The sequence below is a fragment of the Mobula birostris genome, chromosome 32, assembly GCF_030028105.1.
Source record: "Mobula birostris isolate sMobBir1 chromosome 32, sMobBir1.hap1, whole genome shotgun sequence".
Lineage (NCBI taxonomy): Eukaryota > Metazoa > Chordata > Chondrichthyes > Myliobatiformes > Myliobatidae > Mobula > Mobula birostris.
This window is the reverse complement of record NC_092401.1, coordinates 3,216,512-3,448,983: the sequence shown is the minus strand read 5'-3', so window position 1 is coordinate 3,448,983 and position 232,472 is coordinate 3,216,512. Positions and strand designations below refer to the sequence as shown.

The 232,472-nt window shown below is 43.7% G+C and overlaps 3 protein-coding genes across 11 annotated transcripts in view; 2 read left to right on the top strand and 1 right to left on the bottom strand.

Annotated features, from left to right (window-relative positions):
- Positions 1–21,381, top strand: part of LOC140191245 (ras GTPase-activating protein nGAP-like) — a 122,479-nt gene extending 101,098 nt beyond the window's left edge. For 2 of the 3 annotated variants that reach the window (XM_072248468.1, XM_072248469.1), the window contains 8 exons: positions 2,511–2,747; positions 5,090–5,291; positions 6,707–6,807; positions 10,212–10,581; positions 11,374–11,505; positions 13,250–13,422; positions 14,966–15,050; positions 18,962–21,380. In XM_072248468.1, the coding sequence (XP_072104569.1) occupies positions 2,511–2,747; positions 5,090–5,291; positions 6,707–6,807; positions 10,212–10,581; positions 11,374–11,505; positions 13,250–13,422; positions 14,966–15,050; positions 18,962–19,192 (1,531 nt within the window). In that variant the 3' untranslated portion in view covers positions 19,193–21,380. Of the gene's footprint in view, positions 1–2,510; positions 2,748–5,089; positions 5,292–6,706; positions 6,808–10,211; positions 10,582–11,373; positions 11,506–13,249; positions 13,423–14,965; positions 15,051–18,961 lie in introns of all 3 variants that reach the window. The other variant, XM_072248467.1, reaches the window with a different exon arrangement.
- Positions 21,382–91,398: 70,017 nt separating this feature from the next.
- Positions 91,399–193,223, top strand: LOC140191037 (uncharacterized). 5 transcript variants are annotated; one of them, XM_072248090.1, is made up of 12 exons: positions 121,868–122,148; positions 122,270–122,307; positions 122,930–123,055; positions 145,944–145,994; positions 147,115–147,168; positions 152,514–152,576; positions 160,410–160,472; positions 166,192–166,254; positions 173,457–173,596; positions 182,913–183,008; positions 185,669–185,730; positions 186,718–193,223. In XM_072248090.1, exons 1-11 carry the CDS (start codon positions 122,048–122,050, stop codon positions 185,693–185,695), a joined length of 822 nt encoding a protein of 273 aa, XP_072104191.1. In that variant the 5' UTR covers positions 121,868–122,047; the 3' UTR covers positions 185,696–185,730; positions 186,718–193,223. The 5 variants fall into 5 exon arrangements, with proteins under 5 accessions (XP_072104192.1, XP_072104193.1, XP_072104194.1 ...); XM_072248091.1 differs by lacking the exons at positions 121,868–122,148; positions 122,270–122,307 and adding an exon at positions 91,399–91,568; XM_072248092.1 differs by lacking the exon at positions 147,115–147,168 and having other exon boundaries at positions 121,866–122,148.
- A 1,742-nt stretch (positions 193,224–194,965) lies between these two features.
- LOC140191036 (glutamate--cysteine ligase regulatory subunit-like) lies at positions 194,966–226,975 on the bottom strand. Of its 3 annotated transcripts, none has more exons than XM_072248086.1 (7): positions 226,696–226,975; positions 222,944–223,015; positions 217,302–217,386; positions 215,443–215,499; positions 209,673–209,875; positions 204,088–204,205; positions 194,966–197,858 (listed from the first exon to the last, which is right to left on the bottom strand). In XM_072248086.1, exons 1-7 carry the CDS (start codon positions 226,816–226,818, stop codon positions 197,683–197,685), a joined length of 834 nt encoding a protein of 277 aa, XP_072104187.1. In that variant the 5' UTR covers positions 226,819–226,975; the 3' UTR covers positions 194,966–197,682. The 3 variants fall into 3 exon arrangements, with proteins under 3 accessions (XP_072104187.1, XP_072104188.1, XP_072104190.1); XM_072248087.1 differs by having other exon boundaries at positions 204,088–204,202; XM_072248089.1 differs by lacking the exon at positions 204,088–204,205.
- Between the last annotated feature and the right edge of the window lie 5,497 nt (positions 226,976–232,472).

Here is a 232,472-nt window from a genome sequence, read left to right as displayed (position 1 = left end):
GCCCAGAACAGTACAGCACACGACACTCCTCGGCCCAGAACAGTACAGCACAGAACAGTACAGCACACGACACTCCTCAGCCCAGAACAGTACAGCACACGACACTCCTCGGCCCAGAACAGTACAGCACAGAACAGTACAGCACACGACACTCCTCAGCCCAGAACAGTACAGCACACGACACTCCTCGGCCCAGAACAGTACAGCACACGACTCTCCTCAGCTCAGAACAGTACAGCACACGACAGGCTCCTCGGCCCAGAACAGTACAGCACACGACACTCCTTGGCCCAGAAAAGTACAGCACAGAACAGTACAGCACACAACACTCCTCAGCCCAGAACAGTACAGCACACGACACTCTTCGGCCCAGAACAGTACAGCACACGATTCTCCTCAGCTCAGAACAGTACAGCACACGACAGGCTCCTCGGCCCAGAACAGTACAGCACACGACACTCCTTGGCCCAGAACAGTACAGCACACGACAGTCCTCAGCCCAGAACAGTACAGCACACAACAGGCTCCTCGGCCCAGAACAGTACAGCACACGACAGGCTCCTTGGCACAGAACAGTACAGCACACGACATTCCTTGGCCCAGAACAGTACAGCACACGACACTCCTTGGCCCAGAACAGTACAGCACACGACACTCCTTCGCCCAGAACAGTACAGCACACGACACTCCTTAGCCCAGAACAGTACAGCACATGATAGGCTCCTCAGCCCAGAACAGTACAGCACAGAACACTCCTCGGCCTAGAACAGTACAGCACACGACAGGCTCCTCGGCCCAGAACAGTACAGCACTCGACAGGCTCCTCGGCCCAGAACAGTACAGCACACAACAGGCTCCTTGGCCCAGAACAGTACAGCACACGACACTCCTCGGCCCAGAACAGTACAGCACACGACACTCCTCGGCCCAGAACAGTACAGCACACGACACTCCTTGGCGCAGAACAGTACAGCACATGACAGGCTCCTCGGCCCAGAACAGTACAGCACAGAACACTCCTCGGCCTAGAACAGTAAAGCACACGACAGGCTCCTCGGCCCAGAACAGTAGAGCACACGACAGGCTCCTCGGCCCAGAACAGTACAGCACACAACAGGCTCCTTGGCACAGAACAGTACAGCACACGACAGGCTCCTTGGCACAGAACAGCACAGCACACAACAGGCTCCTTGGCTGTCAATGTTGTACTGACCCTTTAACTTTTTCCAAAAGCAATCTAACTCTTCCCTCCCATATAGCCCTCCATTTTTCTATCATCCATATGCCTATCTAAGAGTTTCTTTCATGTCCCTAATGTATTTGCCTCTACCACCACCCTTGACAGTGTGGTCAATACACCCACCACTTAAGTGTAAAAATCATACCTCTAACATCCCCCTAAACTTTCCTACAAACTCCTTAAAGTTATAGCCACCCATATTAGTCTTTGCTGCCCTGGGAAAAAGTTTCTGGCTACCCACTTTATTTTTTCAAATCTGTTTTAATATCATCAGCATATATCATGAAATCTTAAACACCTCTATCAAGTCACCTATTATTCTCCTTCTCTCCAATAAAAAAGCCTAGCTCACTCAACCTATCTTCATAAGAAATGCTTCTAATACAGGCAGCATTCTGGTAGATGTCCACTGCATCCTCTCTAAAGCTTCCACAGTCTTCCTATAATGTGCTGACCAGAACTATACACAATATTCCAAGTGAATATAAGATTGAATTATTGTGATATGTAATTATTTGAATAAACTATTAACAAAAAAGAGAAACTACAAGACCAAAGAAGTAGACCTATGCATTGGATGTACTAGTCATCATTGACCAGGCTTCCACTGACATGTGGGAAAGAGAATTCCCAAGATTTACAATCTGATGAGTAAACAGATCTCTCCTCCTTTCTGGAATAGTCCTCGGGGTTATAAGCACTGGCTTTTCATGGTTATCCTGGTTAATCAGGCTCTCATCCTCTGAGTGAGAGATCAGAGATCCCAAGTTCCCTAGAAACTTGCTTTGTGACTCAAGGAACCTCAGCACCGACAGTAACATCAATGTGATTCACGTGGCTCCTCATCACTGGGTCTCTTCTTCCCCGTCTGCCAACTGTGGGGTGAAATCCTATCATTTTCAGATATTGAGCAACACACACGAAATGCTGGAGGAACTCAGCAACTCAGGCAGTATCTATGAAGGATGATAAACATTTGATGATTTGGGCTGAGACCCTTCATCAGGCCCAAAGCATCAACTTTATTTCCCTTCATAAATTCTGCCTGAGCTGCTGAGTTCCTCCAGCTTTTTCTGAGTCTTGCTCAAGATTTCTGCAGAATCACTTCTGTCTATAATGTTCAGGTATTGTTGGAGTTTCAAGGTCTGACTACTTAGAGCCACTTGGTCAGCAATGCTTACTGACCACGAAGAGTTTGTGGTCCAAAATGTGCTACAGCAGCTCTGGGCTGCCCATTGGAAGCTTCCCTAACTATGTATCTTCCTTCCAGTGTCTTTCCCGACGAGCTGAGGCAGATATTTGCGGCTTGGCAACAGGAGTGCGTCAACCGCGGGAAGATGGACATCGGCCAGCGGATGATTTGTGCCTCACTGTTTCTGCGATTCCTCTGTCCGGCAATCATGTCTCCCAGCCTCTTCAACCTGACCCAGGAGTACCCCAACGACAGCACCGCGCGAACCCTCACCCTCATCGCCAAGGTCATTCAGAACCTGGCCAACTTCACCACGTAGGTCCATCCCATCAGCACACGCATGTCTGAAACAGGAGCGGGAGGACTGCATTTCTATAGCACCTTCGGGACCCACACCCAGGATCAGGATCAGAATTGTGTTTATTGTAAATTGTTGTTTTGCAGCATCAGTACAGTGCGAGAGATAAAAGTTATAAGTTACAGAAAAAATAGCAGTGCAAAAAGTGAATACTGAGGTTGTGTTCATGTGCTCCTGCGTTCATCTCATAGACTGTTCAGAAATCTTATGGCAGAGAGGATGAAGTTGTTCCAGAAACATTGACTGTGGGTCTTTAGGCTCAGAGCATGGTCAGTCTTGTGCTGTGGGAAGCACAGACACAGCCATATTATGCACGGCAAGCTCCCACAAGCTACAATGAGTTAATAAGCTGATAGTCAGTTGGTTGGAATATTGGCTTAGGACATTGGGTTAGAAGTTTCCTACTCTCCTTCAAGAAATGGCCAAAAGGATCAAGAAACAATCTGCTTGAGGAACTCAATGGGTTGAAGAGCATCTGAATTGTTAATGCTTCAGTTCAAAATCCTTCGTTAGCTCCTGACTCAGGGTTTTGAGCCAAAATACTAACAATTCCTTCCCTTCCCGCCAACAGTAGCTGCTCGACCCCAATGAACTTCCCCAGCAGGTTGTTTGTTGCTTTGGATTCTAGCATTTTCAGACTCTTGTGTCGGCCAATAGGATCATTACTTTTTCCTGAGGGGACCTCAGTTTAAGGGTGAATGTATGAGGAGCATTTGATGGCTCTGGGCCTGTTCTCACTGGACTTCAGAAGAATGAGTGGGAAAATGAGAGACCATTGAAAGGCCTAGATAGACTGGATGTGGAGATGTTGTTTCCATTAGTGGGCTAGTCTAGTGGGGGCACAGATTCAGAAATGAAGGATAACTCTTTAGAACAGAGCTGAAAAGGAATATCTTTAGACAGGGGGTGAATCTGTGGAATTGATTGCAGATGGCTGAGGAGGTCAAATCATTGGGTATATTTAAAGCGGAGGTTGATAGGTTCATTAGAAAGGGTGGTGAGAAGGCAGGAGAATGGGGCTGACAGGGAAAATAAATCAGCTATCATCAGATGGCAGAGCAGATCCAATGGGCTAATAGACTAATTCTACTCCTTTGTTTTATGGTCTTATGGTTTAATAGCTTGTCTAAAATATTAGCGTTTCCAGCATCATGCTTTCTCTTAGTACGTTTATTTTATTTTATTGAGACACAGCACAGAATTGGCCCTTCAGCCGTTTGGGCCGCACAGCTTAGCAACACCTGATTTAACCCGAGCCTATTCATGGGACAATCTACAAAGACCAATTAACCTACCAACCGGTACGTCAATGGACTGTGGGAGGAAACCGAAGCACCTGGAGGAAACCCATGAGGTCATGGGGAAAACGTACAAACTCCTTACAGGCAGTGGCAGGAATTGAACCCAGGTCACTTGTGCTGTAAAGTGTTGTGCGAACCATTATGTTACCATGCCACCCCGCTGACTGCATCAACTAAGATTAAGCAGTTGAAGGAATGATTAGCGGGAAGCCTCCTGGTCTGAGAGCAACACAGCAGTGTAGCTCAGACAGCTGCTGTCTCACAACCCCAGAGATCCAGGTTGAGTCTTGAGTTCCAGTGCTGTCTGTGTGGAGTTTGCATGTTCTCCCTGTGACTGTGTTGTGGTGGGGGGGGTTGGTTTCATTCAGCTGCACCGGTTTCCTCTCACAGTTTAAATACATGTAGGTTGGTAGATTAATAGGCTGCTGTAAATTGCCCCTGATGTGTAGGTAAGTGGTAGAATCTGGAGTGAGTTGACGGGCAGGTGGATTAGTGTAAGTGGACTTGGCGGGCCAGCGGGCCTATTTCTGCTCTGTGTCTCTCTATGACTCATTCACCCCACGACTCTCTAATTCCCTCTGGCCGCCTTAGGCACTGGTTCAGGAACGGTTACTACCCTACAACCATCAGGCTCCTGAACCAATGCGGATAACTTCATTCACCACCACTCTGAACTGATTTTACAAAGTACAGGCTCACTCTCAAAAACTCTTTACAACTCAAGTCTCAGTATTACCTTTATTTACAAAGTTTGCCTTTTTAACATTTGTTGCTTGTCAGTCTTTGTCTGTCTATATATAGTGTTTTTTTTTGTAAAATTCTATTGTAGCTATCTATCTATCAATTTTCTTTCTTTCTTTCTTGATACAGTGTGGAACAAGCCACTTCAGGCCTCCGTTCTCTTGTAAGTGCCTGAATGAGAATGAATATTGGAGTATGTGGTACTTTGATTGCAAATTTACTATGAACTGCAAACTCAGTTTGTTCTCGTTACACAGGTTCGAAGACAAGGAAGGTTACATGACCTTTATGGATGACTTCCTGACGTCAAACTGGGAGAACATGAAGATCTTCCTGACAAACATTTCCAACTCCGAGCCTAACATGAATCCCGTAGAGTTTGAAGGCTGTATCGACCTCGGGCTGGAGCTCTCCATCTTGCACTCTCTTCTCTGTGACATTGTGTCTCGTTTGGACCAGGTACAGTTCACTCGAGTTTAACCTTGTCTCCTTATTTCACCCCTTAAATCATTGAGACCAATGTCTTTCAGCTGTAGTGGTTGATAATTACTAGTCTTTTACTTCTTAAATCCTCCATTGCCATATCAAAATGTTATTGAACTGGAGAGAATTCAAAGGAAGTTTACAATGATGTTTAAAAAATAAGATGTTGCACTGTATAAAGAGATATTAAGTAAGGTAAGTGGAGAGAGGGATGTTTTGGGAAAGAAAGGGAGCCAGATGGATTTAGAGAGGGAGTTGCAGAACCTGGATCATGTGAAATTGGGAGTCTGTAGGCTTGTGAAGGAAAGCGACTGGCGAATAAAAAGGCAACAGATAAAGATTGTGCCTTAAAGAAGGTGAGGGCAGTTAGCAGTCACCGTGGGTGGCACGGTAGCATAGTGGTTAACACAATGCTTTACAGTACAGGAGACACAGGTTCAACTCCCGTCACTGCCTGTAAGGAGATTGTACATCAGTTTCCTTTGGGTTCTCCAGGTTCCTCTCACAGTCCAAAGACGTACTGGTTGGAAGGTTAATCAGTCATTGTAAATTGTCCTGTGAATAGGCTAGGGTTAAATTGGGGGATTGCTGATTGCTGGCACTGCTCGAAGGGCCAGAAGGGTCTTGTCCATGCATTATCTCCAGAGCAAGTCAGGAAAACATCGTGGTTTGAACATCCCTCGATACCGTTGGACAATGGTGCTGGAATTCTGGGTTGAGGGCAAAATTTAATCAACGCAGGTTGTGGATTAGACTCAGTAGTTCCCTTTATGATGTGTTTCTGGTTTCTGGTTGCTCCTTTGGATCGGGGTGGCCTGCAGATAACGAACTCTGAGCTGAACTGAATATCTCTGGACTCTTTTGATTTAGTCTTTTATATTCTGTGGTATTTGCTCTTATTATGTTACCATTTGCATAAATTTTTTTTGTGTGTGGGGGGGTTAGTTGATGTTTTTCTTGAATGGAGTCCCTGGTTTTCTTTGTTTCGTAGCTGTCTGTGGGGAAGACAAATGTCGGGGTTGTATACTGCATACACACTTCGATAATAAATGTACCATGAATTTTTGAATCATTGAAATATATTTAACAATACACAAAACGGTGGAGGAACTCAGCAGGTCAGGGACAGTCAACGTTTTGGGCCAACGTTTCCAGCACCTAAAGCCTCTTGTGTCTCAGTAAGAATGTTTATATGCTATTTTTATGTTTTTATTTCAGATTGTTTCATGGAATGAATTTAAATCCCCAGCTGGGGTGGACTTGGATTTCTCATGTCTGAGTTTGGGACTTGCTAACGTGCTAACGTACGTCAAACATCACTAATATTCTCTGTTTACCATCTCTTTTCCATGCACCTTCCGGCGACCTCGTTCAACCTGAAACACTGACAGAACAAACTTGACAGACTGCAGCCTCTCCCCGCCATCCTCGGCAGGATTACCTATTTAATGGAGAACCCAAATGCACCGCCAACACCTCATCAAGAGTTCAGGTATGGCCTCGGCAGGCTGGCTAACGTTGAAGTGATTTTGAATGTTCAAAAATTTCTAACCTCGTTAACTCACAATTATTTTAAAAAAGCATGTTCAGTCCAGAAGTGTGTCAACTCCTGCGGTCTATAAAGTGTACCTGAGTTAATTTGGCTAACAGTATCAGTATGCAATCATTTAAAGTTATATTAACAAATTAAAATTGACCACAATCCTCTATGTCGCTAATTACTGGAACACTTCTGTACCAGCACTGCATTTTCTCTGTTAGTGCAAAACTATCCTGTGCATTCTGTTTTCTTTGCACCATTTCAATATACCTATGTACAACATGATCTGTGTGGATGCCAGGAAAAACAAATGATTTATGATTATGAAGACATGTAGTCCTCTTTTATTGTCATTTAGTAATGCATGCATTAAGAAATGATACATTATTTCCTCCGGTGTGATATCACAAAACACAGGACAAACCAAGACTGAAAAAACTGACGAAACCACATAATTGTAACGTGTAGTTACAACAGTGCACAATACCATAACTTGATGAAGAAGTCCATGAGCACAGTAAAGTTCAAAGTTTCTCAAATGTCTCACATCTCACGCAGACGGGAGAAGGAAGAAAAACTCTCCCTGCCATGCCGACCACAATCCGACTCTGAGTCAACCGAAAACCTCAAGCTCTGATCAGCTCTCCGACACTGAGTACTGAGCGCCATCTCCGTCCGAACGATTCGATCTCCTTCTCGGTCGCCAAAAGCAGGCAAGGCCGGGGATTTTGAGGCCTATCCTCTGAAAGATTCCTGAACACACAGAGCGAACGGGCTTTTCAGAAATTTCTCCAGATGTTCCTATGTGCTTTCACGTCCATTCTCCAACAAACCAGAATTATCCACGGCCCTTATTTAACAGATACGATATCATTTTTCACCGGAGAGCTGCGCACACGCAGGCGCGCCGCCATCTTCTCCTCCCGCCATTTCCACTGTATCTTAGTATCTGTGACAATAATAAACCAATACTAACTCTTTCTCACTAAGAAACCTGATTTCTCAGTAGCTTATATTTGTGCTTTTTGAAAGTAGTGACAATCTTAAAGTAATACAGGTGGAAGTGCAAATTCTTCCTTGTTAATATTTCAGAATCAGGTTTATTAATGCATTTCATTGGCTTTGTTTCTGTACTCAGCACAATGACAATAAAATTGAATCTAATCTAATCTAATTATCACTCACTTACACGAAGTTAAATTTGTGCTTTGTAGCAGCAGCGCAAAGACATAACATGAATATAAATTGCAACATCAGTACATGGTGCAGAAAAGCAAATAACAAGTGGTGCTTATGATTACATGAATTGGTCAGAAATATTTTGGTGGAAGGAGAAAAACTTTCTGAATCCTTATTGCTTGCTTGAGCTTTAATGCTGAAACAAAAACAGATTTTGCTAGCAAGACCTTTGGGGACATTTTGGTCATCTATTTTACAAAAGGTTGTACACTTACAGTTGACTAATGATAGTGTTATCATTAACACCTTTCCCATCAGTTAAACGGAGTGAAAAATATAAAACTGTGGACACTAAAAATCCAAAGCATAAATATACATTGGCAGAAATAATCAGCAGGTCAGGCAGCATCAGTGCGGAGAGAAACAGAGTCGACATTCAGGGCAAGGAACTTGCATTAGAATTGGAAATGCAAGAGATTCTGCAGGTGCTGGAAATTCAGAGTAACGTGCAAAATGCTGGGAAAAAAACAAAAGTTCAGGCAGCATCTATGGAAAGGAATAAAGAGTCCAGGTAAGGGTCTCGACCTGGTCAAATTTTTATTCCTTTTCATACATGCTGCCTGACCTGCTGAGTTCTTCCAGTAATGTGTATGTGCTACATAGAGGGGAGGTGGTGGAGGGAGCAGGGGAAAATGTAGGTGATAGGGTACAGACTGAAGTTGTAACGATTACTGGCCACTAATTCCAGAAGGCATTGTCAGTGAGCAGAAACTCAGCTGGACTGGTCACATTGAGAGTGTCTTGACAAGGGTGGGGTTAGAGGCTGGGGGGTACTGCCAGGAGAGGCTCCTCTTGGACATCTCAAGTCTTTCAAGACATCAATCAGGAGCAGGATAGAATGTGCCCCAACTTGTCTGGATGAATGGATTGCATTGGCAATAATCATCAATACCATCTGTGAGGGTATTCAGACACTTAAAGATTTTAATGGTTAGCTTTATTTGTCAAATATACATAAAAACGTACAGTGTAGCACTTTCTTGAAAAGAAACCAAAACCACTCTAAGACCAAGCACAGCGATTGACATGTGTTCCTCAGTTGTAGAAATTTCATTCAGGATCAGATTTAATATCACTGGCATATGTTGTGAAAATTGTTGTCTTTCCAGCAGTGGTACAATGCAATACATAATAATAGAGAAAAAATGAGTTACAGTAAATATATTTTTAAATATTAAAAATAAATAAGTAGTGCAAAAATAAAAATAAAAAAGGTAGTGAGGTAGTGTGCATGGGTTCAACGTCTATTCAGAAATCAGATGGCAAAGGGGAAGAAGCTGTTACTGAATTGTTGAGTGTGTGCCTTTAGACTTCTGTACCTCCTTCCTGATGGTAGCAATGAGAAGAGGGCATGTCCTGGGTGATGGGGATCCTTAATGATGGATGCTGCCTTTTTGAGGTATCACTCCTTGAAGATATCTTGGATACTATAGAGGCCTGTGATTAAGCTGACTAAGTTTGTAAGTTTAAGATCCTCTATTAAGAAACTAGCAAAGACAAAGAATAAAAATGATAAAAAATGAATGAAACTAAAACTAGCGATATAATGAGTGGTCTAATTGTATTTAAGAGTAAATAAGCATACTTAAACATTCCAAATTGCATTTTGGCTGCCTTTCTGGCTCTGCCTAGACTAAACTGATGTAAGACAAAGCAAGGATGGGTAACTATACTCTTCGCCCCTACCATGTCCCAGCCCATGCGACAAATTACCCATAATAAATGTGCAAAACAAAATACAATTAAGACAGAAAATAGATACATGGTTCCTACACACACTACAATGTTATTTGCATTAATGTTCAACACACTTCCAGTGGCAACATAGCATGCCAAAAACATAGTAACCCTCACTTGCATTTTCACTTGTTTAATGGGAAGAGTGTATAAGTTCCTGACAGACAGCATCAGGAATTGGACCCAGGTTGCTGGTGCTATAAAGCATTTTGCTAACTGCTAACCTAGGCACTATATTCCAGGAAAGTGCTAAGTCAGTACTCAACCGTCCCCACCTTCTTGCTTTTCCACTTGGTGCCACTGCACCCCCAGCCCCAGGGTAGACATTGTGCAGGCACATTCAGCTGAGAGACACTCACATGGCTGCTCTTGTCTTTCAGCTCGTACAGCCGGATGGACAAACCGTCCTACGTGGCCCCCAAGGACGTGGACCAGGTCAGTGCGTCCCTGTTGAGCCTGCCGAAGCCTTCGGCGGAAGAGCCGCACCTGGGCCACAGCAGGTTGCCAAGCAACAGCACAGCCACGGTGAAGCGCACCCAGAGCGCGCCGGCTCGGAAGAGACCCAGCCTGGCACAGAAATCGCCAACTTGCCAGCTGAGTTTGGACAAGGGAGACTGTGCTGACCAGGACACCATTACTGGCCTGCCAGGCCGAGAGTACAGCACATTAACGAGGATGCCGGCATCTGGCAGGCACTCTCTAAAGTCGCCACACCCTCGCACGCAAGTCAGGTCCTACCCGAAGATGCAGGTAACTAACCCATCTCTCAACTGAACTGAACTGCCTCAAAGGGAATGAGCTTTATTTGTCACATGTACATTTAAACACGCAATGAAATGCGTGGTTTGCATCAAATCAAATCAGTGAGGGGGTAGCCACAAGTGTTGCCACACCTCTAACCCCCACATCTCACTAACCCTAACCCTAACTGTACGTCTTCCGAATATGAGAGGAAACCCACACGGTCATGGGAAAAACTCACAAACTGTTTACAGGCAGCAGCAGGAACTGCCCCCCAATCTTACAGCTTGTTGCTGTAAAAAGTGTTGCACCAACTGCTATGCCTCCTATTGCAGAGAGAGCTGGGGACAGATCCTTATGGAATTTATACGCCAGTTTTCAAAAGCAATCAGTGCTGTTGGGACTTGTCTGCAGAGCGGAAAATCGCTTGGGTTATCAGTAACTTGACAAGGGCCAATGAAAAGTAGTGAGGTGTAAACAGAGCAGCCATTCCGGGAGCAACCACTGCTGGAGTAGGCCACGGTTAGAGTGGGAGGCTTTGGTTCAACAGCCTTTGACGAGAACAGTTTCTAGTAAGTTTTTTTTTCTCTTTCTTTGTCCATTATAGCAAAAGACAAATAGTGGTCTCCCTTAGGATAAGGAAACGTAGCGTCTGATTGGCTGTCTTAGTTGGTGTCACTCAATTCATTTCCTCCCACCAGCCTGACCGCCTTTTCTGTGTTTCAAGATCTCAGAGCAGTGCAGAACAATTCCTCTTGGCTTATATCCTGGATGCACTAACCACCTTTTTTTTTGTGACAGACACACCACCCTCGCCAAATGCTGTTTGATTCATTCAGGAAGTCCCAAGTTCCTTGGGAACGCAATGCAGGAAATGAGAAGTGGTCTTCGCAGAGAGAGTCAGAAAATCAAGGCAACAAACCTTTCGAGAAGGTGAGTATTGTATCTGATAGTGTGTTTCTTTATGACTCTATATCAAAGGCAAAATGTCTCTCATAGTGAATATTGAACATTCTTTGGAGCCGTTGTCCTCATTAAATTTGTTGTACAAAACTCTACAGCCATGTCCTACCTCACATTAATTCATACACCCTTGCATGGTGTGGCATAACTAGTTCCGGTAAACTAAAATCTTGGTATTAAAGCTCTCATCCTTGTTTTCATATCTTTTCATGGCCTTGCCCCTCTCCATTTCTATTCTCCAATACTCTCTGCTGTCCATGCACACCCATTCCCGGGCTCTTGCTTTTCCTTGAATTTACTCAGCCTTCAGCTGCCTGGACTTGCTTACTTAAGACCATCGCCCCTACTGGGGCTTAGGCTGCCAACAGTCCTCTGTACTCGGCCAGCATTTCAAGTTGTCCCCAAGTGTAGCCCATCTTTGAAGATCCTTCTTCTCCTAAGGATGAGGACTTTGGAGCTTCTATTGGCATTTATGTAGCACTGGGTTCTTAAGGGATAGGATTGCTAGCTCCATGCCCAAAGCGCTTCCTTTTGTAGCTGGGCTTGGGACCGTCCATGGTGAAGTTCAGCTGCCAGACATTATGTCTAAAAGTTCCTCCCTAAACCTCTCCCTATCTCTATGTTTCCCCTTTCTTGACCCATCTTCCAGCATATTCCTTAAAATATTGCCATGTGTCTTGGAGCCAGATGTTATTTGATGAGTCTCCTGGAAAGTAACTTTGTTTTCTTTGTGGCTAATAAATGATTGAGATAGAACCTGGATGTCTGGGCTAAAAATGCAAAGAGTTCAGATCTCACAGTGGTCTTAATGGAATTTCATTTCAAGTTCATGTTCCTTTGTGGAATAGAAGGAACATTTGGCCCTTTTAATCTATGATGCTCTCAGGACAATTTCCCCTTATTTCTCTATAACTTTCCTGTTCCATATATCTATCAACCTCACCTATACTCTCCTGCCAACCATCTAGACCACTGTTAATTGGCCATTGTAAATTAACCTACCAGCTTGTCATTGGTAGCAGGGGAGAAACTGAAGGGAAACCCTGTGGTCACAGAGAGAACTCCATGCAGGCGGCACTGAAGGTCAGGATTGAATCCAGGTCTCTTGAGCTGTGAGGTAGCCACATGAATGTTTACAATGATATTCAACGATGACCACAAGCTACCAGATTGCTGCCAGAAATACCTGGTTCACTACCATTTGGTCAGCAGCCTTCTAGCAGCATCAGCAGATTCCCTTCTGCTTAGAACCAGCACCTAGAAGTTGCCCTTCCAGTCACACTCTTTCAGGCTTGGAAATACGCTGGTGGCCTTCCATCTTCATTGCACTAAAATCCTGAAACACTCTCTCTAACAGCTTTGTGGTTTACCCACACCTCAAGGACTGCACTGGTTCAATGAGGCAGTTCATCACTACCTTCTCAAGGGCATCCAGGGGTAGGTAATTAAATGCTGGCCCAGCCTGTGATGCCCACATCCCCTGAATGAAGAACAACTGCACAAACAAACAGACTGATCTCCTTGAGGTACTGATCTTCCCCAATGAGATCAGCCTTACTTGATGCAGCCTGTCCAGCTTGTACAGGTCCTACAACCCCACGAGACGCCCAAGCCAAGATCTTTCTCAAATGTAAAGCTGGCCTGGAAATTTAAATCATTTATTTCAGTTGAGGAAATGAATAACGCAACTTTTCTTCCCCGGACCATCCTGCAGCACGAACAAGACATTGCCAGTCTCCAAGAGACTGTGGGGGCGATTGACCAGGACATAAAGGATCTTAAAACCAGCATGACAGAACAGGTCGAGCAAACGCTTCAACAGAGTGAGGAGAAGCAGAAAAAGGAATTGGAAGAAAGGGACAAATTGATAACCAATCTCACTAACAGGTGAGGGAACAACAATCTCCTTTAACATGATGAACTAAGATCACACTCTTTAGACAGACAGCGCTGAATCTGTGGAATTTGTTGTCACGGGCAGCTGTGGTGGCCAAGTCTGCACTTGTATTTAAGGAAGAGATTGACAGGTTCTTGATTGGTCAGGGCATGAAGGGACACGGGGAGAAGGCAGGGGATTGGGGCTGAGAGAGAAACTAGATCAACCATGATGAAATGGAGGAGCAAACTCAATGGGCCAAATGGCCTAATTCTGCTCCTATGTCTTATGGTCTGTATGGCCTTAGCTCAACAACAAAGAAAAAATAATAACTTGGGAACCTTATTCCAGGATATTCAAGGGCTGTTACTGTTATAGCCAATTTGTGCACTGACACTACTTATAGTATGATGATTGTTTATCCCCTGGACAGCAGGAGAATGAGGGGAAATCTCATAGAGCAGACAAGAATTATGAGGGGTACAGATAGGATGAATGTATGCAAGCTTCTTCCCCTTGGCTTGGGCGGGATGAAAACTAGAGGCCATAAGTTTAGAGCGAAAGGTGAAATATTTAAGGGGAATCCGAAGGGAAACTTCCCCTGTCAGAGGGTGGTGCAAATGTGGAACGAGCTGTCAATGGAAGTGGTAGATGAGGGTTCAATTAGATCATTGAAGAGAAGTTTGGGTAGGTACATGGATGGGAGGGGTTTGGAGGGATATGGTCCAGGTGCAGGTAGATAGGATAGGTAAGCATAAACTAAATGGGCTGAAGGGCCCATTTCTGTGTTAAGGTACTCTGACTCTGTGCTCTATGACTAGCCCAACTTTCTTTAGCAATGTTAGTCTGGGAATAAATTATGCCAACTTAAAAGAACATCAAAAGACTATCAAATAATGAGAAACAAATGTTGTGCTCTACAATTCGACAGGTATGTCTCTGCAACTAACTGTTAACAGTATTGGGTATCCAGCACACTGTTTCAAAGTAGAACAGGGCGTTTATCTCCGAAGAAAAGGCTAATATTTATCCTTAAAGCCTCAGAAAAATGATTTCCTTTATTGCATTGTTGCTGTGGGAGCTTCTTATGCGTAGATTGGCTGCTGCATTACAGCAGTTATTACCAGTACAAATTACCTCATTGGCAGTAAAGAGCCATGGACATGAAAGTCTTTCTTTTGATTGAAAGGGAGGCAGATGTAACAAATTTCTAGTGGTCAAGTCAGGTTTATTGTCATGTACAAGTACAGTGAGGAAACTTGCTTGTGGCACATCACTGCCCAAGAGTTCAGACAACACTCAGAACGTTAATCACACTGTAAGTAAGTTAGACAAGACAGCAAAGAACAAAAGAAAGACCAGGAGAGGATAACAGTTAACATGAACGTGGGGCTGTGAGTTAGTCACCCTCATTTACCTGCCCCTGTGAAGACTGTGGCAGCTTTCAACTGCCATGTTGCTCCTGATGGGCACTTTCTCCTGCACTGCCCAGTGGTTACTGCATTAATTGTGTCGTAGCCCGATCACACACTAATCTGTCTTCTGCTCCTCCAGGCTTGAGTCAATTGAAGAGGAAAGGGAGAAGGATGCTGAAAAGTTGAAAATCGCGGCCCAGAACCAGCAGAAGATTGAAAGTTTGGTACGTAACGCGCCACTCACTCTTTGAAAACAGAACCATAAACAGTGGGCAAAGCATTTGAGAAATCTTTAAACCCAAGTTTATATTCAGAACTCTGCAAATTTCTCTCATCCATTCTGTGTTAAGATCACCAGGTCTTTACAGATGCTCTCGGTAACTAAACCAATGACTGGGCTGTATCCTCTTGAAGTTCAGAAGATTTATCTCAATGAAGCACAGAGACCTCTGTTAAAGGGTCAATGTTCTTAACTGTTTCTTTCTCCAAAGATGCTGACTGATTTGCTGAGTCTTTCCATAATTTCTTTCCATTATTTCTATTTTCTTGACTATAATTTATGTTCTGTCTCTTATCCCTTGGTTAATCATGTATACAGTTTCTGACATCTCTTTGAATCCCACGTATTCTTTTCCAACTAAAGTTGTTTGTTGGGATTCACTTTCTGAAAACCTAAAAATACAGCATCCACTGCAATACCTTTATCAATGTCCTGTTAACACATCCGGCAGTTTACAGATGTAACCTGCTTTTATCAACAGCAAACTCAGTATTAGTTACTGCTCCCCAATGGCCTGATGTTCAACAGTTCAAAAATTCAAAGGTTCATTTATTATCAAAATATTTATGTAGCAAACAACTGAAACTTGTCTTCTCCAGATAGCCACAAAACAAAGAAAACCATGAAATTGCTCAAAAAACATCAAACCCGCTCCCCCATACACAAAAAAGAATGGCAACATGATCATCAGCCCATAAAACACCCTCCCCACGCAAAAAACAACACAATACAACAAGAGCATCAGCCCCCCAAACCCTCCTTCCCTGCACAAAACAACTAACAAAACATTTTTGGATTTTGGATTTTGGATCTCCCCTCCCCCTCCCACTTTCCAATCTCTTACTAGCTCTTCCTTCAGTTAGTCCTGACGAAGGGTCTCGGCCTGAAACGTCGACTGTACCTCTTCCTAGAGATGCTGCCTGGCCTGCTGCGTTCACCAGCAACTTTGATGTGTGTTGCTTGAATTTCCAGCATCTGCAGAATTCCTCGTGTTTGCGTAACAAAACAGTTACCTGTCTTTTCCTATGGTTGCCTGTTTTGTTATTTTTCCCTTTCCTGTAGAGGGATATCTTGTGTTATTAATAATTCTTCCACAAACATTGTCCAAGGAGCATTGGAAAATCATGTTCCAGGCATCCGCCATCTTCACCCCATTATCTCTTGCCTGAATTATTTGTTAACTCTTAAGCAGATAATATTTTATCTAATTCTAGCTTCCTATCTTCAATAACATTCCTATTGAATAACCTGCATGTCCTAGCCACTTTCCTGCATCTCAACAACCCCTCTATGACAAAACACTGTGAGGGAAGTTAGGTATGGTTAGTTCTTGTTAAGACACCAATGGCACAGAATTTACAAAAGGTGTCCATTCTGCCATTGTATTGTTAGCTTTTATTCAAGATTGTTCGATGTCATCTCCAGTACACAAGTGTAAGCGAAACAAAATAATTGTTACTCTGGATCCAATGCATCATATAAAAACCTAGACTAAGATAAAGAACACAATAATAAAAATCACGATAAATATAAATACGTAAGATGGCTTACATACATAGATTGATTGTATGTCTGTCCATAAAGTGATGCTACGCACCGGAGTGCCTGTATACAAGGTGACCCTGAAAAGAAATAATAAAACCAGTGGAAATGGGGGTGCGGAGGGGTGAGTTAATGGATGGAGGTGTTGCTCAGCCTTACTGCTTGGGGAAGATGGTTGTTTTTAAGTCTGGTGGTCCTGGCGTGCATGATATGTAGCCTCTTCCTTGATGGGAGTGGGACAAATTGCATTAAAATTATACTCTTTTATAGGGTATGGGCATTGTTTTCAAATTGAAAGATTATTGCCCTTAAACAAGGTGTCTTGCTCTGAAGTGTTGAGGAAGTGGGTGGGATTTTAGAGCATGTATCTCCCAAAGAAAAGGCAAGTACAGGACAATCTTTCTTTGTTAAAAGGAAATTTCTTTGTGAACTAGAAAGTTCAAAGTTCAAAGTAAATTTATTATCAAAGAGTATCTATGTCACCATATACAATGCTGAGATTCACTTTTATTTGCGTGGAATCACAGTAGATACAAGAAGTAGAACAGAAAAAGTGAAAGACCACATCCAACAGGACAGACAGCAACCAGCGTGCAAAAAGAAGACAAACTGTGCAAATATAAAAAGAGAGATAAATAAATAAATCAATAAATAAATACACAATAAATATTGAGAACGTGAAATGAAGAGTCCATAGGTTGTAGCAACAGTTCAGTGATTGGGCGAGTGAAGTTACCCTTCTAATTCAAGAGCCTGATGGTTGAGGGGTTAATAGCTGTTCCTGGACCTGCTGCTTTGGGTCCTGAGGCCTCTGTACCTTCTTCTGAAGGCAGCAGTGAGAAGAGAGTATGATGTGGTGGTAGGGGTCCTTGATGAAGGGTGCTGCTTTCCTGAGACAGTGTTCTGGATAGATTTGCTCAATGGTGAGAGGGCTTTACCTAGACTGGGTCACATCTGCTACTTTTTGTAGCATTTTCCATTCATGGACATTAGTGTTTCCATACCAGTCTGTGATACAACTAGTCAATGTTAACTCCATCACACATTTATAGAAGTTTGTAAAAGTTTTAGATGTCATGCAGAACCTTTGCAAACTCTGAGGAAGTTGAAGCTCTGCCGTGCTTCATTCGTGATGGCACTTGTGCTGGACCTAGGACAGGTTCTTTGAAATGATAACACTGAGGAATTTAAAGTTGCTGCCCCTCTCCATCTCTGATCCTCCGATGAGTATGGCTCATGGACCTCTGGTTTCCTCTTCCTGAAGTCAGAATCATATCCTTGGTCTTGCTGACATTGAGTGAGAGGTTGTTGCTGTGGCACCACTCCCCCAGATTTTCAATTTCATACGGGATTGGAATCTGTCAATAAATGCTCCCTTATCCTGTGCTTATCCCCTGCAGTGATGGACTTGGTCATATGAGAGGAAACTCAAGATAAAGTTTTAGAGCAACTGTTTACTTGACATAAAAGCTATAGAAGAACAAGACAATGATGCAAAAAGCAGAGGAATATCTGAGGCATCTCTGACTACTAATGTAAAACAATAAATCAGCTCCATTTCCATGTGCAACTGCAGGATTTTTTGATGCAGTCAGATTTTTTATCACCCAAATATCATTTGAATGCTAAGTAGCCCAGCTTCTATTATTGTGCTCCCTCGGTCAAGGAACAGCGATGCTTCTCTCAATTTCAGGAACAGTGTTCTCCTACAATGGTAATTACAAAGTTGAGTTTGCCATGTTTGTTTGCATACCACAATGGTTAGATTGTTCAAGTTCTTTGCAATTTTGCTTTATTTTTTGGAACCCTTGTAATCATCTAAAAAATGATAAGGGGAGATAGAAAAAGTAATTAGGAATATTTCCATCAATTATGGAGTTCCATAGGGAGCTGGATAATTCTCCAAAAGGAACTCACAGGGTTCTAGGGATATTGACTAACTGGGTTGCCTTTACATAGAGCTGGTATAGACTCGAGGGGCTGAATGGCCCTTTTTCATGCTGTAACAAATCTCTGATTTTGAGGATTCAAAATGAGGGGACAAATATTTAAAACAATTTTTGGAGGGGTTACAGAGGGAGCTGGGAGAAAAAAAAGCCCCAGTGGTGGTGAAGTCACTGCTTGAACAGAAGGTGGAAATAGGAGTCTTCATCCCATTTGAAGTGTACTTGAAGATCTGAGATCTGCAAGGATGAGGACCCAGTGCTGGAACATGGAGTTAGACGCTTATTGAACCAGTATGGAAATATTGCTCTTATTTGTAAATTATGTAATAATGCAGAGTTGTGGTTAACCTGAAGGTCTTCATTACAGGAGACTCGCCTACTTTCAATGGAGAAACAGTATACAGAGTTATGGAATACCGTTGGCAAGATAATGGACAACCAGCAGCTAGCAGCCCCCAGCCAAGCTGCTCCTGCAGATACTTCAGTCAAGACTCCTCCTGACAATAGTCCTGCTTCTCCTCCTGGTCCCAACACACAAACAGATCATGCTGAACCTCAAATAGTGGAGAATGGCCAAGTCAAGAATGGCAGTGTTTAAGAACTTCGTTCAACACCTGGAATGGATTTCACTCTTTGGGAAAGGACATGTAAAATTTCAAAGTAACAAAAATATCACATGCATTCACAATTATTCTTGATTACATATCCAAGTTCATTATCACAGGCATACATACCAAGGGTATACTAAGTGTTTTCATTGTGTGTGAAGTCCAAGCCTCAGATAAAGCCATTAATAATCTTATGGGTCATTGTGGCCAAACCCTTTGAGTGTTGGTTCAGGGGTAGACAATGATTGCCAGAGTTTAAAAATGTGAACCTAATTTGGAGTTCAGCTGACACAGTCCCACAACGCATATATCACATGTCACTGGAAGTCTACACTCCAGCTGTACCATTACCAGTTGTCCCCACATCAAGACCACTGTATCTTCAAAAGTCCGGTTCACATCGAATTCTGTTTATAATGTATCACATTTATCAACATATTAGCATGCCATCTGACACCGTTTCAGCTGGGCTCTGTACAGGTCACACCCCTCAACTCCAAAACTCTTATTGCACAGATCTTTGAATCATTCAGTCACACTGCGACCAATTTAAATTGAAAACACATTGGAGGTTGCAAATAATACAGTATGTTTTGCCTTAAATAGAGTGCTTTAAAAAAAATAAACTGGTTCTCAGGACAGTTGTATCTCACCTATGACTTGTCCTCTGAGGAAGAGGTGACAAGCTACCTTCTTGAACAACAGTACTGTAGTCCATCTGGTAAAGTGCTGCCACAGCATCACTAACTGATTATATTCTCTGTATTAAATTAGTAGCAATAAGGGAATATCAAAATGTGTCAAAGATATTGTGGTATGCAGTTTAAAAGCAAAACTTGGAAGGAATGTAATTTTGGAAAAGAACGTTATTTTGTAAACAGTTTCAATGTAAAAATTTTATATTTTTGTATAATATTTTGCTCAATGGGTGACTGAAAATGTCAAACTTCGCTGGAATAGAAAGCATATTTGGATTAGCAAGGCTGTGTGTGTTGGTCATTGATTGGTGTAGGTACAGTGAGCAGGACCTATATTGTTCATTTTACAGTTTTATTTAAGAAAATTTTGAAAATCCTTCATTCCCTAAGTTGTCACACAGAAAGAACAGTAGCTCAGATTCAGCAAATCTAAAGCTTGATTTTTCCAAATGCTTTGCAGGTGGTTTAAAAGATTTAACAACAAATTATGAGATATTAAAGTGGGGTAAATAATTTGAAGTTGTATCGGCGAAGCAAGGGATGAAGAGGTTGGAAAGAGCATTGCAGAGTTCAGGACTTCAGCCGTTCAGGGAATGGCTGCTGGAGGCTTTGCTAGAGAAATTAGGGAGCATAAGAGGTCAGAAGTTCGGAGAACACGGAGGGATACAAGACTAGGGAGAGTGCAGAGACACTGAGAGCCTTTCAGGGATGTGAACGCCTGATTAAAACAGATAGGAAGTTGATTTATGTTGTTGAACAAGGGGATGTTAAATGATTGTCAGCCAACCAATGCCTGATAAACCCAGCAAATTTTCATAAGTTTACAGAGATAGGGTGAGCGAGTGTGGCCGATTAGTTGAAGGATGAGTTTCAGTGAAAGACGGTTGTGGTATGGAGGGAAATATGCAACACCAAGCAGAGAAGTATGTGGAACCAGGGTCACTTGTGAACTTGGCGCTGCCTCATGAACCATTCCTTACAGTTTTACGAGCTGATCTAATTTTTATTCAGATTCAGGTTTCCAAACTATCATTCATTGACTTATTTATTTTAATGTGTGTATTTTTTTCTGTCAATTTTGAGTAATTGTTATATGAAAATGACAAATTGCAACGGATATCTTCAGAGATGATGAGAGAAATGTGGCCTCCATTTTGTGATATTATTTGGCTTGTCAATCATTTTATGAAACGATGATAAGTGAGCCACCATTTTGTGATGTAATAAAGTACGACTGTATTTTGTAAGGTGGCACATAGCTACCGTTTTGTGAGGTAGCATATTCATGCATCGTTTTTGGAGAGCGAATCAGCACAGAAAAACAGTGTATTTTACTAAACATCAAACATTTCTGACATCTGCATAGCTACTCAAATAAATAATGCAATATACTAATTCAGCTTCTGCAAATTCTCTTCAATTTATGTAAACTACAGTAATAAATGGGCAATAATGTATCATTGTCAAAGGCCTGAATGTGATATTATTGTGATATATCTGCCAAGTTAAAACGATGGCTGTGTAGGGCGTTTTCACTTGTTTAATGAAAGATTCCAGATGGGGATATACTCTTTAGGGTCTAGACATAAGGTATCATGCACAAAGGGAATATTAGTGAACAGACAATGCAAACACAAATGGGTTAGGTCTTGCACTAAATAATTAAAAAATCATGTTACTACTCCAGAAAACAGAGTCTGCCTTGGGGCATTTAAGGCACACAGACATAGCCATATTCTTAAAAGGGAAACGTGGGCCAGTTTCCTCCCACAGTCTAAAGACGTACCGATAAGTAGGTCAATTGGTCAGTGTAAATTGTCCCGTGATTAGGGTAGAGTTAAATTGGTGGTTGCTGGGCAGTGTGACTCGAAGGCTCGAAGAGTGTTGTATCTCAACTAATAAACAAATAAAATGCATTGTTCCTGGATATATTAATGCAATACCGCACTAGAGAATGCAGTGGAACTGTGTCGGGGACTGGAGTGGTAGGGAGGGTGATATCTGGGTTGGGGACAAGGATAGACTGGTGAGGAGATCTTGTCAAGGATAGGATCCCCAGGGAGAAGGTACTGGCAAAGACAGCAAGTGAGTATCATAGAGTGCTATACCATAGAAAGATGCCCTTCAGCCCATCTATTTCATACTGACCTGGTCTCCTACTTAGTCCCATCTACTTTTTTTTTATTAAATGCAATCGTGAACAATAGCCGGATCAGAAATGCTGTTCAAGTCAACTAGTTCCCAAAGAGAACTCTGATAGGCCAATCAGATGGTTCACTGCTGCTCAGCGATAGAACACAAAACAGGCACAAGGGTTGCTAGCCCCTGTACCCCAGAAATACACCTGACCGGTGTGGCAGAGGTACGTGCTATGCTTGACCTGATCTGAAAGCATCATGTTGACTCATAACAGATCATGTTCACGGTGAAACAGCTTGGTCAAGGATCGGGTGATCAGCACTGATGGACAAATTATACCTTCACTACCCCAAGACCATATCCCAAGAAACCCCTTCCAGACAAATACCAATGTAAACCTTTCTTAAATATTAAAGTTGAACCTACATCTACCAATTCCACTGATAACTCATTGCACCCCCTAATCACTCTCTGAGTAAATAGGTTTCCCTGAATATTTCACCTTTCACCCTAAACCCATGACATCCACCTAACCTGAGGGGAAAATACCTGTAAAAATTCATCCTATCTATCCCCCTCAGCATTTTGTATTCTTCTTGCTTTCTTGCACTCCGAGGAATAAAGTCCTATCCTATTGAACCTCTCCCTATAACTCAGGTCCTCAAGTCCTGGCTGGTGTGTTTGGAGCTGATTAGGACTGGATGGGACCTACATTTAAACTAGCATTAACAAAGAAAACATGAAGAAGGTGCTGTCCTGGAAGAGGACCTCCTGGTTGTTTAAATAGTTGTGTGATAGCCTCAGCACCTTGGTCCGTGCTGCTCATGGACTCTCTGTGAGAGGATCAATATTATATTATGTATGAGTATTACGTAGCATAAGGCCATATGACATAGGAGCAGAATCAGGCCATTTGGCCCATCGAGTCTGCTCCACCATTCCATCATAACTGGTTTATTATACCTCCCAACCCCATTCTCCTGCCTTAACCCTGTAACTTTTGATGCGAATCAAGAACCTATCAACCTCTGTTTTAAATATACACAGTGACTTTGCCTCTGCAGCTGTAGATGCTCTAGAAAACCATTTTATAGGTATTCTACAAATTCCTTCTTTTGAGATCCAGCACCAACCTGATTTTCCTAACCTAGCTGCATATTGAAATCCCCTATGACTACCATAACACTGTCTTTTTTACATGCCTTTTCAATCTCCTGTTGTAATTTGGCTATTGATCAAAGGCCAGTATATAACTTCCATCAGTCTTTCCACCCTTGGAGCTTCTTAACTCCACCCACAAGGATTCTGCAGCTTGCCACCGTACCACTTACAATCACTGCATCGGATGGAAAGCGAGAGTGTGCAGAAGTCCTAAAGATGCATAAGTGCTAGAATGTGTATCGGCATTTTATGATCCGTAAAACTGCTTCTAATTTCAGGGACTGCTTTGCCAGCATTAACTTTTTTAAAGCATTCCATCACAAAGCGCTCACAAAGCATTGGCCTGCCTGACAGATTTTCTTGGCCACCATTTTGCGAAGTGAGATTCAGCAACCACTATTTCGTAACGTTATGTCATCCAGCTACCATTTGGTGAGTGTAACCAAGCACCTACAAATGGGTTGTGCTTTACCTCGGAGATAGGCAACAAAACAGGGACAAGGCAAGCACGGCTTAACCCTTTAAACTCAGGATAACTCAGTTATGTCAGGAGCATAATCGAGAGGGCAAGTTTGATCCATTCACCTCTGATTCCAGGGCACACATTTAAAGTTTTGAGTAAAAGTTAACACAGGGAAAGTGAGAAACATGTTTTTACGCAGAGAGAAGTTAGGATCGGATCTTCAAGAGTTACACCATCACTAACCTCATCTGCTGTGGAGAACTCCAAACCACTGCCACCAAACTCAGTTCCCTTACCCCGCACTGCTCGCTTCTACCGCCTCCTAAGATCCACAAACTGGACTGACCCTATAGGCCTATTCTCTCTGCCTGTTCCTGCACTACTCAGCTCATGTCCTCATATCTCAGTTTCATTCTATCCCCTTGTTTCAGTCCCTTCCCATCTACATCTGCAACACTTCTCATGCCCTCGATCTCCTTACTAACTTTCAATTCCCGGGCCCTGACCACTTCATCTTCACCATGGATGTTCAGTCCCTATACACAAGACTATCCCCCATTAGGAAGGCCTCAGAGCCCTCTACTTCTTTTGTGACACCAATGCCTCTCCACCACCACCCTCCTTCATCTGGCTGAAATGATCCTCACCCTGAATAATTTTTCCTTTAGCTCCTCTCACTTTCTCCAGACTCGAGGGGTAACCATGGGCACTCACACGGGCCACAGCTTATGCCTGTCTCTTCATTGGCTATGTAGAACAGGCTATGTTTGAAGCCTTCCCAGTTATACTCTCCAACGCTTCCTGCGCTACATTGACAACTGAATTGGTGATGCTTTATGCACTCATGCTGATCTCATCAAATTCATCAACTTTGCCTCTAACTTCCACCCTGCCCTTAAGTTCACTTGTTCCATCTCTGACACCTCCCTCCCTTTTCTCAATGTCCCTGTCTCCATCTCTGGAGACAAACTTTTATAAACCTACAGATTTCCCCGGGATTCTTCCCACCCTACTCCTGTAAAAATGTTATTCCATTTTCCTAGTTCCTTCAATTCTCCATTCTAGGAAATAAGAGATATCCTCCTTAAAGAATGGGGTTTCGCTCCCTCTCCGATTGATGCTGCCCTCACCTGCCTCCCCTCCATTTCCTGTACATCCACACTCAGCCCATCTTCTCGTCACTTTAATAGTGATAGAGTCCCTCACGTCCTTACCAAGCACCCCATCAGCTTCCGCATCCAACACGGTATCCTTTCACCATCTCCAAAGGGACCCTACCACTAAACATAGCATACCTTCCCCCACCCTCCGCTTTCTGCACGGATTGCTCCCTCCGCAATTCCCTCGTCCATTCATCCCTCCCCACTAATCTCCGTCCAGGCACCTTTCCCTGCAAGCAGTCTAAATGCTACACCTGCCCATACAACTACTCCCTCACCTCCTTTCAGGGCCCAAACAGTCCTTCCAGGTGAGGCAACACTTCACCTGCAAATCTGCTGGTGTCGTCTATTCAAAAGTTCAATGGCTTCATTTAATATCAGAGACACGGGTACAATATACAACCTGAAATTCTTGTCCTTCGTAAACATCCACGAAAACAGAAGAGTGCCCCAAGGAATGAGTGACAGTAAGAACTATTGCATCCAGTGCTCCCAATGCCGTCTCCTCTACATTGGTGAGACCTGTTGTTAACTGGGGATCACTTTGTTGAGCACCACTGCCCCATCTGTTACAATCAAGACTACCCAGTGGCCAAACATTTAAATTCTGATTCCCATTCCCATTCCGACATGTTGATCCAAGGTCCCCTCATGTGCTTTGATGAGGCTACCCTCACAGTGGAGGAGCAACACCTTAATAGAGCTGTCAGGGAGGGTCTAAACTAATTTGGCAGGGGGATGGGAACCAGTGATAGGGTAGAGGAAGGGGAAAACAGAAATAAATCAAAGATAGTGTGCAACAGAGTTTATAGAAAGAACAGGCAGGAGATGAGGTTTAATCAAAGCCAGTGGCATGAGTTACAGGGCAATAGAGGTGTGGTGCAGTTAAAATGGAAAGCAACAAATACTGGACTGAAAGTGTTATATTTGAATGCACGCAGCTTAAGGAATAAAATGGATCATCTTGAAATTCATCTACAGATTGGCAAATATGACATTGTGGCCATCTCTGAAACTTGGCTAAAGGATGGCTGCCATTGGGAGCTGAACGTCCAAGGATATATGGTGTATTGGAAAGATAGGTTAGTAAGCAGAGGGGGTAGTGTAGCTCTGTGTATAGGAAATATTATTAAATTATTAGAAAAAGATGACAAGGATTGGAAGGTGTACAGTTTCTATGGGTTCAGTTAAGAAATGACAAGGGTAAAAGGACTCTAATGGCAGTTGTATACAGGCCTCCAATCAGCAGCCAGGATGTGGATTACAAATTACAGCAGGACATAGAAAAGGCATGTCAGCAAGGCAATGTCATAAAAATTGCTGGGGATTTTAACATGAAACTGAATTGGGAAAACCAGGTCAGTACTGGACCTCAAGAGAGAGAATTTGTAGAATGTCTAAGGGACGGCTTTTTAGAACAGCTTGCTATTGAGCCCAGTAGAGAATCCAATGTGCTGGATTGGGTGTTGTCAAATGATCCGGAGGTGATTAGAGAGCTTAAGGTTAAGGAACCCTTAGGGAACATTCATCATGATATGATGGAGTTCACATTGAAATTTAAGAGAGAAAAAATAAAATCTAATGTGTTGGTATTTCAGTGGAATAAAGGAAATTACAATGGCATGGAAGGGGAACTGGCCAAAGTTGACTGGAAAGGGACACTAGCAGGAAGGACAGCAGAGCAGCAATGGCTGGAGCTTCTGCGAAAAAAGAGGGAAGTACAAGACAGGTATATTCCAAATAGGAAGAAATTTTCAAAGGGAAGAAGAACACTACAGTGACAAGTGAAGTCAGAGCCAAAGTAAAAGCAAAAGTGACGGCATACAAGGAAGCCAGAACTAGTGGGAAGATAGAGGATTGGGAAGCTTTTAAAAACTTGCAGAAGGAAACTAAGAAGGTCATTAGGAAGGAAAAGATGAATTATAAAAGGAAGTTGGTGACTAATATCAAAAAAGATACTAGAAGTTTTTTTTTAAGTATATAAAGGGTAAAAAAGAGTTGAGAGTAGATATAGGACCAATACAAAATGACGCTGGAGATACTGTAATGAGAGATGCAGAGGTGGCAGAGGAACTGAATACATATTTTGCATCAGTCTTCACAGTGGAAGACATCTGCAGTATACCGGACATTGAAGAGTGTCAGGGAAGTGAAATTTGTGCTGTTAAAATTGTGACTGAGAAGGTGCTCAGGAAGCTTAATGGTCGGAGGGTGGATAAATCTCCTGGACCTGATGGAATGCACTGTTGGGTTCTGAAGGAAGTAGCTGGAGAGAATGCAGAGGCATTAATGATGATCTTTCAAGAATCAATAGAAAATTGTAAATGTTTCTCCGTTATTTAAGAAGGGTGGGAGGCAGCAGAAAGAAAACTATAGACCACTTAGCTTGACATCAGTGGTTGGGAAGCTGTTGGAATCGATTGTTAGGGATGAGATTACATAGTACCTGGAGGCATATGACAAGACAGGCCAAAGCCAGCATGGTTTCCTGAAAGGAAAATCCTGCCTGACAAACCTACTGCAATTTGTTGAGGAAATTACAAGCAGGGCAGACAAAGGAGATGCAGTAGACGTGGTGTACTTGGACTTTCAGAAGACCTTTGACAAGGTGCCGCATATGAGACTGTTTAGCAAGATAAGAGCCCATGGAATTACAGGGAATTTATTAGCATGGGTGGAGCATTGGCTGGACGGCAGTAAACAGAGAGTGGGAATAAAGGGATCCAATTCTGGCTGGCTGTTGGTTACCAGTGGAGTTCCACAGGGGTTGGTGTTGGGACCTCCGCTTTTTACAATGTATTTCAATGATTTGCATTGGTATTAATAGATTTTTTGGCTAAATTTGCCGATAATACAAAGATAGGTGGAGAAGTAGGTAGTGTTGAGGAAACAGAGAGCCTGCAGAGAGACTTAGATAGTTTAGAGAAATGGGCAAAGAAGTGGCAAATGAAATACAATGTTGGAAAGTGATTAGTCATGCACTTTGGTGGAAGAAATAAATAGGCAGACTGTTATTTAGATAGGGAGGTAATTCAAAATGCAGAGCTACAAAGGGACTTGGGAGTCCTTGTGCAAGATACTCTAAAGGTTAACCTCCAGGTTGAGTCGGTTGTGAAGAAGGCAAATGCAATTTTGGCAGTTGTTTCTAGAAGTATAGGATATAAGAGCAGGGATGTGATGTTGAGGCTCTATAAGGCAGTTGTGAGTCCACACTTGGAATATTGTGTGGAGTTTTGGGCTCCTTATTTTAGAAGGGATATGCTGACTTTGGGGAGGGTTCCAAGAAGATTCACAAGAATGATTCCATGAATGAAAAGTTTACCGTGTGAGGAACGTCTGGCAGCTCTTGGGCTGTATTCCCTGGCATTCAGGAGAATGAGGGGGATCTCATAGAAACATTCCGAATGTTAAAAAGCATGAACAGATTAGATATGGCAAAGTTATTTCCCATTGTAGGAGATTCTAGGATAAGAGGGTACAACTACAGGATTGAAGCATGTCCTTTTAGAACTGAGATGAGGAGAAATTACTTTAGTCAGAGGGTGGTAAATCTGTGAAATTTCTTGCCACGAGCGGCTGTGGAGGCCAAGTCATTGGATGTATTTAAAGCAGAGATAGGTAGGTTCCTGATTAGCCAGGGCAGCAAAGGGTATGGGGTGAAGGTAGTGGAGTGGGGATGACTGGAAAGGGTTGGATCAGCCCATTATTGAATGGTGGAACAGACTCGATGGGCCAAATGGCCTACTTCTACTATATCTTCTGGTCTTATATTCAGTCTGGGCACCCTCCAGTCTGATGGAATAAATGTCAATTTTCCCTTCTGATAATGAATCTCCCCAGCTTCCTCTGTTCCCACTGTGACCAGTGTTTCCCAAACTTTTTTAGCCTAACACCCCCATAAAGCACATTCATACTTGCCAACGCCCCTCCTAGACACAATATACTTTCCGGTGCACCTGTAGTGTAAAAACATGTTGACCATTTACTAACACGAGAAAAAATGATTCCATGTTAATTTTTTATTTGTCTTTAAACCCAGTTTACACAGTACCTGTGCGCTGTACAGCAACTTTGACATAATGTGATCCTCGAGCTTGATGGTTTTTAGCAAGAGTTGAAATATCTGGTTCAAGTTGTGACAGCAAAAGCCGTAAGTCTCCACACGTAACAATGTCCAAGCGGTTTCTGTTTTTTTGTGAGTATGTGGTTCACTGCACTGAAGTCTCTTTCAACAAGGGTGGAGAATCGAAAGGCAATCAAGAGCAGTTTGGCTCTTCTCCAAAGACCAGGAAATTTTATATGACAGTGCAACCACATACCACAAAACCTGACATTTTTGAAAACAATTTTTGCTTCTTCGCCATTCTGAATTTTGATGATTTCATCTTGCAAGCTCTCTTCCTGTTCTTCCAACTTGGAAAGAAATGGGTTAATTACCCAGTCTAGAATTTCCAGATAGTTCAAATCCTTGAATCGATTCTGAAAATCCTTCTTCAGTGACTGCAAGTGTAAGCAGCACTCCTGCAGATCACTGTCTGTAAAAGAGTGCCATACTTCCAATGCAGGGAAACTGTGCGAACATTCTTCTCTCAAATTTTTGCTTACATACTTCCAATTTTCAAAAAAAGTGGACGCTGCACTGTTTGCTTGGATTAAATTGAAATTCTCACCCTGCAGTTTCATATTTAGATCGTTCATTTTGTCATTCAGATTGGCTAGGTATGCCACATCTCCATGCAGAAGTTCAACCTTGTTTCTTAAGTTCTTGTCGGCTTTGAGCAAAAATTCAACTACAGTGTCAAAAAGATCAAAGAAACGTTTTAAGCATCAGCCTTTTGACAGCCAATGCACTTCAGTGTGAAAAAGCAAGCGTTCAAACTCGCCATTGTTATCTTGGCCCAACAGACAAAATATTCTGCTATTTAATGGATGAGCAATTTTGTTGATAGCAGATATTTCTAGAGTTATGCTTGAAAAGCATCACTGGCTGAGGTTTTTAGTTGTAAGATGTTGATGATGAATTACACAAAGAATTGCAGACAGACTTGGAATTCCTTTTTGTCCATAAATGCCACTAAACCAGCACGGGGACCTGTTATATATGGTACTCCATCTGTTTTACAAGAAATCATGTTCCTGATAGGAATGCTTTTATCCGCAATATATATTTTGAGCTCGTTGTAGTTTGATTCTCTGTTGATATTTGTTTTTAAACTTCTTACAAAAGAGAATCTTTTCATAAACTTCTCCAGTTTTGATAAACCATACACATGCCATTAGCAATGCCTCATTGTCTTACACAGTTGACACATCCAGTTGTACCCAAATTCTGTTTTCTGTAGCTCTGCACATAGTTGACAGTCAACATCTTCATTCATTTTGTCAATTCGATGAGCTAGAGTTATTACTCTCCAACATAACACAGAACTTCTTTCATTGAACAGATGTCATAAATAAAATATTATAGGTACAGACATTACATTTAACATGACTTTGTATTTTGGAGGATATATTTCTGATTGAGCAACCTTGCAACAATAATTTCCTTTAGGGTAAATAAAGTTTTATCTTATCTTATATTATCTTACTTTGGATGTTATATTGAAGTTACAGGAGATTTTACTACTGACTATTATACTATTGTCTGGGCTTTGTGTCTGAGGGCTCTACGCTGAACCGAGGCTGAAGCTGTGACCTGCTCTGGGTTCCGTGTCTGAGGGCACTGTGACATTTACTTGGTTCTGCGCTGAACTGAGATTGAGACTGTGTCCTGCTCTGGTTGCTCCAGGCTCTGTGACATTACTCAGCTCTGCGCTGAACTGAGGCTGCAGCCATGACCTGCTCTGCCTGTTCTGAGCTTCGTGTCTATGTTCTTTTGTTCTGAACGATGCTTATTTATGTAAGGGGTTTCTTCTTTTATGTTACTGCGTAGGCTAATCAAAATGGCTTCTTTGTTATGTTAACTGTGATGTAAGGAGTTTCCTCTCTCTGTCTGCTTGTTTGGGTTATATTATTGATAAGAAAGAGAATGAATCAATTGGGATAGATGTTATTCTTTCTTGTGTGTCTGTAAGATATTGTGTTGCGCGGGCTTTGGGGCAGAAGGCGCAATAGGGACAGAGAGAGGAGACGCGATGCTGTAAGCTGGCCAATGGGACGGACCCCGAGCGGGAGTCCAACGCCCAGGGTCTTTGGTGAGGAGAGGAGATGAAGACAGACTTGTGTGGAGCGTCTGGTCGACCATCGTGGTTGGTCCCAGGCAGCGGGTTGAGGTGGTCAGAGGGGATCGAATGTGGAAAGAGGATCCCGTAACTTGAGCTCCAACTGTTGTGCATGAAATGATTGAATTTTGATAAGTTTGGCGCCTTTTACTTTCCTTTTATATTTTATCTCTATTAATTACACAGTTCCAGTAATATCTATAAAGTGTAATCATTTAGTTGCATATGCTGTATTATTTGTTATTTGGCGGTGTGGGGTACATCACACAGCATCCACACAAACTTGATTACCCAGTTTGGCAGGGCTGAAGGCTGCTCCCCCTAGACGAAAGCGAGTTGAGCGAGCCTGAGGCTTACCAGGGGGCTACATTTACTTTGATTGTTTGCACAATTTGTTTTTTTTCTCTGCATATTGGGTGTTTGACAGTCTTCTTTTTTAATATATGGATTCTTTTGGGTTTCTTTGTTTTGTGGCTGCCTGGAAGGAGGTGAATCTCAAGGTTGTATAATGGTACATACTTTGATAATAAATAGACTTTGAGCTTTGAACTTTGAACAGTAATATGAGCTCTTTACTGCGTACTTTACCCAGCTTTAGCCATTCACCACCTCTACCATATCCACTCAAGTGTAATTGCCTTATAAGCCTACTGACTCTTACAGCTATCTGGACTATTCCTCTTCTCACCCTGTCTCTTGCAAAAACGCCATCCCCTTCTCGCAATTCCTCTGTCTCCGCCGCATCTGCTCTCAGGATGAGGCTTTTCATTCTAGGACGAGGGAGATGTCTTCCTTTTTTAAAGAAAGGGGCTTCCCTTCCTCCACTATCAACTCTGCTCTTAAACGCATCTCCCCCATTTCACGTACATCTGCTCTCACTCCATTCTCCCGCCACCCCACTAGGAATAGGGTTCCCCTGGTCCTCACCTACCACCCCACCAGCCTCCGGGTCCAACATATTATTCTCCGTAACTTCTGCCACCTCCAACGGGATCCCACCACTAAGCACATCTTTCCCTCCCCCCCCTCTCTCTGCATTCCGCAGGGATCGCTCCCTACATGACTCCCTTGTCCATTCGTCCCCCTCATCCCTCCCCACTGATCTCCCTCCTGGCACTTATCCGTGTAAGTGGAACAAGTGCTACACATGCCCTTACACTTCCTCCCTTACCACCATTCGGGGCCCCAAACAGTCCTTCCAGGTGAGGCAACACTTCACCTGTGAGTCGGCTGGGGTGATATACTGCGTCCAGTGCTCCCGATGTGGCCTTTTATATATTGGCGAGACGCGACGCAGACTGGGAGACCGCTTTGCTGAATACCTACGCTCTGTCCGCCAGAGAAAGCAGGATCTCCCAGTGGCCACACATTTTAATTCCACATCCCATTCCCATTCTGACATGTCTATCCACGGCCTCCTCTACTGTAAAGATGAAGCCACACTCAGGTTGGAGGAACAACACCTTATATTCCGTCTGGGTAACCTCCAACCTGATGGCATGAACATCGACTTCTCTAACTTCCGTTAATGCCCCACCTCCCCCTCGTACCCCATCTGTTACTTATTTTTATACACACATTCTTTCTCTCACTCTCCTTTTTCTCCCTCTGTCCCTCTGAATATACCCCTTGCCCATCCTCTGGGTGCCCCCCCCACCCCTTGTCTTTCTTCCCGGACCTCCTGTCCCATGATCCTCTCGTATCCCTTTTGCCTATCACCTGTCCAGCTCTTGGCTCCATCCCTCCCCCTCCTGTCTTCTCCTATCATTTTGGATCTCCCCCTCCCCCTCCAACTTTCAAATCCCTTACTCACTCTTCCTTCAGTTAGTCCTGACGAAGGGTCTCGGCCTGAAACGTCGACTGCACCTCTTCCTAGAGATGCTGCCTGGCCTGCTGCGTTCACCAGCAACTTTTATGTGTGTTGCTTGAATTTCCAGCATCTGTAGAGTTCCTGTCGTTTGTTGTAAGTGTAATTGCTGTTGACTCTATGCATAACTCACTCCACCGATTACTTGGAGCCTGGTTTCAGTTGTATTAAGCATGAACAAACGCATCTGCTGTTTCCTTGCATGCTGCTCTTTAAATGTTACTCATTCTTTAACCTGGCAGAATGTGTTCAGTCTCTTCTTGGTTGCCAAAGCTTTCCTTGAACTTTCTATGTTTTATAATAGAAAAATCACACCCACAAAACAACTTGACTGAAGTTTGTTTGTTTGTTCATTATATGCTGTGTCATTTCAAATAGGTGATCATGGTCTATCCTTGGCAATTCTGCAGAAGCAGTGTGTCATTGCCTTCTTTGGGGCTCTGTCTTTACAAGAGGGGTGACCCCATACATTATCAATACTCTTCAGGGATTGTCTGCCTGACATCAATGGTTGCATAGCCAAGACTTGCGATATTCACCAGCTGCTCATACAGCCATCCGCCAACTGCTCCCATGACTTCACATGACCCTGATAGGAGGGGGTGGTGCTAAGTAGGTGATACATCTCGCCCAAGGGTGACCTGCAGACTACAGAAGGGAAGGATCACCTTGCACCTCTTTTTGTCGAGATGTAGCTCCACTCTGCCACCCAGTTTTGTGTGGGTTGACTGGAGTAACCCATACTAAAAGCTAAAGGAACTCAGCAAGTCAGAAGCATCCATGGAGGGAAATGAACAGTTGATGTTTTGGCCCAAGCACCTTGATCTCCATGGAATGCTGCCTGGCCTGCTGAGCTCCACCAGCTTTTTGTGTGTATTGCTCAAGATTTTCAGCATCTGCAGATTCTTCAGTGCCTCCAGAGTGAAGCCACTTTCCCGTTGATAGCACCACATCCTGCTACAAGACCATGAGCTGCATTGATAGAGAGACGTTTCATGTTTTGCAGTTAATGACAACGGATCTTTGACTATGAAAAGTTTAAGCGTATCAGCATTCTGAAAATTCAGTGACTGTGCTTTAGCCCAGCTCTGTTTCTGATGTTTACCACTTTGAAAGGGCTATTGAAGTGAGAACCAGACTTCATCGCAAACCTCTGTTTCTTATGGCTTGCATATCCTTGGAGACAGCTACACTACAGGGGTCAGGGCAAGCTTGATATTGATGCAGGATCTTAATCCAAAATGTTGACAATTCATCTTCCTTTGCAGATGCTGATTGACCTGCTGAGTTCTTCCTGCAGATTGTTGTTGCTTTGAGCAACACACAGAAAATGCTTTAGGAACTCAACCCGTCAGGCAGCATCTATGGAGGGAGACAAACAGCACTTCGGGCAAGAATTGTGGAAGTAGAATCAGTCAGGGTCTTAAAGGGGAATTGGATAGGCATGGGAGAGCAAATTGTACAGATGCAGGAAAATATCAACAAGTCCTCTCAACTCACAGCCTAATTGAAAAAGTTCATGAGAAAGAGCCTTGACTGCTCACAAGCAGCACCAATTAGGATGAGGGGTGAACTGTACACTCAAACCTCACAGCACACTGACACAGAAATGTTGGCAGATTTTTAGTCCAAGTTGGTTCACCAGGAATCTGATCCCTCCTCTGACCAAGCTGCAGGCTGGGTCTTACCACGGTCTTGTCCAGCTGTATTACTAACTTTAGCAGCCACGAATATAGCCAAAAATCTCATCTGAAGAGACTATTGACTACACGCATGGTGCGAAAAGTAGAACATATGTAGCTCAGAGAAGATTGACGGTGAAAATCTGTTGTGGTATGATAATTTAAAATTTTGAGTAAAAACAAAGCCATATGTGAGAGGAAAGACTGTTTTATTTACTGAATATTGTTAGGATCTGAAATTCACCAGTTTACATACCATAGATACACAGTGCAGATGTAGACCATTCAGCCCAAACAGTCGGTACCGTGTCTATACTGCCCTTGAGTTGCCTCTCGTCTTCAATGTACTGTTCTATCCTCCCTGATATGGTTGTCCAGTCTATTCACTCTCCCAGTGGAGTGAGTGCCACTTTCTCCAAAGTTCCTCCTCAGTAACTTTCAGTGGTACAAGATGGTAAGACCATGCCTGGAATATAATGCGTAGTTTGATGATTTCTCCCAGTCCATCAACGAAATGGTTAAAGTCTTTCTCTTCTAATGTCTCTCTTTCCCTTTTCAGGGTGGCTGGGGTCCTGTCGGGCCTTTGATCTACAGTGGCACTCAAACTGCCGTTCAGCACAGCACTGCGTTCCTGTTGCTGGAGCTTGCCGAACGGCCGCATTTTTGATACATCCAAGTTTGACCAGAAGTCCGGCGCCTTTGGGGTGTGACCTTGCGTGGCCCCGTGGACATGGATGCTTGCTGGTGTCATGAACTGAAGCATTGTGGGAGCTTGAAGACAATGAGAGCGGCTGTCGGAGGCCTCTGCCCTCAGTGATCGATTTCTCTCTCTCTTGATGGTGAGTGGGTGTTTGCTGCTGATTCTAGAGTTGGGGAACTCAAAAAAGAAAAGCAAGGCTTCAGACTGACTGTAACATTGAAACAGTGACTGCCGGTCTCCCTTCTCACTGTGGAAGAAACAATATCTGTCTGTCCCCTGTTAGTGACAGAGAGAGAGCCTGTGGGATGTTGTAAGGTTGGAGTGTACAGTTAGTTTTCGATGTACTGTAGACCACGGTCTCTCTTTGGGGGATTCAGAATCAGAATCAGGTTTATTATCACCGGCACATGAATTGAAATTTGTTAACTTAGCAGCAGCAGTTCAATGTAATACATAATCTAGCAGAGAGAGAAAAAAATAAAAATAAATAAAATAAACCATAATAATAAATAAACAAGTAAATCAATTACGTATATTGAATAGATTTTAAAAAATGCACAAAAACAGAAATACTGTATATTAAAAAAGTGAGGTAGTGTCCAAGCTTCAATGTCCATTTGGGAATCGGATGGCAGAGGGGAAGAAGCTTTTCCTGAATCGCTGAGTGTGTGCCTTCAGGCTTCTGTACCTCCTACCTGATGGTAACAGTGAGAAAAGGGCATGCCCTGGGTGCGGGAGGTCCTTAATAATGGACGCTGCCATTCTGAGACACCGCTCCCTAAAGATGTCCTGGGTACTTTGTAGGCTAGTGCCAAAGATGGAGCTGACTAGATTTACAACCTTCTGCAGCTTCTTTCGGTCCCATGCAGTAGCTCCTCCATACCAGACAGTGATGCAGCCTGTCAGAATACTCTCCACAGTACAATTATAGAAGTTTTTGAGTGTATTTGTTGACATGCCAAATCTCTTCAAGCTCCAAATAAAGTATGGCTGCTGTCTTGCCTTCTTTATGACCACATCAATATGTTGGGACCAGGTTCGATCCCCAGAGATCTTGACACCCAGGAACTTGAAGCTGCTCACTCTCTCCACTTCTTATCCCTCTGAGGATTGTATATGTTCCTTTGTCTTACCCTTCCTGAAGTCCACAATCAGCTCTTTCATCTTACTGACGTTGAGTGCCAGGTTGTTGCTGTGGCACCACTCCACTATTTGGCATATCTCACTCCTGTACGCCCTCTCATCACCACCTGAGATTCTACCAACAATGGTTGTATCATCAGCAAATTTGTAGATGGTATTTGAGCTATGCCTAGCCACACAGTCATGTGTATACAGAGAGTAGAGCAGTGGGCTAAGCACACACTCCTGAGGTTCTCCAGTGTTGATTGTCAGTGAGGAGGATATGTTATCACCAATCCGCACAGACTGTGGTCTTCCAGTTAGGAAGTCAAGGATCCAATTGCAGAGGGAGGTACAGAGGCCCAGGTTCTGTAACTTCTTAATCAGGATTGTGGGAATGATGGTGTTAACCGCAGAGATATAGTCGATGAACAGCATCCTGACGTAGGTGTTTGTGTTGTCCAGGTGGTCTAAAGCCCTGTGGAAAGCCATTGAGATTGTGTCTGCCGTTGACCTATTGTGGCGATAGGCAAATTGCAATGGGTCCAGGTCCTTGCTGAGGCAGGAGTTTAGTCTAGTCAGGACCAACCTCTCAAAGCATTTCATCACTGTCGATGTGAATGCTACCGGGCAATAGACATTAAGGCAGCCCACATTCTTCTTCTTTGGCACTGGTATAATTGTTGCCTTTTTGAAACAAGTGGGAACTTCTGCCCGTAGCAGTGAGAGGTTGAAAATGTCCTTGAATACTCCCGCTAGTTGGTAAGCACAGGTTATCAGAGCCTTACCAGGTACTCCATCCAGACTTTCTGTCTTGCAAGGTTTCACTCTCTTTAAAGACAGCCTAACATTGGCCTCTGAGACAGAGATCACAGGGTCATCAGGCGCAGCAGGGATCTTCACAGCTGTGGTTGTACTTTCCCTTTCAAAGCGGGCATAGAAGGCATTGAGTTCATCTGGTAGTGAAGCATCGTTACCACTCATGCTACCAGGTTTCGCTTTGTAGGAAGTAATGTCTTGCAGACCCTGCCAGAGTTGCCGTGCATCTGATATCACCTCCAACCTCATTCAAAATTGTCTCTTTGCCCTTGAAATAGCCCTCCGCAAATCATAAACAACAGGAATTCTGCAGATGCTGGAAATTCAAGCAACACACATCAAAGTTGCTGGTGAACACAGCAGGCCAGGCAGCATCTCTAGGAAGAGGTACAGTCGACGTTTCAGGCCGAGACCCTTCGTCAGGACTAACTGAAGGAAGAGTGAGTAAGAGATTTGAAAGTGGGAGGGGGAGGGGGAGATCCAAAATGATAGGAGAAGACAGGAGGGGGAGGGATGGAGCCAAGAGCTGGACAGGTGATAGGCAAAAAGGGATACGAGAGGATCATGGGACAGGAGGTCCGGGAAGAAAGACAAGGGGGGGGGACCCAGAGGATGGGCAAGGGGTATATTCAGAGGGACAGAGGGAGAAAAAGGAGAGTGAGAGAAAGAATGTGTGTATAAAAATAAATAACAGATGGGGTACGAGGGGGAGGTGGGGCATTAGCGGAAGTTAGAGAAGTCGATGTTCATGCCATCAGGATGGAGGCTATCCAGATGGAACATAAGGTGTTGTTCCTCCAACCTGAGTGTGGCTTCATCTTTACAGTAGAGGAGGCCGTGGATAGACATGTCAGAATGAGAATGGGATGTGGAATTAAAATGTGTGGCCACTGGGAGATTCTGCTTTCTCTGGCAGACAGAGCGTAGGTGTTCAGCAAAGCAGTCTCCCAGTCTGCGTCGGGTCTCGCCAATATATAAAAGGCCACATCGGGAGCACCGGACGCCGTATATCACCCCAGCTGACTCACAGGTGAAGTGTCGCCTCACCTGGAAGGACTGTTTGGGGCCCTGAATGGTGGTAAGGGAGGAAGTGTAAGGGCATGTGTAGCACTTGCTCCGCTTACACGGATAAGTGCCAGGAGGGAGATCAGTGATGAGGGGGACGAATGGACAAGGGAGTCGCGTAGGGAGCGATCCCTGCGGAAAGCAGAGGGGGGGGAGGGAAAGATGTGCTTAGTGGTGGGATCCCGCTGGAGGTGACGGAAGTTACGGAGAATAATATGTTGGACCCTGAGGCTGGTGGGGTGTTAGGTGAGGACCAGGGGAACCCTATTCCTAGTAGGGCGGCGGGAGGATGGAGTGAGAGCAGATGTACGTGAAATGGGGGAGATGTGTTTGACAGCAGAGTTGATAGTGGAGGAAGGGAAGCCCCTTTCTTCCCCATCTCCCCCATTTCACGTACACCTGCTCTCACTCCATCCTCCCGCCACCCCACTAGGAATAAGGTTCCCCTGGTCCTCACCTACCACCCCACCAGCCTCAGGGTCCAACATATTATTCTCCGTAACTTCCGCCACCTCCAACGGGATCCCACCACTAAGCACATCTTTCCCTCCCCCCCACCCCCGCTTTCTGCAGGGATCGCTCCCTACGCAACTTCCTTGTCCATTCGTCCCCCTCAACCCTCCCCACTGATCTCCCTCCTGGCACTTATCCTTGTAAGCGGAACAAGTGCTACACAAGCCCTTACACTTCCTCCCTTACCACCATTCAGGGCCCCAAACGGTCCTTCCAGGTGAGGTGACACTTCACCTGTGAGACGGCTGGGGTGATATACTGCGTCCGGTGCTCCTGATGTGGCCTTCTATATATTGGCAAGCCCCGATGCAGACTGGGAGACCACTTTACTGAACACCTACGTTCTGTCCGCCAGAGAAAGCAGAATCTCCCAGTGGCCACACATTTTAATTCCACATCCCATTCCCATTCTGACATGTCTATCCACAGCCTCCTCTACTGTAAAGATGAAGCCACACTCAGGTTGGAGGAACAACACCTTATATTCCGTCTGGGTAGCCTCCAACTTGATGGCATGAACATCGACTTCTCTAACTTCCGCTAATGCCCCACCTCCCCCTCGTACCCCATCTGTTATTTATTTTTATACACACATTCTTTCTCTCACTCTCCTTTTTCTCCCTCTGTCCCTCTGACTATACCCCTTGCCCATCCTCTGGGTCCCCCCCCCCCGCTTGTCTTTCTTCCCGGACCTCCTGTCCCATGATCCTCTTGTATCCCCTTTGCCAATCACCTGTCCAGCTCTTGGCTCCATCCCTCCCCCTCCTGTCTTCTCCTATCATTTTGGATCTCCCCTCCCCCTCCCACTTTCAAATCTCTTACTATCTCTTCTTTCAGTTAGTCCTGATGAAGGGTCTCAGCCTGAAATGTCGACTGTACCTCTTCCTAGAGATGCTGCCTGGCCTGCTGCGTCCACGAGCAACTTTGATGTGTGTTCCTCCGCAAATCATACCTGGTTTTCTGGTACAGGCCTGGGTTGCCAGATTTGAATGCCACAGATCTAGCCTTCAGCAGATGATGTCCCTCCTGGTTCATCCACGGCTTTTGGTTTGGGAATGTACAGAAAGTCTTTGTGGGTACACACTCATCTACACAGGTTTTAATGAAGTCGGTAACAACTGCAGCATACTCGTCCATGTTCGAAAAGATGAATCCCTAAAAACAGTCCTGTCCACTGATTCAAAGCAGTCCTGTAGGCGTTCCTGTGCTTCCTTTGTCCAAACCTTCTTGGTCCTCACTGCTGGTGCTGCAGTCTTCAGTCTCCGCCTATACTCAGGCTTTACTATTTCTTGCATGGTGGGTGGTGGGAATGCTGATGCTTTATGCTAGAATAAATGGGAGGGGAGGGTTGGTGCTGCTTGGTGCTGCTTGTGTGTGGGAGGGGGGTCGGGGGCTTTGGGGTTCTTACGTTTTTTTCTGTCATTCCTGCTTTGAGCTTTTCTTCTGTTTCATGGACGTCTGTGAAGAGTAAGAATTTCAGGCTGTATACTGTATACATTCTCTGATATTAAATGGAACCATTGAGCCTTTGAACTATTGAGTTTGGTCATCTTATCACAGGAAAGGTCTGAAAAAGTTGCAAATAGCCCAACGAAGATTCACAGGGCTGTGACCAAAACTGGACAGGTTGGGTTATAACGAGAGATTACATAGATTTGGGCTGTTCTCCCTGGAGGCTAAGGGGTAAGCTCACAGAGGTTTATGAAGCCATGAGGGGCTTCTGTCAATTGTCCCCTGTGTGTAAGTGGATGGTACGTTGATGGGGAATACCAGAGAGAATGGGTTACAGGAAATTCATTCCCCGCTGCCTTACTAAGGGTCTGTGGATGAACTCTCTCTCTGGACTTCAGTTCAAAGTGCTATTTGTTTGCATTTACTGTTCATTGTCAACAGAGGCAGGCCTTAGCCCTTGGGTTTGCAAATCAGTGAGACCTGATTTTGAGGCTTGATGTTCAGTGATTGGCATGTTCCGGGATTGATGTCAAGAATTGAGGCCCAAAGTCTAGATTTCGAGGTCCATTGCCCGAAGACGTGTCTGCGAATCTCTCCAAGTCCGCTGGAGAGATCGAAGCCCTGTGTCTGCCGGCCCTAGTCTGTGTTCTTTTGAGGCTGGAGCTGGAGGCCTACCCTCGGGACAGTGTATGTGTGTAGGTGACAGCGAGGGATGGGGATGACTTTTGCCGTTATTGTTTTGTTGTGTTCTGAGTTGTTTGGCCGAGCATTGTGGGCATGCTATGTTGGCACTGGAATGGGTGGCGACACTTGGAGGCCAAATTGATATTAGAAATGACACTTTTCACTGTATGTTTCAATTTACACATGATAAATAGACTAGAATCTTGAATCTTAGATCACTGAAGTCACAGTTCATAAAGCAAGCTCCCTTGGTATCAGGAGTCCTGTCCATGACAAAATTATAGACTTACTTGGTAAACATTATCATATTACACTTCAATCAGTTGCCTCCCTCTTTCTTTTTAAAGGTTGGAGAGGAGAAGTTACTTGTGGAGGCTGGACCATTCTCTGTAGAAGAGCCTGCATCATCTACTCCATTGTGGCCATCATTTTCTTCATCACACTGTCCCTGCTCATTTCCTGCCTTGCAAACGGTAAGTTCTTCAAAACAATAAGAAGTCTTGTACTGATGGAGCCAATTCCACATTACCAATGACGCCAACATGTGCAGATTAAGATCCCACAAGGGGATAATTGTGATGATGATCCCATTCTAACGGTGTTGGTTGAGGGTTAGGGATAGGAGACTGAAGGGAATTTCCCTGTTCTCCTGTGAGATTTGTCATGTATTGTGAGACGTTTAAGATGTCAGGTGACAGTTATGCCACTGATAGGCCTGCACTCCCTCATTACTACACTCTCTTGTAATGTAGTAAGGATCAAGGATCAAGTATCAACTTTTCACCATTCAAGTCAAGGATTCACTTGCGGAGGGATATACAAAGACCCAGGTTTTCGAGCTTGTTGATTAGAACTGAGGGTACGATTGTGTTGAAAACTAAGCAGTAATCAATAAACAGCAGCCCTCCATAGCTATTACTATTGTCCATGTGATCCAAGGCCGAGTGGGGAGCCAGTGAGATTGCATCTGGTGTGGACCTATTGTGACAGGCAAATTGCAGCCAGCCCAGGTCCTTGTTTAGGCGAGAGCTGGTTCTGGCCATGGCCAACCTCTCAAAGCACTTTGTTGTCGTGTGAATGAAGTCACTGGAGAAAGGTACGGTTAGGTACAAAGCAGCTTCTTTATTTGATAGAGCTAGGTACAGCAGGCATCATGTGGGAACGCTTCCAGTCGAAAAGTCTGGCTGGCTCAACATGGGGGCTGATATTTCATGTGCTAAACTTCAAAGGACGATTCCATATTTACAATGTATACAATGCTTTCTTTGAAACTACATACAGCCTTCACACCTCCCGATTTGCATCCACACCACAGACATCCAAATGAATTTTAATCAGCATTGTCTGGTCTGAGATTCATTGTCATGGTCCGAATCGGGGTCCCTTTAAATTTACTTTGTTTATGTTATGATCCAGACCGTTGACTCCCTGTTTCCCTTTGGTTCCCTGTTTTCCCGTGTCCCTCGGGCTTGGTGATTGGAAGTACTCTTGGCTGAACTGGCAGCTTATAGTCTCTGGCTTTCAGCCGTTCGGCGTGAGAGCATTTGCAAAGTCACCAAAGGTACTGCGAGCCAATGTTATCTGGCCGGAGCAGGCCTAGTCTCCCCCCGAAGTGAGTGCCAGTAAGTCTCCTTTCCTCACCAGAGCAACCGTGTCAAGTTACCTCGCCAAAGCAAGCCTGCAAAGTTTCCTCGCCGAAGCAGGTCTGTCAGTTAACCCACCGGAGGGAATCAAGACCTGCTGTCTACTGTTCCCGGGCCGAGTCTAGAGCTCGCCACTACCCGGAGGCTCCAAGTACCAAGTACTGGCCCTGTAGGCTCCGAGTACCACATCCTGGCCCTGGCGGCATCCAAGTCTTTAGTCAAGTCCTGGTCTGGGTGGCATCCAAGTCCCTAGTCAAGTCCTGGTCCTGGCGGCATCCAAGCCCCTAGTCAAGTCCTGGTCCTGGCGGCATCCAAGTCTCTAGTCAAGTCCTGGCCCTGGCAGTCCGTGATTCCGAGTCTAAGCCCAGACCCTTAGTCCCAGCCTAGTCGTAGGCCTGAGTCCTTGTCCAGTACGCTATTCTTGCTTCTGCTTTGCTCTCCTGGTATCGAACAATAAACTCACTTAAGTTAAACTCACAAGATGTGTCTTGGATTTGGGTCTACCCTTCTTCCCAATGCCCACAATTGTGATATTCATGGCTTTTAGGAACCCATTGTTCAGATCTGCACTCTAAATTAAATGCACAATATATTGTCAGATGTGAGGACTGGTAGCCAAAGTCAGTTGTTGAATGTATATGTCCTAACCCCCAAAACTGCTCTATCAGTCCCTTCTCTCGGTCCTCCTGGATAAAAATAAATTTGTACTAGGAAAGGTCAACCTAAAGGAGGATCTACTCAAATAGGGCAGTAAAAATGCCCTGCTTTGGAATTCCCCCCCCCCCATTATTTTATATGCATCTCCATCTTCCCTATCATCCCTTAACCGCTACCTACAATGCTGAGCAGAGGGATTGCTCCAGAAATCTGAACAACAGTCTTTAGGAATGAGGTTTCATTTGTACACCTGTTGGCTGTTCCTTGCTGGTTGAATGCAGCTTAATCACATTCCTCGTCTTCACTCCTTCATCCTCTGGCAGCTAAAACCCTCTTTCCAGGGATACCAGCAAGGTAAGGACATGAGGCCCACAGGCCCTCTCATCAATGTACAGGAAGGGGTTGAGGTGGTCCTATGTCAATGACTGCAAGGACCTCTCCCTGGTGGCACCCGCTTCTGAACTCTCCAGACTATCACTGGCCCGACTGCTGAAAGGCCCCAGCTCATTTGTATTCACTCCCCATTCAGGCTGGGGGGTGACTGCCTTCAGATGTCGTGTACGCTCTTTCTCAGTTTGCCGTGCCATTGAAGTTGTGGAATTTGCTGCCTCTGCTTTAACTTAAATCCCTCCCCATCTATTTTTCCCAATATCTTCTCTGGTCAATGCTTTTCAACCAATCGTCTATCTTCAGGAACCAGCCTTCATTACAGAGTACTGAACATCTTCATCTGACATCCTTCCTCCCCGGGCGAATGGGGTAGCCTAGGTACTGTACCGTTTGCTTTCCTATCTGAGCATTGTGTGGACTGATTTTAAACTCCTCATCTCGCAGTATAACTAAAACACTGGCTATTGCCTCTAAATGACCTGCTTCATCTTCCAAAGCATTAGTGGACCATCTGCCTGTTGTAAGCGGGTCGACCGGTAGGGCCTTAATTTGAGCTTTTTCAAAGTCTGCGCCATGACCTTATGAAAAATGGCTGGACTATTGTGGAATCCCTGGGGGAATATGGCCCATGCATATTGCTGCCCACCCAAGGTGAAGGCAAATCGGTCATGGGATTCAAGTGCTAAGGGGAGCCCCAAACTCTATTGGCAATATCCAGGACTGAAAAAACTTTATGTTCTGTAGACTGGCCATTTAGGATTGTTGCAGGACTCACTACACTGGGATGCAATGTTGGCATGCTCTTAATGACGATCTTGTCTGCTGTTAATCGATATGACCTATCAGGATTCTTTACTGGCCATATAGGCGAGTTAGAACTTGATGAAGTTCAGCTGGTGTTTTAGTTCCTTCACTGTACTCTGAACAGTAGTCAGTGTATCAGCTTTGGTAGCGTTCTGTTTATGGGGCTATAGACCACACTGCTGGGAACTGCTGACAAAGTAACCCACAGACACCATCCTGGCTCCGGTCTCTGATGATTGAGGCAACTATAAGTAATAAAGTCAATTCAATTCAACTCAGGCCTTTCTTCATCATTTTCAGGAAGACTAGGTCATCCTTTCCTGGATTGGCCAACCCTGAATACGTCTCTGCACTCGATATTTATGTTCTGCATAATCCACGGCTGTCTCATCAGCTCTTTAAATCACTGACATTATCATTCCCCATTTGTTCTCACCACCCCCACCCCCCAGTCACTGCCTCACTTCCCCGTCAAAAGAGCAATATCTTTCTTCATTGCTGAGTTCCTAGTAGTTGCCCATGCATCACCCCGCACCCCCTGGCCATACTGTCCCACATAGTCCTTGGGCTCTTCACTTTTACCAACACGCATATAACTTTAGGGTGCACCTGGCTAAAATGCAGCTCCCCAAACGAGAATACACGCCCCCACTCTGGTGACCCGAACCGTCGGTAATCACTCTACGCAACTGATGGCTCTGTCTCGCAAAATTAACATGCAAGGTCTCATCTTTTACATAAACACGCGCACACACTACTTTAATATCTACCAGTTCAGCTCTCTGTGTTTGTGATAACTCGTGTTCCCGTGTACCACCGACCCAAACAGATCCAAGTGTGAGTGCTGATTTCTAAAAATACTCACCCACTTAAACTGCCAAGATCGCTGACCACTCGATGGGTCGCACGAAGGTATAGCATCCTGATACCAAATGTAGTTCCGTGAATGAAGTCACTGGAGAAAAGTGACTTTGTTTGAAAAACCAAGGTACAGCAGGCATCATATGGAGATGCTTTTGGTCGAAAGGTCTGGCTGGCCCAACATGGGGCTGATGTTTTTATGTGCTAAACATCAAAGGACAATTCCATATTTACAATGTATATACTGTTTTTTTTTGAAACTACATACAACCTTCACAGCTCCCGACTTGCATCCACACCACATCCAAATGAACTTTAATCAGCATTGTCTGGTCTGGGATTCACGGCTTTTCAGAAGACATTGTTCAGAGCTGCATTTTCAGATGTGAGGACTGGTAGCCAAAGTCAATTGCTAAATGTATATGTCCTGAACCTGAAAATCACTCTAACACACTTCATCACAGTAGTTAAGGCAGCTCACCCAGCTCTTCTTGAGCACTAGAATGATTGTAGCCCTTTTGAAGCAGGTGGCAACCTCTGACAGCAGCAGTGAGAGATTGAAGATGGTCATCATTTTTGATGTTTGATGACAACTGAACCTCCTGACCATGTCTGCATGCTTTCATGCATTGAGTTGTTGCCACATGATTAACTGATTAGATATTTACATTAATGAACAGTGTACAGATCTCTCAAGTGCCTTTCCAATTCTATTTTAAAGGGACTGAAGATTCTGTTCCGAGTGGCCTTACTGTCATGGTCCGGTCTGTGAAGTCCGCGTTCCAGTTCATGGTCCGGTCCGTGGACTCCGGACTCTGGGTCTTCCGGCTGTCCCTTGTTTCAGTTGAGCTTAATCATAGACACCTGATGCTCGTCTTGGGGCTGGGAATATAAGTGGCCCTGGGTTCGAGTGTGGTTGCTGGTTTGTCTTGTCAGTATTCTGTCCTTGCCTCTCTGGGGTAAGTCAGGCTAGCTTTGCCGTTACCTTGTGGTTAGATCTGTCCCTTCCTGTCCTTGCTTTCGTTGGGTAAGCCAGGCCGTCTTTGCTGTTACCCTAAGGCTGGACTGTTCCCTTCCCTTCCCCTTCCTTCTGGAGCCTTTGCCCTGCAACCTGTGTCTGGAGCCTTGCCCCGCAACCTGTGCCTTGTCCTGTCCAGGAGCTTCGTCCAATCCTGTCTTCGCCTAGTTCTTGAGTCCAAGCCTGAGTCAAGACCCAGGTTCTAGGCCTTTGTCCAGTCTCTGGCTAGACGCGAAGAACCCCAGCTTCATCATGTCCTCGGTGCGAAGAGCCCCAGCCTCGTCATGTTCTCGGCGCGAAGAACCCCAGCCATGTCCAGTCCTGTAGCCACGTCATGTCCTCGCCTAGCTCTGAGATCCGAGCCCGAGTCAAGACCCAGGCTCTGGGTCCTTGTCCAGTCTCTGGCTCGGAGTCCAAGCCCAGGCTCCTAGTTCCCAGTTCCTTGTTCTGGTCCCGCTTGCCGAGCCAATGTCCTAGCCCAAGTCTGTGTTCTTGTCCCAGCTCTCTAGTCAAGTCCTGTTCCTAGTACTTCAGTGTCTGTGTCTTGCATTTGGGTCCACCATCAACGCCCACCTTATGACATTTACAGGCGGTGGGTTCTAAGTCATCATCATCTTAATACTAAATGTTCTCCCACCCATCCCACTTATACGTCCACATTTATTTTGTTGCCTGATCATTTAACCTCTCTAAATCCAGCATGATTTACAATGGATTGGGGAGCATGCCTTATGAGAATAGGTTGAGTGAACTCGGCCTTTTCTCCTTGGAGCGATGGAGGGTGAGAGGTGACCTGATAGAGGTGTACAAGACAATGAGAGGCATTGATTGTGTGGATAGTTGGAGGCTTTTTCTCAGGGATGAAATGGCTAGCATGAGAGGGCACAGTTTTAAGGTGCTTAGAAGTAGGTACAGAGGAGATGTCAGCAGTAAGTTTTTTATGCAGAGTGGTGAGTGTGTGGAATGGGCTGCCGGCGACGGTGGTGGAGGTGGATACAATAGGGTCTTTTAAGAGACTCCTGGACAGGTACATGGATCTCAGAAAAATAGAGGGCTATTGGTAACCCTAGGTAATGTCTAAGGTAAGGACATGTTCAGCACAGTTTTGTGGGCCGAAGGGCCTGTATTGTGCTGTAGGCTTTCTATGCTTCTATGATCATTTCCACTTGCATCAAAACTCCTCTCAGTCTTTTTTCCAATGACAGTATGCCCGGGTCTACAGTATACTTCCTCCAACATCTCACAGACCCAGTCCTTGGACATCCCCTTTCCCCTCCCTTTCTCCCTCTCCCTCTCTCCCTTCCCATCCCTCCCATCTCCCCCTCTTTCTCAATTGTTGTTATTGCCATTCCACTGGGACTATGTTGAGAAGATGTCACATAACAGCCACACAAAATATCAGAGCTATTGGTGGCATTAACAGAAATGTTGTCATGCAGGAAATTGTGTTAGTAATTTTGTTGTTAGTTAGCAATGAAGGCATGTAACTTGTAGGTAATAGTAGTGTTAGTGATATCAGTTAATAGCAATTTAAGTGGTGATTAAATTGCCATTCAGTGGATTCTTTTTGTTTATCACACCATTCTCTGTAAACTCAAGAGATTGTCGTGTATGGAAATCCTAGGATATCAGCAGTTTCTCAGGTACTCAAACTATCCCATCTGGCACCAACAATCATTCCATGGTTAAACTCACTTACATCTTCCCCCATGTTGATGCTTGGCCTGAACAACAACTGAACCTCTTCGCCATGCCTGCATGCTTTTATGCAGGGGTCCCCAACCTTTTTTTGCACCGTTAGGGTTGCCAACTTTCTCACTCCCAAATAAGGGACAGAAGTAGCAGTCAAATCCTGGGACACTTTACCCCAGGAAAGACTACCATGACCATGAAGCCTTGCGTGGGCACCTGTGTGCGCATGCGCATACGTGCCGATTTTTTTCCCCCTACAAATCAGTTTTGCCTTCATATTCCCGACTACACTGTACATACATTATTTCTACTTTATATAGGCTGTGTATTTATCATATCATTCTTGTTTTTACTATATGTTAGTGTTATTTATTTTCGGTTTTATGTGTTATTTGACATAATTTGGTAGGTTTTTTTGGGTCTGGGAACGCTCAGAAATTTTTCTCATATGAATTAATGGTAATTGCTTCTTCGCTTCATGCCATTTCGCACAAAAGGTTTCATAGGAACGCTCTACCATAGCGGGGGAAATACGGGACAAACCAATTTAGCCCAATATACGGGATGTCCCGGCAAATACGGGACAGTTGGCAACCCTATGTTCAAATTCAACAGTGCGTGACAGGGAATGAGGAAAGGTGCAGCTGACTCATATCGTTTCCTCATGGCCCAGTAGCACACGCTTTGCGGCCCGGTGGTTGGGGACCACTGCTTTTATGCATTGAGTTGCTGCCACGTAATTGGCTGATTAAATATCTGCACCCATACCATCAGAGAGGTGGGGAGAGTACAACAGTACCATAGCTAGCCCTGAATTTGATGTGGGAGGCACCATACTCATAGGATTTCCCATGGGGAAGCCCAGTGAGTCTGGCACCATTTGGGGCATGAGATTTTCCAATTCATCCCCATTCTCTGCTGGACACAATCATGATGTCAGGAAATATTCAGCAAGTTGAGGAGCAAATTTCAAGGGTGAATCGGTTGCACTCGAGGTTGATGACTGTCCAGCAGAAGGATCAGAGTTTAGTTGTACAAAACCAAAGTGGAGATTGTCTACAACTGAATCTGAGCCCCCGAACACTGAGACCAAGAAAGTTCACTGACAATCCAATGTTTGCACATTCCCCTGAAGGGTAAATGGTTGCTCTGTGTTTGATTGGCTAGTTTGGAATTCATCATTAAGCAGAAAGTCTTCAGATGTTTGTCTGTCTTTCTTGTGTTGATACTAGGCTGGAGTTTATTTGATAATGGAATTTTTTCTCTCTTTAAGTGTTAATAATAACAGACATGACAGTCAAATGGAGTAATGTGACCCAAACCCAAGAAACATGCAAGTAGATGAGATTTATTCTGAAGGTTATTTATATTCACCCAATCTTTGTCCCTCATCATCACTTATTCCAATCATTCTGAGTGAATAAAGTCCAAATCTACTCAACTTTCCATAACTCAGTCCTGATGACATCCTTGTTAATCCCCCCTGTACTCTTTTGCCTAAACTGATGAAGGCAGGCGACTGGGGTTGGGAGGGGTCATAATCAGCCATGATGGAATAGCAGAGCAGACCTGATGGGCCAAACGGCCTAATGTTGATTCAATATCTTATGGCCTTATGCTCTAACCCGGCGCATGCTTCTGATTAGCGGTGTAGACACATGGGTATTTAATATCTCTGTTGGATATTTCACAGTAGATTATAAGTAACAACCTGGTTAAAACAGCCCACAAAGAGATTCAGAATGGGTGTACCTCCAATCTTTATTTTTCTGTAGCAATTGGACAGGGTAGCATTGATAAAGTCATATAGTATGGACACAGGCCCTTCAGCCCAACCAGTCTGTGCTGACCACACCACCTGCCCAGCTCACCACAATTTTCTGTATTTGAGCCATATTCCTCTAAGCCCCACCACCTCCCTGTACCGAGTGAAGTTTCTCGTCTATAATGCTACCGTGTCTGACTCAGTTATTTCTTTTGGCAACTCACCACATACTCCCCACCCTCTGAGTGAAAAAGTACCGCCCAGGTCTGTTTTAAATCTTTTTCCTCCCACCCTAAAACTATAACTGCTAGTTTTAGATTCCCCCTGACCTGGGGAGAGAACAGTGACCATTCACCTTGTGTGTGCCTCCCAAAATATTAAAAACTTTTATAAGGATGCTACTCATTCTCTTAATTTCCAAGGAATAACGATTAAGCTGGCTAAACTCCCCATCTGGTCCTGACAACATCCTCGTAAATCTTTACTACACTCTTCCCAGTTTAATCACATTTTTCCTCTAACACGGTGGCAAAAGCTGCACACGATACCTCAGTGCCACACCAACTACTTATACAACTCTGCATGATGTCCCAGCTCCTGTACTCAATACCCAGTTAAATGACGGCCAGCGTGATCAACATCTTTTTCATCACCATTAATAAACATCCCTTGTACATTCTCATCCAAATCATTGATGTAGCTGACAAATGGAAATGGGCGATCACTGCCCCCAACGAACACCGCAAGTCATAGGCCTCCAGTTTAATAATGCAGAATGCTTCTCTAACAGGCAGCGTAGGCACATACAGGAGAAAATCTGCAGGTGCTGGAAATCCAAGCAACACACACAAAATGCTGGAGGAACTCAGCAGGCCAGATGACGTCTCAGGTGAAAGGGCAGAGGAGCACCAGTGTGGGGGGGGGGGGGTGCGACAGGCGGACAAGGAGGTAAGGTGAGCGACGGAAAAGGGGATGGGAAATGATGAAGCGGGTGGGGGCATTATTGGAAGTCTGAGAAATCGATCTTCATGCCATCAGGTTGGAGGTTACCCAGACAGGTGTGGCCTCTTCACGGCAGAGCAGGAGGCCATGGATGGACATATCGGAATGGGAAGTGGAATTAAATGGGTAGCCACTGGCAAGATGAAGCGTAGATGCTCGGCGAAGCGATCTCCCAATTGACGTCGGGTTTCACCGATATACAAGAGGCCATAATGGGAGCACCGAACACAGTATATAAACCCAACAGGCTCACAGGTGAAGTGTCGCCTCAGCTGGAAGGACTGTTTAGGGTCCTGAATGGTAGTGAGGCAGGAAGTGTAAAGGCAGATGTAGCACTTGTTCTGCTTGTGCCAGGAGGGAGATAAGTGGGGAGAGACGAATGCACAAGGGAGTCATGTAAGGAGCGATCCCTGTGGAAAGAGAATGTGGTGGGGAGTGGGAGGGGAAGATGTGTTTGGTGGTGGGATCTCGTTGGAGGTGGTGGAAGTTTTTAGAGAAGTATGTGCTGGACGCAGAGGCTGGTGGGGTGGTAGGTGAGGTCAAGAGGAACCCTATCCCTGGTAGGGTAGCGGGAGGATGGGGTAAGAGCAGACGTGTTTGAAATGGAACAGATGCGGTCGAGGGCAGTGGAGATGGTGGAGGAAGGGTCGCCCCTTTCTTCGATAAAGGAGGACATCTCCTTCATCCTAGATTGAAAAACCTCATCCTGAGAGCAGATGAGGCAGAGAACAGAGGAAGTAAGAGAAGGGGATGACGTTTTTACAAGTAGTAGGGTGGGAAGAGGTAGCAGTCCAGTTAGCTGTGAGAATCCGTGGGGTTTGTAAGAGACATCAGTGAATAAGTTGACTCTGAAGATAGAGACAGTGAGTTCGAGAAAGGGAAGGAGGGTGTCAGAAGTGGACCAGGTGAACTTGAGGGCAGGCTGGAAGTTGGAGGCAAAGTGGATGAAATAGACGAGTTCAGCACGGGTGCAGAAAGCAGTACCAATGCAGTCGTCGATGTGGCGTAGGAAAAGTGCGGGACGGTCACCAGTGCAGGTTTGGAACATAGACTGTCCCGCGTAGCCGACAAACACGCAGGCATAGCTGGGACCCATGATTTTTAAATGTGTTAATGTGCCTGCCTCAACCACTTCCTCTGGCAGCTCATTCCATATAAGAACCAAGCTATGGCTCAATAAGTTACCCCTCAGGTTCCTACTAAATCTTTCTCCTCTCTCTTTAAACCTGTGCTCTTTACTTTTTGATACCTCCTACTCTGGGGAAAACCTTATGCCCATTTACCCTACTTATGTCCCTCACTATTTTATACATCTCTATAAGATCACCCCTCATTCTCCTACGTACCACTGAATAAAGTCCCTATCCAATCATCCTCTCTCTATAACACAGTCCCTCGAGTCCTTTTGTTCAGTAATGTTCACTAAGTAGTTGGTGACCTGCCCTGTACCACCTTCCTGGTCCTTAACTCAAAGTCAAGGCCAAAGTACAATTATTATCAAAGTCATATATGTTGCTATACCTTGAGATTCATTTTCTTGCAGGCAACTACAGGAAACGAAAGAAATGCGAAAAGCGAAACTCAAACAAAAGATGACAAACAACCAATGTGCAAAAGAAGACAAGTTGTGCAAATAATATGTTATACAAATAATGCATGCACACACGTGTGTGTATACAGTATATATATATATATATATAACATTACACTGTGCCTATAAAAAGTATTCAGCTCCTTTGGAAGTTTTCATATTTTATTGTTTTACAACATTGATCTGCAGTGGATTTAATTTGGCTTTTTTGACACTAATCAATAGAAAAAGACACTTTTATGTTAAAGTGAAAACCGATCCCTACAATGTGATCTAAATTAAATATGAATATAAAACACAAAATAGCCGATTGCATAAGTTTTCACCCTCTTTATTATGAGACACCAATTCATCACTGGTGCAGCCAATTGGTTTTAGAAGTCACCTAATTAGTTAAATGGAGATCACCGTGCGCAGTCAAGGTGTTTCAATTGATTGTTGTAAAAGTACACCCGTATCTGGAAGGTCCAACTGCTGGTCAATCAGTATCTTGGCAAAACTACACCATGAAGACAAAAGAACACTTCAAGCTACTCTATGAAAAGGTTATTGAAAAGCAAGTCTGGAGTTGGATACAAGTAAATTTCCAAGTCACTGAATATCCCTTGGAGTACAGTTAAGTCAATCATCAAGAAATGGAAAGAATATGGCACAGCTGTAAATCTGCCTGGAGCAGGCCAACCTCAAAAACTGAGTGAGGTTGCAAAAACGGGACTAGTGAGGGAGGCCACCAAGAGAGCTATGACAACTCTGGAGGTTACAAGCTTTAGTGGCTGAGATGGGAGAGACTGCACATACAACTGTTGCCCAGGTGCTTCACCAGTCGCAGCTTTATGGGAGAGTGACGAAGAGAAAGGCACTGTTGAAAAAACCTTAATGAAATCTTAGCCAGCGTATGCCGGAAGATATGTGAGAGACTCTGAAGTCAGCTGGAAGAAGGCTCTAGGGTTGCATGAAGCATGGTGGTGGCTGCATCATGCTGTGGGGATGTTTCACTGCAGCAGGCTCCGGGAGGCTTGTGAAGGGAGAGGGTACAATGAATGTAGCAAAATACAGAGAAATCCTAGAGGGAAACCTGTTGCAGTCTGCAAGATAACAGCGACTTGGGAGAAGATTTGTTTTCCGGCAAGACAAGAACCCCAAGAATAAAGCCAAAGCTATATAGGAATGGCTTAAAAACAAGAAAGTTAATGCCCTGGAGGGGCCAAGTTAGAGTCCAGACCTCAGTGCAACTGAGAAATTGTGACTGGGCTAGAAAAGGGCTGTTCACTCACGATGCCCATGCAATTTGACACAGCTTGAGCAGTTTTGTAAAGAAGAATGGGGAAAAATTGTTGTGTCCGGATGTGCAAAGCTGATAGAGACCTATCCACACAGACTCAAGGCTGTAATTGCTGCCAAAGCTGCATCTACTAAATATTGATTTGAAGGGGTAAATACTTATGTAATCAATTATTTTACGTTTGATATTTGAAATTAATTTAAATCACTTTGTAGAGATTTGTTTTCATTTTGACACAAAAGAGTCTTTTTCTGTGGATCAGTGTCAAAAAAAAACAAATTAAATCCACTGCTATTCAATGTCGTAAAACTATAACACATGAAATCTTCCGGGGGCGGGGGGGGGGTGAATACTTTTTATAGGCACTGTATATATAGTTAAATTAAATAACTAGTGCTAATATAGAAACACAAAAGTAGTGAGGTGGTGCTCATGGGTTGAATGACCATTCAGAAATTGCATGGCGGAGGGGTAAAAACTGTTTCTGCCTGCGCTTCTTGTAAATGCGTTCATTGAAAGATAGGTTTCAACCCATGACTGCAATTATTTTGTCACTAACAACCAACAGAGGGAATGTTTCACTCCCTCTCTCTGCCCTTCCTTCCACAAACTGTGCCCGCAAACCTTTGTGAACATGTCACGAGACAGTATTTGTTGCTGCAGATACCCGGCACTGGCTAATACTCTGTTGGAGTACAAAGCGAGGGGATTCCCTTTCGCATTGCGCACTGCTACCAGCCTCATTCATGGTCTGAAGTCCAACACAGTGGTTAATGTAATACTTGTGTTTCAGTTTCCCAGTTGAAGGAGCTTCAGCAGACTACTCGGGAAGAGGTGACACGTTTGAACAGCAGTGATGAGTAGCTCTGAATCATTCGAGTCATGGCACAGTGGAATTACAGAATTATTACTGTCACGCGACCATTCAGCCCATTGGATCGACGCTGACTCCTTTTTGAGCTATCCTCTGACCCATTCCTCCGACACTTTCCCAGAGAAATTATTTCCCTTTGCAGCTTTTCCCATTTTTAAAAATGCCCTAATTGCCAATTTCTGCCAGTGCTAGTGAGTTTATCATTACCCTCTGTGAAGAGGGGATCTTCCTCACAAAATCGTTGTTTATTTATTTATTGAGGTACTGCGTGGAATATGCCGTTCTGGCCCTTCGAGCCACGGCGCTCAGCAATCCCCCGAATTAACCCTAGCCTAATCACAGGACAATTTACAATGACCAATTAACCTTCCAACCTGTATATCCTTAGACAGTAGGAGGGATCCATAGCACCCGGAGGAAACCCATGTGGTCATTGGGAGAACGTACAAACTCCTTGTAGGCAGCATTGGGAATCAAATCCGGGTCAGCGTCATTGTAAAGTGTTGAGTTAACCATTACACTACCGTGTCACCCATCATTCTGAATTGTCTCCCTGATCCTTGGACCAGCAGCTAATGAGAAAAGCTTCTCAATCTTCGTGCTGTGCATTGGGAATTGCCTCACAATTGCCTTTACTTCAAGGAGAACAACCTCTCCTGCAGATGAATTGCCTCAGTGCTCAATCATTTCTCCATCTTCTCTGGAACCATTCCATCCTCCCAATACCATGGTAACCTGTAGATACCATGCCCTTGACCCCAGACACCTTTCCTCAATGTGCAAGACTCTAAGACCATAAGACATAGGAGCAGAATTAGGCCATTTGGCCCATCAAGTCTGCTCTACTATGCCATCGTGGCTGTATTATTGAGAGATATTTGGAGTGTGGTAACAAGCCCTTCCAACCCAATGAGCTCACATCACTTACTTACACCCCTCTGACCAATTAACCTACTGACCCATATGTCTTCGGAATTTGAGAGGAAAGCAGAGCATTTGGAGGAAACCTCAGCGGCCATTGCGAGAATATACAAACTCCTTACAGATGGTGGCAGGAATTGAACCCAGGTTAGAATTGAAACATTACACTAACCGTTCAAGGGAGGGGAAGCTGGTGAGGCTATCTGGATGTGGGTTGGTGTCAGTAGTTGAATTGTCTTTGGGGGGGGAGGAAGGGTAATGGGAGAGTTGGCAAGAGGTCATGTGTGCCTATGGAATGTTGGATCATCTGTCTCTCTGCCAGTCTGCTTCTGTGTTCCTGAATGTGTGTGATGTGTCTTTGTGTGTGTGTATCTGTGCGTGTGAGACTTGAATGTGTATTAGCATGAGAGAGCATAAACATTTATTTACATTCTTTCTCATCTTCTTTTGCTTGCCTTGAGCTGCGCAGTGCAGGAGATGTCGAGGAAGATCACCACATTACTCAACAACACCTCCAACAGAATGCAAATGGTGCCGCAGGAATGTGAGTTATCCGAATACGGTCAATATAAATAATGTGAGGTCCAGGTCGTTACTGTCAACGTCTTGGGGCACAGGTTCCCAACCTCTTTGATACCATGGACCCCTACCATTAACCGAGGGGGCCATGAATCCCGGGTGGGAACTCCTGTCTTGGGGGCAGCAGACAGACTACAATATAAAAACAAGGGTATAATGCTGAGGCTTTACAAAGCATTCATCAGACCCCATTTGGAGAATTGTGAGCAGTTTTGGGCCCCATATCTGAAAAAGGATGAGCTGGCATTGGAGAGGACCCAGAGGAGGTTCATAAGAATGATCCCAGGAATGAAAGGGTTAACGTATGAGGAGCATTTGATGTCTCTAGACCTGTATCCTTTGGAGCTTAGAAGAATAAAGGGGAAACTCATTAAAACATACTGAACAGTGGTAGTTCGAGATAGAGTGGAGATGGAGAGGATGTTTCCAATAGTGGAAGAGTCTAAGAACCAGAGGGCAAAGATTTAGAACAAAGATGAGGAGGAACTTTTTTAGCCAGGGGTTGGTGAATCTGTGGAAATCATTGCCACGTATGATTGTGGAGGCCAAGTCATTGGGGACACTTAAAGCAGAGGTTGAAAGGCTCTTGATGAGTATAGGCATCAGAGGTTACAGGGAGAAGGCAAGACAATGGGGTTGAGAGGGAAAATAAACCGGTCATGATCAAATGGTGAAGAAGACCGGATGGGTCAAATGGCTTAATTCTGCTTCTATATCTTATGGTTGTAAAGTTTGGAACATCAATCTGGAACTCCTGTGCAGAGATCTACCCACAGTAGACAATGAAGTATTAAAGCTACTGGAAAAGTGCAGTGCAGCTCAGAACCAGAATCACTGACGTGTGTCATGAAATTTGTTGTTTTGTGGCAGCAATACATAATAAAAAATTATTAACTACAATAAGAAATGTATCTATAGATATATAACTTAATTAAATAAGCAGACCAAAAAGAGAGCTAAAAAGAAAAAAAACAGTGAGGTGGTGTACATGGGTTCATTGTCCATTCAGAAATCGGATGGCACAGGGAAAGAAGCAGTTTCTGAATCATTGACTTTGTCTCTTCAGGCTCCTGTGCATCGTCACTGATTGTAGCACTGAGAAGAGAGCGTGCCCTGGGTGATGGGGTCCCTATTGATGGATGCCGCCCTCTTGAAGCCTCGTCTTTTGAAGATGTTCTCAATATTGGGAAGACGATGGAGTTGGCTGAGTTTGTAACTTGCCCATCTTGTGCAGTGGCCGCTCCATAACAGACAGTGATGCAACCAGTTTAAATAGTAAACAGTAAAGTGCAGGGTCATACCAAGACAGACCGACAGTCAGGCCGAGACTCCATCATATCAGACAAGAGGCCCGTTCAAGAGTCTAATAACAGCTGTCCTTCTGCCGGGTGGTACGTGTTTTCAGATGTTTGTATCTGCTGCCGATGGGAGATACGGGAATATCCGGGATGGGTGGAGTCTTTGGTTATGTTGGCTGTTTTACTGAGGCAATGTGAATTATTGACAGGGTTCATAGAAGGAATGCTGGTCCCAGTGATATGCTGAGGTGTGACTACAGCTCTTTGCAGTTCTTTACGGTCATGCGCAGAGTTATATAAGACCATAAGATATAGGAGCAGAATCAGGTCATTTGTCCCATCAAGACTGCTCCACCAATTCATCATGTCTGATCCATTTCCCTCTCAGCCCCAATCTCCTGCATTCCCCCTGTATCATTCATCTCCTGACTAATCAAGAATCTATCCACCCCTGCCCAATGACTTGGCCTCCACAGCTGCCTGTGGCAACAAATTCCACAGACTCACCACTCCGTGGCTAATGAAATTTCTGCTCAATTCTGTCATCCAAGTCATTGACATATGATGTATGAAGAAGCGGTCCCAATACAGACCCCGGTGGAACACCACTAGTCACTGGCAGGCAACCGGAAAAGGCTCCCTTTATTCCCATTCTTTGCCTCCAGTCCATGCTCTGTCCATGTTAGTAGCTTTACTGTGATATCACAGGCTCTGAACTTGTTAAACAGCCTCACAAGTGGCATCTTGTCAAAGGCCTTTGAAAATCCACATACACCTGCTGTACGTTACAATGCAGTCAGTATATTGAGAGGTGACTTCCCACATTCAGCTTTGAGAGATGAGAATGTATGTGTCATAGTACAGCAGAAGCAGGCCCTTTGCCTCACTGAATCAAACACCCATTTACACCAATTAGATGTTCACCCAGTTTTTTTTATTCTCCCCTCATTCTTATTGCCTCCCCCAGATTCTACATTCCCTTACACACTCAGAGCAATTCACAGCAGCCTGTTCACCTGCCATCCTGCCCGTCTGTGGTTTGTGAGGGAAACCACGCAGTCACAGGGAGAACATACAAGCTCCGCACACAGACCACAGGGATCAGGCTCGAACTGGGAACATGGGAGCATGCAAGGTAGTGACTCCACGAGCTGCATCATTTCCCCCTTTTTGACTTTGAGAAAAATAATATTAATAATTTAGTTAACTTATTTTGCACATCATCTGTACAAATCATTTCAGTACATTGAGGTAGTACAATGTAAAGCAGTAACAGAACTGAAGTGGCAGGATAGCATAGTGATCAGCACAACACTTTGCAGTAAGACAACCCAGGTTCAATTCCCGTCGCTGACTGCGGAGTTTATACGTTCTCCCCATGATCGTGTGGGTTTCCTCCAGGTGCTCTGGTTTCCTACCACAGTCCAAAGACATGCCGATTTATAGGTTAATTGGTCATTGTAAGTTGTCCCACGGTTAGACAGGGGTTAAATCAGGCTGGGCAGCGCGGCTCAAAGGGCTAGAAGGACCTGTTCCGAATTGTACCTCAATAAAACAAAAATTTTTAAATGTAATGTTACAGAGAAAGCGCAGTACAAGTAGACATTAAGGTGAAAACCATTACAAGGTAATTGAGGCCAAGAGTCTGTTTTATTGTACTAGGGAACCATTCAATAGTCTTCTAACAGCTGTCCCTGAGCTGAGACGTACGTGCTTTCAGGCTTTTGTACCTTCTATCCGATGGGAAATGGGAGATGAGAGAGTATCTGGGTTGTGTGGAGTTTTGATTATGTTGGTTCCTTTACCAAGGCAGCGAGAAGTGTATACCAAGTCCACAGAGGGAAGGCTGGTTTGTGTGATGTGCTGAGTTGTGTACACTACTCTCTGCAGTTATGGGCTGAGCTGTTGCTGCACCAAGCCTTTACGTATTGTGGTCCGGGCACAGCAGAAGCTGGACAATGTTTATATGGTAACTACAACACCATCATGTACCCAAACTCACTTCACATAATTGTCATCAAAGATGCTAAGCCTCGCGAGGAGATATTCAGATGGGTTAAAAACTGAGAATCAGAATCAGGTTTACTACCATTGATATATGTCATGAAATTTGTTGTTTTGCTGCACCAGTGCAGTGCAATACATAAATTACAATGATAAGTGTAAAAACAGTGCAAAAGAGAGCAAAATAATGACTACAACAGTAGTGTTCATGGATTCATGGACCCTTCAGAATCCCGATGGCTGTCGTTAAAACATTGAGTGTGTGTCTTCAGGCTCCTGATGATCGTAACGAGACGAGGGCATGTCCTGGACAGAGTCCATAAAAATGCATGCTGCCTGCTTAAAACATCACCTTCAGAAGATTTATTACCACTGACATATGATGTAAAAATCGTTGTTTTGCAGCTGCAGTACAGTGCAAAGACATAAAAATCTATTTTTTAAAATTTATAAATACTGGAAAAACAAAAGGAATAATGAGGAGGTATCCACAGTTTTATGGAGAACTCAGAAATTGGTTGGTGGTGGGGCAGAAGCTCTTCCTGAAATGTTGAACGTGGGTCTTCGGGTTTCTGTGCCTGATGAGAGTAATGAGAAGGGGACATGTCCTGGATGCAGGGCTTCAACAAGGGGTTTGGGTTAAGCTGTACCAAAGAAAAAAAAGGTGTCCTGGGAGGTTTATGAGGAGAATTTGGAGCTTAGAATGTGAGTAACTTCAGGTAAGACCACCTCTGGTACATTGATTAAATTTGCAAATTAATAAGAGATGAGGAATCGAAACCTTTGATTTTAAGACATTTGAAACATATGCCATCAGACCCTTTATCATGAACATTGAGATTGGCTGATATCTACTGTGATTCAGTAAAATCTCCAAATGGTCATGGCACAGAAGCCAGACATTTGGCCCATGGAATGTACTGGTCCATGTAAGAATGGTTTAGCTGATCCCACTCCCCACTCTTCTTCCCTTTTGGATATTTATCCAGCTTCCTTTTGAACACAGCCATTGAATCTTACTAACTTTATTTACTTTACTTTATTGTCGCCAAACAATTGATACTAGACCGTACAATCATCACAGCAATATTTGATTCTGCACTTCGCGCTCCCTGGAGTACAAATCAATAGTAAATAGTAAAAATTTAAATTACAAATCATAAATGGAAAATATAAAAGAGAAAGTAAGGTAGTGCAAAGAACCGAGAGGCAGGTCCGGATAATCTACAACCTATGGCCTCGTACAGTGTCCATTATCAATGACCCCACCATCCAGGCCATGCTTTCTTCTTGCTGTTGCAATAGGGAAGGAGGTACAGGAGCATTTGGTCCCATACCACCAGGTTCAGGAACAATTATTCTACTGCCCTCATAGTGTAGATATACCAGGCTATGCAGTGAGTTAAACACCTTCTCAAAAATTACCCAGGATGGAACCTTTCTTCAGGATTTTTAATGAAATCTTTCTTGTAAAACTGCAGAAAATTAAGTAAAATACATATTAAATTCAATACAGAATCATCATGCACCTGAATATACTAATACTATTGATTATTCTCACAACACTCCATAATTCTGCCCTTGGCACAATGTTTTCTTAATGATAAATATAATATTTATTTCAAAATATAGTATATTGACAAAGAGTTTACCACTATTAACAAAACTTAAGGTTCACAGATATTGCTATTTCAAGAGCAAATAAATAGAGGATGGAGATCAATATCTTTCCACCGTGTGCTCCAAAATGAAATCCGAATTAACACACGGAGGAAATGACATAAGAAACAGCTTGCATACAGGAAGTGATATTATATGAAACGAACTGCGCTTCTAGATGCCAGAACAATTATTATCTATCAACCATCAGGCTTCTGAACCAGTGTGAACTTACTTTCAAGGAATCTATAACTCATGTTCTCAAACATATTGATTGATTTATTTGTCAATTTATTATTCTGTTTACTTGTTCGTTTATTTAATTTTTGTTTTTTTTTGCATTTGCACAGTGTCGTCTTTTGCACATTGGTTGTTTAACAATCATTGCTTACATGTATTTTTCATTGATAATATTGTAATTCTTTGTTCTAATGTGAATGTCTGCAAGAAAATCAGAATCCCAATCAGTATCAAAAATAAAACTCAGGGTAGTATATGATGACACATAAGTACATTGATAATAAGTTTATTTTGAACTTTTAATACTCTGTACAGACCGTTTGCTGTGCAAAGTGTTGGTTATCACACTAACTTGGGTGGGGAAATGTTGACTTCTTTTTCAGCATGTCAGAAACCTGCATGCCGTTATAAATAGATATACTACAAGAGCTGTTACTACTTCTCGAACAAGTCCGCCTCATGGCATGACAACCAAAGCTTCTGCTCTGCCCAAGGGGCCAATCTCCATGTCACTGATATGGTGGAGGAACAGGTAAAGCTAAACAATCAGAATGAGAATCAGCTTTAATATTATTGGCATATGTTGTGAAATTTGTTACCTTCACGGCAGCAGTACAGTGCAATACATGATACTAGAGAGAGGAAAGAAATCTGTGAGTTACTGAAAATAATATATAAAATAGTTAAATTAAGTAGTGCAAAAAATAGAACGAAGAAAGTAGTGAGGTAGTGTTCATGGGTTCAATGTCCATTCGGTAACCAGATGGCAGAGGGGAAGAAGCTGTTCCTGAATAGTTGAGTGTGTGCTTCAGGCTTCTGTACCTCCTTCCTGATGGTACCAGTGATAAAAGGGTATATCCTGGCGATGGAGGTCCTTAATGATGGATGCCACCTTCCTGAGGGATTGCTCCTTGAAGATGTCCTGAATACTACGGAGGCTAGAGCTCACGGTGGAGCTGACTAATTTTACAACTCTCTGCAGCTTAATTTGATCCTGTGTAGGTGTAGTAGCCCCCAACCCCACCCAAGACCAGGTGGTGATGCAACCTGTCAGAATGGTCTCTACAATACATCGAAAGAAATTTGCGAGTGTCTTTGGTGACATACCAAATCTCCTTCAGAATGAGTTTAAACGGTTCAAGAGCTTTGCCATATATTTTATCTCCAAGACTTCATTGTTGGCTTTGGGCTATTATTAGAGTGGAGTAATGGAATAAACTAGCTCTTTCACCCAACTCACCCATGGTGCCCACTAAGATACTCCTAGTTACCAGCACTTAACTCATCTCTCTCTAAACACCTCCTATCCACGTGCTTATTCAAATGTATTTTGAATGTTGCTATCCAGCCTGGAAAGATTATATATTCCAGAGCAAAGTCTTCCACATTAGAGACTTTATAGATAGAAACAAACATAGAAAACCTACAGCACAATACAGGCCCTTCGGCCCACAATTCTGTGCTGAACATGTCCTTAACTTAGAACTGCCTAGGTTTACCCTCTAATTTTCTAAGCTCCATGTACCTATCCAGGAGTCTCGTAAAAGACCCTATCGTATCTGCCTCCACCACCATTGCCAGCAGCCTATTCCATGCACTCACCACTCTCTGAGTTTTAAAAAAAAACTTACCCCTGTCATCTCCTCTGTGCCTGCTTCCAAGCACCTTAAAACTGTGTCCTCTTGTGTTAGTCATTCCAGCACTGGGAAAAAAGCCTCTGACTATCCACACGATCAATGCCTCTCATCATCTTGTAAACCTCTGTCAGGTTGCCTGTCATCCTACACTGCTCCAAGGAGAAAAGAACAAGTTCACTCAACCAATTCTCATAAGGCATGCTCCCCAAACCAGGCAACATCCTTGTAAATCTCCTCTGCACTCTCTAGAGTTTCCATAACCTTCCTGTAGTGAGGTGACCATAACTGAGCACAGTACTCCAAGTGGGGTCTGACCAGGGTCCTACACAGCTGTAACATTATCTCTTGGCTCTTAAACTCAATTCCATGGTTGATGAAGGCCAATGCACCGTACACCTTCTTAACCAGAGTCAATCTGCGCAGCGGCTTTGAATGTCCTATGGACTCGAATCCCAAGATCCCTCTGATCTTCCACACAGCCAAGAGTCTTACCATTATTACTATATTCTGCCATCATATTTGACTTACCAAAATGAACCACCTCAAATTTATCTGGGTTGAACTCCATCTGCCACTTTTTAGCCCAGTTTTGCATCCTATTGATGTCCTGCTGTAACCTCTGACAGCCCTCCACACTATCCACAACATCCCCAAACTCTGTGTCACCAGCAAATTTACTAACCCATCCCTCCACTTCCTCATCCTGCTCATTTATAAAAAATCACGAAGAGAAGGTGTCCCAGAACAGATCATTGAGGCACACCACTGGTCACCGACCTCCATACAGAATATGACCCGTCTACAACCACTCTTTGCCTTCTGTGAGCAAGCCAATTTTGGATCCACAAAGCAAGGTCCCCTTGCATCCCATGCCTCCTTACTTTCTCAATAAGCCTTGAATCCGGTACCTTATCAAATGCCTTGTTGAAATCCATATACACTACATCTACTGCTCTACCTTCATTAAGATGATATAACCTGCCTAATGTTTAGCCTTTATCGAAAACCTTATTCTGGCTGCTCCCCCTTTCCTTTCTAGTCCTGACGAAGAGTCTCAGCCTGAAATGTTGACTCTGTATTCTTCTCCATTTACAGTCATTAGAGTAATGTGAGAATAAAATACAGAGAGAAAGGAAAGTGGTTATTGAAGTACTAAAGGAATAAAATAATACTCATCAACCAAACTTTGAGCTACGTTGTACAATACACTGCTGATGGATCCATAAATGTCTGACAGCTTTTTCTCCATCTTTTCATCTGTCTCTGTCTCTGTCTCTCCATCTGTCCCCCTGTACCAGAACTCTTCACTGGGATCCGAAAAGTGTACAATCTGCCCAGTTGAAAGGAATTGGATTCACTCAAACGCCCATGGTAAAGAAACACCAGACAGCATCATTGGCAAAATTTTGTCTGCATGACAACAGAAAATGTTCATTGGTTTTAAATGCACTGAACACTTGGGTGAATTTGAAATACGTAAATACAAGTTCCACTGCCCCCCAAGGCCATTTAATTCAGCACTGTAAAACTCCAGGAATCAACACACTTGATGCTAGACCAGCAGGTTTTCTGAACAATTTAATACTATTTCTACTAATACTCAAACATACTTTTACTTCATTGTTCTTATGTGATATGCAGCAATGTAATAAACTTTCTTGTGAACTGGAAGAGTTTAAAGGGAGCGGGAAATGCATGAACATTCCAGCGTTTGACTACTCCCACAACTAACATAAACTTCCCATGTTCCTGACCCCTGGTTTTCCAGACTCCAACCCCGGTCCTGACTGCAAGTACTGGATCCCAGCTCACATTGTGGGACTGCCAAGTGAGCCAGGCACCAAACTATCAGGATTTTGGAACAACTGGGTGCCAGATTGTCGGAGTTTTACCGGCCGAGGTGTTAATCCAAAGGGGCTTTCTGAAGGAGATATTTACTACTGAGGCCCATTTTGCTTTCACTTCACTTCAAGTTCAAGTTTAATTGTCACTCAACCATACACGAATAACCAGGAATACAGACAAATGAAAGCGTTACTCCCGGGCTAAGGTGCAAAACATGGTACGAACAGTCATACACAGCACAAGGCACATCTAGCACATACAGGATATCAGTAAAATTCAGTCACACAAAAAATATAACCTAAGACCCCGAGTCCGTGAAGGTTGCAGCAGTCTGCAGTTGAACACAATTCGAAAGGTCTTCCGCTGAGCGAACATGGGAGGCGGCATCCACTCCAGCTTGGATGCCATGCCACACTGCCTCTGGTGGAGCTCACCGACTCCGACGTCGCTCTCCTGGGGGGCTGTAAACAGGCAACCCTGCGGCTTGAGGCCTCGTCCTCACAACAACCGAGGCTATGCAGCTTCCCCACTGTGAATCAGCGAATCAAACCTGCAGCATTCCACGTTAACAATGTCCAACATGCAACTTGTGACTAATACCCGCTCTTCCTGTCATGACTGTCCTTAACCCTTTCCACCAGATCGCTCCCGTTGTATTCCCAATCACCTGTCGATTCGATAGATCTGAGGGTTCACCATAAAGTTACATGGCATTCATTCATCTCTGTGTATAGCGTACGTGTGTATATTCATGTCTGTTCATAGGTGTGTTTGTGTGTGCTTTTATATTTGTGGATGTGTGTTGGTATGTGACTGGGTGTGTATGCCTGTCTTTTTGAGTGTATTTTGGCGTGTCTATTTATGAGTGTATTGTTGGGTTTCTGGGTGTCTATATTTGTGTGTTTCTGTGTGCATGTGTCAGTCTGTGTGGTTATGGGTATGCTTGTAGGTTTCCATAAGACCATAAGATATAGGAGCAGAATTCAGTTATTTGGCCCAGCAAGTCTGCTCCACCATTTCATCAAGGCTGATCTATTTCTCTCTCGGTCCCAATCTCCCCCATAAACCTTCATGCCCTGACTAATCAAGAATCTATCAATCAACTTCTGCTTTAAATGACTTGACCTCCACAGCAGCCTGTGGCAATGAATTCCACAGTTTTGCCACTTGCTGGCTAAAGAAATTCCTCCTCTTCTCCATTCTAAAAGGAAGCCCCTCTGTTCTGAGGCTGAGCCCCTCTTGTCTTAGACTCTCCCACCATAGGAAACATCCTCTTCACATCCACTCTATCAAGACTTTTCAACATTTGATAAATTTCAATGCGAGTCCTCATTCTTCTCAATTCCAGTGAGTATAGGCCCAGAGCAATCAAATACTCCTCATACGATAAGCCTTTCAATCTTGGAATCATTTTTGTGAACCTCCTTTGAACTCTCTCCAATGTCAGCACTTCCTTTCTTAGACAAGGGGCTCAAAACCACCCACAATACTGTAACTGAGGCCTCACCAGTGTCTTATAAAACCTCAGCATTACATCCTTGCTTTTATATTCTAATCCTCTTTAAATGAATACTAATACTGCATTTGCCTTCCTCACCACCAACTCAACCTGTAAATTAATCTTAGGGAATCCTGTATCCAGGACTCCCAAGTCCCTTTGCACCTTGTATTTTTGAATTTTCTTTCCATTTCGAAAATTTTATATACTCTCATTTCTTCTACGAAAGTGCCTGACCACACACTTCCTGACACTGCATTCCATCTGCCACTTCTTTTCCATTCTCCTCATCTGTCTTCTGCAGTCCTTCTGCAGCTTCTCTGCTTCCTCAAGACTACCTGTCCCATTACCTATCTTCATTTTGTCTACAAACCTGTCCACAATGGCATCAATTCTGTCATCCAAATCATTGACAGATAACGTAAAAAGAAGCCATCCCAACACAGACCCCTGTGGAACACCACTAGTCACCAGCAGCCAATCAGAGAAGGCTCCCTTTATTCCCACTCACTGCCTTCTGCCAGTCAGCCAATACTCTATCCATGCTGCTCTTAACTTGTTAACTTGTCAGAAAATCCAAGTATGTACACACCATCCACCAATTCTCATTTGTCTATCCTGTTTGCTATTTCTTCAAAGAATTCCAACAGATTTGTCAGGCAAGAAACCATGCTGACTTTGCCTGTTTTATCATGAGCCTCCAAGTACCCCATAACCACATGCTTAATAATCAATGAAAACATCTTCCCATCCACTACTTCCCTGTGGTCTAATTCATGTTGATATACATTAGATTAATCCTGACTACCACACTTAAGTTCTAAGTCCAATTAAGGCAAGAACCTATTAAGAAAATGTTGGTAATTCCCGTGTTTCTATACCTCAGTTTTTCGCCTCCAAGGATTGTTGTCACATATTTCCACCTGTGCTGCATAAACACAGCTCCAGCGTCTCGTAAAAAGATTAACTGTGAGAATATCTCAAATCTATTTAATCACACACACACACACACACAGAGATGTGCACACAAAACACACATATAGACAAATATACATAAACACATACAATCACACATATACACACACAGACATACAAACAGATGCACACACACATACCAACATAACACCTACACACACATAAACACACCACACACATACACACACATAGTACACATGCATACACAGACACATACATAGATGTACATAAGCACATACACTCACACATACACACTTACACACAGAATACACAGACACGTGTAAACACACACGCCCAACACACACACACACACACACAGAGCCACAGACACACCCAACAAGAACACACACAGACAGACGCACAACACAGTATGTGGGTTGTTATTTTGGTGCCGGAATGTGTAGCAACACTTGCAAGTTGCCCCCAGCATCGGTGTCTTACGTGTTATACGAACCGTACTAGTGCAAGTTGACTCCCGATCCTACAATTGGCACTGTAAAACATTACACTGGCCATTATGCCACCGTGCTGTACCAGTGGGAATTGGACTCCAATCAGTGATTGATTTTGCTGTAAAGCACCCACGCTAACCGCTTGCTACAATACCATCCTCAATACAGGTGCTCCTTGTTTCCATGTTTAGCCTCTTGTTCTATTCTCTTTACACCCACGACCATGTGGCTACGCACAATTCCAATGCCATCTATTAACTTTACAAACACCACTGTCACAGGTGGTGATGAGGCACCGTGCAGGAGTGGGATAGAACACCTGGTGGAACGGTGCCGCCATAACACTATAACATCAACAAAATCAATCATTGACTTCAGAAAGGGGAAGTTGGGCAACCATGCACCAGTTCTCATTGGTGACAAGGAGGTGTACAGGAGTGAGATAGACTGATTGACTGATTGAGTGGTGTCACAGTAACAGCCAGGCACTCAATGTCAGTAGACTTCAGGATGGGATAGTTGGGAGAACACACACCAGACCTCATCCAGGAGTCAGCAGTGGAAAGGCTGAACAGTTTAAAATCTCTGGGTGTCAAAATCTCAGAGGAGCTATCCTTAGCCAAACTCACTGATGCAATCACAAAGAAGACACACTGGCAAACGATACTTCATTAGAAGTTTGAGGAGAGTTGGTATGTCATCAAAGACCCTGGCAAATTTCTACCGATATCCCATGGAGAGTAGTTCAATCAGTTGCATCATGACCTGGTATGGAGCTTCTGATACTCAATACCGGAAAATGCTACAGAGAGCTGTAGCCTCAGCGAGCTCCATCATGGTCACTAGCCTCCACACCACCAAGGCCATCTTCAAAAGGGGGCACCTCAACAAGGTGGCATCTATCATGAGGGACCATCATCTTGCCCTCTTCCCATTGCTACCATCAGGGAGGAGGTACAGGAGCCTGAGGACCCACACTCAGTTCAGGTACAGCTTCTTCCCCACCTCTGTCAGATTTTTGTTTTTCATACCATTCTCTTAAACTCTAAAGACTGTTGTGTATGAAAATCCCAGGAAATCAGCAGTTTCTGAGATATTCAAACCACCCTGTCTGGCACCAACAATCACTCCACAGTCAAAGTCACTTAGATCACATTTCGTCCCCATGTAGATGTTTGGTCTGAACAACAACTGAACCTCTTGACCACGTCTGCATACTTTTATGCATTGAGCTGCTGCCACATGATAGGCTAATTAGATATTTGCATTAATGAGCCACTGTACAGGTGTACATAATAACGTGGCCACTGAGTTGTATTTCTTATTGTAGCTCAAAGTACTTTTCATGTAATACTCTGCACCACTGCTGCAAAACAACACATTTCACGGCATTTGTCAGTGATAATATCCCTGTTTCTGATTCTGCCTCAACACTTCTCCCCTTCCTCACCCACCCACCTTCCCCCTCACCTGGTCTCAACTATCACAAGCACTTTCTGATCACCATGGGACTTAATCCAGGATACTAGGGAGGATTCTCTTGATGGCGAATACCTGTGTTTGACTTTGTTTCACGTGGGGAGTCTGATACACGGGCAGCCACCACATGGTCCTTCATAGATTGGGGTCAAGATCCAGTGGCATGGAGTGCAAGATGTCTGGACACCCTTCACTGCAGCAGACTTACTCAGCTTCACTGCCATCGTAATGTGTCATTACCTTCAGCCAGCTCCACCATTAAGGTCATTGTGGGATTGCTCTTTATCTGCAACCTGCCCCCTGACCTTCCCACAATGGGTGACCCTACCAGGAGCTAAGCACCAGAGAGCTAAACTGCAGAGGATATGGCTCTCAGGATCCCTGGAACTCACAAATCTCTCCACCGTGATGATGTGACAATCTGTGGAGAGTATTCACCATCTACAAACTGCACGTCAGTTGCCTGCCCATGCTCCTCCAACAGCGCCATTCAAATCTGTCACCTCTGCGTAGGAACAGAAGCTGCCAATTGGTGGAAACGTAACTGGCTCCCCCTTACCTGATCATCCCAGAGCTCTCTCTACTCTCAAGGACCTTAAATTCCATGGTGTTATCATTTCAGAGGATCTGTCTTGGGTCCAGCATGTAAACACCATTACACAAAAGGCACAGCAGAGCATCTACTTTCTGACAGGTTTGCTCAGGTTTGGCATGTCATCTAAAACTTTGACAAACCTCTGTAGATATGCGTTGGAGTATATTGGCTACATCACAGCTTGCAATGAAAATAACAATGCCCATGAATGGAAAAGCCTCCAAAAAGTAGTGGACATAAGACCATAAGATATAGGAGGCCATTCGGCCCATCGAGTCTGCTCCACCATTCAATCATGGGCTGATCCAATTCGTCCAGTCATCCCCACTCCCCTGCCTTCCCCCCATACCCTTTGATGCCCTGGCTAATCAAGAACCTGTCTATCTCTGCCTTCAATGTACCCAATGACTTGGCCACCATAGCCACTTGTGGCAACAAATTCCACAGATTTACCACCCTCTGACTAAAGTAATTTCTCCGCATCTCTGTTCTAAATGGAGGCCTTCAATCCTGAAGTCGTGCCCTCTTGTCCTAGACTCCCCTACCATGGGAAGTAACTTTGTCATATCTAATCTGTTCAAGCCTTTTAACATTCAGAATGTTTCTATGAAATCCCCCCTCATTCTCCTGAATTCCAGGGAATACAGCCCAAGAGCTGCCAGACGTTCCTCATATGGTAACCCTTTCATTCCTGGTATCATTCTCATGAACCTTCTCTGAACCCTCTCCAATGTCAGTATATCCTTTCTAAAACAAGGAGCCCAAAATTCCACACAATATTCCAAGTGTGGTCACACGAGTGCCTTATAGAGCCCATGGAATTACAGAGCCTCAACATCATATTCCTGCTCTTATACTCTATACCTCTAGAAATGAATGCCAGTATTGCATTCGCCTTCTTTACCACCGACTCAACCTGGAGGTTAACCTTTAGGGTATCCTGCACAAGGACTCCCAAGTCCCTTTTCATCTCTGCATTTTGAATTCTTTCCCCATCTAAATAAAAATATGCCCATTTATTTCTCCCAGCAATGTCAGTATATCCTTTCTAAAATAAGGAGCCCAAAATTCCACACAATATTCCAAGTGTGGTCACACGAGTGCCTTATAGAGCCCATGGAATTATAGAGCCTCAACATCATATTCCTGCTCTTATACTCTATACCTCTAGAAATGAATGCCAGTATTGCATTCACCTTCTTTACCACCGACTCAACCTGGAGGTTAACCTTTAGGGTATCCTGCACAAGGACTCCCAAGTCCCTTTTCATCTCTGCATTTTGAATTCTTTCCCCATCTAAATAAAAATATGCCCATTTATTTCTCCCAGCAAAGTGCATGACCATACACTTTCCAACGTTGTATTTCATTTGCCACTTCTTTGCCCATTCCCCTAAACTATCTAAGTCTCTCTGCAGGCTCGCTGTTTCCTCAAAACTATCCATCCCATCATCCATCTTTGTATCATCAGCAAATTTAGCCACAAATCCATTAATCTCATAGTCCAAATCATTGACATACATCGTAAAAAGCAGCGGTCCCAACACCGACCCTTGTGGAACTCCACTGGTAAACAGCAATCAGCCAGCATAGGAGCCCTTTATTCCCACTCTTTTTTTTCTGCCGATCAGCCAGTGCTCCATCCATGCTAGTAACTTCTCTGTAATTCCATGGGCTCTTATCTTGCTAAGCAACCCCATGTGCAGCACCTTGTCAAAGGCCTTCTGAAAATCCAAGTACACCACATCTACTGCATCTCCTTTGTCTACCCTGCTTGTAATTTCCTCAAAAAATTGCCGTAGGTTAGTCAGGCAGGATTTTCCTTTCAGGAAAACAATGCTGGCTTTGGCCTAAATTGTCATGTGCCTCCAGGTATTCCATAATCTCATCCCTCACAATTGATTCCAACAACTTCCCAACCACTGATGTCAGGCTAATGGATATATAGTTTCCTTTCTGCTGCCTCCCACACTTCTTAAATAGTGGATTAACATTTGCAATTTTCCAGTCATCCAGTACAAAGAATCTATTGATACTTGAAAAATCATTGTTAATGCCTTCGCAATCTCTCCAGCTACTTCCTTCAGAACCAGAGGGTGCATTCCATCAGGTCCAGGAGATTTATTCACCTTCAGACCATTAAGCTTCCGGAGCACCTTCTCAGTCATAATTTTCACTGCACATACTTCACTTCCCTGACACTCTTGAATGCCGGTATACTACAGATTTCTTCCACTGTGAAGACTGATGCAAAATGCACATTTAGTTTCTCTTCCATCTCTGCATCTCTCATTACAATATCTTCAGCGTCATTTTGTATTGGTCCTATATCCACCCTCAGCTCTCTTTCACTCTTTATATACTTAAAAAAGCTTTTTGTATCTTCTTTGATATTAGTTGCCAGCTTCCTTTCATAATTCATCTTTTCCTTCCTAATGACTTTCTTAGATTCCTTCTGCAAGTTTTTAAAAGCTTCCCAATCCTCTATCTTCCCACTAGTTCTGGATTCCTTGTATGCCCTCTCTTTTGTTTTTGCTCTGGCTCTGACTGCACTTGTCAGCCATGGTAGTGTCCTTCTTCCATTCAAAAATTTCTTCTTATTTGGAATATATCTGTCTTGCATATCCCTCATCTTTCACAGAAACTCCACCCATTGCTGCTCTGCTGTTCTTCCAGCTAGTGTCCCTTTCCAGTCAACCTTGGCCAGTTCCCCTCTCATTCCATTGTAATTTCTGTTATTCCACTGAAATACTGACACATTGGATTTTATTTTTTCCCTCTCAGATTTCAATATGAACTTGATTATATTGTGATCACTGCTCCTCAATGGTTCCTTAACCTTAAGATCTCTTATCACCTCCAGATCACTGCACAGCACCCAGTCCAGCACAGCCAATCCCCTAGTGGGCTCAACAACAAGCTGTTCTAAAAAGCCATCCCTTAGACATTCTGCGAATTCTCTCTCTTGAGGTCTAGTACTGGCCTGGTTTTCCCAATTCCCTTTCATGCTAAAATCCCCAACAATTATCATGACATTGCCCTTCTGAAATGTTCATGACATTTATCATGACATTGCCTTTCTCCTTTTCTGTCTCCTGCTGTAATTTGTAATCCACATCTCGGCTACTGCTTGGAGGCCTGTATACAACTGCCATTAGGGTCCTTTTACCCTTGCCATTTCTTAACTCAACCCATAGAGACTCTACATTTTCCGATCCTATGTCATCCCTTTCTAATGATTTAATATTATTTCTTATACACAGGGCCACACCACCCCCTCTGACTACTAACCTATCTTTCCGATTCAACGTATATCCTTGGACGTTCAGCTCTCAATGGCAGCCATCCTTTAGCCAAGTTTCAGAGATGGCCACAACGTCATACTTGCCAATCTGTAGCTGAATTTCAAGATCGTCCCTTTTATTTCTTATGCTACATTCATTAAAATACAACACTTTCAGTCCAGTATTTGTTGCTTTCTATCGTAACTGCACCATGCCCAGGGCCGGACTTTAAAAAGGGCTAGGCTGGGCTGCAGCCCAGGGGCCAGAGCTGCAGAGAGACCCAAAATAGGTAGCTATCATCATGGTGGACAAAAAGAATATGAGAGTGGAGCCCAGAAAATGAAAAAGGAAACAAGAAAAAGAGGACCGTGAGAAAGAAGCATTAAAAAAGACATTGAAATTGACAGAATTTTTTAAACCTGTTCTCGATGACGCAGCAGTACCATCGCTCTTGTCACAGTCTGAGACCGGTGGACAAATGGAGACTTGTTCAACAGCTAGCGCCAGCACCAGCGTTAGCACAGGATCACCGTCCTTGCCACAGTCAGCAGCTAACATTGAAGAGGCAGAGAGCATGACTTTGGGATTCCTGACCACGAGGCCTCCAAACAACCAAGTCGGGCTGCCATTAATGTTAGCGTTACCGCTACTGAGGATCCTTAGAGCACTGATCCTGCTCGCTGGGGAAAGGAAACATTAGATGATTCAGTCCGAGCATATTGGGCTAAGAAAGGGCCGGAATCCTGCCAGAATAAGGATGTGGATATCAAAGCTTCAGAACGAGTATACAAACAGCAAAGACGTTTTTCTCCAAATTTCACTTCAAACGCAAGCTCATAGATGGTGAGTACGTATCACCATTGGCTCTTATATTCCCCTTCCACCGACTGTGTGTTTTGTTTTGCATGCCGCATCTTCAGTGATGTTAACTGTCAGTCCATCATCAAAACTAGCTTTAATGACTGGAAACATGCCGCTGAGTGCATAGGAAAGCATGAAAACAGCGAACACCGCAGGAAAACGATACTGACCTACGTTACATTAGCGTCTGACAGCAGAAGAATAGATACAGAACTGCAAAAACAGTTCAAGTCAGAGTGTGTCTACTGGACCGACGTATCGAGAAGAGTGGTGGAGGTTGTGAAGTTTTTGGTCAAGAGGGGACTGGCTATCCGAGGCTCCAATGACATATTTGGCAGGGCTGATAACGGCAACTACTTGGGCATTCTAGAGTTATTAAGTGAGCTTGAAGGCGCACATACAGAAATTTGGAAATGCAGGATCAGGCACCCCTTCATATCTTTCACCTAAAACATGTGAGGAGTTTATTGAGCTCATGAGCGATCAAGTTCTGTCAGAGATCGTCAGTGAAGTGAAAATGGCCAAACACGTTTTTATTAGCATCAATTCAAGCACAGATGTTGCACACGTAGATCAGCTCACATTCATTTTACGTTATATGTCAACTGATGGAAACATTCAGGAGTGATTCTTAGGATTTCTACCCATTGAGAGCCACAGAGGGGAGGCTTTATGTGAGTCTGTGCTCAATGTTTTAGGAGAGATGAATATTGACATAGGCAACTGCAGGGGGCAGTGCTGTGACAATGCTGCAAATATGTCCGGTGCATACAAAGGCTTACAATCCCGCATCAAGGAAATCAATCCACTTACTGAGTGGGTTCCATGTGTAGCACACACATTGAATCTCCTTGGAATCAACAATGTCAACTGTTGTGTTGAAACAGCTGATTTTTTCAGCTTCGTGCAGAATGTGTTCAACTTCTGCTCCAAGTCAACTCCTAGGTGGAAGGTGGTGACCACAGAACTTCAGCCTAATGCGAACAAGCACATTGAAACTCTGAAGTCTCTCTCTAATACTAGATGGGCTGCACATGCAGAAGCCACACAGGCATAGTGTGGAAATTATGCCAATATTCAAGATTCGTTAAAGAGCATTGCAGATGACATTAATCAGAATGTGGCAACTAGAAATGAAGCAAGGTCACTATACAAAAAAATGGACAAGCTTGAGATAGCTTTTCTGAGCAAATTGTGGCATTGCATTCTTCAGCGCTTTGAAAGTGCAAGTGTTGCATTGCAAGCTGTAAATCTAGACCTGTGTAATGCTGTGGATTTGGTGAGATCACTACGGGGATACATAGAAAGCTTGCATGATCAATTTGATACTTTTGAGACACATTGCTCTAGTGTCTGTGCGAGGAGTGGCGCCCCACACAGACTTCCAATTTGCGCCTTGTAAGGCATGAAAATGCCCAACGCAGGCCTCTCATGGTCTGAGTCGACATTCCCCACCTCTTAAGGCTTGTAAGTTTATAGCCTATGTACTAAACCAATGTCTTGGTCCACAGCTTTGATATTTAGACCAGTACGACCTTTGCTCTTGTTCTTGCCTTTTTTTGCTTGGCACAGCAGCATTTTACGGTGTTGGCAGGGGCCCATGAGGGCCTCCAGCCCAGGGGCCCCAGCCCCACTAAATCGGGCCCTGACCACGCCTCTATCACGGTCTCTAACATGGTCTCTCAGGAGCTGCATCTCGATGCACCTGGCACAGATGTGGCCATCTGGAAGACTGGAAGATTCCCAGGATTCCCACATCTGACACCCAGAGCAAAGCACTAACCCTACAGACATGCTCTTTATTCCACGAAAAAAAATGGAAAGAAAAAAAACGATATCCACTCACCCACTTACCTCACTGAAGCCCAAATGAGCCAAAGTCCTACCACTCTCAGATCACTCCATCGATGACCACTCTGCTGGGCAGTGTCTCCCTCTTATGCCTGAATCTCCCCTGCTATCTAACTCTTAATTGTTGCTCCGGTTATAGCCACTGCTAGGCCACGTACAATGGAAAAACGCTCTTGGAACTCGCTTTTTAAATTACTGCCACCGACCTGTGAGAAATCCCTCTTGATAAAGCTCTGTTGATGCTGCCGATAGGCTCAGTCCATGGTAGGGAAAGCCCTCCCAACGGTTGAACACATCAACAAAGAGCAATGCCACAACAAAGCCACATCAAGGGCACCCACCATCCAGGCCTTGCTCTCTTCTAGCTGTTGCTTTCTGAAAGTTTCCACACTTGCATGTTCAGGAATAGTTATCACTCTTCAACCATCAGGCTCCTGAACCAGTCTGGATAATTTCATTCACTTGACATTGAACTGATTCCACAACCAAGGAATCTACACGTACGTTCTCAATGTGGTTTATTTATTTTTATTGCATAGTTTGTCTTTTTCGCATTGGTTGTTTATCTATCATTGTGTGCATGTGGTTTTTCATTGGTTCCACGGCATATCTTTGTATCTATTTTGAATGTCCACAAGAAAACTAACCTCAATGTTTGTTTCTGGTGACATACATACTTTGATAATAAATTTGATTTGTGAACTGAATTTAGGGGAGCACCATCAACAAAATGAATGTGCCATTTCAAGAAAACACTTCACACCCCTCTACTTAGGGGCTATCAGGGAGGGTACACCCACATTCTGTAAATCCGATTTATTCCACATCATTGCCTGTTTCTCTCGTTACTTTCTGTTACCATTTAGACCTAACTTGTATCTCCCATTCTTTTCCATAAACATTTCTACCAGCCAGGGAGGATGGGAATTCTAATCCAGGATTTTACTGGCAATTACAGATCTACAGGAAGGAATTAGCTAGTTCTAAAGCAAAAAGAACTACCAGTCAACTTGCTTCTGACTGTTATACTCATCTATTTGATCATCGTCTCCAGTGATCCATCATTTAAACTGATAACGTTTGTGGATGACACCACTGTAATTGGCCTTATTATGGCTCTGAGTTTAGAAGAATGAGGAGGGTTACGAGAATGATCCTGGGAATGAAAGGGTTAATGCACGAGAAGTGTTTGATGGCTCTGGGACCGTACTCACTGGAGTTTAGAAGAAAGAAGGGGAGGAATTTGATTGAGACCTATCTCAGGGTTGTGAGTGGTGTGGGCTCCGTCGGTCGTGGTTGACCATGGGTACCGTGCCTTTGGTAGTCACTGTCCGACACTATAAAGCAAAGCTGGAGTGGCCTCTCTGGGGTGCAAGCCAGGGCAGAGTTGATATGGAGATCCGTCTGTTGCCCATGCAGTGGGGACCCCCCTCTCCATGCTGAAGACAGGTCCAAAGGAACGACAAAATTTGCTACAGTTTGGTGCCAGCAGCGTCACAGGAGTTGCCGTGCCAGTGCTGGGTACAGCAGTCAGCCGCCTTCGGGACTCTGTCTCCGGATTTTTCCTCAGGGTGTACTCTCAAAGCCTTTCCCGTGAGTGGGTATAGCCGCAGGGCAGCGGTGGTTTGAAATCAGAGTTTTCCCTCTCCTAGATGAGCTACCATCCATAGTTAATGAGCCCCATCTGCCCGGAGCAACTGGTTTTAAGGAGCCAGTGGCCCACCTTTGCCTTTTCTCCTGTCAGTGAGAACAGCTCCGCCGGCATAAGAACTATGCCACACATGAGGCCAGGAGTTGAACCTGGTGGTCAGAGGCTGTTTGAGACACATGCCATGAAGAGCACTTGCTTAGCAGTGGGAGCTCATCCCCCCTACCACCTTTCAGCTATGACTGCCTTTGGAGCCTCAGGGTTGTATATGGTGACATGTATTATGCTGACAATAAATTAACTTTGAACTTTCAAATTTGAGTATTGGAAGGCCTAGATAGAGTAGATATGGAGAGAATATTTCCTGTAGTGGGGAACTTAGGACCAGAGGGCATAGCCTCAGAATACAAGACATCCCTTTATAATGGAGATGAGGAGCAATTTCTTTAGCCAGAGGGTGGTGAATCTGTGGAATTCATTGCCACAGACAGCTGTGGAGGCCAAGTCAATGGGTATATTTAAAGTGGAAGTTGATAGAATCTTAATTAGTAATGGTGTCAAAGGTTAAGGGGAGCAAGTAGGAGAATGGGGTTGAGAGTGCCACGTGACCGGCAATAATGAATATCAATTAAGTCAGGTTTTATAAAAACAAACATTTATTAAACTCTGCTCAAAAATAGCGAAATGTATTTAAACGACTAACTTAACCAGAAGTTAACTGCTATATGGCACCTCTGGAACAGTTCTTAAAAGGGTAAATGCGAAAACAGTTCATAAAGTGGTAAATTCAAACACAGTTCTTAGAATGGTAAATTCGAAAGTCCAAGAGATTTATACAGTCAATTAGGAGAGACTTTCCTGAAGAAGGATTTCTTCATAGACCGCAACGTTTCTGCTGGTTCTGTCCAAAGGACTTACAACAAAGGAAATAAATGGCTTAAAAGGAACTGACCTTTTCCTGGTGAACGAACCCTGCACGAACTTCCTTGCTCTTTTAGCAGAAGTTATCTCAGATGCAGGTCACTATTTCTTGACCGAAGACTCAATAAGTTCGATCCTTTATGAAACTGCCAAACAACACCAACTTTTCTCAATCCTTTGGGTCTCGTGCTTTTATAAAGGTCTTCACTCTCCGATATTAAACTGCAAAGGTAAAACTAAAGCAAAAACCTGGCAGATATTGTCGAAACTGGCAGCACAAAGGTTCTACCTTAAAATAGAAAATAAAACTCCGGTTTAAAAACGATCTGCGTCATAAGACGAATACGCAGCAATATGGAGTAACTAACATAAAACCAAACTGAAAACTAACTGCATCACACCAGGGGTCTCCTTTATATACCTGTTGAGAACAGGTCATCATGTGACCTCATTGGCGGGAAAATTACATCACGTCACCTCCGCAAAACCATTACATCAAGGTCATAAGACATAGAAACATAGAAAATAGGTGCAGGAGTAGGCCATTCGACCCTTCGAGCCTGCACCGCCATTCAGTATGATCATGGCAGATCATCCAACGCAGAACCCTGTACTTGCCTTCTCTCCATAGCCCCTGATCCCTTTAGCCACAACAGCCATATCTAACTCCCTCTCACATATAGCCAATGAACTGGCCTCAACTGTTTCCTGTGGCAGAGAATTCCACAGACTCACCACTCTCAGTGTGAAGAAGCTTTTCCTCATCTCAGTCCTAAAAGGCTTCCCCTTTATTCTTAAACTGTGACCCCTCGTTCTGGACTTCCCCAACATTGGGAACAATCTTCCTGCATCTAGCCTGTCCAATCCCTTTAGAATTTTATACGTTTCAATAAGATCCCCCCTCAATCTTCTAAATTCCAGTGAGTATAAGCCTAGTTGATCCAGTCTTTCTTCATATGAAAGTCCTGCCATCCCAGGAATCAATCTGGTGAACCTTCTTTGTACTCCCTCTATGGCAACAATGTCTTTCCTCAGATTAGGAGACCAAAACTGCACACAATACTCCAGGTGTGGTCTCACCAAGGCCTTGTACAACTGCATTAGAACCTCCCTGCTCCTGTACTTGAATCCTCTTGCTATGAATGCCAGCATACCATTCGCCTTTTTCACCGCCTGCTGTACCTGCATGCCCACTTTCAATGACTGGTGTACAATGACACCCAGGTCTCGTTGCACCTCCCCTTTTTGTAATCGGCCGCCATTCAGATAATAATCTGTTTTCCTGTTCTTGCCACCAAAGTGGATAACCTCACATTTATCTATATTAAATTGCATCTGCCATGAATTTGCCCACTCACCTAACCTATCCAAGTCACCCAGCATCCTCTTAGCATCCTGCCGTCCAGCTACGTGTCATCCGCAAACTTGGAGATGCTGCATTTAATTCCCTTGTCTAAGTCATTAATATATATTGTAAACAACTGGGGTCCCAGCACTGAGCCTTGCGGTACCCCACTCGTCACTGCCTGCCATTCTGGAAAGGTCCCATTTATTCCCACTCTTTGTTTCCTGTCTGCCAACCAATTCTCTATCCACATCAATACCATACCCCCAAGACATCCATGAGGTATGTAACAAGAGGGATAAAAAAATCAGGCATGATAGAATGGCAGAGTAGACTCGATGGGCTGAATGGCTTAATATTGCTCCTATATTTTATGGTCTGATGGACTGATCAGTAAAGGTGCTGAATTCAAGTACCACCAGGAAGCAAACAGGCTAGTGTCATTGTGCACTCACAACAAATTGGAGATGAATGCTCCCAAAGCCACAGAGATGCATTTTGACTTCAGGAGAAATGTGTCTTATCTCCACCCACTCATCATCAGCTCGACTAAAGAGTGCTTCTCACAGGTCAGAGTCGGTGATTTAAAACGAGAGCTTTGTGGGCTTTAGTCCATTGTGCGGGGCCCATCAGCGGCAGCAATGAGCTTGATGAACTAAATAAAAGTACAGAAGGGATAAGTGGAGCGGCCATATTCGGGAGTAGGCCAGAAGCAAAAGTAGAAGTGACAGGCTTTGGTGAAAGTAGGCCTCAGCAAGGTAAGTGGACTTGATTTTTGGTTTTTCTTTGAGGAATAGAGAGCATATCTGTAGGGTTAGTATTTTGCTCTTGGTGTCGGATGTGAGAATCCTGGGAATTTTCCAGTCCCCTAGATGGCCACATCTGTGCCAGGTGCACCAAGATGCAGCTCCTGAGAGACTGTGTTAGGGTTCTGGAGCTGTGGCTTGATGACCTACAGCTTATTAGGGACAGTGAACAAGAGATGGAGACAAGCTACAGGGAGTTAGTCACCCCGAGGCTGCAGGAGTTAGATAAGTGTGTGACTGTCAGGAAAGGGAAGGGAAGAGCTCAGTTAGTAGAGAGCACCCCTGTGGCCATCCCCCTCAGTAATTGTTATCTCGTTTTGGATGCGGTTGTGGAGGATGACCACAGCGATCGGGTCTCTGGCACTGAGCCTGGTTCAGAATGGAAAGAGGAAGATGAGGAATGCGGTAGTCATAGGGGATTCCACAGTGAGGGAACAGACGGAAGGTTCTGTCAGCCTGATAGAGATACCCGCATTGTGTATTGCCTCCCAGGTCCCAGGGTATGGGATGTCTCAGATCGGGTCCAGAGTACTCTGAAGGGAGAGGGTGAACAGCCAGAAGTCTTGGTACATGTTGGTACCAATGACATAGGTACAAAAAGGGAGGAGGTCTAAAGAGAGAATTCAGGGAGTTGTGTAGGAAGCTGAAAGGCAGGGCCTCTAGGGTAGTAATATCAGGATTGCTGTCTGTGCCACGTGCTGGCGAGTGTAAGAATAGCATGATCAGGTGTATTAATGTGTGGCTGAGAGACTGGTGTAGGGGGCAAGGATTCACATTCCTGGATCATTAGGGCCTCTTCTGGGGGAGGTATAACCTGAACAAAAAGGATGGGTTACACCTGCACCCAAAGGGGTCCAATATCCTCGCGGGCACATTTAATAGAGCTGTTAGGGAGGGTTTAAACTAATTTGGCAGGGGGATGGGAACCAGTGATAGGGCTGAGGAAGGGGAAAACAGAAATAAATCAAAGATAGTGTGCAACAGAGATTATAGAAAGAACAGGCAGGAGATGAGGCTTAATCAAAGCCAGTGGCATGAGTTACAAGGCAATAGAGGCATGGTGCAATTAAAATAGAAAGCAGCAAATACTGGACTGAGGGCGTTGGAGTTGAATGCACTCAGCAAAAGGAATAAAATGGACAATCTTGAAATTCAGCTACAGAATCTTGATATTGGCAAATATGACGTTGTGGCCATCTCTGAAACTTGGCTAAAGGATGGCTGCTATCGGGAGCTGAACGTCCAAGGATATACGGTATATCAGAAAGATAGGCTAGTAGGAAGGGGGGGGGGTGACACTCTGTGTATAAGAAATAATATTAAATCATTGGAAAGACATGACATAGGATTGGAAGGTGTAGAGTCCGTATAGGTTGAGTTAAGAAATGGCAAGGGTAAAAGGACTCTAATGGCAGTTGTATACAGGCTTCCAAACAGCAGTCAGGATGTGGATTACAAATTACAGCAGGACATAGAAAAGGTATGTCAGAAAGGCAATGTCATGATAATCATTGGGGATTTTAACATGAAACTGGATTGGGAAAACCAGATCAATACTGGACCTCAAGAGAGAGAATTTGTAGAATATATAAGGGATAGCTTTTTAGGACAGCTTGTTGTTGAGCCCACTAGGGGATTGGCTGTGCTGAACTGGCTGTTGTGTAATGATCTGGAGGTGATAAGAGAGCTTAAGGTTAAGGAACCATTAGGGACAGTGATCATAATATGATCGAGTTCACACCGAAATTTGAGAGGGAAAAATAAAATCCAATGTGTTGGTATTTCAGTGGAATAAAGGAAATTACAATGACATGAGAGGGGAACTGGCCAAAGTTGACTGGAAAGGGATATTTGCAGGAAGGACAGCAGAGCGGTAATGTCTGGAGTTTCTGCAAAAAATGAGGGCAGTGCAAGACAGATATATTCCAAATAATAAGAAATTTTCAAAGGGAAGAACATAAGAACATAAGAAATAGGAGCAGGAGTAGGCCATCCGGCCCATCGAGCCTGCCCCACCAGTCAATAAGATCATGGCAGATCTGTCCATAAACTCAGCTCCATCTACCTGCCTTTTCTCCATAACCCTTAATTCCCTTCTATATAAAAAACTACCTAACTGTTTCTTAAATATATTTAGTGAAGAAGCCCCAACTGCTTCCCTGTGTAGAGAATTCCACAAATTCATCACTCTCTGGGAAAAACAGTTTCTCCTCATCTCCGTCCTAAATCTTCTCCCTTGAATCTTGAGGCAATGACCCCTAGTTCTAGTCTCACCTACCAATGGAAACAACTTTCCTACTTCTATCTTATCTATCCCTTTCAAAATTTTGTATGTTTCTATAAGATTCCCTCTCATTCTTCTGAACTCCAGAGAGTATTGTCCCAGGGGACTCAATCTCTCCTCATAGGTTGACCCCTTCATCCCTAGAATCAACCTGGTGAACCTCCACTGCACTGCCTCCAAAGCCAGTATATCCTTCCTCAAGAATGGAGACCAGAGCTGCACACAGTTCACAGGTGCGGCCTCACCAGTACCCTGTATAGTTGCAGCGTGACCTCCCTGCTCTTGAAATCAATCCCTCTAGCAATGAAGGCCAACATTCCGTTTGTCTTCTTAATAACTTAATTCTTAATTAATTCTTAAGAAGGACTCTACCGTGGCTGACAAGTAAGTCAGAGCCAAAGTAAAAGCAAAAGAGAGGGCATACAAGGAAGCTAGAGCTAGTGGGAAGATAGAGGATTGGTGAGCTTTTAGGAACTTGCAGAAGGAAACTAAGAAGGTCATTCAGAATGAAAAGATGAGTTATGAGAGGAAGGTGGTGACTAATATCAAAGAAGATACTAAAAACTTTTTTAAGTATATAAAGGGTAAAAAAGAGTCGAAGGCAGATATAGGACCAATACAAAATGACGCTGGAGATATTATAATGAGAGATGCAGGGATGGCAGAGGAAATGAATGTATATTTTGCATCAATATTCACAGTGGAAGACGCCTGCAGCATACAGGACATTCAAGAGTGTTAGTGAAGTGAAGTTTGTGCAGTGAAAATTACGACTGAGAAGGTGCTCAGGAAGCTTAATGGTCTGAGGGTGGATAAATCATCTGGACGTGATGGAATGCACCCTCGGGTTCTGAAGGATGTAGCTGGACAGATTGTGGAGGCATTAACAATGATCTTTCAAGAATAAATAGATTCTGGTATTATGCCAGGAAATAAGTCCAGGACCAGACTATTGGCCCAGGGTGTCTGACCCTCCAAGGGAGGAGTTGTAAAGTTTGATGGCCGCAGGCAGGAATGACTTCCTATGACGCTCAGTGCTGCATCTCGCTGGAATGAGTCTCTGGCTAAACGTACTCCTGTGCCCGACCAGTCCATTATGTAGTGGATGGGAGACATTGTCCAAGATGGCATGCAACTTGGACAGCATCCTCTTTTCAGACACCACCGTCAGAGAGTCCAGTTCCATCCTCACAACATCACTGGCCTTACGAATGAGTTTGTTGATCCTGTTGGTGTCTGCTACCCTTAGCTTGCTGCCCCAGCACACAACAGCAAACGTGATAACACTGGCCACCACAGACTTGTAGAACATCCTCAGCATCGTCCAACAGGAGATGCTGTAGACGTGGTGTACTTGAATTTTCAGGAGGCCTTTGACAAGGTGTTGCACATGAGACTGCTTAGAAAAATAAGAGCCTATGGAATTACAGGGAAGTTACTAGCATGTTTGGAGCATTGGCTGGTCGGCAGAAAACAGAAGGTGGGAATAAAGGGATCCTATTCTGGCTGGCTGCTGGTTACCAGTGGAGTTCCACAGGGGTTGGTGTTGGGATTGCTGCTTTTTACGATGTATGTCAATGATTGGGACTACAGTATTAATGGTTTGTGGCTAAATTTTCTGATGATACAAAGATTGGCAGAGGAGCGGGTAGTGTTGAGGAAACAGACAGCCTGCAGAGAGATCTAGATAGTTTACGGGAATATGCTAAGAAGTAGCAAATTAAATACTATGTTGGAAAGTGTATGGTCATGCACTTTGGTGGAAGAAATAAATGGACAGACTATTACTTAGATGGGGAGAGAATTCAAAATGCAGAGATGCAAAGGGACTTGAGAGTCGTTGTGCAAGATACCCTAAAGGTTAACCTCCAGGCTGAGTTGGTTGTGAAGAAGGCGAATGCAATGTGGGCATTCATTTCTAGAGGTATCGAATATAAGAGCAGGGATGTGATGTTGAGGCTCTACAAGGTACTCGTGAGACCACACTTGGAGTGCAGTTTTGTGCTCCTTATTTTAGAAAGGATATTCTGACATTGGAGAGGGTTCAGAGAAGATTCACGAGAATGATTCCAGTAATGAAAGGGTTACCGTATGAGGAATGTCTGGAAGCTCTTGGGCTGTATTCCCTGGAGTTCAGGAGAATGGGGGCGGGGGGGATCTCATAGAAACATTCTGAATGTTAAAAGGCCTGAACAGATTAGATATAGCAAAGTTATTTCCCCTGGTAGGGGATTCTAGGACAAGAGGGCATGACTTCTGGATTGAAGTATGTCCTTTTAGAACTGAGTTGTGGAGAAATTACTTGAGTCAGGGGGTGGTAAATCTGTGGATTTTGTTGCCACGAGTGGCTGTGGAGGCCAAGTCTTTGGGTGCATTTAAGGCAGAGAAAGACAGGTTCTTGATTAGCCAGGGCATCAAAGGGTATGGGGTGAAAGCAGGGGAGTGGGGATGACTGGAAGAATTGGATCAGCACAGAATTGAATGGCAGAGCAGACTCGATGGGCTGCTACTACGTCTTGTCATTTTATGGTCTTATCATCAACTCTACAGTCAGCATTGTTTCAACATTCACGTTCCTCGGCATCATTATTTCACATGTTGGAGTACCATATCTCCTCCATTAACAAAAAGGTTCAGCAGAAGATGTACTTCTTGCAGCTGTTGGTAAAAATCCATCTTCCCCGGAACGTAATCTTACACTGGTATCATAGAGAGCATCCTCATATTACCCACCACTGTCTGGTTTGATGCAACATCCTCTCACAATATACAACTACAGAGAGCTGTCACGTCAGCAGCCTCTCACAATATACAGGAAGTACAGAGAGCTGTCACATCGGCAGAAAAGGAAATTGGCTGCAGTCAATGCACTCTGCAGGATTTATATGAGTCCAGGACAATGAAGCGGGCAGGAAACTACACTTCTCACCCGGCAAACTGTCTTTTCTTTGAGATTCCTTCTGGAAAGAACTATAGGGCTATTAAAACAAAAACTTCACACCATATTAAAAGTTTCTTCTGCCAGGCAGTTAATCTGATCACCCCTCCTAGTCAGCTTCCCACCACCCCCTCTATCTTTTAACCCAGTCACAGCACTGCACTTTAAATACTTTAAACCACCTTTTATAATGCTGTTTACATTGTAAATACATGTTGGTATTTATGCACAGTTTTATCCATTCCTATATTTTAACCTCTACCTTTTTAAAATATTTCCTTATTCTTATAATTCATTGCTTTGATGCTATAATCCAGTTTTTTGTTGAATATTCACCAACACACCACAGCAAATTCCTTGTACATCCTCAGTGGCCACTTGATTAGGTACACCTGCACTTCTGCTCATTAATGCAAATATCTAATCAGACAATTACTCCGGACAACCATTTCTTTTTGAAAGGGTTGCCTCCACAGAATTTTTTTTTTTGTTTTTGATAGACGGCTTAAAGCTGAACACAAATAAAATTTCAGACTTAGTATCAGAGAGGAATTAGGAGAAACAAGAAATTAACTTTTATTGAATGCAATGTCTTTAATTGAACAGTGGTGCTGACACATTCAACTAAGCTAAAGATGTTTTGTTGATGATTTTCATTTATTCTCAGTGTCTGATATTTCTTGCTAAGTGCCCAACAATAATCAGTCAGCATTGATGGATTCCAGTTGCCCTGATATTGTTTCTCCATGACCACAATATCTTGGTTAAACCTTTCACCATGCTCGTCAGTGCCAAGATTTTCAGGGAAGAAATCTAAATGGGAATGTAGAAAATGAATCTTTAGCGACATGTTGCCTTTCATGGTTTTGTTTGCTTGAAGCATGTTGTCAACCAGCTGTACGTAGTTTGGTGCCCTGTAGTTGCCAAGAAAATTTTCAACATCATCCTTGAATGCCTTCCATGTGATTTTCTCCAATCCCAATAGAATTTCTTTCAATTGCCACTCTGTCATTAATGACCTGTTTGAATTGTGGATCAACGAAAATGAACCTTGTTGTGATGACTTTGAGAACTTCAACCTTAATGATCAACAAGGTCAACAGCAGGTTAAATGGACCACAGGTATATTTCAATGTGAATATGAGCAAGTGTTCATGTCGGATTTTTGTATTAGTACCCAAGTCTTGATTTTGCTGTATTCTGCCTGGTATCATTTTGGAATCAAACAGTGAAGAAAAGAGGTAAAACCACGGATGGACCCAGTACAAGAATGTGCCGACGTTTCTGAGAGGATATGTTCCTATCAGTGTTTCAAGGGAAATACTAAAATACAAAACACTATTCCTGAAGGTTTAGTGGGACCAAGCTCTGCTGTATCCATACCGATTGAAGACATTTATGCTAGAGCCATACTTGACATAGGTTCTCAAGTTCCTTTGCTTTATAGATTCTTTTACAACCTGTATTTGATGTACTTACCATTGGTGCCACTCTGTCAGTGTCCTTGAGATTTGGGGGCGTAGTACTGATGAGTACCCTTACAATGGTTACATGTCGTTGACGCTGAACTTTTCAGAAGCAGATATTGGAGTAACTGAGACTATTGACCCACCAGTGTTGGTCTGCCCAGATCCGGTTGAAAAAGGTGGAGCTTTCATTCTTGTGGAAAAAATTCTGCCGTTGTGAGAAAGCTCTTGGGAGCATGCAAGGAGAAAAATAGAGAGAACTTTCTAAAAATCTTGTCCATTCAGAGCTGCTTTCGAGAAGGTGCAAGTTCCTCCTAAACAGGATGATCAGCAGAAAGAAGGAACTGTGTGATACATCCAGTCTAAACCTGTCATATTACGTCCTGGGGGAGTAGCTAGAGTGACAAGAACCCCAAATTTGCTGGAATGTCGGAGGGATGGAAAAAGAGATTAATTGAGAATATGTTGGGATGCGAAGATGTATTTTCTACTGACGAGTCTGATGTTGCTACCACACTGTTAGTTTGACTGAGGACACCCCTTTCCAACAGTGGTCTCACTGGTTAGCACCAGCAGAGGTTGAAGATGTTTGGCAGCACCGGCTTAAACTGACGGAAGTTAAATACAAGGGGACATGGCTTTAAGGTAAGGGGTGGAAAGTTCAAGGGGGATATTAGAGGAAGGTTCTTTACTCAGAGAGTGGTTGGTTCATGGAATACACTGCCTGAGTCACTGATGGAGGCAGATATACTAGTGAAATTTAAGAGACTACTAGACAGATATATGGAGGAACTTAAGGTGGGGGAGTTATATGGGAGGCAGGGTTTGAGGGTCAGCACAATATTGTGGGCTGAAGGGCCTGTACTGTGTTGTACTGTTCTATGTTCTATGTTCTATGTAAATTTGGAAATGGAGCAGGGGAACCTTAGTTACCAGGAGACACAAGTGATAGGCAGGGGATGCACCTTCTGGAAGACAGGAAAGGTCACCAGGGGTGGCTGAAGCTGGAGGAGTTGAAGATAGGATAAGGAGGTCTCAAAGAGTCAGGACACCGCTAGATAGGCTAGCCTATATCACACCCAGGGAACAGAGTGTTGCATCTATCCACCTAGTGAGATATGTCACAACCATTCACAAATGGATTGTCATCATGAAATTCCTGTGAAAACTGTATTATTAATGATGCATTCATAAGTTTCAAACTTATGATTATTTTTGGTGGAAGGAGAGGGTAATGTCTTGGTTAAGATTTTTACTGGTATGCTGTAGATTTTTCATTTTAGCAGTTCTGTAAGAGCAGTCAGTTCTACTTTCAGCCTGCTAGGGTTTGAGTTAAGTCAAGGGGCTTTGTTGTTCAACTTAGGAATGTGGTATCAGCCAGTCAGGAGGGTGGGATTGGGAGAAGGTTTGAGAGAATGTGGGACAAAGAGGTTTTTGTGTTGGACACTGGTGTGGGTCAAGATCTTATCTGGCGGGAGCTGGGAGAAGACAGGAGGGAAGATGGCAGAGGATGTCGTCCCTGTTGTCCAAGGTGCTTTGTGCGGATGAATGGCTTCAAGGAGGAAGCACCACTACTCCCATGGGAGAGCCCATTTGTTCGAGATGGATTTTGAGCGACATTCGGAAGGTTGAAGCAACACTCACAACACGCTGGAGGAACTCAGCAGGTCGGGCAGCATCCGTGGAAAAGATCGGTCGACATTTCGGGCCGGAACCCTTCGTCAGGAAGGTTTTGTGTGCTTTAACACAGACAGTGGGTCTAGCACGTGAGTTAAAGACAACTTCAAGATGAGCTCCAACTTGTGTGCACATTTGGACTGGGTTAACTAATAGGCCTTTTTAATTTCTTTCCTTTTCTTTTTCTTACTAACTGTTCTATAAAGCTGACAATTGTAAATAAATGAACACACATCAAAGTTGCTGGTGAACACAGCAGGCCAGGCAGCATCTCTAGGAAGAGGTACAGTCGACGTTTCAGGCCGAGACACTTCGTCAGGACTAACTGAAGGAAGAGTCTCTTCCTTCAGTTAGTCCTGACGAAGGGTCTCGGCCTGAAACATTGACTGTACCTCTTCCTAGAGATGCTGCCTGGCCTGCTGCGTTCACCAGCAACCTTGATGTGTGTTGCTTGAATTTCCAGCATCTGCAGAATTCCTCGTAATTGTAAATAAACTTTCTTTATAATTGTATGTAGTTAGTGTACGGGCTGTTATTTCTTGCCAAGGGCTAATTGCATGGGGGTAGTATTTACAGACTGGGGTTCAGAGGGTAGGTGAGACATCCCAGGCTCCCAGGTTGAGATCTCTATATCTCTATCTCTATTTATCTCTCGCTCTCTCTCTCTCTCTCTCTTTAGATTTCTCTTTCTCGATCCTGGAATAAGTAGGGGGCAGGGATGATGTTGCTTTGTGCTGCTTGTGTGTGGGAGGGGGATCGGGGACTTTGGGGTTCTTACATTTTTTTCTGTCATTCATGCTTTGAGCTATTCTTCTGTTTCATGGACGTCTGTGAAGAGTAAGAATTTCAGGTTGTATACTGTATACATTCTCTGATATTAAATGGAACCATTGAGCCTTTGAACTATTGAGTTTGGTCATCTTATCACAGGAAAGGTCTGAAAAAGTTTTAAATGGTGCAACAAAGATTCACAGGGCTGTGACCAAAACTGGAGGGTTTGGGTTATAACGAGAGATTACATAGATTGGGGCTGTTCTCCCTGGAGGCTAAGAGGTAAGCTCACAGAGGTTTATGAAGCGATGAGGGGTGTAGATAAAACAGATTTTCACAGTTTTTGTTAGGATAGGGAAGTCTAAGATGAGAGGACATAGATTTAAAGTGAGAGGGGAAAGATTTAAAAGTCTTTGGTGGTGGGGATGTGGAACATGTTGCCAGAGGAAGTATTAAAGGTGGGTACAAGTACAATGTTGAAAAGATATTTGGACAGGTACATGAAAAGGAAAAGTTTAGCAGGATATGCGTAAAATCCAGGCAAGAGAAGGTGGCTTATTGGTGGAATTCATTGCTACAAACTGCTGTGGAGACCAGGTCATTATGTATATCTCAAATTCAAGTTCAAGTTATTTGTTATTCATCCATACACATGAATACAGCCAAACAAAACTATGTTCCTCTAGGGCCAAGGTGTAGAATGCAGTACCAGCAGCACACAGCACATCATGTAAATAGCATATATAGTTACAATAGCAGAAAATATACAGTCACAACAACGATAATATAGCCCAAGTCCCTGAGCAGCATATAGATTGTTGGTGCCTGGGATGCTGTCCTGGTGCAGCTTGTCTTCCACTGAGCAAACACTGGAGAACCGTACCAAATAGGACAGGACAGCCCCCAACCCAGAATGGGTTCCAGAGGCCTCTGCTCTCTCTCCCACACCACCTCCGGAGTTTCCTCCTCAGGTCAGCTGCAACAGATGACACCACAGCATGAGCGTCTTTAAAGTGGTGGTTGATATGTTCTAGGTTATTAAGGGTGTCAAATGCTGGGAGGAAAAGACAGGAGAATGGGATTGAGAGTAATAAATCAGCCACAATGGAATGGCATGGCAGACTCAATGGACCAAATAGCCCAATTCTGCTCCTTTATCTATGGTTTTATGTCTTAAACAGGACTAACCCAGGAAAACACCTAGGTCGGCACAGACGCTTTGAAAGGGTCTGTTTCAGTGCTGAGTAACTCCATGATACAACAATTACTGTTTTGATGTCTGGTTGTATAGTATTGAGATTGAAGCCCATTTCAAGAACAAGGGGGGGATCTCAGATTCCCTGTGAACTCCACACTAAAAGGTGTTTAAAACACTGAATAGTAAACACATTGTTGAAGCAAGCATCGGCCTGATTCAGGAAAAAAATAACAAATATAAATCCAAAGGCAAATGACTGTGCTTGTTGGAAACTAAAATTAGAACCAGTTTTGATGAAAATTCATCAACTTGCAATGTTACCCCTGTTCTCTCTCTCTCAACGGGTGCTACGTGATCCACTGAATTCTTCCATCTTTTTCTAATTTTATATTGCACAGTGTGGAAAGCAAAGGCATTACTTGATCTTTTCTGATACCAGTTCCACTACATTTTATCTCTTATCTCACTGAGATAAGCAGAGGAAGTGTTACTGATAACATCACCTCCCTCCTGAACACAGCTCTGAACTGAAGTGCCTTCAGAGTAAAATTCGACTGACGAATAAAATCAAAATAGCAACACCCTGCCCACCTGTCATTTAAGTAAATTCCCCCAGATCAGCTTCTTACTTGCTAGTTATTCTGTTTCCATAGGTTAGAGTATCTACAGTCACAGCTCGTCCAGATTCATGGCTCGTGATCCAACTTACACCAACTTCCATGTCGCCCATGGAAGTGGGGAGGATGAAAACGTCTACAGCAACTTCTGCAATCACCAGCGGGGTAGTGCAGCACTTCAAGGGAAGCAAGGTAAAAGCAGCTTGCAGCCTGCATCACAAGCAGGTACAATCAGCGCTGATCCGATGCTCCTAAAAGAAACAAAAATTAAATTGAATTGGCAGATACCGGGAATCTGAATGAAAAATTGAAAATTAAATTGAATTGGCAGATGCTGCAAATCTGAAATAGAAATTCAAACGGCAGATGCTGGGAATCTGAAATAAAAATTGAAAATTAAATTCAAACTGCCGATGTCAGGAATCTGAAATAAAAATTGAAAATTAAATTGAAATGGCAGATGCTGGGAATCTGAAATAAAAATTGAAAATTAAATTCAAATGGCAGATGCTGGGAATCTGAAATAAAAATTGAAAATTAAATTGAAACTGCAGACGTTGGGAATCTGAAATAAAAATTGAAAATTAAATTCAAACGGCAGATGCTGGGAATCTGAAATAAAATTGATAATTAAATTGAAATGGCATATGCTGGGAATCTGAAATAAAATTGATAATTAAATTGAAATGGCATATGCTGGGAATCTGAAATAAAATGGATAATGCCATAATGCTGGAAAACCTCAATAGGCCAAACAGCATTTGTGGAGAGAGAAGCAGGTCCGAGAATAGATTCCAGATTTGAAAAGGTAACTCTGTTTCTCTTACCACAGAGGCTGACTGATCTCCTGAGTGTTTCCAGTATTTTCCTGCTTTTATTTCATTAATGGAATATCTGTTATGTTTCTGTCAGAATTTGCAAGATGTTCATTCTGCCAATGAAGGCCTCAGTACCCAGACAGACAAATGGTTTTAAAACGATGTACTGAAAATAGGGAGGGGGAGAGGGGAGAACATTTATCAATGTTGTAAGCTGTTGTTGATTCAGTGCCGTTGAAAGCAGAGTGAAAGTAGATTTAGTTTAAAATCTCCCTGTCAAAGCTGGTTATTCTTGGAAATTATCCATTGTAATTTGAATGAAATTCCGTCTTACTCTTTAAATACTGAGCAGGGCAGCACAGAATAATTCACATCTTCACCCTTTGCTTACATGATCTCATTGTACTTTGAGGTGACTTGAATGATCTTACATCCCACCTGATCCGGTCTGAGTTGTCCTTGTGAAATCCCTCTGGTATCCCCTGCCCATTTACCAACACAGTCTGGTGAAAAGGCTGACTTGTAGCACTACAGACGAGAAGCATAATCAATGGCTTATTTGGTCTTGAAGTAAATGTCATTTCTTTTTTCTCAAATCCACCAACCCTACCTCCCTATGCACATTGTCCAAAGTCCAGAAAAAGTCCAAAATCCACCCTCAGTTATAAGGGTGCTTTGTTTTTGATGGGATCTGAGGAGATTCTTTTGGAAAGAGATTTTTCAAAGATAAAAACAAGGCTGCAGGGAAAGGGTGAGATGTAGCACAGTAGAAGATGAAGAGTCGGGTCCAGTTTGATGAGTTGAATGGTCACAAATATGTAAACTGTGCTATATCAATTGAACTCTCCATTCCAGAGGTGGTCGATACCCAGATGCTGCAGTTTGAAAACTGAGATCAATGGGAATGGAGGAGTGTGGGGACGAATAGGGAAGGAGACAGGCAGCGGGCCAGCTAAGATGCAGTGGAATGGTAGAGCAAGCATGCTGAGCCACGGGGCCAACACCCCTGTGACTTGTACCTCGAATATTTAAAGTTATAGAGTCATACAGCAGGGAAGCAGGATCTTTGGCCCAACTTGTCCAAAGTGAATTTGGTCCGTATCTCTCTACATCTTTCCCATCCATTTGCCTGTCCAGATACCCGTGAAATGGTGTTAATGGAGGATTGGAGGGAGGCGAATGTTGTCTCCTTGTTCAAAAAAGGTAGTAGGGATAGTCCGGGTAATTGTAGACCAGTGAGCCTTACGTCTGTGGTGGGAAAGCTGTTGGAAAAGATTCTTAGAGATAGGATCTATGGGCATTTAGAGAATCATGGTCTGATCAGGGACAGTCAGCATGGCTTTGTGAAGGGCAGATCGTGTCTAACAAGCCTGATAGATTTCTTTGAGGAGTTGACCAAGCATATAGATGAGGGTAGTGCAGTGGATGTGATCTACGTGGATCTTAGTAAGGCATTTGACAAGGTTCCAGATGGTAGGCTTATTCAGAAAGTCAGAAGGCATGGGATCCAGGGAAGTTCGGCCAGGTGGATTCAGAATTGGCTTGCCTGCAGAAGGCAGAGGGTCATGGTGGAGGGAGTACATTCAGATTGGAGGGTTGTGACTAGTGGTGTCCCACAAGGATCTGTTCTGGGACCTCTTCTTTTAGTGATTTTTATTAACAAACTGGATGTGGGGGTAGAAGGGTGGGTTGTCAAGTTTGCAGACGACACAAAGGTTGGTGGTGTTGTAGATAGTGTAGACGATTCCAAGGCAGAGTACAAAGGAAATGGCAGGGTACTTGGTAGTGTGGAGGAGAAGAGGGATCTGAGGGTACATGTCTACAGATCCCTGAAAGTTGCCTCACAGGTAGATAGGGTAGTTAAGAAAGCTTATGGGGTGTTGGCTTTCATAAGTCGAGGGATAGAGTTTAAGAGTCGTGATGTAATGATGCAGCTGTATAAAACTCTGGTTCGGCCACACTTGGAGTACTGTGTCCAGTTCTGCTCGCCTCACTATAGGAAGGATGTGGAAGCATTGGAAAGGGTACAGAGCAGATTTACCAGGATGCTGCCTGGTTTAAAGAGTATGCATTATGATCAGAGATTAAGGGAGCTAGGGCTTTACTCTTTAGAGAGAAGGATGAGAGGATTCATGATAGAGGTGTACAAGATATTAAGAGGAATAGATAGAGTGGATAGCCAGTGTCCCTTCCCCAGGGCACCACTGCTCAATACAAGAGGACATGGCTTTAAGGTAAGGGGTGGGAAGTTCAAGGGGGATAGTAGAGGAAGGTTTTTTACTCAGCGAGTGGTTGTGCGTGGAATGCACTGCCTGAGTCAGTGGTGGAGGCAGATACACTAGCGAAGTTTAAGAGACTACTAGACAGGTATATGGAGGAATTTAAGGTGGGGGGTTATATGGGAGGCAGGGTTTGAGGGTCAGCACAACATTGTGGGCCGAAGGGCCTGTAATGTGCTGTACTATTCTATGTTCTATGTTCTATGTTCTATGTATCTGCCTTAACCACTTCCCCAGGCAGCTTATTCCATATACTGACCACCCTCTGGGTTCCTATTCAATCTCTCCCCTCTCACCTAAATCTGTGCCTTCTAGTTCTTGATTCCTAAACCACGGGGAAAGATCTGCGCATATTCACCCTATATATGTCCCTCACTACTTTATATTGAATGTTACTTGCATTTCTCTAATGAGTGGTGTTGTCTCCTTTTGAAAAAATCTTCTTAGGTAAATAAGCTTATCAGCCTCCACCAGAACCCCCACCCAACCCTCAATTCTCACACCATGAGAGGTGGTTTGTATGAGGGGTGATCTCGTTATGTTTGGATAACAGTCCCGTCAGACTGAAAGAGTGTTAGATTTGGAAAGGCGTTGAGTGTTTTCTCTTAATCGTGACCATCATTGCTTTGACCCCGCCATTTGAAAATCAGAATCATAATCAGGTTTATTATCACTGATATAGGTTGTGAAATGTGCTATTTTGTGGCAGCAGTACAGTGCAGGATGTAAACATTACACTAAGTTACAGCAAAAAAATTAATAGTGCAAAAGAAGAATAGTGTTCAAAGGCCATTCAGATGTCTGATGGCGGAGTGGAAAAAGCTGTTGCTGACATGTGTGTGTGTGGATCTTCAGGCTCCTGTATCTCCTCCCAACTGCAGTCATGAGAAGAGAGCATGTCCCAGATAGTGAGGGCCCTCAGTGATGGTACCGTTTGTTTGAGGCACTGCCTCATGAAGATCTCCTCAATGGGGGGAGGCTTGTGCCTCTGATGGGGCTAATTGAGTTTACAACCTTCTGCAGCATCTTTCGATCCAGTACATTGACCCTTCAACACCAGGCTGTGCTGAATCCGCTCAGAATGGACTTTGAAGTGACTTGAATGTTGCCTCCCATTTGAAGATTCTGTGAGATTGTTAGTGTTAGTTCAAGTGTTATTCAGATAAAATACTCAATCCCTGGTAAATATAGTTTTCAACATCTTATTTGAAAGTAAGATATTGTAGAAATTTGCCTTTGTACCTGTGACACAGATGATGATCTTACTTTCAAATAAGAAAACTGTATTTACCATGGACTGAGTGATAAGAAAACTGTATTTACCATGGACTGAGGTATTTTTAACTGAGTTACACTTAAACTAACATTAACAATCTCAAGTGGGAGGCACAGAAGCACAATAATTATATTAGCTTTAAATGAAATGATGAGTTAAAGCAGCTGGGGAACTTAGATACAATTAAGTAAATACACACATATACAAAAGAACAACTGGTTTTAGTAATGGTATCCACAAATCTATTCGAATAATTGTTGTGAGTCAGGGCTGGCCTAGTTTACAAGTAACTCCCGTGCCATGGGTCGGGATTGCTCAACATGTCGCACTACAGATAAGCAGCATAACCAACAGCCTATTTAGCATTGAAGTAAGTGATTTATTTTGTATCCTCAAATCCCACTCTATGCACATTGTTCAAACTCAGGAAAAATCCAAAATTCAACAGTCCTCAGTTCCGAGAACGCTATGTTTTTGACTTGCAATCTGAGGAAATATGTTCAAAGATGTGCTGTAAATACTGGTAGCTCGCTTCAATTATTTGTGTGGTTTATATTTTTTCCCTTTTCAGTTGCAGAACGGTTGTTGGTCTTTTTTTAATTGGGTTCTTTCAGGCTTCTTTGTGGCTACCTGTAATCAAACAAATCTCAAGGTTGTATAATTTATACATTCTTTGATAATAAATTTACTTTGAAACTTTGGTTTCAACAACAACTCCCATGTCTGCGACGCAGATTAAAGCATTTATAAAATATTTGGAATCATCAAATCGCACAGTGTAGAAATTCAGCCCTCAGTCCCGATTGTAATACCTATCAACGGTAGTCCCATTCGATAGCACAAGGACGTTATCCTCTATGTCTTTCCTATTTAAGTATCTGTCTAAATGCCTTTTAAATGTTCTAAAGCTAAGGTTAAAGATTAGCTTTATTTGTCATATATACGCCAAAGCCTTGAAATATACAGCAAAATGCATCGTTTGTGTCAATGACCAACACACTATATGCAGTGGGCAGCCATGCTTCTGGTATCAACATAGTACACCCACAACTTCAGATGTAGGAGGAAACTCTTACTAAGACATACAACTTTAGCATGTGGGATGAAACCGGGGTGACTTTTAAAGGTTGTAATTGCATCTGCAATTAACAACTAATTGCTCTACACAAGTAAGCCACGGGAATTGCTGCTGACCAGTTGGGATTGAGTTCATTGTTCAAAGCGCTTCTCAATAAAAGAAAATTGATATGGGATTAAAAAATAAAACTGCCTGGTGGATTTTAATCTCTCTCAGTTTACATACCACATGTTCAAAATAATAAAACACAGAGACACTGATAGGTAAAGTTTGGGAATGTTTCTCCTTGGTGCCATAGAGTTGAGAATTGTTGCAACACATAGACAAGACAATTAGCCTATCATGTGTACACTGGTTCATAGAAGAACATCCTGGTCTTTCTATTCCATGCATTTACACATAGTCCTGAAAAGTATTCTTCCTCAAACAGAACTATAAAGAGGTAGAATATGGAAATGGGCCTTTCCTGCCGACCAACAACCACCCATTTACTCCAAGCTCACACCAATCCCAATTTACTCTCCCTGTGTTCCCAGATACTAACCCCTCAGCTCCACACTTGGGGCAATTTACAGTGGCTAATTAGCTGATCATTCTTCAGATGTGGGAGAAGGAGAAACTCACAGTCACAGGGAGAGCGTGAAAATTCTGCACAGACAGTACCTGAAAAAGGATGGAATCTGGATCACTGATTCTGCAAGGCATCAGCTCCACTGGCTGAGCAACTGTGCTGTCCTATCAAATGTATATCTAGTACCCTGACTGTGTGTATCAAAGGTCTCAAAGGTAGATTTAATGTCAGAGAAATGTATACAATATATATCTTGAAATGCTTTTTCTTCGCAACCATCCATGAAAACAGAGGAGTGCTCCAAAGAATGAATGACAGTTAAATGTTAGAACCCCAAAGTACCCCCCAGCTCCCCTCCCTCCAGCGTGTAAGCGGCAGAAAGCAACGGTCCTCTTTCCTCCCACTGGCAAAAAAAAGCACCGGCACCCACCACTGAGCACTCAAGCGTGAGCAAAGACACAGACTTGCAGTACCCCAAAGACTACGCGTTCACCCAGTATTCGACATACCACAGGCTCTCTCTCTCCCTAATAAGGGAGAAAAAGGTGTCTCCATTTCACAGCGAGAGGGGAGACATAACAAATAACTCACTGGTTTACAAAGTTAAAAGTCCTTTGCATCGCTTTTTCCGAGCTCTGTGCCCAAAGATCTCACGTCTCTGGGCACACAGCCAAAAACCTTTCAGCTCTCATGACACACCAGTCCGAGACACCAACCTTTGATCCACCCGTCTCCAGAGCTCCATGATCCTAGGCCACCAAAAGTGAGCCGAACTCTTAGCCTGAGACCTTGGCATGTCGGCTAAAGGCCAGTCGTGACACCCCGAGAGCGGGTCCCATTCCTGTCATCAGCATGTAACTCCAGGTCAGGGTTTTCAAAAGGACCCTGAATGGGAAAAAAAGAGATATTAAAAATGGAAATAGAACTGTTTCTGAAGATGCAAGCAAAGGAATCACGGCATAGTGCCATCTTGACTATCCCAATATATATCCAATTCCCTGACACGGTTTATCCCAATGTATATTCAATTCCCTGACTGAATCCACTTCCACCAATCATTTCTACAGAAGGTGAGTTATGCAATACGTATAGCTGCTGCCTGTATAAGAGCATCTTTCTTGTATCTTTCACTCAATTTTTAAAAATTTTTACTTTTGTTTATTGAGATACAGCACGGAATTGACCCTTCTAGCACTTTGAGACACATCCCCTAGCGATCCCACGATGCAACTCCAGCCTAATCACAGGACAATTTACAACGCCCAATGACCATGTAAACTACCGACCGGTACTGTATGTCTTCAGATTATGGGAGGAAACCCATACAGTCATGGGGAGAACATACAAGCTCCTTGCAGATCGCATGGGAATTGAACGTAGGATGATGGTACTGTAAAGTATTGTGCTAACCACTATGCTGCCATTCTGCCCTTGTCTGAGTCCCCACGCTCAATCCATCTGCTCATGGGAACAGTTTCCATCTGTCGTATCTAAACCATTCAGATCACTGAGACAGTAAGTTCTTGCCCCAAGCAAGTAAAATGACAAGGAATACCTGAATTGAAGTTATTAACATTCCAATTTACTCTGGAAGAGGAAATAGAGCTCCACTACATCAGAACTGCCAATTAAAGTATTGTACTACATAATTGTACTATTAGGGTACAGAGAAGGCACCTGTTTTCATTACCAGAAAATCAGGAGGGCAGTATAGGACAATAGAGGGCAGTAAAGGAACAATTCTTTCTCTCAACTGTTCTAGGTGCCTGGAAACCATTGTCTGAAAAGCTGATGGAGACTGAACTTTCAATTTACGGTATCTGGATGAGAAGTGGAGAGCTTGACTTGCCTGGCTAGGAGGGGTTTAATCTGAACCGTTGTTTTGACGTGTACTGAGTGGTCTCTTCTCAGTCAGTACATTTCCCCGATTCCCAACCTAGATCAGTAGCGACATGTGAAATGTTAAAATGATTAACAATGGCAGCATGGCAGTCTGGTGGTCAGTGTAAGGCTTTACTGCACCAGTGATCAGCGATCGAGGTTCAATTTCCATCGCTGTCTGGACTGAGTTTGTACATTCTCCCTGTGACTGCATCAGTTTCTTCTGTCATTCTGGAGACATATGCGCTAGGAGGTTAGTTGGTCAAGTGGAGTAATTGGGCAGCACGGGCTCATTAGGCCAGAGGGCTTGTTACCATGTCGTGTCTCTAAATAAAATAGAAAATAAAGTGGAAGGCGTAGCTGTAAGATGAAAAAGGAAAGATTTGAAGAGGACCTGAGATGCAAGTTTTTCACACAGGTAAGTGTATGAGACGGGCTGCCAGTGGAGGTGGTGCTTACTTACTCCCCGTTACACCGTTCGCATTTCGGGCAGCAGTGAAGGTCCATCTCTGCTGGTGTTCAGGGCTTCCTTCATCATGTTAGCAGCTTCTCTCGGTTTTCACTACTGTCAGTCTTGCAAGTCCCGCGTGGAGACTCAGGAATACCGTCACACTCAGATGTAGAAGGATTCTTCGTTGTTGTTTCCGTAACAATGTTGTTGTACCAGTCAGGGTTGTTAGCCCTGAGCTGAACCCCCGAACCTGGAGGACCGGTGGACACTCTTAGTTGTCTGGCCTCTACCCTTTGACCTGAGCTGAGAATTTCCTGCATTTTCTGATTCTGACAAGGGATTCTTAGCAACACAGACAAAACTGTGATGAAGGGTCTTGGCCCAAAACGTTGACTGCTTACTTCCCTCCATGAATGCTGTCTGACTTGCTGAGTTCCTCCAGCATTTTGTGAGCATTTTTTTACTTTGTTTTCCAACACTACATTTCTCACTAACTCTGTAAAGCAACATAATCAAAGACCTCTCCCATCCTGAATATTCTCACTTCTCCACACTCCCGCTGGGGAGAAGATAAAAGGCCTGAAAGCACATTCCATCAGGCCCAAGGACAGCTTCTATTGCACTGTGGAAGACTATTCAATGCTTCCCTAGTACAATGAGATGGAGTCTTGAACTCACAGCGGACCTCATAATGGCCTTGCATATTGTCTGTCTGCACTGCACTTTTTCTGTAACACTTTATTCTGCATTGTGTTATAGTTTTTTCTTGCCTTGATGATCTGTCTGGATGGCATTCAAGACATGTTTTTCCCTGTATCCCATTACATGAGACCATTGGTTAACTGATAGGTTGTAGATTGTTAACCTTCAAGAGGACCACAAACTTGTCGTAGGGTTTGGAGTCTTGTGTGCCTCAAAGGCCCTGAGACCTATTTTGGCTTTATGCTTTGGCTCTTGGTAGGATCACCCATGCCAGGTCAAAGGGTAGAGGCCAGACAAAGAGTGGTTCACCAGTCCTCCAGGTTGGGGGGGTTCAGCTCAGGGCTAACACAAGTCAAACATAATTGTTACGTAAATAGCAACGAGGAATCCTTCTACATCTGAGTGTGATGGTATACCTGAGTCTCCACCCGGGATGTACATGACTGTTAGAAATGACATGATGAAGGAAGGCCTGAACACTGCCAGAGATGGAGGACCTTCATCGCTGCCCTAAACACCAGTGCCATAACAGGCAGTAAGTAAGACTGTTAAATTAGTAAGTTAATACAATAAACCAATTTACCGGTCTTTTAACCTAGACACCCATCTTACAGGTTACTCGAGACTTAGATGCCAGATCATGGTACGTAGAAAGATTTTTATGGATTATGGGATTATATGGGAAATTTATTATAAAAAACAGTCCCATTTGGTTCAATCACTTTCTGGTGGCATTTGCGGTGTAAACGTAGAAACATAGAAAACCTGCCGCACAAAGCTGTGCCAAACATGTCCTTACTATAGAAATTACCTAGGGTTACCCATAGCCCTCTATTTTTCTGAGCTCGGTGTACCTATCCAGGAGTCTCCTAAAAGACCCTATCATATCCTCCTTCACCACTGTCGCCGGCAGCCCATTCCACGCACTCACAGCTCTTTGCATAAAAGCTTACCCCTGACATTTCCTCTGTACCTACTTCCAAGCACCTTAAAACTTTGCCCTCTCGTGCTAGCCACTTCAGCCCTGGGGAAAAGCCTCTGAAAATCCACACGATCAATGCCTCTCATCATCTTATACACCTCTATCAGGACACCTCTCATCCTCCGTCGCTCCAAGGAGAAAAGGTGTACTTGAGTCTTTTCCTTAATCCACAAAACAATAAGACTATAAGACATAGGAGCAGGATTCGGCCATCTATCCCATCGAGCCATCTCTGCCATTCCATCATGGTAGATTTACTTTAGTGCTCAACCCCATTCTCCTGCCTTTTCCCCATAACCTTTAATGCCCTAACTAATTCAGAACCTTTCATACTCTGCTTTAAAAATACCCAATTTTGTCCACTACCATCTGTGGCAATGAATTTCACTGATTCACCGCCCTCTAGCTAAAGAAATTCCACCTCATCTTTCTTCTAAAAGGACTTCATTCTATTCCAAAGTTATGCCCTTTGGTCCTTGAGTCTCTCACTTTCAGAAACATCCTCTCCGTATCCACATTACCTAAACTTTTCTCATGAGGTTTCAATGCATTCCCCAACATGCGAACGGAAAGGGATTAAAGTGAAATTATTCAGGGAGACACAGACAGGTGATGGACTCTGAGCAAGAGAGTATCAAACAGAATTTCATTAACTATCGATGATCTCTATGAAGATGACAGGGACAGGTTTCAAACGAATTTGCAAGGCATGATTTTTTTTTAGACTGGGAGTTGTACATGTCTAGAATGGCTGCCAGAGGAGATGATGGCAGCAGATATGATGGCAGTGTTTAAGAGGCATTTAGACACATCAACAGACAGAGACCGGAAAGACATGGATCGTGTGCTTTCAGATAGTTTAATTTGACATCATGGTCGGCACAGATGTTGTGGACCAAAGGTTCTGTTCCTGTGCTATGTGGCACTTTGATCCAGATCGGGGATTCCCAACCTTTTTTATACCATGGACCAATACCATTAACCAAGGGTCTATGAACATAGATTGGGAACCCCTGATCTAGATCAGCTCAAGGCTCTGATATTAGTGCAGTATCACAAACTGTCACAACCTAAGATCTTTGGGATTAACTCGTAAAGCGGAGAAGTTCTGACTTCATTCTCCAAGTGCTGTTGCTGCAGCCAAGGCCAGTGTTCTCCTGACTACCCTTGAAGAAGTTGCAGTGAGGAACCTTCTTGAACCTCTACACTCCTTCAAGTGAAAATGCTGTTGAGTGAGGGGTTATAGCCAACGATGATGGAAGATCAGTGATAAACTTCCATGGCAGGATGGCGTTCAGATAGGAGTAAAGACGGAGTAGCTGTGGTGTATCGTGTGATCTGCAGATTAACCAAATACATCTGCTTCACTATTTTCATCTTTATCTGTTCCTGTGTATCTATATATATTTTGTTTTTCATCATATCTGCAATGTGATATCTGTGCTGATGGTTGTGGTTGTGTAGCTGGCATTCTGGATCTCTGAAAAAGAGACACAAGTTCATATCCCCACATCAGTTGGGAAATCAAATTCAAATAATTAAATAAATCTGAAATATTAAAAAATATTCAGTAATACTTACAAGCCTGATTGAATTTTTTGAGGATGTCACTAAGCACATTGATGAGGGTAGAGCTGTGGATGTAGTGTATATGGATTTTAGCAAGATATTTGATAAGGTACCCCATGCAAGGCTTATTGAGAGAGTAAGGAGGCATGGGATCCAAGGGGACATTGCTTTGTGGATCCAAAACTGGCTTGCCCACAGAAGGCAAAGAGTGGTTGCAGACGGGTCATATTCTGCATGGAGGCCGGTGACCAGTGGTGTGCCTCACGGATCTGTTCTGGGACCCCTACTCTTTGATATTTTTATGAATGACCTGGATGAGGAAGAGGAGGGATGGGTTAGTAAATTTGCAGATGACACAAAAGTTGGGGGTGTTGTGGATAGTGTGGAGAGCTGTCAGAGGTTACAGCGGGACATTGATAGGATGCAAAACTGGGCTGAGAAATGGTAGATGGAGCTCAACCTAGATAAGTGTGAGGTGGTTCATTTTGGTAGGTCAAATATGATGGAAGAAAATAGCATTAATGGCAAGACTCTTGACAGTGTGGAGTATCAGAGGGATCTTGGAGTCCGAGTCCATAGGATACTTAAAGCTGCTATGCAGGTTGACTCTGTGGTTAAGAAGACATACGGAACATTGGCCTTTATCAATCATGGAATTGAGTTTAAGAGCCGAGAGGTAATGTTGCAGCTATATAGGAGCCTGAGCAGACCCCATTTGGAGTACTGTGCTCAATTCTGGTCACCTCGCTACAGGAAGGACGTGGAAACCATAGAAAGAGTGCAGAAGAGATTTACAAGTATGTTGCCTGGATTGGGGAGCATGCCTTATGAGAATAGGTTGAGTGAACTCAGCCTTTTCTCCTTGAAGCGACGGAGGATGAGAGATGACCTGGTAGAGATGTACAAGATAATAAGAGGCTTTGATCGTGTGGATAGTCAGAGGCTTTTTCCCAGGGCTGAAATAGCTAGCATGAGAGGGCATAGTTTTAAGGTGCTTGGAAGTAGGTACAGAGGAGATGTTAGGGGTAAATTTGCTGCGCAGAGAGTGGTGAGTGTATGGAATGGGCTGTCGGCGGCGGTGGTGGAGGCAGAGACGATAGGGTCTTTTAAGAGACTCCTGGGTTGATACATGGAGCTTAGAAATATAGAGGGCTATGGGTAAGCATAGGTAATTTCTAAGGTAAGGACATGTTCGGCAAAGCTTTGTGGGCCGAAGGGCCTGTATTGTGCTGTAGGTTTTCTATGTTTCTATGTTTCTAATCATAGTAATCAGTCCAACTCAGTAATACTCTTCAGGGAAAGCATTCTGCCATCAAGCGTAGTCCAAGAGACTTCAGACAATAGGATAATTATGAAAATACACTCAGTGGTCACTTTGTTTAGTTACCTCCAGTTCCTAATAAAGTGGCCACTGAGGGTATGTTCGTGGTCTTCTGCTGTGGTCCATCTACTTCAGAGTTTGACATGTTATGCATTCAGAGATGCTCTTCTGCACACCACTGTTGATGTGGTTATTTGAGATACTGTCACCTTCCTGTCAGCTTGAACCAGTCTGGCCATTCCCCTCTGACCTCTCTCATTAACAAGACATTTTGACCCACAGAACTGCTGCTCACTGGATGGTTTTGTTTCTCACTCCATTGTCACCATTCTTTGTATACTCTAGAGACTGTTGTGTGTGAAAATCCCAGCAGATCGGCAGTTTCTGAGATACTCAAACTAATGTCGCCCAGCACCAACAATCATTCCACAGTCAAAGTCACTCAGATTTCATTTCTTCCCAATTCTGATGTTTGGTCTGAATAACAATGGGACCTCTGATCATGTCTGCATGCTTGTATGCATTGAGATGCTGCCACATGTTTGGCTGATTGGATATTAGATGTAACGACCAGGTGTACATGTATTCCGAATAAAGTGGCCACTCTGTGTAAATGCTAGTATTATCTTTAATGTTGACATTTGTCCCTGGAATGGGTTGCCAGGGATGGTAGTGGAGGCAAGTATCATAGGTATCTGTGGAGGCTCTTAAATAGGCCTGTGAATGTGCAGACAACAGAAGGATATGGACACAGTGAAGTAGAAGGAGTAGATAGGTTCTGCATTTAATTATCAGTTTAATTGGCTCAGCATGACATCGTGGTCTGAAGGGCCTGTTCCTATGAAGTACTGTTTCACTTTCTGTGTGCTGTGCTGTGAAACAATAAATCATGTGTTTTGGGGTGAATTTGAGTTTTATCACAGCTATTCCCTAAGCTCTGACTGAACACATCTCAATGCAGATAATCAGTTAAAACTCAGTGGCACAACTTGAAACACTTGGCAAAAAAAATCATTAAACCCAACCAAACATGACAAATAATGTAATATAAATGAGCACATGGTAAACAGTGCCTTAAGATGTGATATAAATTTACTGTAAGTATGTTAGAAAGTACCTTAGACTCTGTATTTTTCATAGGACCTCTCTATTCTGATCCTTATACATGTAACCTTAACTGTAACTTCTACTATCTCACTCTCTCTTGCTCTCTCTCTCTCTTACACATTCTCTGTCTCTCAGTCACTTTCTCTCCCATTTCCTTTCTCTTGCTTTCTCTCTCTCTCTCACACACACCACACTCTCTCTCTCTCTCACTCTCTTTCTGTCTCTCTTTCTCTCTATACAGATGGCCAATTCTGTTTCAGTTATTTTACATGTTATTCTTTAACCAAAATTTAACTTATTTAAGATTGTTTATTGTCATACCAGTACACTAGTGTAAAGGAGAACACAATCGTTATTACTCTGGATCTGATGTAGCATAAAAAAAACATTATAACCATAAAGAACATGATAAAAAAACAATAAATATAAACACATAATTAGCTTTTATACATAGACTGTTCATAGCCAGATGATTTTAGACAGAATTCACCACGCCCAATACTCAAGTTGATCTATCTACAACTCCTAGTGCGTTGCTCCCACTTGCTGTGCCTTGTTTACGTCTAATCAAAAACAACATCTGTGACAATCTAATTGGAAGAACTTTTTGAGCGTACAGTTCAGCTAATTCACATCACACAGTGGAGCAAGCAAGGGGCTGAGCCGTCAGCACATAACCCTACTTCCTTGTGTTCTTCTCAGAATCAGAATCAGGTTTAATATCGCCCGCATATGCCGTGAAAATTGTTAAATTTGCAGCAGCAATACAATGCAATACATGATAAATATAGAAAAAAAGCCAAATTACAGTAGGTATATATACACAGTATGTTTATTAAGTAGTTAGATTAAATAAATAGTGAAAAAACAGAAATTAAAATGCAGTGAGGTAGTGTTCATGGGTTCAATGTTCATTTAGAAATTGGATGGCAGAGGGAAGAAGCTGTTCCTGATTTGCAGAGTGTGTACCTTCAGGCTTCTAAATCTCCTTCCTGATGGTAAGAATGAGAGGAGGGCATGCCCTGGGTGATTGGGGTCCTTAATGATGGACATCACCTTTCTGCAACACTGTACCTCGAATATAACTTGGATACTACAGAGCCTAGAACCCATGATGGAGCTGACTAATTTTACAACTTTGTACAGCTTCTTTTGATCCTGTGCATTAGCACCCCCACCCCCAGTACCAGTTGGTGATGCAGCCAGTCAGAATGCTCTGCATGGTACATCTGTAAAAGTTTTTGAATGTTTTAGGTGACAAACCAAATTTCCTCAAACTCCTAATGAAATATAGCCGCTGCTTTGCCTTCTTTATAGCTGCATCAATATGTTGGGACCAGGTTAGATCCTCAGAGTTACTAACACCCAGGAACTTGAAACTACTTACTTTCTTCACTTCTGATCTCTCTCTGAGGATTGGTTTGTATTTTAAAAACGCAAACAACAGGAATTCTGCAGATGCTGGAAATTCAAGCAACACACATCAAAGTTGCTGGTGAACGCAGCAGGCCAGGCAGCATCTGTAGGAAGAGGTACAGTCGACGTTTCAGGCCGAGACCCTTCGTCAGGAGTAACTGAAGGAAGAGTCTCCCTTCACAGTCCTGACGAAGGGTCTCGGCCTGAAACGTCAACTATACCTCTTCCTAGAGATGCTGCCTGGCCTGCTGCATTCACCAGCAACTTTGATGTGTGTTGATTGTTTTGTATTCCCTTGTCTTACCCTTCCTGAAGTCCATAATCAGCTCTTTAGTCTCACTGAAGTTGAGTGCAAGTTTATTGCCGCAACACCGCTCAACTAGCTGTTATATTTCGCTCCTCTCATCAGCATCTGAAATTCTGCCAACAATGTTTGTATCATCAGCAAAATTTATACCACTTCCATCCTGTTTCTTTGAAATACGAAAGTTGATGTCCTACCACTCAACTTTGGTGGAGAAAAGCTTGAGACCAGTTTTAAAGTTGCTATTAAGTGTTTTTCTGGATATTTATACTTGCAAGTCCTCAAACCACATCAAATGCATTTCTGTTGTAGACATCAGACCTGCAGTCAAACGCTGGAGACAGAAGGGATTGCAAATGTTGGAGTTTGGAACAACATACAAGATACTGGAGGAACTCAGTCAGTCAGGCAGCATCTGTGGAGGAAAATGGATGGGCTGCATTTTTGGGTCAAGACATTTCATCTGGAGTGATGAATGGTCTCGACCCAAAATGTCGACTGTCTGTTTCTCTCTATCGATTTTGCCTGAGCGACTGAGTTCCTGCAGCATTTTGTGTACTACTACAAGTAAAAGTCGTTTCTTCTTGAAGGCTGTGAATTGTAAAGCTCTAAAAGAGATGAGACTGTGATCCATAAAGACTGCCTCACAGGCACTAATAGTACTGGACAACAAACTTTTTCATAAGTGTTGCTTCTTCAGAACTTTTCTTTTGTTTAAGATAGGCCACTCGAAGCTGAATACAAATATAATTTCGGACTACTTGTATCACATAGGAATTTGGAGAAACAAGAAATTAACTTTTATTGAATATAATGCACTTAATTGCATAATGGTGCCGATGCTTTGCAATAGTTTAACTGAGCTAAAATGTTTTGTTGATGATTTTTGTTTGTACTCAGTGCCTGAGGCTTCTCCAACAATGACTGGTAGTCTTTTGGATTGGAAGAAGACAGGCTGTTGGGCAGTTCATCTGTGGACACGGAGGTGGCTCTGCAGTTCCAGTCTGGAAGCGCAGAGTCTAGCACAATGGGGGCACTGGAAGTCCGTTGTTGTAATAATTGTGGCTGCTGTCCTGTGACGCCGCTCACGGTTTTCCATCAGTTTTTGGCAGCACCTGTCTTCAAAACTGGTGTAGGCTTCACAGTACGGGGCTCGCCAGCGGGTTCTGTCAGCAGTCGCAGTTTCTAGTTCCTTTGGCTGGATGTCACAGTAGCGTAGGGTTTCCTTCACAGCGTCTTTGTAGTGCTTGCGTGGACGACCTTGAGGTCTCTTTCCGGTCTCCAGTTCACCATAGAACAGCTAACGAGGCATATGGTGGTCGTCCATTCTAATGACATGTCCCACCCACCGCATCTGGGCTCTGATGATTAGGGACTCAATGCTGGTGGACTCCACGCCATCCAAGACCTCCAGGTTGGAGACACGGTCTTGCCAATGAATGCCAAGGATGGAGCGGAGGGCGCGCATGTGAAATTTCTCCAGTTGTTTGATGTGTCGTTGGTACAGAGTCCACGTCTCACATCCATATAGGAGAGAAGGGATGACCACAGCTCTCTAGACTTTCAGCATTGTGGAGATGCAGACGTTGTGTTAATTGAGCACTCTGGTACGCAGCCTTCCCAAAGCCTGGCTGGCCTTGCTGATCCTGAAGTCAATTTCTTTGTCCAAAGACCCATCTCTCGAGATGATGCTTCCCAAGTATTTGAAGCTGTTTACATTTGTCAGCTGGGTGTTGTCAACAGTGATTTTTGGTTCTATGGGGTTGGTGTTTGGCACAGGCTGGTGAAGTACTTCAGTCTTGTTCAGGCTGATAGTCAGGCCAAAGGACGTAGCAGCATCTGCGAATTTGTTCAGCATCAACTGTAGATCACTGTCTTTGTGCACCTGGAGCTCAGTCATCAGCAAAGAGGGTTTCTTGAATGACTGTATGGAGGCACTTCGTCCATGCGTTCAAGCGGCGAAGGTCAAAGAGAGAGCCGTCCAATCGGTACCTGATGTACACTGCCTCCCTCAGACCTTGGGCAGCACGTGACCACATGCAAGTGAAGAGCAGATTGAACAGGACTGGGGCTAGTACACAGCACTGCTTCACCCCATTGGAAATGGCAAATGCAGCTGACATATCACCACTGCAAAGGACCTGTCCTGTCATTCCGTCGTGGAGCAGCTGAATCATCTTCACGAATTTCCTCAGGCATCTGTAACATCTCAGGATAATCCAGAGAGCCTCCCTGTTTACAGTGTCAAGTCCCTTTGTCAAGTCAATGAAGACAGAGTAAACAACAGGAATTCTGCAGATGCTGGAAATTCAAGCAACACACATCAAAGTTGCTGGTGAATGCAGCAGGCCAGGCAGCATCTGTAGGAAGAGGTGCAGTCGACGTTTCAGGCCGAGACCCTTCGTCAGGACTGACAGAGTAAAGAGGCTTGTTCTGCTTGATGCACTACTCCTGGACTTGCCTCATGGCAAATATCATGTCTACTGTACTCCGTTCTGGCTGAAAGCCACACTGCGCCTCCAGGAGGTTCCTTTCTGAGACAGTGACAAGCCTGTTCAGGAATATGCGGGCAAAGATCTTGCTTGCGATGGACAGCAGTGAGATACCTCTGTAGTTTCTGCAGTCTAATTTGCTTCCCTTGTTTTTGTAGAGAGCCACGATGAGGGCATTCTGGAAGTTGTCGGGCATCTCATCTGTGATCCAGATGTCTTCCAGGATGTCTTGGAATGCCTGTGTGTTTGGGCCTAAAGCTTTGTAGATCTCGGCAGGAATGCCATCCTACCCTGTTACTTTATTTGAGTTCATCTGCGAGATCGCTTTCTTGATCTCATCAGTAGAGGGCGGCAGGTCTGGGTCGTCCAGGACTGGCTGCTGAGGGATCTGCCGTACGACATCAGGATCAACTGTAGACGGCCCATTGAGTAGGTTGGAAAAGTGTTCAACCCAGCGGTTTTTCAGTCCTTCCTGGTCTTTGATCAGGCTCGCCCCATCAGATGACAGCAAGGGGGAGCATCCTGATTTAGAAGGACCACAAGCTCACTTTATGGCGCTGAAGAACTCTCTGGTGGCATGCATGTCTGCATAGCGTTCCACCTGCTCAGCCTTTCTCTGCCACTACTCGTCCTGCATTTCTCGCAGTTCCACCTGTACTTTGGACTGCAGGTGTTTAAACTTGTCTTTCTTTGAGACAGATGACGGATCATTCTGCCAGGCTGCATAGGCCTTGTTCTTGGCCTGAAGGGCTGCTGAAATGGTCTCGTGGTTTTCATCAAACCAGTCTTGATGCACTCAGGTTTTCAGTCCGAGCACAGTTGTTGCAGTCTGCAAAATAACATCTTTGAACTGAGTCCACTTTTCAGAACAGGTTCCCACAAGCAGTGAATTGTTGGAGAGTTTTTTTTTATACTTTATTTTCAAAATTTTCAAAAAAAACAATGAAATCAACAAGAACATACCAGCTCAGACATGTATAAAAATGAAATAAGCAAAAAAAAGAGACATAACATTAGAGGATGCCCATTGTACAAAGTGCTCAAAAATACTAAACATTAAATCTCAAATGAGGGCGGTGAGAAATCAGCTGGGGGGAAATTGTTCATCCACTCCCGGCCTCATCCAGGTAGGCAAGAAATGGATCCCAGATAGCTGAAAAGTTTTTAGTTGAATTGGTTCTCAAGAACCTAAGTTTCTCCATCTGTATGACTGAGATCATTTTGGCAACAATCATTCCCAGCATCAGAGACTGTTGTATGGCTGCAGGGAAACAAATAGTAGATTGCGAGCAGCCAAATACAGCGAGACCAGCTTCCAAGGGGTTCCAAGGCATTCTTTTATAGGCCTTTGAGTACCAGTCGAATATTTTGGACCAAAATCCAGTCAGTAATGGGCAAAACTAAAAGGTGTGTGACAGCGTGGCTTCCGTCCCTTGGCATCTATCACACATTGGTGACACAGAAGGGTAACTCCTGTGCAATCTAAGTTTAGAGTAATGGAGATGGTGGACAACTTTAAACTGGATCAGCTGGTGCCTGTTGTTAGCAGAGCAAGCCTGTATCGTAGACAAACACTTATCCCAGGCAGCTTCAGATAATTCATGCCCAACTCCTCTCTCCAGGAGTCTCTAATCTTCACAGTAAATGCTACAGTGCAATTATCAAACAAACATACAGACGTAGAAACGAGATGCCTGGAGTCAGGAGAGTTCTTTAAAATATCAAAAAACATATGTTTCCCTGGAAGGATTTCAAAATTACAAATCTTTGATTGAATGTAGTGTCTAATTTGTAAGTAACGAAAAAAGTGCGAATGAGGCAGCTCAAATTTCTCTTTCAGCAGACTAAATGTTGCAAACCGTCCCTCTATGTACAGGTCTTCAATAGAAACTAGACACTTCTCTCTCCAAGCATGGTAGGTTTTATCTGACCATGAGGGTAGAAAGGAGTGATTGAAACAGACTGGTGTTTGTACAGAGGTCTCTGGTAAATTCAGAACACTCCTAACCTGATTTAGAATTCTGATGGAATTTTTCAAAACAAAACTCAAACTTTTTTAAGTCCCAGGCTTCTCTAACTTAGAGAACAGCATGGCTGGCAAGGAGGAATTGACAACAGGGCTAGACTCCATACATAGCCACAAGGGAGCCCCAGGGACCAGGTTATCCGGAGCCCCCTTTTGCCAAAACATTAAAGTCCTAGCGTTGACAGCCCAATAATAGTGTCTAAATACAGGTAATCCCAGCCCTCCTTCAGACTTGGGCTTTTGTAAATGAATTTTTGAAATCCTGTGATTCTTACAAACCCCATTTCCAGAAAAGTTGGGATATTTTTCAAAATGCAATAAAAACAAAAATCTGTGATACGTTAATTCACGTGAACCTTTATTTAACTGACAAAAGTACAAAGAAAAGATTTTCAACAGTTCTACTGACCAACTTAATTGTATTTTGTAAACATACACAAATTTAGACTTTGATGGCTGCAACACACTCAACAAAAGTTGAGACAGAGGCATGTTTACCATTGTGTTACATCACCTTTCCTTTTAATAACTCTTTTTAATCATTTTGGAACAGAGGATACCAATTGTAGTAGATTTGCAATTGGAAATTTTCTCCATTCTTGCTTGATATAAGACTTCAGCTGCTCAACTGTCCGTGGTCTCCGTTGTCTGATTCTCCTCTTCATGATGTGCCATACATTTTAAATAGGAGATAGATCTGGACTGGCAGCAGGCCAGTCAAGCACACGCACTCTGTGTCTACAAAGCCACGCTGTTGTAGCCCACGCAGAATGTGGTCTGGCATTGTCCTGCTGAAATAAGCATGGACGTCCCGGGAAGAGACGTCGCCTTGATGGCAACATATGTCTCTCTAAAATCCTAATATATGCCTCAGAGTCAATGGTACCTTCACATACATGCAACTCACCCATGCCGTGGGCACTGATGCACCCCCATACCATCACAGATGCTGGCTTTTGCACCTTTCGCTGATAACAATCTGCATGGTCGTTTTCATCTTTGGCATGGAGAACTGGACGCCCGTTTTATCCAAAAACTAGCTGAAATGTGGACTCATCTGACCACAGCACACGGTTCCACAGTCTTTTGGTCCACCTGAGATGAGCTCGGGCCCAGGGAACTCACCGGCGTTTCTGCATAGAGTTGATGTATGGCTTGCTCCTTGCGTAATACAGTTTCAATTTGCATTTCTGGATGCAGCGACGGACTGTGTTGAGTGACAATGGTTTTCCGAAGTACTCCCGAGCCCAGGTGGCTATAATTGTCACAGAAGCATGACAGTTTCTAAGGTAGTGCTTCCTGAGGGCTCGAAGATCACGCAAATTCAACAGTGGTTTCTGACCTTGTCCTTTACGCACTGAGATGTCTCTGAATTCTCTGAATCTTTTCACAATATTATGTACTGTAGATATTGAAATACCTAAATTCTCTGCAATCTTGCATTGAGCAATGTTCCTTTTGAACTAACAATTGTCCCACGAATTTTGGCACAAAGGGGTGCCACGACCCATCCTTGCTTGCAAAGACTGAGCCTTTGATGGACGCTACTTTTACACCCAGTCATGATACCTCACCTGCTACCAATTAGCCTGCTTAATGTGGAGTCTTCCAAACCGGTGTTACTTGAATATTCTGTGCACTTTTCAATCTTATTTTAACTCTGTCCCAACTTTTGTTGAGTGTGTTGCAGCCATTAAATTCTAAATTTGTGTATATTTATAAAATACAATTAAGTTGGTCAGTAAAACTATTGAAAATTTTTTCTTTGTACTTTTATCAGTTAAATAAAGGTTCACATGAATTAACATATCACAGATTTTTGGTTTTATTACATTCTGGAAAATATCCCAACTTTTCTGGAAATGGGGTTTGTAAATTCCAGATATAAGACAATATTATGGAGTCCAATTCTTTAAAGAAAGCTGATGTAAGAAAAATGGGGAGATTTTGACAAAGATAGAGAAACCTAGGAAGGGAGAGTTTTTCATTAAGTACATCTTGAAAACGTTGGACTTGACCGGGTCTTGCAGTCTGCCGATGTTGACTGACACTCTGACTGTCTTTGGTTGCTTACGACGCAAAGGGGCTATGTGAAGGTTGAGGACCAACTGAACCAGCCTGTGATCTGTCCAACACTCGGCACCTCGCATGGCCCGGGTGATGGTGACATCTTGAAGGTCACACTGCTGTACTATAACATAGTCGAATAGGTGCCAATGTTTGGACCTGGAATGCATCCAGGTTGTTTTGTACAAGTCTGAACATCGTGTTAGTGATGCACAGGTTGTGCTCGGCACACTCACTCAGAAGCAGCAGGCCATTACTGTTTAGTTTTCCCATCCCATGTCTCCCAAGGACTCCGTCCCAGTTGTCGCTGTCTGTCCCCACCCTAGCGTTAAAGCTGCCCAAAATGACGAGTTTGTCGCTGGCGGGGGTTATCTGAATAGTCTGGTCCAAGTCCTGTAGAAACTTTCCTTGTCTTTGTCTGGACTCACAAGGGTTGGTGTTTAGACACTGACAATGATGATATACCGGGACCTGTTGAGAGAAAAGTGGAACTTCATGATACGTTCACTTATTCCAGTGGGTGGAGTAGGGATGTTCTTCAGCAGAGCAGTTTTGATTGCAAAACCTGCTCCATGGATCCTGTCGTCAGTCTGTGGTTTCCCTTTCCAAAAGAACGTATATCCACTCACTGCTTCCTGTAATGAACCCTCGTCTGCAAGGCCGGTCTCACTGAGTGCGGCGATGTCAATGTGGCAAAGGTGAAGTTCAGCCGCTATGAGTGCTGTTCGTCTTTCAGGCCTTGCCACCTTGTCTCTATCCAGCAAGGTGTGGATGTTCCAGGCTCCAAATATGAGCTTTCTTTGATTTGTTTTTCTTGATGCATGTCGACCGCTAAGGAGATGATCCACCAGCCGCAGTTAGCTAGCCAGATGTTGTGGGGCAGGCAATGTTTAGGGTACCTTTTCTAACCCCCTCCCTCATGCGAGGGTGGGCAGTGCTGTCCTAAAAAGGGCTGCCCAATCGCCCTGCATGCTGCTGGACATCTCTGCTGCCCCGGGTACAGAGACAAATGACCACTGGTCCAAAGGCTGCCTATGTGCAGGTTTGTGACTACAACTGCCAGTGGTCGTCTCCACCTGTTGCTTCCCCACTCCGCCACCGCCGCAGGGCTTGACTAGTTGGGTTTGGACTGAGATGAATCACACAACAGAAACCTGTGTGTGATGGAGTTTTAAGTGGAACAACCGTTGCACGGGGGCAATCCCTCTCGGCAGAAGAGACCTTGATCCAGTGGCACGGATAACCGTTACAGCTGGAGACCTCTCCTGCTGCAGTGGATGACCAGGACGTCTAAGTGCCTTGTTGTGCTCTTAGCGCTCCACAACGCCTGCTGGGCCTGCCTTCTTGACCTTTGGACCATTAATTGGTCTCCTCCGCTCAATCTGCCAGGGCCAGACTTCACACGCTGGGATAGACAGATCCTCTACCTCACCAAGGATCGAGGACCCGTCGGCTACCCTCACCTGGTTTGGCCCGTCTGCCGAGACGGTTTACTGGGGTGTGGCAGCTGCGTGTGTTACAGCTACTTGGAGCCACAGGTGAGAGCTGAGTGCCAGTTGGGGACCAAAGGTGGACAAGCTGCCCTGAAAAGGGCACAGCAGGCCCCCCCACCAGAGGTGCTACCCCTCCCTAGACACCCCATATACCCCTCCAACAATAATCAGCCAGCATTGATACATTCCAGTTGCCCTGATACCGTTTCTCAATATCCTGGTGAAACCTTTCACCGTGCTCGCTATTTAGTGCCAGGATTTGCAAGTAAGAAGTCTAAGTGGGAATGCAGAAAATCAATCTTCAATGACATGTTGCACTTCAGGGTTCTGTACGCTTGAAGCATGTTTTCAATCAGCCACACGCATTTTGATGCTCTGTAGTTGCCAAGAAAGTGAAAACAGAGTCAATGAAGGGAAAGGTGCTTTTCATGTGACTTTATAGCTCCAGTGACCCAGGTTCAATGCTGACCCCTGGTCTGTCTGGAGTTTACACATTCTCCTTGGGACTGTGGAGACTATTGCTTTCTTTCCACTACTTATTTGTTTTTTAAATCCATTTCCTACTTCATTTTTTTTGTAATTTATTTTTTATTGAATTTCATCATCAAACAAACATTTCCATAAGATATATTTCAGATACTGTACATATATGTCATATAATCATATTTGTCACAAATCTCCACATAATATTTATCTGAGGTATACACTTATAGAAAGGAGAGGAAAGAAAGAACAATCGAAAGAAGGAAACTATGTACATAGTAGGGAGTGATCTTTTATTTTACAACATATTCATTGACTTGTGAGAATAAAATCAGGCCTATGAGGTGTTATGTAGTTAAACCATTTTTTCCAGCATGAATAAAATTGTTCCAACTTATGATTAACAGATGCTGTTATCTTCTCCATTTTGTAAATGTCCATTGTAATTTCCATCCATACATTTAGAGTTGGGCTCTCCTGTGATAACCATTTCTGGTAAGAGTCTTTTTACCAGCCACCAGCAGTACATTCATTAAATATTTATCTCTTTTCCACCATTCTTGAGGTATATACCCAAAGTATATGGTCTTACTCTCGAAGGGTATTTCACATTTAAAGATGTCTTGTAGGACATTATGTATCCTACTCCAATAGTCTTTGATAACGGGGCATTCCCAGAAAATATGATAATGGTTTACATTTTGATTTCCACAATTTTTCCAGCAAACAGGGAGATTACTATCATAATGGGATTTCTGAGAGGGTGTAATAAAATATCTTATCAAGTTTTTCCACCCGAACTCCCTCCATTTCTGTGAACTGGTACACTTCCATTGATACCTCCATATTATTGTCCACTCTTCCTCAGATATTATTATCCCTCCTTCCTTCTTCCATTTTGTTTCGATGTATGAAGTTGAATGTGTTTTAAGATTTGACAAACCCTTATACACACTTGAAATTATCTTACTACCGTTGTCTGAAGTATATGCTTTTCTAAACAGCTCTATCAGACATGCACTTGCCTTGGTTACATTTTTAACTGTCGTATTAACATACTGTCGCATCTGTAAATACTGGTAAGAGTCTTGTTTTTCTAACAAGTGTTACTCTTTGAGCATTTCAAAACTGAACAGTGTTCCTTCTTTCATTATATTGCAAATAGCTGTTATTCCTTTAGTTGTCCAGTCCTTAAATCTAGCATCCAGTTTATTCGGCGTAAAATCCGAGTCATATGCACACCATTTAAAAATTGCAATGTCTCTCTCCAGTTTATATTCTTTCATAATAGTTTTCCATATTTTAAGAGTCCACTTCACCCACAGGTTGTCAATATTATTTATGTAACTTTGTAGGTTGTTATCAGCCAAAATTGCCTGTATGGGGATGGAAAGTATCCTCTCCTCAATGTTTTTCCATTGAGCGTCATATGATGGGTTGCACCAGCATATCACAGCTCTCAACTGTGCTGCAAAATAATAATCTCTAAGAGAAGGTAGGCCCCAACCCCCCTTTTCCTTGGCTAATTGCAAAGTTTTGAGATGAACCCTAGGTCTTTTATCTTGCCATATATATCTTGATAGCATCGTGTTCCATTCATTGAATTGATTTTGGTTAATCTCTACTGGAAGGGTCTGAAAGAGATCTACTGGTCTGGGCAATATATTCATTTTAATAGATTCTATCCTTGAACTGAGACCAAGAAAAGGGATTAGGTTCCACCTTGTTATATCTTCCTTAATTTTTTTATATATTGGCTGATAATTGCATTCTGATAATTTAGCCAAATCTTTTGGCTTAATGATGCCCAAGTATATCTACTTTCAATTTCTCTTGGCAGGCTATAGTTATATGAAAGTAGTTGGGTTTTATCTATGTTGATCTTGTATCCTGATAATTGGCCATACTGTTCAAAGGATTGCATCAATTTAGGTAAAGGGTCTGTTGGTTGCCCTAGATAGATCAAAATGTCATCCTCATAACAGGCCAATTTATGCTCTGTCCCTTTAATAGTAATTCCCCTGATATCTCCATTTTGTCTGATGTAATGAGCTAATGGTTCCAGATTTAATGCGAAGAGTAGCGGTGGCCATGCACAACCCCGTCTCGTGCTCCTTTCTAGGGTAAAACTATTAGATAACTATCCACTGATTTTAATCCTGGTAGTAGGATTGCCGTATACTGCCTGTATAGGTTTAATAATTGAGTCATGTAGACCAAATCTATGTAAAACTCTATAGAGAAAATTCCAATTAACCGAATCAAATGCCTTTTCAGCGTCCACGCTTATCACTATTGCTTCAATTTAATTTTTTTATATGATCCATAATGTGAAGTGTCCTTTGTATATTGTCTTGTGTTTGGCGTTGTTGTATGAAACCTGTCTGATCATTATGTATCAGTGTGGGTAGTAACTCTTCTAATCATTTGGCCATGATGGAGGTAAATATTCTATAATCCACATTAAGAACAGATATTGGTCTAAATGACCCACATTCCATTTTATCCTTGCCTTCTTTCGGTATAGCTGAGATTATCACCTCCTTCCAGCTGGGTGGCATTTGTGCCTTTCCCAGGGCCCAGTTCAGTGTGGGAAGTAAAACAGGGATTAACTCACTTCTAAACTCTTTATACCACTCTGCCGTATATCCATCTGATCCGGGTGACTTGCTTAATTTAAGCCTACCAATTGCAGTTTTTAGTTCAGCTTCAGTTATGTCAGCAATCATCTTTTTATTTTGTTCTTTGCTTAAAGTGGGTAACTCTAAAGAATGCATGAAGGTGTCAACTTGGGTTAAGTTTCCCCCTGTAACTTTGGAGTGTAGAGTTTTGTAAAACATTTCAAAAGCTTCATGAATTTCACTTAGCTTATTTTTTTATCACTTTTGTTCTTGAATCCCTAATTCTATGAATTGTATTTTCTGCTATTTTTTTTTATCAGTTTCCATGCCAGTATTTTCATAGATTTAGATCCACTTTCGTAGTGTCTCTGTTTCAGAAACATTGAATTTTTTCTAATTTCTTGTGTAGCCTAACTACTAATTTCATTCCTAATTTTTTTAATTTCCTCTAGAATATCCTGTGCCGAACTCAATTTGTGTTTTTCTTCCAGTTCCTTTAGCTTATTTTGTAATTCCTCTAATGTTCTACTCCTTTTTTTTCCTTATATGAAGATATCGCTATAATTTTCCCTCTTAAGACAGCCTTCAGAGTATCCCATAGAATGGGAGGTGAAACCTCTCTATTATCATTAAATTCTAAGTAAAGACCAATTTCTTTTTAATTTGTTCCTTAAAATAGGGATCATTGAGTAGACTTGAATTTAGTTTCCAAATAGTATTCTTTGGTTGTAGGTCAAAATCAATAGATAAATATATAGGTGCATGGTCACTTACATATATTGTCCCAATTCCACAGGTGATTACTTTGTCTCTATCTTTTCCAAAAGTTATGAAATAGTCTATTCTTGTATATACAGAATGGTGGGCAGAATAGTGAGTGTAATCCCTTCTGTCGGGGAAAAGGTCCCTCCATATATCAATTGGTCCAATATCCTCAAAAAGAGTGTTAACTTTCTTATGTAAGGACTTTGTTTCATAAGTTTTCCTATTGGAAGAGTCTAGCTTTGGTTGTAATTGTAAATTTAAGTCTCCCCCACATATCAAGAGACCGTCTGTTTCTGTTACCATAATATTAGTAATTTTCTGGAAAAAGCTAATATCACTTCCTGGGGGTGCGTATATATTCAATAAAGTAACTGGACTTCCATCTATATTCCCCCTTACCAGAATAGATCTGCCCTCCGTATCTCCCATTTCAAATACTTTTTCAAAATTTAGCTTACTTGAGATGAGAATAGCAACTCCTCTTCTATGTCCTGATTTATATGAGGAGAAAAACAAATTAGTGAAGCCCATTCTCTTTAATTTTCCATGCTGATTATCACTTGTGGGTGTTATCACAAGTGAGTTTCCTGCAAATATACTACACGGGCTTGTTCTTTTTTAATTTTTGATAGAATTTGACTGCGCTTGACTGGATTCAACAGCCCATTGACATTACAAGAAATTAATTTTACTTTGTCCTTAGCCATGTGTATTTATGTTAGTATATCATTGAAATTTGCAGAATATAACTTCATCGATCTACTCACTGAACAAATAAGAGCCAAGAAACACGAATAATATAACAAAGAGAAGGAAGGTGTGATTCCAAGGCTGGGGCCTCTAGATGACCCTGGGTTGGGCTAGAAGAAAAGTCTAGCCGTGGGGGATAGTCCCTCCTACCTGTGGGTTGAGGGCCCCCATTGCAGTACCTATAAAATTATTTTAAAAAAACACTACGTTCATTACACAGAAATGATTTCCCTGTGTATTCCTCCCATGTATGTGTTCTCATTTAGGTGGGGAAAAAGGAATGAATAAATGATTTTTTGAAAAAATGAGTAATATAAAAACCACATTATAACACGTATTTCTCAAGATAGGTATATCACCGTCTATTTTTGCTTCCGTTTAGTTTATCAGCACTTTTAAAGTTAAGCCAAACCTTATGGCTCTTCTGGAGGAGGTGAGGGTTGTCTTCGGAGAACTCACAGTTTCTTCCTAATGTCTTTTTCTCATCCTGCTCCCTTCCCCTGCTTTCTCAGTTCTCTTACTATTTTATCGTGTTACTTAGCAGTTCGGGGTAACTACTCAGCCAGACTTTCCCTTGGTTTGACCACGCTAAAAGGACAGTCCTCTGTTGTTCATGTCTGTAGTCGCCTCTTCCACCGTCTGGTACAGTCGCATCCCTTCTTGGTAAAATACCCTCAGTTTAGCAGGGTACGGGGTTTGGAATTTAATCTTTTCTTCCTTTAATATTCGTTTCGCTTCGGAATATTCCTTCCGTTTCTGTAGGACCATGGGGGGGAGGGGGTAATCATGATCGAAGTATATTAACTTCCCGTTCCAAAACACCCTCTTCTTACCCCAAGCCCTTCGTAGAATCTCCGGCTTGCTCTTGAATCGAAGAAATTTAAGTACTTTTGAGCGCGGTTTACTTTGTCTGTCTCCGGGAGGCTGTGGGACGAGCGAACGATGCGCCTTTTCTATTTCCATCTCCACATTCGGGGGTATCTTCAGCGCCTCTCGCAGCAGCTTGTCTACAAAGTCCATCATCGACACTCCCTCCGCTCCTTTGGGAACATTATAAATCCTGACATTTTCCCGTCCCGATCTTCCCTCCTGGTCAAACAATTTACTTCCCTGTTGATTTAATATTTTTATCGTCTTACTTAGTATCTGTTCCACATTTTGCACGCGATCTTCCACCTTCTCAGTTCGAGCCTCTGCCACCGCTATTTTCTGATTGATGTTGGCGAGCTCTGACTTTATATCATTGAGTTGTCGTTTTATATCCTGTTGGACTTCCCTTATCTCTTCCAGAATCTTCTTCATATTTCCCTCTTCGCCCGCACGAGACCCCGCGTCAGCCTCGCGGCCGCGCGCACGTGTAGGGGAGCCGCGCGCACGAGGCCCCGCGTCAGCCTCGCGGCCGCGCACACGTGTAGGAGAGCCGCGCGCACGAGACCCCGCGTCAGCCTCGCGGCCGCGCGCACGTATAAGAGAGCTGTGCGCTGCCCCTCTCTCTTCCTCAGGCTCCGCGGTGATGCTTTTTTATCTCCATTCTTTCTCCCCATTCTTGCCCCCCTTATCACTTCAGATATGTTCGAAAGATCTTAGATTTGATGGATTAACCAGACATCCCACCTCTCCCGCATATTAATAGGGGCTCTCTGATGCCCGCAAATCATATACAATATCACGGGAATCAATTTTTTTTGAGAGCGAGCGAGAGAAAGGCAAGAGAGAGCGAGAGAGAGATAGATGGCAGAGTGTTCCAAACAAAATATAAAACGTACGTCACCCCAGACTATCTTAAAGTGTACCCCTGCCTAAGAGGGGTCAAAATAATGACAGTGTTGCTCGCTGCACTGTTTGCAACAGTGACTTTTCTATTGCCCATGGTGGGTTAAGACTGTAAAAGACATGTTGAGGTGAGTTTAACAGGTGTCATTCGTTCATTAGCATAGCTAACGTTATTTAAACTAGCTGGCTAGCTGCTAAGGAGCTACTCTATTGCAGACATTCCACCTCTCCCGGAAGTCTCCCACAAATTGATGATGCTACCTCCCTGAAATGAGTTTTTGCGGGGTGGGATGTCTGGATTAACGCGGCAAAATATCAGTTTTTCCAGTTGATTGAAGCTGCCATTCTGAACGATGACGTCACCGGAACCCCTCTATTTCCTACTTCAACTCGCTGTTTGAGTATTGCACTGTACTACTGCCTCCAAACAACAAATTTCACTACATATGTCAACATATGTCAGTGATAACAAACATGGTTCTGATACCCTGTGGGTTTCCACTGGATGCTCCGGTTTCCTCCCAATTTCCGAAAGATGTGCCAGGAAGTAAGTTAACTGGCTTCTGTCAATTGTCCCCTGTGTGTAAGTGGATGGTACATTGATAGGGAATGTGAGGGAGAATGCTTGACACAACTGAATTCCTTCAACATCTCATATGTTGTTCCAGATTCCAGCTCCGGACATCATTGATGTCTGTCTCCAGAGGTAAGTCAACAGAGGCAGACCTCAGCCCTTGGGTTTGCAAATCAGTGAGACTGGATTTTGAGGCTTGATGTTCAGTGATTGGCATGTTCCAGGATTGATGTCGAGAACTGAGGCCCAAAGACAAATCAGAAGTCCAGATTTCGAGGTCCATTGCCCAAAGACGTGTCTGCGAACCTCTCCAAGTCCGCTGGAGAGATCAAAGCCCTGTGTTTGCTGGCCCTAGTCTGTGTTCTTTTGAGGCTGGAGCTGGAGGCCTACCCTCGGGTTAAAGGACAGTGTATGTGCGTAGGTGAGAGCGAGGGACGGGGATGACTTTTGCCGTTATTGTTTTGTTGTGTTCTGAGTTGTTCAGCTGAGCATTGTGGGCATGCTATGCTGGCACTGGAATGGGTGGCAACACTTGAAGGCCAACTCTGGTTGATAATAGAAATGACACTTTTCACTGTATGTTTCAATTTACACATGATGAATAGACTAGAATCTTGAATCTTGGATCACTGAGGTCACAGATCATAAAGCAAGCTCCCTTGGTATCAGGAGTCCTGTCCATGACAAAATTATAGACTTACTTGGTAAACATTATCATATTACACTTCAATCAGTTGTCTCCTTTCTTTTAAAGGTTGGAGAAGAGAAGTTACTTGTGGAGGCTGGACCATTCTCTGTGGAAGAGCCTGCATCATCTACTCCATTGTGGCCATCATTTTCCTCATCACACTGTTCTTGCTCATTTCCTGCCTTGCATACGGTAAGTTCTTCAAAGCAAGAAGAAGTCTTGTACTGATGGAGCCAATTCCACATTACCAGTGACGCCAACATGTGCAGATTAAGATCCCACAAGGGGATAATTGGAATGATAATTCCATTCTAACGGTGTTGGTTGAGGGTTAGGGATAGAGAATTTCCCTGTTCTCCTGTGAAATTTGTCATGTATTGTGAGGTAGTTAAGATGTCAGGTGACAGTTATGCCACTGATAGGGCTGCACTCCCTTATTACTACACTCTCTTGTAATGTAGTAAGGATCAAGTATCAACTTTTCATCATATACAGTTGCGTGAGTTAGGAATGTGCTCTGGTCTGTTGGTCAGGTAGTGACGTGCAATAAAAAAGAACAAGGTTCAACAATTATAAAGAAAGAAATAATTATATAAAAATAGTTAAAGGTTAAAATACAGGTATAGAATAAAATGTGCATAAATACATAAATACCAATATGTATTTACAATGTAAACAGCATGATAAAATGTGGCTTAAAGTACACCACAGCAAATTCCTAACAGATGGAAATGTATATAGTCAATAAAGTTGATTCTTGATCCTAGATTCACACAGTATGGTAACTGCCCACCATGTCTATACCAACCGATAGATAGCTTCCATTTGGGACAGCATGATGACATAATGGTTAGCACAATGCTTTACAATACCAGTGACCCGAGTTCAATTCTCACCACTGTCTGTAAGGAGTTTGTATGTTCTCTGCATGACCATGTAGGCTTCCTCTGGGTGCTCCAATTTCTGTCCACAGTCCAAAGACGTACCGGTTGGTAGGTTGTTGTAAATTGTCCCCTAATTAGGTTAAATGAGGGAATGCTGGGCGGCACGGCTCAGAAGGCTGGAATGGCCTATTCCACGTTGTATCTCAACATATAAATATTAAGCCCAGCTTTCGGTACCTAGCCAATAGTCTCATATACCTAGACAATTCAGTTGCTCAACTAGATACAGTATTTCTTGAATGCTGTCAGTGACTCTGCTTCCACCACTCTCTCAGGTAGTGTGTTCCAGGTATTCACCACACTCTGGATGACAGAAGTTCTTCCCTCAGATTGCACAGTAGGGTAGCGGTCAGTGTGACACTATGACAGTGCCAGTGATTCAGGCTCAATTCTACCGCTGTCTGTAAAGAGATTTACATTCTCCCCATGGCCATGTAGGTTTCCTCCAGGTTCTCCAGTTTCCTCCCACATTCCAAAGGTGTACAGGTTAGTTCAGATGGATGTAACTGGGTGGCTCTGGCTGACAGGAGGGCTTGTTACCATGCTATGCCTCTACATAAACAAATATATCTCCCAGATCTCTGTTTGTGTCTTCCTTTTGGAAGTCTGCTCACAAATTTCTATTGTCTCTTCTCATTCTTCCTAACATGATATTTCCTGTTTCTCAGCATTGTACTTTATCTGCTACTCATTCATCATTTCACCATCCATCTACAGTTGAAGTCAGAAGTTTACATACACCTTAGCCAAATACATTTAAACTCAGTTTTTCACAATTCCTGACATTTAATCCTAGAAAACATTCCCTGTCTTAGGTCAATTAGGATCACTACTTCATTTTAAGAATGTGAAATGTCAGAATAATAGTAGAGAGAATGATTTATTTCAGATTTTATTTCTTTCATCACTTTCCCAGTGGGTCAGAAGTTTACATACACCTTGTTAGTATTTGGTAGCATTGCCTTTAAATTGTTTAACTGGAGTCAAACATTTTGGGTAGCCTTCTACCAGCTTCTCACAGTAAGTTGCTGGAATTTTGTTCCATTCCTCCAGACAGAACTGGTGTAACTGAGTCAGGTTTGTAGGCCTCCTTGCTCGCACACGCTTTTTCAGTTCTGTCCACAAATCTTCTGTCAGATTGAGGTCAGAAAATGATGTCAAGTCTGGTTCATCCTTGGGAGCAAATTCCAAACGCCTGAAGGTACCACGTTCATCTGTACAAACAATAGTATGCAAGTATAAACATCATGGGACCACGCAGCCGTTATACCGCTCAGGAACGAGACACATTCTGTCTCCTAGAGATGAACGTACTTTGGCGCGAAAACTGCAAATCAATCCCAGAACAACAGCAAAGGACCTTGTGAAGATGCTGGAGGAAACAGGCAGACAAGTATCTATATCCACAGTAAAACGAGTCCTATATTGACAAAACCTGGAAGGCTGCTCAGCAAGGAAGAAGCCACTGCTCCAAAACCACCATTAAAAAAGCCAGACTACAGTTTGCAAGTGCACATGGGGACAAAGATCTTACTTTTTGGAGGAATGTCCTCTGGTCTGATGAAACAAAAATTGAACTGTTTGGCCATAATGATCATCGTTACGGTTTGGAGGAAAAAGGGTGAGTCTTGCAAGCCAAAGAACACCATCCCAATCATGAAGCATGGGGGTGGCAGCATCATGTTGTGGGGGTGCTTTGCTGCAGGAGGGACTGGTGCACTTCACAAAATAGATGGCATCATGAGGAAGGAAAATTATGTGGATATATTGAAGCAACATCTCAAGACATCAGCCAAGAAGTTAAAGCTCAGTCGCAAATGGGTCTTCCAAATAGACAATGACCCCAAATATACCTCCCAAGTTATGGCAAAATTGCTCAAGGACAACAAAGTCAAGGTATTGGAGTGGCCATCACAAAGCCCTGACCTCAATCTGATAGAAGATTTATAGGCAGAACTATAGGCAGTGTGCAAGCAAGGAGGCCTACAAACCCGACTCAGTTACACCAGTTCTGTCTGGAGGAATGGAACAAAATTCCAGCAACTTATTGTGAGAAACTTGTGGAAGGCTACCCAAAATGTTTGACCCAAGTTAAACAATTTAAAGGCAATGCTACCAAATACTGACAAAGTGTATGTAAACTTCTGACCCACTGGGAAACTGATGAAAGAAATAAAATCTGAAATAAATCATTCTCTCTACTATTATTCTGACATTTCACATTCTTAAAATAAAGTAGTGATCCTAACTGACCTAAGACAGGGAATGTTTTCTAGGATTAAATGTCAGGAATTGTGAAAAACTGAGTTTAAATGTATTTGGCTAAAGTGTATGTAAACTTTTGACTTCAACTGTATACCTACTTGAAGTCAATTCCTATCTTCCTTCTAGCTCACTATGTATTCTTGTTTGGTGTTATTTGGCAATTTGGAGATTATATCCTGTACCTCAAAGTCCAACTCATTCTTATTTAGACTGAGGAAAGCGGAGGTCCATATGTCCACTCTGGGATTCTCCACTTCACTTCATTCCTGTTCGCAAACAACTTTTCACTTCTGCTCTCCGAGTTCATTCTACTTACAGTGAAATTCACACGGCAACCAGAATGACAACAGAAAGTTTCTTTGGCAAATAAAGTGGATGACCTTTGACCACAAGTAAAGGTGTCAAAGGTTACAGGGAGAAGGCAGGTAAATGGGGTTGAGAGAGATAATAAATCAGCCATGATGGAATGATAGAACTTAATGGGCAAAATGTCCTAATTCTGCACCTGTATCTTAGGGTTTTATGATCTTGTTTCTGATCCAATTTTCTCTCCATGATTATACAGTGCTTTGTTGTCCATGAACTCCATTCATGCTAACAAACCTATTACGTAGCTGTTTATAAGTTATCGTACTGCCTGGATTGCCTTCTAGCTTGTGTATCAACTAATGTAGACTACTAGGATGCAACATCCTTGCAACCAATGGAAGGTCTGTCCTGTCAGCTCGAACCAGTTTGGCTAATCTCCCCGACCTCTCATTAAAAAGGTATTTTTGTCCACAGAAACATCACTCACTGAGTGTTTTCTTTTGTTTTGTTATGCCATTTGCTGTAAACTCTAGAGACTGTTGTGAGTGAAAAACCCTAGAGATCAGGTGTTACTGAGGCACTCAAATCACCCCATCTGGATATTTGCATTAACGAACAGGTGACAGGCGTACCTAATAAAGTAAGGACTGAGTATAAATGGAAATGAAGTTGATCTTGATCTTTGATTTTTGTGCTGGGTGCCCAATTATTACATCATTCAGGCCCTCTTGCTCTACAACTAGGTTTCCTTCAGTCTCTAACAGGCTGCACATCTCTCTGTTTACAATCCACTTCCTCTTCATGTACATACAGAATATTTTTACCTTCCCTTTTATGTTTGTTGCAAATCTTTTCTCATGATCTCTTTTTGCCTCGGTTGCTACTTTTGCAAACTTTGCTCTCAGCTTGCACACTCATATAAGCAACTGTTGAATGCTTTTTCTCAGGATTTAGAGTTAGGAATTAAAAACTAAATCAGTAAACAGAGTTCTAGGGAGTGTTACTGTGGTAACTGTTCCTTGGAGAAGGTGATCTTTATACAAGTTTATCCTGACAGAAATTTGTAAAGCTATGAGGCATAAATAGGGTAGGTAGTCAGAATTTTTGACATAGGGTCAAAACTTCAAAAACTAAAAAAACTTACATTTAAGGCAAAGGGAGTATTTAGAAAGTTTAAAGTAGATGTGAGGGCAAAGTTATGCACAAAAGGTGGTGCGTGCCTGGAACTGGCTACCTGTAGTGGTGCTGGATCAGGTATGCAATACTGTGTAATAGTCTTAGGCACCCTAACTATCTATTTATCTGCCCAAGACTTTTGCATGCTACTGTGGTAATTTTATGCATTGCACTATACTACTGCTGTAAAAAAAACAAATTTCATGACAAATGTGACTGATGACAAACCTGATTCTGATATGGGTCTCTATTGCGGACTGAGAGTGGGAAGGGGGCAGGGAGAGGGGAATCATGGTTGGGAAATGGGGAAGGGAGAGGGGAGGGAGCAGGAAGCACCAGAGGGACATTCTGTAATGATCAATAAACTAATTGTGTGGAATCAAATAACCTTGCCTGCTATCTCAGTGCTGAATTTGTCTGCACCCGCGTCACCCACACCCCTGCTGTGGCACTCCACCCTCGCCATTTCCAACATCCTTTGCTCCCAGCAGATTTACAAACTCACTCCTTGCTCCACATTGACAAATACAGTACTGTGCCAAAGTCTTAGGCACCCTGGTTATATATATGAGCGTAAGACTTTTGCACAGCACTGTAGCAGTGGTGTTTGAGAAGCTTTCAGGTAGGCATGTGAATTAGCAGAGAATGTTCTACTCCCACCCAGAAGAAAATGCCTGCACTCCTGCGGCAGCTGGAATCCATTCAGAACCATAGGGCCGTCTCCGAAACGCTTGTTCCTATGTATGCCACGTCCAGAAGAGTGGTGCTTGTAAACAGCTGATGGATCCTGAGAATTTTGTAATTCAGAGGTTCTTCAGAAGTCAAGAATGAGGTATAAAAGTTGTTGGCTACATTCAGCGGCCACTTTATTCGATACCTCCTGTACCTAATAAAATGGCTATTGCTCAAATCACCCGATCTGGCACCAACAATCATTCCACAGTCAAAGTCGCTTAGAATTAGAATCAGAATCAGGTTTAATATCACGGACACATGATGTTTAATTTGTCATTTTATGGTAACAGTACATCATAAAAATACTGTAAATTACAATAAGAAATACTTATATCAAATTAAATGTAGTACAAAAGTATTGTGGTTGTGTACATGGGTTCATTGTCTATCGAAATCTGATGGCAGAGGGGAAGAAACTGTTTCTGAATCACTGAGTTTGTGTCTTCAGACTCCTGTACCTCCACCTTAATGGTAACAATGAGAAAAAACCAAGCCCTGGGTGATGGGGGTCCTTAACGATGGATGTCACCTGTTTGAGGCATTTCCTTTTGAAGGTGTCCTTGATGCTGAGAAGGTGTGTTTGCAACTTCCTGCAGCTTTTTTCCGATCCTTTGCTGTGGACCCTGCAAACCAGACGGTGATGCAACCAGTTAGAATGCCCTCCACCGGACATCTATAGAGTTTTGCTAGAATCTTTAGTGGCATACCAAATCTCCTCAAATTCCGAATGAAATATATCTACTGTCATGCCTTCTTTGTAATTGCACCAACTTGTTGGGCCCAGGATAGATCTTCAGAGATGTTGACATCCAGGAACCTGAAACTGCTCACTCTGTCCACTCCTGATCCTCGATGAGGACTGGTTTGTGTTCCCTCAATTTTCCCTTTCTGAAATCCATAATCAATTCCTTGGTCTTACTGACATTGAGTGCAAAGTTGTTGTTGTCACACCATTCAACCAGCTGGTCTACCTCCCTCCTGTACGTCTCCTTATCACCATCTGAAATTCTGCCACCTACACTCATGTCGTCAGCAAGTTTATTGATGGCATTTGAGCTCTGCCTAGCCACACGGTTGTGGATGTCGAGGGAGTAGAACAGTGGGTTAAACATGCATCCTTGAGGTACGCCTGTGTTGATTGTCAGCGAGGAGGGGTTATTATCTGTGATCTGCATAGACCGTGATCTCCCAGTAAGGAAGTCAAGGATTCAATTGCAGAGGACTATACAAAGACCCAGGTTTTCGAGCTTGTTGATTAGAACTGAGGGTATGATTGTGTTGAAAACTGAGCAGCAATCAATAAACAGCAGGCTTCCATAGGTATTACTGTTGTCCGTGTGATCCAAGGCCGACTGGGGAGCCAGTGAGATTGCATCCAGTGTGGACCTATTGTGACAGGCAAATTGCAGCCAGCTCGGGTCCTTGTTTAGGTGGAAGCTGATTTTGGCCATGGCCAACCTCTCAAAGCACTTTGTTGTCGTGTGAATGAAGTTACCGGAGAAAGGTACTGGTAGGTACAAAGCAGCTTCTTTATTTGGTAAAACAAGGTACAGCAGGCATCATGTGGGGACGCTTTCAGTCGAAAAGTCTGGCTGACCCAACATGGGGGCTGATATTTTCATGTGCTAAACTTCAAAGGACTATTCCATATTTACAATGTATACAGTGCTTTCTTTGAAACTACATACAACCTTCACATCCTCCCGATTTGCACCCACACCACAGACATCCAAATGAATTTTAATCAGCATTGTCTGCTCTGGGATTTACAGCTTTTAGGAAGCCATTGTTCAGAGCTGTACTCCAAGTTAAATCCACAATACATTTTCAGATGTGAGGACTGGTAGCCAAAATCAGTTGCTAAATGTATATGTCCTAATCTTCAAAATTACTCTAAGTCCCTCCTCTCGGCCCACCTGGACAAAAATAAATTTGAACCAAGAAAGGCCAACCTAAAGGAGGATCTACTTAAATAGGGCAGCAAAAATGCCCTGCCTTGGAATTCCCCCCAATTATTTTATGTGCATCTCCATCTACCCTATCATAACTAACCTCCACCTACAAAATGCTGAGCAGGGAGATTGTTCCAGAAATTTGAACAACAATCTTTAGAAATGAGGTTCGCCTGCTGGCTGACTGCAGCTTAATCACATTCTCTGTCTTCACCCCTTCCTTCTCTGGTAGCTATAACCCTCTCTTTCCAGGGGTACCAGCAAGGCAAGTGCACAAGTCCCAGAGACCATTCCACTTTAGCATGCTGTTCACGGGTTCTGTCACGGTCTCAGTGTCTCCTTCCTTTGCGTTTCCTGTGCGTGTGTTTTCATCATCTGTGGTCAGTCCGGTCAGGTGTGGCCAGCTGGTGTTCATGGCTTAGATTCTCCGGAATTACACGATTACTGGGTACACTTCATCCCCCGCTCTGTCTGTGGGAGCAACAAGAGGGTGAGTCATATGGTTTAACCAGAGTCCACTCACAGACACAAGTGTCACTTGTTGAAAGTACCATCTTTGGTCCTATCCAACTAGGAGCAATCCCTGCCCTTTCAGACAGCACCCTCACCATGATTTGATCTCCCGGCTGTGCCAGGACTAACTCGTTTCCCTCTGGCTCTCTCTGATCAGCAATGTGCTACTGCTGTTTCACTCGGTCCCTCAACACTTTAAGTTGGTTACAAAGGCCTTTCAGATACTGTGTCATTCTAACCCTGTAGACTCCAGGCTCACCACAACCTGTAATTACCCCATCAGTCATTCGTGGGGGCTGAGACCCAGTGTGCAGTTTGGGGTTGCTAGTAATTCCATCAGGATTCCTGGTAATACATCAACCATGCCTTTCGCATTTCAGCCGTTGCTTTGCCTAAGGTGTTCTTGATTGTTCGGTTCATCCTTTCTACCATTCCTGAACTCTGAGAGTGGTAGGGTATACGGAACCATTGTTGAATCCCTGACAGTTGGCATATTTCCTTCATCACTCTCCCTGTGAAATGTGCTCCCTGATCCAAGTCCACCTGGACTGGGTTCCCCGCCTTGGGAGGATTTCCTGAACTAGGATCCATGCAGCGGTGTGGGCGGTGCAGTTGCTTGTTGGGAAAGCCCCTACCCACTGGGTGAAGTGATCGATAATTACTAGACAGTAGCATTTCCCCTTGTTTTTTGGCAAGGACCCCGTGAAGTCTATCTGGATGTTTTCCCAGGGTCCCTCGGCCGTGGCTGATTTGCCAGCTGTAGCTTTCTGCCCTTCCTGGGGTTATGCTGGGCACAAATGATACAACAGTGGCAGAATTTCTCAACATCCCTGCCCATCCCTGGCCACCACCAATCCTGTCAGAGAGTTTTGATCACTCTCTGCCTTCCCTGATGCATCACTCCATGATATAACTTCAGTAGTATCTTCCTAATACATGGTTGTGCCAAGAGATGTGCTGGCATTGGAGAGGGTCCAGAGGAGGTTCACAAGGATGATTCCAGGAATGAAAGGGTTACCATACTAGGAATGTTTGGTGGCTCTGGATCTGTAATCGCTGGAATTTATAAGGAAGAGGAGGAATCTCATTGAAACCTTTCGAGGCTGAGACAGAGTAGATGTGAAAGGATGTTTCCTTTGGTGGGAGAGTCTAGGACAAGAAGGCACAGATTCAGGATAGAGGAGCCTCCATTCAAAACAGAGATGTGGAGAAATTTCTTTACCCAGAGGGTGGTGAATTTATGGAATTTGTTGCCACATGCAGCTGTGGAGGCCAGGTTGTTGGGTGTATTTAAGGCAGAGATTAGAAACATAGAAAACCTACAGCACAATACAGGCCCTTTGGCCCACAATGCTGTGTCGAACATGTACTTACTTTAGAAATTATCTAGGGTTATTCATCTATCTATTTTTCTAAGCTCCATATATATCTATCCAAGAGTCTCTAAAAGACCCTACCGCTTGATTTTGAGAAAAGATGGGGCTCATTTGCTCGTTATTATCATTTGAGCTAATTGATAGATTTTTTCCACGATCTAATTGTAAATTTTTTAGTATATTTTCATTTCTTGCTGGTGGTTTGATGTTTATTTTTAGAAGCTTTTTGTATGACGCATGGCTCCGGGGTTGTACACCTAATGGGTTCTTTTTTTTCCCTCACTTTTTCTGCTTAGTAGGTTTTTTTTGTTATCGCAAAATTTTTTTTTATCTTTAAGATAATGTCTTTTTTGAGACATTGTAAGTGTTGTTACTTCAATGTACTCATGGTATTTCTTTTGTATAATATAACAAAAAAAAGATTTGAAAAGAAAAGAAATAAAAGACCCTACCGTATCCGCCTCCACCACCACCGGTGGCAGCCCAATGCACGCACTCACCACTCTCTGCATAAAAATCTTACACCTGATATCTCCTCTGTACCTACTTCCAAATACATTAAAACTGTGCTGTTTCCTGCTAGCCATTTCAGCCCTGGGAGAAAGGCTCTGACTATCCACTCGATCAATGCATCTCATCATCTTATACACCTACATCAGGTCACCTCTCATCCTCCATCGCTCCAAGGAAAAAAGGCCGAGTTCACTCAATCTATTCTCATAAGGCATGCTCCCCAATCCAGGCAACATACTTGTAGATCTCCTCTGCACCCTTTCTATGGTTTCCACATGCTTCTTATAGTGAGGCGACCAGAATTAAGCACAGTACTCCAAGTGGGGTCTGACCAAGTCCTATATAGCTACAACATTACCTCTTGGCTCCTAACCTCCATCCCATGGTTGATGAAGGCCAATGCACTTTATGCTTTCTGAACCACAGAGTCAACCAGTGCAGCAGCCATAAGTGTCCTATGGACTCGAACCCAAAGATCTCTCTGATCCTCCACACTGCCAAGAGTCTTACCATTAATACTATATTCTGTCATCATATTTGACCTACCAAAATGAACCACCTCATATTTATCTGGATCGAACTCCATCGGCCACTTCTCAGCCCATTTTTTTGCATCCGATCAATGTCCTCTGTAACCTCTGACAGCCCTCCACACCACCTACAGCACCTCCAACCTTTGTGTCATCAGCAAATTTACTAACCCATCCCTCCACATCTTCATCCAGGTAATTCATGAAAATCACAAAGAGTAGGGGTCCCAGAACAGATCTCTGAGGCACACCACTGGCCACCGACCTCCATGTGGAACATGACCTGTCTACAAACACACTTGCCTTCTGTGGGTAAGCCAGTTCTGGATCCACAAAGCAACGTCCCCTTGGATCCCATGCTTTCTTACTTTCTCAATAAGCCTTGCATGGGGTACCTTGTCAAATGCCTTGCTGAAATCCATGTACACAACATCTACTACTCTACCATCATCAATGTGTATAGTCACATCCTCAAAAAATTCAATAAAGCTCGTAAGGCACAACCTGCCTTTGACAAAGCCATGCTGACTATTCCTAATCATATTATGCCTCTCCAAATGTTCATAAGTCCTGCCTCTCAGGATCTTCTCCATCAACTTACCAACCACTAAAGTAAAACTGACTAGTCTATAATTTCCTGTGCTATCTCTATTCCCTTTCTTGAATAATGGAACAACATCCACAACCCTCCAATCCTCCAGAACCTCTGCCGTCCCCATTGATGATTAAGGATCATCATCAGAGGCTCAGCAATCCCCTCCCTCGCCTCCCACTGTAGCCTGGGGTACATCTCGTTCGGTCCCAGTGACTTATCCAATTTGATGCTCTCCAAACGCTCCTGCACATCCTTTTCTTAATATCTAGATGCTCAAGCTTTTCAGTCCACTGTAAGTCATCCCTAAATCGCCAGGATCCTTTTCCATAGTGAATACGGAAGCAAAGTACTCATTAAGTACCTCTGCTATCTCCTCCCGTTCCATACACACTTTTCCACTGTCACATTTGATTGGTCCTATTCTCTCACATCTTATCCTCTTGCTCTTAACGTTCTTGTAGAATGCCTTGGGGTTTTCCTTAATCCTGTCCACTAAGGCCTTCTCATGGCCCCTTCTGACTCTCCTAATTTCTTTCTTAAGCTCTTTCCTGCTAGCCTTATAGTCTTCTAGATCTCTATCATTACCTAGCTTTTTGAACCTTTTGTAAGCTCTTCTTTTCTTCTTGATTAGATTTACAGCAGCCTTTGTACTCTATGGTTTCTGTACCCTACCATCCTTTCCCTGTCTCATTGGAATGTACCTATGTAGAACTCCACACAAATATCCCCTGAACATTTGCCACACTTCTTCTGTACATTTCCCTGAGAACATCTGTTCCCAATTTATACTTCCAAATTCCTGCCTGATAGCCTCATATTTCCCCTTACTCCAAATAAACACTTTCCTAACTTGTCTGTTCCTATCCCTCTCCAATGCTACGGTAAAGGAGATGGAATTGTGATCACTATCTCCAAAATGCTCTCCCACTCAGTGATCTGACACCCTGACCAGGTTCATTTCCCAGTACCAGATCAAGTACAGCCTCTCCTCTTGTAGGCTTATCTACATATTGTGTCAAGAAACCTTCTTGAACACACCTAACAAACTCCACCCCATCTAAACCCCTTGCTCTAGCGAGATGCCAATCAATATTTGGGAAATTAAAATCTTTCACCATGACCACCTTGTTATTATTACACCTTTCCAGAATCTGTCTCCCTATCTGCTACTCGATGTCCCTGTTACTATTGGGTGGTCTATAAAAAACAGCCATTAGAGTTATTGACCCCTTCTTGTTCCTAACTTCCACCCACAGAGACTCCATAGATAATTCCTCCATGTCTTCCTCCTTTTCTGCAGCTGTGACACTGTCTCTGATCAACAGTGCCACACCCCTACCTCTTTTGCCTCCCTCCCTGTCGTTTCTGAAACTTCTGGCACTTGAAGTAACCATTCCTGCCCCTGAGCCATCCAAGTCTCTGTAATGGCCACAACATCATAGCTCCAAATACTGATCCACGCTCTAAGTTCATCTGATTGTTCATAATGCTTCTTGCATTAAAATAGACACATCTCAAACCATTTGTCTGAGCACGTCCCTTCTCTGTCACCTGCCTATCCACCCTCTCGCATTGTCTCCAAGCTTTCTCTATTTGTGAGCCAACTGCCTCTTTCTCTGTCTCTTCAGTTCGGTTCCCACCCCCAACAATCCTAGTTTAAACTCTCCCCAATAGCCTTAGTAAACTTCCCTGCCAGGATGTTTGTCCCCCTGGGATTCAAGTGCAACCCGACCTTTTTGTACAGGTTACTCCTGCTGCAAAAGAGGTCCCAATGATCTAGAAATCTGAATCCCTGCCCCCTGCTCCAATCCCTCAGCCACGCATTTATCCTCCACCTCACTCTATTCCGATACTCACTGTCACATGGCACAGGCAGTAATCCCAAGGTGACTACCTTTGTGGTCCTTCTTCTCAACTTCCTTCCTAACTCCCTGTCATCTGCTTTCAGGACCTCCTCCCTTTTCCTGCCTATGTCGTTGGTACCAATATGTACCACAACCTCTGGCTGTTCTCCTTCCCACTTCAGGATATCTTGGACACGATCAGAATCATCCCTGACCCTGGCACCTGGCAGGCAAACTACCATCCGTGCTTCTTTTCTGCGTCCACAGAATTGCCTGTCTGACCCCCCCTAACTACAGTCCCCTATCACTGCTGCCATCTTCTTCCTTTCCCCTGCCCTTCTGAGCCACAGGGCCAGACGCTGTGCCAGAGGTGCGGCCACTGTTGCTTCCCCTCGTATTCAAATTTACAAAACTATGAGGGGTATAGACAGAGTAAAGGCAAGTAGGCTCTTTCCACTTAGATTAGGAGAGATAAATATGAGAGGACATGGCTTTAGGGTGAAAGGAGAAAGGTTTGGGGAACATTAGGGGGAACTTCTTCACTCAGAGAGCTGTGGGAGTGTGGAACGAGCTGCCATCTGACGTGGTAAATGCGGGCTCACTCTTAAGTTTTAAGAATAAATTGGATAGATACATGGATGGGAGAGGCCTGGAGGGTTATGGACTGGGTGCAGGTCAATAGGAATAGCGGAATAAAGTTTCGGCAAAGACTAGAAGGGTCGAATGTCCTGTTTTCTGTGCTGTAGTGTTCTATGATTCTATGGTTCAAGCAGGAGTACTTATTGTCAAGGAGTGCAGCCACAGGGGTGCTCTCTAGCCTTTGACTCCTGCCCTTCCCTCTCCTTACTGTTAACCACTTATCTGTCTCCCCAGGCCCCAGTGTGACTACCTGCCTATAGCTCCTCTCTATCACCTCCTCACTTTCCCTGACCAGATGTAGGTCATCGAGCTGCATCTCCAGTTCCCCAACACAGTCCCTAAGGAGCTGCAGCTCGATGCATCTGGCGCAGATGTGGCTGGAGAGGAGGCTGGGAGTCTCCCAGACCTCCCACATCTGACACCGAGCACAGAACACCAGCCTCACACACATACTTCCTGTCTGTATTCTACACAGGCAACCTACCTCACCTCGACCTGTTATCGCCAGAGCCCCATTGAGCCAAAGCCTTCCTACTTTGTCTCCCTCTACACTGATGCCCGCTCTATAAGGTGTCTTCTTTTAAACTCTTCTCGCTGTTCTCACTGGCTGACATCCACGTGCTTGCACAGTCGTGCCCCATCAAACCGCTGAACAAATAACCCTTTATGGCCAGCAAAGAATCCCGATGGGTCATATTGATTAACAATAGACGAGATCATCATTAAGACCATGCCAACATTGCAACCCATTGTGGCAAGCCCTGCAACAATCCTGAATGGCCAGTCTACAGAACATAACAGTTTTTCAGTCCTGGATATTGCTAATAGAGTTTGGGGGCTCCCCTTAGCACTTGAATCCCGTGACCGATTTGCCTTCACCTTGGGTGGGCAGCAATATGCATGGGCCATATTCCCCCAGGGATTCCACAATAGTCCAGCCATTTTTCATAAGGTCATGGCGCAGACTTTGAAAGAGCTCAAACTAACACCCTGCTGGTTGACCTGCTTACAACAGGCAGATGGTCCACTAATGCTTTGGAAGATGAAGCAGGTCATTTAGAGGCAATAGCCAGTGTTTTAGATATACTGTGAGACAAGAGGTTTAAAATCAGTCCACACAAGGCTCAGATAGGAAAGCAAATCGTACAATACCTAGGCTACCCCATTCCCCAGGGGAGGAAGGATGTCAGATGAAGATGTTCAGCGATCAGCTTCATGCCCCGACCAATAAACATAAGAGGAGTGAGGAGGGTAATGGGTCTATTCAGTTAGAGCTATCATTTCATACCAGGGGTCTCAGTCCTAGTGGCCCCAATACAGGCCTTGATTAATGGTGGGAAGCACCCCCTCCTGGAGGAAGTAATTTGGGGCTAGATGAGGAAAAGGCTTTTACAGATATCACGGAAGTCTTGGTCTCAGCGCCCCTGTGAGGATTACCAGATGCGGCTCACTCCTTCCACCTATCCTGCAGCAATGCAGGGCCACGGGGACACAAGAAAGCCAGTGGCATATAACAGACGCCCATTGCAGTAGGACTTCCCTGCTGCATCGCAGCTTTAGGCTGTGCAGCACAGGCTGTGCAAGTAAGCAAATCAATTGTAATGATGGGACAACTCGTACAACACACACCCCTTACCACTGTAGAGCTCCTGAATACGGGGAGGCTGAGGGCAGACACTGACAGCAGGAGCGCTGGTATTCGGCACGGCACCTAATACAACAATTGCTGGAAGCAGTGTGTCTGCCAGCAGAGGTGGCAGTGATTAAAGCTAAAGCTCACCAGAAAGGGGGGGGGGGGGGGGAAGGAACAGAAAGGAAATGAGTGGGCAGACATCAGTGTGAAGAAGGCAGCAGAGGAACAAGAGGCAATTGAAAGTGCAATTCTGCAGGAAGAATCAACGGAAGCCAGTTCAGTAAAATTATATGAAAAGGTGGAGACAGAAGAGAAGGAGAAATGGAGGAGAAAAGGGGCAAAGGAGGGAACAGACTTCTTCCTCCCTGAACACACGTGGAGGAAGGAGTTCATCAGACCATCAGACATAGGAGCAGAATTAGGCCATTTGGCCCATCGAGTCTGCTCTACCATTCAATCATGGCTGATCCTTTTTTTTCTCCTCTTTATCCCTATTTCCCGGCCTTCTCCCCGTAACCTTTGATGCCATGTCCATTCAAGAACCTATCAATCAGTTGCTTTGTGGATTCAGAACTGGCTTGCCCACAGAAGGCAAAGAGTGGTTGTAGATCAGTCATATTCTGCATGGAGGTCAGTGACCAGTGGTGTGCCTCAGGGATCTGTTCTGGGACCCCTACGCTTCGTGATTTTTATAAATGACCTGGATGAGGAAGTGGAGGGATGGGTTAGTAAATTTGCCGATGACACAGATGTTGGAGGTGTTGTGGATAGTGTGGAGGGCTGTCAGAGGTTACAGCGGGACATTGATAGGATGCAAAACTGGGCTGAGAAGTAGCAGATGGCATTCAACCCAGATAAGTGTGAGGTGGGTAGGTTAAATATGATGGCTGAATATGGTATTAATGGTAAGACTCTTGGCAGTGTGGAGGATCAGAGGGATCTTGGGGTCTGAGTCCATAGGACATTCAAAGCTGCTGCGCAGAATGAGTCTGTGGTTAAGAAAGCATACAGTGCGTTGGCCTTCATCAATCGTGGGATTGAGTTTAGGAGCCGAGAGGTAATGTTGCAGCTATGTAGGACCCTGGTCAGACCCCACTTGGAGTACTGTGCTCAGTTCTAGTCACCTCACTATAGGAAGAAAGTGGAAACTATAGAAAGGGTGCAGAGGAGATTTACAAGAATGTTGCCTGGATTGGGGAGCATGCCTTACGAGAATAGGTTGAGTGAACTTGGTCTTTTCTCCTTGGAGTGACGGAGAAGGAGAGGTGACCAGATAGAGGTGTATAAGATGATGAGAGGCATTGATCGTGTGGATAGTCAGAAGCTTTTTCTGAGGGCTGAAATGACTAGCACGAGAGGGCACAGTTTTTAATGTGCTTGGAAGTAGGTACAGAGGAGCTATCAAGGGTAAGTTTTTTTACGCAGAAAGTGGTGAGTGCGTGGTATGGACTGCTGGCGGCAGTGGTGGAGGCGGATACGATAGGGTCTTTTAAGAGACTCCTGAACAGGTACTTGGAGCTTAGAAAAATAGAGGGAGTATGGGTAACCCTAGGTAATTTCTCAGGTGTTTGGCACAGCTTTGTGGGCCGAAGGACCTGTATTGTGCTGTAGGTTTTCTATGCTTCTATGTTTCTAACACTTGACGCATTTCCCGGGCGTTTTAGTTCCATCATTGTACCCTGAACAGCGGTCAGTGTGTCAGTTTTTATAGGGTTCTGCTTATGGGGTTAATGCAGGCCCCCCTCTATTTTAACTGGATTTATCTTTTCTTGACTACAGTCTTGCTTGTGTCTAGCTCACACTGCTGGGAACTGCTGACAAAGTAACCCACAGACACCATCCTGGCTCCAGTCTCTGATGATCGGGACAGCTGCGATAATGTTAGCCAGGTTGTCTGTGCTAGTGGTTATATGTGTTCACTGCCCCCGACTTGTCCATATTATTTTTCCCTTCCCTGAATCTATAATGGCCCCAGCTTCCGTTAGGATGTCTGTTCCAAGGATGGTACCCTCATCATTTGGACAGACCCAAAAGTACACTGGAAACTGCACTCTGCCAATTTTGAGTTTTTGCGACTGGCTTCCATTTGTTATGAATCACCATAAATTGCATGTTGCACATTTAGACGGAGACCTAACGTAAAGATTTTTACTCCTCATGTATATGAAGGATGTAAGTAATAAAGTCAAATCAATTCAATTCTTCTTTCTGCTTTCACTGTTTTCCCTCCTACATGCTTAATATGAATAGCCTGTCCAGTTGTTGGCAAGGATGGGTCAATTATCAATACAGATGCCCCGGTGTTCACCAGCATATCTCATTGCCGAATCCCTAACAATGCTGTTGTGTACATCCGTGGGTCACCAGTGCTGGCAATGGGGGTGGCAGCCACATCTTTTCCTGACCTAGAAATAGTCTTCACCAGCTCTATGATCTGATTGACTGTCAGATTAATCAGCCTGGGCTCTGAAGGGGTGAGAGATTGCTGTATCTGCTGTATTTCCCTTCCTTTTCTTTGGATGCTGCCTTTAACCATGTCCCGATAGGCCACAACTGTAGCGTATCAACTCCTTTATCCTCCCACGTCTATCCTAGCATTCCTTGCTATGTGCCCTGGCTGCTGGCACAAAAAACAAACCTTTTGGGACATCACAGAAGCTTCATCCACCATGGATATTTTATGATTTCTCTTGCACTTTCATTGGTCTATCTCATGGGCCCATGAAACTCTTGCAGAGCAGATCAACCTCACCGCTATCCCTAAATCTAAAATTCCTGGTGTGCTGAGTTTGACAGATGACACAATAGCCACAGCTCTACACACCGTCCTTACACATCTGGAGAAGAAGGATGCTTATGTGAGAATGCTGTTCTTGGACTACAGTTCAGCATTCAACACCATAATTTCCTCCAGGCTTGACAAGAAGCTCAGAGACCTCGGCCTTCACCCTGCCTTGTGCAGCTGGATCCTGGATTTCTTGCCAGATCGCTGGCAGGTAGTAAGAGTGGGCTCACTCACCTCTGCCCCTCTGACCCTCAACACAGGTGCCCCCCAGGATTGTGTACTAAGCCCCCTCCTTTAATCTCTGTATACCCATGACTATGACGCCACCCACAGCTCCAATCTGCTAATTAAATTTGCTGACAACACTACACTGATTGGCCTAATCTCAAATAATAATGAGGCAGCCTACAGAGAAGTCTTCACCCTGACACAGTGGTGTCAATAAACAACCTCTCCCTCAGTGTCGCAAAAACAAAGGAGCTGGTTGTGGACTACAGGAAGAACGGAGACAGGCTAACCCCTATTGACATCAATGGATCTGGGGTTGAGAGGGTGAACGGCTTTAAATTCCTCAGCATACACTTCACCGAGGATCTCACTTCATCTGTATATTCAGGTTGTGTGGTGTAAAGGGCACAACAGCGACTCTTTCACCTCAGGCGGCTGAAGAAGTTTGGTATGGGCCCCCCCAAATCCTAAGAACTTTCTACAGGGGTACAATTGAGAGCATCCTGACTGGCTGCATCACTGTCTGGTAGGGGAACTGATTTCCCTCAATCGCAGGATCGTACGGACAGCCCAGCGCATCTGTAGATGTGAACTTCCCACTATTCAGGACATTTACAAAGACAGGTGTGTAAAAAGGGCCTGAAGGATCATTGGGGACCCGAGTCACCCCAGCTACAAACTGTTCCAGCTGCTGCCATCCAGGAAGTGGTGTCGCAGCATAAACGCCAGAACCAACAGATTCCGGGACAACAGGAATTCTGCAGATGCTGGAAATTCAAGCAACACACATCAAAGTTGCTGGTGAACGCAGCAGGCCAGGCAGCATCTCTAGGAAGAGGTGCAATCAACGTTTCAGGCCGAGACCCTTCGTCAGGACAGCTTTCGGGACAGCTTCTTCCACCAGGCCATCAGACTGATTAACTCATACTGATGCAAGTGTATTTCTATGTTATATCAACCGTCCTGTTGTACATACTATTCATTACAAATTACTATAAATTGCACATTGCACATTTAGACGGAGATGTAATGTAAATTTTTACTCCTCATGTATATGAATTCAGGATGTAAGTAATAAAGTCAATTCAATTCACCTCAGGTCTTCCTTCATCATGTTCAGGAAGACTAGGTCGTTCCTCCCTGAATTATTCAACCCTGAATACATCTCATACACACGATATTTATGTTCTGCGTAATCCATGGCTGTCTCATCAGCTCTTTGAATCTCCGACATTATCGTTCCCTAGTTACTCTCACACCGCCCCCCCAACAGGTGCTGTCTCACTTCCCCTTTAAAAGAACGATATCTTCCTTCATTGCTGGCATTCCCAGATGTTGCCCATATACCATACGGGTCCACATATTCCTCGGGCACTTCGCTTTTACCAATACGCATATACCTTTAGGGTGCATCTGGTGAATTCCAACCATTTCCACTAGCCTGCACCAGAATTCCAAATTCCCACATGTGGCTTTGTGAGGGCAACTCTGACAAAATTCTTTGTCTATCCCCAGGGGTGAAAGGCTTATGAATGGTCGTAATCAGAGTCACGGGCTGGCTCGGATCATTAGGGTTCTTGCCCTGATGTTGCCTGATCTGAATAGATAATGATGTTCCTGACAGATATATCTGGGTAAAACTCTCCCTAAATTATCTTCACACTACGCAAAATAAAAATGACGGGTAGCAGTTAACCCACAGAGTATGTACTCCTCAATCTGCCGCTTTTGAGCACCTGAACTCATGATGCCTGCTGTATTCCTAAGCATTATACTCGCAAAACACATATGCTGAAGTGCAGCTCCCCGAATGAGTATACATGCCGCCAATCAGGTGACCCGAACCGTCAGTCATCTCCCTTCGCAACTGATGGCTCTGTCTCACAAAATTATCACGCAAAGTTTAGTCTCTTACGTAAACACACTTTAATATCTACCAGTTCAGCTGTCTGTGTTCATGATACCTCGTGTTCCCATGTACCGCCGACCCAAACAGATCCAAGTGCGAGCGCTAATTTCTAAAAATACTCAAACTGTCAAGATCGCTGGCCATTCGATGGGTCTCACGAAGGTACCGCACTCTTGATGCCAAATGTAGTTCCGTGAATGAAGTCACTGGAGAAGAGTGACTTTGTTCGACAAAACAAGGTACAGCAGGCATCAGATGGAGTCGCTTTCGGTCAAAAGGTCCGGCTGGCCCAACATGGAGCTCGTTATTTTTACGTGCTGAACATCAAAGAACAATTCCATTTTTACAAATGTATACAATGCTTTCTTTGAAACTACATACAACCTTCACACTCCCCTATTTGCATCCACACCACAGACCATTAGATGAATTTTAATCAGCATTGTCTGGGCTGGGATCCATGCCTTTTAGGAACCCATTGTTCAAAGCTGCACTCCAAGTTAAATTTTCAGATGTGAGGACTGGTAGCCAAAGTCAATAGCTAAATCTATATGTCCTAAACCCAAAAATCACTCTAACACACTTCATCACAGTAGTTAAGGCAGCTCACCCAGCTCTTCTTGAGCACTAGAATGATTGTAGCCCTTTTGAAGCAGGTGGCAACCTCTGACAGCAGTAGTGAGAGATTGAAGATGGTCATCATTTTTCAAATTTTTCTGATGTTTGAAGACAACTGAACCTCTTAAACACAGAAAACCCACAGCACAATACAGGCCCTTCACCCCACATGTACTTACTTTAGAAATTACCTAGGGTTACCCATAGCCCTTTATTTTTCTGAGTTCCATGTACCTATCCAGGAGTCTCTTAAAAGACCCTATCGTATCCGCCTCCTCCACCATTGCCGGCAGCCCATTTCATGCACTCATCACTCTCTGCATGAAAAAAACTTACCCCTGACATCTCCTCTGTACCTACTTCCAAGCACCTTAAAACTGTGCCCTCTCGTGCTAACCATTTCAGCCCTGGGAAAAAGCCTCTGACTGTCCACATGATCAATGATCAATGCCTCTCATCATCTTATACAGTTCTATCAGGTCACCTCTCATCCTCCGTCCCTCCAAGGAGAAAAGGCCAAGTTCACTCAATCTATTCTCGTAAAGCATGCTCCCCAATCCAGGCAACATCCTTATAAATCTCCTCTGCACCCTTTCTAGAGTTTCCACATCCTTCCTGTAGTGAGGCGACCAGAACTGAGCACAGTACTCCAAGTGGGGTCTGACCAGGGTTCTACACAGCTGTAACATTACCTCTCAACTCTTGAACTCAATCCCATGGTTGATGAAAGCCAATGCTCCATTTGCCTTTTTAACCACATAGTCAACCTGCGCATCATCTTTGAGCATACTATGGACTCGGACCCCAAGATCCCTCTGATTCTCCACACTGCTAAGAGTCTTACCATTAATACTATATTCTGCCATCATATTTGACATACCAAAATGAACCACCTCACACTTATCTGGGTTGAACTCCATCTGCCACTTCTCAGCCTAGTTTTGCATCCTGTCAATGTCCCGCTGTAACCTCTGACAGCCCTCCACACTATCCACAACACCCCTAACCTTTGTGTCATCAGTAAATTTACTAACCTATTCTTCCACTTCCTCACCCAGGTCATTTATAAAAATCACAAAGAGAAGAAGTCCCAGAACAGATCCCTGAAGCACTCCACTGGTCATGGACCTCCATGCAGAATATGACCCATCAACAACCATTCTTTGCCTTCTGTGGACAAGCCAGTTCTGGATCCACAAAGCAATGTCCCCTTGGACCCCATGCCTCTTTACTTTCTCAATAAGCTTTGCACAGGGTACCTTATCAAATGCTTTACTGAAATCCATATACACACATATACTGCTCTACCTTCAACAATGTGTTTAGTCACATCCTCAAAAGATTCATTCAGGTTCATAAGGCATGGACTGCCTTTTACAACTGACTATTCCTAATAATATTAGACCATAAGACCATAAGACAAAGGAGCAGAAGTCGGCCATTCAGCTCATCGAGTCTGCTCTGCCATTTTATCATGAGCTGATCCATTCTCCCATTTAGTCCCACTCCCCCGCCTTCTCACCATAACCTTTGATGCCCTGGCTACTCAGATACCTATCAATCTCTGTCTTAAATACACCCAATGACTTGGCCTCCACTGCTGCCCGTGGCAACAAATTCCATAGGTTCACCACCCTCTGGCTAAAAAAATTTCTTCACATTTCTGTTCTGAATGGGCGCCCTTCAATCCTTAAGTCATGCCCTCTCGTACTAGACTCCCCCATCATGGGAAACAACTTTGCCACATCCACTCTGTCCATGCCTTTCAACATTCGAAATGTTTCTATGAGGTCTCCCCTCATTCTTCTAAACTCCCAAGGAATACAGTCCAAGAGCAGACAAACGTTCCTCATATGTTAACCCTCTCATTTCCGGAATCATTCTAGTGAATCTTCTCTGTACCCTCTCCAACGTCAGCACATCCTTTCTTAAATAAGGAGACCAAAACTGCCCACAGTACTCCAAGTGAGGTCTCACCAGCGCCCTATAGAGCCTCAACATCACATCCCTGCTCCTATACTCTATTCCTCTAGAAATTATGCCTCTCCAAATGTTCTTAAATCCTGCATCTCAGGATTTTTCCATCAACTTATAATATAAGTTGATTAATATTCAGTGGATTTTTTTTGCATGTTGCACCATTCTCTGTGAACTCTAGAGATTGTTGTACATGAAACTCCCAAGAGATCAGTAGTTTCTGAGATACCCAAACTATCCCATCTGGCACCAACAACCATTTCATGGTTAAATGCACTTACATCACATTTCTTCCCCCATTCTGATGTTTGATGGGAGCATAAACTGAATCTCTTGATCATGTCTGTGTGCTTTTATGTACTGAGTTGCAGCCACATGATTGGCTGATTACATAATTGCATTAACGTGCAGGTGTACAGGTGTACCTAATAAAGTGGCCACTGAGTGTCAGTATTCAATCATTTGTCATCTGATGCTGAAGGCTGTTTGTTTTTAAATTTGATAATGGAATTATTTCCCTGATTTTGTCTTCTCTCCAGTAAAAAACCTGAAGATTATGATGGCTGAGATAGAGGACACCCACAATGAAAGTAAGGCAATCAGATCGGTTCTGCTGATGGTTCTCATTCTTGCAAAGTCTCCAATACATCCTGTTCAAGAGCGAAGGAGAGACTGGGGATCAGTAGAGAATATTTTTCTGATTGTCAACATTGGCACAACTATATAAATATCTTTTTCGGCTACATTACAGTAGAGACTAAATAGTAAACAGCTCACAATGGGATTCAGAATGGTTGAGCAATGTTCATTATTGTGGGAACTGGCTGGACTACAGTTGATGCTGTAACACAGTAGGGGGGGTGATTGATAAGTTCGTGGCCTAAGGTAGAAGGAGATGGGTTATACGGCTCTCCTTACATGCACATGCAGTTCAATGCCTTGAGTGATTATGCAGAAAGTTTGAAGTTAATAGCTCATCTCCTTCTACCTTAGGCCACAAACTTATCAATCACCCCTTCTGTGGACACTTTCTGGAGGTCCAAGATCTGTATGCTCCATGACCACTGGCCAAGTGTGTAAATGTAGGAGGGGACTATGCTGAAAAATAAATGTGCTAGGTTTTCTAAAATCGACTCCTTCTACCTTAGGCCACAAACTTATCATCATCCCTCGTACTCCCAGGGAGTCACTGCACCCATACCATCAGAGAGGTGGGGAGAGTACAACAGTACCATAGCTAGCCCTGAATTTGATGTGGGAGGCACCGTACTCATAGGATTTCCCATGGGGAAGCCCAGTGAGTCTGGCACCATTTGGGGCATGAGATTTTCCAATTCATCCCCATTCTCTGCTGGACACAATCATGATGTCAGGAAATATTCAGCAAGTTGAGGAGCAAATTTCAAGGGTGAATCGGTTGCACTCGAGGTTGATGACTGTCCAGCAGAAGGATCAGAGTTTAGTTGTACAAAACCAAAGTGGGGATTGTCTACAACTGAATCTGAGCCCCCGAACACTGAGACCAAGAAAGTTCACTGACAATCCAATGTTTGCACATTCCCCTGAAGGGTAAATGGTTGCTCTGTGTTTGATTGGCTAGTTTGGAATTCATCATTAAGCAGAAAGTCTTCCTTTTTTTTGTCTATGTCTCTGGATGTTGATGTTTGCCTGGTGTTTATTTGATAATGGAATTATTTTTCTGCCTTTAAGTGGAAAGAAACATAACGGTCAAATGGGGTAATCTGGCCCAGAATCAAGAAACATGTAAGTTGATCAGATTTATTCTGAAGGTTGTTTATATTTACCCTATCTTTGTCCCTCATGATTTTATACACCTCTATAAAATCATCACTCATTCCAATCATTTTGAGTGAATAAAGTCCAAACCTACTCAATTTCTCTCCATAACTCAGTCCCGATGACATCCTTGTTAATCCCCTCTACACTCCTTCCAAATCAATGGCATCCAAATGCAGCCTCACCAGCGATTTCTAGAGCTGCAACGTACCACTCCAACTTCCACACTCAGTGCCCAGACTGATGAAGGCAGGCGACTGGGGTTGAGAGGGGTCATAAATCAGCCATGATGGAATAGCAGAGCAGACCTGATGGGCCAAATGGCCTAATGTTGCTTCATTATCTTATGGCCTTATGGTCTAACCCGGTGCGTGCTTCTGATTAGCAGTGTAGACACGTGGATATTTGATATCTCTGTTGGATATTTCACAGTAGATTATAAGTAACAACCTGGTTAAAACAGCCTACAAAGAGATTCAGAATGGGCGTACCAACAATCTTTATCTTTCTGTAGCAATTGGACAGGGTAGCATTGATAAAGTCATATAGCATGGACACAAGCCCTTCAGCCCAACCAGTCTGTGCTGAGCACACCACCTGCCCTGCTCATCACAATTTTCTGTATTTGAGCCATATTCCTCTAAGCCCCACCACCTTCCTGTACCTAGTGAAGTTCCTCTTCTATAATGCTATCATGTCTGACTCAGCCATTTTTTCAGGCAACTCATTCCATATATTCCCCACCCTCTGAAAAAGTACTCTCTCAGGTCCATTTTAAATCTTTCTCCTCTCACTCTATTATGACCCCTAGTTTTGGACTCCCCCTGACCTGGGGAGAGAACAGTGACCTTCCACCTTATGTGTGCCTCCCAAAATATTGAAAACTTTTATAAGGATGCTACTCATTCTCCTAATTTCCAAGCAATAAAGACCAAGCTGACCAAACTCCCCATCTGGTCCTGACAACATCCTCGTAAATCTTTACTACACTCTTCCCAGTTTAACCACATTTTTCCCATAATGAAGTGGCAAAAGCTGTACACAACACAGAAGCACCTCAGGGCTATGTACTGAGTCCCCTCCTTTACTCCCGGTATACCCATGACTGTATCGCTGGCAGGTGGTCACAGTGGGATCACTCACTTCTGCCCCTCTGACCTTCAATACAGATGCCCCTCAGGGCTGTGTACTGAGTCCCCTCCTTTACTCTCTGTATACCCATGACTATGTCACCACCCACAGCTCCAATCCGCTAATTAAATTTGCTGACGGCACTACGTTGATTGGCCTTATCTCAAATATAATGAGGTGGCCTACAGGGAAGTAGTCATCTCTCTGACACAGTGGGGTTAAGCAAGCAACTTCTCCTTCAATGTCGCAAAAAAAAAGGATCTGGTTGTGGATTACAGGAGGAATGGAAACAGGCTGACTACTGCTGGCATCAATGGATCTGGGGTTGAGAGGGTAAACAGCTTCAAGTTCCTCGGCATCCACATCACTGAGGATCTCATGTGGTCTGTACACGCCAGCTGTGTGGTGAAAATGGCACAACAGCGCCTCTCACCTCAGATGGTTGAGGAAGTTTGGTATTGGCCCCCAAATCCTAAGAACTTTCTACAGGTGCACAATTGAGAGGATTCTGACTGGCTGCATCACTGCCTGGTATGGGAACTGTACCTCCCTTAATCGCAGGACTCTGCAGAGTGGTGTGGACAGCCCAGCGCATCTGTAGTTGTGAACTTCCCATGATTCAGGATATTTACAAGGACAGGTGTGTAATAAGGGTCCGTAGGATCACTGGGGACCCAAGCCATCCCAAACACAATCTATTCCAGCTGCTACCATCTGAGAAGCGGTACTGCAGCATAAAAGCCAAGACCAACAGGCTCTGCCCTTATCAACTCCGGAGACCTTCCATCCTCAGCCACAAAACTCATCATTCCCACACCCCGCACTGCTCGGTTTTACCTACTCCCCATGATCCACAAGCCTGACTGTCCCTTTTTGAAACTTTAACTGATCGTTTCCACTGATTCTGCCCGACCTGCTGAGTTCCTCCAGCGTGCTGTGAGTGTTGCTTTGACCCCAGCATCTGCAGAATATTTTGTGCTTACTCTATATTATATTGTCTGTTCTATTTATTATAAATTATTATAAATTACTATGGTTGTACATTGCACATTTAGATGGAGACATAACATAAAGATTTTTACTCCTCATGTATGTGAAAAATGTAAGGAATAAAGTCAGTTCAATTCAATACCCCCAGTGCCACACTAACTACTTATACAACTGCATAATGTCCCAGCTCCTGCACTCAATGCCCAGTTAAACGATGGCCAGTGTGCTCAACATCTTTTTCTTCTCCATTAATAAACATCCCTTGTACATTCTCATCCAAATCATTGATGGAGGTGACAAATGGAAATGGGCTTACCACCACCCCCTGGGGAATACAACAAGTCATAGGCCTCCAGTCTGATGATACAGAATATTTCTCTGACTGGCAGTGTAGGCATATGACTGCTTTCTTGGTCACTTCCTTTCTTGCTACAAGGGACATTCCTTAGAATGTAGGAGAATGAGGTAAGTTTTCAAAATTGTGAGAGGCATAGATAAGGTGGACAGGAACTCTTCTTTCTTCAGGACAGGGGTGTCCAAAACCAGGGAGCATTGGGGGTTGAGAAGAGATAGCTTTAAAAGGGATCTGAAGGGAACTTTTCATGCAGAGGTCACTTTCAACAAACTCTGCACTTGTGCTCCTCAGTTTCCCTGTTCCATTACACTCCCAAATGCCCTACCAGTCATACATAGGATAAGCCTTATGCTGGTTTGACTTCCAAAAATGGACATGGAGGGAATGTTTGCTACAGGGTGGGAGTCTTGGACAACCTAAGTATGGAAGAATGCCCATTTAGAACAGAGATGAGGAGGAATTTCTGTAACAAGGGAGTGGTGAATCTGTGGAACCCATTCCCACAGATGGCTGTAGAGGCCATCATTGGGTATATTTAAAGTCTGGGTTGAAAGGCTTTGAAATACTTTGTTCATTCATTATGCACCATGTTATATGACATAGGCAATCATGGTCTTTGCATGACTATGATAGTCCTTGGCAAATTTTCCAAAGAAGTGCTTTGTTATTGCATTCATCTGAGCAGTGTCTTCACAAAATGAGTGATCTCAGACATTATCTTGTGCCTCATGCATCTGCATTCAATTCATTTATATAAATAATGAACAAAAAATCCCAACACTAACATCTGTTGCATGCCATTAGTCACAAGTTCCATTCCTAAGGACAATCTTAAAAGAAACACCATCTGTTTATAACCTGCTTTGAACCGACTACACTAGCTCTTGCTGGATTCTGTCCGCTGTATTGCAGTACTCCCAGTGAAGACCTTCACTCATAGACACGTAGATATGCCCTGGCCACAACACTGACATAACCAGTAAGGCACCACATTGGAAGTTTTTTTCCATGGAGCAGCTCTGAGTGAACATTCAGGAGCACTGGATAATTGAACGAATCTCTGTATTCCACTAGATACATGAGCACACGCTTATGCTCGGTAGCGGGTGTGCTTTTTGTTTTGCCAGTGGGGAGAGGGTGGATGGTTGCTCACCGCTGCTTATGCACAGTAGGAGGGAGCTGTACCCCCCGTACTTTAGGGTGCTCACGTTTAACTGTCCTTCTTTCTTTGGGGCACTTCTCTGTTTTCGTGGATGTTTGTGAAGAAAAAGCCTTTCAGGATGTATATTGTATACATTTCTCTGACATTATACTTGACCTTTGAACAAAGATTGGACATCTTCAGCAGGTTGTGGGGCATCTGTGGAAAGGGAATTGATTTTGATTCCCCTCCCCCACGTATTTCAGCAAAAAAGAATCAGCACACACCGCCCACCAACCAAACAAAAAGCTTTCAAGTGAGCCATGATCTGCAGTACAGAAAAACTAATTGTCAACCAGCCCATCCAACATGCCGCACAGGCTGTCCCTCTCTCTCCCTAATAAAGGGGCAGGGAGGTGTCACACAGTGAGAGTGGAGAGCAACAAAAACAAACACCTTGGTGATTTATGGTGTTAAAATCTGCTGCATCACTTTTTTTGAGTTCTCAAACTCAAGAATCAGCTGCAAACTCTCCACCAGCAATAGAGAGAGAGAGAGAGAGAGAGAGAGAGAGAGAGGGAGAGAGAGAGAGAGAGAGAGAGAGAGAGAGAGAGAGAGAGAGAGAGAAAGAGAAAAAGAGAAATTCACCAAGTGTAGAGACCTTCGATAGCTGATCTGCTGTTCCTGGTATTGCATTTCCTCCCACGACGCTTTAGTCAGTGGCACTGGCATAGGATTGGCTTGTCCACAGCCTCAGAGTCTCGAAGGTGCACTCACTTTCTTGGCTGCACCCTTGGGATACTGATAAATGGCCAGTCTGTGAGCCCCGGAAATGGGAACCAATGGTGTAAAGAACCATAGTTTGAGTGCACTGACAGAACCCCTCCACCTTGAAAAGGAAAAAAAAAGAGACATTAAAGGCAGAAATTAAACTGTGCTCACAGATGAGCTCAAAAGATGTTCTCTAGCACTATCATTTCTCCATAGTGATGTTATTCAAGTCAGAATAACTGATGCTAAGATTAAGGAAGACATTTTTGTTAATCCACAAATCATACAGATTATCAGTGATAGACAAGCAATTTGAAGAACTTCCATTGGGACCAAAGAAAATCACATGGAAGACATTCAAGGATGTTAATTGAATTTTTTTTGGAAACCACGGAGCACCAAATTACATGCAGCTGGTTGACAACATGCTTCAAGCATACAAAACCATGAAGTGCAATGTGTCACTGAAGATTCATTTTCTGCATTCCCATTTAGACTTCTTCCCTGCAAATCTTGGCGCTGTCAGTGATGAGCACGGTGAAAGGTTTCACCGGGACATTGCAGTCATGGAGAAACAGTATCAGGGCAACTGGAATCCATCAGTGCTGGCTGATTATTGTTGGACACTTAGCAAGAAATATCAGACACTGACTACAAATAAAAATCATCAACAAAACATTTTCAGTTTAGTTGAGCTATCGCAAAGTATCAGCACCATTATGTAATTAAATACATTATATTCAATAAAAGTTAATTTCTTGTTTCTCAAAATTCCTATGTGATACAATAGTTTGAAATTAAATTTGTGTTCGGCTTCAAGTAGTCTATCATAACCAAAGAAAATTCTGAGTGAAAAACATTTCTGAAAAAATTAGTTGTCTGGTGTAATGGAATTATCTCTCTCTCCCTCCCTCTCTCTTTTAGTCTCATCGATGGAAGCAAAATTGAATGCCACAATGAAAATGCTGACCCAGACTCAAAACGAAAGTAGGTTGGAATCACTACTTGTTTATATGTTTGGAAGATTCCTACACACGCTGATAAAAAGTGAAGGAAAGATTGGGAACTAGTGGCATGTGGAGGAGGAAGTCATAGATTCTTTGAGTCATACAGAATGGAAGCCATCCATTTGTCTCAATTCTTCCACACTGACCAAAATTCCTGTCAGTTAGGCGATTTTACCTGTGTTTGGGCCCATATCCATCTAAACCTCACCTATTCAAGTACCTGTTCAAGTGCATTTTGAATGTTGTTTCTGTATCTTCTGCGAGCTCATCCCATAGATGGGCCAATTTCTGGGTGACAATGTTGTCCTTTACTTTACTAATAAGTCTCTCCCCTATCTCCCTAAATCTATGGCCTCTAGTTCTTGAGTGCTTAAGGAAGTAGCCCAAGAAATAGTGGATGCATTAGTGATAATTTTTCAAAACTCTTTAGATTCTGGATTAGTTCCTGAGGATTGGAGGGTGGCTAATGTAACCCCGCTTTTTAAAAAAGGAGGGAGAGAGAAACTGGGGAATTATAGACCGGTAAGCCTGACATTGGTGGTGGGGAAAATGCTAGAGTCAGTTATCAAAGATGTGATAACAGCACATTTGGAAAGCGGTGAAATCATCGGACAAAGTCAGCATGGATTTGTGAAAGGAAAATCATGTCCGACGAATCTCATAGAACTTTTTGAGGATGTTACTAGTAGAGTGGATAGGGGAGACCCAATGGATGTGGTATATCTGGATTTTCTAAAGGCTCTTGACAAGGTCCCACACAGGAGATTAGTGTGCAAACTTAAAGCACACGGTTTTGGGGGTACGGTATTGATGTGGATAGAGAATTTGTTGGCAGACAGGAAGCAAAGAGTGGGAATAAACGGGACTTTTTCAGAATGGCAGGCAGTGACTAGTGGGGTACCGCAAGGCTCAGTGCTGGGACCCCAGTTGTTTACAATATATATTAATGACTTAGACGAGGGAATTAAGTGCAGCATCTCCAAGTTTGCGGATGACACGAAGCTGGGCGGCAGTGTTAGCTGTGAGGAGGATGCTAAGAGGATGCAGGGTGACTTGGATAGGTTAGGTGAGTGGACAAATTCATGGCAGATGCAATTTAATGTGGATAAATGTGAGGTTATCCCCCTTGGTGGCAAGAACAAGAAAACAGATTATTATCTGAATGGTGGCCGATTAGGAAAAGAGGAGGTGCAACGAGACCTGGGTCATTGTACACCAGTCATTGAAAGTGGGCATGCAGATACAGCAGGCGGTGAAAAAGACGAATGGTATGCTGGCATTCATAGCAAGAGGATTCGAGTACAGGAGCAGGGAAGTACTACTGCAGTTGTACAAGGCCTTGGTGAGACCACACCTGGAGTATTATGTGCAGTTTTGGTCCCCTAATCTAAGGAAAGACATTCTTGCCATAGAGGGAGTACAAAGAAGGTTCACCAGATTGATTCTTGGGATGGCAGGACTTTCATATGATGAAAGACTGGATCGACTAGGCTTATATTCTCTGGAATTTAGAAGATTGAGGGGGGATCTTATGGAAACGTATAAAATTCTAAAGGGATTGGACAGGCTAGATGTAGGAAAATTGTTCCCGATGTTGGGGAAGTCCAGAACGAGGGGTCACAGTTTGAGGATAAAGGGGAAGCCTTTTAGGACTGAGATGAGGAAAATCTTCTTCACTCAGGGAGTGGTGAATCTGTGGAATTCTCTGCCACAGGAAACAGTTGAGGCCAGTTCATTGGCTATATTTAAGAGGGAGTTAGGTTTGGCCCTTGTGGCTAAAGGGATCAGGGGGTATGGAGAGAAGGCAGGTACAGGGTTCTGAGATGGATGATCAGCCATGATCATACTGAATGGCGGTGCAGGCTCGAAGGGATGGCCCACTCCTGCACCTATTTTCTATGTTTCTATCTATGGCCTCTAGTTCTTGATTTCCCAGACCTGGCTAAAAGACTGGACTTTCACCATATCTATACCCAGCTTGACTTTAAGCACCTCTATTGGATCACTCTTCATTCTTTTATGCTTCAATGATTAAAGTTCCAACATGCTCAATCTCTCTCCATAACTCTACTGACATTCCCTCTATGTTCTTGCCATCTCAGTGGCTTGGGTATGGAGGAATGGGGTGTGAATGTGAAATCTTCCATTGTCTGTCCATGTCTTTTGACGTTGATACTCAGTTAGTGTCTATGATGATGATATTTTTTCTCTCTCTCTCTCTTTTAGTCTTATCCTTGAGAATAAGGGCTCCCTTTAAATAATCATAGATTTCAGGAAGCACATGCTGATCACAATTATCTTGATAAGATAAAAGCAAAAGCACCTGGGCTTACCGGTTTTAACAATTAGTCAATATGGGTTGCGCAAGGAACCCTGAAGCCCGATGCTCTGTGCCAAGCCAATGAGGTGCGCAGGGCTCACGACTGTTGGATGTTTCAGGTTGAGACCCTTCATCTGAGCTGAAGGATATGAGGGGAGTTAGGCAATATGAAAAAGTGAAGGGAAGAGGTGGAGCAAAAACTGGCAGGTGATAGGCAAATCCAGGTTTGGGGAGGGGTGGGGGGTGGTAGTGGGTGATAAGCTGATGGGAAAGGAGGAGAGTGGGAATGTTGACTGTGGGTGTGGCAAACAGTGGAAGATGGTGTAATCTGATAGGAGAGGAAGGTGAAGCACAGAATCAAGGGAGGGAGTTAAGGAGGAGAATGTAGATGATGGGCAGATGGAGAGGCTAGGGCGGTGAAAGAGAGGGTAATGGGGCTGATGGAAAAGGAAGGGAGAGAAAAAAGTGGGAAAAAGAAGACAGGGAGGGAGCAGTTTGAGTATATGATGGGAAATTGCTGGGGCACCCATCCCAAGCCCTTAGGTGACATCTCATTTTATGTCTTCATACATTGTGCTGTGAAGTGTGCCCACACACTGTGCTGTGACCTGTGCCCACCAAGATGTTAAACATTTATCGGCAAGTATTGCCAATCAGAACACTTCTCCGTAGCTATGCTTGTAGACTGCTGAGTAACCGGGATGACACTTGATCTTATGTCATCTGGCTCTAGACATCTGCTGTGATGGAGGTGCCAATGAGTTTTCCTGTAGATAAGCCTGCAGGTGGGATGCATTTAACTGCACCAATATTATGGAGGCTGAGAAGTTGCAGAGCACAACTAATTTTGTAGGCAGAGAGTTGACCAAACTTCATATTTCAGGATGACAAGGGCAAAATAAGTCATAGTCATAGAAGCAGAATTAGGCCATTTGGTCCATCGAATCTGCTTCACCATTTGATATTGGCTGATCCATTTCCTTCTCAACTCTATTCTCCTGCCTTCACCCCATAATCTTTCACACCCTAACTAATCAAGAACCTATCCATCTCTGCCTTAAGTACACCCAATGATCTGGCCTCCACACCTCATTTGGCAATGGATTCCATAGGTTCACTACCCTCTAGCTAAAGAAATTCCTCCTCATCTCTGTATTAAATGGATGTCCCTCTACTCTGAGGTTGTGCCCTCTGGTCCTAGCCAGCCCACTATAGGAAAGAAACAGCCTCTCCACATCCACTGTATCTAGACTTTACAATATTCGATAGGTTCTCCCTCCCCCCTCCCCCCCCACCGACATTCTTCTAAATTCCAGCGAGTAGAAAGCTCAGTTTGGACTTTTACCTCTGTACGTCCATGGAAATTTGGCTGCTATTGATGTGTTTTCATTGAAACTTAACTATCGTGCTGTGTTTGTGGGCCTCATGGTGAGGTTCATGGAAAAGTAGCTGCTTTAACATTGACAAATCTGGATTCATCCCCAGCAGCCCGTGTGCTCCTCAGTTTCCCTGTTCCATTACACTCCCAAATGCCCTACCAGTCATACATAGGATAAGCCTTATGCTGGTTTGACTTCCAAAAATGGACTATCTGTCTATATACAAATTTGATGACCAACCCTAGTGCAATTTTCTTTCAAATAATTTATATAAATAACAAACAACAAATAAGTAATGAACAACAAGGATCCCAACACCAATGCCTGTGTCACACCATTAGTCACTGGTCTCCATTCCTTCGCACAACCTTAAAACCACCACCATTGCTTCCCCCCTCTGAGTCAGGTTTGAACCGACTGCACTAGCTCCTGCTGGATTCTGTCTGCTGCAACACTCACAACAGGCTGGAGAAACTCAGCAGGTCGGGCAGCATCCACGGAAATGAACCGTCAATGTTTCGGGCCGAGACCCTTCGTCAGGACTGTAGAGGGAAGGGGCAGAGGCCCTATAAAGAAAGTGGGGGCAGGGGGGGAAGGAGAAGGCTGGTAGGTGCCAGGTGAAAAACCAGTAAGGGGAAAGATGAAGGGGTGGAAGAGGGGAAGCAGGGAGGTGATAGGCAGGAAAGATGAAGAAGGAATAGGGGAAAACACAATGGGTAGTAGAAGGAGGCAGAACCATGAGGGAGGTGATTGGCAGCTGGAGGAGGGGGCAGAGTGAAACTGGGATGGGGGAAGGGAGGGGGAGGGAATTACCGGAAGTTGGAGAATTCAATGTTCATGCCCAGGGGCTGGAGACTACTGAGATGGTATATGGGGTGTTGCTCCTCCAACCTGAGTTTAGCCTCATCATGGCAGTAGAGGAGGCCATGTATGGACATATCTGAATGGGAATGTGAAGCAGAGTTGAAGTGGGTGGCAACCGGGAGATCCTGTCTGTTTTGGCGGACGGAGCGGAGGTGCTCGACGAAGCGGTCCCCCAATCTGCGTCAGGTTTCACCGATGTAGAGGAGGCCGTACCGGGAGCACTACATTCAGCAGGTGACCCCAACAGACTCACAAGTGAGATGTTGCCTCACCTGGAAGGACTGTTCGTGGCCCTGAATCGTGGTGAGAGAGGAGGTGTAGGGACAGGTGTAGCACTTCTGCTTACAGGGATATGTGCCGGGTGGGAGATCCATGGGGTGGGACGTGTGGACCAGGGAGTCACAGAGGGAACGATCCCTGCGGAAAGCGGAAAAGGGTAGAGAGGGAAAGATGTGTTTAGCGGTGGGGTCCTGTTGAAGGTGGCAGAAGTTGCGGAGGATAATGTGCTGGATCCGGAGGCTGGTGGTGTGGTAGGTGAGGACAAGGGGAACTCTGTCCCTGTTGTGGTGATGGGAGGATGGGGTGAGGGCCGAAGTGCAGGAAATGGAGGAGATGCATGTGAGGGCATCGTTGATGACGACAGAAAGGAAACCACGATCCTTAACGAAAGAGAACATTTGAGATGTCCTGGAACGGAAAGCCTCATCCTGCGAGCAGATGCGGCAGAGACGGAGGAACTGGGAATAGGGAATAGCATTTTTGCATGTGGCAGGGTGGGAAGACGTATAGTCGAGGTAGTTATGAGAGTCAGTGGGCTTGTAGAAGATGTCAGTGGACAGTCTGTCTCCGGAGATGGAGACCAAGAGATCAAGAAAGGGGTGAGAAGTGTCCGAGATGGACCAAGTGAATTTGAGGGCTGGGTGGAAGTTAGAAGCAAGGTTGATGAAATTGACGAGCTCAGCACGGGTGCAGGAAGCAGCACCAATGTAGTCGTCAATGTAGCGAAGGAAAAGTTGGGGAGCAGTACCCGTATAGGTTTGGAGCATAGACTGTTCCACATAACCAATGAAGAGGCAGGCATAGCTGGGGCCCATGTGAGTGCCCATAGCTACACCCTTGGTCTGAAGAAAGTGGGAAGAGCCAAAAGAGAAGTTATTAAGTGTGAGTCCCAGTTCTGCCAACCGGAGGAGGGTGGTGGTGGTGGGGAACTGGTGCGGTCTATTGTCCAGAAAGTAGTGGAGGGCTTTGAGGCGGCCTTCATGGGGAATGGAAGTGTATAAGGATTGGACACCTATAGTGAAAATGAAGCGGTCGGAACCGGGGAACTGGCAGTTATCGAAGAGGTGGAGGGCATGGGATGTATCCCGGATGTAAATGGGGAGGGACTGAACTATGGGTGACAAAATGGAGTCCAGGTAGGCAAATACAAGTTTGGTGGGGCAGGAGCAGACAGAAACTATGGGTCTACCGGGACAGCCAGGCTTGTGGATCTTGGGGAGGAGGTAAAATCGAGCGGTACGGGGTGTGGGAATTATGAGTTCAGTGGCTGAGGATGGTAGGTCTCCGGAGTTGATAAGGGCGATGATGGTACGGGAGACAATGGTTTGATGTTTCTTGGTGGGGTCCTGTTCCAGAGGTAAGTAAGAGGAGGTGACAGAGAGCTTTCGTTTGGCCTCAGTGAGGTAGAGGTCCGTTGGCCAGACTACTACGGCACCACCTTTGTCTGTGGGTTTGATGGTGAGATTGGGATTAGTGCAGGGAGAGTGGAGGGCAGTGCATTCAGAGGGAGTGAGGTTGGAACAGGAGAGAGGAGTGGTGAAGTTGAGACGGTTGATGTCTCAGCGACAGTTGGAGATGAAAAGATTGAGTGCAGGTAGAAGGCCCAGGTGGGGTGTCCAGGAGGAGGAGGAGGGTTGAAGACGGGAGAAGGGGTCATCAGTAGGGGGAGGGAAGTACTTGCCAAAGAAGTAGGCTCAGAGACATAGGTGACGGAAGAAGAGATCAGCGTCATGGTGGGCACGGAACTCACAGAGGTGTGGACGGAGGGGGACAAAAGTGAGGCCCTTGCTAAGGACAGAACGTACTGCCTCAGAAAGAGGAAGGTCAGAGGGGATGGTGAAGACACGGCAAGGGTTGGGGCTGGGGTCAGAGGAGGGTGAAGAGTGGCAGGTCTCAGGAGGGAGAGGGGGTTGGGATATTCAGGGAGAGCGGGGTTAGGGGTGGATGAGGGATCAGAGGAATGGAGGGGCGATGAGGGGTAGAGGGAAGGTTGGGAGTCGCGGGGAGGATAGAGGGTAGTGGAGGAATAAGACGAGCGGTAGGAACCAGTGGCAGTAAGAGTCTGGAGAGGGTCAGGACCTCGGACCGAGCTGGATCTAGAGCTGGGGGTGGTGGAGCCTGTGGCCTGCAGGGCACCATAACTGAGGTCCCAGTCAGAGGCAAGTGAGTCCATGGCCCCCTGGGGGCTGGTGCCCATGTCCGGAAGGCTGTGGTTCCAGTCAGGCTCAGAGTCGGAGGCAAATGGGTCTTCGGCCTGCCGAAGGCCTGAGAAGTTGAGGTCCGAGCTGGAGGTGGTCGTCGTCGTGGGCTGCAGGTGGGGTGGTCCTTCTTGGATGCAATGAAGGAGAAGAAACAATGGTTGGAGGCGTGAATCCGGCAGAGAATGAACAGAGTATTTTGTGTTTAGAATTTTGTCTGCTGTATTGCTGTACCCCCATTGAAGAGGTTCACTCATAGTCACGTAGATATGCCCTGGCCATAATAAAGACATAGCCAGCTTTGAATTTGATGAGCAAGGCACCACACTAGTAGTATTTTTCCATGGAGAAGTTCCCAGTGAACATTCAGGAGCACCGGGTAATTGAATGAATCCCTGTATTCCACTGGATACACGAGCACGAAGATAGGAAATATTCAGTAGGTTTTGGAGCATCTGTGGAGAGAGAATTGATTATGTTCTAGGGGGTGGGGTTGGTGAACATATCAAAACCATCAGAGCTTAGTCATTGTATAAACCCAGAGCAGGCATTGTTTGTAACTGTATCTGAGTGCCTGAACAATGATACCAACAAAGTGCACTGACACTCCAATGATTGCGCATTACCCCGATGGGAAGTGGTTGCTCTGTGTTTTATTGGCTAGTTTGGAATTTATTATTAAGAAGTAAGTCTTCAATTGTTTGTTTATGTCTTCTGATGTTGATGGTTGGCCGGTATTTAGTTGATAATGCAATTATCTCTCTCCATTTAAGTCCTGTCAATGGCAACAGGCATCAACAACACCCTGAGTGACCTGAACCGGACTCAAGAAAAGAGTAAGTTGATCAGATTTGTTCTGAAAGATTTTTATATTCACCCAGTCTATGATCTTCATGATTTTATACACCTCTATAAAATCACCACTCATTCCAATCTTTTTGAGTGAATAAATTCCCTACCGATTCAGCATCTCTCCATGACTCAGACGCTCAAGCTCTGATGACATCCTTGTTAATCCCATCTGCATTCTTTCCAGTTCAATGGCATCTTTCCTATAGCAGGGCAACCAAAACTGAAAATAATTTCCAAATGCAAGCACCCCAGTACTTTCCAGAACTCCAATGTACCATTCCAACTTCCATGCTCAATGTCCAGACTGATGAAGGCCAGCATGTCAAAAGCCTTCACCATTCTGAGTACTTACAAAGCCTCTTCAAGGAACCATGTACCTGTGCACCTTGGTCCCTCTGTTCTACAACACTCCCCAGGGCCCTACCATTCACTTTGAAAGACCTATCTGCATTCCAAAAATATAAATCGCACTAAACCGATTTTAACATCAAGCCCAGTTACCCAGTTTATCAAGATCCTGATGTAAATTCTGATAACTATCTTCACAATCTGTGACACCAGATGGTTTAGTGCCATCTGCAACTTACTATCTGTGTCTTGTACATTCTCATCTAATTAATTAATATTGTTGATAAATAGCAAAGGGCCAAGCACCAAGCCCTGGGAATATCACTAGTCATGTGTCTCCAGTTCAATAGCTCAGGGGGATCAATGGGCATCTCACTGAAGAATATTGAATATTGAAATGTCCATATAAAATGGACATGGAGGGGATATTTGCTATAGTGAGAAAACCTGGGATAAACTAAGAATAGAAGAATACCCTTTTACAACAGAGATAAGGAGATGAGGAGGAATTTCTGTAGCAAAAGGTTGGTGAATCTGGAACCCGTTCCCACAGATGGCTGTAGAGGCCGTCATTAGGTATATTTAAAGTGTGGGTTCAAAAGCTTGGAAAATGTTTGTTTGTTATGTGCCATGTCATGTGACGTGGGCAATAATGGTCTTTTCATTGACTATGATTGTCCTTGGTATATTTTGCAAAGAAGTGATTTGTCATTGCATTCATCTGGGCAGTGTCTTCACAAGATGAGTGATCTCAGACATTACCTTGTGCCCTGGGCATTATATTCAAACAATTCCTATAAGTAACAAACAACAAAGATCTCAACACCAACTCCTGTGGCTTGCCATTAGACACCAGACTCCATTCCTAAGGACAACCTTAAAACCACCACCATCACTTCCTATCAGTTTTGAACCAACTACACTAGCTCTTGCTGGATTCTGTCTGCTGTATTGCAGTACTCCCAGTGAAGAGCTTCACTCATAGACACATAGATATGCCCTGGCCACAACAATGACATAACCAGCAAGGCACCACACTGGAAGTATTTTTCCATGGAGAAGCTCCCAGTGAACATTTAAGAGCATTGGGTAATTCAATGAATCCCTGTATTCCATTGAACACACAAGCACAAAGATAGGAAATATTCAACAGGTTGTGGCGCATCTGTGGTGAGAGAATTGATTATATTTAGGGGAGTTGGTGACCATTGCTCAAAAGTTAATCAGAGCTTAGTCATTGTACAAAACCAAAGTGGGTATTGTCTGTAACAGAATCTGAGCCCCTGAACACTGAGAACAAGAAAGTGCACTGACAATCCAGTGATTGCACATTCCCCTGAAGGGCAAATGGTTGCTCTGAGTTTAATTGACTGGGTTGAAATACATCATTAAACAGTAAGTCTTTAGTTGTTTGTCCATGTCTTTTGATGTTGATGCTGGACTAGTGGTTATTTGTTAATGGAACTACTTCTCTCCTTGTAAGAAAACAGAAGAGATGGGCACACTCAGTAATCTGAACCAGTCTCAAGAAACACGTAAATTGATCAGGTTTATTCTGAAAGTTGTTTGTTTTCACCTAATCTATGTCCCTCATGATTTTATACAGCTCTTCAAAATCACCACTCATTCCAATCTCTTTGAGTGAATAAAGTCCTATCTATTCAATTTCTCTCAATAACTCAGTCCCGATGACATCTTGTTAATCCCATCTGCACTCTTTCCAGTTCAGTGGCATCTTTCCTACAGCGGGGCAACCAAAACTGAAAATAGTCATAGTCATACTTTACTGATCCTGGGGGAAATTGGTTTTCATTACAGTTGCACCATAAATAATTAAATAGTAATAAAACCATAAATAATTAAATAGTAATATGTAAATTATGCCAGGAAATAAGTCCAGGACCAGCCTATTGGCTTAGGGTGTCTGACCCTCCAAGGGAGGAGATGTAAAGTTTGATGGCCACAGGCAGGAATGACTTCCTACGACGCTCTGTGTTGCACCTCGGTGGAATGAGTCTCTGGCTGAATGTACTCCTGTGCCCAACCAGTACATTATGTAGTGGATGGGAGACATTGTCCAAGATGGCATGCAACTTGGACAGCATCCTCTTTTCAGACACCACCGTCAGAGAGTCCAGTTCCATCCCCAAAACATCACTGGCCTTACGAATGAGTTTGTTGATTCTGTTGGTGTCTGCTACCCTCAGCCTGCTGCCCCAGCACACAACAGCAAACATGATCGCACTGGCCACCACAGACTCATAGAACATACTCAGCATCGTCCAGCAGATGTTAAAGGACCTCAGTCTCCTCAGGAAATAGAGACGGCTCTGACCCTTCTTGTAGACAGCCTCAGTGTTCTTTGACCAGTCCAGTTTATTGTCAGTAATTTCCAAATGCAGTCACACCATTGCTTTCCAGAACTCCAATGTACCATTCCAACTTCTATGCTCAATGTCCAAACTGATGAAGGCCAGCATGTCAAAAGCCTTCACCATTCTGTCTACTTACAAAGCCTCTTCAAGGAACCATGTACCTGTGCACCTTAGACCCTCTATTCTACAACACTCCCCAGGGCCCTACCATTCACTTTGAAAGTCTAACCTTCATTCTGAAAAAGCAACACCTCACACTTAACCAAACTTAACATCATTTGGCTTTCCTGGGCCCAGCTCCCTAGTTTATGAAGATCCTTCTGTAAATTCTGATAACCATCTTCACAATCTGTGACACCAGTTAGTTTAGTGCCATTTGCAAACTTACTAACTGTGTCTTGTACATTCTCATCTAAATCATTGATGTTGTTGATAAGTAGCAATTGGCTCAGAACCGAGCCCTGGGAATATCACTAGTCATGTGTTTCCAGTTCAATAACTTAGGGGGATCAATGGGCATCTCACTGAAGACTATTGAATATTGAAAAGCCCATATAAAGTAGACATGGAGGGAATGTTTGCTACAGGGTGGGAGTCTTGGACAACCTAAGTATGGAAGAATGCCCATTTAGAACAGAGATGAGGAGGAATTTCTGTAACAAGGGAGTGGTGAATCTGTGGAACCCATTCCCACAGATGGCTGTAGAGGCCATCATTGGGTATATTTAAAGTCTGGGTTGAAAGGCTTTGAAATACTTTGTTCATTCATTATGCACCATGTTATATGACATAGGCAATCATGGTCTTTGCATGACTATGATAGTCCTTGGCAAATTTTCCAAAGAAGTGCTTTGTTATTGCATTCATCTGAGCAGTGTCTTCACAAAATGAGTGATCTCAGACATTATCTTGTGCCTCATGCATCTGCATTCAATTCATTTATATAAATAATGAACAAAAAATCCCAACACTAACATCTGTTGCATGCCATTAGTCACAAGTTCCATTCCTAAGGACAATCTTAAAAGAAACACCATCTGTTTACAACCTGCTTTGAACCGACTACACTAGCTCTTGCTGGATTCTGTCTGCTGTATTGCAGTACTCCCAGTGAAGACCTTCACTCATAGACACGTAGATATGCCCTGGCCACAACACTGACATAACCAGTAAGGCACCACATTGGAAGTTTTTTTCCATGGAGCAGCTCTGAGTGAACGTTCAGGAGCACTGGATAATTGAACGAATCCCTGTATTCCACTAGATACATGAGCACAGGCTTATGCTGGGTAGCGGGTGTGCTTTTTGTTTTGCCAGTGGGGAGAGGGTGGATGGTTGCTCGCCGCTGCTTATGCGCAGTAGGAGGGAGCTGTACCCCCCGTACTTTAGGGTGCTCACGTTTAACTGTCCTTCTTTCTTTGGGGCACTTCTCTGTTTTCGTGGATGTTTGTGAAGAAAAAGCCTTTCAGGATGTATATTGTATACATTTCTCTGACATTATACTTGACCTTTGAACAAAGATTGGACATCTTCAGCAGGTTGTGGGGCATCTGTGGAAAGGGAATTGATTTTGATTCCCCTCCCCCACGTATTTCAGCAAAAAAGAATCAGCACACACCACCCACCAACCAAACAAAAAGCTTTCAAGTGAGCCATGATCTGCAGTACAGAAAAACTAATTGTCAACCAGCCCATCCAACATGTCGCAGGCTGTCCCTCTCTCTCCCTAATAAAGGGGCAGGGAGGTGTCACCCAGTGAGAGTGGAGAGCAACAAAAACAAACACCTTGGTGATTTATGGTGTTAAAATCTGCTGCATCACTTTTTTTGAGTTCTCAAACTCAAGAATCAGCTGCAAACTCTCCACCAGCAATGATAGAGAGAGAGAGAGAGAGAGAGAGAGAGAGAGAAAGAGAAAAAGAGAAATTCACCAAGTGTAGAGACCTTCGATAGCTGATCTGCTGTTCCTGGTATTGCATTTCCTCCCACAACGCTTTAGTCAGTGGCACTGGCATAGAATTGGCTTGTCCACAGCCTCAGAGTCTCGAAGGTGCACTCACTTTCTTGGCTGCACCCTTGGGATACTGATAAATGGCCAGTCTGTGAGCCCCGGAAATGGGAACCAATGGTGTAAAGAACCATAGTTTGAGTGCACTGACAGAACCCCTCCACCTTGAAAAGGAAAAAAAAAGAGACATTAAAGGCAGAAATTAAACTGTGCTCACAGATGAGCTCAAAAGATGTTGTTCTCTAGCACTATCATTTCTCCATAGTGATGTTATTCAAGTCAGAATAACTGATGCTAAGATTAAGGAAGACATTTTTGTTAATCCACAAATCATACAGATTATCAGTGATAGACAAGCAATTTGAAGAACTTCCATTGGGACCAAAGAAAATCACATGGAAGACATTCAAGGATGTTAATTGAATTTTTTTTGGAAACCACGGAGCACCAAATTACATGCAGCTGGTTGACAACATGCTTCAAGCATACAAAACCATGAAGTGCAATGTGTCACTGAAGATTCATTTTCTGCATTCCCATTTAGACTTCTTCCCTGCAAATCTTGGCGCTGTCAGTGATGAGCACGGTGAAAGGTTTCACCGGGACATTGCAGTCATGGAGAAACAGTATCAGGGCAACTGGAATCCATCAGTGCTGGCTGATTATTGTTGGACACTTAGCAAGAAATATCAGACACTGACTACAAATAAAAATCATCAACAAAACATTTTTAGTTTAGTTGAACTATCGCAAAGTATCAGCACCATTATGTAATTAAATACATTATATTCAATAAAAGTTAATTTCTTGTTTCTCAAAATTCCTATGTGATACAATAGTTTGAAATTAAATTTGTGTTCGGCTTCAAGTAGTCTATCATAACCAAAGAAAATTCTGAGTGAAAAACATTTCTGAAAAAATTAGTTGTCTGGTGTAATGGAATTATCTCTCTCTCCCTCCCTCTCTCTTTTAGTCTCATCGATGGAAGCAAAATTGAATGCCACAATGAAAATGCTGAACCAGACTCAAAACGAAAGTAGGTTGGAATCACTACTTGTTTATATGTTTGGAAGATTCCTACACACGCTGATAAAAAGTGAAGGAAAGATTGGGAACTAGTGGCATGTGGAGGAGGAAGTCATAGATTCTTTGAGTCATACAGAATGGAAGCCATCCATTTGTCTCAATTCTTCCACACTGACCAAAATTCCTGTCAGTTAGGCGATTTTGCCTGTGTTTGGGCCCATATCCATCTAAACCTCACCTATTCAAGTACCTGTTCAAGTGCATTTTGAATGTTGTTTCTGTATCTTCTGCGAGCTCATCCCATAGATGGGCCAATTTCTGGGTGACAATGTTGTCCTTTACTTTACTAATAAGTCTCTCCCCTATCTCCCTAAATCTATGGCCTCTAGTTCTTGAGTGCTTAAGGAAGTAGCCCAAGAAATAGTGGATGCATTAGTGATAATTTTTCAAAACTCTTTAGATTCTGGATTAGTTCCTGAGGATTGGAGGGTGGCTAATGTAACCCCGCTTTTTAAAAAAGGAGGGAGAGAGAAACTGGGGAATTATAGACAGGTAAGCCTGACATTGGTGGTGGGGAAAATGCTAGAGTCAGTTATCAAAGATGTGATAACAGCACATTTGGAAAGCGGTGAAATGATCGGACAAAGTCAGCATGGATTTGTGAAAGGAAAATCATGTCCGACGAATCTCATAGAACTTTTTGAGGATGTAACTAGTAGAGTGGATAGGGGAGACCCAATGGATGTGGTATATTTGGATTTTCTAAAGGCTTTTGACAAGGTCCCACACAGGAGATTAGTGTGCAAACTTAAAGCACATGGTTTTGGGGGTATGGTATTGATGTGGATAGAGAATTTGTTGGCAGACAGGAAGCAAAGAGTGGGAATAAACGGGACTTTTTCAGAATGGCAGGCAGTGACTAGTGGGGTACCGCAAGGCTCAGTGCTGGGACCCCAGTTGTTTACAATATATATTAATGACTTAGACGAGGGAATTAAGTGCAGCATCTCCAAGTTTGCGGATGACACGAAGCTGGGCGGCAGTGTTAACTGTGAGGAGGATGCTAAGAGGATGCAGGGTGACTTGGATAGGTTAAGTGAGTGGACAAATTCATGGCAGATACAATTTAATGTGGATAAATGTGAGGTTATCCCCCTTGGTGGCAAGAACAAGAAAACAGATTATTATCTGAATGGTGGCCGATTAGGAAAAGAGGAGGTGCAATGAGACCTGGGTCATTGTACACCAGTCATTGAAAGTGGGCATGCAGGTACAGCAGGCGGTGAAAAAGACGAATGGTATACTGGCATTCATAGCAAGAGGATTCGAGTACAGGAGCAGGGAAGTACTACTGCAGTTGTACAAGGCCTTGGTGAGACCACAGCTGGAGTATTATGTGCAGTTTTGGTCCCCTAATCTGAGGAAAGACATTCTTGCCATAGAGGGAGTACAAAGAAGGTTCACCAGATTGATTCCTGGGATGGCAGGACTTTCATATGATGAAAGACTGGATCGACTAGGCTTATATTCTCTGGAATTTAGAAGATTGAGGGGGGATCTTATGGAAACGTATAAAATTCTAAAGGGATTGGACAGGCTAGATGTAGGAAAATTGTTCCCGATGTTGGGGAAGTCCAGAACAAGGGGTCACCGTTTGAGGATAAAGGGGAAGCCTTTTAGGACTGAGATGAGGAAAATCTTCTTCACTCAGGGAGTGGTGAATCTGTGGAATTCTCTGCCACAGGAAACAGTTGAGGCCAGTTCATTGGCTATATTTAAGAGGGAGTTAGGTTTGGCCCTTGTGGCTAAAGGGATTAGGGGGTATGGAGAGAAGGCAGGTACAGGGTTCTGAGATGGATGATCAGCCATGATCATACTGAATGGCGGTGCAGGCTCGAAGGGATGGCCCACTCCTGCACCTATTTTCTATGTTTCTATCTATGGCCTCTAGTTCTTGATTTCCCAGACCTGGCTAAAAGACTGGACTTTCACCATATCTATACCCAGCTTGACTTTAAGCACCTCTATTGGATCACTCTTCATTCTTTTATGCTTCAATGATTAAAGTTCCAACATGCTCAATCTCTCTCCATAACTCTACTGACATTCCCTCTGTGTTCTTGCCATCTCAGTGGCTTGGGTATGGAGGAATGGGGTGTGAATATGAAGTCTTCCATTGTCTGTCCATGTCTTTTGACGTTGATACTCAGTTAGTGTCTATGATGATGATTTTTTTCTCTCTCTCTCTTTTAGTCTTATCCTTGAGAATAAGGGCTCCCTTTAAATAATCATAGATTTCAGGAAGCACATGCTGATCACAATTATCTTGATAAGATAAAAGCAAAAGCACCTGGGCTTACCGGTTTTAACAATTAGTCAATATGGGTTGCGCAAGTAACCCTGAAGCCCGATGCTCTGTGCCAAGCCAATGAGGTGCGCAGGGCTCACGACTGTTGGATGTTTCAGGTTGAGACCCTTCATCTGAGCTGAAGGATATGAGGGGAGTTAGGCAATATGAAAAATTGAAGGGAAGAGGTGGAGCAAAAACTGGCAGGTGATAGGCAAATCCAGGTTTGGGGAGGGGTGGGGGGTGGTAGTGGGTGATAAGCTGATGGGAAAGGAGGAGAGTGGGAATGTTGACTGTGGGTGTGGCAAACAGTGGAAGATGGTGTAATCTGATAGGAGAGGAAGGTGAAGCACAGAATCAAGGGAGGGAGTTAAGGAGGAGAATGTAGATGATGGGCAGATGGAGAGGCTAGGGCGGTGAAAGAGAGGGTAATGGGGCTGATGGAAAAGGAAGGGAGAGAAAAAAGTGGGAAAAAGAGGACAGGGAGGGAGCAGTTTGAGTATATGATGGGAAATTGCTGGGGCACCCATCCCAAGCCCTTAGGTGACATCTCATTTTATGTCTTCATACATTGTGCTGTGAAGTGTGCCCACACACTGTGCTGTGACCTGTGCCCACCAAGATGTTAAACATCTATCGGCAAGTATTGCCAATCAGAACACTTCTCCGTAGCTATGCTTGTAGACTGCTGAGTAACCGGGATGACACTTGATCTTATGTCATCTGGCTCTAGACATCTGCTGTGATGGAGGTGCCAATGAGTTTTCCTGTAGATAAGCCTGCAGGTGGGATGCATTTAACTGCACCAATATTATGGAGGCTGAGCAGTTGCAGAGCACAACTAATTTTGTAGGCAGAGAGTTGACCAAACTTCATATTTCAGGATGACAAGGGCAAAATAAGTCATAGTCATAGAAGCAGAATTAGGCCATTTGGTCCATCGAATCTGCTTCACCATTTGATATTGGCTGATCCATTTCCTTCTCAACTCTATTCTCCTGCCTTCACCCCATAATCTTTCACACCCTAACTAATCAAGAACCTATCCATCTCTGCCTTAAGTACACCCAATGACCTGGCCTCCACACCTCATTTGGCAATGGATTCCATAGGTTCACTACCCTCTAGCTAAAGAAATTCCTCCTCATCTCTGTATTAAATGGATGTCCCTCTACTCTGAGGTTGTGCCCTCTGGTCCTAGCCAGCCCACTATAGGAAAGAAACAGCCTCTCCACATCCACTGTATCTAGACTTTACAATATTCGATAGGTTCTCCCTCCCCCCTCCCCCCCCACCGACATTCTTCTAAATTCCAGCGAGTAGAAAGCTCAGTTTGGACTTTTACCTCTGTACGTCCATGGAAATTTGGCTGCTATTGATGTGTTTTCATTGAAACTTAACTATCGTGCTGTGTTTGTGGGCCTCATGGTGAGGTTCATGGAAAAGTAGCTGCTTTAACATTGACAAATCTGGATTCATCCCCAGCAGCCCGAGAAATGTTAATAGTGATCATCGCAGGATAAAGTGCACTCACTAATGTTATGTCTTCTTTAGTAGTTGTATTATAAGGTATGCTGTGTAGATGCCGTAGATGAGATGCATTTTATATTGAGTTGGAGTTTATAGTTAAGCAGGGAGGAATGTTGTGTGTTTTATATTTCAGTAGTATTTGAATAATACTGTAAATATCTCATTGATTAAACATTCTTGTTCATTTAAATAATTTCATAATGGGTTAATGAATTATTAATGGCTGAGAGGATCATACGGGTCTCCCTACCATCCACTGGGATCATTTATCAGGAGCGTTGAGTATGCAAGGTCTTTGGTACTGTTAAGGATCCTACCCGACCATCCACTATCCTCTTTGACTTTCTACCATCAGGCAGGAGACTCCGATGCATAAAGACAAGAACGGTCAGGGAGGGAAACAATTTCTTCCCTCAGGCCATTAGAAACATAGAAACCTACAGCACAGCACAGTACAAGCCCTTTGGCCTACAATGTTGTGCTGACCGTGTAACCTAGTCTAGAAGCTGCCTAGAATTTTCATACCGCACAGCCCTCTATTTTTCTAAGCTCTATATACCTATCTAAGAGTCTCTTAAAAGAGACTTCTGACCTCCTTGCCATGTCACACTGAAATGTCACCAGTTGATCTGTTCTGTACCTCACAATATTTAATTTATGCACTTTGGTATTTTTATGCATAATTCATCTGTAGATTTTATTCTTTCTTTCCTAGGTTATTGTGTGTTATATGTGTGTTGTGTGTACGATTGTGGTTCAAGAAACACTGTCACATTTGACGTTATACAGTTATATACAGTTAAATGATAAACAACTTGATTTGACTTGACTTGATATGTATCAATATGTGAATTGCATACATCCAAACACTACCGTATGATACATGCACACTTTGTGAATCTAAAACCCATTCTCATGGCCTCCCATCTCTTTCTTGCAATTAGTTTTTGTGTTTTGGAGTTACAAAACATAATTAATTTTTCAATGTGAGAACACTCACCATGAATGTTCCTCTGCACAATAATGGTGAAATATGAAACATTGCTCTGTGCTGGGTTAGTTTGTTTGGAACTCTCCTGCTGTACATTGGTCTTTTAGTGGGGGATTTGATTGCAGTGGTTGTTTTTCTCTGTCTTTCAGTGTTAGAGCTACAAGGCCTCTTGAATGGGTTAACGACCAAGTTAAGCAACATGCAGGAGAAAGTTAAGAACAGTTTCAAAAGCTCCCTTGCAAACTGCCATAGTTCAAATAAAATTTATAAATTTATGAAGTAATTTCTACAGCATTTATCAAGGAGGATAGGAACGGTGGAGGGTAGAGAGGATTAGGATATGAATGAGAAGGGGTTGGAGGAGGGAATGGATTTTTCCTTCAGCCATTTCTGGAGAAATCTCATTCTCACATGCATGAAATCTCGTTATGCACATGATGAGTAAGGTAATTTTATAAATCCTATTCTCAGCATTTAGATGAGAAATTGCAGTTGACACAACAAGCCTGGGGAAGTGAGGGTGTTCTGCGTCACATCAGCGATACTCTTGGGTGAGGCACCAGGGCTCATTGAGGGGTGATGTCCTACGAATGAACTCTCAGACAGTGAGGCTGAGTGAGCAATTTAATGCTGAATGCAAGCTTGAAGGAGAGGAGCTTTCCCAAGATACAGAGATGCCATGGACTTATTCTCAATGGAATCCATGCCCTTGAGAAATCACAAGGAAAGCAATGACTAATGGTTGCAAATTCACCATTAATGCCAGAGAGTTACCTTGTGTTCGGTTGGTATGCTTGGAGTTCACCTGCATTGAATTAGTCTTCGGTGAGTTCAACATTAATTCCTCAGTTGATGTTTATTTGATGGTGGAGGTGTTATCTGTGGTGAGAGACCTCGGTGCGGGTGGTTAGGACCCAAATACTGGAGTAACTGAGACTAGAATCGAGACACGATACGAGACTGAAACGAAGACTGGGCTCTAAGCTAGACAAGAATCCAAAGTTGAACAGACGATCGAACACCGAACCTCAGTTCAGATGCTCTTTAAATATTAGAATCCTGGAGACAAAACATGGCCGCCGATCAGCAGGGTGGGCCTGAATCTTTAAAGGGATCATGCCAGTTGTCCGTATTCCAGAGACTCAGAGCATCTAAACCACAGAGGCTGGCGCGGTTGAGTGCGTATTGTAACAGTGTCTGTGTCTTGTACTCCGATCTACAAGCAGAACCAACGAACATGACTGGGCAGAACAAATCTCACAATAAAAATAAGTCAGTAGAATCAATTTCATTGCCATTTTCTCATACACACTATTGGTATTGGGTTATTATTGTCACATATATTGTACGTGCTCTGGACAAAGAAGCGCGAGGTGAGGTCATTGTGGACGTTACCCACCCTGCAAACTGCCTTTTCCAAAAGCTCCCTTCTGGAAAGCTCTGTGGTGTTAATAAAACAAAAACTTCACCATGCTGTTTACGTTGTAAGTGCATGATGGTATTTATCTATTTATGCCCTATCCGTACTTTAACTTCTAAGATTTTTTGTCTAGTTTTTTATTCTTAAAATTGTTGCATGTCACACTAACACACCTCAGCAAATTACTAATCTATGTAAATGTATACTTTGAATAAAGTTGATCCTTGAGGGACAGTGAAAAGTTTATCTCGCAGACTGCTCTTACAGATCAAATCATTACACAGAGTATTGAGGTATAATGTAACGAGGGAAAGCAAGCTTCAGAAAAAGTGTAGTGCAAGTAAACAATAAAATGCAAGATCATAATGAGGCTGATTGTGAGGGAAAGACTCCATCTTATCATACAAGAGGACTGTTCAAGAATCAGATAACAGTAGTAACACCCACAAGATGCTGGAGGAACTCAGCAGGCTAGGCAGCATCGATGGAAAAAAGTATAGTCGATGTTTCAGCCCGAGAACCTTCGGCTTGGATTTCCAGCATCTGCAGATTTTCTCTTGTTTGTGATCTGATAACAGTGGGGTAGAAGCTGTCTTTGAATGAGGTGGGACATGCTTTCAGGCTTTTGTACCTTCTGTCCAATAGAAGAGGAGAGGGGAGAAGAGAGAATGTTTGGAGTGGGCGGGATCTTTGATGATGGTGACTGTTTTCAGAGAGACTGGAGTCCATAGAGGAGTGGCTGGTTTCTGTGATGTTCTCAGCTGTGTCCACAACTCAAAAGCAAGAGAAGGCTGGGATGGGACAGTCAGAGCAGAGAGTAAAGTCTGAGAGATGGGCTAGATGAGCATGAGACTCCTGTCTCTCAATCTGTCTGTCATTCAGGGTGTCTTCCTTCATATTCTTAGTGTCTTTTTTTTGCTTCAGGACACACTGATTTGCAAAATATGAACAGCTTCACTGGGAAATGCTGCCTCTCGTTAGATGAGTCGGGTTGCTGCAATGCTGGCAAACAGAGCCCATCGATCAAGATTCAGATTGCGGTGGACAACAAAGGGATGGAACAGGTATGGAGCTGTTATACAAATTAACATACACACAAAATACTACCAGGAGCTCAGCAGGCCAGGCAGCATCTACAGAGAGGAATAAATAATCAATAATTTTGGCCGAGACCATTCATCAGGACTGACCCAAATATCAGCCTGAAATGTTGATTCTCCACAGACACTGCCTGATCTACTGAGTTCCTCAGGGACTCTGTGTGTATTAGCGTAGATTTCCCGTATTTTGAATCTCATGTAGATGATAAGTGGTAATATATCCTATTCTGGCGCACTGAGCAGCTCCTAACCTGACGACTGCAAAAATAAAAGTGCTCATAGCAACAGGACTTGCTGGGCTGGGAGTGCATCCAACATATGGGCATTACACGCCTTACTCTACTGAATACAGCTGGACCATTGGTGTGCACAAACAACAGCATGTGGGGAGTGGGTGGTCACCCGGATGAAACGGGGAGTGATGTCACCCAGACAACACGGGGAGTGGATTGTCACCCGGACAACACGGCGAGTGGATTGTCCCCCAGACAACACAGCGAGTGATGTCACCCGGACAACACGGAGAGTGGTTTGTCCCCCGGACAACACGGCAAGTGATGTCCCCCGGACAAGACAGGGAATGGTTTATCCCCCGGACAACACGGCGAGTGGATTGTCACCCGGACAAAACGGGGAGTGGATTGTCACCCGGACAACATGGCGAGTGGACTGTCACCCGGACAACACGGGGAGTGATGTCACCCGGACAACATGGCGAGTGGATTGTCCCCCGGACAACGCGGGGAGTGATGTCACCCGGACAACACGGGGAGTGGTTTGTCCCCCGGACAACACGGCGAGTGGATTGTCACCCGGACAAAACGGGGAGTGGATTGTCACCCGGACAACACGGCGAGTGGATTGTCACCCGGACAACACGGGGAGTGATGTCACCCGGACAACACGGCGAGTGGATTGTCCCCCGGACAACGCGGGGAGTGATGTCACCCGGACAACACGGGGAGTGGTTTGTCCCCCAGACAACACGGCGAGTGACATCACCTGGACAACACGGCGAGTGGATTGTCACCCGGACAAAACGGGGAGTGGATTGTCACCCGGACAACACGGCGAGTGGATTGTCACCCGGACAACACGGGGAGTGGATTGTCACCCGGACAACACGGGGAGTGGATTGTCCCCTGGACAAAACGGGGAGTGGATATAAACTGACAGCACTGGCCATCATTACATAGGTAGCAGGAGCCAACCAGCTACTCATTTGAACCTCTTCCCTCCACACATCCCCTTCCCCTCCACTCATCCACCTTCCCCTCCACACATCCGCCTTCTCCCCCACATATCTACCTTCTCCCCCACATATCTACCTTCCCCTTTCTCCTGGTAGATTGCAGTCCTTCCCCTCCCCCCTCCCCCCTGCCCATCTTATTCTGGTTTCTTCCCTAATCCTTTCTAATGCTGATGAAGTGTGTTGGCCCAGACTCTTGGACTGTTTATTTCTGTGTATAGATTTTGCCTGACCTGCTGAGTTACTCCAGCATTTGTGTGTGTGTGTGTGTGTGTGTGTGTGTTGTTCTGGATTTTCAGCGTCAGCAGAATCTCTTGTGTTTATTTGGTTGACTCACACATTTCTCCCAGCCACTACCTTCTTTGCTACATAAACCATCAATTAGAGTCCTTAGAGAAGTACAGCACAGAAACAGGCCCTTCAGCCCATCTAGTCCATGGCAAAACCATTTAAACTGCCTACTCCCATCGACCTGCGCTGGGACCAATGAAAAATGCGAGAGGTGATAAGCCATTAGTTTAGCTGCTGTACCACTTTCTATCAGTGAATGTGAAAAATACATGAGTTTGTTAAAAAGTACAAATCTTATAAAAATATTATTTAAAAACTAGTAGTTTCCAACAACCCACAATGACACATTTCACTGTATGTTTTGATGTAGAGTCATAGAGAAGTACAACACAGAACAGGCCCTTCAGCCTATCTAGTCCGGATCAAAACCATTTAAACTGCCGACACCCATCAACCTGCTCCCAGACCATACCCCTCCATATCCCTACTATCCATATACCTATCCAAACTTCTCTTAAATGTTTAAATCAAGCTCACATGCACCACTTGTGCTGGCAGCTCATTCCACATTTTCACAACCCTCTGAGTGAAGGGGTTTCCTCTCGTGTTCCTCTTAAACTTCTCACCTTTCACCCTTAAGCCATGACCTCTGGTTGTAGTCCCACCCAAGCTTAGTGGATGGAAAAAGCCTGCTTATATTTACCCTATCTATATCCCTCATAATTTTGTGTATCTCTACCAAATCTCCTCTCAGTCTTCTATGTTCTAAAGAAAACAGTCCTAACCTATTCAAACATTCCTTATAACTCAGGTTCTCCAGACATGGGAACATCCTTGTAAATTTTCTCTGCACTCTTTCAACTTTGTTCACATTTTTCCTGTAGGAAGGTTCACCAGAACAACACTCAATTCTCCAAATTAGGCCTCACCAACATCTTATACAACTTCAACATAACATCCCATCTTCTGTACATTGGCCTTCATAAATCAATGTGCCTAAAGCTTTCTTTATGACCCTCTCTAACTGTGACACCACTTTTAGTTAATTATGTACCTGTATTTCCAGACGCTTTTGTCCTGCTACACTCCTCAGTGCCCTGCTGTTCACTGTGTAAGATCTACTTTGGTTGGTACCACCGAAGTGCAAAAGTGTAAATCCACAGAGTTACCACCCTCTGACTAAAGTAATTGATCCGCATCTCAGTTATAAATGGATGTCCTTCAATCCTGAAGTCATGCCCTCTTGTCCTAGAATCCCCTACCATGGAAAATAATTTTGCCATATCTAATCTGTTCAGGCCTTTTAACATTTGGAATGTTTCTATGAGATCCCCCGCCCCCCGATTCTCCTGAACTCAAAGAAATACAGCCCAAGAGCTGCCAGGCGTTCCTCATAGGGTAACCCTTTCATTCCTGGAATCATTCTCGTGAATCTTCTCTGAACCCTCTCCAATGTCAGAATATCCTTTCTAAAATAAGGAGCCTAAAACTGTACACAATACTCAAAGTGTCATCTCACAAGTGCCTTATAAAGCCTCAACATCACATCCCTGCTCATATATTCTATACCTCTAGAAATGAATGCCAACATTGCATTCGCCTTCTTCACAACCAACTCAACCTGGAGGTTAACCTTTAGGGTATCTTGCAGAAGGACTCCCAAGTCCCTTTGCATCTCTGCATTTTGAATTCTCTCCCCATCTAAGTAATAGTCTGCCCATTTATTTCTTCCACCAAAGTGCATGACCATATACTTTCCAACATTGTATTTCATTTGCCACTTCTTTGCCTATTCCCCTAAACTATCTAAGTCTCTCTGCAGGCTCTCTGTTTCCTCAACACTACCCACTCCTCCACCTATCCATTAATACCCCGTAGTCCAAATCATTGATGTACATCGTAAAAAGCAGTGGTCCAAACACCAGCCCCGTGGAACTCCAATGGTAGCCGGCAGCCAGCTAGAATAGGATCCCTTTATTCCCACTCCCTGTTTTCTGCCAACCAGCCAATGCTCCACCCATGCTAGTAACTTCCCTGTAATTCCTTGGGCTCTTATCTTGCTAAGCGGCCTCGTGTGGCACCTTGTCAAAGGCCTTCTGAAAATCCAAGTACTCCACGTCTACTGCATCTCCTTTGTCTATCCTGCTTGTAATTTCCTCAAAGAATTGCAATAGGTTTGTCAGGCAGGATTTTCCTTTCAGGAAACCATGCTGACTTTGGCCTATCTTGTCATGTGCCTCCAGGTACTCTGTAATCTCATCCCTAACAATCGATTCCAACAGCTTCCCAACCACTGATGTCAGGCTAACAGGTCTATAGTTTCCTTTCTGCTGCCTCTCATCCTTCTTAAATAGCAGAGTAACATTTTCAATTTTCCATTCATCAGGTACAATGCCAGACTCTATCGATTCTTGAAAGAGCATTGTTAATGCCTCTGCAATCTCTCCAGCTACTTCCTTCAGAATCCGAGGGTGCATTCCATCAGGTCCAGGAGATTTATCCACCCTCAGACCATTAAGCTTCTTGAGCACTTTCTCAGTCGTAATTTTCACTGCACAAACTTCACTTCCCTGACACTCTTGAATGTCCAGTATACTGCAGATGTCTTCCACCGTGAAGGCTGATGCAAAATATGCATTCAGTTCCTCTGCCATCTCTGTACCTCTCATTACAATATCTCCAGCATCATTTTGTATTGGTCCGATATCTACCCTTGACTCTCTTTTACCCTTTATATACTTAAAAAAGCTTTTAGTATCTTCTTTGATATTAGTTGCCAGCTTCCTCTCATAAAAGCTCCCCAATCCTCTATCTTCCCACTAGCTCTGGCTTCCTTGTATGCCCTCTCTTTTGCTTTTACTTTGGCTCTGACTTCCCTTGTCAGCCATGATAGTGTCTTTCCCTTTGAAAATTTCTTCTTCTTTGGAATATATCTGGCTTGCACTTCCCTCATTTTTCGCAGAAACTCCAGCCATTGCTGCTCTGCTGTCCTTCCTGCAAACGTCCCTTTCCAGTCAACTTCAGTCGGTTCCCCTCTCATGCCATTGTAATTTCCTTTATTCCACTGAAATACCGACATTGGATTTTATATTTTCCCTCTCAAATTTCAATGTGAACTTGATCATATTGTGATTACTAAATTCCGTGTAACAGTTTTCAGCTCATTTTTCCATCTGATGCAGATCCCTCTGCAAACCGTGATAGCCTTTCTTGCTGTCCACTATATCCCCTTCTCTCAATACCTCCGTCTCCACCATATCTGCTCTCAGGCTTTTCATTCTAGAACAAAGTAGGTTTCCTTCTTTTACAAAGAAAGGGGCTTCCCTTCCTCCAGCATTAACACTGCCCTCAACCACATCTCTTCCATTTCACTCACATCTGCTCTTACCCCATTCTCCGGCCATCCTACCAGGGATAGGGTTTCTCTTGTCCTCACCTACCACCCCAGCAGCCTCTGCATCCAGCACATAATTCTCCGAAATTTCCGCCATTTCCAGCTGGATTTCACCATCGAGTACATCTTTCCCTCACCACCGCCGACCCCCCCCCCACCCACATTCTGCTTTCCACAGGGATTGCTTCCTATGCATCCCCCTTTTCCATTCATCCCTCACCACTGATCTTCCTCCTGGCACATATCCTTGCAAGTGGAACAAGTGCTACACCCGCCCCTACACCTCCTCCCTCACTGCCGTTCAGGGTCCTAAACAGTCCTTCCAGGTAAGGTGACACTTCACCTGTGAGTCTGTTGGGATCATTTACTGTGTTCGGTGCTCCAGCTGTGGCCTCATGTATATTGATGAAACCCGACGTAGGTTGGAAGACTGTTTCGCCAAGCATCTACGGTCCATCCGCCAGAACAAGCAGGATCTCCCAGTGGCCATCCATTTTAATTCCAAATCCTATTCCCATTCTGATTTGCCGATCCATGGTCTCTTCCACTGTCGTGATGAGGCCGCACTTTGGTTGAAGTGACAACACCTTGTATTCCGTTTGGGTAGCCTCCAACCTGATGGCATGAACATCGATTTCTCAAACTTCTGGTAATGCCCCCCCACAACCACCCCCCACCCTTCATCATTTCCCACCCCCTTTTCCCTCTCTCACCTCAGCTCCTTGCCCACCTCTTGCTCTGGTGCTCCTCCCCCCCTTTTCCTTTCTTCTATGCCCTTCTGTCTCTTTCAAAAATCAACTTCCCAACCCTTTTCTTTATCTCTCCCCCTCCAGGTTTCACCTATCACCTGGTATTTCTGTCACCCCTTCCCCCACCTTTCAAATCTACTCCTCAGCTTTTTTTCTCCAGTCCTGTTGAAGGGTTTCGACGTGAAACATCGACTGTTCTTTTTTCCATTGATGCTGCCTGGCCTGCTGAGTTCTTCCAGCATTTTGTATCTGTTATATCCCTAATCTTGGTGTCAGTATTCTTTATCCCTTCCCCATTTCCTCTGAAAGGTCCCATACCTGATACGTTAACTATTTCTCATTCCAAAGATGCTGGAAAACCTGCTGGTTGTTTCTAGAATTTTCTGTTTTTATCTCTGTATGAACTGTCTATTTATCAGGATACAATCCCTGAAGCTAATCAGTGCACTAACATTCCCTTCGAAAAGGGGGAACATTATCTTGGCCTGAGACGTCAACTGTTTACTCCTCCTCCACAGATGCTGCCTGTGTGTTGCTGAAGATTTCCAACATCTGCAGAATCTCTTGTGTATATAGGCCAAAGGGCCTGTTCCCGTACTCTGCTGGTCTATGTTCTAACTTCTATAGCTATCTGTCTTAAACTGAGCGCAGCTTCATGTTTTGACCATTGGTCTTAAAAGTCTCTTTAAGGACTTAACCCTTCCCACACCCCTAATTAGAGTGCTGTCATTCTCACCCACCTGCCTTCCCCCTCACCTGTTTTCACCTATCTTATAGCTTGTCCTGCCTCTCTCCCTCTCCTTCCTTCTTATTCTGGCTTCTTCTCCCTTCCTTTCCAGTCCTGATGAAGGATCGCAACCCAGAACGTCGACTGTTTATTTCCCTCTATGGATGCTGCCTGACTTGCAAAGTTCCTCCACCATTTTGTGTGTGTTTCTATGTGTTGGCAGATACCTGAAGGTTTACTATGGCTGGGGCAAGGGATATAGATCTTGGGTGCCATTGTTGGTGACAATAGTGTGATTGATGCCTGGAATGAATAATCTGGGATTGGGGGTAGTTTCACTCTGGGAAAGGATAATGATCTGGAAGGTGGAAAGTTATGGGAGAGGTTGGGAGGGGTTCAGTGACTGCAGTAGTTGGGAGTCGAGCAGTGCAGTACGTAGTTTGGCGATATCACGTGTCACGTGTAAGAACGCAATTAGACAGAGTCGGGAACATGCGCAGAAATGACAGAATGATCTAGAAACTGTATGTTAAAAACGTGCTTGTTGTTAGCTGTTGTAAATAAAACGTTCCAGAATATGGTTTGTTCTTAGTAATCCACGGTAGGTGTAAAGAATACAACATAGTGTCAGCAGTCAGTCTCAAAGAATAATACGGAAACGGGAGCATTGAAGATAATCGAAAAAAAAGCACAAACTTTTTCATTGTTTGCTAAAAAATGGAAGTTAAAAATGGAAATGAAAGTTTTGCAACCCCCATCAATGCTTCAGCTGACTGGAAACATAGCTGAAAACTGGAAAAAATTTAAACAACATTTTGAAATTTATTTATCGGCGATTGGAGCAGAAAATAAAATGGAAAAAACGAAAGCAGCGATTCTACTCCATGTAATAGGGGATGACGCAATTGAGGTATATAACCATTTTACTTTTGAAAATGGAGATAATGTGAATCTAAAAGCGATAATGGACCAATTTGAAGCATTTTGTAAACCGAAGCGTAATGTGGAGTATGAGTGGTACAATTTTTTTCAAATGTCGGCACAGACCTGGTCAAACAATTGATCAATTTGTTATGGAGTTGAGAAACCACAGTAAAAGATATGAGTTTGCAGAGCTTACAGACTATCTCATTAAAGACAGAATTGTTTGCGGCATTCTGGATAATGATCTGAGAGAAAGACTGTTAGAACAAGATTTGAATTTGGAAAAAGCTGTGGCACTCTGCAAAGCTTCTGAGACTGTGATGTCGCAGGCTAAAGAGCTTTTTATTGAGAACGGCTGTGTAGACACTGTAAAGTATGAACATATTAGAAAAAATAACGCAGCGACAATGAAACCGACAGAGAGCAAGTCGGCATCTGAAAGAAAAAACTTTGTGATTGCTGTGGGCGGCAACATCATCTGAAAAGGTGTCCAGCGTATTGGAAAGTGTGCAGCACCTGTGGTAAAAGTAAACATTTTTCACGTTGTTGCAGAAGTATAAAGGAAATAAAACATGTAAATGCAGTGCTTAAGAATTAACTTGAGGAGTTTTATATAGATGTGCTTTGTGAAAACAAACAAAGTAAGAATGACTGGACTATACCATTGCAAGTGAACCAAAACATTATTCTGTTTAAACTGGATACTGCAGCACAAGTAAATGTTCTTGCAGAATCTGAGTTTAATGCATTAAAGCCAAGACTAAAGTTACATCAGACAAATATAAAAGTGACTGGGTATTCAGGTGCAGACATTCCGATGTGTGGCAAAAGTATCACACAAAAATATTGAGCACATACTTTCATTTGTGGTAGTGCCAAAAAATGTACAGTCAATACTGGGTTTATCTGCCTGTGAGAGACTGAATTTGGTAAAAAGAGTATTAGTCCTGGATAGTGATACAGAGTCAGAATACAGTGGACAGAGGCCAAATTTGCCGGTACAGTACAATACGGATCTGAAGCCAAAGAGTGACAAGAATCAGAATCCAACTGAAGAAGTGAAAGCACAAGTGAAGGAATTGAGAAGTTTTATTGAAATGATGAAGCCTCAGCATAAAAAAGAGATTACACAGTTAATGAATGAATTGTGATTTCTTCTCAAGGACCTCAAGAAAGAGCCAACTTCAGAGTTTCAGTTAACTTATGCAGACCAGACAACACATGAAAATAACAACGAAACACAAGAACTGTGTGAACTACTTAGAAGGTCTACTTGTGTTCATAAACCCCCCCAGAGAGACTGATAAAGACATGTTAAATTATGTATTTGTTCTGATCAATGTTGCTAATTGATTTTCTTTTTAAGGAAAGGAAGATGTGGTGATATCACGTGTCACGTGTAAGAACGTGATTGGGTAGAGTCGGGAGCATGCGCAAAAATGACAGAATGATCTAGAAACTGAATGTTATGTGTAAAGAACACAACACGTAGGACTTTAGTTGCAGGGTAATGGGAGGGTAGGTGTGAGTGGTAAGGGAAGTGAGAGTATATAGGATTAGGGTTGAAGAGCAGGAATGGGCAAGGGAGTGGTGATCAAGAGAATGGGGAACAAGGGAATCTGGAGTTGGGGGAGCAGGAATGAGAGAGGATGGAAGTTTGGGCAGTGGTATTGTCAAGAGAGAAGAGGAAGAATGTAAGGACAGAGAGAAAAGTTGGGGGAAGATTGTGGTTTAAACAGAAGTCAGCTATCATTGAAAGGTGGAGCAGACTTGATGGATCCAATAGTTTAACTGTACTCCTTTATCTTATGGTTGAACATTCCTAGTGTGCTGAGCTTGCGTTGAGATTAGTGATTTTGGAAGTGGGGGCATTGCTGTGTGGAAATTCAGCCCCATTGTTTCCTATCAGTCATTTGATAGTAATTATGTACAAATTCCCTGAACAGGTTTGCTCAAGGACAAAAGACAGTACCTCCGTCAGTACTGAAACCCAACCTGAAACAACATCAGTTAGTAGCGTTACCACAACCAGCTTGGATCAGGTTAGTTACCTTTATCATAGTCCGATTATGAATTCTCTCCTTGATTCCGAGCTCCGTCTCCACATAGTGCCCAAAGAGAATCCAATCCAAAGAGCCACAGAGATTTATTTATTAATTGTTCTGGACTCGGGGGGGGGGGGGTGGATAGATATCAATGTTCAAAGTAAATTTATTATCAAAGTACATACTGGTATACAATCCTGAGATTAATTGTCCTTGTGGGCATGTTTAGTAAATCTATGACAATAACCATAACAGAATTAATGAAATGTACCAACTTGTACATTTACCCTGTGTGCAAAAGACAGCAAATGGTGCAACTGCAAAAAAAAAGTAATAATAATAAATAAATATACAATAAATATTGAATGCATGAGATGAAGTCCTTGAAAGTGAGTCCATAGGTTGTGGGAACAGTCAGAATTTATTGCATTTCCCTATTTGCCCCTGAGAAGGTGATGGTGTTGCTTTCTTTAAAGATTGCATTCCCTCTGGTGAAGGTAGTACTACCATGTTGTTGATGGGGGTTTTGGATGAAAGAGCCGCAGTAAGGATGGTCTGTAATCTAGAGGGGAACCTGCAGGTGGTGGTGTTCCCTTCTGCCTGCTGCCTGTGTCCTACCTGACGGTGGACGTGGTGCATTTGAGTGGGGTTGGGAGAGCAGTCAGAGTGAGTAATGGCAGTGTATTCTCTATGTGGCACCCTCTTCAGACACAGCCTGCCTGTGGTGGAGTGAGAGAATGTTTAACCCGTTCAATGGGGAGGGAGATTTTTTTTGCGCAGGACAGGGGATTTGGGGGCTGACATGCCTGATCCATTTTGTTCATTTTTTTTTGGTGTGGGAGGAGGGATTTAGGGGTCTCTGTGCCTGGTCTGTTTTACTGGGTTTTTGTGCAGGAGGAGGGATATGGGGATGATGTGCCTGTTCCATTTTTGTTCATTTTTTTGCGGGGAGTGGGGCTTTGGGGGTTTGATGATCGTGCTGCCTTTCCTTTCTTGGTTTCATGGCTACCTGGAAAACTGAAGAATTTCAGAGTTCTCTACTTTGATAATAAAAATGAACCTTTGAATGGGGGGTTTAAAATAGGTTAAAATTTAAGGAGGGCAAAGATAGATGGAAGTGTAAAAGAAAAAAATGGGAATGCAGAGCAAATTGGTGAACAATGGGTTAAGATTTCAGATGAAACACCTTTTAATAATGGTGACAAAACTTGCATACAAACACTCCCAGAGTCAACTGATGACAACATTCTTTTGATTTTTGAATGTGCTCATCTCTCAGCCATTTTAAAAATCAAGCCCTGTTTTCTTGATCGGTCATGTTCTTGTGAAGTGTTCTGTCGACTGAGGCTGCTGTCCTTGGTGCAGGACATAATTTTGTGTCCATGAGTGAAGACATTGCAATGCGTTAATGAACTATGGAGGTTCACTCCAGACCTCTGTTGTAAGAGATAGGAATGGAAGTGGATTAAACCTTCTCTGCCCTACAAAAAGATCATGGCTGACCTGACTTTGGCCTCATGGGCTACTTTCCTGCAGCTTCCTATCATCTTGGCCCCCTTTAAAACTGAACATCTAACTGAAGCATGGCTCAAAATCTAAAGATCTTCCGGGTTAGAGAATTCTTTAAAATTCACAACTCGGAGAAGAAATTCTTCCACATCCCCATCATCAATGTGTTGCCCATTTTTGATATTATTTCCTGAGTTCCAGATTTGACCACTAGGGGAATGATCCTCCCAACATCAACTGCTTCAGAATCTTTTACTTCAGTAAGAGATTTCTAAATCTCTTTGAGTGTAGAGTGCAACTTGCTCTCTCCTTCCTCAAAGGCAATACGGTTCCAGGATTCCACCTGGTGAACAGTGTCTTTGCTGACTTCAGTACAAGTATATTTCCCCTTCAATAAGATAACCAGGGGAGCATGCATCACAAGTAACACAGGTGACTTAATGTACACTCAGTGGCCACTTTATTAGGTACACTTGTACACCTGCTCATGAATGCAAACATCTAATCAGCCAATCATGTGGCTGCAACTCTATGCATAAAAGCATGCAGATATGGTCAAAAGGTTCAGTTGTTGTTGAGACCAGACATCAGAATGGGGGAAGAAATGTGATCTAAGTGACTTTGACTGTGGAATGATTGTTGTTGCCGGATGGGGTGATTTGAGTATCTCAGAAACTGCTGATCTCCTGGGATTTCCACGCACAACAGTCTCTATGGAGAACGGTGTGAAAAACAAAGAAAACATCCAGTGAGCAGAGGTTCTGTGGGTGATAACGACTTGTTAATGAAAGAGGTCAGAGGAGAATGGCCAGACAGGTTAAAGCTGACAGGAAGGAGGCAGTAACTCAAATAACCACGTGTTACAGTAGTGGTGTACAGCAGAACACTTCACTTCAGATATTGAACTGGATGGGCTACAGCAACAGAAGACCACAAACACACAGTCAACTTATGAGGGGCTGCCTCCTCATACACAGGAGGTGACTAATAACGTGGTCACTGAGTATATGCTCTCAGCTGTTGGAATTGACAGCACAAGCTGGACTATTGGAAGATTAACATCTCTGAGTACCACTCGAGGGCTGGGCTTCAATACGCCACTAAGAAAGGGACAGACTTTCAACTATCTTGTATGATTTGTTTCCCAGGGCAGTTCCAAAACAGAAGGCAATTAATACATCACCTTGGAAGAACTGCACCATTTACACAGGTGAGAAGTGGGTGGCACGGTAGCACAGTGGTTAGCACAAATGCTTTACAGCATCGGTAATCGGGGGTTCAATTCCCACTGCTGTCTGCGTGGAGTTTACATCCTCCCTGTGACCACGTGGGTTTCCTTCAGGTAATCTGGTTTCAATAAGACTATAAAACCCAGGAGCAGAATTGGCCCATTTGGCCCATCAAGTTTGTTCTGCATTCAATCATGGCTGAGTTATTATCCCTCTCAGCCCCATTCTCCTGCCTTCTCCCCGTAACCTTTGACTCCTTTACTAATCAAGAAACTGCATTCTAACCGTGTGTGAGTTTCCTGCCATATTCCAAAGGGTTAGGTTAGCAAGTTGTGGGCATGCTTTGTTGCCGCTAGAAGTGTGGTGACATTTGCGGGCTTCCCCTAGCACAATCCTCACTGGTCTGATTTGACACGAACAACCCATTTCACTATATGTTTTGACGTTTTGATGTACATGTGACAAATAAAGCTAATCTTTATTTAATCACAATTTAATGCTCTTTCAATTGTTGTAAAAGGAGACAATGGTCTTGTTAACGTACTTAATATATTGATGTCTTGGATGGGTAGATGAAGAAAATTATTTCCTCTTTGGGAAAAGCCTCAAGTATCTGAGCAGTCACTTCAGTGCAGAAATGGGCAGAAATGGGAAGAAAGGTATTTTCCGAGAAAATGCTTGAAACATGAAACCACATCGCTTAGGTGCACTTGAAGAGAAACTTGATGATTATATAAAAGAAAAGGGAATAGATGGCTGGCTGACAGACTGAAGTGTTGCTACATGAGTGTGGGGGTAGGGGGGAATCACCACTGAGGATAATTATGAACACAAGCGAGATGTGGTTCCCATTCTTTATGTAACTCAATCTGATTCAAGAGAAAACTCCTGTTTAGGTGGGCAGGGCGAGAAGGAATAATCTGAATGCTATTAATTCTATGGATATTTTCTTTCTTGGTTTTTGGCAGACTGTAGAGACGCGTTCTGTGAAATGATTCAATGCTTACTGACTACACAATCATTGACATGATTAACATGGCCTGAGCACAGGACTACAAGAGGATCTTCCAGAAAACCTCTCTTAGAAGAATTGGATTAACATGTCGACATATATATCCCCTAGCTGATGTATGAATAGCTTGTGTAGTGAATGAGTTCGTATCCTAGTCAATTCCAACTCCACTTGGCATCGGTTCTATCAAGATGTATATTTCCAGTTCAATGGGTCTATCCACACCTACATTTCCAGTTCACTTTCCATAGAAAGATGATCATACCAGTGACCTGACTACTCTTGGCTATGTTTAGACACACTCAGTAAATTCCCAGCCAATCTAGGAAGTAAACTGAAATGTTAGAAGTCTTTAGTGAAACCTAGCTTCACATTCCATGCAAACATAGACATAAATACACAGACCCAAATCCACATACTCCGTGTGCATGCACACACACAAATATACATATGCACATGCCCGCACAAAAATGCACACATACTCACTTCACACAAATAGCTCCACACAAAGATGAATACATGTATGTGTGCGTGCACACACACACATACACACGCTGACACAAGTACGTAACAGCGCACACATACATAGCAGCAAACACTCATTCACGAATGTACACACCTGAGTACAGGTGCATGTATTCACTAAAACAATGCATACTCACAATTACAAATACACGCAGACACAGACACACTCCCCAAGTGAGATGAGATGACTAGGGCCGATTGTGATGGAGAAGAATCAGAGTTGAATTTGCCAAACTAACACTGCAAAGTGTCATGTCCACAGAGGAAATTCCTCTCTGTTTAACACAGTAGAATTTGAGTCTACCTTCCCATACAGCACCTGTTCTCACTATCAGAGTGACCTCTGCCCTTTCACATCACAGCTGCTGAATGCAATCAACAAAAAACGGTTTCTTCATCTCCCCTTCTCTGTGTGCTTTGCATCTGCCTCCCCTGCTGACCTGATGATGAAGGGAAAGGTTCTCACGGCTGTAATATCATGATTTAATCATTCCTTCAGTCTTGTTTCCTCAGGTCCACATGTGACAATACGTATCCAATACCAAAACTTAAACCAGTCTCAAGAACAATGAGTAAACTCCATAGAGACTCTGTTGGAAGATTGAAGTTGGGCACTAAATCTACAAGCTGTACTACAGTGCCTTTCGCAGCAACCATCAGGGGTTGGCTGGATTAATTCCATTAAGACCATAAGAGAAAGGAGCATAATTAGGCCACTTGGGCCATTGAATTTGCTCCACCATTTCATCATGGCTGATTAATTTCCTTCACAATCCCAGTCTCCTGCCTTCTCCCCATATCCCTCATGCCCTGACTGATCAAGAACCAATTAAGCTCTGCCTCAAATATACCCAATGACCTGGCCCCCACATCCAACTGTAGCAACACGTTTCACAGATTCATCACTCCCTGGCAAAAGAAATTTCTCCTCATCTCTGTTCTAAATGGACATCCCTCTATTCTGAGGCTGTGCCCTCTAGTCCCAGACTCCTGCACTATAGGAAACATCCTCTCCAGTTCCACTCTATCTAGGTCTTTCAACATTAGATAGGTTTCAGTGAGATCCCCCCCCTTCATTCTTCTAAATTGTAGTGAGTATAGGCCCAGAGTCATCAATCTCACCTCATATGATAACCCTTTCATGCCCCAGAATCATTGTTGTGATCTCCTCTGAACCCTCTTCAATGTCAGCACGTATTCCTAGATAAAGGGCCCAAAACTGCTCACAGTACTCCAAGTGGGGCCTCACCAGTGCTTTATAAAGCCTCAGCAGTACAATCTTTGCTTTTATATTTCAGTTTTCTCAAAATGAATGCTAACATTGCGTTGGCTTTCATAACCATCCACTTGATGTGCAAATTAACCTTTATTGAATCATCCACGAGGACTCCCAAGTTTCTTTCCACCTCAGATTTTAACTTTTATGCCAGTTTAGAAAATAATTTACACTTTTATTTCTTCTACCAAAGTGCATGATACTGCATTCCATCTGCCACTTCTTGTCCATTATCCTAATCAGGGTCTTTTTACCTTTGTAGTTTCTTATCTCTTTCTGCAAGGATTCTACATCTTCTGATCCTATGTCACTTTTTCTATGGATTTGATTTCATTTTTAAGCTCCCAACTATGATAATCTTTCAGCCACCACTCAGTGATACCCACAACATCATACCTGCTAATCTCTAACTGCACTACAGCATCATCTACCTTATTCCCTGTACTGCGTGCATTAAATTATAACACCTTCAGTCTTGTATTTGTCACCCTTTTTCAATTTTGTCCTTATATTACCCTGCAACTCATCCCACTGACTGCAATTTTGCCGTGACAGAGATATTTAAATCACCTTAAGGTATTCTGAGGTACCGGATATATAAGTATTTGGATAGGCATGGACTGATTAAGGATAGTCAGCATGGCTTCATGTGTGGTAGGTCATGTCTAAGCAATCTTATAATGTTTTTCAAGGAAGTGGCTAGGAAAGTGGATGAAGGCAAGGCAGTGGATGTTGTCTACGTGGACTTCAGTAAGGCCTTTGACAAGGTCCCATATGGGAGGCTGGCCAAGAAGGTTCAGGTGCTTAGTATTGAAGAACAGGTGGCAAATTGGATAAAGCATTGGTTTTGTGGGAGAAGTCAGAGAGTGGTGGTAGATAGTTGCCTCTCTGACTGGAGGCCTGTGGCTGGTGGAGTGCGGTGGACAGCAAGGAAGGCTATCATGGCTTGCAGAAGGATCTGGATCAGCTGGAAAAATAGTCTTAAAAAGGGCAGATGGAATTTTGTACAGACAAGTGCGATGTGTTGCACTTCAGTAAGACCAACCAGGGTAGGCCTTCACAGTGAATGTTAGGGCACTGAGGAGTGCAGTAGAGCAAAAGGATTTGGGAAGACAGGTCCATAGGCTCATAAAGAAAACTTTTGACACATTGGCCTTCATAAATAAAAGTACTGAGTACAGGAGATGAAACATTCTGTTGAACGTATATGATGTTGGTGAGGCCTAATTTAGAGTATTGTGTGCAGTTTTGGTCAGTTACTTATAGGAGAGATTAAAAGAGTACAGAGAAAGTTTACAAGGATGTTGCTGAGTCCAGAGGACCTGAGTTAGAAGGAAAGGTTGGATAGGTCAGAACTTACTCCTTGGATTGAGAAGAGATTTGATGGAAGTTTACAGAATTCTGAGGAGTATAGGTAGGGTAAATGCAAGCAGACTTTTTCTACTGAGGTTGGGTGGGTGTACAACCAGAGGTTATGGTTTAAAATTGAAAAGTGAAATGTTTAAAGTGGAAACCTCTTCACTCAGAGGTTCGTATGATTGTGGAATGTGCTGCCAGCACAAGTGATGTATGTGAGGTCGATTTCAATGTTTCAGCGGTTTGGATAGGTACATGGATGGTAGGGGTATGGAAGGTTATGGTCCCAGTGTAGGTCGATGGGAATAGGCAGATTGAATGGTTCAGCACAGACTGATGGGCCAAAAGGCTTGTTTCTGTGCTGTACTTTTCTATGACTCTGTCATCTGCCTGCCTGTTCTTCCTGACATCTTACTGCATGCTGCATCTAGTTGTATACCAACTGCCCCATCCTCAGCCCCATCACTCTGCTTCCCAAACCCCTGTCAAATTAATTTAAACCTTCCCCAACAGCGCTAGCAAACCTGCACACAAGCATATTGGTCGTCTCGGGTTCAGGTGTAACCCATCCCTTTTATGCAATTCAGAAGAGATTCCAATGATCCAGAAAGCTGAATCCCTGCCCCCTGCACCAGTTTCACAGCCACACATTCATCTGCTGAGTCATTCTGTTCTTACACTCACTGGCACATGACACAGGCTGCAGTCCAGAAATTACTACCATGGAAGTCTTGTTTTTCAGCTTTTAACCTAACTTCCTAAATTCTCTCTTCAGTACTTCCTCCCTTTTCTACCTGTCATTGGTGCCAATATGTACTAAGAATTCTGGCTGCATGCTCTCCTTGACCCAGGCACCTAGGAGGCAACATACCATCTGGGTGTCTCTATCGCAGCCACAGAATCCCATGTCTACTCCTCTAACTATGCAATCCCCTGTCACTACTGCAGTCCTCCTCTTCCAAATGCCCTTCTGAGCCACAGCACCAGACTCAGTGCCAAGGCCTGGTCGCTGTGGCTCCTCACCACCCCTCCACCACCGGTAGGTTGTCACTCCCAACAGTACCCAAAGCAGTACGCTTATTATTGAGGGGAATGGCCACAGGGAAACACTGTACTGACAGTCACTTAGATACCAGTCTCTTGAAACCTAGGGGAAACTAGCACTCTGTGGCTCGTACCTATCACCTCTTCAGCATCCCATATGAGACAAAGGTCATCGAGCTGCAGCTCCAGTTCCTTAACAAGTTCACCGAGGAGCTGAAGCTTGGAACATGAGGTTGGAGGTCTCCCAGAATTCCCACATCTCACAGAAAGAGCACAACACAGCTCCTGGAGTCATTATTCAGGGGTAAATGACATGCACTTGTTTCTGAATATTGATGCAAACTGCTTAAAACTGATGTTGCTCATGGTTCAAATTTAATTGCCATTCAGCCACACATGAATACCCATGAATAGAGCCAAACAGAACAGTGTTACTCCGGGGCCAAGGTGCAAACCACAGTACCAACAGTCACAAAGTCACACACTGCACAAGCACATATTGCGCACCTAGGATAATGAACACAGACACACAAAAAATACAGTCCTGAGTGCATGAATGTTGCAGAAATCAGCAGCTGAACACAATGCGGTCTGTTTTCTGCTGAGTGAACACTTGGGGTCAACAGCAACTCCAGCTTGGACGGTGTACCACACTGCCTCTGGTCGAGTGCAGGGACTCTGATGCCTCTCTTCTGGGCAGCTCTAATCAGGCAACGCCATAGTTTGAGGCTGCAACCAAACCCACACAGCTCCCCCACCGTCCACCCAACACCTGCCAATAAATCAGCGAATTGGACCTGCAGCATCCCACAGTAACAATGCCCAACAGGGTCTTGTGATCACCTGCTGGTAGACTGCATCCTGCCTTCGCGCACCGACGCCTCTCTGATGCAGACAGCAGGACAACCCACACCAGTTTCTCCACCAACGAGCTACTCACTGATGGGGTAGACTTGCAGTACTTTAAGTTGTTAATGTCCAGTAGGGTTTTGCAATTACAAAAAAATGTTTAGAAAGACCATAAAACCATGTGATATAGGAGCAGAATTAGGCCCTCTGCCCCATTGACTCTGTTCCGCCATTTAATCATGGCTGATCTTTTTTTTTCTCCTCCTCAACCCCAGTTCCCGGCCTTCTCTTTGAAACCTTTGATGTCATGTCTAATCAAGAACCTATCAATCTCTGCCTTAAATACACCCAGCAACCTGCTGTCCACGGCTGCATGTGGCAACAAATTCCATAAATTCACCACCCCTTGGCTAAAGAAGTTTCTCCGCATCTTTGTTTTGAAAGGGCGCCTCTCTATCCTGAGGCTGTGCCCTCTTGTCCTAGATACTCCCACCATGGGAAACATCCTTTCCACATCAACTCTGTCTCGGCCTTTCAACATTTGAAAGGTTTCAGTGAGATCCCCCCTCATCCTTCTGAATTCCAGCGAGTACAGATCAGGAGTCATCAAACGTTTCTCGTATGATAACCCTTCATTTCTGGAATCATCTTTGTGAACCTCCTCTGGACCCTCTCCAATGCCAGCACATCTTTTCTAAGATGAGGGACTCAAAACTGTTCACAATACTCAAGGTGAGGCCTCACCAGTGTCTTATAAAGCCTCAGCATCACATCCCTGCTCTTGTATTCTAGACCTCTTGAAATGAATGCTAACATGGCATTTGCCTTCCTCACCACTGACTCGACCTGCAAGTTAACCTTCAGAGTGTTCTACACAAGGACTCCCAAGTCCTTCTGCATCTCAGATTTTCCAGAAAAGGACAATAACACCTTTGGAAGACCCTGTAGAAGCCGCTGTGATTGAGTGTGTCGCTATTTGTTGGACTCAATGCCAAGATTGTAGGAACTGAGGATGAGATTCAAGCTTTCAAATATTTCCAGCTCTCTTCCTAAAGCACCTTGGAATACTTTATTATATTTAAATGCCTTATAAATAGAATATTATTGTAATGGAGAACAATCTGTCTCTTTGGACTAATTTGGCCATGATGTACTCAACTCTTCAGTAAATGTGCATATATTTCTGGTTGCTTTATGGAAATTATCCAGTGATGTATATAATGTTCTTCCTCAATTACATCGTGAGTGTGTTTAAATTGATTATGCTTTTTTCTCATGTGTGTGTGTGTGTGTGTGATGAACATTCAGTGTTTGGTTACTGACAGAACAAGGATCTGAAGAATAGCTAGCAAGACTAATGGCTCTTTCTGAGCTGAAGCATCTGTGGATTATCTTTGCATAATTTGCTTGTAGTTGAAGAATTCTTAATAAAGTAATTGCTTTTAATGAAAAGAAAATATGAAGCTCAACCACACAGATCATTAGGAACCCCCTGAGTCTTTAAGCATAATTAAGTGTAATTCATTAAATGACTCAGGGGATTTCAAACAGTACTGACTCAGTTATTGTGACTAATTTTCTTTCTCTCTCTGTCTCACACACACATTCTCTCTTTCACACGCACAGATACTTGCTTCCATGCACACACACACAGTGTTTCCTCAGAATTTTATAAGCGTCTATAAGGTCACCTCTCATCCTCCTACACTCCAGTGAGAACAGGCCAGGAATACAGCCCAGGAACAGGCCATTCGGCCCACAATGTTGTGCTGACCTGGCTGAAAAGCAAATCAAAAACACCCAAACACTAATCCCTCCTACCTACACCACGTCCATATCCCTCCATCTTCATTACATACATGTGACTATCCAGACGTCCTTTAAAAGCTTCTAATGTATTTGCCCTTACCACCATACCAGGCAGCTCATTCCAGGCATCCACCACTCTGAGTAAAAGCTTACCATTCACATTCCCTTTGAACCTACCCGCTGTCACCTTCAATGCATGCACTCTGGTATTAGATATTTCAACCCTGGGAAACAGATACTCTTTGTCCACTCTATCTATGCCTCCTATGCCTCTTATAATCTTGTAAACCTCTATCAGATCCACCCCCCCCCCCCAGCGCACCAGAGAGAACAACCCAAATTAACCCAGCCTCTCGTGATAGCATATGCCCTCTAAACCAGGCAGCATCCTGGTAAAACTCTTCCGCACCCTCTCCAAAACCTCAACATCCCTCCTATACACCACATACAACCCTGAGATTCTTCTTCTGCAAGCATACTTAGCAAATCTATAAAAGCGAACTGTGAACAAGATCTGTAAACTGTAAACAAACTGCGCAAATGCCGATATAAATAAATAGCAATAAATAACCAGCATGAAATAACGAGATAGAAAAATCCTTAAATGGGTGTAGTTATCCCATTTTGTTCAAGAGCCTAATGGCTGAGGGGTAGTAATTGTTCATGAACCTGGTGGTGCAAGTTTGAGGCACCAGTGAACAGTAGTGAGAAACCAGCATGGCCTGAGTGGCAAGGATCTTTGATGATGGAGTTTGCTTTTCTACGGCTGCATTTCATGTGGATGTGCCCAATGGTTGGGAGTGTTTTACCTGTGATGTACTGGGCCAAATCCACTACCTTTTGTAGGATTTTCCACTGAAAGGCATTGGTGTTCCCATACCAGGCCAGGCCATAACACATCTGTCTGTGTTTGGCCCACATCCCACCCCCACCCCCCAAAGCTTTCCTTTCCATTTGTCATTCTAAATTTCTTTTAACTGCTGATATTGAATTAAATTTCAAAAATTACAGGGTTGTATTTTGGAAAGTCTAATCAAGGTAGGACTTCACAGTGAATAGCCAGGCTATGGCAAGTGTTACAGAGCAGAGGGACCTTGGATTTCAGATATGTGGCTCCTTGAAAATGGAGGGAGTTATGGCAGATTGGGGTGGGGGACAGGTGTTGCTGAAGGTGTCTTTTGGCACACTGACCTTCATCAGACAAGCACTGATAGAAAATTGGTTGAACAGGATAGGACTTTAATCCTTGGAGTGTACAAGATCACATCTCGGCATCCTACAATTGGACAGGTACATGGATAGGAAATTGTAGACAGAAAGAATTCACACTGAGTCTGGGTTCACCTTCAGAACAAATTTTCTCTTTATTACAAGCTGACATCAACAGGAGAGTCACTCATCCTAGAACGAAAGCTCCCCAATCTGAAGTTTTATTATTCTATTTCTTATCTACTTTTGCCTCACTATCTTTGCCCCACGTGCAATTGTGTACACAGAGAGTGAGGTAAGCCTCAGGCTTCAGTACCTATGTTCCAAGTCAGCTGTGTGCAGTTCCGCTTTTACCTTACAGGGTATATAGTACAAAGGCAAACTTCTGTCCTGGAGTTTTATGAAGCTGCTGTTAGGCTGGTATCCAAGCATGAGTTCACTGAATTCACTCTAGCCTACAGTTTCTGGCTCGGGTGAGTTGAGGCTGTTACAGACTTTCACTGCCTGTTTCCAATCTTGTAGCGACCCCCTTTATTTCTCTACTACATGCTCAACCACTCCCACCCCCCATCTCTCTGTTGTACTGCAATCCACTCTTCCCTGCTATGAATTTACCATTCCCTACTCCTGTAATGTTTAGAAGGTCATGGGCCAAAAACTTGCAAGTGGTTCCATTTAATAACAGAGAATGTATACAGTTTGCAACCTGATTGGATGGGAATGGGACCAATTAAAGTCAAAGGACATTTTGCCACACTGTGCAGCTAACACTCTAGGATTATTGAACTTTGACATGAGGTTGTCAAACCATCACATTTCATGATGCCTGTAGAAGCCTTCAAAACGTAATAAGCACCCAGGGATAGCGTGAATAGCCAGTTTCACTTACGATACAGGGGCGTAAGTGGTTTGAAAGCTAGATGGGGGAACTGACGGTTGACCCATTTATTAACATAGAGGCTGCAACCTCTGCACTGTAGGCAGCTCGGCGATCGCTCTGCGGCAAGCGAGAGATCTGACTACTTCCGTTCGTCATGGCTCCTCTGTCGCAAGATAAAATACATGCAGCAGATTTTATCAGGACGCCTCTGTTGCACATCTCGCTTGGAAAGACTTAGAACCAACTTAGCACGAAACCGCAAAGGAGCCGAAAAACAGCAGCAACATTCTGGTGTGATTAAAGTTTCCATTCCTCCCTTAAAAGTTTGGCTCTGGTTGGAGACAATTTAAGAGTCCTGTCTGGTTGTGGATTGTAACAAAGACATTCAAATCAGCCACAACTTGGGCCCTTCAGGGTACCTAAGTGACAAAAGGGACCTGGCACTCACTTTGCTCTAGACATCTACTGTATATACCAACTCTTCCCTGTAGTACGATCCTCTCCAAGTACAATTGAAAATTTTTAAAAAACTGAAGTTTTAAGTAAAAAGAAACCTGCTGAAAATGTCCAGCATATCAGGCAGCATTTACAGAGGGAGAAACATTTCAGGAACAGAACCATAACCACCAGCAGTTGTACTTCATTTGGAGCCTGAGGAGACTGGAATGTCACTGAAGACGCTGGCAAATTTCTGCTAATATATTCTGACTGTTACATCGACGCTGGTCAAGGAGCCTCCAGTGCAGAAGATTGAAAGGGGCTGCAGAGTGTTGTAGCCTCAGCCGGCTCCATCACAGGCACTATCCTTCTCACCATCGAGGACATCTTCAAATGACAGTGTCTCAAGCAGGCATCATACATCATTCAGGACTCCCATCCCTCAGGGCATGCCCTCTTCTCATTACTACCATCAGAGAGGAGATACAGAAGCCCGAAAACATGCGCTCAATATTTGAGGAACAGTTTCTTCCTCTTTGCCATCAGAAGTCTGAACAGATAATATATCCATCAACACTGCCTTACTATTTTGCTCTGTTTTTATGCTTTAATTTTTTTCTATATTTCTCTGATTGTAACTTTTTTATGTACTGCTGCCACAAAGCCACAAATTTCACGACCTGTGTCAGTGATCATAAGTGTGATTCTGACATTAACCCTTTCCTTCAAAGCTTAATTGCTTGGTTACATGGCAAGGAAAAGGAATTAGGCTAACAAAGAAAAATAAAGAAAAACTTACATAGGAATTTAAATCCTGCAAAGATATATATCAATGACACTCAAGGGTTAAAGTTGTTCCCATTCTGATTGGTGGAGTGTTGCATTATAAGACAGCGTTATTTCCCTAAAGTGGCTGTAGCACATTGGGAACTCCCTGTGGCTCTACAGAAATAAATGTACATTATTTTGGGAACTCACAGTGACCAAGCTAAGGGCTCCTTGGCAAGGTGGCAACTTCATACTGATTTGGAGTCCATTATCATTAATTGCTCCACATTTTCTCATGATTCAGACCATAAGACATAAGAGCAGAATTAGGCCAATTGGCCCATTGAGTCTGGTCCATCATTTGATCATGTCTGATTTATTGTTCCTGTCACCCCTCTTCTCCTGCTTTCTCCCCATAACCTTTCCCCTTACTAATAAAGAAGCTATTAACTTCCACTTTAAATATACCCAATGACTTCGCCTCCACAGCCATCTATGACAAAGAATTCCACAGATCCACCACCATCTGGCTAAAGAAATTCCTCCTCATCTGTTCCAAAAGGATGAGGAGGAATACTTAACTGCATATGGCCAGAGGAGAACATAATGAAGATATTGCAGTAGACGACTCTGCTTGTTTTGCAACCCAATGACCAGTCCTAAGTCTCTTCTGAATCAATGTCTTTACATCTGCTGTTCCAGAGATCTCCGAAAATGTGAGATAGAATCACAAATCCAAGCACAATAACCTACGGCTCAGGGCAGACTCAGTGATGTGCTGCTGTCCTCTCAGCCTTCACCATGTATCCTTTCGATCTGATGATCCCTCTGTCCTTAATAATTGCCGAGTAGCGAAGGATCCAGGTTGGCACCCACTCAGAGATGACGGGGTCCTGCAGCTTGGCACTGAGGGCCTCCTGGAGCACTTCCGCTGGAAGGATATCTGGGCAGGGGAGAAAACCACAGTGAAATATTGTAAATTTAAGAGATTCTGCATGTGCTGGAATTCTTGAGCAAAACACACAAAATGCCAGAGGAACTCAGCAGTCAGGCTACTGGGAATGGAAGGGAATAAACAGTCGATGTTTTGGGCAGAGGCCCTTCCTGTGGTTATTGCCCTCTAAAGATCTTGCCTAAATTGTTGAATTCCTCAAACATTTTGTGTGTGTTGTAAAATATTGTTATCTGAGCCTGGATCCGTGGTGCAGAAGGGAAAGAGGAAGATGAGGAATATGCTAGTCATAGGGGATTCCACAGTGAGGGAACAGACGGAAGGTTCTGTCAGCCTGATAGAGATACCCGCATTGTGTATTGCCTCCCAGGTCCCAGGGTACGGGATGTCTCAGATCGGAAGAGAGAATTCAGGGAGTTAGGTAGGAAGCTGAAAACCAGGACCTCTAGGATAATAATCTCAGGATTGCTGCCTGTGCAACTTGCTAGCAAGTGCAAGAATAGCACAATCAGGCATATTAATGTGTGGCTGAGAGACAGGTGTAGGGGCAGGGAATCAGACTCCTGGATCACTGGGCCTCTTCTTGGGGAGGTGCGGGCTATACAAAAACGATGGGTTACACCTGAACCCAAAGGGGTCCAATATCCTAGCAGGCACATTTAATAGAGCTGTTAGGGAGGGTTTAAACTAATTTGGCAGGGGGATGGGAACCAGTGACAGGGTTGAAGAAGGGGAAAACAGAAATAAATCAAAGATAGCGGCCAACAGAGATTATAGAAAGAACAGGGAGATGAGGTTTAATCACAGCAAGTGACATGAGTTACAGGGCAATAGAGGTGTGGTACAGTTAAAACAGATAGCAACAAACACTGGACTGAGAGTGTTATATTTGAATGCATACAGCCTAAGAAAAAAATGGACGATGTTGAAATTCAGCTACAGATTGGCAAATATGAAACTCGGAAACTTGGCTAAAGGATGACTGCCATTGGGAGCTGAACATCCAAGGATATATGGATTATCGGAGGGATAGGTTAGTAGGCAGAGTGGGTGGTGTGGCTCTGTGTATAAGAAATAATACTAAGTCATTAGAAAGAGATGACATTGGATCGGAAAGTATAGAGTCTCTGTGGGTTGAGTTAAGAAACCGCAAGGGTAAAAGGACCCTAATGGCAGTTGTATACAGGCCTCCAAACAGCAGCCGGGATGTAGATTACAAATTACAGCAGGAAATAGAAAAGGCATGTCAGAGGGGCAATGTCATGATAATTGTTAGAGATTTTAACATGAAAGTGGATTGGGAAAACCAGGCCAGTACTGGACCTCAAGACAGAGAATTTGTAGAACGTCTAAGGGATAGCTTTTTAGAACAGCTTGTTGTCGAGCCCACTAGGGGATCGGTGTTATGCAATGATCTGGACGTGATAAGAGAGCTTAAGGTTAAGAAACCCTTAAGGAACAGTGATCACAATATTATCGAGTTCACTTTGAAATTTGAGAATGAGAAACTAAATTCCAATGGGACGGTATTTCAGTGAAATAAAGGAAATTACAATGGCATGAGAGGGGAACTGGCCGAAGTTGACTGGAAGGGGACATTTGCAGGAAGGACAGCAGAGTGGCAATGGCTGGAGTTTCTGCAAAAAATGAGGGAAGTGCCAGACAGATATACTCCAAAAAAGAAGAAATTTTCAGAGGGAAGAAGGACACTACAGTGGCTGACAAGCGAAGTCAGAGCCAAGTAAAAGCAAAAGAAAGGACATACAAGGACGCCAGAGCTAGTGGGAAGGTAGAGGATTGGGAAGCTTTTAATAACTTGCAGAAGGAAACTAAGAAGGTCATTAGGAGTAAAAGATGAATTATGAAAGCACGCCAATGACTAATATCAAAGAAGATACTAAAAGCTTTTTTGAGTATATAAAGGGTAAAAGAGAGTCGAGGGTAGATATAGGACCAATACAAAATGACACTGGAGATATTGTAATGAGAGACACAGAGATGACAGAGGAATGAATGCGTATTTTGCATCAGTCTTCACAGTGGAAGATGCCTGCAGTATACCGGACATTCAAGAGTGTCAGGGAAGTGAAGTTTGTGCAGTGAAAATTACGATTGAGAAGGTGCTCAGGAAGCTTAATGTTCTGAGGGTGGATAAATCTCCTGGACTTGATGGAATGCACCCTCTGGTTCTGAAGGAAATAACTGGAGAGATTACGGAGGCATTAATGATGGTCTTTCAAGAATCGATAGATTCTGGCATTGTACCGGATGACTGGAAAATTGCAAATGTTACTCCACTATTTAAGAAGGATGAGAGGCAGCAGAAAGAAAACTATAGACCTGTTAGCCTGACATCAGTGGTTGGGAAGCTGTTGGAATTGATTGTTAGGGATTACGAAATACCTAGAGGCACATGACAAGATAGGCCAAAGCCAGCATGGTTTCCTGAAAGGAAAATCCTCCCTGACAAACCTACTGCAGTTCTTTGAGGAAAATAACAAGCAGGGTAGACAACGGAGATGCAGTAGACATGTCGTACTTGGATTTTCAGAAGGCCTTTGACAAGGTGCCGCACATGAGGCTGTTTAGCACGATAAGAGCCCATGGAACTACAGGGGAGTTACTAGCATGAGTGGAGCATTGGCTAATCAGCTGAAAACAGAGAGTGGGAATAAAGGGATCCTATTCTGGCTGGCTGCTGGTTACCAGTGGAGTTCCACAGGGGTCGGTGCTGGGACCGCTGCTTTTTACAATGTACGTCAATGATTTGGACGACGGTATTAATAGATTTGGGGCTAAATTTGCCGATAATACAAAGATAGGTGGAGGAGTGGGTAATTTTGAGGAAACAAAAAGCCTGCAGAGAGACTTAGATAGTTTAGGGGAATGGGCAAAAAAGTGGCAAATGAAATATAATGTTGGAAAGTGTATGGTCATGCACTTTGGTGGAGGAGATAAAAAGACCATTATTTAGATGGGGAGAGAATTCAAAATGCAGAGATACAAAGCAATTTGGGAGTCCTTATGCAGGATACCCTGAAGGTTAGCTTCCAGGTTGAGTCAGTGGTGACAATCGCAAATGCACTGTTGGCATTCATTTCTAGAAGCAGAGAATATAAAGGCAGAGGTGTGATGTTGAGGCTCTATAAGGTACTTGTGAGACCACAATTGGAGTATTTTGTGCAGTTTTGGGCTCCTTATTTTAGAAAGGATATACTGACATTGGAGAGGGTTCAGAGAGGATTCACAAGAATGATTCCAGGAATGAAAGGGTTACTGTATAAGGAACATCTGGCAGCTCTTGGGCTGTATTCCCTAGGGTTCAGGAGAATGACGGGGGGGATCTCATAGAAACATTCTGAATGTTAAAAGGCCGGAACAGATTAGATATGGCAAAGTTATTTCCCATGGTAGGGGATTCTAGGACAAGAGGGCACGACTTCAGGATTGAAGGACGTCCATTTAGAACTGAGATGCGGAGAAGTTACTTTAGTCAGAGGGTGGTAAATCTGTGGAACTCGTTGCCACAAGCTGCTGTGGAGGCCAAGTCATTGGGTGTATTTAAGGCAGAGATAGATAGGTTCTTGATTAGCCAGGGCATCAGAGGGTATGGGGTGAAGGCAGGGGAGTGGGGATGACTGGAAGAATTGGATCAGCCCATGATTGAATGGTGGTGCAGACTCGATGGGCCAAGTGGCTTACTTTTGCTCCTATATCTTATGGTCTTATGGTAAAAACCTCAGTGAAATATTGCTTCCCATATAAACCAGCTAGTACAGCATTACTGAACATTGGTGCCCACTATTATTGCCACAGGTAGATGGGACGAGACGGAAGATCAGCTCAATGTGGACCATATGGGGCAAATAGCCTGTTTCTATGCTGTAGTACTCTATAACTCAACTGAAATATTTTATATCAGTTTTAATAATGGCTACATAATCATATAATTTTGATACTAACAGGTGCTGATTATCGTTTCTAACGTTAATGGAACTTCTCGAAATTTAGGAGATTGTTGCATTCTCCTAACCCATGATATAAATAATGGAGATAATTAATAAACAACACACACAAAATGCTGGAGGAGCTCAGCAGGCCAGGCAGCATTTATCGAAGAGTACAGTTGACGATTCAGCAGGATCGGGGAAAAAAAGACCCTTCAGCAGGATTGGGGAAAAAAAGATAAGGAGTCAGAGGTAGAAGATGGGGGAGGGAGGGGTGCAGGAAGAAACACAAGGGGATATGTGAAACTGGGAGGGGGGAGGGGTGAAGGAAAGAGCTGGGAAGTTGATTAGTGAAAGAGATACAGGGCCGGAGAAGGGGGAATCTCGTAGGAGAGGACAGAAGGCCATGGAAGAAAGTAAAAGGTGGAGAACCAGAGGAAGGCAATGGGCAGCAAGGAGATAAGGTGAGAGAGGGTAAAGGGGATGGAGAATAGAGAAGTAGGGTGGGGCATTACCGGAAGTTCGAGAAATCGAGAATCATTCCATCAGGTTGGAGGCTATCCAGACAGAATATAAGTTGTTGCTCCTCCAACTTGAGTGTAGCCTTATCGCAACAGTCGAAGAGGCCATGGATTGAAATGTTGGAATGGGAATGGGAAGGAGGATTTAGATGGGTGGCCACTGGGAGATTCCACTTTTTCTGCCGAGCACCTACGCTCCATCCGGCAGAAAAAATGGGCTTTCACTAATAAAGACAGATAATCCAGGTGGCATTATACAGTAAGAGGCAAGGTTTACTTGGCAATTGCTTGGCTGAACCTGCAACAGAGATAACCTCACTTAGAAAAGTTGTACAGAATTATGAATTCAAGAATGAACAGGCTATTGCCTTTCTGATTTGGCATGTGAATCAGGGATCGACACGTTAAGTGAGCAGTGGTGGGAGATTCAGAGGCAGAAGGCTAAGCTTCAATAATATAGTCTAGTATGATTGATCGGCACTTCTACACTGTTGCTGCTGGTCACTGTAAACTTGAATGGATAACCAGCCTGATTAATCTGCATTCGGTTGCATTGCAGCTTCATTAAATTGGAGTTATGTCACATCTTGAGTATTGCATTGAGATATTATTGCCCCACTAGAGGAGGGATCTGAAGTTGTGGAGAGGGTGCAGAGGAGGTTCACCAAGGTATTGGCTGGATTAGAGGGCCTGTGCTATAAGAAGAGGTTGGGTAGTTTTCTCTGGATCATTAAAGGCTGCAGGGAGACCCAACACATAGCGTACAAAGCTGGTAGTTTTAAAGATTCAAAAGTTCAAAGTACATTTGTTATCAAAGTATGTGTGCAGCACACAACCCTGAGATTCGCCTTCCCACAGACAGCCACAAAACAAAGAAAAACCGTGGAACCCGTTCAAAGAAAAATATCAACTAACCCCCCCCCACACAAAAAAATGCACAAACAGCAACAAAAAAAGAGTGAAAAACATAGAATAGAAAACACAAAATCAAAAGAGTCCAGGCATATTCAGTTCAGTTCAGTGTTTGCTATCTGCAGCCTGCCCTGACTCAAAATTGCCCCAAATAGCAACAAAGACAGGAGCAACCAGAAACCAGAAACTGATCATACTGTGTTTTGTGCACATCGATTAGACCTTTTACAGCAGAGTCGTCATGTCTAATTCCAATTTAAGGTGTGAGGGGGTAAATTCAAAGGAGGTGTGCAGGGCAAGTTTTTTACACAGAGAGTGGTGGGTGGTTGGTGTAAGTGGTGGGTGATTGGTGTAGAGGCAAATATGACAGAGGTATTTAACAGGTTCTTAGCTAATCAGAAACATTGTGTAGCGATATAGACATTGTGCAAACAAAAGGGATTACTTTGGATTAGGCATTTAGTTGCTAGATGAATTAGTGTAGTACAAAGTCATGGGCCAATGGTGTACTGATCTAGTGCTGAAGTGTACTGCTTTATGTTCTATGAATGTTGTCTAGGATATCGTGGTGGGCTTCCACAAGGTTATGTAGGATTCCCTGCATCCCATAGACCCAGCAGATGCAGAGTCAGTTGAATATCTCAAAGTCACCTCCAAGAGAAAATGCACAAATTCACTTGTCAGGCATGGGTACATCCACCCCTGTGTTGAAGTGGGGCTTGAACCAGTGAGCTCCTGGTCGACAGTGTGCTCCTGCTTCTGTCAAGTTGATCCAGAAGTGACAACACAGCAGAAGAGAATGAGGAGGACGCCAACTAGGAAGAACATCAGATATTTCACCTGCAGGGTCATTGTGAGTCAACAATTGGATGCCGTTTTCCCTGGCGAATTCAGTTAGTTCGGGTGGTATTACACAGCAAGAGGCAAGGTTGACTTGGCAACTGCTCGGTTGGACCTGCTGCAGAGATAACCTTGGTTAGAACAGTTGTAAAAGACAGCTGGTAACAGTGAGATTCACACTTGCTTTCTTCCCCCATTCATTTCAATTCTCTTCCCAGTTTTTCACCTACCCTTCTGCTAACATGGTCAGCATGGGAATAATGGGCCAAATAGTCTGCTTCTTTGCTGTATGAGTCTGAACTATCAGTTGGTGGAAATTCTAACTATCTGGTACCTGGTCCAAGTGGCCACTGTTTAGCTGACAAGCTGTTCCACTGTAAAGGCCATCTAGTCAGACCTGACCATGGATATAGACCAAACCTCATTCACACATCCACATCTCTAGTCAGAAACCCCAGGCAATTGCAGGCACACATTGAAAATGAATAATAAGACCATAAAGCCATAGGAAATAGGAGCAAAATTAGGCCATTGACCCATAGAGTCTGCTCTGCCATTCCATCATGGCTGATTTATTTTCCCACTCAACCCTATTCTCCTGCCTTTGACCTATAACCTTCGATGCTCTAACAAATCAAGAATCTATTAGCCTCCATTTCAAATATACCCAGTGATTTGTCCTCCACAGGCATCTGTGGCGATGAATTCCACAGATTCAACACCATCTGGCTAAAGAAATTTCTTCTAATCTCTGGTCAAGATGGACATTCCTCTATTCTGAGGCTGACTCCTCCACTCTAGGAAACATCCTCTCTACGTCCAGTCTACCTGGGCCTTTCAATATGTGATAGGTTTCAGTGAAATCCCCCCCCATTCCTCTAAACTCTCGTGAGTACAGGCCCAGAGCTGGAAGAAGTTCCTCATATGATAACCCTTTCATTCATGGAATCATTCTCGTAAACCTCTTCTGGACCCCCTCCAACGTGCGCACATTTTTTCTTAAATAAGGGGCACAAAACTGCTCACAATACTCCAAGTGTGGTCTGAGCAATGCTTTATAAAGCCTCAGCATCACACCCTTGTAGTATGATCTCCCTGCAGCTTTACTGGAAAGTTTGTCTGACCCACCAATTAACCCATGAGATTTAGATCTTCGTGGTTTCCTTCCTGATCCTGTAATCTTTCTATCTTATGTCAGCAATTCAACGGGCAATTTGAAAACTCCTGCAAGTACTGATCTGATAAAAGGCAACTTTAAAACTCTTGCATGTTCTATGTAATTTGGCGCATAGTTAGGTGAATGTGAGCTGTCTTTTAACATGGCTGGGGAGCCTAGAATTTAGAGGGCATAGGTTTAAAATGAGGGTAGAGAAATTTGGTTTTCAGCCCGAGGGTCAACTTTTTCACTCAGAGGATGGTGAGTACATAGAATGAACAGCCAGAAGAAGTGGACAAGGCACATCTATTAAGTACAGTTTAAAAGTTGTTGGATACATGGATAGGAAGATTTAGAGGGACAAAGATAAGCTAATGGGACCAGCTGAGATGGAATTCTTGGCTGGCATGAAAGAGTTGGGCTGAAGAGCATATCCTGTGTTGTTTGTCTCTGTGACTCCACCATCCTATGTTTCAGCCATTTCCCCACACTTGCAATCTCCCACATCATTCCTATACCTGCCCTGACCTTTGCCGTATGTGGAGGAAAGAGGTTAAGCTTGAGGACAGTGGGGGGGGGGGGGGGGAGAGTGTTAGCAGAATTGTGAGGAGAGCATTTAAAAAAACAGAATGGGTCTACCTTCTTTGTACAGTAGATCAGTAAGTCCCCTGATTGTATAGGTGCTAACCATCTGAATCATCTGAGAGGCAACGTGATGAAAGGATTCTTTGGTACTCTGAGCAATGAGGAACCAATTGTGTTGGTGCTAATGTGTAAATTGCGGAAACAATGTCTGGAGACCGGCTGACCTCGTGTGATTAGATTTACTGTATAAATTGGAGGCCTAACTTTGCATTTGGGGGACGTGCGGAATGGCTCCCCATGAATTCACAAAATGAAAGCGGTAACTAGCTTTGAGGTCTTTGCCTACTTTGTGTCTGATCTGTACTAAATTCTCTAGCTCCATATATGAGCAAAGCTGGTCCCCATAGGCAGCCATGCTTCATTTGCCTTGGACTGCAACCTTTCTCCTATAAATCCTTGCCTTTGTCTCCTGTAGGATGCTTCTTAAATCCACCTCTCTCACCAAGCCTCAGTTGATAACATACACCCGTGGGAAATGTTTGCCAACATAATGATGGATGCTATAGCTGCTTTGTATGTGCAGACTTGCTTGGGGATGCTTCTATCGCAGAATCATTGTATTGTACAGCACAAGAATAATCCCTTACCTCTCTTTAATTAAATGCTCTGAAGGACCCTGCCAGTTACAGCACATGTCCTAATGGAATTTTCCCTCCCAAAGTACCTCAGATATCTGGACTAAATTCCATCTGCCTATGCTCCACCTAACCTTCCCTCTGATCTATGACCCACTGTATCCTCAGACAACCTTCTTTAGTATCTATAATTCCACTGATCATTGTGTCATCTACAATCTTACTGCCACCCCTACATGCTTATCAATTCATTGATATGCATGCCAACATCAAATATTCCAGCACTGATTTCTGTGCTACACAACCAGTTAAGATATCCTGTCATTCCCCACACCTCTCTGCCTCCTATAACCCAGCCAATTGTGAGCTCTTTTTTCATGAAGAACCTTCTCCCCAATTCATACTGAAATCGCTTGCCCCTTGTTCTGAACGTGTTGACTAGGGGTCTTAATCTTGAAATGTTAACTCTGTCTCTCTCCACAGATGCTGCCTGACCTGCTAAGTATTTCCAGCATTTTTCTTGGATTTTTGTTTCTGAAACTGTTCCTCCTGGTCTAGACCCCTCAGTTGATGGAATGATTTTCCCTGTCAAGTGCTTTAAGAAATATATAAGCTTTGATGAGATCTTCCCATTCTTCCAAACTAGAATGGGACCTAAACACATGAACTGTAATGACACAGGGCTATAGCCTAATTGGAATAATATTTGGTTTATTATTATCACATGTATCAAGATTCAGTGAAAAAATTGTCTTGCATACTCTTCCTACAGATCGAATCATTACATAGTGCATTGAGGTAGAACAAGGTAAAATAATAAAAATGTAGAATATAGAGTGTCAAAGCTACAGAGAAAGTGGGGTGCAGGTAGACAAGAAGGTCCGAGATGATAATAATGTGGATTGTGAGGTCAAGAATCCGTCTTATTGTACGAGGGGCCATCACAGAAATGGTCTCTCATGCTTCAGAGTCCTGAAAAGTGGACACTCTTGGCATTAATTAGAAGGTGGTAAAGTCCCAACTACGATATGAGGTGGCTTGTACTGGCAAGCTCAGCAATTATTGTGCATCGCTAGTGTAGCAGAACATAGAACACAGAATGAAGAAAGCAGGACACCGAACATAGGACAGTACAGCACAGGAACAGGCCCTTCAATCGATAACCATTGATTGGCGAGGATGTGGACTTGTTTTGGGGGACTTTGAGGTATTTCTAGATCCTGTTGACTCTTTGTATTGCTGTTTTTGAGCAGTTTGATCGGGGCGATCAGCTTGGACTGGGGCACCAGCGAAAATTGGTTCTGTGTGCCGCCTGCAGTGGTAGAGCGACGCGGTGCGGTACTGAACTGAACTGAATGCTACTGGACTCCTGGTTTGACATTTGTTATTCTGTGTGTTGTCCCCTTGCTTTTTGCATATTGGGTGTCTGATGTTTTCAAAACGGGTTCCATGGTGTTTCTTTGTTTCATAGCTGGCTGCAGCAGGATGGATCCCAGAAGTGTATTCTATATATATGTACTTTGAACCTTTGAACTAATTATACTAGTAATTAAACATCTAACTAAACAAACCCCTTCTACCTACACATGAGTGATATCCCTCCATTCTCTGCACATTCATGTGCCTATCTAGGAGCCTCTTAAACCCTTGCCATGCTGGCCTCCACGGCTACCCCTCGTAGGACATCTGGGATCTGGTTTGCTTGGGCATCATCCTGGGTAGGGAACTGGGAACCACGAGCCTCATGAGGGCACGCAGCACAGAAACACTGGTGGTTTAAGCACTCCTCTTGATGCATCTTAAGTGTTGTAGGCATCTCTACTCCACCTCGCTGAATGCAGCCTCACTGAAGGAAAGAGTCAGGAGCTCAGCACTTCTTTCACACAAAGGGCCTCTCCAGCCTGGACTAGCAGAATTCAAAACAGCAGTCACTTATAGATGTAATGAAAGTCAAAATTGAGCTTATTGTCATAAGCACAATCATATATGTGACCTAGTGGAATGAAAAACTTACTTGCAACAGTATCATAGAATCACAGCATCAGATAAGCAATATTTACAGTACAAGAAAAAGCATAAACATAAGTTATACACAACTTATACCAGAAAGAACACAATTAGAATTTTTAAAAAAAGGAAGCAAGGTCTATTGTAGTGCAAAGTAGTCAATGTGACCATAGCGTTGCCACAGTGGGGTAGAGATTAGAGTTTACGATGGTTGATTCATGAACTGAGTGGCTGGAGGGAAGTAGCTAATCCTCAGCCTGGGACTTTAGGGTTCTGTGTTGGCCTTAAAGCAACAGTAATTCTGCAACAGCAGATACTGCCACAGATTATCACTAAATGAATGATCAAACGAATGGCAGCTAAAGGTCAATGTTATTGGCGTACCTGGCCAGATCAAGTAAGGATGGAAATTTCCTCCCCCCCCAGGACATCAGTGCACTTTGGTATGATTGATACTACTTTTTTATATCTACTCTAATTTTACTTGATTACTTAATGTCCAGAGTTGCCATTCAAACTCCTGATAACAGATTAATGTTTATAATTCCTAGGCACATAGGAAGAAGTTTATCCACCACACTGTGGCAGATTGGAACTGGTTTATTATCATGACGTGCACCAAGACAGAGTGAAATGCTTTTTCCGTGCATCAAGTTAGTAACAACAAAAACAGAATGCAGAATATAGTGTTTCAGTTACAGGGAAACTGCAGTGCAGGGAGACAGGTAAGAACCACAATGAGGTAGATTGGGAAATCAAGAGTTCATCTTTAGTATATGAGTGTTCAAGAGTCAGAATCAAAATCAGGTTTATTATCACTCACACATGTTGTGAAATGTGTTGTTTTGCAGCAGCAGTACAGTGCAGGACATGAAAACTGCTATCGGTTATGATAGATAGGTAGATAGTAGATAGATGGTAGATAGACAGTAGATAGTCGATAGATAGATGGTAGATAGTAGATAGATAGATAGATAGATACTGTAGATCATGAATCCGATAAAAGCTGAAGAGAAGCTGTCCTGGAGCCTAGTGGGACATGTTCTCAAGTCTTTGTATCTTCTGCCCAACGGGAGAAGGGAGAAGAAAGAATGAATGAGATCGGAGGGGACATGTAGTGTTAAGAAACTTGTTCCCCTGTGTGTGGAATTGGGGGCGTCAACAATAGAGCAAGGTGAGAAAGAGAAGTTGGGGACTCGCACCTGCACATTTAGGCAAAATGCCTCCAGCATCTCCCGGTCCATGTCCGACACTCCGATTGACGTGACCATCTGCTCTTGGACCAGGGACTCCAGCTCCTCCCAAGGGGGCAGCAAGTCTTCCAGGGAGTGGACTTTCTCTCCCGGCAGTTGTGGCAGAGCCAGGATTACAGAATCTAGTTGAGACACTCGCAGCTCTAAGAAAGCTGTAATTGAAGAGAGAAACATGTCAGTTAATCCTCTACTCTTTCCACTCTGATCTGAAGAAGGATGGATTAGTTGGACTTCAGGTACAGTATCGATTTCAAAATTCTCAGCCATGGATTCATCTCTCCCTGGTTATGTAGAACCCACCTCCTCATCCTGGCTTTCTAAGCAGTGCCTTCATATATCTGTTCTCTGCTAAACTTACTCCATGTTCCTTCCCCTATGGGGCTGTTCAACTTTGTATTCCAAAATGATAATGGAGATACAAGAGACTGCAAATCTGAAATATTGGGTGAAAAATGAGGTGTTGGAGGAACTCAGCAGATCAGGCAGCATCTGAGAAGGAAGTAGACAGTGGACATTTCAGATTAATACCTGGACTGAAAGTTAAAGGTGCAACAGCCAGTAAAAAGAGATGGAGGAAAGGAGTGACGCAAGACCTGGCTGGTGAGAGGGGATAGCCAGGTGATGGGCAGGTGGAGGAGGGGTGAGTGGGTCCTGAATTGCATGGATAACTTCAATCACCTCAAATGTGAACTGATTCGGCAATCTACAAACCCACTTTCAAGGACTCCACAAATCATTTTAGAACATAGAAACATAGAAAACCTGCAGCGCAACACAGGCCCTTCAGCCCACAAAGTTGTGCCGAACATGTCCTTACCTTAGAAATTACCCAGGGTTACCCATAGACCTTAATTTTTCTAAGCTTCATGTACCTGTCCAGGAGTTTCTTAAAAGACCCTATCGTATCCGCCTCCACCACTGTCACCAGCAGCCCATTCCATGCACTCTCCACTCTCTGCGTAAAACATTTACCCCTGACATCTCCCCTGTACCTACTTCCAAGCACCTTAAAACTGTGTCCTCTCATGATAGCCATTTTAGCCCTGGGAAAAAGCCTCTGACTATCCACACGATCAATGCCTCTCGTTATCTTGTACACCTCTATTAGGTCACCTCTCATCCTTCGTCGCTCCAAGGAGAAAAGGCAGAGTTCACTCAACTACTCTCATAAGGCATACTCCCCAATCCAAGCAACATTCTTGTATATCTCCCCTGCACCCTTTCTACGGTTTCCACATCCTTCCTGTGGTGAGGTGACCAGAACTGAGCACAGTACTCAGGGGACTGCATTTCCTCATAATCATACTCCAAGTGGGATCTGACCACAGTCCTATATAGCTGCAACATTACCCCTCAACTCTTAAACTCATTCCCACGATTGATGCAGGCCAATGCACTGAATGCCTTCTTAACCACAGAGTAATTTTCTCAGTAGTATTCTTTTATTTGCACACTTTTCCTTCTTTCTCATATTGGTTGTTTGCCAGTCTTCATTTTTTATTATTTCGTTGAGATGCAGCACGGAATAAGCCCTTCTGACCTTTGAGCCCTGGCACCCAGCATTCCACTGATTTTAGTCCTAGCCTATTCGCGGGACTACTTACAATGACCAATTAACCTACCAATCAGACTGTGGGAGGAAACCAGAGCACCTGGAAGAAACCCATGCAGCTACGGGGAGAACATACAAACTCTTTACAGGTAGTGAGGGAATTGAACCTGGGTCGTCTGTACTGTAAAGCATTGTGCTAACCACCGGTTATGTATAGCTTTTCACAATTTCTATTGCATTTCTTTATTTTTCTGTAAATGCCTGCAGGAAAATGAATCTCAAGATAGTACAGTATGTGGTCATGTATTCTATATGAACTTTGACAGTAAATTTACTTTGACTTAACCTTGATAGTGACAGAGGCTGGGGAGAGGTGAAATGTGGAGAGGACAGTCGATGATGGATTCAAACAGGAGAGAAAGATGGAGCATGGATTCAAAGGAGGGAGTGGGGAGAACAGATGGGAGGAGTGTGTCGGTGATGGACAGATGGAGTGGGTGGAGGAGTGGATGGAAACAAGTAGATAAAATCTCTGGCAGTGAATCTAACCATAATGTACACGGAGAGTTGTCTAATTGAAAGACAAGGAGCTCAGTGGCACTGTCAGTCGAGCTGCTGTCTCATGACTCCAATGACCTGTGTTCAGTTTTGAGCTCGGGAGCTGTCAGTGTGGAGTTTGCTCCATGACCACCCCATGTTCCAGTTTTGTCCTAGTGGGTTGGCAGGTTAATTAGCTGCTATAAGTTGTGCCTGGTTTGTAGATGAGTGGCAGAATCTGGGAAGGATTGACAGGAATGTGGGGCATAATCAATGGGATTCATGCAGCTTTAGTGTAAATGGCTATGGACAGCAGGTCAAGGAGATGAATCTGTGCTTAGCTTTGAATGTCCACTGTAAACTATGCCTGGTGTAGATAGGGGCAAGAGAATCAGGGGACAGTTTTGGTCTGTCTCAGAGGAATGCAGGGGAATAGGACAAAAAAGATTGTCCAATAGTCCGAAGACGTACAGATTAATAAGTTAATTAGTCACATGGATGTAACTGGGTGGCGTGGTCTTGTTGTGCTGGAAAGGGCCTTCACTGCAGCAAGAAGAAAGCCTGTCCTGGGTGGTGGGGTATCTGAAGACGGATACTGATTTCCTGCAACACTGATCTGTGTAGATGTGCTCAGCGGTGGGGAGGTCTTCACCTGTGATGGACTATGCTGTATCCACTATGTTTTAGGGCCATTGGTGTTTCTATACCAGGCTGTGATGCGCCCAGTCAATATACTCTCCACTACAAATCTACAGAAGCTTATCAAGGTTTTAGATGTCATGCTGAATCTTTGCAAATTTCTAAGGAAGTACATGCTGGCACAAGGACAGAAGCTCTGAAATGATAACACCGAGGAATTTAAAGTTGCTGACCTTCTCCACCTCTGATCCCCTGGTGAGGACTGGCTCATAGTCCTTCAGTTTCTTCCTCCAGAAATCAATAATCAGCTCATAGGTCTTGCTGACATTGAGTGAGAGCTGTTGTGACTCCACTCAGCCAGGTTTCCAATCTCCCTCCTATATGCTGATTTGTCACCATCTTTGATTCAGCCTTTGACAGTGGTGTCATCAGCAAACTTAGATATGGCATTGGATCTGTGCTTAGCCTCACGGTTATATGTATAAAGCGAGTAATTCAGGGAGCTAAGCACACAGCCTTGTGGTGCACCTGTGCTGATGGTGATTGTGGAGGAGATGTTGTTGTCAGTCCTAACTGACTGGGGCTTGCAAGTGAAGATATTGAGGATCTAACTGCACAAGGAGATCTTGAAACTTAATGATTAGTTTTGACAGGGTGAAGGTATTGAATGTCAAGCTGTAATTGATAAAGAGCATCCAGATGTCCAGATGCTCCAGGGTTGAGTGAAATGGCATCTGCTGTGGACCTGTTGTGCCGTAAGGTATTGGAGAGGATCCAAGTTGCTTCTCAGAGAGGAGATGATATGGTTCACCACCACCCTCTCAAAGCACTCATCGCAGTGGATGTAAGTGCTACAGGATGATAGTTGTTGAGGCAGGTTACCATATTCTTCTTAGGCACTGGTATAATTGAAGCCTGCTTGATGCAAATGGGTGCCTCAGACTGCCAAAGTGAGAGGTTAAAGATTGGTGAACCCTCCATCCAGTCGATCAGCACAGGTCTTTAGAACTCGGCCAGATCCCTATTTGGGCTGGATGCTTTCCGTGCACTCGCCATCCTGAAGGATGCTCTTACAGTGTCATGAGGAACGTGGCCGTTCATGAGGATCCGCCAAGTTTTGATCATCAAAACGAGCATAGAGTTCATCTGGGAGCAAAATCTTGTCACCCGTGTCATCTAGTTTCACTGTAAGAGATGATAATGCTCAAGCCCTGACACGGCTGTCGAGCAACTGTGTGATTGAAGTTTGAACCTGTGACATGAAGTAGGCTGAGTTGCAGGAACAACCAGGCGTGTGGGGCCAAACAGCTTACTCCCATTTCTGGTTATAGTTCTGAGGATTTGGCGCATGGCCACAGTGGGGTGATGATGTGGGACAAATGTAGGAATGGATGAGGGCATGGCTACAAGAGTAAATGTGCACAGTGGGAGGAGAAGATGGCGGCACGACGCAGCGCGCGTGGCCTCTCCGGTGATGAAAGCTGTTATCTGTCAAGTAGGATGCCGTGCACAATTCTGATTTGATGGAGACAGACGTGAGAGCATGGAGGAACATCTGGTGAAACTTCTGAAATGCCTGTTTCGCTGTCGCTGCTACTGTGTGATCCGAAATCTCCAGAGGGGAAGGCCCCAAGTCCTCGGCTTTGCCTGATGCTTGGTGGCCGGGGCCGGGGTCGAAGCACTCGGCAGAGATGGTGCTTGGTGTCGGAGGGCTGGTCGGAGGCTCGAAGTTTTCAGACGGACTCAGGGTCGGACTGTGGTCGGGTGCTTCCAGGATGCTGCATCAGCAAGTTTGCGGCGCTGGAGGCTCATGGCAAGAAGAGTTTCTCCCTTCAACCATCTGCGTGAGATGTTGGGGCTATCGGGACTTTGAGACTTTTTTTTACTGTGCCATGGTCTGCTCTTATCAAATTATGGTATTGCTTTGGACTGTTGTAACTATATGTTATAATTACTTGGTTTTGTCAGTTTTAGTCTTGGTCTGTCTTATGTTTCTGTGATATCATACTGGAGGAACATTATATCATTTTTTAATGCATGCATTTCTAAATGACAATAAACGAGGACTAAGTGTCCTCATAATCTAATCTAGGCTCCCACAAACATGCCAGGCACCCACAAGTCTGTCTTCAGCCATACGGGAAGATGGACCAGGACAGCATGCTGCCAGAGGAGCTGGTGCTGCCGCCTCATGGCTTGAGGGCTTAACCCTGACCTTGAGTGCTGTTTGCATCTTCCACCGTGGCTGTGTGCTTTTCACCAGGATGCTCCATCTTCTTCCCATCTCTCACGGATGAGCTGGCAGATTCATTGGCTGTGGTAAATTGTCCTTTCAGCAAGAAACATCCAGTGGCGTCGGTAGGAACATGAGGGAGAGAATAGTGAGGACGGATACAAGGAGAAGGAGAATGGAATGATGGAATTGCTCCATGGGAGCAGGCATGGATCTGGTAGGCTAAACAACCTGTGTTGGAAATGTGAACACACAGTCTGTTGTGAAATGGAGTTAACCATGGCCAGCAATGGGTCTCAGGTTAATGTCAAACCAAGCTACTACTGGAGTTCTCTGTCACAACAGAGGAGCACACATCCTGAATGAAGAAAGGTTGTCTTAACCCCAAGTTCCCAACAGGTGGGGTCACAAGGCTACAAGCTCTTCAGTATCTTTAGAAGGCTACAAGGTTCCATGGTGTCCAATTGCCTGCTTCAAATCTTAGCAAGCCTACAGTGCAGCAGAAAATCTTTCAGCCCATCGCCTCCATGTGCCCCAGTAAATAGCCACCCAACTTCAAGCACTAGCTCTGTAGGGCACAACAGACTCAGTGTAATTCATAACCATAGAGTACAGCACAGAAACAGGCCCTTCAGCCCATCTAGTCCATGCCAAAGCCACTTAAATTGTAATTCCCCTGGTATTAGGAGTCCCTATCCATACAACAATAAGAGATTTACTCGTTCTTCCCTTGGAGTGTCAAAGTTGGTCCCACCTACCTTCAGTTGCAGCCTCTTTGATGATTCCAGGTTCATATCTGTAGATGAAGAGTTTGGCTGAAAAACACAAGAAGATCAACAGTTATTCATACAAACAAGACCCACTGCCATAGGTTCTCCAAACCCTATCCCACATTTAAGAGCCAGCAACCTACAAACAGGAGTTGAGAAGTGGAATGAACAGAATACTCTTTCTTCTGGCCAATTTGAAAACAATGGGCCGAATGGACTCTTTTCCATCATGATTCCAATATCCCTCAGGACCTTCCAGCTCCATCATTGATGGCCTTACTACTAAACTTTGAGATTTGGGAACCTGTTTAAAAGGTAAGGCATGGCAATTTAATACAGGTCAACCTTCACTAATCCGGCACCATTGGGGCCTGAGGAGTGCTGGATTAGTGAAAATGCCGAATTACAGACGGATCACATTAAGCATAATCAGTGCCGGATTATCGAAGTAACCAGATTACAGGTAGTCGGATTGGTGAAGGTCGACCTGTACAAAGATGAAGAAATTTCTTATCCCCCTCCCCTCCAGAAAGTTTGAAGTCTTTCTGAAAGAAGGGTAGTCATGGTTTTTCAATCTGTTTAAGGCAAAGGTAAATGGTGGTTGGTTGTTGGGAAACAATGGGGTGGGAAATGGGAATAATTATATTAAGGTAGCACAGCGATTAGTTCTAAACACAAGATTCTGTAGAACCAGAGTAACACACACAAAATGCTGGGGGAGCTCAGTAGGTCAGGCAACGTCTATGGAAAAGAATAAACAGTTCACATTTCAGGCTGAGACACTTCATCAGGGCTAGAAAGACAGGGAGAAGAAGTTGGGGAGGAAGGGAAGGGAAGGAGTACAAGCTGGAAGGTGACAGGTAAAAAAACCCTCAGGTAGGCAGATGGATAATAGAAAAATGGAGGACTATAAAGGAGGGGAAGGGATTGTTAGATTGATCTTAGAGTAGATTAGAAAGTTTGTACAATATGGTTGGAAGAAGGGTCTGTACTGTGCGATAATGTTCTATGTTGTATGATCTAACCTCCACCAGCCAGGTATGCATTTAAATTATACAGAAGAAACTAGACAGATACTAAGAGGTCACTATTTCCCGGTATGGAGTAGTCGCTATGTCGTACACAGATACTGAGGGATCACTGACCCCTGGTATGGTATAGTCACTATATTGTACACAGATACTCAGAGATCACTGACTCACCGTGTAGATGCAATGATGTAAGGTGATAAGTTCCTGGCACTGATTAAATTAATTCTGGGATCAGCTTGGCTTCTCTGCACAAGTCCAGTTAGAAGTTATTTTAGTGGGTAAATTTCAGAACGGATATCTTCGCGCTTCCATCCCAACGTGTTTGTTTAAGACCACAATTAGGATAACCAGATGCCCAAACGTACAGCATTCTCCATACAGCATCTCAATTGGCGATAATTATTCAAACCATAGCTTTGAATACCCCTGCTGAATAGTATTGGCCATAGAGTCATTGAAAATTACAGCTCAGAAATAGGCCCTTCAGCCTATCTAGTCGATGCTGAACAATTTAAACTGCCTAGTCCCATCAATTTGCTCCTTGACCATAGCCCTCCATATCCCTCCCATTTGTGTACCTATCCAAATCTCTCTTACTTGTTGAAATCAAAATCACATTTCAATTACAATGAAATGCACTGGCAGCTCATTCCACACTCTCTCTGTCCTCTGAATGGTGATGAACTCTTTATGACTGGATGGGAAGGACTTTCTCTGAACCAATGCTAGGAAGGCCTATCATAAACCACAAGCAATCAGAAGAACTCTGCCTGGATCTCATAAATCCACCAAGAGCTCCCAGTCAGAGAGACCTACCTGTCATTTTGATGTCTTCTCTCTCTTCAGGTCTAATCTTCTCATGATCCTGTATGAGGTTGCAAACAACATGTTCTGCTAGTCCCTGGCAAAATTAACAAGAAAAATGAGATGGTGTTGAATATTAAAGAGACGAACAACGTCATTAGTTGAGGGTTCCACAGAGTTTAATTGCTCATGTAGTCATTGCTGACAAAGCCTGCATTCACTGTCCATCCCTCATTGCCCTGGGGAAGGTGGTGTTGATCAGACTTCTGAAACCAAAGCAGTCCGTTTAGTGAAAGTGCCTCCAGTGCTGCTCCAGGATTTAATATAGTGACGTCAAAATAACAACCAGAGCAGGAACAGTGAAGGAGGCCATTCAGCCCATCAAGTCTGCCTCTAGCTCTTGGGGGAGACAGCCTGCCAGTCCCATTGTCCAGATTTTCTCTGTAACTTTCCAAATCAAGTTGAAGCCTCCGCATCCAGTGGCCAGCACCTAATTCTCCACCGCTTCTGCCATCACCAATAGGATCCCACACCAAGCAAATCATTCCCTCCCACCCATTTTCTGCTTTCTTCAGGGATTGCTCCCTACATGACTCCATTGTCCATTCGTCCCTACCCACTGATCTCTCTCCTGACACTCATCCTTGCGGAACAAGTGCTACACTTACCCCTACACCTCCTCCCTCACTACAATCCAGGTACCCAAACAGTCCTGCCAAGTGAGGCAACACTGTGAGTCTGTTGGGGTCATCTACTGTGTCTGGTTCTCCTGGTGTGGTCTCCTGTATATCGGTGAGACCCAACATACGTTTGTAGTTTGGGAGACCGCTTCGCTAAGCACCTACACTCCATCCACCTGAAAAAGCAGGATCTCTCAGTGGCCACAAATTTTAATTCCACTTACCATTCCCATTCTGTTATGTCTATCCATGGCCTCCTCTATAGTTGCAGTGAGGCCACACTCAGGTTGGAGGAGAAACACCTTTTATTCTGTCTGGGTAGCCTCCATCCTGATGGCATGAACATCGATTTCTCAAACTTCTGGTAATGCTCCCCCACCCTTTCATCATTCCCCATTCCCTTTTCCCTCTCTCACTTTATCTCCTTACCTGCCCATCTCCCTCGGGTGCTTTTCTTTCACCCAGGGCCTTCTGTCCTCTCCTATCAGCTTCCCAGCTCTGTGCTTCACCCATACCCCCTCCCAGTTTCACCTATCACCTCGTGTTTCTATCTCCCCTTCCCCCACCTTCTAACACTGACACCTCACAAACAAGAGAAAATCTGCAGATGCTGGAAATCCAAGCAACGCACACAAAATGCTGGAGGAACTCAGCAGGCCAGGCAGCATCTAGGAAAGGAGTGCAGTTGATGTTTTGGGCTGAAACCCTTCAGTAGGACTGGAAAAAAAAACTGAGGAGTAGATTTAAAAGGTGGAGGGAGAGGAGAGAAAGAAAGACAAAGTGATAGGTGAAACCTGGAGGGGGAGGGGTGAAATAACGAGCTGGGACGTAAATTGGTAAAAGACCCAGAAGGCCATGCAAGAAAGACAAGTGGGGAAAAGCACTGGAAGGAGGCGATGAGCAGGCCAGAAGATCAGGTGATAGAGAGAAAAGGGGTAGGAAATGGTGAAGGAGAGGGAGGGGAGGAGAGGCATTACCAGAAATTGGAGAAATTGATGCTCACACCATCAGGCTGGAGGCTATCCAAATGGAATATAAGCTGCTGTTCCTCCAACCTAAGTGTGGCCTCATCAAGGCAGTGAAGGAGGCCATGGATGGATATATCGGAATGGGAATGGGAAGTGGAAATAAAATGGCTGGGTGGCCACTGGGAGATTACACTTTTTCTGGCGGATGGAATGTAGGTGCTTGACAAATCGGTCTCCCAATCCACATCAGGTCTCACCGATATACAAGAGGCCACATCGGACACAGTATATGACCCCAACAGGCTCACGGATGAAGTGCCGCCTCACCTGTAAGGACTGTTTGGGGACCCTGCTTGGAAGTGAGGGAGGAGGTGTAGGGGCAGGTGTAGCACTTGTTCCACTTGCAAGGATAAGTGCCAGGAGGAAGATCAGTGGGGAGGGACAAATGAACAAAGGAATCACTTAGGGAACGGACCCTGCGGAAAATGGAAAGTGGGGCTGGGGAGTAAAATACGTCCTTGCTGGGGGGGTCCCGTTGGAGGTGGCAGAAGTTTTGGAGAATTTTGTGCTGGGCATGGAAGCTGGTGGTGTGGTAGGTGAGGACAAGAATAACCCTATCCCTGGTAGAGTGGCAGGAGGATGGGGTAAGAGCAGATGTGTGAAATGGAAGGATGAGGTTGAAGGCAGCATAGATGGTGGAGGAAGGGAAGCCCCTTTCTTTAAAGAAGGAAGACATCTCCTTTGTTCTGGAATGAAAAGCCTCAACCTGAGAGCAGATGTGGTAGAGATGGAGGAATTGACAGAAGGGGATGGCAGTTTTATAAGCGACAGGGTGGGAAGAGGTATAGTCCAGGTACATGTGAGAGTCCATGGATTTATAATAGACATCAGTGGATAAGCTGTCTCCTGAGATAGAGACAGTGAGATCGAGAAAGGGTAGGAAGGTGTTGGGAACTCTAACTCCTCATCTTTTTTCTCCAGTCCTGCTGAAGGATCTCAGCGCGAGACATCGACTGAACTCTTTCCTATAGAAGCTGCCTGGCCTGCTGAGTTCCTCCAGCATTTTGGGCGTGTTGCTTGGATTCCCAGCATCCGTAGGTTTTCTCTTCTTCAAGTTCAAGTTTGTTGTCACTAAACCATACACACTTCTACAGCTAACTGAACAACATTCCCCTGGGGCCAAGCTGCCGAATACAGTACGTATAGTCACATACGAAACACATCATTACAATCCAGCCCGTAAAGTCACAAAATACTATTAGCATGAAGATTGACAGGTCGACGTAAAGTTTGAGGTGCATGTTTAGATAAGACAGTATAATGTTACTGGCAGTGTTATAATAAAACAAGCAGTCGTATAAATAGATCATAAGACCATACCATACAGGAGCAGAATTTTGTCATGTGGCCCATTAAGTCTGCTCTGGCATTCAATTGTCTGATTTTTTTCAACCCAATTCTCTCGATTGCTCCCCATAACCTTTAGCCACTTACCAATCAAAACTCTATCAATCACTGCATTAAATACAGCCTCTACAGCCGTCTGTTGCAATGAATTGTGTTGATGCATCATAAGGGAAGTCCTTATGTTGGTGTTCAGAAAACAAAAATGTAGAAGAAGACATTCAAAGAGGAATTAGTGTTCCCACAAGAAAAGAGCATCATCAAGGACCCACGCCATCCAGGGCATGCTCTCTTCTCGTTGCTTCCATAGGGAAGGAGAAACAGGATCTTTATGTCCCACAACACCAGGTTTAGGAACAGTTATTACCCTTCAACTATCAGGCTCCTGAACCAGCGTCGACAACTTCACACACCTCAACACTGAACTGATTGCAGACCCACTTTCTGTCATAATATGAACTGGCAATATCGAAGCACGAGTGCAAAGGGAAGACAGACTCTGATGTAGAGATGGTGATGAGAGTTTATTCTTAATAATTCCAAAAGAACATCCGTAACTTGGCTAAGTCACGCAGCAAGGAGTAACATTCACAGAACCAGGACTTCGCGATAATCAGACATCCATTTAAATAACATAAGTCACATGGAATCTCTAAGCCTATCAAAATAAACGTAACAATCTTAAACCGAAGGCACCAGAAGACCAGGTACAAAGAGCAAGTCACTTGAGAAGAACACAAGGAACGCTAAATGATTAATAACTCTCATTAAACAACAATTAACTCATTTAAGTACTCGAAAACTCTCAGAGCCAAATGCTCTCCACTGCCCCAAGAGGCCCAAAGAGCTCATTACACTTTCAAGGTCTACACAGCTCATGTGTTCAGTACTATTTATATATTTACAGTACCCTTAAACACCCTACCTATATATACAGTCCTCCTGGTACATTGTATAAAAATGTAAAATATTTTCTTCGGATAGCTTCTAACCTGAAGTCAATAGAAAAAATTTTCTGATGATTTCTGATAATAGATTATTGTGTGAGACACCTCTGTCTCCCTCCCTGTATTGAACAGACTACACTTCAAAAGTATTTAGCTGAATATAAAGCTCTTTGGAATACCTATGACTGTTGCTATGGAAATACAATTGCTTTTGTTCTATTGTAGTGTACCAAAACCTCCTGCTGGTTTTACCTCCCTCTGGATGAGCTAGGCTGAACAACACTTTGGAATTTGTCCGGTGAGTGTTAATCTTACTGTGCGTTTAGTACTTTGACAAAAGACAGCTTCAACTGTGAATGACATATCATTTTCCTGTTGAATAAATTACGCTCATATTGCTGTGAGTTTGGAAGAGTATCAGATTACATCTTGGAACATATTGATCCAATCATGAAGAAGGCACAGCAGCAGCTCTACTTAGTAAGGAAGAGATTTCTTCTGGCCACCAAATAATACTTTTGCAAGTTTCTCCAGTGGACAGTTTTAGGCCCCTTATCTTAGTAAGGATGTGCTGAAACTGGAGTGGGTTCAAAGGAGGCCCACAAAAATGATTCCAAGATTGAATGGCTTGTCATATGATGAATGTTTGATGCCTCTAGGCCTGTATTCATGAGAATTCAGAAGAATGATGGGTCACCTCATTGAAACCTATCGAATGTTGAAAGGCCTTGATAGAGTGGAAGTGGAGAGGATGTTTCCTATGATGGGGGAGTCTAAGACCAGAGGACACAGCCTCAGAATAGAGGGGTGTCCTTTTAGAACAGAACTGAGATGGAATTTCTTTAGCTAGAGAGTGGTGAATCTGTGGAAGTTGTTGCCACAAGCCACTGTGGAGACCATGTCATTGGGTATACCTAAAGCAGAAGTTGATAGATTCTTGATTAGTTGGGGCATGAAGGGATACAGGGAGGAGGCAGGAGATTGGGGCTGAGAGAGAAATGGATCAGCCTTGATGAAATGGCAGAGCAGACTCGATGGGCCAAATGGCCTAATTCTTCTCCTATATCTTGTGTATGTGTGTATATATATATCGTTTGCATATTAGTTGTTTTTCTTTATGTGTAGTTCATTTTTTGTTGTATTGTTTTCTTCTACTGTGTTCTATTCTAAGTGACAATTTAATTAGATACACCTGGAAGTACACAGTGTTAATGCAAATATCTAATCAGCCAATCATGTTGCAGCAACTCAGTGCATAAAAGCATGCAGACATGGTCAAGAGGTTCAGTTGTTGTTCAGCGGAAACATCTGAACAGGGAAGAAATGTGATCAAAGTGACTTTGACTGTGGAATGATTGTTGGTCCTAGAAAGGTTGCTTTGAGTATCTCAGAAGCTGCTGATCTTGTGGAATTTTCACACATAAGTCTCCAGAGTTTACAGAGATTGGTGCGATAAACAAAAAAAATCCAGTGGGTGGCAGTTCCGTGGGTGAAAATGCTTTGTTAATGAAAGAGGTCAGAGGAGAATGACTAGACTCATTCAAACTCACAGGAAGTTGACAGTAACTCAAATAATCATGTATTACACCAGTGGTGTGCAGAAGAGCATCTCTGTTGGAACTTAGCTCAAGCAGTAACATGGGGCAGCCACATACCTTCGATTCAACTTGATCTAGATTGAACTTTGAAACCCATTCCACCAATGCAGCCTTGATACAGTGCAGAATCTGAAAAAAAATGGTTTGGCATCATACATTAAATAATCAGTCTGCAAACTAGCTGGAAAGATAGGCAAGTAGAATGTGTGGAGAAATTGGTTTTACAAATTGCTTTGTTATTTCCCTTTAGTCCCTGCAAGGATATCCCTTTAGAACAGAGATGAAGGAGAATTTCAATGCCTTCATCGTGGAATTCATCGCTGTGCAGACCAGGTATTTAAAGTGGAGGTTGATGGGTTCTAGATTAGTAAGAGCATCAAAAGTTATGGGGATCCTACCCCACAACCAACAAGCTCTTTAACACAGGGTTAAATACACTCATGTGCCCATCCATTGAGATGTTCCCACGACCAATGATCTCACTTTAAGGACTCTTTGTCAAGTTATTTCATGTTCTTGTTATTTATTTATATTTACATTTGCTCAATTTGTTGTCTTCTACACTCTGGTTGATCTTTCATTGATCCTTTTACTAACTAAAGATTTGCATAGTATGCTCATGGTTAATGAATCTCAGGGTTGTATGTGGTGTCATATATGTACTTTGATAATAAAATTTATTTTGAAACTTTGAAGGCAGGAGAATGGGGTTGACCAGGATAATAAATCAGCCATGATGGAATGTCGCTGCAGACTCGATGGACCAAATGGCATAATTCTGCTCCTGCGTTTTATGGCCTTATGTATCTCAGGCTAGAGTGAAGGGTTGACTGTGGTTACCTGTGCTGGAGTGATCTGTCTCAGATGTCACTGCTTACACATTGCAAGTCAGATATATCAGGAGGTCAAAGCCTATTTAATCGATCTACTGTTGGACTCCAGGGGAAGAGCACCAACATCTGGATGCAATGGGCATGATGCACTTCCCACCTGAACTCTCAGCTGTGATTGTTTAATATACTCAAGGTGGAAGTGGATATACATTCGAAAGACCGAGAGCTGAGAGTCATGGGAAACTATCACAGGAGAGAACTTGAGGATAGAAGAACACGCTCCAGTCCTTATTGAGAGACCTGTGATGACCTCTCAATGAGGACAGTGATACAGTCACGAAGAAGGCACGGCAGAGGGTCTATGTCATTAGGAATCTGAGGAGATTTGGTATGTAACCACATCTTCTTGCAAATGTCTGTATACAGTGGAGAGTATTCTGACTGATTGAATCGCAGCCTGGTATGGAGGCTTCAACGCACAGGAGCACTAGAGGCTGCAGAGGGTCGTTGACTCAGACACAACCCTCCCCTCCATCAAGGACATCTTCAGGTTGCAGTGTCTCAAGAAGGCAGCACCCACCTCAAAGGACCCTCGCCATTTGGGACATCTCCTCTTCTTGTTACTACCATCAGGGAGGAGATACAGAAGACTGAAAGCCCACAACTAACAATTCAAGACCAGCTTCTCCCTCCCCGTCATTAGGTGGAGATGATGCATGAAGTAGGCTGGAAGGACAGGTTCAGGCAGATGTCGTTGTCACAATGCTAATTTCTCCCCATGAATGCATCGGGTTTTTTGTCAAAATGAATGTTGTGGTCTGTGATGAAAGGGCAAGAATTGCACAGCAATTTCAGTGACAACTCAAAAGGCTGACTGAGTGACATAGATGGACTGGATATTCATGCAGAGACAGCAAAGAACTAAAATTGGCAGCAGAATTTTCTAGGAAACATACCAATTCATCGCCAACATTGTTGTACAGATTGATATCGCCTCAAACTTATCAATAGCAAGCTCAGTCAGATGTTGTTGATAGGAAATGTTATCAGATCAGACACCTGCTCGATGAGATTCTATGAATATTTTGGAACATAGTATCAATCTGCAAACACAAGTCATCTGTTGAATCTGGTGCCCCCGGTGCAGCCTTAGTGAAATCCGACACAGATTGGTGGACTAGTTTGTCGAGCTCTCTCACTCCGTAAGCTGTAAGAGGCAGGATGTACCGGTGGCCTCCCATTTCAATTCGACTTCCTGTTCCCATTCTGACATGTCTGTCCATTAGCCTCCTGTAATGTCATGATGAGGCCACTCTCAGATTGGAGTAGCAACAGTACATCTTGCATTTGATTGGGTAAACTCTATCCTGATGGCATGGACATTGATTTCTCTAACTTTTAGTTATTCCTTCCCCCACCTACTTACTCCTTCCCCTTTCCTCACCTTCTTGTTCTGGCATCTCCCCGCTCGCTTTGCAGTCCTGATGAAGGGTCTCGGCCTGAAACATTGACTTTTTATTCCTCTCCATAAATGCTGATTGACTTGCTGAAATCCCCCAGAATTTTGTGTGTGTTTACTACACAGATTCCTTTATCTTGGCTTTTTATGGGGTAGAGTCTTGGGTCATTGAACCTTGACAGTGCCAAAGAATGTATACTTGCCAAGGGAATCAACATTTCCCTCTTCCTACCTACCATCTGTACATGAGAGCCTAGGTATTCTGTTGGACCTCAGCCCTCAGATACCCATCAAGCATGAGCTTGTCCCTTGATTTTTGCGGAAGCCCAGTGCTTGCAGTAATTAGTGCTGAGATCTCCTGCTCATTCTGGGCAGAGAAGCCAGGTGAATTTTAAACAGGGGGCCTTCAGTTTTCGCTAAGCTTAACTTTTTAAACAGGGCAGCTGCCAGGCTCATAGCATGAGTCTAACTGTTCAAAAGGTGCAGTATAAGACAATGGGGAATTTAATTACGTTTATGTGAAAATGGACAAAACTGGCTAAATTGTTTAACACAAGGAAGTTTGCAGACCAGATGGAAACAATTACATAGAATATTAATAACTGATCTATTAATAAGTTGGATTATTTCCCAACATTCGTTGTGGGTAGCTGGGAACTGTGCTTCTAAGAAACTCTTAGACCATTTATGTAAAAAGTTTATCTGAGGAAATATCACTGTGTGTAAAGTTACCCAAGTGGCAAAGAAACTGTATAAATGAAGACATCAGTTTAGGCTTATTAGGAATGGGAATGGAGCATCAAGAAGCGTGAATGCAACATGGGATGAACGCGATTTCTGTCATGAATGACTGGTTCAACTGCATTGTTGACATGTCTTTTAGTTTAAAAGGATGAAGGAAGTGCAATATTTTCCTTGACTCTGGAACTTCTCTCAGGAGCTGGAACTCAGACTCTCTTAAGTCAGAGGTCCCAGCTGATACTTGAACAGATCTTGTGGGGAAACCCAGTGCTCAGGAAACTTGGAGTTTGGGACAAAGTAGAGGAGTTTTCCCATCCACCAGAGGTGAGGACACACACAGAGGGACCCTACAAGCCCACTAATCTCAGCCCTCCAGAGTACCATGTCATGACAACAACCTTACCCTCAGTGTTAACAGTGCAAAAGAACTGGTCAGCCTGATAAGACATTCCACTAGGTACAAGGACAACTTCTATCTCATTATAATAAACTATTATATGGTTCCCTAGTATAATACAATAGACTTTGACTTCACAACCTACCTTGTTATGATCTTGCACTTTATTGTTTACCTAAAATGCTTTTCCTCTGTAGCTGTCACACTTCATTCTGCATTGTTATAGTTTTACTTTCTTCTACCTCAAATCAGTGTGTAATGACGTGATCTGAATAAACAGCAGGCAAGACAAGCTTTTCATGGTATCCAGCACATGTAGCAATAACAACAATTTCCAGTGTCAAAGAGGTTCTGCCTTACCACTGACCATATACATTACCTCTTGCTGTGGTGTCCCTGGAGGTGTTCGTGATGAGCTGCACCATCTCACAGTGTTACCAGTGTACACACGCATCGATTTCACTGCGCTGATGTCAGACACCCAGGAATTCAAAGAAGTCATTTTAGAGACCTGAACTTCTATGAAATAAGATATCAAACTCAACAGCAAAATTAAAACGCCACGCCTTTAAGCTGAGTAAAGTTTCATTTCCACTGAGTTTCTGATGATTAGTGCACACAAATGATCATCAGGCTGTCAGCTGTAATGCATAAATAGAGAAATTCTGCACCATAAGACATAAGTAGCAACCAATCAGAATGAAGTATTTGTTTGAACTATACGTCCAATGAGACTTGTTGGGTGGAGATCTTGCTGAGCAGCCGAGTCACTGTTGGGTAATCTGTAAATATAATGACTCTGCAGAATTCTGCTCCCATCTCCACCCAGCACTTATTCACTCTGGAACGATCCATCGTTCATCAGTAATATAGGAATGACTGAGCAGAATTCTAGGAACCCAGCAGGGCAGCCAATCAGAGCTCTGGGGATATAGTTACATCTCCCAAAACCGAAGCACCAGAAATGTAAACTCTCCCACACGATCTGAATTCCCCCATTTCCCCACCTATTCATGTGTCTGTTTAAAAGCCACTTGAATATTGCACTCATTTCTGCTTCAAACACTTTCCCATCTAAATCATTCCAGAAACCTATTGCACTCTGTATAAAATAACTCTCACACTCCATCAGTCCTGGTCTCTCACACACTCCATCAGTCCTGATCTCTCACACTCCATCAGTCCTGGTCCCTCAGACACTCCATCAGTCCTGGTGTCACACACTCCATCAGTCCTGGTCTCACGCACTCCATTGATCCTGGTCTCTCACACACTCCATCAGTCCCGGTCTCTCACACACCATCGAACCTGGTCTCTCACACACTCCATCAGTCCTGGTCCCTCACACACTCCATCAGTTCTGGTCCCTCACACACTCCATCAGTCCTGGTCCCTCACACACTCCATCAGCCTTGGTCTCTCACACTCCATCAGTCCTGATCTCACGCACTCCATCAGTCCTGGTCTCACACACTCCACCAGTCCTGATGTCACACACTCCATCAGTCCTGGTCCCTCACACACTCCATCAGTCCTGATCTCTCACACTCCATCAGTCCCGGTCTCTTACACTCCATCAGTCCTGGCGTCACACACTCCATCAGTCCTGGTCTCACGCACTCCATTGATCCTGGTCTCTCACACACTCCATCAGTCCCGGACTCTCACACACCATCGATCCTGGTCTCTCACACACTCCATCAGTCCTGGTCCCTCACACACTCCATCAGTTCTGGTCCCTCACACACTCCATTGATCCTGGTCCCTCACACACTCCATCAGTCTTGGTCTTCACACTCCATCAGTCCTGGTGTCACATACTCCATCAGTCCTGGTCTCTCACACTCCATCAGTCCTGGTCTCTCACACTCCATCAGTCCTGGTCTCACACACTCCATCAGTCCTGGTCTCTCACACACTCCATCAGTCCTGGTCTCTCACACACTCCATCGTTCCTGGCCCCACACACTCCATCAGTCCTGGTCTCTCACACACTCTATCAGTGCTGATCTCACACACTCCATCAGTCCTGGTCCCTCACACACTTCATCGTTCCTGGCCCCACACACACTCCTCCACCACTGAATGACCCAGTGCTCTAAAATTCCTGAACCTCCTCACCTCTCTTTATCAAGCGGCTGTCCGATTAGTTGTCTATGAGCTTCTTGCAATGCTTTAATGAAAGGAGAAATAGGAGAAGGAGTAGAACATTCAGCTCCTCGATTCTGCACTGCCAGTTCAATAAAAACGTGACTGAACTAATCCTTCATCTGCACTGCCCAGTTTCCCTCACTCTTTACTTTCTTGTAGTCTAACAATCCTTCAAACACATTTTGTACAGTAGTGCAACAGTTAGTTATTATCTCCAGAGACTCAGGTTCAATCCTCTGGTGCTGTCTTTGTGGAGTTTGCATACTCTCTCTGTGTTGGCTCCCTCTAGGAGCTCCAATGTTCCCTCACATCCTAAAGACTTATCATTGGAGACACAAGCGAGGCCTGGTGCTCGAGTGTGGAGCGACAAAGGGCTGGCAAGTTAAATGGCCTCTGCAATTGTGTAGGTCAATGGTAGAATTTGGGGGGGGGGGGTGGATTTGATGGAAAAATGGGGATTGTAAGTTGTAGATAACATTAGTGTTAGGAGGTGGGTTGGTTGTCATGTTAGCTCTTTGAGCTGGCACAGACTTGATGGACCGAACTTCCTCCTTCGCTACCAAAGGAAACATGAAACAGGGTGGGAATATCAAGAGAAAAAATTGCTCTTCATCTCAATCTTAAGTGGGAAATTCTTTAACCTAAGGCAATTGTCCCTCTGTGTTCCCTCCCCAAGTGATGTATCTTCCCAGCTCCAAAATAAGAGTCAGAATCGGGTTCATTTTCACTGTTTTATATGATGTGACATTTGTAGTTTTGTGGCAATAGCATGTTGTAAAGTCATAGAATTACTATAGTTACAAAATAATAAATAATATAATCAAAAGGAATATCAAGAGAGTGTTATGGGTTCATGGACCATTCAGAAATATGCTGGAGGAGATGAAGAAGTTGCTTTTGAATGAGTGTGGGTCTCTAAGCTCCTGTACATTTTCCCTGATAATCATAGAGAGAGAGGGCACAATGTGGTCCTTAATGATGGAGCTACTACTCTCTGACTTCCTGTGATCCTGAGCATTGGAACTTCCATACCTACCGGTAATGCAAGAAGTTAGTATATTCTCAACTCTGCAGCTGTAGAAACCTGCAAAAGTATTCGGTGGCCAGAAGAAATCTCTTCCTAACTAAGTAGAGCTGCTGCTGTGCCTTCCTCATGATTGGATTAATATGTTCCAAGATTCATCTGATGCTCTTCCAAACTCCCAGCAATATGGGCATAATTTATTCAACAGAAAAATGATATGTCATTCACAGTTGAAGCTGTCTTTTGTCAAAGTACTAAACGCACAGTAAGATTAACACTCACCGGACAAGTTCCAAAGTGTTGTTCAGCCTAGCTCATCCAGAGGGAGGTAAAACGAGCAGGAGGTTTTGGTACACTACAATAGGACAAAAGTAATTGTATTTCCATAGTCATAAATCCAGGGTATTCTAAAGAGTTTTACAATCAACTAAATGCTTTTAAAGTGTAGTCACTGTACAACATAGGGAAGGAGACAGAGATGTTTCATACAACAATCTCCTGTTACCAGAAATAATCAGAAAATTTTTTCTATTGACTTCAGGTTAGAAGCTATCTGAAGAAAATATTTTATATTTTATACAATGTACCAGGAGGACTTTTGACCCATAATCTATGCTGGCTTTCAAAGCAACAGAGTCTATGCAGCCTCTCAATACACAGACTATTCTGCGACTTACTTCCCCGAACCCTGTTCTTGCTCACATGAATATCACATAACCAATTTCCCCCGGGATCAATAAAGTATGACTATGACTATCACCCCTTTGGAACAGAGATAAGGAGGAATTTCTTTAGCCAGAGGGTGGTGAATCTGTGGAATCCATTGCCACAGACGGCTGTGGGACCAAGTCACTGTCTATATTTAAAGTGGAGTTTGAAAGATTTTTGAAGGATATGGAGAGAAAGCAGGAGAAAGAGATAATAACTCATCCACAATGGAATGGCAGAGGAGACCCAATTGGCCAGATGGACAAATTTTGCTCCTATGCCTTATGGTCCTATGGGCATGGTATGTTGCCATTGGAATCACAGTGACACTTACAGGCTACCCTCGGCACATCCTTAGAATGTGATGATCGTTGGCACAAATGTCTGTTGTAATATATCTACAGAGACATTTTGCACCAGGATACATACAAAGCATAAATTGGAACCAATCAGTATGAAGTATTTGCCTAAATTATACATCCAATTAGTGATGTTGGGTGAAGATCTTGCTAAGTCACTGTTGGTTAATCTGTAAATATAATGACTGTGCAGAATTCTGCTCCCGTCTCCACGCAGCAGTTATTCACTCTGGAGTGATCTACTGTTAGTCAGTGGTGTAGGAATGACTCAGGAGAGTTCTAGAAACTCTCATCTGGATAGCAGCAACAGGATTGGTCTGAGTCAGCATGGATTTACGAAGTGGAAATCGTGCTTGACTAAGCTTCTGGAATTTTTTGAGGATGTAACTATGAAAATGGACAAGGGAAAGCCTGTGGATGTAGTGTACCTGGACTTTCAGAAAGCCTTTGATAAAGTCCCACATAGGAGATTAGTGGGCAAAATTAGGGCACATGGCATTGGGGGCAGAGTACTGACAGGGATTGAAAATTGGCTGGCTGACAGAAAACAAAGAGTAGCGATTAACGGGTCCCTTTCGGAATGGCAGGCGCTGACCAGTGGGGTACAAACATTTTCATATGATGTAATCTGACCTTTCCGAATCTTTTTTCTAAATTTAAATTATATGATGAGAGGAGCGGAGTTAACGACATTATTGAACATGTCCAATATAAGCTGTTGGTCTAGCCCTGTTTTGTTTTTTTCCTTGGGGTTTTTTTTCTTTTGGGGTTTTTTTTGTTTATATTTTTTTTTCTTTTTATTTCTTTTTTAATGTTTAATCTCATTATAAGTTTGGAAGTCTTTTATATCTATGTTACTTAAAATTCATTTTATATATGCTGATGAACATTTTTCCAATCTCTTTGTACCAACTTTGTTATTGAGTTTGTAATTTTGAAAAATTAATAAAAAGATTTAAAAAGAAAAGAAAGACCAGTGGGGTACCGCAGTGTTCAGTGCTGGGACCGCAGCTGTTTACAATATATATTAATGATTTAGATGAGGGAATTAAAAGTAACATTAGCAAATTTGCTGATGACACAAAGCTGGGTGGCAGTGTGAAATGTGAGGAGGATGTTATGAGAATGCAGGGTGACTTGGACAGGCTGGGTGAGTGGGCAGATGCATGGCAGGTGCAGTTTAATGTGGATAAATGTGAGGTTATCCACTTTGGTGGTAAGAACGGGAAGGCAGATTATTATCTAAATGGAGTCAAGTTAGGAAAAGGAGAAGCACAACGAGATCTAGGTGTTCTTGTACATCAGTCACTGAAAGCAAGTATGCAAGTACAGCAGGCAGTGAAGAAAGCTAACGGCATGCTGGCCTTCATAACAAGAGGAATTGAGTATAAGAGCAAAGAGGTCCTTCTGCAGCTGTACAGGGCCCTGGTGAGACCACACCTGGAGTACTGTGTGCAGTTTTGGTCTCCAAATTTGAGGAAGGACATTCTTGCTATTGAGGGAGTTCAGTGTAGGTTCACAAGGTTAATTCCCGGGGTGGCGGGACTATCATATGTCGAAACATTGGAGCGACTGGGCTTGTATACTCTGGAATTTAGAAGGCTGAGAGGGGATCTTATTGAAACATATAAGATTATTAAGGGATTGGACACGCTGGAGGCAGGAAGCATGTTCTCGCTGATGGGTGAGTCCAGAACCACAGGCCACAGTTTAAGAATTAGGGGTAGGCCATTTAGAACGGAGTTGTGGAAAAAATTTTTTACCCAGAGAGTGGTGGATATATGGAATGCTCTGCCCCAGAAGGCTGTGGAGGCCAAGTCTCTGGATGCTTTCAAAAAAGAGATGGATAGAGCTCTTAAAGATAGCAGAATCAAAGGTTATGGGGATAAGGCAGGACCTGGATACTGATTATGG

What these genes read in the sequence shown, in the direction of transcription:
- LOC140191037 (XM_072248090.1), top strand. Translation starts at nt 122,048, where the DNA reads ATGTCAACATATGTCAGTGATAACAAACATGGTTCTGATACCCTGTGG. An exon ending in AGAGGACACCCACAATGAAA is followed by an intron (nt 145,995 to 147,114) that starts GTAAGGCAATCA and finishes TCTGCCTTTAAG; the next exon opens with TGGAAAGAAACATAACGGTC. An exon ending in GAACCAGACTCAAAACGAAA is followed by an intron (nt 166,255 to 173,456) that starts GTAGGTTGGAAT and finishes TTTTTGCTTCAG; the next exon opens with GACACACTGATTTGCAAAAT.
- LOC140191036 (XM_072248086.1), bottom strand. Translation starts at nt 226,818, where the DNA reads ATGACTTCTTTGAATTCCTGGGTGTCTGACATCAGCGCAGTGAAATCG. An exon ending in CAAAGAGGCTGCAACTGAAG is followed by an intron (nt 209,876 to 215,442) that starts GTAGGTGGGACC and finishes CTTCAATTACAG; the next exon opens with CTTTCTTAGAGCTGCGAGTG. An exon ending in GACTCACAATGACCCTGCAG is followed by an intron (nt 197,859 to 204,087) that starts GTGAAATATCTG and finishes TCCCCTGCCCAG; the next exon opens with ATATCCTTCCAGCGGAAGTG.